Source organism: Camelus bactrianus, chromosome 18, assembly GCF_048773025.1.
Source record: "Camelus bactrianus isolate YW-2024 breed Bactrian camel chromosome 18, ASM4877302v1, whole genome shotgun sequence".
Lineage (NCBI taxonomy): Eukaryota > Metazoa > Chordata > Mammalia > Artiodactyla > Camelidae > Camelus > Camelus bactrianus.
Window position 1 is genome coordinate 5,508,473 of NC_133556.1, and position 267,364 is coordinate 5,775,836.

The following is a 267,364-nucleotide window of genomic DNA, read 5'->3' on the forward strand; positions in this document are numbered from 1 at the left end:
TGGTGTTTTATCTAAGCCTGGAAGGGCAGCTGGAGTTCTGATGGCTAGAAGTGGGTGAGGAGGGACTGCTGGAGCAGCATGAGCAGGGACGGAAGCAGCAGCCTGTTTGGGAGAGCGGTGAATGTCAGGTGGACTGGAGTCAAACGGCCAGTGATGGGAGGAGCCCGGACTAGATGCCGGTGGCTCTGACTTTCTGTGTAATCCTCTTCCCAGCGCCGCCACACCCCTTGCAGCCTAGGATATTATTCTGTTGGACATGAGGCCACATATAACTTCTTCAGCCATAAACTCACTGAGGCCTCCCCCATTTGTCTCCTTCTCCAGGTCGACTTGTGGAGAAGCACCTTCACAAAGATTCTCATGGCCTGTTCCCTTTATGTTCTTCACACCCAGGGGACGAACTCTAAGTCTAGCCTCTCTTCTCTCTTTACCATGTGGATGGCATGTATGTGGAACACATACGTGGGACGGCGTCGGGCCCTCCTAGGTGCTCAGCTGAGACACTCAACTCTACACGTTCGTGACACAAGCAGAGCTGTGGAACTCACCAGGCAGGACTCAAGGCCAAGAGTGGCACACTTTCCAGGAGGACTGTCAAGCCTGTCTCCAAAGCTAGGTTCAACCCAGGGTGTGGAGATGGCGGCTGAGGAAGTGGGGGTGCAGCAGAGGAGTTTGGAAGTTGAGATGCTTGAGGGTTAGGATTTGAGGAACTGTGGGGTGTGCGGGGGTTCTTAGAGGGCACCGACCTTTTTGGCACAGGCTGTCAACACAGGTCACAGATTCCTGTGAGTTTACCTTTTCCACATGTACCCGCCCCAGAGGCCTGCAGAGAAAGCTAATTTACGTTCATTTATGTATTTCTGTCTTCACGGGAGAGTTTATCCCCTTCCTGGTGGTCTGCGCAGTCTGTGTAGGGGCCAAGAAGCTTTGGACTTGCAAATTACTTACAAAGCAATGAGAGGATTCCCTGCCCCTGGTGGCAACTGAGGACAACAGGGTCTGTGTTCTACCCTCTGCATGTGGAGCCTGTCCCTGGGGTTCATCCCCTTCCCAGGGCAAAGGTCCTGAGGGGAAGCTCTGCTGTCACAGCCCATGGGGTGGAGCCTTCACGCTGACTAGTTTCCTTAGAGCTCCCTTCATGTCCTGGTTCCTCAGGCAGTAGATAAAGGGGTTCAGCATGGGGGTGACCACCATATACATCACTGACGCCAGTGAATCCTTGTCAGCTGAGTGGGAGGATGAGGGACTCAAGTAGACCCCTGTGATGGTCCCATAGAAGAAGATGACTGCCGTGAGGTGGGAGCCACAGGTGGAAAAGGCCTTTTGTTTGCCCCGGGCTGATGGGAACTTGAGCACAGCAGACACGATGTGGACGTAGGAGATGAGAATGCCAAGGAAGGGGATGAAGACGATCAGGCCCCCCACCAGCAGAATCATGAGTTGGTTGAGTTGGGTTTTGGAGCAGGAGAGCTGGAGCAGGGGAACGAGGTCGCAAAAGAAGTAAGAGATGACGTTGCTGGCACAGAACTCCAGCCAACTCCAGCCGAGCCATGAGGAGGGTGTGCAGCAGGGAGTGGGAGCTGGCGATGAGCCAGGAGCTCCCCAGCATCAGGGCACAGATCCACAGACTCATCACAGTGGAGTAGCGCAGCGGGTGGCAGATAGCCACGTAGCGGTCATAAGCCATGGCCGTCAGGAGGAAGCTGTCCATGTTGGCAAGCAAAATGCAGAAGTAGATCTGGGCTAGGCAGCCACCATAGGAAATGGACTGAGTCTTTGTCTGGATGTTCACGAGCATCTTGGGGACTGTGGCAGAGATGAAGCAGAAATCCACCAGGGAGAGGCTGCTGAGGAGGAAGTACATGGGTGTGTGGGGGTGCGAGTCTGAGCCAACGGCCAGGAAGATGAGCAAGTTCCCTGCTGCCCCGACCGGGTACATGGCAAGGAAGAGCCCAAAGATCAGCTCCCGCCTCTCGGGCCGGCTGGAGAGCCCTAGGAGGAGGAACTCAGAGGCGCTTGCGTGGTTTCCCGTCTCCATGGTCAACTGGTCCTGCTGGGAGATCCAGGCCAGGCTCAGGCCTTAGAGACGGGGGAGGTGCCCACGCCCCTCTCCTTCCCTCATACGACCCCTCAACTCACATTTGGCCACATCTCTGTGTTCATTTGCAAGAGAAGGCTCTCTGCCTGTCAAAGGGAATACTTCAACCAAGGAGTCTTATGGCCCCAGCAGATCCCAAAGCCAGGGATTTAATTAGTTTTGCCACCGAAATGCTCCTGGTCCTGAGCCCCACGAAGCTCCATGTGCCACCTCTCCAAGGAGAATACTTGTGATGTATGGCCAGGTACTCAGTGGCGGTGACAACAAGAGAGGGGTGCTTAGGGTGTCTTACCCCAGATATTTCCCTCATACTCTCATTCTTTGTCATGATGTCTCGATATTAAGTAAAGCGCTATAGGAACGTAGCTTCCTCCTACGCCCAGTAAGATTGCCACCCAAAGGCCCTTTCTATTCAGAATTCTGGAACCACAGTGGCACACACATTGAACCAGAGGGTAATACTGGTAAACATCCTCCTTCCCCGTCAATATTTTATCTCCCCTTGTTCTTACACCCACATAGAGCCCGAGGCTCAGGGTGTTCAGGTTCATACTTCTCACCAGCTCTGGGCTGCCTTGGTCCGGGTGACGCTGTGGGAAGCCGGAGGCCAGAGCAAGCCTGCGCAGGGAGCCTGCTGACTGGACGGCCCAGCCAGCCCTTCTGACTGGCCTTACCCAGGAAGGGCCTGGCCTCTGGTGGGTAAGAGTCGCCCCTGCAGAGAACAAAGAGAAACTACAGGTGCAACGTTGCCCAAAGTAACACGGCGGGTAGCAGGGCGCCACAGGGACCCCTCTGAGTTGGAGTTCATAATAGTTCAGTGTGAGCTCAGCTGAAGTTTCATTAGATATAATATAAATTACTTTTCACTGCCTCACAAGGCACAGTTAGTTGGGATTTGGGTCCTATAGGATGTAGATTATTAAGAGGGAAGAGGGGAAAAGGAGGAACTGGAGTTACTGTGCTGGTCTGTCCTCACCCGACCCGTCTGAGGTTAGCTTTAGCTCCCAGGCACCATCTTTCTAAACCCAACAAGCTGGAGTTCGCACCGTTGGCCACTTCCTCCTTCTTGGAGCCTGATCTTCACTTGGTTTCGAAGCACAGTTCTGTGTTGGCACCTCCCTGCCTCATGGGTCACTCGCTCCTGGTGTCCCCTGCTCGTTCCTCCTCTTCTGCCCTCCAGCTGTTGGGGTGCCCAGCAACTCCTCAAGCCCCGTCTTTCTCTGTCTGCACTCATTCTATACATGATCTCATTAGTCCCAAAGCTTTAAATACCAGCCAAATTTCTATCTCCTGTTTGGGATTTTCCCCTTGAACTTCAAACTCCTTTGTTTGTTTTATGAAGGGGAGGTAGTTAGGTTTACTTATTTATTTGTATTTGGAGGAGGTCCTGGGGACTGAACCCAGGACCTTGTGCATGCATGAGCTCTACCACTTGAGCTATACCCTTCCCACCGAACTTCTTTATGTCTAACCGCCTACTCCCCATATCCATTTAGATCTCACAGGCATCTCTGACCTAACTTATCTAAAACCACGTCGCTGATCTCCTCCTCTTCAAACTTGCTATTTCCTCAGTCATCCCATCTTGTTCTTCCAATTGCTCGAGCCAAGACCTTAGCACCAGTCTTAAATCCTCTTTCTTTTTTCTGTCCTCATTCCAGTACTTTGGCAAAGCCTGCCATCTCTGCCTTCGAAATATAACCAGAAGGGGACCACTTTCTCTCTGTAGCCACTGCTGCCTTCTTAGCCCCCAGACAATTTTTTTCCATCCAGAGCATTACAGTAGTCTCTTAACGGGGCTCCCTGTTTCTGTCCACACCCGACCCTCAATAGTCTGTTTCTACACAGCAACCAGAGTGAATGTTAAGAAATGTAAGTCAGATCGTGTTACTTCTCTGCTCAAAATCCTCCAGTGGCTTCCTGCCTCTCTCTGAACAAAGCCCAAAGTCCTTTCCAAATCCTGCAGGGCTGTGCCTGACCCGGGCCTCCCCCGTCCCTCTCCCTGATCTCACCTCCTTCTGTTGCCCCTCACTTTTGGTAGGCCGGCCACAGTGGCCTCCTCACCACGCCTGAGAGCAGGAACTTTATTTTTATTTACTGCGATATTTCTAGTTTCTCCAACATTCCTGGACTACAGGAGACATGCCGTGTTGTTGAACGAATGGGGATCTCTTCTTAATGTGCCCCTTCGTGACCTCGTGCCTTTGAGACGGTGTGACCTCACAGATGGTCCTCCTTCGCCTCATATCAACCTAGTGCCTCCTAAATGCCAATCATTTTTGTGTATCACCTGTATTTTTGTTTCCTTAGTACCGCTGTTTAACTCACTAAACTTGTGAGTCGAAATTCATTTATTAGAAAAGGAAGTTTGTACATCATGTTAACACTAGAAGGCAATGCCGCTTGGTGAGTTTTAAGCTAGAGACCATTACCTGCAGAGTTCTGAGCCTGAAACCCACTTTTTCTTGATTAAAAAAGATGAATGGAAAGTTGTAGCGAGGAGTTAGGGAAGTAATGCCCGTCTGAGTATTTCTCTGAGAGGGCGTCCGAAGGGGTGGGAGAGAACTCAAGAGGGAACCGCTGTCTTGCCACGCTGTTTGGTGCTATTTGTCTCCGTCTCTGTAAACCCCCTAGTGCCAACTTTCGGCTCCCTGTAGGCGCGGGCTGCGCACTGCGGGAAACACTGCACTAACCCATCTGTACCTGGACTTGGACACCTGTCTGTGCGGGCGGATTCCTGTTCCTGATCCTTGGGCAGCCAGCACGCAGATCGACTTTGTTTTCTTGCTTCAGTGGCAATTCTTCATCTCTCTCTGGTGACCTCCGCAGCTCTGGGGTTTGTGTTGGCCTGAATGCTGTACCTATTCTGTGAAAGCCCCAGGGATTCTGTACTCTGCTTTCTTCTCTGGAAAGTGATGGGGTTGGATTCCTAGGTGGTTTCCAAGGACTGGGTCTCCAGTTGAGAAGTGGAGAAGGAGATGTCTTGGGGCTTATGCATTTTGGGGCACTGACAGGGGAGTGTGTCCTCTTGTCCCCACATTGGCACTGACCTGTCCAGTTGTTCTGATTTCTGCCAGCCCCACTCGAGGAACCTGCCTGCTCTTGACTTGCTCCTCTTCTCCTAAGGCAGGGCAGACAGCTCACAAGCAGCCTAGAGCCTCAGACACAACCCTGGGCCCATTGGAAAGCAGGGTGAGGAACACGTCCGTGCCTGGAAGGCAGGGCGAGCAAGAAGGCTGAGAGAGCAGGGCTCCGTCCCCTGACTCTTGAGCCTTGGAGAGGTGTGTGGGCCTCACACTCAGGTTATCTTCAGAGCTACTCCTAGCCTCTAGGGAGCAGTACCCAATGGGCACTGTTAAAAATAAATATGTAGTAACTACCTTGGGTCTGGCCAGCCTCAGTTCTCCTGGGCTCTGCAGCATCTCCTTAGGGTTTTTCTACTGGAAAGTTTTTGCTTTCAGTCGTTTAATTTGTCACTTTTGTCTACAGGGAAAAATCTTAGTATTTTCTTACTGTATGCCTTCTGTCCAGGGAATTCATCTTGTTTGTTTGCTCAGATCAGAACTCCAGTGTTCATGCTGATGGCCATTTCATTTCAGCTCAAGGAACTCTCTTTACTGTTTCTTCTAAGACAGGTCTAGTGGTGATGAAGTCCCTCAGCTTTTGTTCATTTGTGAAAGTCTTTATTTCTCCTTCATTTCTGAGTAACAGCTTTGCCCATTAAAGTATCCTTGGTTGACAATTTTTTTTTCTTTCAGCACTTTGTAGATATCACCCTGCTCTCTCTTGGCCTGCAAGATTCTGCTGAGAAAGCCACTGAGATGGGAGTCCCCTTGTATGATATGAACTTCTTTTCTCTAACTTCTTTTAAAATTCTCTTTGTTTTGTTGATAGTTTTATTGTAATTATAACGTGTCTTGTTGAAGTTGTCTTTGAGTTGAGTCTGTTGGGGACCTATAAGCTTCACGTACCTGGATACCTGTATCTTTCCCCAGATTAGGGAAATTTTCAGCCATTATTTCTTTAAATAAGTTTTCTATCCCTTCTCTCTCTTCTTCTGAGACTCCCATTATGCAAATATGGTTTTGTTTGATGGTGTCTCATAAGTCACATAGGCTTTCTTTACTCTTTTTCACTCTTTTCTTTTTTCTCCTCTGATAGGATAATTTCAAATGATCTGTCTTTGACTTTACATGTTCTTTCTTCTGTTTGATCAAGTCTGATATGATGCTCTCTGTTTCATTTTTCATTTCATTCACTGTATTCTTCATCTCCAGAATTTCTGTTGGTTCTCTTTTTTTGAATTATCCCTGTTGAACTTCTTGCTTTGCTCACATATTTGTTCCTTGATTTTTATTGAGCTGTCTGTCTGTGCTCTCTTGCAGCTTGCTGAGAACTGTCTATTCTTTGTCTAGCTATTCAAAGACATCTATTTCTTTTGGGTCAGTTGCTGGAAAATGATTGTGTTCCTTTGTTGCTATCATGCTTCCTTGGTTTTTTGTATTTCTTGTAGCCTTGCACTGGTGTCTGTTCCTTTGATGGAACAGTCCCCTCTTCCAGACTTTACAGACTGGTTTTGGTGGGGCAATACTTTCACCTGTGGGTGGGTGTAAGGGTGCTTACTGAGTGGGTTGTGGCAGCTCCAGGGAAGGCTCAGGGGCATAGTCTTTGTGTGTCTCCATCAGCTGAGGTCAGTGTTGGCGAAGACTGCAGGGGTTCTCAATGGGCAGGGCTGGGGATGTCTGCAGCGGCTGTTGAGTGTTCAGCGGTGAAGGCTACTGGGAACTTCCTGATCATTTTTTCTCCCATGGGGGATATTGTGGCTGAGGAGATTCCTTTTAGGACCATGTCCAGCTTGTGGATGCCCTTGTGGTGGTGGCAGCACTGATGTCTGATGTGCCTGCAGGTCTGATGGCCATGAAGTCAGGGACTGAAATGTGGGCGCAGGCAGAGCAGCCATGGCTTTGGGGTGTGGGGCATGCACAAGATTAAGGAGGGCTGGGAGCCCTGCCCCTAGGGTGGTGCAGCAGCAACTCCGTCTGAGGTGGGGGGGGGTGTTGGGCAGTGTCTCCCTCTTCAAGGAGTCTGCAGTGGCAATGGCTGGTAGTTACCTCAAGGGCAAAAGCTGCCTGTGTCCTCTGCAAAGCAGGCCACTGGGGTCCACGCCGATGAGCACTGTGTGAGCCTCTGAGATATCTGCTGGAGTTTGCAGTTTTTGAATTAAAGTCTATTTTGTCTATTTAGTATGACCATCCATGCTCTCTTTTGGTTATAATTCACATTGAATATCTTTTTCCATCCTTTCACTTTCAACCTGTATATGGCATTAAGTCTAACGAAAATCTCTATAGACACAGCATATTTGGATTCTATTTTATCCATTCTGACAATCTGTATCTTTTGATTGGATAGTTTAATCAATTTCTATTTGTATTTAAAGTAATTGCTGATAGGAAAGGACTTGCTATTACCATTTTGATCTTTGTCTTTTGTATGTGTCAAAGCTTTATTGCCCCTCATTTCCTCCCTTACTGCTTCCTTTGTGTTTGGTTGACTTTTTGTAGCGACATGTTTTAATTTCCTTCTCATTTCTTGTTGTGCATATTCAATAGTTTTTTTTTTTGTGGTTACCATGGGGATTACATAAAACATCCTAAAGTATAACAGTCTATTTTAAACAAGTTCAATTGCATAAATAATACTTCTTTACAGCTCTGCACCCACTTTTTGTTATTCATGTCATAAATTACATCTTTGTATATTATGTACCCTTTAATATAAAATTATTTTTATGCTTTTGTCTTTTAAATCCTATAATAGAGTAAAAAGTGGAGTTAAAAATCAAAATTACAATAAAACAGGCTGTTATATTTGTCCATATGTTTATCTTTACTGTAGAGCTATGTATTTTTATATGATTTTGAATTACTGTGTAGAAAAAAAAGGTGAATCCATTTGTACCAGCCTATCAGAGACCAAAGGATTGCCACACAGTCCCTGCCTCTTTTTTTAGAGGTATTTGAAAAATTCTGTCTTCCGTTATTGCTGAAGTAACTTCATCAGCATTGGTTTATTGATTAAAGTCCTCCAAATAATTTAATGGATATGAACCTGTTATGTTTTAGTCAATTTCCACGGGACCCTTTTTTTGGTGCATATAATTTCTGGGCACGCAAGTAACAGAATTTTTGGTTCTCTTTCAATGTATATATTCTAAGAAAATGGAAACTGTCAAATCTTGACTTTTAATGACAGTCCCATAGTAGAGTTGTCCCACAGCAATGTGCTCCTGGGGTGAACTGATTTCATATTTTCAACTTGTCTGAACTAGTCTGATTATAGTCTGAACTTCCTAAGGTTCATATGCGAGTTTAGGTCATTGTTTAATATTCAACAAAAATTATGCCAGCGAGGCAGTGCTGTAGGAAAACATCAGAAATGTGTTGTCACTGGTGCTTTGATTTGAGTTGCAACATAACCCATCTGGCTATTGATCTCAGCTGCCACCATCCTTGCCTCTATTTCTGTCTTCCAAGTTTATAACCTTGGGAGATTTGAACTTAGTTCATAAAATTTTATTACCTGGACACTGAGAACATGTAGTACAACCTCCCTCTGTGACAGACAGAGAGTTGAGACCGTCTTGCTCACGGTCAGGTGAGTGAATGAAGGACTGGAGCAGGACCCCGTGGTCTGGACTCCCACAATGACTTCCTCCCAACCGTACTATTCCAGTTACTCCTTTATTTCTTCCATAATCTCATGTCTGGTCTGATCCAGCTTATTCCTGCTTCCTACTCCCCCCCTTCCCCAGTGCTCCCTCCCATAGGTCACTCTGTGGCCCTCGACTACAATCTTAGAAAGAATGCTTAGCCTCAGTTTACAAAGCTGTTCTGGGTGAGACTGATGGGAGGCCTGGACCTTTTCTATTTGGCATCGTCATCCTCTGACATCTGTTTTCCACCTTTAGAGGTGGCTCTTGCTTAAAAAGAGCTGATCCAGAGTCAGACTTGACCCTTTGGCTAATCTTGTAGTCTCACTCAAGCTGTTCTTGTTCTGTTCTGAACTGTCCTGTTCCTTTTGCTCCATCTTCCCTCCCTTACATATGTCCTCTGTTCTAACACATCAATTCTGTGTGTTGTCTCCCTGAAGAGACTGCCTTTCAGGGCTGTGCTGAACTCCATGGAGAGAGCCGCAGGCACTTGGGAGTGGCTTGTAGAAGGCTTTGTGATGGGAGAGGAAGCCAGCCTCAGCTGTTGGCAGGCCAGGAGGGAAAGGCTGAGCATAAAGAGAGATGACAGTTAGCATTTCTTAGGAATACATTATTTTAAAAGTAAGGTATGTACATTTTTTTTAATACATAATTCTGTTGCACACTTAATAGACTAAAATATAGTGTAAACATAATTTATATGCACTGGGAAACCAAAAAATCTGTGTAACTTACTTTACTGCAATAGTCACTTAATGGCAGCGGTCTGAAACCGAGCCCGCAATATCTCCGAGGCCTGGCTGCGCCGTATTTGCGTTCCTGCCTTCCTCGAGTCCCTTCTTTGTCCTCTCAAAATGCTTCTTGGGATGACTCTCTAAATTAACTATTTATTTTCAAATATTTAACTCAAGTTCTATTTTTGAGGAAATTAAAATGAAGAGCCCTATTATGTGCCTACGGTTTGACACCCATTATCTTATATACTTTTTACACAAGCCATGGAATATGCACCAGATCCTTTTTAGAGATGAGGATGCTGAGGTTCACAGAGGTTTAACAAGTTCCCCAGAGTCACTAAGCTAACAAGCGTAGAACCAGGGTTTGGAACTCTGTCTGACCCCTAAGCCTATCCCATTTCAACCATTTCTAGGACCTCAGGGGAAAACCCCGTGGGTCGGCATCAGCAGACCTAAGCTCTGGGTTCAGTTTTTCCTCCACGACCATGTGTGACCTTGGGCAGACTCCTTGGTTGTTCTTGGCCTAAATCTCATTTGCATTCCCACCTCAGGGTTTTTGCACAAGTTATTTGCTCTGCATGGAATGTTCTTCCTCTAGTTTCTCTCTGTTTCAGAAGTCCCAAAGACCACATCTGGGATCAGTGATTTGCTAGAAGGACTCACAGAACTCAGTAAAGCTTTAATGCTAGTGGTTGTGGTTTATGACAGCGAAAGAACACAGATTAAAATCAGCATCAGTGGATGTGCACACCCATCAAGGCTGGGTGGAGATTGGGGTTGGGAGCTGGCTGCCAGTGAGAAGGGCCCAGGTCAGCGGGGGTGACTCAGACCTGATGGAACCAGACCTGTGGCCTTACTCATTATGCTGTGCTGTTTCCAAACAGCCTCATCGGTCCTGGTGCTGGGATGGAGCACCCAAAGGGCAGGGTGGCTTTGAGGTTAATGTGGGCCCCGTGAATGTCCTTTCGGGGACTAGCATGCTGCTGAGCACTTTGCAGGCCCTCTGCAAAAACGTCTCCTGGCTGTTTGTGAAATACCTGGTGGACTCCCACTGGCACCACTCACCTTTATGCCATTTGGGAATTTCCCAATCCCACTATCAGGAGGTTCATCTAAACCTCAAACATGCCTGGGAGGTTGAGGGAGGTTCTTATCTGGGCTTCTGTTTTGATCCACAAAGATGTCCTGAGCACCACTCTGGGTCAGACACAAGCTGCTCCCAGTTTGGTGGGGAAATGTCAGACCCATGAATGGACCGATTCAATATGGCAGGAGGTTGGCCCCCGTGGTTTGGAAGCAAGAGAAGGAGCACTTAGTTCTAGAGGGGTTTGGGAGGAGGTAACACCTTCTCTGGGGCTTTTAAAATTTATTTTTAAAAGCCAAATTCATAGATGTACATGCTTTAAAAAGTCAAACATTCCTACATGGTTTACAATCAAATTAGTGGTGCTTTGCTGTATCTGGTCCCCACTCTGGGATTTCCCTCCAGAGTCCATTTTCAATCCACTGAGAAGTTTCTTCTGATGTTCATCATCATGTCATTAAATGACGTGCTTCTCCTACTGTTCCCTGATTACCCTGGGAGATGAGAGTTCAGGTTTCTGATATCCTCCTTGCCTCACACCCATTTCCCACCTTCCCAAAACAGGGATAGGAATGTGATTCTTATTTGGTGTTCACGTCTTTATGACCTAAGTACTCATTATTCGCACGAGAGCCACACATACTTCTAAGCTTCTGTTTCTGTTTCTGACATCTCATCTTCCTTGGAATCAATAGTTCCTTTTGTAATTTGATGTGTTTTCCTCCATCCCTGTCATCTCTTCCACCAGAAGTGTAAATCCCCTCTCATGATTCTCAAGCCCTCCCCAGGCTCTCTCCTTGCTTAGTCCTAGGCTGCCTGTTCCTGCTTCTGCATAACCATCAGCCTGGGCATTCGCCATGCCTCTGTGCTGCACTGAATTACCTGTTCCCAGGTCCTGGGGCTGTCTCTTTTTTGGTTTTGTCCCTCATTTCCATAGAGGCATCATCTTGTCACTTTCTGAAAAATAATGCATAGGAGTAAATTTTTTAAAAAAGAACTTGCATGTCTCAATAATTCTTTGCTCTATGCTCATGCTTGATTGATGGTTTGGGCATAGAATTGTAGGTGGGGCAGAGTTTTCTCTCTGAATTTGAGGACACAGAGTCTTGCTTCTAGCATGGCTGTTGAGAAGTTTAATGCTCTTCTGCTTTCTGTTCCTGTGTGTGTGACCTGTTTCTTGTCCCCACGTCCTTTTGGAATCTCTTGGGATTTTCTTTTTGTCCCTGGTGTTCTGAAATTTCATGACTATGTGTCTTGGTGGATCGGCTTTCATCCATTATTCTGGGCCAGAGCTGTCCGACCCACCTTTCTGCAATGATACAGATGCTCTCTACCGGTGATGTTCAATATGGTGGCCTCCAGCGGCATTAGGCTACTCAGCACTTGAAATGTGGCTGGTGTGACCAAGGAACTGCATGTCTGGTTTTATCTGACTTTAAATAATTTATATTTTAATGTATCTAGCTACATGTGACCAGGGGCAGCCATATTAGTGCCGTTTATTGACGTCTTAGTCTGGAGACTCTTGCCCTTTGGTTCTGGGAAATTTTCTTGACTTCTTTCTTTTTTTTTTTTTTCTGTTCTCTTTTCTGAAACCCCTGTTGGTTCAGATGATGGAGTTCCTGCATTGAATCTTTACTTTTCTTATCTTTTCTCTCTGATTTTTCATCTTTTGTCCTTTTCTTTTAGAGTGAATTATTTAACTTCACCTGACTACCTTTCAATGGAGTGTTATATCTTCTTTTTTTTTTTTATGTCTATGAATTCATTTTTGCTCTCTGTTCTGATTTCATGTCAGCACAGCACTCAGGCCACTGAGACTGTTTTCCAAAACTCCCTTCTTTTTCCTGCGTCACTTCTGTTCCTTTGAGCTCCCTTTTCTGTTTGTTTTAATCTTTCCCTTAAATGCTGGCCAGTCTGTGCCTGTCTGCTTGTATTTGAGAATGTGTGGGAGTTGTCAATGATGGGCTTCTGGGTAGAGCTGTCTGGCTGGAGCACCTTTAATATGAGGACCTGTAGGTCCTTTGGGCTGTTCCGCTCTGCGGGAAGGACTTCTCTGGTCTCCTGCCAAGGAGATGGAGGGTGATGGCAAGCTCACGATTCCTCCGCTTCCAGTGATGTATCCCAGCCTCCTCTCTGCCACAGGTCTCCAATCCAGAGAATGTCTAGTTCAACATGTGCAGAGAACATCCCCTAGTCTTCTACAGGGCAGGGGAGGTGGCCATAATAGAGTACCATGACCTAAGTGGCTTAAAACAACAGAAACTTTTTGTCTCACAGCTCTGGAGGCCAGAAGCCCAAGATCAAGGTGTCTGCAGGGTTGGTTCTTCCGGAAGGGTCTGAGGGAGAATCTGCCCCAGGCCTCTTCCTAGTGTCTGGTGGTGGCATTAATACTGATTTTTTAAAAAAAATTAATGGGTTAGAATATAGTTTGTCTTGATCACAGATTTTTGGCAATTTTGTGCTCAAGTGGTATGCCTCAATCTTCTTGTCCCAGTCCCTGCCCTGCCTGGAAGTCCTCCCTGAATTTTATAAACACCCTGTGTCTGTAAGGAGGGACTGAGCCTTCCTTACTCCTGTTTTTTGTTCCTTTGAGGTTCGTCTTTTCTCTGCCAACAGTGCACTCACTTTGGGAACTTTTTAGAAACAATTTCTGCCCCAGGATAGGAGGAGGGGGCATTTCAACCCAGGGGGATTTGAGGTCCTACAGGAGTGGGGAAAGTGTGGCTGGAGGTCCTGCTCAGGGCCCTGAGCTCGCACAGCTGGACAGACCCCCCCCCCCCCGCCCCCATGAGAACCCAGGAAATTAAATGCTAAACATTTATGACTCAGTGGTTCCACACACAGCAGGTGATAAAAAGAGCCATTTAGACACAGTCAGTAAGAATGAAAAAGGAAAAGAGTTCATAGTCAGCAAAATCCCAACCTTTTAATTATTTTTCAACTACAACTTGAACTTGTGTCTCCTCTTACTAACAAAAGATTCGTCCATAACTTGTGATTACTCTGTAACTCTCATCCTTTTTAGCACTAGCGGAAATGTTTATGAGCTCAAACAGTTGAACGCTTCTGAGGGCCTACTGCAGGCCCCGTGTCCGACTGGGCAACATCACATGTTCTCTTCCTTCAGAGCCACCAGGAGGCCGACATGCAGATCCAGGCTTCAAGCCCCTCCGGTCATGGGCCCGGGTCTGGCCTGGTCTGGGCTCCTTTAGGAGGGAAAGACACAGCTATTAACACTCAGTCTATAGATCAGGCAGCTGGGGCTGAGAGGGTTTCAATCCCTCACCCAGGGCTTGCGTGTCAGTCACACTCCATGCATGGATCCCGCCTAGCCAGCTGTCTGCACAGCAATCCCTGGAGTCCAAAGACAGCTCAAGGGCCACCTGGGGCAGGTTCCCAGCCAGGCGCTTTTCTTATCCCTCTCTGTCTCTGGCAAATTCTTACAGATTCTTAATTAATGTGGCTGCACAAAGTCAAAATCCCAGAATGTTTACTATTTCAAAAAAACTAGGATAGCTATTAAAAAAGAGGAAAGAACAAGTGATGGTGAGGATGTAGGAAAATTGGAACCCTTATCCGTGGCTGGTGGGGATGCAACATGGTGCAGCCCCCGTGGAGAACAGTTTGGCAGCTCCTCAGAAAGAGAGCATAGAATCACCGTACGACCCAGCACTTGCGCTCCTGGGTAGATACCCAAGAGAACTGAACACAATTTCTCAAAAAAAAAAAAAAAAGTACCTTCAAGTTCATAGCAGTACTATTCACAATAGCCAAAATGTGGAAGCAGGGCAGATCAGGGGATGAATAAGTAAACAAATCCATACAAGAGGGTATTCTTCAGCCATCAGAGGAGTGAAGTACTGATACACGGTGCAAGAGGGGTGAACCTCGAACACATGTAAATGAAAGAATCCAGACACAAGAGGCTACACATAACATGATTCTGCTCATATGAAACATCCAGAAAGGGCAAATCTATGGAGACAGAGTGTAGAGTGGTGGTTGCCACGGGCTGTGGCAGGGGAGAGTGGGGAGAAACTGCTTCATGGGCACAGGAGGTCACTTGGGCGTGATGGAGATGCTTTGGAACTAGACAGAGGCGGTGGTGGCACAACGTTGTGAATGTACTCGATGACACGAAATTGTTCAGTTTAAAATGGTTAACTTTATGTCATGTGAATTTTATCACAGTGAAATTTTTAAAATCCCAGGAATGTCCCCTAACACATACAAGACAGGTCACTATGGTGCCTGCGAAGCCCAGTGGCCTTTTCCAGAGGCCCTGCACAGTCTTCAGCTCCCTGCTGACCTGTCCAGGCTGGAACCTTGTCCCTATAAAGACAGAACCTGTGATCTGTCACTTCCTTATTAGCAATAATAAATATTCGGTTGACTTAGACACTGTGCTTTGCAATCAGGCGATGACAGACATACTCAGCAATGACAGTGACGGCCAGTTGGCTCATTCTCATGGCCTGAAAAGCGCTCTCTCCTTCTCTCCTTCTGGCAAGCACTGCTCTGTCCATGGTAGTGCAAGCGGTGCCACCTCCTCTGGGAAGCCCACCATCCGCCCGGTGTCTCAGGATCCCATTATCTCTACCTTGCCCAACCTCTGGACACCTTTGGAGGAGTCTGCTTGTGTGGGCCCCCCACCTAGGCACCGGTGCCCTCCATCATGGTCTTGTTCGCACTTTGTGCCCATGGTGTGTCATGGCACCGGGCACAGTGAAGACCAGTTCAGACCGACAGAGAGGGCCCTGTGACCCTGGGGATAACTGTGTGACTGAGTGGAAAGAGGCACCTTGTCTTGGAGTCCAGGTGTGGGCCGGACTTGGCTGGGCAGGGCCCCTGGAAAAAGTCCCTGGGCTTGGCAGGCACCGTGGTCATATGTCTCCTTAGGAACTTTTGGAACTGTGCGTACGAACAATGAGTGTTTGTTTTCTGGGGCAATGGTTTATTTTTTTCCATCTGATTATCTCAGGAGTTGATGTTCTTACCAAAGGTGAAGAACTCGGCTTGTGAACCTAGGTGATCGCGGCTGGATGAACCCACTGGATGAACCCGCAAAACTGAACTCCTGTGGTCAGTTCAAACAGCTTCAAAGGTAGAAAAATGTTTAACTTACTAGTGATTTTAAACTGTTCACCCTGGGATCCAAAAGCTGGGTTTCTGGAAAAGACAAGTAATGACATTCTTTTCACTTATCCAAAAAGTTTATTGATGGGATTTTATTTATATAGAAAATGTTACAAATTTTGAAAAGGCTATATGTACACGTGGTAAAACATTAAAATGATATAAGCAGATAATGCTTTTATACTATGAAGAATTAAGTTTTCTTAGGGTTTTTTTGTAGATACTTCTATCAGTTAAGGATACTCATTGCTATTAGTAGTTTAAGTTCTTCCTGTATCGTAAAGGACATACTGAGTACTATCAAATGCACTTTCTGAAATTATTGGGATGATATGATTTTTCTCTCTTAGTCAATTAACCTAGTAACTGATATTTATATTTATTGTCTGTTAACCACCCTTGAGCTCCAGGGTGAAGCATGGTGCATCACCACTGCTGGGTGAGGGTTGCCTCCATGTTGTTCAGGATTTTTGTACTGAAGCCCATGAGTGAGAGGGGCACGCAGTCTTTCTTTTTCATCCTGTTTTTGTTCTGTTTTGGATCAAGTTGACCCTGTCCTCATAGAATAATCTGGGCGTGATGCCTTCTTGTTCAGTCATCTGGATTGTTTGCATTGGACAATTAGGAATCTCTTGGCTTCACCTCTGTGTCACATCCTCTAAGACCTCTAAGACCAGCAGTGGTGCTGCCTCCAGGCAGTTACGCCCCTGTTTAACCGCCTCTCATTGGTGTGGCTGGGCCCGGTGAATAGAATATGGCAAAAGAGACGGGATCACTTCTGAGATTAGGTTATGAAAAGACTGTGGCTTCCTATCTTGGGCGTCCTCTCTGACCCACTCACTCTGAGGGAAGCCAGCTGTCATGCTGTGAGCTGCCCTGTGGAGAGACCCAGGTGGCAAAGATCTGAGGGAGGCTTCTGGCTCACAGCCAGCCGGGAACTGAGTCCATGAGCTTGTGGGGAGATGAATCCTGTCAGACCACCTAGTGGGCCTGAAAGTGAATCCTCTCCCAGTTGAGACTTTGGATGGGACACGGTCCAGCCTGACAGCAGGACTGTAGCCTCATGAGAGAGCCCGAGCCAGAGGTACCCAGCTAAGTCATACCAGGATTCCTAACCCAAGGAACTGGCCATAATAAATGCTACTGGGTAATCTGTTAGACAGCATTAAGAACTAACTTGCTTGTCCTGGTCTTTGGACACATGTTTAGTTCCAGACACAACTGCAGGGACCATCTTTGCATGGATTCCAATTAAATTTGTGGAGATGAAGCCTGACCGTGCCTCCCGACCTACCAAATCATCTGTAATACAGACGTTTTAGAGAATCACTGTCCCATGGAACAAACATTTACCCCAAAGGAGAAGGAAGCCAGTGGACACCCTCTTCCCCACTCCTTCCCCTGACGGGCCATCCTGGATGGTCATAGGGCCTCTCAGAAGATGGCCTCTGTTGATCAAAGAGTTGGTTGCTTTTGATACCAATTGTTAGCCAGGTTGGTTAAGGCACCTGGTGTCGATTATGTGTCCTTCCATGCTTCATTCCTATTTTCCTTCACCCTTGTTCCCTTGGGATCAAATGCCCTATAAAATAGTAGCACAAAAGCCTGTGTCTCAGGCTCTCCTTTTTTGGGAAATCAAGCTAAGTCATACATGTTCCTTAAAGTTCACTGTAAAACCCTCTGGAGGTTGTGTTTTCCTTGTGGGAAGATTTTGACTTCCACTTAATTTTTTTAATGACTTTTTTTTTTTTTTTTTGACTATTTAACTTTCTATTCTTCTTGGGCTGGTTTTGGTCAATTATGTTTTCCTAGGAACTTGCCTGTTGCTTCTGATATTTCAACTAATGTTTTTCACAATTCTTAGCAACAATTAAATTAATAGGTATAATTTTCTTGAGCTTAAGACTTTACCCCACAAATTTCAGATATTATTACATCTGGGAGTTTGACCTCTTAATCCCTTCACCTATTTTGTCTGTCTGGTGACCCATGACCCTCCTCCCTTCTGGCAACTACCAGTTTGTTCTCTGTATCTATGAATCTGTTTCTGTATTGTTCTGTTTGTTTGTTTATTTGTTTTGTTTTTTTAGAGTCCACTTATAAGTGAAATCATATGGAGTTTGTTTTTCTCTGACTCATTATACTTGGCATAATACCCCCTAGGTCAATATTAAAAACCTCAAACATCCTGAGAAGAATGTTCAGAACAAATGGGCAGAAGACATTAATAGGCATTTTTCCAAAGACATACAGGTGGCCAACAGGCGCAAGAAAACATGGTTGATATCACTGACCATCAGGCATTGCAAATCAAAACCACAGTGAGATATCATTTCACGTCGTCAGAATGACTGTTAGCAAACAGACAAGAAACAACAAGTGTTGATGATGATGTGGAGAAAAGAGAGCTCTCCTGCACTGTCACTGGTGATGCAAATTGGTGCAGCCATAATAGAAAACAGTATGCACATTCCTTAAAAAACTAAAAAGAGAACTACCATACAGTCCAGCAAGTTCACTTCTGGGCATTTATCCTAAGAAAATGAAAAAGCTAATTTGAAAAGCATGGGGGAGGGTGTAGCTCAGTGGCAGAGTGTGTGCTTAGTGTGCACGAAGTCCTGGGTTCAATCCCCATACCTCCATTAAAAGAAAAAAACCCCAAATATCAACACCCCCCAAAATAATTGGAAAAAAAAAAAGAAACACTATATATCCCTTTGCTCATGCAGCGCCGTTTACAATAGCCAAGAGGTGGAGGCGAACTAAGTGTCCAACAAGGGTCTTGAGTTACTACCTCAAGGCATTCGGGTTTAATACTGGATGTTGGGAGTGGTAGGAGAGATTTGAGCAACCCTGAGAAACGTTGAGAGACTCATGTTTTACCAGTCCCTGTCTGGTGGCAGAGCACGGAGTCCCCTGGATGAGGCCAGCGTAGGATCAGGCAAAACTCATTCGGAGGTCACTGCAGCATTTAGGGGAAACCGCCGATGCTTCCCCCTTCTTCACAACATAACCTGGGATGCTCATCTCTTCCTTCATCTTACGCTTCCTGTTTCATTAATTCCCTTCCTTGTGATCTTCTGAAATTTGCCTCCCATTCTCTGATTCCTCTTTCACTCATTGGTTTCATCATCTTTTACTTCTTGCTTTCTTGGAAACCTAAATGACTGAGACACGTCAGAATTATTTGCAACATCCCTTATCTGCTGACTCTATGAGTTCATGAATACACAAAATTCAGGAGTGGGTAGAAGGATGTGCTCTCCTTTTATGTGGCCACAAACAGCTCTGTAGCATTTATGACAACACTGGAACATGATGGAGGGTGTGGAAAGAAATTTTTACCCCATGTGGGGCTGTCACGACCTGCCAAGTTACATCAGGAAGCCCCTTGGAATTCAAGCAAGCAAGTTACTGGCACAATTTAGAATCACAAGATCTAGCTCCATGCCCTGCATTCATGGTTTAATACTTGGGCCACATTCTTCTCCACCCTGAGCTTCTGTTTCCACATCTGTAAAGTGGAAATTAAATAATCCCAGCACTGCTTAACTCACCGAATGAGGATCAATTAAAAGAGGCATGAAAGAACTTTATAAGGTGTGCAGTGTACTAGAGATATTAGTGGTTAGTTTATCAAGGAAGAGGAACTCAGGAATGGGAAAGTGCGCAGCCATGAGGAGGCCCTCCTGCTCCTCTCCCCTTTGCTGTGAAGTCTGTGGAAGTGCTTCTGCTCCAGGGTGTGGGGGGCTTTCTGCATGATGGGATGTGTGGGGGTCAGAAAGGACCTAATCTCAGGCCAGGAGACCTATTGGTTAAAGTTAAGACTGAACTCTAAACCTAGATGATTTAAATTTGAATCCCAGCTCTGCTAGTGGTTAGTGTTGAATCCTTGGATGATCACTTAACTTTCCTGTGACCCAGTTTGCTCATCTGTAATATAGGGATCAAAACAGTGCCTGTCTCCTAAGGGCGTTGAGTGGGTTGAGTTAGTTAATGCAGGCCAAGTACTCAGAATAAGAAATAGTAGGTCTCCTTGCCTGAGGTTAGGTCTTGCTCTGTGTGTGTGTGTGTGTGTGTGTGTGTGTATGTGGCGTGCATTTCTTTCTATAGTCCCAGTTAGAAACCACTCTACAATTAGAGCTCAAGTCCTGAATGGGTGGTTTTCTTCTCCCAAGTCCATCCTGGTCCATCTTGGCTCTCCATCCTGCCCTCAGGGATTCTTGGTTCCTGACTAGGGTACTTGAGGGCCCTAAATGACATAAAGGAAAGAGAATAAAGGACGAGGGAGGGACACAGGCTCAGGGTTTCAGGCAGTGAAGGGGACTTGTGGAAGGGGCCTCTTAGGTCAGTTCTGGTCAGTTTCCCTCGTGGACAGATGAGGAGCCAGACCCAGGGCCGGGGTCACACGCTTCCAATGCCATTCCTGTTGGTTCTGTTGTCTTCATATCTTTCAAGGAGAACAGAGTTTAAGGAAAGAAAGAAAGGTCAACTATATTAATGCTAAGGGAGCTTAAGAAAGGGGATTCTTTTATTTCCTAGCACATGTCCCAACATATAGCTCAATATTTATTTGTGTGGTTATTTGTTTAGACCCTCTCTCCTGCTTGCCTTCGGTAAGGGCAAGATCCTGACTCTTCTGTATTTAAGCTCGGCACATGGCCTGAACACAGCAGGTATAGGTCCCAGTCAATACACAGTGACACTGGGGCAAGGGGCTCACCTCCTCCAAGGCCAAGAGGGAATGTCCACAGACATGCCGCTTACCTCACCACTCCCCCACCAACCTCCGCACCCAGCCACCAAGCTTAGATACCACCTGGTTACCCCGAAATAGCAAGATCAAGTTGTGCCCTACTGAGAATGAGAGCTTGAGAGTTGAGTTACAGATGCATGATCTTTTTTTTTTAATTGAAATGTAGTTGATTTACAATGTATTAGTTTCTGGTATATAGCACAGTGATTCAGTTATATATATGTATACACACACACACACACACATAGACACATACACACACAAATATTCTGTGTTCTTTTCCATTACAGGTTACTATAAGCCATTGAATGTAGTTCCCTGTGCTATATAGTAGGACCTTGTTGTTTATCTATTCTGTACATAGTAGTTTGTATCTGCCAATCCTAAACTTCCAGTTTATCTGTCCCTCCCCTCGTCTCCCCCGGTAACCATAAGTTTGTTTTCTATGTCTGTGAGTCTGTTTCTGTTTTGTAAATAAGTTTGTATGTGTCATTTTTTTTAGGTTCCTCATATAAGTGATAGCATATGATATTTCAAACACATAATCTTGCTTTTATTTTATTTTTTTTTACACTCCAGATTGTGGCCTGTGAAATTAGACTCTAACACACAAAGCACCCTGAGCAATACTGCCTCCCCACATTGTGAGCAATTCTCTCAGCCAGAACTCAGGACAGGCTTCTCAGAAAAGGAGCCACCTCTGAAAGGTCAGGACTAGCAGACTTGATGGTGCCTTTTGTGTCACTGAGACCTGACACCCTGTTCACCTGTACTGATATCTGAGCCTATGCTTTCCTGAGTGCTACTTGATTTTCAACCCTGACCGATTGCTGAGGACTGAGAAAGCAGATAAGCCAGTGACCCTTGATGAAGACTCTGTGTTTCTAAAACCTGCACAATTATTATATCTTGGCTGTACTATATCTACCTGTTCATTTGTTTCTATCTTCAGCCTGAATACCGTTGGGGTCTGAGCCATATCTGCACCTTAAGCATTTAGAACTGAGCTTTGCAGTACGTGACGAGCCCGCCAATACACAGGTGAGCAGAACAGAGACGCGGGGTTGGGGCGCCCTTCAGGCACACGTCTTCCTAAACAGTCTTAGTGCCGCGCCCCTTCACATGAGGTGCTCCCTGCTGTGGATCGAAGGGGCGCAAAGATCATGCCTTCTGTCACTTCCCCTTGCAGAGCAAGGCCACTTGCAGTTGTTAGCATTTGGCACTGGGGACATGTTATTCCCAAACAATGACTAGCCTACTGTCACTGGGATAGATTCCAACCAGTTGGACAGGGCAGGTGAACAGGGCAGGTGATGGTCATATTAGGCTTAGTAAGAAAATCATCATAGCCGAGTATGTGTTTTGGAGGAAGAGGAAAGCATATACTTTCCACAAGGGTTGTGTTTCCAAGAAGAGTAAGAAAGGCTTTGGGATTAGTTGAGTAAATTAGGTTATAACTAGTTATCAGATGACACCCTAATCTTTCCATGTTGGATATAATTTCTGTACCTCTCAGTCGGGAACATAGAGAGGTAGATCTTACACGGCAAGACCCTTAGTATCCTCATGACTTGCATGTGTCTTTATTTCTGCTGAGATGAGATGCAGTCCTTAGTTCTGGAGGCCCACAGGGAAGCTCCTGGGTCCGGGGTAGCCATCTAGACCAAAACCAGAATTTTAACGAAATGCTTTTGCAGCCTTGAGTCTCACTATTTCCCTGAGTGACCCTTATCACCAAAAGGCAAATGTTGAGTATCAGCATTTCAGGGCCGCAGAGGACCTGCCCGGCTTCCTTCATATTAGCGTATTTACAGCATTTCTGTTGTTGTGATCAGTAGTTGTTGGGAAGCCACTTGAACTCACTGAGCCTTACTTTCTACATCTATAAACTAGGGAGTGTATCATGACCCTGTTTACAGGTAGCCAGAGAAGGCGCCAAAATGGAGCAGAAAAGTGTCAGATCTCCTAGGACTTTCTATTCTCCTTTCTTTGGGGGATCATCTTCCAGCTTCCTGTGTCTGTCCTTTTGGTGTTCAGGTTTACAGCCACTTCTGTCCTTAGTTATGTCTCGGTGGGGCTCTATTATTCCAGAGATCCCAAGATGTGCCACATACTGAGCATGGTTGTGTGCCTCACTCCCTCCACGGGGAGGCGGCTCCCAAAGCGGGGACTGTATGGCTTCCAGCCCACAGCCCAGCGCATCACCTGCACCTGACATTCACCTGTGTGGCTTTGAATCAATGGACAGATAAATGGATGCATTCATGCATTGTATTTCTAGTGGCAACTATGGATTTTAACAGGTGCCTCCTGGAGAAAGCCTGAACCCAAAGTTGACGAACTATGACGGTAGGAATTTCATGCTGCATGACAAGCTCCCAAGGAAATAAAAGAAGGCAGAGGGGGAGATAGTTGGGACCTACTGCGTTTTACCAATGAGACATCCACCCACTCAGGCTGGTGTCAGGCAGCCCCGGGAACTTTCAGGCCAGAGGGATGGAAAGAGTTGGCAAGAGATGAGTATCACTTTCCACAGAAGAACTGAAAGAGAGAAAAATATAGAGAGGAGGGAAGTGCACATGCAGGTTAAATGTCTTCTATTTCTGTTGAGTTTTAATCACCTTTGAGGTTTTGTTTTTCACATAATCCATAGTTTCTTGGGCCAAGCAAACACAGGACACGGTTCAGAGTGAAGATACTGAGCTGGTGTAATTTCTCCACGCTCAGGCCTCATATTTCTCCCATCAGGAATGCAGTGGGGAACCTCACAGGTGACACCGACTGCTACTCTAGGCCTCCTCTTTACCAGCCCCTCACTACCCAATAAAAAATTCCACACTTGTCAACAAGCGGGAACCCATCTGCTCTGATCACCCCTCTTTGACCCAGAGAAAAACTTCATGTCATCCTTTGGAGACCTGTCTATGGTACGTGCCACATCACTGGTGGAGAAGGTGGTTGGGGCCCACTTGGCTGATTTATTTTCTTTGCTCCCTTCACACCTGTTGGTCTTGGATTATGACCTTTCCAAAGAGAGGGGCCATTCTTTGGTCTAGAATCTATCTAGCTTGTTCTTATTGTGGGACCCTCTGAGGTCGGTTGTGCAGGAAGCAGCCTGAATTGATATCCCTTGGTGCAGCCATCATCATCTGGTCCATGTCCTGCCTCTCCTTCAAGCGCCTCTTGTCAACAGAATTCTGATGGATGATCCTGCATGTGCAGTGATGGTGGCCAAGGTCTAGCCAGGCCCTCTTATTGCATTAATAATCCTGGAAGATGGCATGATCATCAAAGAACCACAGGGAAAGAGCACGCAGGTGCCCAGAGGTCTTACCTCTAGCAGCTCAATTCCACCAACCTTTTGGGATGCCCACTCTGCAGGATGCACCCTGCTAGATACTAGGGAGAGACATAATGGTGACTAATACCCACCCAGGCTTTGCCCAAGTTCTCCATCTGGTAAGGGAACTAGGTGTGGAAACCAACAGTGATGCTGGAGACAACAGGATTGTGTGCAGGGGACAGAAGTCCCTTGAGGAGGAAATAGTTATGTCTGTTCAAGGAGGTTGGTTAGGAAAGATTCTAACATACAGGTTCTGTCTGAGCTGGGATTTGAAGGATGAGTAGGAACCTCACAGGGGCAGCAAGGGTATTTGTAGGCAGGGGAAACTGCGTGGGTAAAGATCTGTAGACCTAACTTGTCTAAAGAATTTCAAGTATTTTGGAGTGTGGGCAGCAATGGAGACAAGGGCAGTATAGAAGAGATATGGCCAGTGGCTTTGAGTTTCTGTAACTTTTGGGCCTACATCAGATGACACTGATTGAATTGTTCATTGATTTTCTATAGAACATGAACTCAAGGGAGGCCAAACTGGAGTGTCCAAGATGCTTTGCCAACTTAAGGCAGAGTGAGCTTCTGCAAGTGGAGCACAGGTGTTCCTCCTACTGGCTGCAGCTCCAGCCCCACCCTCTTCCCAGCACATAAACCTTCCAGCCTCACTGGATCTCCATGGGCAGGACGGGGAGCTCCACGCTCACAGGCAAAGAGCAGCGCACACAGCGGCGAGGGAACTTGGAGGAGAGAGTCACGGAGGACAGTGGCCATGGACCTGATCCCAAGCTTTTCCATAGAAACGTGGGTTCTCCTGGCTACCAGCCTGGTGCTCCTCTATCTGTGAGTAACTGTCTAGGCTTGTCTCTTCTGTAACCTTGGACTTGGGGGCCAATCAGTTCTCCCTTTCCCTTAGCTGTTTGAAGTTTAAAGTAAATGGAAGGGAAGTAGTTGAAGCTTTGGGTGTTTTGAACAAAAGGGTAGTTATTATTGAGCTTACCCAGATCTGTTGTGGAGTTAACCCATACCCCCTTTCCCAAGTTCCTGTTACTATAGCCGGACAAATCGACCGGAGTCTGGCAGAGGCAGATTAAAAACAAATGGCTCACCCCTTCCCAAGCTCTGGGGATCCTGGAGACAGGAGGAAGAAACTTGGGTTTCTGTCTCATTATCTTCACCTTCTGCATCCTGTATCTGCAGCAAGACATGTGTAGAAGGGTTGGCCCCTGTGTCACTCAGAGTTCCTGCTCCCTTCTCTCCCTCCCCAGGTGTCATTTACACAAGGCTCCTGGTCACCCAGACTTTGTGAAGGGCTGGGACTGATTGCCATTCTCTTTCAGGCTCAGCTCTTCCCCCTTTTCTGTCCCCGTTCCCTGGCACTCCCTTTCTAGGACTCAGTTTACCTACCCTGTACTATGCAGAACTAGCCCCAAATGAGAAATCTTTAGATCAGGGGAGACTTGGCAGAAATCTTGAAATTGTATTAGTTTCTTTCACCTTTTCTTCCAGTCTCTGGAAGGGTCAGTATCATTGTATAAGTTTATTTTCTCCGCGATATGAAACCTGCTAAGCCTTCAAAGGCACAAGCCTCAAAATCCAATTTAAGTGTTTTTTTTTTTTTTCCTCCTTTAAGTACAGTACAGGAGGATGAATCAAAATCACCCAGCAGAGGAATTCCTTTCAATGCCAGGACTCCTGGCATCACGGAGCAGGTTGGGAGAGGAGCAATTTTCAACAAGCGGGTAGACACCCCCCTTCACACCGCATTTGACTTCTACCTCAATTTCGCTTTCATCAGGTCTAGGAAATCGCGATGACATAGACATAGATAATACAAGCCTTGTTTTAATTCTTCGAAAGAAATATTAGAAATTCAAGGTATTGTAGCACCATATTTTCTGTCTGATGACATTATAAAATTGATTGATATGGTTTCATTTCATTCTATTTAATATAATTTTTATTGATATAAGAGTATTTCCAGCACGCTCTTTCTGAAGGGCTGATTTTCAGTATTTATGACTACAAAGGCATGTAAATAAATTCACCCTTCTACAGTAAACTCCAGAATATGACTCTAGTATTCAAATATACTCTATAGTATAGGTTTTAAAATATACCTGCCCAGAAAAGGAAAGCGCGAGGACCGCCGCCGCCAGCGCCGCCGCGCCGAGGCCAGGCCGAGGAGACCCCCCGCCACCCCGCCGCGCCTTCCGCCGCCGGTCCCGAGTCCTTGCACTCGTTCCGACAGCCTGCTGAAACGTGGTGGATTACTATGAAGTTCTAGGCGTGCACAGACATGCCTCAGCCGAGGACATTAAAAAGGCATATCGGGAACTGGCCCTGAAATGGCATCCAGATAAAAATCCTGAGAAGAAAGAAGAAGCGGAGAGAAAATTCAAGCAAGTGGCTGAGGCGTATGAGGTGTTACCAGATGCTAACAAACGGGACATCTACGGCAGATACGGCAAAGAAGGATTAGACGGTGGCCGAGGGGGTGGAAGTCACTTTGACGGTCCGTTTGGGTTTGGCTTCACATTCTGAAACCCAGATGACGTCTTCAGGGAATTTTTTGGTGGAAGAGACCCATTTTCATTCGACTTCTTCGAAGACCCATTTGAGGACTTCTTCGGGAATCAAAGGGGCCCGCGTGGGAGCCGGAACCGAGGCACAGGGTCGTTCTTCTCCGGTTTCAGTGGATTTCCTGCCTTTGGAGGGAGATTTTCTTCTTTTGATACAGGATTCACGTCCTTTGGTTCACTAGGTCATGGAGGCATCGCGTCTTTTTCTTTCACGGCATTCGGTGGCGGTGGAATGGGCAACCACAAATCTGTGTCAGCTTCTACTAAGATGGTTAACGGCAGAAAAAGCACTACAAGGAGGATTGTCGAGAACGGTCAGGAAAGAGTGGAAGTGGAAGAGAACGGCCAGTTCAAGTCCTTGATGATAAATGGTAAGGAGCAGCTGCTTGCTGCGCTTGGAGAACAAGCAGCTCCCGGCCCGCGCGGCCCAGGGACGTTCCGTGTAGCGGGCGCCCCGGGGACTGGCGCGTTTCAGACGAACTCACCTTCCCATGTAATTGTACCTGATCTAACGTGTTTATACACAGCTCGTCGGAGCCCTGTTTGTCATAGACGTTCGAGTTTATTGTTGGGACCACATGATAGGACCATTTTTTTGTCTTTAAAATTGTTGTATATCTCTGTATGCACTTTGCTTTTTTATTAAACGTAACTCAAGGAGGCCGTGACTCTTTCGTACACTAACACCTGCACGGGCCTGCTTCCCATTGTGCTTGCAACGTGAGCCAAGTAGTGTCAGCCTGCTGTGAAGCTAACATTGCCGGGACGAACCTTCCACAAAAGTAATTCCAGTTTTCTTCAGTATTTTCAGTAGTGAAAGACATTAATGTGTTAATGGTAACACATTGCTGGTTTAATATAAGTTGAGGATGTTTTCTAGTTGTGCATGAATGCTGGAAACTTAGTAAGTTTTGAAAATTGTTTAGATATGTAATGTTAAGCTTAGGTTTAAAAAAGTAAAGCTGGTAAACTGGGTCTTTGTTATTTGCTTAAAAAAAGAAAATAAATGCAAATGTGTTTGGTGCATTCAAAACAAAAAACAAAAAACAAAAAAAACCCTGCCCAGCAGGTTATTTTAATGTCTCAGTGCAGGTGAGTAAGCATGCCTGGGAACCAGTGATGATGTGAGAGGCATCCAGGGAGGGGTCAGGATGGAGGGGGAGAATATTCTTCACTCCTCAAAGCAGACCTCCCAGAGATACTCCTTAGACCTGGTCCCACAGGAGGTCAGCAGGGTTGGCATCCCATCTGCTTGAAGCCTGGGGGAAGGAGCACAATCTAAGTCACATGATGTGTTATCCATCTGACAGTGGGGGCTGGCACTAGACAAGGTCACCACCAGGCAAACAACACTGTTGCCTTAGAAGACACTGGTGCAGCCACAAGTCAGTAGCTGTAGACAAGGCCCTCCTTATGCCAGCACAATGTAAACACAGTAAGAAATGATCCGCTTTATTGTGAGCCTCTCCTTTGTACTCAAGGCAGCATTACTCCACCAAAATGAGAGGAGCTAGAAAGAATTCACCCAGCCCACCCTCTACCTTGACATGGAATCATGAGGTTAGACACTAGACCAGATCATTCCTTGGGACTAATGTTCTGACACATTCACTCAGTTGCTTGGCAGCATTGAAAGTTCAGAAGCCGAAACTGATTTGCGCTGGTTGTGATGGCAGAGGAAGGAATTGGGGTGGGACTAGCCCAGGCTGCCTCCTTTTTGGCAGTCAGTGTACACACCTCCACCACCTGTTCTGGAGGAGGGTCCAAAAGCCAAGCTGGGCCTGGCTAAGGTACCTCTGTGGGCCCTTCCAACACAGGTCCTTCTGGGTAATTTGGGGGGTTTCTTTTTATCACATATCATAGGATTACTGGATTTGTACAGAAAATTTGAACCTGTACTACCTTAAAGCCTAACCTCCTGAGAAGGAGAGACAGGGTCCTAGTCAACCAATGTGGGATGTTTTGTGGTTACTCATTTTATGTCTTGTGATGCGCCTCTTGCTGCCCACAGGACGGTACCTGAAGGCTGGAAGGCTTTTAGCTGAGAGTGCCTGTAAGGCATGTTGAACCATTTACACAGAGCGCACTTTTCAGCCATACCTTCCTAATTTACCTCTGCAGAGCTAGCCTTGCAGGCCTAGCAACTCGTGGTTAAAATGATTGCTGGCAGCCTCTTTTCTCCTCCACTCTGTCGTCTCTCAGTAACACCAGAGTTCTACCCCCACTCTTGCACCCCATGACATCTTTTGGGACTTGAGACATGGAACAAGAGCTTTCTGCTTTACTTCTTGGCCTTCAGAGGAGTCTGAGCAGGGAGTGGATATAACTGAGAAAGGTGGTGGTTGTCTATTTACTTCAGACTTGTAAAGATCCAGAACCTTGAGTTGTGTGACTTCTCATGTAATAATGAAAGATGAGTTGCAGGACTGCATCCTATTGGAAGCACCAGCCTTAATGAGTTTTTGAGATAGCTGATGCACAGAGGCAGTAAACTAACTTCTTCGTGACTGAGCATCTTGCAAAAAAAATGAGTGTGCCTGGCACTATGCTTAGCAGGTGAGTCTCACAGGTTGGAGGACCAGATGCCATGAGTGGAGGATAGTCTGGAAATGGATCCTTTAGTCACTGGTCCCTTTATACAGTTTCATTCAGGGAACACAGGGGTCAATTGCCCTTCTCTGTAGCTCAGTCAGCCAATTTGCTTGACAACAGAGACTTGGGTATATCTGAAATGTGCTCACATTTCTATGATGGTAATGGAAATCTTTTTTTTTCTTTTTTTTTACTTTTTAAATGTCTTATTATGAAAACTGTCAAGCATACACAAAGAAGCAAGAGTGAATTAACAATCTTCATATACACAACACACACCTTCAACAATAATAAACATTATGCCAATCTTGTTTCATCTAGCCAGTCATGGAAGTCTTGAGCACAGTTTTCATTCTACAGAAATAAAAACAGTATTCTTCTCTGAGGCCTGATTATGAAGATAGATTTAAGAAGAATCAGATCCTAAAATGGGACCAGGGCATAGAGGGAAGGAAAAGCATAAAAGTCTAAGCAAACTAAGAGCAGTGTCGGGGAAGGCTCCCAGTAACTCTGTTACTGGGTGGATGCAGTTAAACAAAATCTCGTGTTTGGAACGGGAAAAAAAAGTTTCCCATTTGTGCCTTGAATGAGAATCTTTTCATGAAAGTGTCAACTTACTAAATAAATATGAATGAATTTTCTGGAGGAATATGACCTAAACATCTCAGGGGCTCTCAAATTGTAAACATTTATCATGTATCCACTCTAGGATTGGAACCGTGAAGACTTCAGCTGCTTTGAGCTAAACATCATTACCTTTTGTGGGTCTCACAGTGAAAATGGGAAAGGAGACAATGAGTGAACGTTATTATTGCTTTTGGAGTTGCTGTTCTTATTCATTGCCTACTTGTTGTCTCCATAGGTTGACTGTGCCAGTTCTGAGTCAGGGACCCGCCAGCCTCAGTAGCTGTATTCCACCATTCCTGTGACCTGGTTTTCTCTTTCACTTTACAGCTATGGGACTTATTCACATGGACTTTTTAAGAAGCTGGGGATTCCTGGGCCGACACCTCTGCCTTATTTTGGAAATGTTCTGGCCTACAGAAAGGTGTGTGTTGTTTGAATTCCCTCTTTTGCTTCCTATAGCAGCAAATTCCAGCTGAGTTCCATTAAAAAAAAAAAAAAAGCCTCGTTTCAGGTGGAAGTTCTGAGGTTTCACACTTTGCAGAAATTGCATCATAGGCCCCACGCAGCACATAGCCAGTTTGACCCCAGGGATCTCGTCTCACCTGTTAGGAGCTTCAGGTTTTGCCTCAGTCAGACAGCACAGCTCTCTGGCTGGTTCAGCACAGGACTTGAAGCTGCAACCTGTAAGCATCGTGAAGAGGATCTTCTTTCTGCCAGGTGCACATTCTCAGGAAGGCGCAGTCCTACTAATTATTAGGAGAAAGGCATGAAGGGAGTGTCTGGTCATGGCTCATTAAGCTGTGTACACTAGGGCCACACATTCCTGTTAGTAGCGTAAGCTCTGGGTACCCTTTTTTTTGCTTTCTGAGGAGCAGGTAATTAGGTTTCTTCATTGATTTCCGCTTGGAGGAGGTACCGGGGATTGAACCCAGGACCTCTTGGGTGCTGAGCATGCGCTCTACCACTCTACCAGCTATACCCTTCCCCCGGGTATATTGGACATTTCCATTTCTAAGGCAGCCTACGTGATTTGCACCAGGTAATTTGCACATACGTGGATTCTCTCAAGAATTGCTAAGCTCTGCAGTTTCTTCGATGTTCTACCCCCACTCTTGCACCCCATGACATCTTTTGGGACTTGAGAGATGGAACAAGAGCTTTCTGCTTTACTTCTTGGCCTTCAGAGGAGTCTGAGCAGGGAGTGGATATAACTGAGAAAGGTGGTGGTTGTCTGTTTACTTCAGATATTTAACCACTAAATGAGTTGTCGGCTTTTTCCTTTTAAATAAGGCAGAATCACTTACACAAAATCACTAGAGAGGAAGTGATTTGACAAAATTATTAAAAATTTAGCTGAATGGAATGTACTAGGTGACACAGACTGTGACTTCCAGCAGAGCCTTGATGCTAATCCAGCTCTGACGCCTCCTAGCCCGGGGCCTGGCCCCTGAGCTGAAGGTCAGGAGCGGTGCCCGGACGTCCAGGGGCAGAGCCTCGTGTGCAGGCTGCTCTTGGCCTCAGACTTCCTTTCCCGCAGACCTGAGGCTTGTTCCTCAGATCCTCATTCTCCATCCTGAGCCTTCATTGTCTCATTACCGCGTAAGAACTGCTTGAACTTTGTTCCTTCTGAAAAGGCAAAATTTCCTTTCCACCATCCCCAGATGAAGTCCTTAATGGATGCACTCCAAGACCCACATTTCTTTTGCATAGTTAAGCCATCAAATACCACAGCAGAAACATAGTGACAGGAAGGGTTTTTTTTTAAAGTTATAAAAGTGAAAACTCATGCAAGTGTCTTAATTGCATTGTCCTTTGCTGAATAATGAGGCATCTCCTTATCTTTTCCATGTTGAGCTGCAACACTAGAAGGCTAGACCACTTTGTCACTCATTCACTCACTCACTTTCCCACTCAGCACGCATGCCTTAGATACACTTACATTTGCTAGACTATTAGAGGTCACTGGTGCTTTAACTTCCTCTTTCTGCTAGAATTCTAGAGAGGGCTCATGAGAAAAATGAAAAGGCTGCTTAATTAGGAGAGGAAAGTAGGTACAGGCCACGCTGACTTCCCCCCAGCTTCAGTTTTCTCACGAGTCCGTAGAGGGTTTAGAGGGCTATGAGATTTTAGAGACAACACATGCTCTTGCAAAAACACTTCAGAAAGACAAGGAGTCACTTAGTATTCACTGACAGGGATAAGTGTTTAGTATCTGTGATACTCAGAGAAAATTCAAGAGTAATTTTCAGTGATCAGTTTCGAATATCTCATCTGTTTTCTCTCCTTTCCCTTAAGACGTCTGTGAATAAGAGAATTCACTATTTCATGAATTAGAGGTAGGGTTCAGTGCATTATCTTAATTATTTAATTTTGTTTCTCCTTGCAGGGTCTTTGGGATTTTGACAGTAAATGTTTTAAAAAGTATGGAAAAATGTGGGGGTGAGTATTCTGGAAACTTCCATCGGATAGACCTGTTATGGTGAGGCCCCCGTGATGCGGAGGACAACCTCAGTCCAGAGTGTCTTGGAATGAAGCCATCTACTGTGCAGCTTTGGAGACTTGTTCTATCAGGGATCCCCGAGGTCACCAGGTGTCCAGGTCTGCAGTCTGAGTCAGGCCTGGAGAATTGCAGGCCATCACTTTTCTCTGGACTTTGATGGCCCAGGGACTCCCAGCATCACCTTCTGTCCCGTATCTCGCTCTTCCTCTTTTCTCTGTGTTTCCTTCCTTAGGTTGCCTTTAATTGCATGATTCCGGACCCTTCTAATATGTGCTTATAAATGCATGTCATTGCCCCTTTCCCACAAGATTCATGTTTAATTAAAGCTAAAAAAAGCTTTATTTAAAATTTGCATTTAATATGCCCTTTTGAAAAAGGTCTCAGGGATACAGGTAAACCCAAGGAGAAACCATTTCTGCTCAGCTTTTTTTTTTTTTCCAACTTTCTCCACGAGTATGGAGTTTAGTTCTTTTTTTGGTTTTGGTTTTGGTTTTTACATTTTAAATCAAGACTTTTCCATAGAAGTGTACACAATTATTGCTTCACCTACTCTATTCCTTTGACTTTGAAGAGATGTGGGATATTTCTAACCCAGTGTGCTTGCTGGTGGGCTGACAGATTCAGTGACTTTGTTGAGTGGCCTTGGCTGACTGCCATGGCTTTTGCCTCTCGCAGCTGGTGGAGGTTTGGTGAGAGCAGGGGAGAGACGAAATACAGTTCTTGTTTGCCAGAAGCAAGCGGGAGAAGCTCTACCTCTCCGCCCCTCTTATCCTCTCGTCAAGTCCTCAAACCACAGGGCTCTGCTGAGTTCTCCTGGCCCCAGAGGGCAACGTCATCCCGGGGCGAGAAGAACACGCAGTGCTGGATCGCCACTGTGTTTTTGGAAATGGGCAGCGAGAAGTGCAGCGATTCTCGCTGATTTTTATATGTGATCACAAGACCATTTGAAATTCCTCTTTGAAATCAAAGGAGCAAGATGTGGCGTGTAGAAAACCTGCCATTTTGCTCTAGAATTGCAAATAGTTGAGAGTGGAAAACAAAATGTCAGAAGACAGTGTAATTAACTAACAGTAAGCCTCACTCCGGTGAACCGTCCCCATGAATGGACGTTCTGACAGTCAGGAGATCAGGCCAAATTAGAATGTACTATATATGAGGCGTCAGCTTTGGGTGGTAGGTGGGTCAGAAGTGGGCCGGCCCTGCTTCTAAGGGACGTCACCTACATGGAGCCTCAGGCCTACTTGGGACCCATATATAAGCATAAATATAAGTAATGAAAAGAAAATATTTAAAAAATGAATTATGCGTGTGCCTCTGAATTTCTTTATTCTCTTTGTCCTTTTGTTTCAAATTATTGTAAACTGGATGCTACCAAGGATATCTCCATATTATTTTAAGTAGATTTTTAAAAAATTATAAACTAGTAAGCAAATTCTAGAAAATAGGGTGAAGAACTCGTTCGTAATCCTACTCGTGCTTGTGGAGCTTTCCAAACCTTCCATTTGCAGACACATTGTTACATATTTATGATCACTGTGTCTGCAGTTTTCATCTGCTATGACATCATATGTGTTTTTCATTCTTTTGCTATATCTTTAAAAATGACTGAGTAGGTGGACTCTCCTTATTTTTAAATTTTCAGATAATTTACTTCCTTTCAATTATTAACTAACCTAACTTCCTTTTTGATAATGAACTATATTAAACCTATAAAAATAATGGAGAATGGTGTGGGAAATTCTCACGTACACACCACTTAGATGTAACAATGTTCTAATGGGATTTCTAGTCATGATCTATAGGAATATGGATTATGTAATGTTAGGATGAGAGTCGGGATTTTAGGTGTGGCTCCAGCCACAGAAACTGGCTCATTAAATTTAAACAGTTCTGTTTTCCTGACACAGGTTTTATGATGGTCGACAGCCTGTGTTGGCTATCACAGATCCAGACATGATTAAAACAGTACTGGTGAAAGAATGTTTTTCTGTCTTCACAAACCGGAGGGTAAGCATCCCCTTTTTTAATTTAAAAATTTACTTATCTATTAAATATCTATTTTGAAATAATTATAAATTCACAGGATGTTGTTAAAAGAAAAAATACACGTGGAGGTCCCATGTTATGTACCTTTCATCCTGTTTCCTCCAGTGGTAATATCTTGCATAACTATAGTATAATATCAAAGCAAGAAGTTGACATTGATACTACCACAATACTTATTTGGATTGCATCAGTTTCATATGCACTCATTTGTGTTTGTGTGTGTGTGTGTTGCTCTATGAAAATGTATTATATATGTAGATTTGGGGAACTACCACCACATTCAGTATGCAGACCTGTTTCGTTCCCACAAGGCTCCTTATGTTCTTTTACAGTCATGGTGAGTAGCTTGTCTTTTCTTCTTTTCAGGGTTTCTAGCAGAGAAAACATATTTAAAATTTTTTTTGTTGAGGCCAGTTTATCAATTTTCCTTTTTATGGGTGGTAACTTTGGTGTCAAACCTGGAAACTCTTCACCTAGCCCTTGATCCTGAAGATTTTCTCCCATTTTTTCCTAAACGTTAAGTAGTTTTATGTTGTATATTTAAGTCTACGATCCGTTTGGTGCTAAGTTTTGTATAATGTGTGAAGTATAGGTCATGAGTTTTTGTTTTTGTTTGTTTCACCTGTAAATGTCTAAGTTGCTCCAGCACCATTTATGGAAAGACTTTCTTTCCTTCCATAAATAGCTCTTGCACCATTGTCAAAAATCAGTCAGGCCTATTTATGTGGGTCTATTTCTCACTCTCTATTCTGTTTATTGATCTATGTATCTATCCCTCCACCACACAATCTTGATTCCTAGAGCTATATAGTATGTCTTAGCACGTAGACCATTCCTCCTACTTTATTTTTTCAGAAATTGTTTTAGCTATTCTGGGTCCTTTCTCTTTCCATACAAATTTGGAATAAGTTTATGTATGTTTACAAAAAATTGCCAAGATTTGAATAAGAATTGAATTAAACCTATAGATCAATTTGGGAGAAAATCTGTATTTTTACTAGGTCACATCTTTCAGTCCGTGAACACAGAATGTCTCTCTATTTTATTTAGGTTTTCTTTGATTCTTTTCACAACACTTGTAGTTTTCTGCATAGAGATTCTGTACATGTTTTGTTATATTTTTTCCTAAATTATTTTATTTTCTTTGGAGTGATTGTAAATGGTATTGTGTTTCTAATGTGTTGTTACATATTCATTGTTGCCATATAGAGATGTGGTTGATTTTTGTGTGTTGATCTCATATCCTACAACCCTGTTGAGATCATTTATTAGTTCTAGCGGTTTTCTTTTTATATTCTTTGAGATTTTCTATATTGGTAATTATGTCAGCTGTAAATAGGAACACTTCTGTCTCTTCCTCTCCAACCTACCTGCCTTTTATTTCTTCTTCTTGTCTTTGCTGCACTAGTGAGGACTTAGGATTTTGAGTAAGAGTGTGAGAGTGGACATCTTTTCCTGGCTGATCTCGGAGGATTCAGTGTTTCACCATTAAAACATATTTATTTATTTTCATCTTATATCTGAAAGGAAATTTCACTTATTTCTGCTCTAATCTTTATGATTTCTTTCCCTCTACTAGCTTTGAGTTTTGTTTGCTCTTCTTTCTCCAGCTGCTTTAGGGGTAAGTTGAGGTTGTTTACTTGAGATTGTTCTTTTTTTCTGAGGTAGGCTTGTATCGCTATAAACGTCCCTGTTACAACTGCTTTTTCTGCATCCCAGAGGTTTTGGATTATTGTGTTTTCATTTTCACTTGTCTCAAAGTATTTTTTGATTTCCTCAGTGATCCATTGGTTGTTTAGTGGCATATTATTTAGCCTCCATGTGTTTGCAGTTTTTCAGTTTTTTTTTTCTTGTAGTTGATTTCTAACCTAATAGCATTGTGGTCAGAAAAGATGCCTGGTACAATTTCAATTTTCTTAAATTTACTACAGCTTGCCTTTTGGGCCAACATGTGGTTGATTCTGGAGAATATTCCATGTGCACTTGAGAATGTGTATTCTGTTGCTTTCTGATGGATTGCTCTATAGATATCAATTAACTCCACCTGGCCTAATGTGTCATTTAGGACCTGTATTTCCTTATTGATTTTCTGTCTGGATGGTCTGTCCATCGATGGAAGTGGGGTGTTAGGGTCCCCCCCCTATTATTGTGTTATTGTTGAGTTCTCCTTTTATGTCTGTTAAAATTGCCTTATATATTAAGGTGCTCCTATGTTGGGTGCATGTATATTTACAAGTGTTATATCCTCTTCTTGGATTAATCCCTTGAGCATTATGTAGTGTGCTTCTTTGTCTCTTGTAACAGTCTTTATTTTAAAATCCATTTTGTCTGATGTAAGTATTGTTACTCCAGCCTTCTTTTGGTTTCTGTTTGCATGGAATACCTTTTTCCATCCTCTTATTTTCAGCCTGCATGTCTCTCTAGCTCTGGAGTGAGTCTCTTGTAGATAGCATATATATGCGTCTTGTTTTTTTTATCCTTTCAGCCAGTCTGTGTCTTTTGGTTGGAGCACTTAATCCATTTACATTTAAGGTAGTTATCGATACATATTTTCTTATTGCCATTTTGTTAATTGTTTTGGGTTTGCTTTTGTTAAGTCTTTTTCCCCCCTCTTTCTTCTTTTTGTTCTCTTTTCTTGTGGTTTGATGACTAAAGAAGTTCCTTTAACATTTGCTGTAAAGCTAGTTTGGTGGTGCTGAATTCTTTTAGCTTTTGTTTATCTGTGAAGCTTTTGATTTCTCCATCAAATCTGAATGAGAGCCTTGCTGGATAGAGTATTCTTGGTTATAAGTTTTTCCCTTTTATCACTTTAAATATATCATGCCACTCCCTTCTGGCCTGTAGAATTTCTGCCAAAAAATCAACTCATAATCTTATGGGAGTCCCCTTGTATGTTATGCATTGCTTTTCTCCTGCTGATTTTAATATTTTCTCCTTATCCTTAATTTTTGTCAATTTGATTACTATGTGCTTTCGTGTGTTCCTCTTTGGGTTGATCCCTTGTGGAACTCTCTGTGCTTCTTGGACTTGGGTGACTGTTTCCTTTCCCAAGTTAGGGAAGTTTTCAATTATTATCTCTTTGAAAACTTTCTCAGATCCTTTCTCTCTCTCTTTCTGGGACCCCTATAATATGAATATCAGTGCACTTCATGTTGTCCCAGAGTTCTCTTAAACTATCATCATTTCTTTTCATTCTTTTTTCTCTTTTCTGTTCTGCAGTAGTGATTTCCACTAATCTGTCTTCTAGCTCACTGATCCACTCTTCTGCCTCATTTAGTCTATTCTTAGTTCCTTCTAGTGTGTTATTTATTTCCATAATTTTGTTTTTCAACTCTAAGTATTCTTTATATTTCCCTACTCTTTGCTAAGAACTTCCCCATGTGCATCTATACTCCTTCTGAGTTCTCTGAACATCTTCACCATCATTATTCTAAACTCTTCTTGGATAAATTGCCTATTGCATCATCACTTATTTCTTCTTCTGAAATTTTTTCTTGTGTCTTGGCCTGGAAGATATTTCTCTGCTGCCTCATGTTGTCTGTCTTTCTATTTGTATTTTTAGGTAGCTTAGTTTAGTTATGTTTCTTGAGTTTGGATAAGTGGCCCTCTGTGGGAGATGTCCTATGTGTCCCAGCAGTACACTCCTCTCTTGTCACCCAAGGGCCAGGGTCCAGCTGGTCCCAGTGTAGTCTGGCCTGTGTTTGTGGATTCCTTCTACAGGCTTTGGGATTCTTGTTTTCTTATTTCTGATATCTGCACCCTGGTGGATGAGGCTGGACTAGAGGCTTATGTAGGTTTCCTGGCAGGAAGAGCTGGTGCCTGCCCACTGCTGGGTGAAGCTTGGTCCTCGACCTCTGGTGGCTAGGGCCATGTCTAGGGCAGTGCCTAGAGGCATTTGTGTGGCTCAGGAAGTCTGCTGATGGGTGGGGCTATGTTCCTACCCAGTCTGTTGTTTGGCCTGAGGCTTCCCAGCACTTAAGCCTACAGGCTTTTGGATGGTGCTAGGTCTTGGTGCTAATGATCTAATCAAAATGTCAGCCTCCAGAAAAGCTCATGTAGATGAACACTCCTGGGATGTCTGCCACCAGCTTTTATGTTCCCTGGGTGAGCCACAGCCATCCCCTACCTTCCCAGGAGACTTTCCAAAGCTAGCAGGCAGGTCTGGCCCATGTTCCTATGAAATCACTGTCTCTGCCCTTGGACCTGGTGTACACAAGCTTCTGTGTATGCTTCCCAAGCAAATGAAGTCTCTGTTTCCCCCAGTTCCATGGGTTTCCTGGAGTTATGTCCCACTGGCCTTCAAAACTAGATGTCCTGGGGGTCTCCTCCTCCCAATGCTGGAACCCCAGGCTGGGGAGCCTGATGTGGGGCTCAGAACTCTCACTCTGTCCCTCTGTGGTTCCCTCTTTTCTTTCCAGTTGAAGATCTTCTTTTGCAAGGTCCCAGTCTTTTTTTTTTTTTTTTTTTTTTTTTTTTGTGGTTGTTTAGCAATCAGTTGTGGTATTATTGTAGTTATGAGGAAAGGTGAGCTCATGGTCCTACTACTCTGCCATCTTGACCAGAAAGCGCCTTGTTGAGGATTTTTGCATCTGTGTTCATCAATGATATTGGCCTGTAATTTTTTTTTTTTTTGGTAGTGTCTTTGTCTGGTTTTGGTATCAGGGTGGCTTCATAGATGAGTTTGGAAGTGTTCCCTCCCCTTCAATTTTTTGATAGAGTTTGAGAGAATTGATATGAGTTCTTTGCATGTTTGGTAGAATTTCCCAGTGAAGCCATCTGGTCCTGGACTTTTGTTTGTAGGGAGGTTTTCTGTTTTTTGTTTTTATTGCTGATTCTATTTCATTCCTAGTGATCAGTCTGTTCAAGTGATTTATTTCTTCTGGATTGAGTTTTGGTGGATTGTATGTTTCTAGAAACTTTTCCATTTTTTCTATGCTGTCCAATTTTTTTCCATATAGTTGTTCATAGTATTCTCTAATTTTTTGTGTGTTTCTGTGGTGTTGGTTGCAATCTCTCCATTTTCCTAGCCTTATTTGTTTATTTGTGTCCTTTCTCTTTTCTTTTTGGTGAGCCTGGCCAGAGGTCTGTCGATTCTGTTTACTCTTTCAAAAAGTCAGCTCTGGGTTTGATTGATTTTTTTCTATTATTTTTTAAATCTCTATTTTATTTATTTCCTCTCTGATCTTTATTGTTTCTTTCCTTCTACTGACTTTAGGTTTTGTTTGTTCTTCTTTTTCTAATTCTTTTAGGTGATAGGTTAGGTTATTTATTTGAGATTGTTCTTGTCTTTTGAGGAAGGCCTGTATCACTATGAACTTTCCTCTTAGGACTGCTTTCACTGTATCCCACAGAGTTTGTGTGGTTGTGTTTTCATTGTCATTTGTCTCAAGGTATTTTTAAATTTCTTCTTTGATTTCATTGTTGACCCACTGGTTTTTTATTAGCAGGTTGTTTAGTCTCCATGTAGTCATTTTTTTCTTGTTTGCTTTTCTGTAGTTGATTTCTAGTTTCATGCCATTGTGGTCAAAAAAGATGCTTGAAATAATTTCTAACCTCTTAAATTTGCTGAGGCTTCTTTTGTGCCTGAGTATGTGGTCTATCCTAGAGAATGTTTTCTGCGCACTTGAAAAGAATGTGTATTCTGGTTTTGGGGGATGTAATGTCCTAAAAATATCAACCAAGTGTAACTGTTTTATTATGTATGTCCATTGCCTTATTGATTTTCTGTCTGGAAGATGTGTCCAATGATGTTAATGGAGTGTTAAAGTCTCCTAATTTTACGGTGTTCCCATCAATTTTGGAGATATCCATTTTAAAACAAAATGTAATTTTTAAAGATTGAGGGAATTTTCAAACAGGTTAGCTTGATAGGCCTTACCCAAGCTGAGAAATAGAATTATCTTTTTCTTTTCTCCCTGTGGGAAAAGTGTAGAGAAAAAAGTGTCCCATGTCACTGCAAAATTTTTCAGAATAGCAAATAGATTCCTAATCTTTTGCATATTAACTACTATTTTTTTTAAATCACCATATCAGCACATCCCTTTTCCCATTTGCTCAGACGGTAGATATATGTAAAGACAGTCTGAGGCAAAATACAGTTTTCCAAGGCTATCTGGCTCTCTGTTACCAATCCCTTTCTAATTTGCACAGCCCAGGAGGATGAACGAGGTCTTACTCCTTTCTGTTCCCCTGGAAGAAGTTTCCCTACCACATGGGACATTTTTATTTAAAAAGAGATTGGAATACAAAGACTGGAAACCACATCAAGTGACTGGATATCTCTTCTACCCTCAAAGGAACCTAGATACTTACGGTGTCTATTTACTGCGCATCTAGCATAGGGCCTGGTACTAAGTAACAGTCACTAAATATTTGTTGAATAATTTTTCCCATTTAACAAATTTTCCACAGCTGTTGAGATCTCCAAAACTTATGTAGGGTAGAATATGTTTTGCTTTCGACTCTAGTCCTTTGGTCCAGTGGGAATTCTGAAAAATGCCATCTCTCAGGCTAAAGATGAACAATGGAAGAGAATACGAATATTGCTGTCTCCAGCCTTCACCAGTGGGAAGCTCAAGGAGGTAAGGAAAGAAGAGGACTTGCTATTAGAAACTTAAAGAATAAGGTAGAAAATAAGATCACAGTCCCTTTCCAAGGAGGAATCTGAGGAATTTGAGTTTCCTAAAATTGTCTTTATCTTTATGTCCTAGAAGAGACATTATAAAATTCTTTATAAAATGTCACCTACTGTCCCATGCTGGGGAAAACCAGGTGCTTCTAGGACTTGAGTCTCCATGTTTAACTTTGGATGATGTTGTATTTTGTATCTAGATGTTCCCCATCATTGGCCAGTATGGAGATGTGTTGGTGAGAAACCTGAGGAAGGAAGCAGAGAAAGGCAAGCCTGTCGCCCTGAAAGAGTAAGTAGGGGCGAAGCTGCTGGTATTCTGAGCTCTCCTGAGACCCTAAGCTGTTTGCCATGGAGCTGAAATTCCCACTGTTGAGTTACTCCAGTGACCAGACAGAAGTAGGTGTGTGATGTTACAATCCAGTTGGCCACCCAAGAATGAGTGATGACGTGAGAAAAAAATCAGAAGGGATCTTCTCCTGTGTACATGACCCAGGATTAACTTATCTGCTTAATCATCACTGTGAATATGCTGGAAGACAAGTATAGTTTAGTCTGAGATCAGCGACTGTGATACCTTCAGTTTTGTTCTTTTTTCCTGAGATTGCTTTGGCGATTCACAGACTTTTGTGGTTCCATATAAATTTCAGGATTGTTCTAGTTCTGTGGAAAATGTCATGGATATTTGTGTAAGGATTGCACTAAATCTATAGATTGCTTTAGGTAGTATGGGCATTATAACAATATTAATTCTTTCAATCCATGAACATGAGATATCTTTCCATTTCTTTGTGTCATCTTGTTTCCTTCATCAGAGTTTTATAGTTTTCATGGTATAAATCTTTCACCTCCTTCGTTAAGTTTATTCCTGGTTATTTTATTCTTTTTGATGTGATTTAAAATGGGATTATTCTCTTGCTTTCTCTTTCTGATAGTTCATTATTATTATATAGAAAAGCAACAGAGTTCTGCATATTAATCATGTTCCCGCCACTTTACTGAATTCATTTATTAGTTTTACTAGTTTGTTTTTTGTTTGGTGGAGACTTTAGGATTTTCTATATAAAGTATCATGTCATTTGCAAATAGTGACAGTTATATATATTCCTTTCCAATTTGGATTCTTTTTATTTCTTTTCTTGTCGGATTGCTGTGACTAGGACCTCCAATATGATGTTGAATAGAAGTGGTGAGAGTGGGCATCCTTGTCTTTTTCCTAATATTAGAGAGTAATAGCACAAAAATAGACACATAAATCAATGGAACAGAATACAGAACCCAGAAATAAACCCATGCGCTTATGGTCACTTAATCTATGACAAAGGAGGCAAAAATATACAATGAGGAAAAGATAGTCTCTTCAATAAGTGGGAGAACTGGACAGCTACATGTAAAAGACTGAAATTAGAACATTTTTCTCACATCATATACAAAAACAAACTCAAAATGGATTGAAGACCTAAATGTAAGTCTGGAAACCATAAAAACCTAGAAAAAATAATAGATGGAATGCCCTTTGACATGAATCATAGCAATATCTTTCTGGATTTGACTCTTAAGGCAAAGGCAACAAGAGAAACAATAAACAAATGAGACCTAATTAAACTCAAAAAACTTTTGCACAGCAAAGGAAACCACTGGCAAGATGAAAAGACAACCTACTGAATGAAGGAAATAATTGCAAATGATATGACTAATAAGTGGTTAATATCATATATATATATATATATATATATATATATATATATATATATCAATATCAATCATACAACTCAATATCTGAAAAACAAACAACCCAATTAAAAGTGGGCAGAAGACCTAAAGAGATATTTTCCATGGAAACTATTCAGGTGGCTAACAGGCACATGAAAAGATGCTCGACATTGCTAGTCATCAGAGAAATGCAAATCAAAATCACAATGAGACCACCTCGCACCTATCAGATTGGCTATCATCAGAAAATGTACAAATGGCAAATGTTGGCAAGGATGTGGAGAAAGGAGACCCCTAGTACAAGATTGAGAATGTAAATTGGCGCAGTCACCATGGAAAATAGTATGGAGATTCCTCCAAAAACTAAAAAGAGAACTATCATATCCAGCAATTCTTCTCCTGGGTGTATATCTGATGAAAAGGAAAACACTAATTTGAAAAGATACTTGCATCCTAGTGTTCATAGCATTATTATTTACAATAGTCAAGATATGGAAGCAACCTAAGGGTCCATCAACAGATAAATGGATAAAGAAGATATAGTATATATATATATGTGTGTGTGTGTGTGTGTGTGTGTGTGTGTGTGTGTGTGTGTGTGTGTGTGTGTACACGGTGGAATATTACTCAGCCATAGAAAGGAATGAAAACATGCCATTTACAACAACATGGGTGGACCTAGAGGGCATTATACTAAGTGAAGTAAGTCAGATAAAGACAAATACTGTATGTTATCACTTATATGTGGAATCTAAAGAAGAGAACAAATGAATGAATATAACAAAACAGAAATAGGCTCACAGATATAGAGAACAATAGTGGTTACCAGTTGGGAGAGGAAAGGGGCAGGGGCAAGATAGGGGTTGGAGATTAAGATGCAATTACAGTGTGTAAAATAATTATGCTACAAGGATAGATGGTACAGAACAGGAATTAGAGCCAATATTTAACACTAACTTTAAATGAAGTATAATCTATAGGAATTTAAAATCACTTTTCTGTGCATTTGAAACTAGCACAACATTGTAAATCAACTACACTTCAACAGAAAAAAAGAATAGGTCTAGAGGTGAGAGGGCCGTGATTAATTTGGTGTTGCTGGTTAAATAGTTTTCATTGGTTAAAAAAAAGACCAGGGTGCTGCTGTTCTGTAACGTGCTAAAGAGGAATAACTGTGCACGAGTACTGTGGTGAGGGAGGATGAAGATCAATGTCACCTTTCTGGACTCCTCCAGGAAGAGTTAATTATTCCATTCTTTGTTCTCCTCAGACACAGTGCTTATACACCTACTACTGCCCATAGTCAAAACAAAACACACTACTGTAATTTGTCTGATTATGGATCTGTATCCCTCTATGTCTGAGCTCCTTGAGCCAAGAGCAGTGGGGGTGGGGGCAGTCTAATTTGCCTCAGTGTCCCCGTCACCCCTAGCACAGGGCCATCTGCATCATCATTGGCACCTCATAAACACCTCATGAGTGAGTGTGATGGTAGCATAGATTCTTTTGAAGATCCAGCAGATAGTTCTGAAAGAGTGTGGCTCTTTACTTGTCTTGGGGACCTGAATTTACATACATTCTTGTTGCATGTGTTGGGTAGGGACAGTAAAGAGGTGTGGATTTTAATTGTTCATGTCTTTCTTTCTCTACTCAGCATCTTTGGGGCCTACAGCATGGATGTGATTACCAGCACAGCATTTGGAGTGAACATTGATTCCCTCAACAACCCACAAGATCCCTTTGTGGAAAATTCCAAGAAACTCTTAAGATTTGATTTCCTTGATCCATTCCTTCTTTTAATAAGTATGTGACCTACTATATTTCTTTTTCTTATTCCTCCTTCTTTCCTTCCTTCTTTTCCCTTCTTTTCTCTTCTCTTCTCTCCTCCTCTCCTATCCCCATCCCCTCTTCTCCCCTTCCCATTCCTCCTTCCTTCCTCTCTTTCTTTTCTTCCTTTCTTTCTTCCTTCCTTCTTTCTTCCTTCCCTCTTTCTTCCTTCCTTCCTTCCTTCCTTCCTTCCTTCCTTCCTTCCTTTCTTCCTTCCTTCCTTCCTTCCTTCCTTCCTTTCTTTCTTTCTTTCTTTCTTTCTTTCTTTCTTTCTTTCTTTCTTTCTTTCTTTCTTTCTTTCCTTCTCTCTTTCTCTCTTTCTCTCTTTCTCTCTTTCTCTCTTTCTCTCTTTCTCTTTCTCTCTCTTTCTCTCTTTCTCTTTCTCTCTTTCCACAGTGTTATTGATATGTGATTCACATACTATCAATTAATCCATTTAAAATGTGCAGTTCAGTGGTTTACAACCTAAGTGTCCATCAGATGAATGAATAAGGAAAATGTGATACACACACACACACACACACACACACACACACACACACACTGGAATACTGTTCAGCCATGAAAAAGAAGGAAATCCTGCCATTTGCAACAATGTGGCTGGATCTTGAGGGTATTATATTAAGTGAAATAATTCGGACATAAGGCAAATACTTATATGTTGAATCAAAAGAGGAAAACCAAACTCATAGAAAAACAAGATCAGATTTTTGGTTACCAGAGGCAGGGATTGGGAGGCTGAAGAATTGGATGAAGGTGGTGAAATGGTACAAACTTTCAGTTATTACATAAATAAGTCCTTGTGGTATAATGTACAGTGTGACTATAGTTAACACTGCTGTCTGATATATTTGTACATTGCTAACAGTAGATCCTAAAAATTCTCATCAGTAGGGAAAAATTTTTTCTGCAACTATATGAGGTGAGGGATGTTAAGTGAACTTATGGTGGTAATCATTTCACAGTATATGTATGTCAAGACATTGTACTGTACACCTTAAATTAATACAGTACTATATGTCAGTTATAAATCAATAAAACTGAAAAAAATTTTTAGTACATTCAAAGATATGTGCAGATATCACTGTATTCAATTACAGAACATTTTTATCAACTCAGAAACCCTGTACCTTTTTACTATCACCTCCAACTCCCTTAGCCCTAAGCAACCACTAGTCTACTGAGTATAGACTTGCCTATTCTAGACACTTCATATAAACGGAATCATGTAATGTGTGGTCTTTTGTGGCTGGATTCTTTCATTTAGTCTAATGTTTTCAAAGTTTATCCACATTGTAGCACATGTCAACACTTCTTTGTGTGGCCAAATAATAGTCTATTGTATGGACTTTCTGCATTTTGTTTGTCCATTTGTAAGTTGATGGCCATTTGAGTTGTTTTCACTTTTTGACTGCTGTGAATAGTGCTGTTATGAACATTCATATACTATTTTTGTTTGAACATTTGTTTTTGATTCGTTGGGTGTGTACTCAGAGGTGGAATTGCTGTGTTATATATTAACTTTGTGTTCAGTTTATTAAGGATCTGCCAACCTGTTTCCCACAGTAGCTACACCCTTTTACATTCCCACCAGTAATGTGGGAAGCTTCCAGCTTCTCCATGTTCTTGAAAACACATGGTCAATACTTTCCTGTCTTCTTGCTTGTGCCCCTTACAGTGGGTGTGAAATGGTATCTCATGTGATTTTCATTTTTATTTCCCAAATGTCTAGGGATGATGAAAAACTTTTTTGTTGGCCATTTTAATGTCTTCTTTAGATAGATGTCTATTCAGATCCTTTGCCCATTTATAGTTGGATTGTTTGTCTTTTTTGTTGTTGTTAAGTTGTATTAGTTGTTGGACGTAGTGTATAATATTCTTTTATATGTTACTGGATTCAGTTTGCTAGTATTTTATATCTATTCTAGATAAAAGTCTCATATCAGATATAGAATTTCAAAAACTTTTTCCTCTTCTGTAGGTGTCTTTGCACTTTCTTGATTGTATGCTTTGAATGCAAAATTTTAAATTTTGATTATGTACCACTTCTATATTTTTCCTATTACGTCCTATGCTTTTGTTGTTATAGCTAAGAATCTCTTGCCAATCCTGAGGTCATGAAAACGTACCCCTTGGTTCTCTTGTAAGAGTTGTATAGTTTTAGCTCATATGTTTAGGTCTTTGATCAATTTTGAGTTTGGTGTTTATACGGTGTGAGGTATACCACTCTATTCTTTTGCATGTAACTATTCACTTGTCCCAGTACTGTTTATCGAAAAGGCATTTTCTTCTCCATTGAATGGTCTTGGAAACCTTGTCAACATTCAGTTGACCATTGGCATGTGGGTTTATTTCTGGACTCCAAGCTCTATTCCTTTGATATCTATGTCCATCCTTATTCCAGTACCACCTTGCCTTGATTAATGTAGCTTTGTGGTAAGTTTTGAAATAAAGAAGTGTAACTCCTACAACTTTATTGTTTTTTTCCAGAATGTTTTGTCTTTTCTGGGCAGTTTGCACTTTCATATGTGTTTAAGTTCAGGCTGTCACTTTCTACAAAGAAGCCAGCTAGGATTCTGATAGGGAATGTGTAATATCTGTAGATTTGCCATCTTGACCATGTAAATGTTCTGATACATGAACATGGGACGTCTTTTATTTCCTTAGATCTTATTTAATTTATTTCAAAGTGTTTTATAGTTTTCAGAGTATAAGTTTTGCACTTTTTTGTTAATTTTATTCCTGAGCATTCTATTATTTTTGATGTTACTGTAAAGAGTTATTTTCTTAATTTCACTTTTGGATTATGTATTGCAGTATATAGAAACACAGTTGATTTTGTATATTGATCTTGTATCCTGAGACCTTGCTGAGCCTGTTTATTAATTCTATTAACAAGTTTAGTGGATTCCATAGGATTTCCTACACATAAGATCATGTTATCTGACGATAGAGATAGTTTTACATCTTCATTTCTTACAGGATGCGTTTTATATCGTTTTCTTCATTTATTTTTAGAGGAGGTACTGGGGATTGAACCCAGGACTTCATGCATCCTAAGCATGTGTTCTGCCACTCAAGCTATACCTTCCCCACCATTTTCTTGCCCAATTATTCTGGTTAGAGCCTCTAGTACAATTTTGAGTAGAAGTGATGAGAGAGGCTTCCCTGTCTTTTTCTTAATCTTAGAAAAAAACATCCAACCTCTCACTATTAAGTATGTTGTGAGCTATGGACTTTTTCATAGATGCCCTTTATTAGGTTGATGATATTCTGTTCTGTTCTATTTGTTGAGTGTTTTTTTTTTTAAATCATAAGAGATTGTTGGATTTTGTCAGATACTTTTTATGCATCTGTTTATATAATCACATGGTTTTTGCTTTTTATTCTATTGAAATGATGTGTTACACAATCTTGCATTCCTGGGATTAAACTCCCCTTGGATATGGTGTATAACATCCTTTTATATGTTACTGGATTCAGTTTGCTACTATTTTGTTGAAGATTTGTGCATCCATGATCATAAGATACATTACTCTGCAATTTTCTTTCCCTACACTGTCTTGGTCTGATTTTCGTATCAGATTAATACTGGCCCCACAGAATGAGTTTGGAAGTGTTCTGTCATATTCTATTTTTTGGGAAGAATTTATGAAAAATTGGTATTAATTCTTTCTAATTATTTGGTAGTATTTACCACTGAAACCATCTGGACCTTTGTCAAATTGTGGGGTTTTTTTTAAATTGAAGTTAGTCAGTTACAATGTGTCAATTTCTGGTGTACAGCGCAATGTTGTGGGTTGTTTCTTGATTACTGACTAAAACTTTGTACTCCTTATAGGCCTATTCAAATTGTCTCTTTCTTCTTGAGTCAGTTTCTGCACTTTGTGTCCTTCTAGGAATTTGTCCGCTTCATCTAAGTTTCCTAATTTGTTGGTGTACATTGTTTATAGTATTCCTCTATGGTCCTTCTCACATTTTTGATGTCAATAGTAATCTCCTCTCTTTCATTTCTAATGCTAGATGTTTGAGTCTTTTTTCTTTTTTCTTAGTCAATCTAGCTAAAAACTTCTTTTCAAAGCATCAGCTTTTGGTTTCGTTGATTTTTTTCTATTAGTTTTATTCTCTATTTCATTAATTTCTGCTTTTATCTTTATTATTTTCTTCCTTCTTCTAACTCGAGGTTTAGTCTGCTCTTTTTTCAGTGTGTTAAGGTGGAAAGTTAGGATCATGATTTGAGATGTTTGTTCCTTTTTAAAAATAGACATTTATAGCCTTGAATTTCTCTATGAGCCCTGCTTTTGCTACATCCCACTAGTTTTGGTAAGTAGTATATTTATTTTTATTTATGTCAAAGTAATTCCTGATTATGCTTTTTATACATCATACAACTCATTGATTATTTAGGAATGTGTTGTTTGATTTCCATATATTTGTGAGTATCCTCCATTTTTGTTATTGATTTTTAATTTAATTCCATTGTGGTTAAAAGACATACACTGTTATTTCTATCCTATAATTTTTTGAATAAAATGATTAATTACAGTATCAGACTATAGTCTAGTTTTTCCAAAGAGACTCTAGTCCAATAGACAAAAGGCTGTGAGGGCCAGGAATGCAATCCTGTTCCTTTGATCTTTCAAAAAGCAGAAAGAGCCACTCATCTCACTACAGTAGTGACTGCCCCTATTTGTGGACTTACCCTCGTGCAGTCATTGGATTGGAAGTCTGAGCAAAGGTCATAGGGGGAGTGATTATGGTATATTTTACTCTCTGATAGAGAAAATTATAATTGCCCCTGAGAAATTCTGAATTTTCACTGTGCTTTCCTTTTATCTTTTACCTACAGTGCTCTTTCCATTCCTCACCCCAATATTTGAAGTATTAAATATCTATCTGTTTCCAAAAAGTGTTATGAATTTTTTCACAAGATCCATAAAAAGGATAAAAGAAAGTCGCCTCAAGGATAAACAAACGGTAAAATCCGGTGGTGGTTACATGAGTGTGTTCACGTTTTGAAAATGTATTGACCTGTATACATATGACTTGTGCACTTCTCTGCATTTTTTTTAAGGTTGGTAGAGAACTATAGATTTTAGATCAGGGGAGTTATAACACTTTGGAGGGATGAAGAAGGTAGAGGCTGGGCAAGAAGATAAGAAAATGAGTCAGAGAGCAGTGTTTAAATCTAAGAGTAGGCAATCCAGTTGGTAAGTCACTACATAAATATGATTGAGATAAAAACTACCACTTCCCTTCAATAAACTGTCAAAGGATGAAAAATACTGTTTAAAAATGATTTTACTGGTGTTATAATTTCCCCACATATTAGATTGGCAAGATCACTTCAGTTCCAAGCCTCCTATTTTACAGATTGTCCAGTGGATCGGGCACCTGGTGGAGTGTAGTCTGTGTTAAATTTGAGCCTTGCAATAGTCTGGAGTGGGCAGGAGTCTTCTCTGGGCCATGAGGCTGCAAGCTGGTTAAGCCAGCTTTGCCTTCATGAGGCCTGGAGGTCAGCACAAGGATGTCTCCAGGTCAGGGGGCCAGGACTGGGTACTCCAGGGTGTTGCTGAAGGTTGTGAGGATTTTTGGAAAGGCCAACTGCTTGAAGATGCTTCTAGGAAAGCTGCCGATAAACTCAGCAAATGTCAGATCAATTTATGCGACCGTTTACTCAGAGTTAAAGTTAGAGGGAAAGAAAAGGATGGAAGTCACGGACTTTCTCCTGAGCAAACAGGGATGATGGGAGAGGGATAGACAACTCTTCAGCAAAGAACTGCTTTCAAAAGCCAGAGAAGCCCAAGATCAGAGAGGGCGAGGAGCAAAAAGCCGTTGGGCGTGGCGGCCGGGTTTGCCTCGGGGAATCTTCGTGCTCTCCAAGATTTGCAGCTGAATGTTCCTGTCGATGGGGGACTCAGGCAATACTAGTCAGACCTCTGCTTTTTAAGGGGCTATATTCAGAGGAAAGAGGTTATATACTGCATTCCTGATTTATTTATGACTTCACAAGTAATTTCTGTCATCAGAATTTCTCTTTCTGTTTCCAGCACCGAGTGGATTTACTTCAGCTGATGATTAACTCCCAGAATTCCAAAGAAATTGACACCCATAAAGGTAACCAGGAGTGCTTCGGAGGGCCACTGAGGGGAGGCACAGGGGAGGGCGGTGGTTCTGAAAATATGCAGGGAGTTTTCCAGGCAGATGATATGTTCAGAAAGAAACAGTAGCCAGAGGTACTTCCCAGAACTACGCAGGCACAACTTTGTTCAGAGCGTGAAGGGCGAGGACAACAAGAATGTCACGCCCAGAGTCAGTCCTGGTCCTGGACCACCTGCAGCCCAGCCTCTGGGGAGCTTGTTTCCAGTGTCAATTCTCAGGCTCCTCCAGACTCATTAAGTCAGAACCTCTGCCTGGGAATTTGCACCAAGGCTTCATCGCATTGGGAGGCACTTTACCCCAGTGTTGGTGACCTCAACTGGGAACACTTGGTTGAAGTATGCTCACTAGCTTAATCTACTGTAAAGTTTAATTTTTCCCTTTGTCATTAACATGTGGGAGAAGGCTTTGAGACTGCAATGCTAAATTATATTTAATTTTAATCAATTAAAATTAAAATTTAAATAGCTACGTATTAGAGAGCACAGCTATAAACTTTGAGTATCGTGGGGTTTACGCTCACTGGAGGAAATAATTTGATAGTTGAATTTGCCCACAATTGAATCACAGAAATCATCACTGGGGAGTCAGAATTCTGTAGATCTTTCTTACATTCCTTTTGTGTTGTTTTTGTTGTGAACTATATAGTTGGGGCAGGACAATTTTTTGTTTTTTAAAGATAATTCTTGCTTTTTTGTGTCTCTATGAGCCAGATGTCAGAGTGAAAAACACTCTCAGTTTGACTCTGAATTACTTTTACATGTTTTCCCCTAGGGATTTGGGAGTTTCATTTGAATTTCTCATCATCTAAACTGTGATTTTTTAGCACTGACATGATCTACCTAAAATGGCTTTACTTTCTTTTCAGCTCTATCTGACCTAGAACTTGTGGCCCAAAGCATTATCTTTATTTTTGCTGGCTACGAGACCACCAGCAATTCTCTCTCCTTCATTATGTATGAACTGGCCATGCACCCCGATGTCCAGCAGCAGCTGCAGGAGGAGATCGATGCGACTTTCCCCAACAAGGTGAGTGGATGGTGCCTGAAGGGGGCGGGTAAGGTGAAGCCTTAGCAAGAACGCCTCCTTGCCACTTCTTAGAGATTGTTGCAAAAAGCATAAGCATCCATTCTTTTATCCACACTATCTAGGAAGGATCTAAAGAGTGCAAAACAAAGGGAAAACACAGATAATGCATGCTCCTCACAGCAATATAAGTACTTTGAAAAAAGTGCTGGTCCTGCCAAATCAGATGTCAAGATAATGCCAAGTAAAATTCATAAAACCTCAGTGGCATCTAACAATAAGCATTTGTTGCGCTAGTGTCTGCATAGTTACCTGTTGATATGGCTGGACTTGACTGGTCTGGGTGTTGGCTGATCCAGGCTGACCTTGGCTAAGCTGGCTGGGCTGCCTCAGTTGCACACGTGCCCCCCACATGTCCCTCGTACTCCCTGTGTCTGCTTCTCAGATCAGTGGTAGATGACAGGAGCAAGAAGCCCAATCATACGGGTGGCTTCAAACTCTGCTTGTATCACACTTAGGATACTTTCCACTGATTCAAACAAGCCACCTCGTCAACCTGAGTCAGAAAGGCAGGGCACCACATTTATACAGTTTTTACCTAATATAGTGTTTCCAAATTTTATATGTGGATATTCAAAAGAATTAGCAATCAGCAGTTCTCAACCAGAATACTTTATGTGGAATCGAGATTTCGCTCTTTGATAGATTCTTTTTCCTTGTTATAGATGTGTGACCCTTCTTTTGAAAGGAAACAGTGACTTCACACTATTCCACTTAAGAGTAAGGGCCATAGTCCATTAGTCCCATATGTTCTCGTGAGAAAGAAAAAGCACTGCGTGATAGTGTGTGGGATTACAGACCCTGTTTAGGAGTTGTCCCCAGGGCCTCCCATAGTCATAGCTACTCCACACATCTCAAGGGGCCACTGAGCAGATCAAAGGACATGATGGATATTAAAATGTCTATGAATGCTAAGATCCTTTACCAATTAAATTATTCTCTGGAGATCCTAGCATTTCAATAGTGCTACATAGACTGAGTTTAAAGTTGATCCCAAATCTCAATTTGTCAAAGTCTGTTTCTTTCTTCCCAGGCGCCCCCCACCTACGATGCCCTGGTACAGATGGAGTATCTTGACATGGTGGTGAATGAAATTCTTAGACTATTTTCAATTGCTGGTAGACTTGAGAGAGCCTGTAAGAAAGATGTGGAAATCAAAGGGGTATTCATCCCTAAAGGGACAGTGGTGATGGTGCCAGTCTTTGCTCTTCACAGAGACCCGGAGCTCTGGCCAGAGCCTGAGGAGTTCCGCCCTGAGAGGTACAAGATCCTGGGGAAAGAGAACCCACCCTGATACAGGTTGTTTAGTGTATTCCGATGACTTTTATTATGGGTGACAAATGTGTGAGTGTATAATCATTTATTTTACATCTTTTTATTGTTAAATGCATTTTCTTATTCCAAGAATGACCATTGTTTGAGTCAAAGGTTTACAAACTGTAGACTAGAAAAAAGAAAGTTATAGCCACATACATTTCCAGTACCTTAACGGAGGCCTTACTGATAATGTGATGTGTGTCATTATGGTTACTCTTCTGTACATATATAGATTTTTAAAACTTAGAATGGTATTATATACAATTTGGTTTTTAACTGCTTACCTTAGTTAACAGTAAACTGTAAACAGCAGTCTATGTTTTTAAATATATACATGTATGATTTTTGCATATGCCATAATTTACTTAACTACTGTCTTATTTTAGGTGTGTAGGCATTATATTTTGTTTAAATTTTTCTGTCTATTCTCTTTAGCTCTTTGAATTCACCACTAACATTCCAACATTTTCATTTCTTTAAATATTGGCTGTGCCTCCACCATTATAGTGAGAGTTCAGGCTGAGGACCCAGAGGTTCTCATCCCTGGTGGTTCAGGCAGCCTCACTGAGGGCCAAGAGCATAGGCCCCCGGTGCTGTCTGCGTCTGCAGTCCTGGGCCACCTCACTTCTGCTTCAGTATTTGGTGACCTTCCAAAGAGAAGCCCTGTGACCTCTAGACGTCTGGGACATCCTCCCTGGAGGGGTCTTGAGTATCCTCCTCTGGGAACTCAGAGCCAAAGTCTGGTTATGGCAGCTTGGACTCTGGAAAGAGTTGATAGAGATCCATTTACTATACGGTGAGCAAAATTTGGATTGAACTTTCAGGGAACCAGCTAGAATCTGGACACTTATGAGCCCCTGACTATAAGCTCCCCGATGGCAGGGTTTTGGCTTGTTTGCCATGGTGTCCCTAGTGCTAGCATGACCTAGAACAGAGGCACTTGTCGAAGAAGTCAGAATTGACCAAGTCCTCTGTTTTCTGGACCAGGGAACCTCTGTGGTTCCTCCAAGCTCAGGAGCACCCCACTGCAGCAGCATGAACCCAAAGCCAGAGACCACTCACTGTACTTCTCTTTCATTCATTCAGCCATCAAGCAGGGAGTCAGTTAGTTCTTTCCTACCTGTGCCTGGGACTGGGCCAGCCAAGAAGAAATCCAAATGTTTTAAAAAAGCCTATTATGGAGAATTTTTGACATATACATAAGTGTGTGCATACTTGACTCATATACAAATATGTTCTATAGGCACAAGCCTGTAAACCACTTCTAATGTATCTATCTGTGCCCATTCCCCACCCAGCAACCATCAACTCATGTCTGTGTCATCCACATGCTACCCTTCTCCTGGTCCCCATGTTATTTTATGTCACATTGTCTATCAGTAGTCCTGAATGGTCTCCAAAATAGGGGTTCTGTAAAATACACGTAGCCATAAATGCCATTATCATTTCCCCTAATCCACATTTTTTCCTTAATATATTCAAATGTTGAGGAGTCATATTTGAACAAAACATAAGTCTAACCATGAAGGAATTTGTAGGCTAGTGTATCAGCTAGACAAGGAAATCAGTGGTAATACGAGAGTAGAGTAGCATTATGTGCTTGTGTAAATCTGCTGACCTAAGCATCCTCAGTTTGTGGGAGAGAGAGAAAGAGACACACAGAGAGAGTCACAAGCAGAGCGGGAGGCAGGAGAAGACAAGGGTAAGATAACCTTTTAACAGTGGGAGGTGTTTTGCCTGCTTCCTTCCCCCATGAGGATATGACCGACATAGGTGTGCCTGGAGACAGGAACCCGTGTTTCCTTCAATCAGTCTCATTTCCTAAATACCTTTCAGAGAATGAACATCTCACCACTCTGAATGTAATTTTAGTGTCTAAAGATAATTTCTTTTAAAAAGCATTCATCTCATCTCTTCAACAAGACTGGGAGCTCCTATAGAGTAAAGGGGATGGGAAGGATCTGAAGCTGACCTTTCTCACAGCAAAGTAGCCACAGCGGGATGCATGACTTGCCCACAAAAGGATCCCCAGTGCTGTTCGTTGAAGAATTAAGTTAAAACCTCAGACCTGGAGCTCTTGTGGTTTTTATGTCTCATTAATTTGTTTCATCTACTTCTTTGGATCAAGGTTCAACAAGAAGAACCAGGACAGCATAAATCCTTACACATACCTGCCTTTTGGAACTGGACCCCGAAACTGCATTGGAATGAGGTTTGCTATGATGAACATGAAACTTGCTATTGTCAGAGTCCTGCAGAACTTCTCCTTTAAACCTTGCAAAGAAACACAGGTGAGACAGTTACCTATCTGCATTAATAATGTTTTATTGTTTTTTTAAACTTAGGAGTCTTTATATATGTGTAAGAATGTGTTCTATTCAAAGAATAATTTGTTCTATAGCCAGAGAATCTTTTGGAGCCATATTTAACCTTCAGTTGTCCTTCAACTCTGGATGGCTATGTCTGTAGCTTTACGAAGACCCATCTATACAGGCCGTCTAGAGTCAATGCAGTTAGCAGGACATGACTATAGGCAGTCCACTGAACTGAGCAACATTTTAAACTTTGTTTCACGTCCACTGGAAGGAAGTGTGTGACAGACACAAGCGCAGTGATTACTACATCATGACTTTTCAATGGTGGGCTTCTCTGCTAGAACATCCAGAAGCTCTCCTGGCAGTGGTCCTCAGCCACTGCTTGCAGAATGAAATCATGGGGGAGTTAAAAACCCTAGTGCCTAGGTCATCTCAGACGTTCTAATGTAATTCCCCCAGAGTGCGGCATTCAAAACGCCCCCATTGGGTCTCATGTGCAGACAAGGCGAGAATCCCTGATTGAAAGCATTTCTGCCAGATGTGAAGACTCCCACGGTCCCCCTCACCTTCCAGGAGTCCTGCTGCCATCGGGCTGGGCTCCTTTTGCATTCCAATAATAACTCCACGTGTGTCCTTCCCGCTCCCCCGACCATTCTGTCCTCCCTCTTCAAGTTCTAGCTCAGTCCCTGAGCCTCTCCATGGAACCTCCTCCAAACAGTCCTGAGCCCATTCTCCCCTCTGTTCTTTTTTTTTTTTGAAATTAGATCATTTAAAAAAAATTTTTTAATTGATTTATAATAATTTTACAATGTTGTGTCAAATTCCACTGGAGAGCACAATTTTCAGTTATACATGAACATATATATATTAATTGTCACTTTTTTTCTCTGTGAGCTACCATAAGATCTTGTACGTATTTCCCTGTGCTATACAGTATAATCTTGTTTATCTATTCTACATTTTGAAATCCCAGTCTGTCCCTTCCTACCCCCCACCCCCTTGGCAACCACAAGTTTGTATTCTATGTCTATGAGCCTATTTCTGTTTTGTATTTATGTTTTGTTTGTTTGTTTGTTTTTAATTTTAGATTCCACATACAAGTGATCTCATATGGTATTTTTCTTTCTCTTTCTGGCTTACTTCACTCAGAATGACATTCTCCAGGAGCATCCATGTTGCTGCAAATGGTGTCATGTTGTCGGTTTTTATGGCTGAACAGTATTCCATTGTATAAATATACCACATCTTCTTTATCCAGTCATCCATTGATGGACATTTAGGCTGTTTCCATGTCTTGGCTATTGTAAATAGTGCTGCTATGAACATTGGGGTGCAGGTGTCTTTTTGAAGTAAGGTTCCTTCTGGATATATGCCCAGGAGCGGGATTTCTGGGTCATAAGGTAAGTCTATTCCTTGTCTTTTGAGGAATCTCCATACTGTTTTCCACAGTGGCTGCACCAAAATACATTCCCACCAGCAGTGCAGGAGGGTTCCCTTTTCTCCACAGCCTCTCCAGCATTTGTCATTTGTGGATTTTTGAATGATGGCCATTCTGATTGGTGTCAGGTGAGACCTCATTGTAGTTTTGATTTGCATTTCTCTGATAATTAGCGATATTGAGCATTTTTTTCATGTGCCTATTGATCATTTGTATGTCCTCCTTGGAGAATTGCTTGTTTAAGTCTTCTGCCCATTTTTGGATTGGGTTGTTTGTTTTTTTCTTATTAAGTCATATGAGCTGCTTATACATTCTGGAGATCAGGCCTTTGTTGGTTTCATTTGCAAAAATTTTCTCCCATTCCGTAGGTTGTCTTTTTGTTTTACTTATGGTTTCCTTTGCTGTGCAGAAGCTTGTAAGTTTCATTAGGTCCCATTTGTTTATTCTTGCTTTTATTTCTAATGTTTGAGTAGACTGTTCTAGGAGAACATTTTGAGATGTATGTCAGATAATGTTTTGCCTATATTTTCTTCTAGGAGGTTTATTGTATCTTGTCTTATGTTTAAGTCTTTGATCCATTTTGAGTTTATTTTTGTATATGGTGTAAGGGAGTGTTCTAGTTTCATTGCTTTACATGCTGCTGTCCAGTTTTCCCAACACCATTTGCTGAAGAGACTGTCTTTATTCCATCATATATTCTTGCCTCCTTTGTCGAAGATTAGTTGACCAAAAGTTTGTGGGTTCATTTCTGGGCTCTCTATTCTGTTCCATTGGTCTATATGTCTGTTTTTGTACCAATATGATGCTGTCTTGATGACTGTAGCTCTATAGTATTGTCTCAAGTCCCCTCTGTTCTGTTTTCAGGTACCACTGGCTGGCATCATGGGTCCTACCATGTAACTTAACACTTTGTCATTGAACTATTCAGTTTGGTTTCTATGTTTTCTTTGCACCTAAGAACATCTTTAACTCTAGCCCCTCATTGTGTTCCTTTCATAAATGCCTAATGGTGCCTCCCAGTCATCTGGTAAAGGCTTAAGGAGTGATGAGCAGTTAATTTACAGGTCTTGAACATAGCGCCATTTGCAGCAACATGGATATTCTCGGAGAATGTCATTCTAAGTGAAGTAAGCCAGGAAGAGAAAGAAAAATACAATATGAGATCACTCATATGTGGAATCTGAAAAAAAAAACCAAAAAAAACAGAAATACAAAACAGAAACAGACTCATAGACATAGAATACAAACTTGTGGTTGCCAGGGTGGGGGGTGGGAAGGGATAGACAGGGAGTTCAAAATTTGTAGATACTGACAGGCATATGTAGAATAGATAAACAAGATTATATGGTATAGCACAGGGAAATATATACAAGATCTTGTGGTAGCTCGCTGTGAAAAAGAATGTGACAATGAATATATGTATGTTCATTTATAACTGAAAAAATTGTGCTGTACACTGGACTTGACACAACATTGTAAAATGACTATAACTCAATTAAAAAATGTTTACATAAAAAAATTTACAGGTCTTGGATACAAATGTTGACCTGTTTGAACTTTAAAGATTTAACAAATGACATCTATGTACGTGCTTGTTCTGTTTGTCTGCAGGGGAAATATAAGCATGCCATTTGAAATTTAAAAATACCATATGTTTATAGAAAGATCTGGAGCCACTCCTCTGAAAGAACAATTGTCATTGATTCGCATCAAGCACAGCCCTATGTTAAGGTTTATTTCAGGACTCGGACGGTTAATAAGCTGCTCCAGTTGAGAAGGCTTTCCCAGGGAAGACAGGGATAGAGATGGTTTCCATTTTAATTGTGGGCATCCTTTATGGCAGTCCTGTAAATGTGTACAGACAGGGGACTCAGCCCTGAGAGAAAGGGGGCCATTGACACGTCTGCAAGGGGCAGATGCTCCCTGTAAGCTCCACCCAGTCATCCCCAGGCTGGGGTTCTTCCCCCCATGACAATTTGCTTTCCCTTCAGTCAAATGAGATTAGAGTCACTCTGTTGGTGTCCCCCAACACTGACAGAGTAACTGGGTGAAAACAGGGCTGAAAGTGTCAGATGAAACACTGTAGGTCATTTAAAGTTCATCATTTGCACTACACTTAGGAGCCAGGAGATGTTAAAAAATAGACATAATGCTTCATGAAGATCTCTTCCCCTCATGAAACTGGATAGGTTCCACTGGGAGAGGTGCCTGAACTCTTTAGAAGTCAAGGAAGGCCCATGCAGTTAGCATGTGTAATATGTGCTCAGGCTTCCCTGGCAAGTTTCAACGTACATGAAATTACCTCTGTATCTTTTTTCAAGATAGTTTGCCATAATGTCTAAGAATCCAGTAAATTTTAAAAACTCATTATTTTTACTTAAATTATAAATCAATAAATAACACAGGCCATAAAAAAAGGGCAGGGGTGGGGTGGGGTGGGGGAGGAACACAGGCCATCATGGCTTTGTATCAATCCTGGTACAGAATAGGTACTCAGTAGATGTTTCGAAGAATGAATGATGAATGAATGTTTCCACTGTCCAGTCCTGACAAAGCTTATAGAATAAGTATAGAGAATCAAAGAATGAAGGTGACCAAAAGGTACAAGTTCTAGTTATAGGTAAATAAGTATGAGGGATATAATGTAAAACATGACGACTCTAGTTAACATTTCTGTATGGGATAAGAGAGTAGATCCCAAGAAGTTTCATGCAAGGAAAACAGTATTTTTTTCTTTTTCTTTTCTTTTTCTATGTCTGTGAGATGACGGATGTTAACTAAACTTATTGTGGTAATAATCCACAATATATTTAAGTCAAATTATTATGTTGCAATCTTAAATTTATGCTCTGCTGTAAGGCAGTTATATCTCAATAAAAGTGGAAAATTTTTTAATTTAAAAATTGAGTACTAAGGGAATACTGCAAACAACTTTATGCCCATATATTTTATAACATGAGTTAAATAGATCAGTTCTCTGAAAGTCACAAACTATTAAAAATTCAATCAGGGAAATAGAGATAGCCTGACTGTCCCTGTATCTATTAAACATATTGAATTGGTAGTTAAAAAAATCAAAGATATATGATGCTAAAAGTAGCTTTCATATGATTATAAAGCATTATTGTACATAATGTGTTTTGTCTACTTTGCTTCTTTGGTTGGTGATGCTTCATTAATTGGTTCTCATGCACTTGTTTAACTGTTGCAGATCCCCCCGGAATTAGGCACTCAAGGGATTATACAACCAAAAAAGCCCATTGTATTAAAGGTTGTGCCCAGAAATGGGACACTAAGTGGAGCCTGACTTTCCCTTGTTCTGCAAGGAAGCTGCATCCCGGAACACCAGAGACCTGGATTTACTTTGTGATAAAACCCAGAAATAAAGATGGGCGTCACCCACTGCACATGATGGGTGACTAGGGATTCTGTGCGTTCACTTAGCTCTCTCAGGGTCTACATGGAGTGTTGTATGTTGGGTCATGTAAAAAAAAGTGACTAGTAAGAGCTAGATATGTAGACTCAGCCTCTCAGGTTCTTATAAGACCATCTCTACCCACCCCCAGTTAGTGCCGTCTACTCCTGAGCCCTGACCAAGAATGAAAATTTCTCAACAATTTTTATCAGCAAATTAATGAAAATGAGAATTATTGTAGTGACTGAAGTACTGACATTTATATCACAGATTTAGAATATTCTAAATCAAATATTACATTGAACAAGTCACTGAATATCTCTTTACAAAAGTATTATCTGATGCTTCTGTGCACATTAGGGGGAATGTGTACCACTAAATCAGGGAGATTCAGTGACTGAATGATTCTAACCATTACAATCACTGAGGGGTGGGACCTTTATCAAAACCCCTATTTGACATATTAAATAGTAAGAGTTAATCCACGGTGATTTTGCCCGTCGCTTAGGAAGTCTATTCATAGTTTAAACCTACCTTTTTTGGGTAACGCTCAGCTGAGACACTTATTATTCTATTATTGGTTTTGATTTAATGTTTTCATCTCATCTCCCCTCATGTTTCTGGAAGGCAGTAAGGATGTTTTTTCATGCCTCTTTGTATTCCATCCTTGACTCCAAATTATCTGAACACAATGATCGTGGAATAAAAGGTAGCTGATTGGTCAACTGACTGGGCAGAAAGGCTACAGGCACTGGTCAGTTTCAGCTGGTATCAGAAGCTGCACAGTGCTCCTCCTTTCCCTTTCCTACCCCATTCTCTTCCCTCACTTGCCTTGGCTCCCCTTCCTGGATAATCCAGTCCTAAAACCAGTAGGTGAGGCCCAGACGGTGGGCAGCCTCACACTGCAGGTCAAGGGCAGAGAAGGGAGGCACAGTGGCTCCAAGTCAGAGACTAAGTAGGGAGGGGAGGGTGTCCACAGGAACAGCAGCCTGGCATGGGTGGGGAACCCAAGCAAGGTGAGTAGGTTGTCCACTTGGAAGGGTGGTCTGGGGAGGGCAGCCAGAGCTTAAATAGGGTGTGGAGAACCCAAGTAGGGTGAGGAGGGCATCCATGGATGGAAATGGATTGAGGGGCAATGGCTTCATAAAGGGGGATTAATCAAGTAAGTAAATACATTAAAGATAATGGAAGCCAGATTTCTCTGTGTTGGAGAAGGGAGCAGCTGATTCCGAAAAGGAGAAAAACAGAATAGATCCTGTGCAGTCAGAGATAGGAACTGAATTTATCGGTATAAATCCATGCCTTTCTGTCTAGATAGATGATAGATGATGATGGTCGGATGATACAGACAGATGGTATCAACAGATAGATGGCAGATAGATAATGTGTGTCTGTGTGGTGGGGAGGAGAGTGGGGCTGGAGGTCCTGCTCAGGGCCCTGAGCTCACACAGCCCAACAGACACCACCAGCCCCCATGAGAATCCAGGAAATTAAGTCTTAAACATTTATGACTCAGTGGCTTCACACACAGCAGGTGGTAAAAAAAAAGAGCCATTTAAACACAATCAGTAAGAATGAAAAAAGATAAAAGTTCAGAGTCAGCAAACTCCCAAACTTTTTTCAACTACAACTTCAATTCATGACCCCTTTCTTGCTAACAAAAAATAAATTCCATAATTTGTGATTAGTATGCTTGTCCTTTATAGCTACTAGTTGAACTGCTCATAAGCTCATATGAACGAACATTTCCAGAGGGCCTGCTGAGGGTCAGGTGTCTGGCTGGGCAACGTCACATGTCATCTTCAGTCAAAGCCACCAGGAGGTCAACTTGCAGATCCATGCTTCAGGTAGGGTCTGGTCTGGTCTGGGCTCCTTTAAGAGGGAAAGATAACTATTAACACTCATTTTATAGATTACAGACAACTGAAGCTGAGAGGGTTTAAATAACTCACCCAGGGCCTGCATGTCAGTCTCATTCTATGGATTCCTAAAAGCTGGCTATCTCCACAGCGGACAGCATAGATGTCCCTGGCATCCAGAGAAAGCTAGGGGCCACCCGGGGCAGGTTTCCAGTCACACTATTTGCTTGTCCTCCTCTGTCTCTGGCAATTTCTCAGAGATTCTTAACCATTTTGTTTTTGTGGTTGCACAATGTTAAAATTCCAGGAATTTTACGACTTCACAACTGCTAGGTGGCTATAGAAAAAGAAAAGATCAAAAAGCACATGTTGGTGAGAATGTATAGGAGTTGGAACACACATTCTTTGTTGGTTTGGATATAAATGGTGCAGCCACCATGGAAAACATTTTGGCCGCTTTTTAGAAATGTAAACATCAGATTGTCACGTGGCCTAGCGATTGCAATCCTGGGTGGACACCTGAGAAGCTGAAAACAGCTCATGTTCATGACAGCACTACTGACAATAGCCAAAGGGCGGAGAGAAGGCAATCCAATAAATGAATGGATAAAAATGTTATAGTATATCTATACAATACGATAAAACAAAATTATTTTTAAGGCAGGACAAGGAAAACAAAATTTTAAAACCTAAAATTCTCTGTCATTTGGCTGAGCCAACTCCCCCACCCCCGCCTTTAGTATGCGTTGTGTTCTGCCGTAATGATATCTCCTTAGAAGATACAGGAATGCCTGATTATAGAGAGCTATTTAATCCTGGCGCCAGCAGGATAACTCCTTAGGTGATAACATTACTTCTTAATCTTGTAAGGAATCATGATGACCCACTACTTGCTTTTCATGTGCAGATCTGGGTAGTGAAATTGTCATACATCATTTGATGAATAAAACCTTGGTCTCAAAAACGTATGTAATTGTGCTTTGAACTCTAATGGGCAGAACATTCCTCACAGCTTTCTGAAAGAATGTCTCCCCAGTCATAATCTTCAGATTGGCTCAGATGAAAATTTATGTTTCTCTCTTTGACTATTACTTAATTTTTCATCATCCGTTGCATGGCATAGTTGGCAGGATATTAGAGATACCCACCGGTGGACACCCGAAGTCTACCCCAAATTTGCGCTCAGTACCAGCACAGAACCTTTGATCTCTGACCACCGGCTTCTCAATATTCCTCAGGTATTCCAGTGAGTTCTCCTGATAACCAGATCTCCTTGTTTTTAAGTGCGGATCCTAATTTGTTCAAGCTGTTTTTACTCAGGACATGGAGTCTTAAGAGGCACCAAATGCATTTCTGAGGCAGGAACCTAGGGGGATCTGGGCAGGAGATCCAGGGAGATATCGGTGGCTGGGTTTTGTTAACCATGGCTTAAATTGAAAACAAACAAGTTGATATCTGGCCTGAACAAGCTGTTTGCCAAAGAAATGAGAGAATGAATTATTCACCAGCAAAGAACAAGGGAAATTTGCTCCTTCCAGCCATAATGTGTCCTCAATTGACTGAGAACGTAAGTGTCTGAGGATCAGTCCTTGTGATGTGCAGTGGTCCCACAGGGAATCCCATTGCAACAATTAAGTAAATCCTGCTCACCAAAAATGCACAAGGTAAAGGCTGATCCCCTAGTGCTCTGAGCATCCACGGTGGTTTTAGACTGTTGGAGCAACCGAGACATGTAAAAGAGCTGAGACCCACCTAAAGGTAACTCCTTGGGGAGCTAGACTCTGAATCAGCACACATCTCATCCACCACACTGTCCTCAGAAGGTTATTCAGATCATATCTCATTTCTGAATTAGACTACCAAATTAATAACGGAAATTGTGCCTCACAGTTCAGCTCCCCAGTGGACACCCACCTACAGGAGTACCAGCTGGGTCTGTGCGTGGCACTTGTGGAACTGATACGTGCAAGTACTTACTTAATTGGGATGTAAAGGAAATCCCACCCTGAAACAGCCAAGGTGGGGTTCTTCTGGCATTCCAAAGCTGATTTTTGTGTGCGCAGTTAGAGAAAGCTGGCAGAAGGCAAGAATTCTTCCCATGTCAGTCAGTCTCCTGGACCTGCCTGCAGGGTCTGTTGGAAATAAGAGTAGTAAGAGTTTTGCCCTTTTCTAAATTAGATGAACAGGAGAAAATATTTGTAAGTCTAACCCCTTGGATGTGTTGGATTGGAAAGACCTCTAAATTGTTAAAATTTTAGAGAGCTGTCATCTTACACTGCTGTGCCTATTTCAATTGGCGTGCAGAAACCTGATTAGAGAGAGCTATTTAATCCTGGCCTTTGGGCTTCAAAATCCCAAAACAGTGTCACTGGAGGATTTGCTGTAGAAGGCAAATGAAAAATCAATGATGTAAAAGGTACCTAAAGCAAAAAAACTGAAAGACTGACCTAACTACTGCTCCCCTCTCTCCTCCCTTATCTGAGTACTCATTCTAGTAGTCCTCTGTCTGAATTGCCTTTCCACTCAGAAGAGATTATTAAAAGGTTACCTTTAGAAATGGGACCACTGAGCCTGCAGGCAGCCCTCTTCAGGTCAAGGGTGAACGGGGGGCCATAGTTAAAAGAATTTCTTATATCCCGGGAGGATCCTCAACATTTTTTATAAATAGATTATCAAGATGGGAGGCCACCGGTCTCACTAAACTCATAACCGGTATTCAGAGCCTGATAGGAATCTGGGGTTGGGGCCTTCTCCCTTAAGCTAAATATACCCAGAGGGAAAGAAAAACATTCCAACGTGGTTGGGTGCGTACATCATTCCTTTAATATCATTTAAGTGGTAACTCAGTTCTTTCTGAGAAATTCTGAGAAGTTAAAAACAGCTGTTCTTATTTTACGAATCTAGTCTTTATAGGACCAGAGGTGTGGCTCCAGAAACAGTTCACAGCCCAGCAATCTTTATTCACCACTCCCCAAACCTCCTCTATTTATCTTAAGAAGCTTATATTAAAAAACAAAAACAAAAACAAAACCCCCAGCAACTAGCCTTAATGGAATAAAACTTCCCCCAGGTGAAACTTGCATGTCTCCTCCAATGCTTTGACTTATAAAAGCTCTACTTGGTCTTCTCCAGAACTCTTTTCTAGGCCATTATATTAAAATGGAAATTTCTGGAATGTAACTCCTATTGGGAAAAAAAAGATGGGGGGGTGATAGGTCATTTGGAACTTGACTTGTCAAGGACAAGTATAAATCTTAAGTGTCTTCTCCATAAATGTTAGTAAAAAGGGTTTAACCATCTAAACAGGAGACCTGGATTTGTCCCATCTGCCAGAAACCCAATTTGAATGCTCCTCTTTTGTAACTGTTGAGTTTTGTATATTGTACATGATTCATGGCTGAAATTTTGGAATGGGAACCTGAGGGTCTCTGTGTCTTTGTGTTTGTACGTATCTCTGTATATATGTGTGTGTGTTGTAGATGTGTGTTATTGTCAAAACTAATTTGTCAAAGAGCTCTATTTAATTAATTTAAAGGAAATTAAGCACATGTAAATCCTCAGAAATATAAAAGAAGCTAACCCAAATGAATTTCAGGTTCATGTGATCTGGGAAATAGTATTAAATTAATATTTGTCACTAAAGTTTTGTCAGTTTAATTAATACAGACATCAACATTAAGCATGGGAGGGAGTGCATAGCTCAGTGGTAGCATGCACAAGGTCCTGGGCTCAATCCCCACTAAAAAAAAACTAATTATCCCCCCAAAAGAAAAAAAAATTAAGTATAATACTTTTGTTGTACCTAGGTTTACTTGAAGTCAAATAAAATCTTATTATTCTTGTTAGAAAATTTGTCAGCAAGAAAAATAACTTGATATAAAACTTTTAAGTAAATCAAATGTAGATTTGATAAGAATTTTTAGATGAACTCTTTAGGAATAATTGCTTTAGGACTGTCTACTTAAAAATATTTTCTCCAGATTTTTGGTAACTTGAAACTTTAGAGTTCTGTTAAATCAAGTTAAATGAAGGGAATTCACTGAATAGCCAGATCTATTCAAATAAGATGAAATACTGGAACATTAATTGCTTAAGAAAAGTCTAAGTTGACCTACATCTTCTTATGAGAGAAAAACTAAAGATGTTTGGATTCATTGGTCGTACGTCTTGTGCTCCACTGAGGATAGAAATTCAGTCACAGAATATGTTCGTAAGTTTGCCTGTCAGGAAGTGCTGAGTGACAAGCTATTTTTAATTGCTTGCTTCTTGGTTTTCCACTAGAGATTAAGGTTTTTAAGGGTTAAAAATTGAAATATATAAAATTAGGTATGCAAGGAAAGTAGGATATGTGTTTTCAGTAAAAGAAGGTATAAGGGATGGAAATTCAGTTTGTTAAGGGAAAAGAAATTAATTTTGCCTGAAAGCTGGTTATTCTAAATGGGAAGGAAAATAAGGGAGAAACTACCATGGATACAGAAAGTTGTGGACCGTCTGTGGGAAAGGAACTCGGCAAAAGGAGTCTTGTGCGTGGTCAGGACTGGCTAAGATTAAATTGAATTTCATTGAGTGAATGAATTTTGTTATTACAAGTAAGCTGTTGTAAGACTGCAGTTTTTCTCTCTGTGGGAAGAGTACAAGCTTTTCTTGGAATACTGAGCTGCTTTTGAGAACAGACTGTAAGTTACTTTATCTTTTAAGTGATCTGTTGGAACTTTCTGTATTTGTCTTTGAAATCTTTCATTGTCACTTTGGTTAAGTGAATAAGGATTGTTTCACAGTGGCCTACAAGCCTATTTGACCAAGTGTTTTAAAATATCTTGTATTTTTGACAAGCTTCCCAAAGATCAAATTCTAATTGAAATTCCCTTGACCTTTAGCTAACTCTGGGGTGCTTCATGGGGCCCCTGAAGCGTCTCAGAGAAAGACTTTAGACTCACTAGGCTTATTGGGGATGTCAAATTACATGGGAACCATTGTCAAATGAGTGGTGATCAACTTTCTTAGGTTTATTGTATGGGTAAATGTCATTAATAAAAATGTTCTAGAAATTATACAAAGTTTCTAAAAGTTGAATATGTCCTGGCATAATGTTACCAGTCATTAGTCTAGTTGTCATTTAAAAACGTTGTCTGTCATAGGGAAACCAAGTTTATTTGCCAGTTGCATTGTAATCAAGTCTTTAACAGTCCCTTTTAAAGTCTTTTGTCATTTATAGACAGTTATTGTTGTCCTCTGAAGCTTTTGCCAAAATGCTCCACCTTCAAGAATCACAGAAGGGACCTTTTGACAAGCACAGGTTTCTGATAACTTGTAGATCGTACTGCTGGACTGGGTAAGAAGTTAAAAATTCTTATAGAAAAGCTGATGGCTTCATAAACTGCTAACAAAAGATCAACAAGAATTAGTTACAAATGGCTGTTTAATCTTTGTTTTTCAGATATAAGGAAATCTTCCCCCTTATGCTAATTATGACATAACCTTTGTAAGCAGAATTGAAAGATTTGTATTTCCTCTGTACCCGATCCCTCAAGAAATTGGAAACTCTTAGGTTCCCAGCAGCCTTATCAGGTGAATAAGGAAGGCTACCTCCTAGCAGGTTATGGAATCTCAAGATGTTTGGGGGACCTCAAGAAGAGAGGAATTCACTTAAATCTATAGATATCACAGATGGTAAGGCCTTAGCATAGGTTTTCTTGCCTTGAAAGACCTTTTAAAGGTTCTATTTGAGATTCCTTATAAAAGGTTCCAGTACAGCCAATTTAAAAGAGCCTGTATGGTCAATTACCCTCGTGTAAATAATCAGGCCAAATTTATTGACACCAGACTTATTGTGCAAACAAATTAATCTTAATTTGGCTCTGGTAGAAAAGAGGGTAACTTTAGAGAGAAAAAGTTCTGTTTCAGTGATATTAATTTCTAGTATTGTTGTCTCTGAGGTTTTTTGGTATTTATTGCCTGAGACTCACTTCCCAGATGGCCTCTTGTTCCCATGTTACATTATTGTAAAGTTTAACTGAATTTCTAAAAAGACATTCTAAGTATATTTCTGAAGCTTATCACAGGAATCTATCTTCGGCGGAAGATCAAATGCCTGATGACCTCTTGGGTCAGGCGTCTACTCAGGGTTTGTCTTCTTCTCATCCTGCCCTGCTCATGCTGGTTTCTGTCAAAGTTGGGTGTCAAAAACAGGAGTTACTGTCCCTTCAGGAGAAGAGGACTGACACGGCCCCTTCCAGCATGGCTGTAAAGAGGCCTTTGTCTGATGTCTTTTCCAGTATGCATGGTCTCCTGGTTGTAGGTCACCAGGCATTATAATGAAATCACGATCCTTATTCTCATGAAACCCAGAGTAGATCCTGCACAAGACCCTTAGTCTCCTCATGACTTACACCTGTCTTTATTCCCGCTGAGATGGGAGGAGCCCTCAGTTTGACAAACACTTAGGGGATTCCTGGGCATAGGTGACTATCTAGATGGAAGCCAGGATTTTAACCAAGCACTTTTGCAGCCTTGGGTCTCACTGTTTCTCATAGTGACCCTTATCATAAAATGGCAAACATTGAATATTGGCATTTCAGTGCAGCAGAGGACTTTCCAATCTTTCTTCATATTAGCTTATTTATAGCATGTTGTTGTGATCAGTAGTTGTTGGGAAGCCACTTGCACTCGCTGACCTCAGCTTCTACATCTGTCAACTGGGGATTGTATCATGAGGCTACTTAACAAAGCCCAGAGAAAGCACCAAAATGGGGCAGAAACATATCAGAACTCCTGGGGCTTATACATAATATTTTCCACTGAAAGGAACCAGGGCTTAGAGAAATGGCTGATTCCAGGGCTGGGAAACTACGTGATGACCCTGGAACATCTTGTGCTAGAAAACAAGGAAATGTAAACATCAGTGGGGACACATCGAAAGGACAGAGAAGCCAGCCTGAGGGACTTACACTGACCAAACGAGGACAATTTGAATATCATAATAAATAAGGACAGTAAGAGATTATAAGCCAAGAAAATAGAAAAACATGTGTATGTACAGATATACATAAATAAAATAAATTAATGGATAAATTGCAATTTGATGAGGATACTTTAGTAGCTTCAAGGTAGTGCTGCTCCAAATACCCATTTATTACAGAGCGGAAAGGGTAGCTTTAGAGTGGAGAAACCTGGCAGACACCTCTTTAATCAAGGGATCAGAGAAAGCATTCAGGGATGGGAGAAATTGACTGCATGTTACCTAATGGGACGCAGTGAGACAAACTCACTTCACCTGTGTGATGTTCCCGCCCAGGAGGCAAACCTGAAGGAAACCCTGAAGAGTCAGATGAACCCAAACTAAGGATTATTCTACTCCGTGTCTGTGACTGGCTTGTAGTCTTTGAAAGAGTCAACGTCATGAAAACCGAAGATGGGTTTAAAATGTCCCAGACTCAAGGAGACTATGGAGAGGTGACATCTAAAGGTAACTCATGGGCTGGGTCCTTCTGCGATAAGGACATGGTGGGGACAGGTGAAGAACTGGGGCCCTGAGGTTAAATGGCAGTAATGTGTCTGTGTTAACTTCCTGACTTTGAGTTCGTATTGTGGTCAGGTAGATGATGTTACTGTCTGTGGGTGAGACAGCAGGTTATGAAATCTCAGACTGGCAATTTACTCTGAGATGCATCTGGAAGATAATTCTTTCAACAGACTCTTCAGTAAGTTTGTGATTGATGGGTAACAAGGCACAAAGTAACGTTTTGGCTTACACAGCTCTCCTGTCTCTCACCTTCATCTTCCTTTTATTATTTTAATATAAGGAGGTGGCACCATGCTGTGACTGAGAGATGAGGGGCTGTGACTGAGAGATGAGGGGCTGTGAAGCTGGAGCTTCCGGGTTTCAAATCCCAGTATCATCCAGGGCTGAGTCCAGACCAATCAATGGCTTTGGTCAAGTGAGGACAAAGTCTCCTCTTTGCATTGTGTGGGTCACAGAGTTTGAGCTAAATTTCAGGGCCTGTATGTCCCTCAGCTGAATGTCACTGTGCACAAATTAGCTCAAGCTCAGCCCCTGACTCAGGTTCCCCAAAAGCAGAGCCTGAGGCAGAGCTTTGGGCACAAATAGTTTATGGAGAGCATGCTCTCAGGAGGAGGGAGTGAGGGAATCTGGGTAGGGCAGGAGGAAAAGATGAGTGAAGATGTGGTCTCCATAGTGAAGATGTGATTTCCATAAAGACTGACCCTACAGGGAGCCCTGACCCAGAATTGTTATACAGAGTGAATCCCAGTTTGAGGCAGGGGCCAGCATTTGCACCCATTGGTCAGTCACAGACTGTCCTTCTCATCCCCCAAGAGGCACAGACTCCCAGGTGAAATAGCTTTAGTTTGGCCCAGGGAGCTTCTCCAGAGAATGGGGCAGCCTCTCATTGGTAGCAGCCAGTGCTCCCAGTAACTGGGGCTGAATTTGCAGCACAGGAAGGGATGTGGTAACTTCCACCACTATAGACACTTATGAGTGTGACCTTGAAAATGTTGCTTAATATTGTATACCTTAGTACTTGTTGCTTCACATTCCCCATCTTCAAAGTGGAACTATTTAGGATAGAGACCAGGGAGCATGCAATGAGAGCTTAATAAGTATCAGTATCCCTTTCACAGACGTGTCTTCCTCGGTCCTCAGGAGGCCGATGTTGGTTTTGAAGTTTGGGCTCCAGCATTATCAACTCCAGCTTCACCTACCATTTCAGAAAATAATTGTCAACACCTTTCATGAGGCTTACCTATGAAATCATCAGTGTCTCAGTGATGCCTGATGCTGTTCAGTAATTTTCCAAAGGACAACGTAAACATCCCCCTTCTACTGAGCGCCTTTGTCATCCCAGCTGAGCATGGGGAACCTTGGGGAGGAGGAGCTGCAGTGACCCTGAGGGGAACGCTGCCACTGTGTTCATGTGGGTTCCCTCCCGCCCTCCCTTCAAATTGCTTTTATGGTCCCGGAGTCCTGACAGGCTTCTCTGGTCATGTCTATTCTGTGCAGTGTCTAGGATACATGAAAAGCTAGGATGAAACAGGTTTGTCTCTTCAGACGTGAAAGATACAGAAGCAGGAGCAGGGAAATATCAAGTCAACATTGGTTAGTTCAGGAATTTACTTCCTCTCCTATGACAGACTGGCTGAGAACTTCTGCAGAGTGGGTGATTCACACACTTCCATGGGGCTGGAAGGCCCCAGACGTAGAAGTGTCTAAACTTCCACATTCACTCCTAAAGGCCAACAGTTGTCCTCTCCATGGAATCTTGTTTGATAATGCAAAAACTCCTTGAAACTGTGGTAGTGTAAGTGTCTGTGTGTATGAGATTCTATCATCTATTTATCTGCCTATATTTCCCAGTCATCTATCTTTATCTACCAGTTCATCTGCCATCTGTTTATATCTGCCTATCTTTTACCTGTCACCCATCAATATCTATCATTCACTGATATATATCTTTCATCACTCTATCTACCTATTTTTCTTTCTATCCATCTATCTATAAAAATAGAAATGTCTGAGGAGTCTCAGGTCCTCTCCCAGAGCAGTTGGAGTCTTTCCAACACAGACATGTGAAGAGAGCCTTTGGGATGACCCCAGCTCCAGCATCCCTGCAACTACATGAGGGATCTAAGCTAAGAGCCTCCCAGCTGAGCCCTGTCAGCCCCAGATTCATGAGCAAAATAAAGATCGCTATTTTGGGGTGGTCTGTTAGACCACAGTAGGTCAATGGAAATCTCCTCCTTCGCTTCAGGCAGAGTAGGATGTATAGGACCCAGAAGAGAGACGAGAACTGAGGGGGCTGGGGAAAGCAATAAGCCTTCATGTTACCATGGATCAGTGGAGGTGGCAGTGGGGTAGTGGGTCAGCTCAGAGGAAGAGTTGCCAAGGACTAAGCAGGGGTGACCCTTGGAGTCACATGGTCAAGATGAGAGGGAAAGAGAGGGTACTGACTTTATTGAGTACATATTATGTGCTGGGTATCCATGACACCAAGCCTTTTACTCCTAGCATACCTTTCAGTAGGGTGACACTGTGTTAGTAGGCCGTGGTTGCCGGCTTTCAAGAGCGTCCCAATGATTCTCTCCTCTTGGCATTCACAGCCTTGTGTGGTCTCCTCTCACATGATTAGGGCTGAGATGTGAAGCCACTACGATATTGTGGCCATGATGGTGTGTGACTCCTGCAGCTGAGTTAAAAGAGATACAGGTGCTTTCACCTTGCTCCCTCTTGGGTCACTCATCTGGGGAAAAACAGCTGCCATGTTGTGCGGACACGCAATTTGCTGCATGGTGAGGAACTGAAACCTCCTGCCACCATCCGTCCTGACTTGCCATGTCCATGACTGGGCTACCTTGGAAACAGATTATCCAGCTCTGTCCAGCTTCAAATGAATGGCAGCCCCAGCCAGCATTTTGGCATGAGTGACTCTGAGCCAGAACCACTCAGCTAAGTCACTTCTGAATTCCTCACCCACAAATGTGAGATAATAAACTTGTTGCTCTAAGCCACTATGTTTTAGGGTAATTTGTTACAGAGCACTAGGTAATTCATACAGAGACAGAGGAGCTGAGACACCGTCTTGGATGACTGCAGCCGAGAACTCTAAAGACTGTCCAGGGTCACGACTGTCACTGGACTTGCTAGTCAAGGGCGGGTGGTGGTGGTGGTGGTGGTGGTGGTGGTGTGTGTGTGTGTGTGTGTGTGTGCGTACAGGGGTCTCTTTACACACATGAAGGGGAAGGGTCCCAACCGCTGTCCTGATTGGAGGGTAAAGAGTTGTGCCTCCAGTAGGTGAGGTGGTTGAGGGGCAGGCTCTCCCTAGATTCATTAACCAGCTCTGTCACTTACAAGCTGGGTGATGCCGTTATTTAACCTTAGTGAGCCCCAGTTTCCTCATCTGTGAAGCAGGGGTGATAACAGCACCTACTTCATAGGGCTGTTGACAGGACCAAGGAAGTTAATACAGATGAGACCCTGAGAATGATTCCAAGGTGGATTAGGCGGAACCAGCCTAATTAGCCACAGATCAGTTTGCTGAAGATCCAGTTTGCTGAATGGCTCAGTCACTGGATTTCTGAGGGTATTTTCTAAGGTTTCGGTTCTTTTCCCATTTCCTCTTCTCTGGTCCTGCACTGTGATATGAGGTGGGTTTTCCCCTAAACTGACTTTTCTTTTTTCCTTTCTGGGCTATATCCTGCCCTGACATCTGCCCTGTCGCCTGCATCATCCCTTTCTTGGCCGCACCCTGCTGCCCCCATTCTATGGGCACGTTGGTGCACTGGTGGGTTTCCCCTTAAGCCCAATTTATAGTTCTCTCCATTTTGTCTCTGTCTCTGGCAGAGAAATGGCAGTGACAGGATATCTAGGTATTGATGTTTTATGGTTTTGGTGACTTGACTTATCTTGGATTGACTTCAGGTAACATACTGGAAGCAGGCACTGGGCTTAAATCCGGCCATTCCAGGTATCAGTGGTCTGGGCTTTGGCCACATTTGCCCAAATCTCAACCCTTGTTATTCTAGTGACTTGTGAGTGGCTTACAACATCCTGCCCCATGACTGCTCGTGTTATGCCATAACAATTAATGAATAATCAGTTGGTCTGTTTACAGAGTGATGTAACCTCTGCACTCACCATCTTACTAAAATTTGAAGGCAGTTGTACAAAATGGAGATGATTCCTTCATTCATGTATTTGTTCAAAATCACCATGCCAGTGAGAGCACTCTCAGGCCCCAGGAATACAGAAACGAACAGACTGTGGTTCCTACCCAGAGGACCTCACACTTGAACTGGAGAGACTTATTGTACAGCCACGTGCCCTCACGCACCACTGCTCCAGCCTGAGGGGGGAGGAGACGGGATCTCTATTAGTTTGCTAGGGCTGCCAGAGCAAAGCACAACAGATGGGGGGTTTCCACAACAGAAGTGGGTTCTCCCACAGCTCTGGAGGCTGGAAGTCCAAGATCAAGGTGTCAGCAGCTGTGGTTCCTTCTGAAGCCTCCGTCCATGGCCCGTAGATGGACGTCTTCTCCCCCATCTTCACACATTCCCTCCGTGAGTATCTGTGTCCTCATTTCTTCTTCTTATAAGGACGCCAGTCCTATTGGATTAGGACCCACCTGCATGACCTCGTTTAACCTTAATCACCTCTTTCTGGGCCTTGTCTACAACCGTAGGCACGTTCTGAAGTGCTGGGGTACCAGTAGTCATGGCTGTAGACCCTGGGGCCGTAGACTGGGGCCAGACCACCTGGCTTGAAATCTTGGCTCTATGCCTGTGTTACCTTGCCCAAGTGACCTATCTTCTCTGTGCGCTACAGCTAGGAGTGGTCACCTGTCACTGAGTCTAGGCACAGGCAGTGTGGAACTGTGGGAGGGGTCAAATAGGGGAGTGTCCTGATTAGACATGCAAAGGTTGCCTCTGAGATGGGATCAGACAGGAGCCTGTGGTCTTTGTCTAGGTTAGATATGATGAGGGTGTGCCTGGCATGGGGAGGTGGGGACTTTGAAGACAAGAGAATTTGAAAGGTCTTGAAACTCATAAGAAATATTGCAAGTTATCCCTTCCTAAAATTGTATAACAAAAATTTTCAAATACAGGAAATTTAAACATTAAGATGGAAAAAATTGTATAATAAATACCCATGGACACACCCCCTCAATTGAAAAATAAGGATTTTGCTTTGTTTGCTTCATTACCTGTCTTCCCATCCCTCTATCCATCCATCAACCCACTTTATTTTTTGACTCGTTTCAATGTATGTGCAGAACGAGGACACTTTACCCCTAAACACAGCAGCATGCTTGTCATTAACTAGATGAACCATGATATGTAAGTAAAATTAACTTGCTGATCCTGTCTTCCTTTAAAGTTTTTGATGGTTTGTCCTGCGTAGATTTTTTTTGCATTAATATTGATTTTTTAAACAATACTATGTTAAATTAGAATTTATCTTGATCATAGATTTTTGGCAATTTCGCATTCATGTGGAATGCCTCACTCGCCTTGCCCTAGTCCCTGCCCTGCCCGGAAGTCATGACTGGAGTTTATAAATAAATAACCACGTCTGTAAGGAGGGAATGAGTGCTCCTTACTCCTGTTTTTTGTTCCTTTGGGATTTGTCTTTTCTCTGCCAACAATGGACTCAACTTTGATGACTTTTTAGAAACAATTTCTGCCCCAGGGTAGGAGAAGGGAGCATTTCAACCCAGGGGGATTTGAGGTCCTACAGGAGTGGGGAAAGGGGGGCTGGAGGTCCTGCTCAGGGCCCGGAGCTCACACAGCTGGACAGACCCCCACTCCGCCCCCATGAGAACCCAGGAAATTAAGTCCTAAACATTTATGACTCAGTGGTTACACACACAGCAGGTGATAAAAAGAGCCATTTAAGTACAATCAACAAGAAGAAAAAAGATAAAAATTTCAGAGTCCACAAACTCCCAGCCTTGTAATTACGTTTCAGCTGTAACTGAAACTCGTGTTTCCTCCTCTTGCTAACAAAAAATACATTCCATAATTTGTGATTATGCTTCTAGCTGCACTGTTTATGAGCTCACATGGGTGAACATTTCCAGAGGGCCTGCTGCGGGCCCTGTGTCCGACTGGGCAACATCACACGTTCTCTTCCTGCAGAGCCACCAGGAGGCCAAGATGCAGATCCAGGCTTCAAGCCCCTCCGGTCATGGGCCCAGGTCTGGTCTGGTCTGGGCTCCTTTAGGAGGGAAAGACACAGCTATTAACACTCAGTCTATAGATCAGACAGCTGAGGCTGACAGGGTTTCAATCCCTCACCTGGGGCCGGCGTGTTGGTCACACTCCGTGGACTAGCCAGCTCCCTAGCCAGCTGTCTGCACAGCACAGAGCACAGATGTCCCTGGAGTCCAAAGACAGCTCAAGGGCCACCTGGGGTAGGTTCCCAGCCAGGCGCTTTGCTTGTCCCCCTCTGTCTCTGGCAAATTCTCACACGGTCTTAATTAATATGGTTGTACAAAGTCAAAATCCCAGAATTTTTACTACTTCACAGCCACTAGGATGGCTATTTATTTAAAAAAAAAAAAAAAAAGGAAAAGAACAAGTGATGGTGAGGATGTAGGGAAATTGGAACCCTCATCCGTGGCTGGTGGGGATGCAACATGGTGCAGCCACCATGGAGAACAGTTTGGCAGCTCCTCAGAAAGAGAGCATAGAATCACCGTACGACCCAGCACTTGCGCTCCTGGGTAGATACCCACAAGAACGGAACACAAATTCTCAGACAGGTACATGTGCCTGCATGTTCACAGTAGCACCATTCACAAAAACAAAAGAGTGAAAACAAGGCAAATCAGTGGGTGAATGGATAAACAAATTGTGATGTGTCCACGTAATACGATATTCTTCAGCCATCAAAGGAGTGAAGTACTGATACATGGTGCAAAAGGGATGAACCTCGAAAATACACTAAGTGAAAGAATGCAGACATAAATTATTCATTTATATGAAATATTATATGATTGAAATTCATTTATATGAAACATCCAGAAAGGGCAAATCTATGGAGACAGAGTGTAGAGTGGTGGTTGCCACGGGCTGTGGCAGGGGAGAGTGGGGAGAAACTGCTTCATGGGCACAGGAGGTCACTTGGGCGTGATGGAGATGCTTTGGAACTAGACAGAGGCGGTGGTGGCACAACGTTGTGAATGTACTCGATGACACGAAATTGTTCAGTTTAAAATGGTTAACTTTATGTCATGTGAATTTTATCACAGTGAAATTTTTAAAATCCCAGGAATGTCCCCTAACACATACAAGACAGGTCACTATGGTGCCTGCGAAGCCCAGTGGCCTTTTCCAGAGGCCCTGCACAGTCTTCAGCTCCCTGCTGACCTGTCCAGGCTGGAACCTTGTCCCTACAAAGATAGAACCTGTGACCTGTCACTTCCTTATTAGCAATAATAAATATTCGGTTGACTTAGACACTGTGCTTTGCAATCAGGCGATGACAGACATACTCAGCAATGACAGTGACGGCCAGTTGGCTCATTCTCATGGCCTGAAAAGCGCTCTCTCCTTCTCTCCTTCTGGCAAGCACTGCTCTGTCCATGGTAGTGCAAGCGGTGCCACCTCCTCTGGGAAGCCCACCATCCGCCCGGTGTCTCAGGATCCCATTATCTCTACCTTGCCCAACCTCTGGACACCTTTGGAGGAGTCTGCTTGTGTGGGCCCCCCACCTAGGCACCGGTGCCCTCCATCATAGTCTTGTTCGCACTTTGTGCCCATGGTGTGTCATGGCACCGGGCACAGTGAAGACCAGTTCAGACCGACAGAGAGGGCCCTGTGACCCTGGGGATAACTGTGTGACTGAGCGGAAAGAGGCACCTTGTCTTGGAGTCCAGGTGTGGGCCGGACTTGGCTGGGCAGGGCCCCTGGAAAAAGTCCCTGGGCTTGGCAGGCACCGTGGTCATATGTCTCCTTAGGAACTTTTGGAACTGTGCGTACGAACAATGAGTGTTTGTTTTCTGGGGCAATGGTTTATTTTTTTCCATCTGATTATCTCAGGAGTTGATGTTCTAACCAAAGGTGAAGAACTCGGCTTGTGAACCTAGGTGATCGCGGCTGGATGAACCCACTGGATGAACCCGCAAAATTGAACTCCTGTGGTCAGTTCAAACAGCTTCAAAGGTAGAAAAATGTTTAACTTACTAGTGATTTTAAACTGTTCACCCTGGGATCCAAAAGCTGGGTTTCTGGAAAAAACAAGTAATGACATTCTTTTCACTTATCCAAAAAGTTTATTGATGGGATTTTATTTATATAGAAAATGTTACAAATTTTGAAAAGGCTATATGTACACGTGGTAAAACATTAAAATGATATAAGCAGATAATGCTTTTATACTATGAAGAATTAAGTTTTCTTAGGGTTTTTTTGTAGATACTTCTATCAGTTAAGGATACTCATTGCTATTAGTAGTTTAAGTTCTTCCTGTATCGTAAAGGACATACTGAGTACTATCAAATGCACTTTCTGAAATTATTGGGATGATATGATTTTTCTCTCTTAGTCAATTAACCTAGTAACTGATATTTATATTTATTGTCTGTTAACCACCCTTGAGCTCCAGGGTGAAGCATGGTGCATCACCACTACTGGGTGAGGGTTGCCTCCATGTTGTTCAGGATTTTTGTACTGAAGCCCATGAGTGAGAGGGGCATTAGAAGGTTGCTGCAGCAATTAGGAGAGACCACCAAGGCTTCATTCCTCCCACAAGGTCTTCTGAAATTTGCCTCCCATTCTGCGATTCCTGTTTCACTTGTTGGTTTCATCATCTTTTAATCCTGCTTCCCTGGAAACCCAAATGATTCTGATTGCTCCATAACCAGAACTGTTTGCAGCATCCTCTATCTGCTGATACCATGAGTTCAGTGAATACACAAAGTTTATTATGTGCTGTCATGTTTGTGGACACAAATAGCTCTTGTAGCATTTGCACAAGAGTGGATGCATACTGGGAGGAGGGGAAGGAAATATTTATCCCACATGAGGCTGACACAACCTACCAAGTCATTTCAGAAGGTCCATTGGAATCCAAGCAAGTACACCATTGGCACAATTTTGAATCGCAAGATCTCGCTCCACGTCCTGGATTCATGATTTAATTGCTTGGGCAAGACCCTTCTCCACCCTGAACTTCTGTTTCCACATCTGTAAAGCGGGACTAAAATAATCCCGGCATTGATTATCTCGCAGAGATTTTGTGAGGATTAGTTAAGAGAGATGTGAAAGAGCTTGTAAACTGCCCGCTGCAGCACAGGTGTTAGCGGTTAGTTACCAGGGAAGAGAAACTCTGGGATGGAGCAGAAAGCAGCAGCATGAGGAACCCCCTTTCCTCCCCCCACGCTGTGAAGTCTGCAGACGTTCTTCTGCTTCGGGGCACAGTGGAGGGCTGGGCTTCCTGCACGGTGGGATGTGTATGGGTCAGAAATAGCATCCCCGTACCTCACCCCAGTCCTCATCGGCGGCCTTGCTGAGGAGCCTCACCTGTCCCCTCGTCTCTGCGTTGGGGCCGAGCGCTGGTCACTGCCCTCTCAGAAGACCTGGACTCCAGGGCTGGTCCCCCAGTAATGCTTGAGCAAGGCAAAGCCTCGTTAAAGTGAAGACTTTGGATTCTAAACCTTGATGATCTAAATTCGAATCCCAGCTCTGCTAGTAATTAGTGATAAATCCCTGAACGTTTGCTTAGTCTTTCTGTGCCCCAATGTGCTCGCTTGTAAAATAAGGATCATGACAGCACTTAGAAGGCTGCTGGGCGGGCTGGACTGTTTAATGCAAAACAAGTGCTCAGAACAGGAAAGGTTAGTTCTCCCTGACTGAGTTTAGCTCTTGCTGTGTGCGTGGTGTGTGTGTGCACGTGTGTGTGTGTTCTGTGTGCCCCTCTCTGTGCAGTCCCAGTTGAGAAACCACTCTAGAATTTAGCTCAGGTCCTAAATGGGTGGCTGTCTTTTCCCACATCCATCCTGTTCCATTTTGGCTCTCCATCCTGGCCTCGTGAACTCTTGGTTCCAAACTGGCCTGGGTGCCTGGAGATCCCTAAGTGACATGTAAGGGAAGGGGAGTAAAGGAGGAAGACAGTGGTTCATATAGTCTTCAAAGGACACAGAGGCTGAGAGAGGCAGGCCGTGAAGGGGTCTTGTGGTTGCAATAAGGTCTTAATTCAGTTATGGTCAATTTCCCTCGTGGGCAGATGAGGAAACAGATCCAGGGATGCCCAGGGTCACACACTTCTTTTTTTTTTTTAATTGAGTTATAGTCAGTTCACAATGTGGTGTCAAATTCCAGTGTAGAGCACAATTTTTCAGTTATACATGAACATACATATATTCATTGTCACATTCTTTTTCACCGTGAGCCACCACAGGATCTTGTATGTACTTCCCTGTGCTATACTGTATAATTTTGTTTGTCTATTCTACATATACCTGTCAGTATTGACAAATTTCAAACTCCCAGTCTGTCCCTTCCCACTGCCCTCCCTTCTGGCAACCACAAGTTTGTATTCTATGTCTATGAGTCTGTTTCTGTTTTGTATTTATGTTCATTTGTCTTTTTCTTTCTCTCTTCTTCTTCTTCTTTTTTTTTTTTAGATTCCACATATGAGCAATCTCATATTGTATTTTTCTTTCTCTTTCTGGCTTACTTCACTTAGAATAATATTCTCTAGGGACATCTATGTTGCTGCAAATGGTGCTATGTTGTTGGTTTTTTATGGCTGAATAGTATTCCATTGTATAAATATACCACATCTTCTTTATCCAGTCTAAGTCTAATTCATCAAGTCCTGTTGATTCCATTGTCTTCATATTTTCCAAAGAAGGACAGAGTTTAGAGAAAGGTACGACTATATCTGCTATGAGAGCTTACGAAAGATGGTTCTTAACTTCCTAGCACATGTTCCAGGGGTGTAACTCAGTTTTTATTTGTGTGGGTATTTGTTTGGACCCTTTAGCCCCCTTGCCTTGACAAGGGCAAGATCCTGACTCCTTTGTATTCAGGCTTGGCACATTGCCTGAACACAGCGGGTGTAGATCCTGGCCAACACAAGGATATTGGGGCGAGGAGCCCACCTCCTCCAAGGCCAGGAGAGAATGTCCACAGACTTGCACTTGCCTCACCACTCCCCCACCAAGCACAAGGCCCAGCCACAAAACCTAGATACTGCCTGGTTACCCTGAAATGGCAAGATCAAGTTTTGCCCTACTGAGAAGAATGGGGGCTTGAGAACTAAGTTACCGATACATAACCTTGCCTTTATTATTTTTTTTAACACTCCAGATTGTGACCTGTGAAATTAGAATCTGATACACAAATCACCCTGAGCAACACTGCCTCCCCACAAATGAGCAATTCTCTCAGCCAGTGGAAGTCAGGACAGGCTTTCCAGAAAAGGAGCCACTCGGGTTAACAATATAAAAGGATGAGAGTATCAGACTGATGGTGGTGCCTCTTGCATCACTGAGTCCCTGACAACCTGTTCACCTGTACTGATATCTGAGCCTCATGCCCCTTTGATTGTTATTTATTTGATTTTCAACATTGATTGCTAGGGACCGAGAAGAAAGGTAAGCCATGTATACTGACGAGGACACTGTTCTCCTCATAACTATGTAGCTACTTCACTTAATTGTACTATAATTACCTGTTTATGTATCACTGTCTTCAACCTCAATACTGTCTGGGTCTGAGTCATATCTGCACCCTACGCATTTAGAACTGAGCTCTGAAGTACATGACGAGCCCGCCAGTACGCAAGTGAGCAGAACAGAGACGCGGGGTTGGGGCGCCCTTCAGGCACACGTCTTCCTAGGACAGTCAGTGCCGCGCCCCTTCACGTGAGGTGCTCCCTGCTGTGGATCGAAGGGGTGCAAAGATCATGCCTTCTGTCACTTCCCCCTTGCAGAGCAAGGCCACTTGCATTGCGTAGGAGTGGTACTGGGGACATTTTATTCCCAAGCAATGACTTGCCTATCACCACTGGGATAGATCGCAACCAGCTGGACCAGGCCTTGGGGTGAATAGGCAGGTGATGGTCATATTAGGCTTAATGAGAAAATCATTGTAGTGGAGTATGTTTAAAGGAAGATGAAAGCATACAGTTTCCATGAGGGTTATGTTTTCAAAAGCAATAAGATAGGCTGTGGGTTTAGTTGAGTAAATTATGTTGTCAGTAATGATCAGATGACACACTAATCTTTACACGTTGGATGTATTTTCTATACTTCTCAGTCGGGAACACAGACAAGCAGAACTTACTGAACAAGACCTTTAGTATCCTCGTGACTTGCATCTGTCTTCATTTCTGCTGAGATGAGATGGTGTCTTCAATTCTGGAGACCCATGGCGGAGCTCTTAGGTGGGGGTAGCCATGGATATAGGAACCATAACTTTAACTGATTTTCTGTTGCAGCCTTGGGTCTCATTCTTTGCCATAGTGAGCCTCATTATGATATGGAAAACATCTGAATATTGGCATTTCAGAGCAGCAGAAGACCTGCTCATCTTTCTTCACAGTAGCTAATGTATAACATGCTGTTGTGATCAGTAGTTGTAGGAAGCCACTTGCATTCACTGAGCCTCAATTTCTACCTCTGTAAACTGGGGAGTGTATCATGACCCTACTCAACGATGCCCAGAGAAGGCACCAAAAAGAGGCAGAAAAATATCAGAATTCCTGGGGCTTTCTATTTTACTTTTTCTGGGGATCATCTTCCAGCTTCCCACGTCTGTCCTTTTTGGTGTTCAGGTTTACAGCCACTTCTCTCCTCAGTACGTCTCGGTAGGGCTCTATTACCCCAGAGATTCCACAAGTGTGCCACAAACTGAGCATGGTTGTGTGCCTCACTCCCTCCATGGGGAGGCTGCTCCCAAGGGAGGGACCATATGGCTTCCAGCCCACAACCCAGCGCATCACCTGCACCTGACATTCACCTGCTTGGCCTTGAATCAATAGATGGATAAATAGATGCATTCATGCATTGTATTTCTAATAGCTTTCTCCTCCTGGAGAAAGCCAGAGTTGCCAAACAATGACAGTAGGAATTTCATGCTCCATGACAATCTCCCAAGGAAGTAACAGAGGGCAGGTGAGATAGTTGAGACCTACTGCGTTTTACCAATGAGACATCCACCCACTCAGGCTGGTGTCAGGCAGCCCCGGGAACTTTCAGGCCAGAGGGGTGGAAAGGGTTGGCAAGAGATGAGTATCTCTTCCTGCAGAAGGACTGAAAGAGAAAAAAAATACAGAGAGGAGGGAAGTGCACACACAGTTTAAACGTCTTCTGCTTCTGTAGAGTTTTAAAAAATTTGAAATTTTGTTTCCCCCATAATCCATAGTTTCTCTGGCCAGGCATAAACTTGACATTGTTCGGAGTGACAACAATGAGCCAGTATAATTTTCAGACCCCCAATCCTTGAATTTCTCTCAGCAGGAATGAGTTGGGGCTCACAGATGACACCGACTTCTACTGTAGACATCCTCCTTACTAACTCCTCACTACCTGTTAAAAAATGTCCATCTTGTTAACAATAGGGAGGCGTCTGCTCTGATCAGTCCCCTTGCCCCATAGAAAAGCCTCATGTCACCTTTCAAGTGACACCTTTGAGATATATGTGCCACATCATGGGTGGACAAGGTGGTTCAGGCCCACTTGGTCTTTGGGCAAATTTCTCCTCTTTACTCCCTTTACTACCCATTGATCTTGGGCTTGTGGCCTTTCCAGAGAGAGGCAGGCATTCTTTGGTGGAGAATTTGTCTACTGTCTCCTGCAGGGCCTTCTCATGGGCAGGACAGGAATCAGCCTGAATTCATGCAGCCATCACCCCCTGGTCCATGTCCTGCCTCTCCTTCAAGGGCCTCTTGTCAGCAGAATCCTGATGGATGATCCTGCATGTGCAGTGATGGTGGCCTAGGCACAGCCAGGACCTCTTTTTGTACTGACAACCCAGGAAGATGGTATGGTCACAAAGAACCACAGGGAAAGGATACACAGGGGCTCAGAGGTGTCACTACCCAACTCAAGTTCACCAACCTTTCTAGATGCCCACTCTGTAGAAAGTACTCTGCTAGGTACCAGGAACATAACGATGACTAATACCCAGAATGTGCCCAAGCTCTCAATCTGTTAAGGGACATAGATGTGGAAGCCACCAATGGTGCTGGAAGGTAGAATGACAATAGCAGAACTGTCTGCAGGGGATAGAGGTTGCCCAGAAGGAGAAATGGTTTTTTTTTCTATTCAGGGAGGGTGGTTAGGGAAGACTCTAACACACAATGTTCTTTCTGAGCTGGGTTTTGAAGGGTGAGTAGGAGACTCATACAAGGAACAGGGCATTTCTAGGCAGAGGAAACATCATGGGTAAAGATCTGTATACCCAGCTTGTCTGAAGGCGTTCAAGTATTTTGAAGTGAAGGCAACCAGGGGGAACAAGAGCAGCTTAGAGGAGATATATGGCCAGCGGTATTTTTTATTTGAGTTTCTGTAACCTTCGGCCTCTTGATAGACTGATTGAACTGCTACTGAATTCTCACAGGCTGTTAGTTCAAGGGAGGTCAAACTTGCAGTGCCCATGATGTTTTGCCAACTATCAAGGCTTGGGGTGGGTGGATATTCCTCCTACTGGCTGTAGCTCCAGCCCCACCCCCTTCCCAGCACATAAACCCTCCAGCCTCGGTGCATCTCCACGGGCAGGACGGGGAGCCCCACACTCACAGGCGAAGAGCAGCGCACAAAGCGGCGAGGGAACTCGGAGGAGGGAGTCACAGAGGACAGTGGCCATGGACCTGATCCCAAGCTTTTCCTTAGAAACCTGGGTTCTCCTGGCTACCAGCCTGGTGCTGCTCTATCTGTGAGTAACTGTCCAGGTTCATATCATCTGTAACCTCAACTTGGGGGGCTCATCATGTCCCCTTTCTCTTATCTGTTTGAAGATCAAACTAAATGGAGGGGAAGTTGCTTTAGCAGTGAGTGCTACAAACACCAAAAGGGGTGATTGCTGATTTTAGCCAGATCTGTTGAAGGAGTTAAAACTCTCCCGAGTTCCTTTTATTGTAGTTAGGAGGGAACAACAACGATTTTTCTCCTGGGGATGATCTTTGGATTGACTCCCAGTTTGCGTGGACCTAGACTAAACTGGCATCCAGCAAAGGCAGGTTAAAAAAATTGGCCCCTGTGCAGTGAGGTCCTCACTCCCTTCCCAAACTCTAGGGACCCTGAGAGAGGAAGAAGTAAGTTGGGTTTTTGTCTTTCATTTTCTGGATTCTGTGTCTGCTGCAAAAGATCTCTAGAAGGACTGGCCCCTGGGTCACTCGGGAGGTCCTGCTCCCTTCCCTTCATCCCCAGGCGTCATTTACACAAGGCCCCTGGTCACCCAGACTTTGTGGGGCTGGAGACCGATCTCCCTTTTCTTCAGATTCAGTTCTTCCCTGTCTCTGTGCCCCATCCCTTGGCACTCTCTTCCTAAGACTCAATTCTTCTACCCTGTACTTTGTAGAGCTATCTACCCCAAAACAAGAAGTCTGTAGACCAGAGGTGACTTGGCAGAAATCTTGAAATTATTTTCATTTCTTTCATCTTTTCCTCCAGTCTCTGGGAGGGTTAGCATCAGCATAGAAATTAATTTTCCCCATGATATGAAATCTGCTCAGCCTGCAAAGACACAATTCCCAACATCTAATTTGGCTTTTAAATAGTTCTTCCCTGTAAGTACAGTGCAGGCCGATGAATCAGCCGTCTAGCGGATGGACTCTTTTCAATGGTGGGATCCCCAGCATCGTGGAGCAGGTTAGGAGAGGAGCTATTCCAGCAAATGGGTAGGGAAGGCTCCCTCCATGTCACATTTGACCTGTACCTCAACGTCACTTACATTAAGAGTAGGAAATATGACATGAACATAGACTAGATAAGCCTCATTTTAATTTTTGAAAGTAATGTTAGGAATTCAGATATTGTGGCAACATATTTTCTGTCTGATGACATTTCAAAATTAATTTATATGGTTTAATTTATTCTATGTAATATGAGATTTGTTATTGCCATAAGACTCTTCCTGTTTTTGAGGACAGATCCAAACTCCCAGCTGGGCTTGGCCAAGGTATCTCTGCTGATCCTTCAAGCACAAGTTCTTTTGTAATTTTTCAGGTTTATTTTATAGCATATTATAAGATTTTCTGGATTTATACAGAATACTTGGATCCTGTAAGACCTTAAAGTCTGACCTCCAAAGAAGAAGAGAGAAAGTTTTAATCCACCAATCTGGAACGTTTTATGGTTACTCATTTTATGTCTCACGATGCATCTTTTGCTGTCCACAGGAAGGTACCTAAAGTTTGGAATGCCCCCTGTTTTAGCTAAAAGTGCTTTGTAGGTCACGTTGAGCCCTTTATGCACAGCATACTTTTCAGCCATACCTCCCTAATGTGTACAGTGTTAGCCTTGGAGGCCTAGCAACTTGCGGTTAAAATGATTGCTGGCAGCCTCTTCCCTCTTCCTTCCTTCTCTTCTCCTCCACCCTGCCATCTCTCAGTAACACCAGAGCGAGAAGGCTTGCAGGGACCATGAACCTTGAGTTATTAGGTGTCACACATGATACATGAAAGATGAGTTGCAGCAGACCTGCCATAGGAAGCACCAACCTTAATGGGGTTTTGGGATAGTTGATACAGAGAGGCAATAAACTGACTGCTTTGTGGCTGAGCATCTTGAAAAAAAAATGAGTGTGCCTGGGGCACAAGTTTAGCAGGTGAGTTCACAGGTGGGAGGGCCAGATGCTACAAGGGGAGGAATGATCTGGAAATGGATTCCATAGTCATTGGTTCCTTTATAGTTTCATTCAGGGATAATAAGGGTCAATCACCTTTCTCTGTAGCTCAAGTCAATGAAATTGCCTGACGACATAGACTTGGATGTAGCTGGAAGGTGCTCACATTTCTATGTTGGTAATGGAAGCCTTGAGCACAGTTTCATTCTACAGAAATAAAAACATTATTGTTCTCCAAGGCCTGATTATGAAGATAGATTTAAGAAGAACCAGATCCTGAAATGGGGTCAGGGCGTAGAGGGAAAGAAAAGCATAAAAATCTTCAAGCAAACTATGCAACAATGTCACAGTAGGCTCCTAATACCTCTCTGTTATTGTGTGGATGCCGTTAAGCTACATCTCATTATTAGAACAGAAAAAAAATTCCCCTTTCTACCTAGGATGAGAATCTCCAGATTATCTCTGAGTCAAGTTAGTAAATAAACATGAGTGACTTCCCTGGAAGAATTCCAGCCTGAACCTCTCAGGAGCACTTAAATTCAAAATATTTATCAAGTATTCACTCTAGGATGGGGACCCTGAAGACTTTAGCTGCTTTTAGCTAGTCATCATTACCTTTTGTGAGTCTCACAGTGGAGGTGGGAAGGGAAATGATGAGTGAAAGTAATTATTGCTTTTGGAGTTGCTGTTTTTATTCATCACTTACACGTTACCTCTGTAGATTGACTGTGCCAGTTGCAAGTCAGTGACAGGCCAGCCTCAGGACGTAATCCACAATCCCTGTGACCTGATTTTCTCATTCTCTTCATAGATATGGGACTTATTCACATGGATTTTTTAAGAAGCTGGAGATTCCTGGGCCGAGACCTCTGCCTTATTTTGGAAACGTCCTGGCCTACCGAAAGGTGTGTGCTGTTTGAGCTCCCTCTTTTGCTTCTCTTATGGTTGCAAATCCCAGCTGAGTTCCATCATAAAAATGCCCCTTCTCAGGAGGTTCTGAAGTTTCACACTTTCCAGAAATGCATCGTAGGCCCCACTCAGCACGTGGCCAGTTTTCCCCCAGGCTCCATTATCAGCTGTTAGGAGCCTCAGGTTCTGTCTCAGGCAGACAGCCCAGCTCCCTGGCTGATTCAGCACAGGGCTTGAAGCTCCAACTTGTGAGCATCGTGAAGAGAATTTTCTTCAGATTTCAAGAAGGTACAGTCCCACTGCATTAGGAGAGAAGCCCGAAGGGCTTTCTGAGTCATGGCTCATCAAGCTGTTCCCAGTAGGGCCGGACTTTCCTGTCGGTAGTAGAACTCTTGGCACCCTTTCTTTCCCTCCCCCTGGATTGCTTGGACACTTCAGTTTCTAAGGCAGCCTGAGTATTCCATTTCAGGTAATTTGCACATAATTGGATTCTCTCAAGAACTGCTAACGCCTTAGGTTATATCCATGGCTCTACTCCACTTTAATACCCATGATATCTTTTCTGTTTTGAGAGATGGAACAAAATCTTTCTGCTTTACTTCTGTGCCTTCAAATGAGCTACCTTGTGGGTGAGTCTATGCAAGGAGTGAGGATAACAGAGAAGATGATTGGTGGTTGTCTATTTATTTCAGATATTTAACCACTAAGTGACTTGTGGTTTTTTAAAAACAAGTCAGAATCACTTACACAAAATCATTAGAAAGGACATGCATGACAGAATTATTATAAATTTAATTTAAGTGAATGGAATGTACTAGGTGACAGATGGATTGTGAATTCCAGCTGCCCTGATGTTAATCCATCTCTGATGCCTCCTCGCCCGGGGCCTGGCCCCTCAAGAGAAGTGCCCAGACGTCCAGGGGCAGAGCCTTGTGTGTAGGCTGCTCTCTGCCTCAGATTTCCTTTCCTACAGACCTGAGGCTTGTTTCTCAAATCTTAATTCTCCCAACTGAGGCCTTCACTGTCTCATTACTACCTAAGATCTTCTGAAACTTTTTTTCCTCTGAAAAAGCAGTACTTACCCTTCCACCTTCCCCAGATGAACTCCTTGGTGGATGCACTCCAAAACCCACATTTCTGGGACCTTCATTTGCATAGTTAAACCATCAAATATCACAGTAGAAACTCAGAGACAGGAAGTTGTTTTTGTTTTTGTTTTTTTTTTTTAAGTTACAGAAGAGAAAACTCAGGGCACATGTTTTAATTCCCGCTGTCTTTGTGGAGTTGTGGCGTCTTCCTGCCTATTTTGTGTTGAGCTGGAAAGTTAGAAGGCGAGTCTACTTTGTGATTAATTCATTCACTCACTTTCTTACTCAATTCAAAAGTCCTAGACTTACTTATACTTGTTTGACTAACAGAGGTCACTGGTGTCTTTAACCTCCTACTTCTGCCAGAATTCTAGAGAGAGCTCATGAGATAAATGAAAAGGATGCTCAACTAGAAGGTGAAAGTGTGTACAGGCCACCCTAACTTCCCCTAAACTTCAGTTTTCTCACAGAAGACGAGGAGGTACTTAGTATTCATAGGCAAAGTTAAGCATTTAGTATCTATAGCACTTGGAGAAAAATCAAGTTACTTCAAATTCTCTGCTTCAAATCTCACCTCTATTTTCCCTCCTGTCCCCTAAGACGTCTCTGAACGAGAGCTTCCCTCCAACTGCTGGTGAAACAGTAAGCCTGATTTCAGGGGTTTTTAAGACTTTTTGTCCCAATTAGAGGTAGGATTTAATTTATTTAGTTTAATAATTTATTTTTTGTTTTTCCTTGCAGGGTTTTTGGGCTTTTGACAGTAAATGTTTTAAAAAGTATGGAAAAATATGGGGGTGAGTATTCTGGAAACTTCCATTGAATAGACTTGTTATGGTGAGGCCCCCCACACTGTGGAGGACAATCTCAGTGCAGAGCTGCTTGTGCTGAGACCATCAATAGAAAGCTTTGGGAGGTTGTTCTACCAGGGACCCCCCATGTCACCGGGTGTGCAGGTCTGCAGTCTGAGTCAGGCCCGGAGAGCTGCAGGCCATCACTTTCCTCCAGACTTTGAGGGCCCAGGGACTCTTAGAATCTCTTTCTGTCCAGTGTCTCACGATTCCCCTTTTCTTCATTTTTCTTTCCTTACTTTTATTGGCATAAAATGCATTATTTCAGATCACTTATATTTGCTCCATTCCACCTCTCCCATATGATTCATTTTTAATAAAAGCCAAAAATTCTTTATTTAAATTTTGGATTTATTATGTCCTTTGGGAAAAGAACTGGAGGTTACAGGTAAACAGAATTGCAAAACATTTCTGCTGAGCTTTTTACTTTCTCCACAAGAGGAGTTTTAAAAGTTTAAAAATTGTAAGCCAAGACTTTCCAGCAGACATGCATTTGATTATTGCTTTATCTGCTCTTTTCCTCTGACTTTGAAGAGGTACGGGATTTACCTAACCCAGAGCGTGTCATGTGGGCTGATAGACTTCCGGAGATGTTAGGGGTTCAGTGAGAGCAGCAGGAGAGGTGTAATGTAGTGATTATTTGCCAAAAGCAAGAGGGAGAAGGTTCTACCTCTCCATACCTCTGCATATCTTCTCAAAACTCTTCAGAAACCATAGGGCTCCGCTGAGCTGGCAGGGCCCAAAAGGGAAATGCCATTGAGTGAAAAAGCACATGGCACTGGATGGCCCCTGGGCCAGCTCCAGCAGTTAATGCTTGGGAGCCCAGGGTGGAGTCAGTTTTTCACGGTGGATCCCAGTTCTCTCTTTAGAAAATAGTTCTTATGCGTGGGTGTAAACAAGAACCCCCTGCGAGGGGATGTTAAAAATTCAGGCCTGGGCTTCCCCCTCCAGGAACTCCATAGCTGGGGGATATAGGATGGGGTCCAAGAATCTGAATTTTATCTGGTAGTATACTAAATACTAATGCTGGTGTGACATCATAAATACAAAGTGTTACCGTAAACCACTATCCCTTGTACACACCTTTTTTTTTTTGGAAAAAACATAATGGGAAGAAGGCAGTCACCAAGGAATATGATCAACTGGAAATATGATCAAATGGAAGAGCAGGTGAGGTGCCTCCTCACTCACTTCTGTCACAACGTCAGCACTAAATACACGTGACACCCACTTAAATCCTCTGAGTTTTAGTTTTTGGAAATGGGCAGCAGTAATTAAGTCATTCTCATATATTTTTGTGTGTGATGGTAAAACCATTTGAAATTCCTCTGTCTAGTCAAAGAAAGAATAGCTAACTTGTAGAAACTCTTCCAATTTGTTCTAGCAATTGCAAATGATTGATAGTGGGAAACAAAATGCCAGAAGACAGTGTAATTAACTTACAGTAAACCTCATGTCAGTGGCCCATTCCCATGCGTGGGCATCCTGACAGTCAGGAGATCAAGTCACACGGGGATGTATTACATGTGAAGAGTCAGCTTTGTGTGGTAGGTGCGTCAGGAGGGGACTGGCCCTCCTGCTAAGGGATGTCACCTACGTGGAGCACAGTAAGTAATAAAGTGAATATATGTTTTTAAATGAACTATACATGCTCCAAATTATTTTATTCTTTGTCCTTTTTGTTTCAGATTTTTCTAAACTTAATGCTACCAAGGTTATCTCTTTATTAGTTAAAATAGTATTTCCTTCAAGAAATTATAAACTAGAAAGCAAATTTTAGAAAATAGAGCAAAGAAATCTTTGGTAATCTTACTTTCACTTTTGAGCACTTCAAATCTTCTTCCATTTGTAGATACATTGCTCCATAGTTATGGTCATTGTGTCTACAGATTTTGTATGCATTTTCATGCTTCTGATAGATCTTCAAAAATGAATGAGTGGACTCTCCTAAAATTAATTATTAGTAATCAAATTAATTATTTTTAATTCTTACTTAATTTACTTGCCTTCAAGTATTTACTAAACTAGCTTCCAGTTTGATAATGAAAGATTTTGAACATATAAAAATTTTGGAGAGTAGTGTTGGAAATTACCATGTACAAACCACCTAGACTTAACAAGTGTTCTAATGGTTTTTCCAACCACGATCTCTAGGAGCAAGGATTATGTAACATCAGGATGAAAGTCTGGACTCCAGGTGTGGCTCCAGCTGCAGAAACTGGCTCATTGAATTTAATCAGCTCTGTTTTCCCTACACAGGTTTTATGACGGTCAACAGCCTGTGTTGGCTATCACAGATCCAGACATGATTAAAACAGTACTAGTGAAAGAATGTTATTCTGTCTTCACAAACCGGAGGGTAAGCATCCCCTTTTTTAGCTTAAAACTTTATGTATCATTAAATATTTATTTTAAAATAATTATTCATTCACAGGATGTTGTCAAAAGAGGAAAATGCAGGGAAGTGCCATGTCATTTGCTCTTCATCCTTTCCCCCCAAGTTTAACATCTTGCATGACTATAGTACGGTATCAAAGCAGGAAACTGACGTTGACGCCACCCACAGAGCTTGTTCGGATTTCATCAGTTTCACGTGCACTTGTTTGTGTGCGTGTGTTGCTCTGTGCAGATGTAGTATATACGTGGCTTTGTGGAACTACCTCCACTACCGCTGTGTGGAACTCGTCCATCCCCATAAGGTTTCCTCTAACTATTCCTTAGTCACAGTGAGCAGCTTGTCTTTTCCTCTCATCGAGGTCTTATTAGAGTAAACGTTTTTTTTTATTTCAGTGAGGCCAGTTTATCCATTTCCCCTTTTTCGTGTTGTGCCTTTGGTGTCAGGCGTGAAGCCTCTTCACCTAGCTCTAGTTCTGAAGAGTTTCTCCTATTTTTTCACTAAGCATTGCATAGATACATGTTTTACATTTAAGCCTACGGTCCCTTTTGTGTTAATTTTTGTATAAGATGTGAGGTTTAGGTTATGGGTTTTTTTTCACCTGTAAGTGTCTAAAACTGCTCCAGCACTGTTTGTGGAAAGACGGTTCTTCCTCATTGAAGAGCTTTTGCACCACTGTCAAAAATCAGTTCAGCCTGTTTCTGTGGCTCTGTTTTTCACTCTGTATTCTGTTTACTGATCTTTGTAGCTATCCCTCCGCCAGTACCACACGGTCTTGATTGCTGTCACTCAATAGTAAGCCTTACCATGTAGAATATTCCACCCTCTTAATTTTTTTCAGAATTGTTTAAGTTATTCTAGATCCTTTTCCTTTCTATACAAATTTAGATTATGCTCACGTATGTTTATCAAAAAATTGCTATTAAATTGAATTAACCTGTAGGTCAGTTTGGAGATCTGAGTCAGATCTTTCAATCTATGAGCACAATATGTTGCACCATTTATTTATGTTTTCTTTGATTCCTCTTACAACAGTGTGTAGTTTTCAGCATAGAGATTCCATATGTGTTTTGTTAAATATGTATTTAACAAATTATTGCATTTTCTTTGGAGTGACTGTAAATAGTATTGTGTTTTCAACGTGTTGTCACATATTCATTGTTATTGTAGAGAAATGTGATTGATTTTTGTTTGTTGATCTTATAATCTCTACCATGCTGAGATCAATTATTAGTTCTATAGAGTTTCTTTTTATTTTCTTTGAGATTTTCCATGTTGGCAATCATGTCACATGAAAAGAGGAACACTTCTATTTTTCCCTTTCCAATCTTTATGTCTTTCATTCCTTTTTTCTTTTCTTGCTGCACTAGCTAGTACTAACTGAACTAGTTAAGACTTCTTATGATGTTGGCTAAGAATGATGAGTGGAAATCTTTGACTTGTTCCTGAACAGAGTGAAACATTCAGTCTTTCACCATTTAAAATTTTTTATATATTTTGTACCTATAAAATTATATGCATTTAATGTATGTAACATATTTTGATATATGTATACATTGAGAAAAATATTATCATAAACTAATTACCATAGTTACCTATTTTGTGTATATCATATAAACATTTAAAACCTACTCTTTTAACAAATTTCAGGTATGTACTACAGCATTATTAACTGTACTCACCAGGCTGTACATTAGTTCTCCCAGACTGATCCATCCTATAACTGAAAGATTGTACCCTCATCAGGGTCTTCCCTTCACCTTATTCCCTCGCTCCTCATTAGCCTCTCAGAACCATCATTCTATTCACTGTTACTTTCAGCTTGACTTTTTTTTTAAGTTTTCACAGATAAGTGGGATCATGTGATATTTGCCCTTCCGTGTCTGGCTTAAATCATTTAGCAGGTTGTCCCCAGGGTTCATCCATGTATCTCAAATGGCAGGATTTTCTTCGTTTTTAAAGCTGAGTATCACATTTTCTTTATCCATTCACCTGTCCATCTACATCTAAAGTGATTATTGGTAGCGAGGACTGACTGTTGCCATTTTGTTAATCCAGGAGTTTCGTAGATCCTTTGTTCCTCCTTTTTCTCTTCTTCCTGTATATTTTCTGATTCCATGATTTTTGTTTTATAGTGATATCCTTGATTGCTTTCTCTTTGTCTTTTCTGTGTCTGCTGTAGGTTTTTCTTAATGGCTAACATAATTTGTTAATGAATACACAATATAAAAAGATATACAGTTGACCCTGAACAACATGGGTTTAAACTGCTCGGGTCAATTACACCAGCATTTTTTTCAACAGTAAATAGTACTCTAGTACACAATCTGTGATTAGTTGAATCCCTGAATGCAAAACCACAGATCCTGGGAACCCCAGATACACAGGAACCATGTTAAGGAGGTCTGACTATAAATTATATGCAAATTTTTATTATGACGTGAGGAGCATCAAAGTCCTAACCCCCTGGACCGTTCAAGGATCAACTGTAAACTCAGTAAACTGTGACATCTAACACATAAGATAAGCGGAGGGTGCAGGGTAGTAAAAGCGTTAAGAATTTGAATGAGAAAAAACTGGAGTTATCATAAGCTTAAAATAGACTCATATCTAGAAGATGTTTTATGTAAGCTTCATGTTAACCACTATTTATTTGTTTGTTTGTTTATTTGATGGAGGCACTGGGGATTGAATCCAGGACCTCGTGCAAGCTAAGCACCCACTCTACCACTGAGCTGTACCCTCCCTCAGTGAGACATACATTTTCGATGCTCATGCTGTCGATATACATAAAGACAGACTGGTCTGAGGCAGTACACACTTGCCGAAGCCCTCTGGCTCCCTGTCACCAGTTCTCTCTTACTCTACACAGCCCCGGGGGGGGGGGGGTGAAGGATGTATTATTCCCGTCTGTCCCCCTGGAAGAACAGTGTCCTATCACATGGGTCATGTAGGAGTATGGGATTAACAGATACAAACTACTGTACATAAAACAGACAAGCAAAAGGGTTTACTGTATAGCACAGGGAACTATATCCAATGCCTTGTAATAACCTTTAATGGAAAATAATCTGGAAAAAAATACCTGAATCACTTTGCAGTACACCTGAAACTAACATAATATTGTAAATCAACTATTCAACTATACTTCAATAAAACACTTTTTAAAAAAGAGATTTGTATGCAAAGGCTGGAACCCATATCAAGTGGCTGGATGTCACCTCTGCCCTCACAGGAAGCTATAGACATTTTGGATAAGTATTTCTCAAGCACCTAGGATAGGACATGCTACTAAGTTGACAGTCACTAAATATTTGTTGAATAACTGGTTCCCTAAAAGGGAAATTTTCTACAACTGTTGAAAATTCAAAAACTTTCATAGGGTGAATATGTTTTGATTTTGCCTCCAGTTCATTGGCCCAAGGGGAATTATGAAAAATGCCATGTCTGTGGCTCAGGACGAACAATGGAAGAGAGTACGAACACTGCTGTCTCCAACCTTCACCAGTGGAAAGCTCAAGGAGGTAAGAAAAGAAGAGGACTTTTATTAGAAACTTAAAGAATGACTTTAGGGACAGGTAGAAAATAAGATTATAGTCTGTTTCCAAGGAGAAGTCTGCTGAATTTGAGTTTCTTTAAAACAGTCTTTTATCTTTCCATCCTAGAAGAGACATTTTAAGATTCATTATAAAATGTCACTTCCTGATCCATGCTTAGGAAAACCAGATCCTTCTAGGACTTGAGTCTCTGTACTTAACCTCAGGTGGTGTTGTATTTTTTTGTCTAGATGTTCCCCATCATTGGTCAGTATGGAGATGTGTTGGTGAGAAATATGAGGAAGGAAGCAGAGAAAGGCAACCCCGTCACCATGAAGAAGTAAGTAGGGGTGAAGTTGGTGTTCCGGGCACTGTGGCTCCAGCTGCCTGCCACGGAGCTGAAATTCCCACTACTGAGTTACTCTAGTAACCAGACAGAAGTAGGTGTGTGGTGTTACATTTCCAATGGTCCATCCACCCAAGAAGGAGTGGTGGCTCATCAAAAAGGTAGAGCACCCAAGAGAGAAAGTGTCTCCTCCTGTGGACATAAGCCAGGATTAACTCATCTGCGTGACTGTCACTTTGGATATTCTGGAAGATAAAAATTTTAAGTTTAGAAAGAAGAAACTTTCTTGTGCCAAAGTTTTGAGTTTAGAGGGTATGGAAGGGTGGTGAGGGAAGCCTCTTGGTACATATTGGCAGGCAGTGGGTTGGGCAGAAATGTTATAGTATGGAACTTGAAACAACTTAAATGTCTTCACTTTTTTTTTCTGAGGGTACCTGCAGAAACTAAATATTAATTTTAACCATCATTTGTTCTTCCTTCAATCTCAAAAGGGAGAAGGCCCTGCACAGGCTATGAGTAGGGTGACCACAGCATTTGTTGTCTAAATTGAAATTTTTAAAGAAAATTATGCAGGAACAACAGGTGTAAACTGAGAATGTCCCAGGAAAACTGGGAACATATTATCACCCATCTATGGGATCCCTAAGTCAACGTTGAAGTGATTTATTTATTTTTAAACTATAAACATTTTTGGTTCTTACATTTTACAGAAATGATTCTTCCCTCAGGGCAACCACAGATCAGTGGAGTTGAGGAAGAGTGGGTCTTTCAGGAGCCTTAGCAGGGGTGTAAGACAAGGAGGGTTGGAAGAAAAGGAAGTTGTCCTGGCAACTCAGAACAGGGTGCTGCTGTCCTGTAATGTGCTGAAGAGGAGTCAGTTCTGAGCACAGGTACTGTGTGAGGCAAGACCCACGTCAGTGCCCTGTTTTTCGACTCCCCGGGAAAAGTGTAGTATTCCATCCTTTTTCTGCACAAACACAGTCCTTATATATACATCTATTATTGTCTATAGTCAAAACACACTACTGTAATTTGTCTGATTATGGGGATCTATCCCACCAGGCCTGAGCTCCTTAGAAACAGGTTCTGGGGGGTCTTACTTTCCTTAGTGTCCCCATCATCCCCAGTGCAGCGTCATCTGCATCATTGGAACCTCATAAACACCTCATAGGCAAGTGTTAGTTACACAGACTCTTCAGATGATCCAGCAGGTAGTTCTGAAAGAGTGTGGCTCTTTACTTGTCTTGGGGACCTGAATTTACATACATTCTTGTTGCATGTGTTGGGTAGGGACAGTAAAGAGGTGTGGATTTTAATTGTTCATGTCTTTCTTTCTCTACTCAGCATCTTTGGGGCCTACAGCATGGATGTGATTACCAGCACAGCATTTGGAGTGAACATCGATTCCCTCAACAACCCACAAGATCCCTTTGTGGAAAATTCCAAGAAACTCTTTAGATTTGATTTCCTTGATCCATTCCTTCTCACAATAAGTATGGAGACTACTTTATTTTTCTTTTTATTCATCCTTCTCTTAATCCAGGTTTTAGTGGGAAGGCTATCAGTTTTTCACTATTGAGTATTATGCTGGCTGTGGGTTTGTCATAAATAGCTTTTGTCACGTTGAGATCTATTCCCTCTATACCCACTTTGGTAAGAGTTTTTAGCATAAATGGGTGGATGTTGACTTTTATCAAATGCTTTTTCTGCATCTATTGAAAGCATCATGTGATTTTTGTCCTTTCTTTTCTTGATGTGGTATATGTATCACACTGACTGATTTGTGTATGTTGAACCATACTTGTGTCCCTGGGATGAATCTAACTTGATCATGGTGTACAATCTTTTTCATGTGTTGTTGGATTCTGCTTCCTAATATTTTGTTGAGGATTTTTGCATCTATGTTCATCAGTGATATTGGCCTTTAATTTTCTTTTTTGGTAGTGTCTTTGGTTTTGGCATCAGGATGATGGTGGCTTTATAGAATGAGTTTGGGAGTATTCTCTCCTTTTCAATCTCTTGGAAGAGTTTGAGACAGATCAGTATGAGCTATTCTTTGCACGTTTGGTAGAATTCCCCAGGGAAGCCGTCTGGTCTTGGACTTTTGTTTATAAGGAGGTTTGTTTTTTTTTTTAATTGCTGATTCTACTTCATTCCTAGTGATCAGTCTGTTCAAGTGATCTGTTTCTTCTTAATTCAGTCTTGGTGTTCAGTCTATGTTTCCAGAAACGTGTCCATTTCTTCTAGGTTGTCCAACTTGTTTCTATATAGTTGTTCGTAGCATTCTCTAATTTTTTTTTTTTTTTTGTATTTCTGTAGTACTGGTTGTAATTTCTCCATTTTCCTTTCTTATTTTGCTTATGTGTGTCTTCTCTCTTGTCTTCTTGGTGAGCCTGGCCAGAGGTTTGTTGATTTTGATTATTCTTTCAAAAAATCAGCTCTTGGTTTGATTAATTTTTTCTATTGTTTTTAAAATATCTTTTTTATTTATTTCCTCCCTATACTTATTATTTCTTTCCTTCTGCTGACTTTTAAGTTCTGTTTCCTCTTCTTTTTCTAATTCTTTTAGGTGATAGGTTAGGTTGTTTACTTGAGATTGTTCTTGTTTTTGAGGAAGGCCTATATTGCTATGAACTTCCCTCTTAAGACTGCTTTTGCTGCGTCCCATAGATTTTCCCACATTCTTTTTCATGTGAATGTCTGTTCAAATCCTTTGCCCATTTATAGTTGGATTGCATTCTGTAGTTTTCTTCACTTGTGCTATTTTTGCCTTGTTTTAGAATCAGATTCATACAGTTTGGAAGTGTTTCGATGTCTTCTATTTTGGGGAAGAGTTTGTGAAAAAATGGTGTTAGTTAGTTCTTCTTTAAATATTTGGCAGTATTCATCATTGAAACCATCTGGACCTGAGCTTTTCCTTGCCAAATTGTGGGTGGTTTCTGGATTACTAACTCAAACCTTGTACTTCTTATAGGTGTATTCAGATTATCCATTTCTTTTTGAGTAAGTTTCTGTGGTTTTCGTCTGGAATCTGTTCATTTTATCTCAGTCATCTAATTTATTGCCATATTGCTGTTCATAGATTTCTTTATAGTCCTCAGTTTTTTTTTAAACATCTTTATTGTGGTATGGTTCCTCTACAGTAAACTACACATATTTCAGATGTACAATTTGATTAATTTTAATAGGTGTATGCACCAATAAAACCACCACCATGGTTAACATTTCCGTCACTCCCCAAGGGGTGCAAATTTTGAATTCCCAATTTATCCCTTCTTACCCACTTTACCCTCTGGTAACCGTAAGTTTGTTCTCTATGTTTGTGAGTCTGTTTCTGTTTTGTAGATAAGTTCATTTCTATCTTTTTTTTTTTTTTGGTTTGTTAGTTTCCACATATAAGTGATATCATATGGTATTTTTCTTTCTCTCTCTGTATAGCCCTCAGTTTCAAAATGTCAGTTGCAATCCCCCTTATTTCTTTTCTGGTATTGCAATTTGAGCATTTTCTATTTTTTTCTTGGCCATTCGCTTAAAACTTTTTTTTAAAGCAACAACTTTTGGTTTCATTGATTTTTTTTTTCCATTGCTTTTTAATCCACCTGCTCATTGTAGTTTCTTTTCTCAGCTTTTTATTTTCTTCCTTCTACCCTTTAGGTTTTGTTTGCTTTTCTCTTTTCAGTGTGTTAAGGTGGAAAGTTAGGCTTTTGACTTGAGATCTTTGTTCTTTTAAAATGTAAACCATTGGTTTAAAATGTTTAAATGTTTTAAAACCATTTGGTTTAAAATGTAAACCAAATATATAGCCATAAATTTCTCCCTGAGCATTGCATTTGCTATATCCCATCAGTTTTGGTACATTGTATCTTCATTTTTATTCATCTGAAAGTAATTTTTGATTGTCCTTTTGATATCTTCTACAACCCATTGGTTATTTAGGAGTGTGTCATTTAACTTCCACATACTTGAAATTTTCCCAATTTTCTTTCTCTTATTGATTTCTAACTATATTCTATTGTGATGAAAGACATACACTGTATTATTTCTTTCCTGACTATTATCTTTTTAAATAGCATGGTTGATTGAAGTAACAGACTATGGCCTGGTTTATCCAAAGAGAAACCAGTCCAAGAATTAAAGACACCAAGGCACCAGAATATAATCCTGTTCCTTTGGTCATCCCAAAGATGCAGAAGGGGACACTGACCTCGCTCCTATAGTGATGGCCCCTGGATGTGGACTTACTCTTGCTCAGCCATTGGCTTGGAAGTCTGAGCAAAGGTCGTGGAGGGAATGGCTCCTGCTTGAGTGCTCTGGTGTTTTTATTTTTTGATTGATGGAGTAAATAGTAGTTGCTCCAGGTAAACTTTGCATTTTCACTGTGCTTTCCTTTTGTTTTTTTCCATACAGTATTCTTTCCATTCCTCACCCTAGTCTACGAAGCATTAAATATTACTCTGTTTCCAAAAAGTGCTGTGAATTTTTTCACAAAGTCCGTAAAAAGAATGAAGGAAAATCGACTCAAAGATAAACAAAAGGTAAAGTCTGGTGGTGGTTCCATGAGGATGTTCACTTTTTGATAATTTATTGAGCTACACATGGATGACATATGCACATCTCTGCATTTTTTTAGAGGTATGTAGAAAATTATAGAGTTTAGATCAGGAAATTCTAAAATTTGGAGGGACTGAAGAAGGAGGAGATTGGGGAAGGAAATAAGAATGTGAGTCAGAGAGCAATGTTTGACTATAACAGTAGGCATGCTGATTAGTATGTCATTGCAGAAATATTATTGAGGTAAGGAGCTTACCACTTTTCTTCAATAAATGGTTAAGGGATAAAAGCTACTGATTCAAAATGATTTTACTGGTATTTCCCCACATACTAGATTGTCAGAGAATTACTTAACCTCTCAGCCTCCTATGCTGCATGATCTCCACTGGAAGACCCCATCAGGCACCTGGAAGAGTGCAGTCTATGCTAAATTTGAGGCCTCTCATAGTCTGGAGTGGGCAGGAGTCTTCCCTGGGCCACGAGGCTATAAGCTGGTTAAGCCAGCTTTGCCTTCATGGGTCCTGTAGGTCAGCACAAGGATGCCTGCAGGTCACAGGACAGGGTTGTGTACTCCAGGATGTGACTGAAGATTGTGGAGAGTCCTGGAAGGGTGGGCACTTGAAGATGCTTCTGCAAAAGTTGCTGATGAACTCTGCAGATGTCAGCATATTAATTTATGTGGCCATTCTTTAAGAATTAAAGCTGGTGGGAAAAAAGGGTGGAAGTCACGGCCTTTCTCCTGAGCAAACAGGGATGACGGGAGAGGGACAGACAACTCTACGGCAAAGAATTGTTTCAAAAGCCAGAGAAGCCCGAGATCAGAGAGGGCGAGGAGAAAAAGCAGTTGGGCGTGGTGGCCGGGTTTCCCTCGGGGAATCTTCGTGCTCTCCAAGATTTGCAGGGGGTTGTTTTTGTCCACTGAGAATTCAAATAATACTAGTCAGAACTCTGCTCTGTAAGGGGGCATTTTCTCAGGAAAGAGGTGAAATTCTGCACTTCTGATTTCTTTATGGCTTCACAAGTAACGCTCTGTCACTGAAATTTCTCTTTCTGTTTCCAGCACCGAGTGGATTTTCTTCAGCTGATGATTGACTCCCAGAATTCCAAAGAAACAGACACCCATAAAGGTAACCAGGAGTGCTTCAGAGGGCCACTCTGGGGAGCTGCAGAGGTAGGCGGTGGGTCTGAAAACATGCAGGAAGTTTTCCAGGCTGATGAAATTTTGCAAAATTGAAGAATGTCCAATGTTAAAAAAGAAACAGTAGCCAGAAGTACTTCCCAGAACTACGCTGGCACAACTTTGTTCAGAGCGTGAAGGGCGAGTATGACAAGAACGTCACGCCCAGAGTCAGTCCTGGTCCTGGACCACCTGCAGCCCAGCCTCTGGGGGGCTTGTTTCCAGTGTCAATTCTCAGGCCCCTCCAGACCCACCGAGTCAGAGCCTCTGCCTGGAATTTGCACCAAGGCTTCATCACATCGGGAGGGACATTGCCCCTGTGTTGGTGACCTCAACTGGGAACACTTGGTTAAAGCTGTGTTCACTGGGTTTCTCTACTATAAAGTTTAATTTTTCCTTTTGTCATTAATATGTAACTTGTGGAGAAGCATCTGAGACTATATATTTTGTTCCTCTTCAAAGAGTCACCCACTAGTTTTATCTCCCATGGGTGAGCTTTGACTGAAATGTTACTCTGACGGCTGCAAAATGATGACTTTCTAACTGCATCATTCTTCTGCATTTATGAGTCTGAAATTTTGTAAGGGAGAGGTTTCCATTCTCCCCTATCCATTGATTTGTTCATTTATCTATATCAGTATGACCTCATATATAACTAATTTACTCTCTTACGTCATTCTTTCTCTCTTTATTTATTTTTGAGAATAGAAAAGGAGGTTACTAGGGGTATGCTGCCATAGACAACAGCAGGCCACACGGACAAGAGGTGCCTGTATGAACATCGAGGGCGGCTGTTGGGGTCTTTTATAAGGTCGGGTCACAAGGTGCCTGATCAGCTTGTACATGAGTCTCTGATTGGCTGTAGGTGAGGTAAGAAGTTTAGGGTCTGTGAAGTTTATGACTCTGATAAGGTGGGCTGAAACAAGCCAGCCTGAGCTGTTGTGAGATTAGACATTACCCAGGGCAGTTAGTTTGTTAGGGGAAACACGCCCAGTAAAGGATGTACTTTATCTGTTGAGGGATCACAGGCAGACTTCTGAGAACCCAGGGATGGGGGTCATTGGACTTTTGAAGGACGTCAGTTGGCCTCACATCCCCCCCGACAGATTGGCAGTGACAGATCTTTGAAACAAGGGTGAAGGTCTCATCTTCCGTATCTGCTTCCTGCTGAATGTGGTGTGTCACGCTGTCCCTGTCTCTCATGCTAATCTGTCCAGAGTTTTGGGTCCCCGACATGCCGGCAGCTTTCAAGGTGGGAGTGGAAGGAGACCCCAATGGTGTCCAAGGGCTGCATCACCAGGATGTTGGCTTGGTTCACGGCAGCAATCTTGGTAGGAGGGGTGTATTTGTTCCTAAGTGCACAGATCTTGCAGCTCAAAGTCAGACATTCAGTTTTGTAAGAGAGAAACACAGCATAAAAGAACGTGGGTACCAAGATAAATAGATAAACCCAGCAAAAACAGAGAGAAGAAATTTGAGGATGTCTGAAAAGGAAAAACTTATCCATTCAGGGGACTAAGAAAAGTCATTGGAGAAGCAGTCAGAGGTCTGTTTAGGGACCACCTTACGCTGAACTTTGGCATAAGGACGCCCAGAGCAGTGCGGTTTTGTGAGACAGCTCTCCTTACTGGCCAAAGCAGATGCCACCCTTAATGATTTTAGTGCTTTTCTAGATATGAGGAGATGCAAGAATTTGGGTCATAAACCCTTCTCCTGAAAACATCTAACTACCTGAAGGCCCGTTTCATCAGTTTTTGCAAAGCTCAGAGTGCCTCACTTCCGACCTCCACCCTGAGCTCCTTTCAGGGGGTGCGGAGGGCCATGGCCTTCAGTGGCTTGCGACCTAACCCTTGTAGCGGCAGATGGCCAGCGCCCTTGTGATCAAAAAGTCACCACGGCTTGGAAGGCGTTTCATGACCGTTTCACCCCGGGCGCGAGGAGCGCTCACTTCTAGGTCAGGCGGGGACTCGTTGACAGGCCGCCCACTTGCTGGACGAGGCCTTCTGCACAGGAGCAAAAACCTCTGGCCCACCTGCCTTACTGGCCCGTTACGCTCCAGGGAAACGTTCCCTCTTGTTGCTTCTTCCCACATCTACGGTTACACGGAACCGTACTCACAGCTCCCCTGCAGAGCTGGAGCTCTGCTTACTGCGTCAGGCTGCTGCCTGTTGCTCTGACTGAGCTTCAGTGACTTTGGAAGAAAATCGTATCTGTGGCCAGGATGAGAGCAGGTAGTAACTGGCTGGGTGAGGGAATCCCACCTAGTAATCTCGTTAGGGGCCTGAACAGAACTGTAAGTTCTTTTTTCTAGAATAAATTTCCTAAAGGCCTAGCAGTTAGACCCCTGGAGTGGAGAAATCCACCAAGGTAACCCAGAATTACTGGACTTAGGTAATTAACCATAAACCTGACAATTAGATGAACTTGACTCTGAATAAGATCATGAAATACATATAGATTACTGAGCTTTAGAAAGAAACTTAAAGTTCTTTTAATAATTCAATTAAACCTTGTAATAATCCCCAGGGGCAGGACAGCTTCTTGTTGGCAGTGCCCTGCCCCCTTTGTTGTAACTTAAGGGCAAGACATGGCCTGGGAGGTGAGTATTGTAAATACAGACCTCAGTTAGTAAAACTAGAATTTAAAACCCATCAGTTATAAAAGAAGTTGTATTCAAATTGGGTTTCTGGCAAATGGAACAAATCAAAGACGGTTAAATCCTTTTTACTAGTATTTATGGAAAAGAGACAAGATTCTATTTGTCCTTAACAGATTAAGTTCCAAATCATTTCACCCCTTTCTTGAAAGTTGCGTTTTGGAAAGATGGTGAGATCAGGGTTCTCAGAGAAGGACAGGTAGAATATTTGCATCTCAAAGGCAAGTTCCTCCTAGAATGACTTTGCTCCCTTAGAGGCCAGAGAAAGGTTTTTTTTCTTTTTCTTTTTCTTTTCCTTTTCCTTTTCCTTTCTCTTTTTCTTTTTTTTTTTCTAAGATACTCACAAGTGCCCGAAGCAGGGGAGGCGGGCGGGGGTGGTGGTGATGGGTTGGCGGGCTCTGGGTTCTGTCTGGAGCCACACCTCTGGTCCGGGCACAGAGGGAGCAGTGGCAGCGGCAGTATCTGGCTTGCTGTTCGTCTGTTTCCTTACCTCTTTTCTCCTCTTTAGCCCCGATATTTCCCCCTAATTGTTGGAAATCTTAAAGACGGTGTCCAGTAAAACAGGAAAAGAGAATCGGGAGGGATATGTGCGGCAATTTTTACGAAGATGCGAGTTTGGGGAGAGGGCGGTAAAGGCCTGAGCATAGGGGACTTCAGACGATTTGCCCAGTTTGTGACAGACAGAATCAAGCCGGAAGATTGTATTATAGCTCAGAGCTGCTTTTGCTTTAACGTCTGGGGATCAGCGTTATCCCAGTGTTTTAAACTGCAATCCAAAGGTGAGTCTCGGGGAATAGAAGAGGCGTCTCCCGCTGTAGCTAGGGAGGTATCAAAGAGAGAAGGTTCTACTCTATCCTGGGGCAGCCTAGCCCAGAAGGACACAGGCTGAACTTGTGGTGTCCTTTTACTTTGAGTGTCCCCCAGGAAAGACAAGCCAACCAGTGCAAGGGCCAAAACCCGCACAAGGGCTGTAAAGCAAAGACAAAAAGTGGGGGACTCACCCACCAGCGACTTCTACCTGGCGCAGTGATTGAAGGCAGGAGGCTCAGCAAATCTGGAGGTGTGATCCGCAAAAAGTGGAGAGAAGGTTCAGGGGTGCACCACGTGGTTGGGCTGGAGAGCCAAGGCGTGTCTCAAGGGCCAGAGTCAGAGGAAGGGGGAGACTGAGGAAGGGAGAGATGGAGAGGAGGGTATTTGGAAAAGAAAAGACCCCTTTCCCATGAGTATTCAGCACCAAGGGCCATCTGTCAGACTGGGTTTCAGAGTCCGCTGAGAGGAGCCCACCCAGGGTTCCTCAGTCCTTGGCAAAAGTTTGGAGAATTTGTGAATGACAGGGAAGAGCAGGAAAGTATGAGACAGGGAAGGAAAGCCGAAGAGGGAAGACTGCCCTGAGGATTCCAGCCTCCAGAACTATGCATCCAATCAAGCCAGGGGGAGACTCCCATAAGGAGGAGGGAGAGAGAGAGAGACAGAAGCCCCAAGGACCGCCTGAGGCACCAAATGTTGGCGACACACAACATGGTGGGGGACGGGTGAACCCGTGACGCACGGGTTGGTGAAGGAATTTACCAGAGATGAAGGATGAGAATACAAAAGTTATTTATTAGCGGTGTGCCGCCATGGACAGCAGTGGGCCTCACAGACGGGAGGTGCCTGTGTGAGCCCATCAGTCTTTGTTTTGAGTCTCAGATTCTCTCAGGTTTTCCACTGGAGCTTTTTCAAGTGGGCTCCTGTATCTTTTCCTTCTTTTCCTCTTTTTAAAAATTTTTTTTAATCAATAGACTATTTTTAGAGCAGTTAGGTTCACAGCAAAATCACGTGGAAAATACAAATATTTCCAACATACACCCTGCCCCACCCCGCACTTGGCCTCGCTGTCATCAAAAGAGCACTGCAGAGGGATGCACCTGTGACAGTCGCACACCATTACCGCCTGGCGTCCGTAGTTTACATTAGGTTTCATTTTTGGTGTTGTGCAGACTGTGGGTTTTGACAGGTGCGTGACGAGGTACATCCACCATGATAGCATGGAGCATCGTGTATCCTTTGTATCTGTCATTTTCTGAGACCTTCTTCATTTTCTGATGCGAGACTTGCCAGGTTTCTCTTTGATTTCCATGAGCCGGTTTTCAAGGAGTTCTGGTGCCTGTTAGTGAGAAATGGTATTTAGAAATCCAGATCTAAGATCTAGGAGTGCTCATTGTTACTAGGGTTACCAGGCAAGGATGTCTACTTTGGCTACTTCTGATTAACATAGTATTGCAAGTCCTAGCCATAGCAGTCAGACCAAAATAAAACAAAAAAACAAAACAAAAAAACAAAACAGACAAAGGAATGCAGATGGGAAGGGAAGAAGTAAAACTGTCACTATTTGCAGATGACATGGTACTTCATACAAGAACTCCAAGTTCTCTACCCCGAACCTATTACAACAAATAAATGAATTCAGCAAGGTTGCAGGATCAAGATTAATAGACAGAAATCTGTTGCGTGTCTATATGCTAATAATGAAACGTCAGAAACATAAACTAAAAAGAAAAAAACTATCTAAATAACAATTTTGCACAGTTGTTAAAGATTCACGAATTTTGTGACATGTTTATCAAACTACTGTCAGCTTGAAATTAACCTTGCCTTCTTCCTGAATTCAGTGGGAACACATTCAGATTCATAGTTGCATATTATGTTGGTTGTGGGTTTGTTGTAAATGGCCTTAATTCTTTCCAGATAAGTTTGCCCTGTACCCACATTGATGAGAGCTTCAATCATGAATGCGGTGGAATTTTATCAAGTGCTTTTTCCGCATCCGTTGAGATAATGCTGTGATTTTTAGCCTTCCTTTTGTCAATGTGGTGTATCACAATGATTGGTTTGTGACTGTTCAGCCATCCTTGTGACCCTGGAATAAGTCCAGCTTGATTAAGACGTATGATTATTTTTATGCATTTTCCGATTTAGTTTGCTATTATTTTGTTGAGGATTTTTTCATCTGTATTCATCAATGATACTGGCTTGTAATGTTCTTTTTTGGTAATGTCTTTGTGTGGTTTGGGGATCAAGGTAATGGTGGCCACTGCAGAATGGATTTGGTAGTGTTCCCTCATCTTCAATTTTTTTGGACCAGTTTGAGAAGGATAGCTATGATTTCTTCTTTACATGTTTGGTAGAATTCCCCGGTGAAGCCACCTGGTCCTGGACTTTTTTTTTGCTGGGAGTATTTTAATTACACGTTCAATTTCACTTCTAATGAATGGTCTGTTCAAATTGTCGGTTTCTGATTGACTCAGTCTTGGCAGGCTGTGTGTTTCTAGAAACTTGTCCCTTTTTTCCAGAGCGTCCAATTTGTTGGCACATAACTGTCTATACTATTCTCTGATGTTTTTTTTATCTCTGTTGTATAGATGTTATTTCTCCTTTTTCATTTCTTATTTTGGTTTTTTAGGTGCTCTCTCTTTTCTTGGTGAACCTGGCTAAAGCTTCATTAATGTTGTTTACATTTTCAAAAAACCAACACTTGATTTTAGTAATCTTTTCAATTTTTAATCTCTATTTTATTTATTTTCTCCCTGAAAGTATCTACCCATATTCAATGATGTAAACAGCTTCTCTCTGTCTCAAATAAGAATGCCCTGATATGTAGTGTATTCCATTGCATGAATACTCTCCTGTGGTCAATTTTAAGCCACCAATGGTTTGACAAGCATCTCACAAAATTCTTGAATTTTTAACAATTTGTTTTTAAGCGCAGGTGAGCTGATGACAGCACACCACTATAAATGTATCTAAAATTATGTGTACATCTATATCAATCTATTTATATATTCTCATATATACTACAGTACCTCTTTCCGTGATAAAGGAATATTCTATATCTGCACCTATTCAATATAGTAACTACTAGACTTACGTGCCTATGGAGCACCTGACATGTAGCTAGCAGCACAAAAGAACTGAATGGTACACTGTATTTACTTTTAATCAATTTAAATTTAACTCTCTACATATTAGATGGCACAGCTCTACACTTTATCCTGGGGGGTTGTGAAAACTGGGACGGTAACTTTGAGAGTTGAATTTGCTCAATTACCATCAGAGGTATCATCATTGGGAAATCAAATCCCGTAGACCCTTTTAACAGACTTTTTCTTATCATTATTGTGTGGATCCATGGCTGGGGCAGATACCACCTTGATCTGAGTGCTCTGAGTATGTAAAGGTCCTAGTCCAGTCCCATCAGAAAGATCAGAGCCTGACCGTGCTCGGTTTCCCTCAGGAGAAAATGAAAGGGAGAGAAATGTATCATCACAAGGGCTGTTTGCTGGGCGCACAGGGGGACAGAGAGAGAGGACATGTACCGAGAAAGGTGACACTCAGGCCATGACTGAAACAACATTGCTAATTCCATTCACAGGGCTCTATTTTTCAATGTCCTTTTATGGACATGGTCTTTATTCTGCTATTTTAATGCCCTTGATGAGACCACAGTCAATCAGAACTCTTCTGGCTTTTTGTTGATTCTGGCATCACCAGATGCAGGGGCCAGGATTAGTACAGACAGGCCCAAAAATGGGATTAAGACAATTCTTGTTGTTGTTTTGTTTTGTTTTGATTTCTGCTACTTGAAGGAGGACATGAGAGTGCAAACAATTCTCAGTGTGACTTTGAATTGCTTTTACATTTCTTTCCCTAGGGGTTTGGCAGTTTCATTTGGATTTCTGATCATCTTAACTGTGATATTTTATGTTGCTGTCCTTCACCTACAATGGCTCTCCTCTCCTTTTAGCTCTGACTGACCTAGAAATAGTGGCCCAAGGCATTATCTTTATTTTTGCTGGCTATGAGACCACCAGCAATTCTCTCTCCTTCATTATGTATGAACTGGCCACGCACCCCGATGTCCAGCAGAAGCTACAGAAGGAGATCGATGCGACTTTCCCCAACAAGGTGAGCAGATGGTGCCTGAACGGGGCGGGTAAGGTGAAGCCTCAGAGAGAACACCTCCTCTCCACTTCTTAAGAGATTTTTGCAAAAATCGTGAGCACAAAATCTTTTACCCACACTATTGAGGAAAGATTTAACGAGTGCAAAATGACAGGAGAAACATAGGTGTATGTGCTACTCACAGCAGTGTAAGTACTTCGGAAAACATGCTGGTCCTACCAAATCAGATGTCAGGATAATGCCAAGTAAAAATGACAAAACCTCAGTGCATCGAGCTATAAGCATTTACTGCTCTAGTGTCTGCTTAGTTACCTGTTGATGAGGCTTGACTTGATTTGGTCTGGGTGTTGGCTGGTCTAGGGTGATTGGCTAAGCTGGCTGCGCTCACTCAACTGCACACGTGCCCCACGCATCCCTCATACCCCCCATGTCTGCTTCTCAGGGCAGTGGTAGGTGGCAGGAGAAAGAAACCCACTCATGTGGGTGCCTTCAAACCTTTGCTTGCAGCACAGTTAGGAAACTTTCCACTGTCTCAGACAAGCTGGTCAACCCCAGAGTCAGAAAGCGAGGGCACCACAAAGTTAGATGGCAAAGGCAGGGACACAGGAAGGGGTGGAGAATTGGGACTATCAATTCAATCTCCCACCCTGGGTAAAGTGCAGATGAGGAGGAACCTTGTCACCACAGAGTGCGTAGGGTAGGAAATAGAAGACATGAGTTTGACTCATGACTGTGGTTTTGGACAAGTTTTATGACATTTCAGAGTCCTGGTTCATTTAAATACAAGATAAGGATACAGTGTAGGGCTGACTTAAATTAGAGATAATCCTTCTTCTCTGTTAACCCCGTATTGAGATTTTTTTTTTAACTACAAGAATGTGAAAAGGTCACTAAGAGACCTTTAGTTGGTTAAGTCTTGTGTTCTCCTTTACAATAATGCTTATAATGACCACGATGGTAATGATCGTTTGCTTTTTACTGTATGTGTATGCTCTGAATGCTTTCCATTTAAAATGAATCTAATCTTCCTAAAATTGTGTTTTAAGTCAAGAGAGGCTAAGTTATGCCTCAGTAACAGATGAACCCTCAAATCTCAGGGGCTTTCAGAGCAAAGGTATATTCCCACATTTACAAGTCCCACACGGATGAGTAGTGGAGGATGGGAGTGGGGAGCTCGGATCCAGAGTTACTCAGGGATACTGACTAAGAGGATCCACTACAAGGCTCCAGTCTTGTAGCTGCGTTGTCTGGACCATGAGGTCTTGTTGTCTGGGGATAAGGGACTTGACAGCTGCTCACTGGCTTTTCAAGTGTTTTGTCCCTGAACTGACATAATCAACTCAGTTCACAGCCCACTGCCAACGCTGGTTTCCCTAACTTCAGGTGGGCTGGGAAATGTGGGGACCACGTGGACACTGGGTGAGCAGTGAGTGTCTCTGCCACAGAGCCCTGTGACATGTCAGCTCGAATTATCTCCGTGTGACACGTCAGAAAACTGAGCTGCCGAGAGATGGAATCCTTGCCTACACTAGTCGTGCACCCAGTGGAGAAAAAGCCAAGCTCTGAGCCAGGGGGTCCCTGGCTCCTGAGCCAGTTCTTACCCTTTACGATATTGCCTCTAAAATATAACAGCATGTGGCAGCCACACGTCAGCCTCACTGTTGTCGGATCTCTGCCAAAACTGGAATTTTTAGGAGATCTGGCCTCTGGGGCTGGAGAGGCTTGTTTAGACCTTCAGACCTTGCAGTCAAAACTTCAGTGACAACAGGAGACTGCTCAGCAACGGAGGACAGGGCTGAGGGCGGGGTCCTGACCCTCGGGTAACTTCCCCTAGGTCTGAAATTGTGTCCCCAGGAGCATCCATCTTACCCTTCTTTTGCATATTTGGTCCAGAAAGGAACTCTTTTCTCCCCAAATTATTTATAGGGATTTTAGATTACATAATCTTTTCAAATTGTATATGTATATTCATTAGAATAGTGATCATTAGAAATTCATTAGAATTAGTGATTAGGAGTTTTCAACTTAGAAACTTTATGTTAAAGAGGGAAATTGTTATTTCACACATAACCTTTTCCTTGGTAGAGATGTGTGCCTTCCTTTTAAAACGAAATGATAATTTCAGCACTCACTTAACAGAGCCATATTCTATTAGTCATTTTTTTTAATAAGAAAGAAAAATCACTGCAGGGTAATGTGCAAGATTTCAGGCCCTATTTAGGGGATGGTCTCAATGGTCTCCCATTGTCATACCTACTCCATGCATCTCAAAGAGCCACTAAGCAGGTCAAAGGCCATGAGAGATATTAAAATGTCTATAACTGTTAAGGTCCTTTACCAGTTTAAATTATTCTTCGGAGCACCTAACATTTCAATAGTACTTCATAGACTGAGCCGAAAGTTGATCCCAAGACTCGATGTGTCAAAAGTAATTTCTTTCTTTCCAGGCGCCCCCCACCTATGATGGCCTGCTACACATGGAGTATCTTGACATGGTGGTGAATGAAACTCTCAGAATATTCCCACTTCCTGGGAGACTGGAGAGGGTCTGTAAGAAAGATGTGGAAATCAATGGGGTGTTCATTCCCAAAGGGACACTGGTGATCGTGCCAGTCTACGCTCTTCACAAAGACCCAGCACTTTGGACAGAGCCTGAGGAGTTCCGTCCGGAAAGGTACGAGACCCTGGGGAAAGGAACCCACCCTGACCCTTTTGGGTGCTTGCAAATTCTGGGAACCCTTATAGGTGTCAATTGTGTGATTAGGCAATCATTTATTTCTACGTCTTTTTATTGTTAGAATCTTTTTCTCTTTACAAAAGAGTTCAGTGAGTCAAAATTATACAAACTGTGGACTAGAAAAAAGAAAATTATAGCCAACTTAATTCCTAACGTCTTAAGATAAGCCTCATCGATATGTAATACATGTCTTTACGAACATGTTTCTATGCTTATATAGATTCTTTTTTTAACATTTTTTTACTGAGTTACAGTCATTTTACAATGTTGTGTCAAATTCCACTGGAGAGCACAATTTTCAGTTATACATGAACATATATATATATATTTTCACTGTCACATTTTTTTCTCTGTGAGCTACCAGAAGATCTTGTACATACTTCGCTGTGCTATACAGTATAATCTTGTTTATCTATTCTATCTTTTGAAATCCCAGTCTGTCCCTTCCAACCCCCAACCCCCTTGGCAACCACAACTTTGTATTCAATGTCTATGAGCCTATTTCTGTTTTGTATTTCTGTTTTGTTTGTTTTTGTTTGTTTTTAATTTTAGATTCCACATATGAGAGATCTCATAAGGTATTTTTCTTTCTCTTTCTGGCTTACTTCACTCAGAATGACATTCTCTAGGAGCATCCATGTTGCTGCAAATGGCATTATGTTGTCAGTTTTTATGGCTGAATAGTATTCCATTGTATAAATATGCCACATCTTCTTTAGCCAGTCATCTGTTGATGGACATTTAGGCTGTTTCCATGTCTTGGCTATTGTGAATAGTGCTGCTATGAACATTGGGGCACATGTGTCATTTTGGAGTAGGGTTCCTTCTGGATATATGCCCAGGAGCAGGATGACTGGGTCATACGGTAAGTCTATTCCTAGTCTTTTGAGGAATCTCCACACTGTTTTCCATAGTGGCTGCACCAAACTGCGTTCCCACCAGTGGTGCAGGAGGGTTCCCTTTTTTCCACAGCCTCTCCAGCATTTGTCATTTGTGGATTTTTGAATGATGGCCATTCTGACTGGTGTCAGGTGAGACCTCATTGTAGTTTTGATTTGCATTTCTCTGATAATTAGCGATATTGAGCATTTTTTTCATGTGCCTATTGATCATTTGTATGTCCTCCTTGGAGAATTGCTTCTTTAGGTCTTCTGCCGATTTTTGGATTGGGTTGTTTGTTTTTTTCTTATTAAGTCATATGAGCTGCTTATACATTCTGGAGATCAGGCCTTTGTCGGTTTCATATGCAAAAACTTTCTCCCATTCCGTAGGTTGTCTTTTTGTTTTACTTATGGTTTCCTTTGCTGTGCAGAAGCTTGTTAAGTTTCATTAGGTCCCATTTGTTTATTCTTGCTTTTATTTCTGTTGCTTGAGTAGACTGCCCTAGGAGAACATTTTTGAGATGTATGTCAGATAATGTTTTGCCTATATTTTCTTCTAGGAGGTTTATTGTATCTTGTCTTATGTTTAAGTCTTTGATCCATTTTGAGTTTATTTTTGTGTATGGTGTAAGGGAGTGTTCTAGTTTCCTTGCTTTACATGCTGCTGTCCAGTTTTCCCAACACCAGTTGCTGAAGAGACTGTCTTTATTCCATTGTATCTTCTTGCCTCCTTTCTCGAAGATTAGTTGACCAAAAGTTTGTGGATTCATTTCTAGGCTCTCTATTCTGTTCCATTAGTACATGTGTCTCTTTTTTGTACCAATACCATGCTGTCTTGATGACTGTAGCTCTATAGTATTCTCCGAAGTCTGGTAGAGTTATTCCTCCAGACTCTTTCTTTCTCTTCAGTAATGCTTTGGCAATTCTAGGTCTTTGATGGCTCCATATAAATTTTATTACAATTTGTTCTAGTTCTGTGAAATATGCCCTGGGTAATTTGATAGGGATTGCATTAAACCTGTAGATTGCCTTGGGCAATGTGACCATTTTAACAATGTTGATTCTTCCAATCCAGGAGCATGGGATATCTTTCCATTTTTTAAAGTCTTCTTTAATTTTCTTCATCAATGGTTTATAGTTTTCTGTGTAGAAGCCTTTCACCTCCTTGGTTAGATTTATTCCTAGGTATTTTATTACTCTGAGTGCTATTTTAAAGGGGATTGCTTCTTTAGTTTCTTTTCCTGTTGATTCATTGTTAGTGTAAAGAAATGCAACTGATTTTTGAACATTAATCTTGTAACCTGCTACCTTGCTGAATTCTTCAATCAGCTCTAGTAGTTTTTGTGTGGATCTTTTAGGGTTTTCTATGTATAGTATCGTGACATTGGCATATAGTGACACTTTTACCTCTTCTTTTCTAATTTGGATCCCTCTTATTTCTCTCTCTTGCCTGATTGCTGTGGCTAGGACTTCCAAGACTGTGTTGGAAATAGGAGTGGTGATAGTGGGCATCCTTGTCTTGTCCCAGATTTTAGTGGGAAGTTTTTGAGGTTTTCACTATTGAGTACTATGCTGGCTGTAGGTTTGTCATACATAGCTTTTATTATGTTGAGATATGTTCCCTCCATAGCCACTTTGGTGAGAGTTTTTATCATAAATGGGTGTTGAATTTTATCAAATGCTTTTTCTGCATCTATTGAGATGATCATGTGGTTTTTGTCCTTTCTCTTCTTGATGTGATGTATTACATTGATTGATTTGCGTATGTTGAACCACCCTTGTGTCCCTGGAATGAACCCCACTTGATTATGATGTATAATCTTTTCTATGTGCTGTTGGATTCTATTTGCTAATATTTTGGCAAGGACTTTTCATCTACATACATCAGTGATATTAGTCTATAATTCTCTGTTTAGCTGGTGTCTTTGCCTGGTTTTGGTATCAGGGTAATGGTGGCTTCATAGAATGAGTTTAGGACTATTCCTTGCTTTTCAATCTTCTGAAAGAGTTTGAGAAGGACTGGGATGAGTTCTTCTTTGTATGTTTGGTAGAATTCCCTGGTGAAGCCGGCTGGTCCTGGACTTTTATTTGTAGAGAGGTTTTTTATCGCTAATTCAATTTCATTTCTAGTGATTGGTTTGTTCAAGTGGTCAGTTTCTTCTTGGTTCAGTCTTGGTGGACTGTATGTTTCCAGAAATTTGTCCATCTGCCCTAGGTTATCCATTTTGGTTCCATGTAGTTTTTCACAATATTCTCGTATGATATTCTGCATATATGGATTCTTCACACTTAGAAGGGCATTATAGCTAATTTGGTTTTGTACGGATTACTTGATTTAATGGCAAACTCTAAATAACATTCTGTGTATATGACTTTGCATGTGTATGTCATAATTTACCTAAGCACTATCTTATTTTATGTGTACAGATTTTTTTATTTCCTTTAAGATTTTCTGTCTGTTCTCTTTAATTCTCCGAATTCACCACAAACCTTCCCCCATTTCCGTTTTATGAAACATTGGCTGTCATTTCCTCTAGCATTAATGTGAGGGTTCAGGCTGAGGACCTAGAGGTCCTGGTGGTTCAAGCAGCCTCACTGAGGACAGAGGTGCCCACAGGTTCCCCGGTGCTGTCCGTGGCTGCAGAGCTGGGCCAGCTCCCTTCTCCCTCAGGAGGCTGATGCGGCACATGTGCCCCTTCCCTGCCCAGCCAGCAGCAGCCCGTGTCAGCTGCCCATCCACATGCTCCTGCTACTCTTCTCTGTGCCCCCACATTATTTTAAGTCATATTGCCTATAAATATTACAGGATGTTTGTAAATAGGGCCTCTTTAAAATACACGTAAACACGATGCCAATATCAGTTTCCACAAATCCACATTTTTCCTTAATATATTCAAATACTGAGGAGTCAAATTTGAATGAAACTGAGTCTAAGCACCAAGGAATTTGTAGGCTAATGGAACAGACAGACAAGGACACCAGTGATTAGGGTAGTGTAATCTGACCTAAGTACCTTCTGTGTGTGGGAAAGAGAAAGACGGAGAGACAGACACTGACACAAGGCGGGGGGGGGGGTGAGGAGATAGGATATGAAATACAAGAAAAATAACAATTTGAATTCTCAGAGACACTTCTCCTCCTTCCTTCCTCCATGAGCATGTGACCAACACAAGTGTACATGGAGACAGGAACCCACGTTTCCTTTAGTCAGTCTCATTTCCTGCTTGACTTTCAGAGCATGAACATCTCACCGCCATGACTATAGTTTAAGTGTTTAAAGATCAATTTTCTTTAAACAGCCTTCATCTCATCTCCCCAGCAAGACTGGGAGCTCTTACAGGGTAGAGGGGATGGGAAGGGTCAGGAGCCGACCTTTCTTTCCTCACAACACATTAACCACAGCAGGATGAACGACTAGCCCACAACATGACCCCTAATGCTACTGGTTGAGAGTTTCAGTTAAAACCTCACCTGGAGCTCTTGTGGTTCTTATGTCTCATTAACCTGTTTCATCTACTGTTGTGGATCCAGGTTCAGCAAGAAGAACCAGGACAGCATAAATCCTTACACATACCTGCCTTTTGGAACTGGCCCCCGAAACTGCATCGGCACGAGGTTTGCTATGATGAGCATGAAACTTGCTCTCGTCAAAGTCCTGCAGAACTTCTCCTTCAAACCTTGCAAAGAAACACAGGTCAGAGAGTTTCCTATCTGCGTTAACAATGTTTTATTGGGAGTTTTGTTTTAACAGAGGGGTCTCTCTGTATATATCTAGGAATGTGATCTATTCAGAGAATCATTTGTTCTACTAGGCAGAGATCTATTTGGAGCTGTTGAGCTTCTGACTGTCCATCAGCTCTGGAGGGCTACGTCTGTGGCTGTATAAGTCTCAACTGTAAAGGTCATCTAGAGTCAATGAAGTTAGTGTGACAGCATTAGATGCAGTCCATTGAACTTGAGCAACAATTTACATTTGGACTCAAGTCCCCTTGAGAGAAGGGGAAGTGCGTGCAAAGTCCTGAGGGCAATCATTACCACGTCGTGACTTTTCAGCAACACGCTTCTACAGCAGAACTTCCAAAAGCTCTCCTGACAGTGCTTCTCAGCCACTGCTTGCATAAGGAAAATCTGTGGTCCTTTACAAATTCTGTTGCCTAGGACGTCTGAGGCATCCTAAAATAATTCTCCCAGGGTGACATTCAAAACACCCCTGGAGATTCTGCTGTGGGGAGAAACCCTGATTGAAAGCATTTCTGCCAGATGTGAAGGACTCCCACAGTCCCCCTCACCTTCCAGGAGTCCTGCTGCCATCAGGCTGGGCTCCCTTTGCATTCCAATAATAAGTCCATGTGTGTTCTCTCTACGCCCCCACCATTCTGTTCTCACCCTTCAGTTCTAGTTCAGTCCCCAAGCCCATTCCATGGAGCCCTCCCCCATCTAGTCAAAGCCCACTCTCCCTATGTTCTCTTATTAGTTCACACAGGCTGACCTCATGGGTCCTACCGCCTAACTTAAGACTGCATTGTTGAACAGTCCAGCTTGGCTTTCTGTCTTCTTTCTACCGAAAATGTCTTGAACTCTATCCCCTCCATTTATTCATTTCATAAACTTCCAGTGGTGCCTTGCAGTCATCCAGTAAATGCTAAAGGAGTGACTTGCTGTTGACTTAGAGTTCTTGCACACAAATATTTGAGCAGTTTGAACTTCTAAAATTTAACAAATGACATTTGTGTATTTCTGGGATTTGTGGGTATCCGTCTGTCTGCAGGGAAATGTATGCATGCCCTTTGAAATTCTAAAATACCAAGGTGTAATACTTCTAGAAAGATCTGCTTTCTCTCCTCTGAAGAGCACAAAGGACAGTCGCCATTGACTGGTACGAAGCCCGGCCCTATAACAAGGTCTGTGTCAGGACCCGTGCAGTTAATAAGCAGCTGCTCCACGTGGACAGGCTTTCTCAGGGACGAGGAGGAAAGAGATGGTTTCCATTTTGTTTTGGGGCACCTGTGAGGCAGTCCTGTAATCATGTCCAGACATGGGACTCACCCCTGAGAGAACCGGGGCCCCTGGCACATCTGGGAGGGGCAGACGCTCCCAGCAAGCTGCACCCAGTCACCCGCAGGCTGGGGCTTCTCCCCTCCGTGACGTTTCGCTTTCCCTTCTGTCACCGGATGTTAGAAGGTCACTCTGTTGTTTCCCCCAACTCTGAAGAAGTGACTGAGTGAGAATGGGTCTAAAACATCAGGCAAAACGCTGTAGGCCGTCAGAAGTTTACCATTTGCCCTGCACTTGGGAGCCAGGAGATGTTGAAAACAACGGGCGTAATGCTTCACCATGCCTTCTTTCCACCATGAAAATGACGGGGTCCAACTCAGAGAGGGGGCTGGCCTCTTTACAAGTTGAGGATGGCCCATAAAATTAAAACGTGTAGTACGTACTCAGGGTTACCTTGTAAGCTGACACATACAAAATACCTGTACATCATTTTTCAAGATATTTTGCCATAATGTCTAAGAACCTGGTACATTTTTTAAAATTGAGCATTTTTATTTAAATTCTAAATCAATAAAGAACACAGGCCAACCTGACTTTTGGATCAAGTCTGGTACAGAATAGGCGCTCAAGAGCTATTCTGTGGAGTGAATGATGGATGAATCCTCTCACTATCCACTTTTGACACAGCTTATAGAATAAATATACAGGATCAGAGATAGGAGGGGACATTGAATGAACGTGGTCAAAAGTTACAAACTTCTGATTATAGAATAAATACGGAGCAGGATGTAATGTACCACATGATGGCTGTAGTTAACATCTGTGCAGTGTAAGAGAGGAGATCCTAGGAGTTCCCACACATGGAAGACAATGGTTTGTTTTTTTTTTCCTCTTTTTCTGTCTATATGAGATAATGAATGCTCACAAAACTTAGTATGGTAGTAATTTCACGATATTTATAAGTAGATCACTATGCTATATGCCATAAACTTATGCCCTGCTGTACATCAATTATATCTCAGTAAAAGTGAAAATTTTTTTTAATTTTCAAAGAGGATAAGGGGGTGAGACACAGCTCAGTGGCAGGTGTATGCTTAGCATGCGCAAGGCCCTGGGCCAGTCCTTAGTGACTCTATTTAAAGAAAGAAAATAAATAAATAAACCTAGTTACCTCCCTTCTCCCCCAAAACCACTGTGAAAAAAATTTTTTTTTAATTCTACCCTTATTAGATAAGAAAGGAGTATGGCAAGCACCTTTATGCCCATATAGTTTATGTTAAATTGAACAATTCTCTGAAAGACATAAACTATTAAAATTCAATCAAGGAACTACAGATAGACTGACTGTCCTTTTATCTGTTAAACACATTGAATTAGTAGTTTAAAAAAATCAACGATATAGGCTGCTGAAAGTTAGCTTTTATGTGTTTGTAAAGCATCATTGTCCCTAATGTATCTTGTCTACTTTGCTTCTTGGTGATGCTTCATTAATTGGTTCTCATGCGTTTGTTTAACTGTTGCAGATCCCCCTGGAATTAGGCACTCAAGGCATTTTGCAACCGAAAAAACCCATCATTTTAAAAGTTGTGCCCAGAGACGGAACCTTAAATGAAGCCTGACTTTCCCTAAGGACCTGGGTGTTGTTCTGCAAGGAAGCCGCGTCCCAGAGCACCAGAGACCTGGACTGACTTTATGAGAAAACCCAGAAATGAAAACGGGCCTCACCCGCTGCCTTGTTGGATGATCACGGATCCTGTACATTCATTGAGCCTTTTCAGGGTCTACGGGGAGTGTTGTATGTTGTGTCACATGAAGGAGGTGACTAGGAAGGGCCAGATACGTAGACTCAGCTTCCCAAGTTCTCACAGGACCATCTCCACCCACCCCCAGTTAGTACCATCTACTCCTCTGGAGCACTGATCAAGAATGAAAATTTCTCAACAGTTTTTTCAACAAAATTTAATGAAAACAAGAATTGCAGTGGTGACTGAAGTAGTGACATTTAGATCACAGATTTTTTTGAAGATTCTGAATTAAATATTCTATTGAGCAAGTCAATAAACATCTCTCTGCAGAAGTCTTATCTGCTGCCTTTGTTCACATTAGGGGGAACGCGCACCACTGAATCGGGGAGACTCAGTGACTAAATGCTTTGACCGTCACAATCACTGGTGGGTGGAACCAATCTGATGTATTAAATAGGTAAGAGTTACAGCACTGGGACTTCATCCACTGCTTAGAAAGTATGTTCATAGTTTAAATCTACCTGTTTTGGACACATATTTTCTTCACACCTCTTTGTATTCCATCCCCAACTTCCAGCTGTCTTAACACAATGAATGTGAAATAAAAGCTGGTTGATTGGACAGTTGACTGGGGAGAATGGCTACAAGCACTGGTCATTTTCAGTTGGTATCAGAAGCTACACAGGGTTCTTCCTTTCCCTTTTCTGACCCTTCCCTCCTCTTTCCCTCCCTTGCCTTGCCCCACCTTCCTTGATAATCCAATCCTAAACCAGTAGGTAGGTCACAGAGGGTCTTTGGCAGCCTCACACTGCAGGGCGGGGGCAGTTAAGCAAGGAACAGTGGCTCCAAGTCAGAGGCTGAATAGGCTGGGGACGATGTCCACACAGACAGCAGGCTGGCATGGGTGTGGGAACCCCAAAAGCCCACTCAGGCGGCCTGCAGTACCACCCAGAGCCAAATAGGATGTGGCGATCCCAAGTACGGTGAGGAGGGCATCTGTGGGTAGAAAGGGAATTGGCTGCATAAAGTGGGATTGATCAAGTGGGTAACCAGGTTAAGGATCATAGAAGCCAAGTTTTCCACTGTCAGAGAAAGGAGTCACTGGTTCAGAAAGGGAGGAAACCAGAATAAACCCCGTGGAGTCAGAGACTGCGACTGAATGTATCATTGTCAACCATTTTTTTCCATAAAACATAGGTAGATGATAAAGAGAGAGATGATAGATGGATACAGATGGGTGCTACTGTGTGAGTGAGTGTGTGTGTGTGTGTGTGTGTGTGTGTGTAGATATAAATACACATATTGCCTGTTTCTTTCCACTCTTATGCTTTAGAAACAGTGACACTCTAATAGCAGTAAGTACACTTCGTGCACAAATCTTGGCTTATAAATATCATTTTCCACTGAAAGGAACCAGGGCTTCTTAGAGAAATGCTGTCTCCAGGGCTGGGAAAGCACATGCTGACTCTGGAACATCTCATGCTAGAAAGGAAGAAAACGTTAAACATTGAGGGGGCGCGTCAAAAGGACAGAAGCCAGCCTGAGGGGCTTCCATTGACCAAATCAAGGATAATTTAAACACAATAAATAATAATACATAAGAATAATAAGAGATTGTAAGTCATTCAAGAAAATAGGAAAGCATGAGTACATACAGATATGTATATATAAATTAATAAATTTCAATTTGTTGAGGATACTTACATAGCTTCAGATTAGTGCTGCTCAAAATATCCACTAATTACTAGGGGGCAGGGTATAGCTCAGTGGTAGAGTGCCATGCTTAGCATGCAAGGAATCCTGGGTCCAATTCCCAGTTACCTCCATTAAAAAATAAAATAGATAAATAAATAAACCTAATTAAACCCCCCAAAAAACTTTTAAAAAATCTACTAATTACAGAGGGGAAAGAGTAGCTTTAGAGTGGAGAAACCTGGCAGACAGCCCTTTAATCAAGGGATCAGAGAGAGCATTCAGGGATGGGAGAAACTGACTGCTCGTTACCTAATGGGACGCAGTGAGACGAACTCACTTCACCTGTGCGATGTTCCCGCCCAGGAGGCAAACCTGAAGGAAACCCTGAAGGGTCAGACGAACCCAAACAGGATTATTCTACTCCAGGTCTGCAACTGGTTCATAATCTTGGAAAGAGTCAACATCATGAAAACCAAAGACGGACTGACACTGTTCCAGGCACAAGGAGACTCCAGAGGGGACATCTAAAGGTGACTCTCAGGCCAGGTCCTTCTGCGATAAGGACATGGTGGGGACAGGTGGGGAGCTGGGGGCTCTGAGGTCAGATGGCAGTCATGTGTCTGCGTGAACTTCCTGACTTGGAGGTCGTGCTGTGGTCATGTGCCGGCACATCACGGTTTGTGGGTGAGATGGGGTGTGAAATATCAGGTTGGCAACTTTCTCTGAGATGGGTCAGGAAAATAGTTCTTTGAACAGACTCTTCAGTAAATTTGTGATTATTTGGTGGGGTCACAAAGGCACCTTTTGGCTTATGCATCTCTACCCTAGCCTTCTTTATTTTGATGTGAGGCGGCGGCACCACACTGTGACTGAGAGGTGAGGGGCTCTGAAGCTGGAGTCCTGGGTTTCAAATCCCAGCACCTTCCAGGGCTGAGTCTACACTAATCAGTGGCTTTTGGCAATTGAGGGCAAGCTACCCCTTTGCATAACCTGGCCCACAGAGTTTGAGCTGAATTTCAGCAACTGTGTGTCCCTCAGCTGAATGTCACTGTGCACAAACTAGCTCAGGCTTTGCTGCTCACTTAGGTTGGGTTCCTTGAAAGCAGAGCCCGAGACAGGGGTTCCGGCACAAATGGTTTACGGAGAGGGTGCTCTCTGGAGAAGGGAGTGCGGGGAGCTGGGGAAGGCAGGAAGAAAAGGTGAGTGGCGCTGTGCTCTCTGTGGAGCATTGTCCTACAGAGGGGGTCCCGGTTTGAGGCAGGCGCCAGCTTTGTATCCCATCAGTCACGCACAGACTGGCTGTCCCATCCCCCAGGAGGCGCAAGCTCCCAGGGGCAGTGGCTTTAGTTTGGCCCAGGGAGCTTCTCCAGAGAATGGGGCAGCCTCTCATTGGTAGCAGCCAGTGCTCCCAGTAACTGGGGCTGAATTTGCAGCTCAGGAAGGGATGTGGTAACTTCACTAGAGTCTGTCCTTGAAAACTCAGTTAATATTTTATACCTTGGTTCTTGTCTCAGAGTCCCCACCTGCACAATGGGGGATAACGCCATCACCTACCCTGTGATGATGGAATCAGGCTGCGTGTGAGCCGTTTAGGACACAGACCAGGGGGCACGCATTGAGTGCTGCATAAACCCCGCCTGTCACTTTCACAGACGTGTCATCCTCGGTCCTCAGGAGGCCGATGTTGGTTTTGAAGTTTGGGCTCCAGCATTATCAACTCCGCCTTCAACAGCTCTTGCAGAAACTAATTACAAGCACCACTCACGCAGGTTTACCTATGACAACGTCAGTGCCTCAGTGATGCCTGATGCTGTGCAGTAATTTTCCAAAGGACAACGTAAACATCCCCCTTCTCCTGAGCGCCCTTGTCATCCTAGCTGAGCGTGGGGAACCTTGTGGGGGAGGAGCTGCAGGGACCCTGGGGGGAACGCTGCCACCGTGCTCACGCGGGCTCCCTCCTGCCCTCCCTTCGAATTGCTTTCATGGCCCAGGTTTCCGACAAATGTCACTGCTCATGTCCAATCTGTGCCGTGTCCAGGGTACATGAAAAGCTAGGATGAGACGGGTTTATTCCTTCAGGGGTCAAAGATACATAGGCAGTGTGCCTTTGAATAGGAACCTGGTATAAATTCACTTTCCTTCCATGCTTGGTTCCTTCACTCCTGCTCCCCTGGGATCAAATTCCTTCTAAAATCTTAGCACAATAGTCTGAGTCTCAGGCTCTTCTTTCTCGGGAAAGCAGGCTAAAGTACACTTGCTCCTTGAAGGTCTCTATGTATCCTCTGCGAGCGGACCTAGACCACACTGAAGAAGCTAGCTGTGGCCCAAGGGTATTTCTCCCCCTGTTTATCTTATTTTATTTCATGCATTTTTATTATTTTAAATAGTTGAGTTATAACTAGCATACAACCTTATATTAGTTTCAGGTTTACAACAGAATGTTTCCACATGTCAATGCCCTGTGCCATGAGCACATCAGTGAGGCCGATGCCCATCGGTCACCGCGCAGGGTGGTTAAAACGTTCTTGATCATATTCCCCATGTGTACATTATATCCCCGTGACTTATTTATTTTATATCTAAAGATTTGTACCTCTTAATACATTTTGTCTACCCCGCAACCCTCCTCCCTTCTGGCAACCAGCAGTGTGTTCTCTGTATCTCTGAGACTCTCTCATGTTGTTTTGTTTGTTCATTTGTTTTGTTTTTTTAGATTCCACGTGTAAGTAAAATGATAAGACACTTTTTTTCTCTGATTCATTTCATTTAGCCTAATACCCTCTAAGTCAATATAAAAAGAAAATAAACCAAAAGTGGGCAAACAAATTTAAAGGTGGGCAGAACACCTGAACAGACAGTTTTCCAGTGAAGACGTACAGATGCTCATGAAAATGTGCCCCACATCACCCACCACCAGGAAATGCAAATGAAAACCACAATGAGGGGAGAGGGTGTAGCTCAGGTTCTAGAGCGCGTGCTTAGCATGCACGAGGTCTTGGGTTCAAGCCCCAGGACCTCCTCTGAAAAGAAGTAAATAAACCTAATTCCCTTCCTCCCCACCCCACCCCAAAATAAAATAAATAAAATTAAAAAGTATTTTAAAAACCACAATGAGAGACCACCTCACATCTGTCAAAGTGGTTATTACCAAAAAGACACGTAACACGTTCAGTGATGTGGAGAAAAGGAAGGTCTCCTGTGTTGTTGGTGGGATTGTAAACTGATGCAGCCACTGTAGAAAGCAATATGGAGAGTCCTCAAAAGAATGAAAAAGAGAGCTATCCAATGGTCCAGGAATTCCACTTTTATCTCAAAAGTATGAGAATATAAATTTGAAAGATAACCACCAAAGACCTAGAACTGCCAAAGCATTACTGAAGAAAAAGAAAGAGGCTGGAGGAATAACTCTCCCAGACTTCAGACAATACTACAGAGCTACAGTCATCAAGACAGCATGGTATTGGTACAAAAACAGACATAAGGACCAGTGGAACAGAATAGAGAGCCAGGAATGAACCCACAAACTTTGGGTCAACTAATCTTTGACAAGGAGGCAAGAATATACAATGGAATAAAGACAGTCTCTTCAGCAAATGGTGTTGGGAAAACTGGACAGGAGCATGTAAAGAAATGAAGCTAGAAGACTCCCTTACACCACACACAAAAATGAAAGATATATGTACCCCTGGGCACATTACAGCTCTTTGTAGAACAGCCAAGATATGGAAGCAACCTAAGTTTCCAATGAAGGTCTTGAGTTGCTACCCCGAGGCAGTTGGGTTTTATCCTGTCGATGATGGGAGTGTTTGGAGAGATTTGAAGAAGAGAAGAATGTTACAAGATCCTTATCGTACCAGGCCCTGTCTGGTGGCCAAGGAGACGATTCCTTGGGTGAGGTCAGCCTAGGGTCAGGCAAAACTCATTAGGTGTTTCTGGCAACAGTTAAGAGAGACCACCAAAGTTTTGCCCCTCTTTGCAAGGTAACCTGCGATGCTTACCTTTTCCTTCATCTCACACTTCCTATTTCAGCAACTCCCTTCCATGCGGTCTTCGTAAATTTGCCTCCCATTCTGATTCCTCTTTCACTTGTTGAGTTCACTTTTTTTTTTAACTTCCTGCTTTCTTGGAAGCCCAAATGATTCTGATTGCTACACGTCAGAACTGTTTGCAACATCACCTATCAGCTGACAGCAGCAGTTCAGTGACCCAAATTTAGTAATGAGTAAAAGGATGGGCTGTCATTTTTGCAGACACAACCAGTTCTGTAGCATTTGTACAACAAGGCAAGCACGCTGGGAGGAGTGGGAAGAAATACTCATCCTTACGAGGCTGATAAAACCTGCCAGGTTATTTAGGATGCCCCTGGAAATCCAAGCAAGTGTGCTATTGCAACAATTTTGAATCACAAGATCTGGCTCCCTATCCTGGTTTCATGATTTAATGGCTTGGGCAAAACTCTTCCCCACCCTGAGCTTCTGTTTCCAGATCTATAAAGTGGGAATTAAATAATCTGAGACATTTCATGAGGGTAAGTAAGAGAGACAGGAAAGGATTTTATAAACCACAGTAGAGGTGTTGGTGGGCTCCCCCAGGCCTCACTGATGGGCTTGCGAGGGGCCTCACCCAGTCTCTGTGTTGGGCAGAACACTGGCCACTACCCTCTCAGAAGACCTGGTCTTTAGTGCTAGATCCCCCACTAATTCTTGGGCAAGGCTGAGCCTATTTAAAGTTAAGACCTTGGGCTCTAAACCTAGAAGATGTGAATTTGGATCCCAGCTCTGCTAGTAATTCGTGATGCATCCTTGAATGGTCACGTACCCTTTCGGGGCCCCTTTTGCTTATTTGTAAAATAGGGATCCAGAAAGTACGTATCTCATAGGATTGTTGGGTGGATGGAGTCACTTAATGCAGGCCAAGTCCTCAGAACAAAAATTATTAGCTCTCATTACATGTATGTGAGTGTGTGTGTGTGTTCTGTGTGCCCCTCTCTCTGTAATCCCAGCTGAGACACCACTCTACAGTTTAGAGTTCAGGTCCTAAATGGGTGGCTGTCTTCTCCCAGGCCCATCCTGTTCCATCTCAGCTCTCCATCTTGCCCTCAGGAACTCTTGGTTCCCGATTGGCTGGGGGTACCAGGGGACCCTAAATGACATATATAGGAAAAAGAATAAAGGGAGAGGGAGTGTTTAGAAAACCCTCAAGGGACACAGAAGCTGAGAGAGGCAGCAGTGAAAGGGCCTTGTGGTTGGGGTAAGGTCCTCTTACCTCAATTCTTGACAGTTTTCCTCACCGACACATGAGGAGGCAGACCCAGGGATGCCCAAGGTCACACGCTTCCAGTGCATCAAGTCCTACTATTTCTGTGGTCTTCATATTTTTCAAAGGAGGGCAGAGTCTAAGGAAAGAAAGAAAGGTCAACTATATCAATGCTGTGGGAGCTTAAGAAAGGTGGTTCTTTTATTGCATGGCACATGTCCCAGTATACAACTCAATATTTATTTGTGTGATTATTCGTTTAGTGCCTCTCACCTCCTCGCCTTCATAAGGAAGGATCTGAGTCTTGTATTCTAGGCTTGGCACGTGGCCTGAACACAGCAGTTATAGATCCCGGCCAACATACAGTGTTACAGGGGTGAGGTGGCCACTGCCTCCAAGGCCAAGAGAGGATGTCCACAGACCGGCCGCTTACCTCACCACTCCCCCAGCCAACCTCCGCACCCAGCCACCAAGCTTAGATACCACCTGGTTACCCTGAAATGGCAACACCAGGTTTTTCCCTATGGAGAATAAGGAGGGCTTGAGAGCTGAGGTACAGACCCATAGGCTTGCTTTTAGTAACTAGTTGATTAATTAGTTAATTATGAAACATAATTTTTTTATTTCAACATTGCCAAAACTTCATTTTTCCACATTATTTCACTAGGAGTCTGTAAGGACTTTGGAAATTCTGTTAGTTTTTGTAGCTCCAGTTTATTTCTAAGTGGATGTAGATAATCTCTAGTATTCCTTTGTGATTTTAAAGTTTATGATGTTAAAATCAATGTAGATTTCCAGGGGTGGGTATAGATCCTAGCATGCACGCGGCCCTGGCTTCAATCCCCAGTACTTCCACTAAAATAAATAAACCTGTTTACCTCCCCCACCAAAAAGAAAAAAAAAAGTTTAAAAACAATAAAATCAATGTAGACATTCAATATCTTTAACTCATAGTTGGCTCTGAAAGTGCTTCCTCAGAATCTACCTCAAAGAGTTGCTACGTATGCAGAATGCGTCTTCCAAGCAAGGGTTGGTATTAAACCAAAAGCAGAGAGCAGAGAGTTTGTTTAAACCATTTTAACACTTTGTATGTACTAGCGAAGTGGTTTATTTAATCATTTAGTCAGTATAAAAATCAATACAAGCAAATGAGTAATAAATGTGGAGGGCACTATATTGATTCAATTCAATTTGACGAACATTTATTGAGTAACTGTTTTACGCTGATCTCAGCAATCGGTACAGATTGTGCCAGAATACCAGTCTTGCAGTGTTTACAACCTTTTAGAATTGAACTCTAGTTGATTTGCAATATTGTGTTAAGTTCAGGTGTATAGCAAAGTGACTCAGTTATTATTATATATATACATATGTGTAAACTGTTTAAAGATTATTTTTCATCATAGGTTATTACAAGATTGTGAATATTTTTCCTTGTGTTATATCATAAGTCCTTGTTGCTATCGGTCTTATGCATGGTAGTTTGTATTCGTTAATCCCATATCCCTAATTTCTCTCTCCCTCTCTCCCCTTTGTACCCACAAATTTGTTTTCTGTGTCTGTGAGTCTGACTCTGATTTGTATAAAGATTCATTTGTATTATTTTTTAGGTTCCCCATATACTATTTGTCTTTGATTGCCTTCACTTAGGATGATATTCTCTAGGTCCAGCCATATTGCTCAAATGACAGTATTTCATTCTTTTTTAAGCCTGAGTAATATATATCACACTGTGTGTGTACAAAGAGATATATCACATCTTCTTAAAACAATCACCTGTTGATGGACATTTGGCTTCTTTCCATGTCTTGACTATTCTAAATAATGCTGCCATGAACACTGGGGTGTGTTTATCTTTTCAAATCAGAGTTTTCATCTTTTCTAGGCATATCCTAGGAGTGGGAATGTGGGATCACATGGTAGCTCTATTTTTAGTTTTCCAAGGAACCTCCACACTGTTTCCATAGTGGCTGTACCAATTTACATTCCTACCAACAGTGGAGGGGGCTCCCTTTTCTCCACATCCTCTCCCACATTTATGGTTTGCAGACTTTTTGTTGATGGCATTCTGACAGGTGTGAGGTGATACCTCATTGTGATTTTGATTTACATTTCTCTAATAATTAGGGATGTGGAGCATCTTTTCATGTGCCTATTGGCCATCTGTATGTCTTCTTTGGAGAAATGTCTATTAGATTTTCAGCCCATTTTTTGATTGGCTTGTTTGGGTTTTTTTTATTATATTGAGTTTTATGAGCTGTTCATATATTTTGGAAATTAACCCCTTGTTGGTCTCATCGTTTGCAAATGTTTTCTCCCACTCCATTGGTTGTCTTTTGTTTTGTTGATGGTTTCCTTTGCTGTGAAAAAGCTTTTACATTTGATTAGGTCCCATTGATTTATTTTTGCTTTTGTTTCTTTTGCCTTGGGAGACTCATCTAAAAAAAAATGGCTAGTATTTATGTCCAAAAATGTTTCACCTATGTTCTCTTCTAGGAGTTTTATGGTGTCACGTTTTATATTTAGGTCTTTAAACCATACATCTTGTGAGGGGGTGTTCTAGTTTCATTGATTTCTATGAGGCTGTCCACCTTTCTCACACCTCTTACTGAAAAGATTGTCTTTTCTCCATTGTATATTCTTGCCTTCTTGGTCATAGATTAATTATCCATAGGTGTGTGTGTTTATCTCTGGACTCTCTACTCTGTTCCATTGATTTACATGTGTGTTTTGGGGCCTATACCACAGTGTTTCAATTATTATAGCTTTGTAGTGTTTTCTGAAGTTTGAGAAGGTATGCCTCCAGCTTTGTTCTTTTTTCTAAGGTATGCTTTGGCAATTCTGGATCCTTTGTGGTTCCCTATTCATTTTAGGATTACTTGTTCCAGTTTTGTGAAAAATGTCATAGGTAATTTGATAGCGATCACATTAGAACTGTAGATTGCTTTAGGTAATGTAGCCATTGTAACCATATTAATTCTTTCAATCTGAATTCAATTTCTTTGCATCGTCTTCAATTTCCTTTATCAATGTTTTATATTTTTCAGCACGTAAGTCTTTCATCTCCTTTGTTATGTAACTTGATCATGGTGTATGGTCCTTGTTAGGTTTATTCACCCACTCAGACTGGTGTTGGATTTCTGGCTAGAGGGAGGAAGGAAGTTGGTGAGAGGTGAGCATCAGTATTTACAGAAGGACTGAGAGTGAGAAAGAACAAAAGGAAGAGGAAGTGCGTAAACACAGCTTAAATGTCTTTTGTTTCTGCTGAGTTTTAAGAACTTCTGAGTTTTTGTTTTTCCCATAATCTGTGATTTCTTGGGCCAGGCAGACACAGGACGTTGGTCAGAGAGCCAGAGTAAATTTCAGAACGTCAATCCTCTAGTCCCCGTAGGAATGCAGTGGGCGCTTGAGATGACAACAACTTCTACCATAGGCCTCCTCCTTACGAACTCTCACGGCCTGTGAAAATTTTTCTGTCTAGTCAACAATAGGGAAGCATCTACTCTGATGCCCACTTTGCCCCATAGAGAAACCTCATGTCACCTTTCTAAGTCCTGCAAGCTACGTGCGCCTCACCACGGGTGGTTAAGGCGGTTGGGCTCCATTTTGTCATCAGGTGACTTTCTCCCCTTCACTCCCTTCATACCCATTGATCTTGAACTTGACAACTTTCCAGAGATGGGGGGTGGTTGTGGAGAGGAGGGCGGATTCTTTGGTCGAGAATTTGTCTAACTGCTGTCTGCTACAGGGCCCTCTCATGGGCAGGACAAGACTCCCCCTGAATTGATGCCCCTTGACACAGCCGTTACTGCCTGGTCCATGTCCTGCCTCCCGTTCTGGGGCCTCTTGTCGACAGAATCCTGATGGGTCATCCTGCATGTGCAGTGATGGTGGCTGAGGTCCAGCCAGGCCCTCTGTTGTATTTACAATTCAGGACGTTGGTATGGTCAGCAAGGAACCTCAGGGAAAGGAGACACAGGGGCCCAGGAGTCTTACCTCCACCAACTCACCAAGTTCACCAACCTTTCTGGATGCCCATTCCTCAGAAAGCCCCCTGCTAGCTACCAGGGATATAGGGTCACTAACATCCAGTTTGCGCCCAAGCTCTCAATCTGTTAAGGGCAATAGGTGCGGAGACCAAGAATGTGCGGTTCTGGAGGATAGAAGGACAATGATAGAATTGTGGGGGGTGGGGGAAATATGAGTTGCCCACTCGATTAAGTAGTTATTTCCGCTCAAGGAGGTTGGTTAGGAAGGACTCTGACAAAGGACGTTTTTTCTGAGCTGCGATGTAGAGGATGAGTAGATGCCTTAGAGGAGAAACAAGGGGATTTGTAAGCAGAGGGAACTGCAGGGGCAAAGACCTGTAGACCCAGCTTGTCTGGAGGATTTCATGTATTTTGGACTTTAGGTAGCTACAGAAACAAGGCAGTTTAGAGATTAATGGCTAATGATTTTGTTTGAGTTTCTATAAACTTTGGACTTACTGATTACACTGATTGAGTTGTTATTGAATTCCCAGAGAATATGAACTCAAGGGAGGTCAAATTGTAGTGTCCATGATGCTTTGCCAACTATTAAGGCAGAGGCGGCTCCTGCAGGTGGAGCACAGTTGTTCCTTCAACTGATTGCAGCTCCAACTCCACCCACTTCCCAGTACATAAACCTTTCAGCTTCAAGGCATCATCACTGGGTATGAAAGGAAGCAGGCAGGCAAAGAGTAGCACACATATCTGAAAGGAAACTCAGGGAGGGAATCACGGTGGACGGCGGCCATGGACCTGATCCCAAGCTTTTCCACGGAAACCTGGGTTCTCCTGGCTACCAGCCTGGTGCTGCTCTATCTGTGAGTAACTGTGCAGGCTCGTCCCTTCTGTAACCTTGGACTTGTGCTGCTACTCAGATCCCCTTTCCCTTTATTGTTTTGAAGATCAGAGTTATTGAAGAGAAAGTTGCTTAAGTGGTGGGTGCTACAAGCACCAAAGGGGTTATTATTGATCTTAACCCAGTTCTGTTGAAAGACTAACCAAACCTTCCCCAAGTTCCCATTTTCTGTAGTTCAGGAGGGTTTAGTGACATTATTTGCTCCCAGAGATGATCTTCCGATTGACGACCAGCTTGCATGGACCTAGAATCTACTGAATCCTGGTGGTTGCCAAATCCACCAGGGCGGGATTTAAAACAATTGGTTCCTGTGCAGTGGGGTCCTCTCCCCTTCTTAAGCTCTGGGGTTTCTAGAAACATGAAGAAGTAACTTGAGTTTTTGTCTCAACTTCACCTTCTGGGTGCAGCATCTACTGCAAGAGGTGTATAGACTGACCCCTGTGTGCTCAGGAGTTCCCTGCTCCCTTCCCTCCCACCCTAGGCATCATTTACACAAACCATCTGGTCATCCAGACTTTGTTGGGGGATAGAGACTGATTGCCCTTCTCTTCAGACTCAGCTCTTCTCACTTTTCTGGGCCCCTCCTTTGGGATTCCTTACTGAGACTCAGTTCCCCCACCCTGTACTATGCAGAACTACCTAACCCAAAATGAGAAATCTGTAGAGGAGAGGAGACTTAGCATGAATCTTGAAATTTTATTCATTTCTTTCACCTTTTCCACTGGTCTCCGGGAGGGTTAGTATCACCATAGAAACATATTTTCCTCATGATATGAAATCTGCTAACTACTTGCAAAGGCACAAGTCCCAAAAGCCAATTTGTATTTTAAGTATTTTTTCCCTTTAAGGACAGTACAGGAGGATGAATCACAATCATCTAATAGAGGAATTTTTTTTTTTCAGTGTGAGGTTCCTGGCTTCACACAGCAGGCTGCAAGAGGAATTATTTTCAATGAGTGGGTAGGACAGGTCATCTCCATGTCACACTTGACCTCTATCTCAATTTCACTTTCAGTAGAAAAGAGTAGGAAATCTTGATGACATGAACATGGGCAGTACAAACCTCATTTTAATTCTTTAAAAGTAATGTTAGGAATTCAGGTATTGTGACAACATATTTTATGTCTGATGACATTTTAAAATTTCCAAGTCGTCTAAGAGTTAAGTTACTAAATAAATATGAGTGAATTTCCTGGAAGAATTGCAGCTTAGACCTCTCAGGAAAACTAAATTGGAAAGATTTGTCAAGTATTCCCTCTAGGATTGGAACCATGAAGAGTTCAGATGTTTTTAGCTAATCATCATTGCGTTTTGTGGGTCTCATAGTGGTGGTGGGAAAGGAGATGATGAGTGAATATAATTATTGCTTTTGGAGTTGCTGTTCTTATTTATTGCCTACATGTTGTCTCCGTAGGTTGATTGTTACGGTTCTGAGTCAGTGTCTGGCCAGCTGCAGTTCCTATTCCACAATCCCTGTGACCCAGTTTTCTCTTTCACTTTATAGATATGGGACTTACTCACATGGACATTTTAAGAAGCTAGGGATTCCTGGACCAAGACCTCTGCCTTATTTTGGAAATGTTCTGGCCTACCGAAAGGTGTGTGTTGTTTGAGCTCCCTCTTTTGCTTCTTATGGTTCAAATCCTAGCTGAGTTCCATCATAAAAGGAGGAAGTTCTGAGGTTTCACACTTGCCGGAAATGACTTCATGGGCCCCACTCAGCCTATGGCCAGTTTTACCCCCGGTTCTATTTTTATTTGTTAGGAGCCTCAGGTTTTGCTTCAGACAGCCCAGCTCTCTGGCTGATTCTGCAGAAGACTTGAAGTTCCAACCTGTAAGCATCATGAAGAGGATTTATTTCTGTTAGGTGTCAATTCCCAGGAAGGCACAAGTCTCCTTGATACTAGGAGACAAGCATGAAGGGGGCGCCCAGTCACGGCTTCATCACTAGTGTCAGGCTTTCACGTCGGCAGCATGAGCCCTGGGTAGCATTTTTCTCTTCTTTCTGGTTTGCTTGGTAACTTCAGTGTCTAAGGCACCCTGAGTCCTCACTATCGGGTAGTGTGTGTATACGTAAATTCTCTCAACAACTGCTAATGCCGGCAGCTGTTTCCATGACTCTCTCCACTTTTTGCTGCCCCTGACATCTCTTGGGTTTCGAGAGGCGGAACAAGAGCTTTCTGCCCTACTTCTGTGCCTTCAAGTGCGGCACCCCGCCGGGGCATCTGAGCTGGGCGTGGGTAAAACTGGCATGTCTATTTGCTTCAGATATTTAACCACTAAATGAGTTGCGGGCTTTTTCCTTTTCAACAAGGCAGAATCACTTACACAAAATCATTAGAAAGGACATGAATGACAGAATTATTCTCAATTTAATTTAACTGAACGGAATGTACTAGGTGCCACAGACTGTGACTTCCAGCACAGCCTTGATGCTAATCCAGCTCTGATGCCCCCTCACCCGGGGCCTGGCCCCTGAGATGAAGCTCATGAGTGGTACCCGGACGTCCAGGGGCAGAGCCTCGTGTGCAGGCTGCTCTCGGCCTCAGACTTCCTTTCCCGCAGACCTGAGGCTTGTTTCTCAGACCCTCATTCTCCCACCTGAGCCTTCATTGTCTCATTATCACCTAAGAACTGCTTGAACTTTGTTCCCACTGAAAAGGCAACGATTTCCTTTCCACCTTCCCCAGATAAAGTCCTTAATGGATGCACTCCAAGACCCACACTTCTAGGACCTTCATTTGCATAATTAAACCATCAAATATCACAGCAGAAACTTAACAATAGGGAGTTTTGTTTTTTTTTAAGTTACAGAAGAGAAAACTCAGAGCATGTGTTTTAATTCCCACTGTCTTTGTGGAGTTGTTGTGTCTTCCCATCTATTTTGTGTTGAGCTGGAAAGTTAGAAGGCAAGTCTACTTTGTGATTAATTCATTCACTCACTTTCTTACTCAATTCAAAAGTCCTAGACTTACTTATATTTGCTTGACTAACAGAGGTCACCGGTGTCTTTAACCTCCTAATTCTGCCAGAATTCTAGAGAGAGCTCATGAGATAAATGAAAAGGATGCTCGACTAGAAGATGAAACTGTTTACAGGCCACCCTAACTTTCCCTAAACTTCAATTTTCTCACAGAAGACAAGGAGGTACTTAGAATTCATAGGCAAAGTTAAGCATTTAGTATCTACAACAATCAGAGAAAATGCAACAGTGATTTTAAATCCTGTTTCAAACATCTCTTCTGTTTTTCCTTCTTTCCCCTAAGATATCTCTGAATAAGCACTTCTCTCCAACTGCCAGCAGGAAATAGCCTGATTTCATGGGTTTCAAGTCCCATGAATAGAGGTAGAGTTCAATACAATTTGATTAGTTATCTAATTTTGTTTCTCCTTGCAGGGTCTTTGGGATTTTGACAGTAAGTGTTTTAAAAAGTATGGAAAAATATGGGGGTGAGTATTCTGGAAACTTCCATTGAATAGACTTGTTATGGTGAGGCCCCCCACACTGTGGAGGACAATCTCAGTGCAGAGCTGCTTGTGCTGAGACCATCAATAGAAAGCTTTGGGAGGTTGTTCTACCAGGGACCCCCCATGTCACCAGGTGTGCAGGTCTGCAGTGAGTCAGGCCCGGAGAGCCGCAGGCCATCGCTTTCCTCCAGCCTCACTTTATGCCCAGTGTCTCACTCTTCCTCTTTTCTCCATTTTTCCCCCTTAATAAATAAATAATAAAATGCATTATTGCAGAACGTTCTAATATGTGCTCATAAATGCATTTCATTACACCTTTCCCACATATTTTACTTATAATTAAAAGCCAAAAATTCTTTATTTAATTTTTAGATTTAATATATTCTTTTGGAAAAAGAGCTAGGGGTTATAGGTAAACAGAATGGGAAACTATTTCTGCTCAGCTTTTTATTTTCTCCATAAGTAAGGAGATATTTTTATCTTTATTTTTTAAATTTTAAGCGAAGACTTTCTAGTAGAAGCCTATATAGTTAGTTTTATTGGCTCTTTTCCTCTGACTTTGAGGAGACGCAGGATATACTTAACTCAGAGCGCCACGTGGGTTGATGGACATTAGCAGCCGTTGGAGGTTTGGTGAGAGCAGCACGAGAGCTGTGATGCAGTGATGATTTGCCAAAAGCACGTGGGAGAAGGCTCTGCCCCTCTACCTCTTCATCTTCTCTCACCAAGTCCTCAGAAACCACAGGGCTCCGCTGAGTTGTAATGGCCCAAAAGGGTAACTCACTGAGTGGAGAGAACACGCGGCACTGATCGCCACTGGACCAGCACCAACATTTAGCACTTATGAGCTCAGGATGGGGCCACTTTTTCACGGTGAATTCCAGTTTTCTCGTTAGAAAATGGTTCTCATGTTTGGGTGTAAATAAGAATCACATGGGAGAGCATTTTATAAATGTAGACTTTGACCCCACCCACCAGCGCACTGAATCAGTATGATCTCGGGTGGGGCCTCGAAACCTGAATTTTAACTGGTAGTGAAATTCAGGCTGCTGTGGCATCATGACTGTAATGGATTACGCACAACCATTAGCCCTTCTCCATCCAGGGGTTTCTGAAAAAACATGATGGGAAGAAGGGAGTCTCCAAGAAATACGATCGCTCTGATGGGGCAGCAGGTGAGGGGCTCCTCAGTCGCTTCTGTCCCTGCTTCGGCACTAGATGCGCCTGACAACCTCTTCCACCCTCAGTTTTAGAATAGTTTTGGAAATGGGCAGCAGCAAGCTCAGGGGTTCTCAGTGATTTTTATATGTGATCAAAAAATATTTGAAATTCCTCTGTGAAGTCAAAGGAAGAATAGGTAACTTGTAAAAATCTTCTATTTTGCTTTGTAATTGCAAGTGGTTGACAGTGGAAACAAAATGCCGGAAGACGGGGAGGTTAACTTAGAGTAAATCTCATGCCAGTGGCCCCTTCCCGTGAACAGGCACTCTGACAGCCAGGCAGTCAGGCCAAGCTGGGACGTGTCACACATGAACAGACGGCTTTGTGTGGCACGTGTGTCAAATGCGGGTGCCTGATGCCCCCTGGGGACCCATGTAGAAGAATAAACATAAGTAATGAAAAGAGAATATTTTTAAATGGATTATACACGTTCCTCCGAATTTCTTTATTCTCTTCGTTCTTGTTTCAAATTTTTCTAACCTTGATGCAACCAAGGATATCTCCTTATTATTTAATATATTTTCCTTTAAAAAATTATAAGCTAGAAGCATATTTTAGAAAATAGAGCAATCTTTAATAATCCTGCTCTTACTTGTAAAGTATTCCAAATCTTCCATTTGCCAGCACATTGTTACATATTTATAATCAGTGTGTCTATAAACTTCATATGCATTTTCATGCTTTTGATAAACCTTCAAAAATGACTGAGTGGGTGGACTCTCCATAATTAATTCTTTAATTCTTAGTTAATTTACTTGCCTTCAAGTATTTACTAAGCTAACTTCCTTTTTGATAATAAAATATTTTAACCACATAATATAATGGAGAATGGTATAGGAAAAAGCCATGGACACAACACCTACCCTTAGCAAATGTTCTAGTGGTATTTCCAACCATCATCTCCAGGAGTAAAGATTATATAATCCCAGGATGAGAGTCTGGACTTCCAGATGTGGCTCCAGCTGATTTACTGAATCAGTAAATTTAATCGGTTCTGTTTTCCTGACACAGGTTTTATGATGGTCAGCAGCCTGTGTTGGCTATCACAGATCCAGAGATGATCAAAACAGTCCTAGTGAAAGAATGTTACTCTGTCTTCACAAACCGGCGGGTAGGCAAGAGTTTTTTAAGTTAAAATTTCTTCCTTTCTTCCTTCTTTCCTTCCTTCCTTCCTTCCTTCCTTCCTTCCTTCCTTCCTTCCTTCCTCCCTCCCTCCCTCCCTCCCTCTCTCTCTCTCTCTCTCTCTTTCTTTCTCTCTCTCTCTCTCTCTCTCTTTCTTTCTTTCATTTTGAAATGATTATAAATTCACATGATGTTGTCAAAACAGAAAAATACCGGGAGGTTCCGTGTCGCGTACCCTTCCTCCTTTTTCCCCAGTGTTACTATCTTGCCCAGCTATAATGCAACAGCAAAGCAGGAACTTGGCATTGGTCCTACCCGCAGAGCTCACTCAGGCTTCGTCAGGTTTAGGTGCCCTTGCTGGCGTGTGTGCTGGTCAGCGACAGTGATCGTCTGCGCAGGCTTGCGTGGCTGCCACCGCAGTCGGCGTGCAGAGATGCTGCGTCCCCACAGGCTCCCCGCGTGCTGTTCTTTTCCCGTCACCACGAGCGGCTTTTCTTTTCTCTCACCAAGGCCTTAGTAGAGCAAATTTTAAAAATAATTTTGATGAGGCCAGTTTATTAATCTTTTCTTTTTTGGGTTGTGCCTTTGGTGTCAAATTGAAAACTCGTCACCCAGCCCTAAGATTTTCTCCTATTTTTTCCTGAACATATAACATACATAGTTTTATGTTTTGCATTTTAGTCTATGATCCATTTTGTGTTAATCTTTATATAACGTGTGAAGTTTAGGTCATGGTTCTTTTATGTTTTGCCCGTAAATGTCTAAATTGCCCCCCCCCCCCCCGCCGCTTACCGAAGGACTGCTCTTCCTTCACCGAATAGCGTTGGCGCCGTTGCCAGAGCTCGCGCGGGCCTGTCTGTGGGAGCTGGTTTCCTCGTAGCAGAGGCTCTGGGATCTCCCACTGAGCAGGACACAGAGACCACGGTCATTCCTGCTGTGTGCTTGGCACTGGTCGTCCCTGCCCTTCTTCTTTGTTCCTAGTCTCTGGGTGGCGTGAAGTCAACGTGGGTCATTTGTGCGGTGTTCTGAAAGGCTGGGGAAACTGGGCACTCACCCTGCGGTCCTCCATCCAGCAACGGGAACTGCTTCAGGCTGGGGAGTCCCCTCTCGGCACCTGGCAGTGCTTCCCTGGGGGAGGTGGGCTGATGCAGGCAAAACAAAACTATTCTCCTTACCGATTTGTGAGTTATTCTCAAGTTTTTTTGCGCTACTGTGTTTCTGAAGCTTCTAAGTGGACTCCTGAGGTCTCTGAGACCTATTTTCATTTATTGGGAGCTGTCTAACCATTCTTCTCTGTGATGTGAGGGAGGCTGGAGCCTGCTGCTCTGCCGTTTTGGTGACATCAGTCCAGTATTTCATCATTTGGTGTGATGTTACCTGTAGGTTTTTGTAGATGCTCTTTATCGTGTTGTGTAAGTGTCCTTCTCTATCTAGCATGTAAGCTCCTATCATGAATGAGTGAGGTATCCATTTTAAAACTAAATATAGGTTTGGAATATGGTAAAAAGCCTCAAGCATGTTGGCTTGATAAGCCAGTCACAAGCTGAGAAACAGAATGATCCCTTTCCTTTTCCTTCTATCACTGGAGGAAATATGGGAAGGAAAAGGATTTCCATATAATTATAACAATTCTTCAGAAAGCAAATAGATTCCTGATTTTTAAAGTACTAATTTGTTTTTGAAAAGTCACTATATCAAGACATCTGTTTCCAATGCGCATGCTGTAGATGTATGTAAAGACTGACCTGGCTTGAGGCAACACACGCTTGCCAAGGCTCTGCGGCATCTGTCACCAGCTCTGCACAGCCCAGGAGGATGAACTAGATGTTACTCCTGCCTGTTTCCCTGGAAGAACCCTTACATTGCCACATGGGTCCTACGCATTTAAAAGGAGGCTGGACTATAAAGGCTGGAAACCACATTGAGTGGCCGGGTGTCTCCTTCACCCTCACAGGCAGCCAAGCATTTGGGATAAATATCTCTCAAGCACAGGGCCTGCTACTAAGTAGATGGTCACTAAATATTTCTTGAATAATTGGTTCTTATTTAAGAAATTTTCTACAAATGTTGAAAGTTCCAAAACTTATGGAGGGTAAATGCGTTTTGTTTTTGACTGTAGTCTTTTGGTTTAACCGGTATTATGAAAAATGCCATCTCTATGGCTCAGGACGAACAATGGAAGAGAATACGAACATTGCTGTCTCCAAGCTTCACCAGCGGAAAGCTCAAGGAGGTAAGGAAAGAAGAGCACCTGCTATTAGAAACTTAAAGAATGACTCTAGGGACACATAGAAAATAAGAGTGTAGTCCCTTCTCAAGGAGCAGTCTGCTAAACTTGGGTTTCCTAAAAATAGTCTTTTATCTTTACATCCTAGAAGAAACATTATAAGATGCATTATAAAAATCTCACTTACTGCCCCATTCTTGGGAAAACCAAGTCCTTCTAGGACTTGAGTCTCTGTTTTTAACCTCAGGTGGTGTTGTATTTTGTGCCTAGATGTTCCCCATCATTGGCCAGTACGGAGATATGTTGGTGAGAAACCTGAGGAAGGAAGCAGAGAAAGGCAAGCCCGTCACCATGAAAGAGTAAGTAGGGGCGAAGCTGCCGGTGCTCTGGGCACCGTGGAGACCCTCCAGCTGCCTGCCACGGAGCCGAAAAGCCATGTTGAGTTACCCTAGGGACCAGGCAGAAGCAGGTGTGTGGTGGGACAACTCCAGTGGGCCTCCTCAGAATGAGTGTTGGCTCACCAAAGGATGCAGGACAGTCAGGAGAGAAAGGGTCTTCTGTGAGCATGAGCCAGGATTAACTTATTCGCTTAACTGTCATTTTAGATATTCTGGAAGACAAAAATTCATAGTTTAGAAAGAAGAAATGTTATTGGACCAAAGCTTTGAGTGCAGAGGGTATGGCCTGGTGGCAGGGGAAGTTTCTTTGTACATGCTGGCAGGCAGTGGGCGGGGCAGGAACGTTACAGTATGGAACTGGAAACAACTTCAATCTCTTCACAGTTTTCCAGAGGATACCAGCAAATACTAAATATTAATTCTTAAATACCCTTTGCTCTTCCTTCAACCTCAAAAGAGAGAAGACCCTGTAAAGCCTACGAGTAGGGTGACCACAGCATTTGTTGTCTAAACTGAGATTTTGAGGGGTGGAGTCAAATGTGAAAGCCATGCTTTATTTCTACTTGTTTTTAATTTTGCAGGAACAACAGGTATAAACTGAGAATGTCCTGGGAAAACTGGGAACATATGGTCACCTGTCTATAGGATCCCCTAAATCAATGCTGGAGTCACTTTTTTTTTTTTTTTTAACTAGAAGCATTTTTACTCCTTACATTTTACAGAAATGATTCTGCCCTCAGGGCAACCACAGATCAGTGGCACTGAGGAAGAGAGGGTCTCTGAAGCCTTAGCAGGGGTGCACGCCAAGGAGGGGTGATGTTTCTGGCAGCCCTAGCAGGGTGCTGCTGTCCTGTGATGTGCTTAAGAGGGGTCGGCTGTGAGCACAGAACTGTGTTGAGGCGAGATCCAGATGAATGTCTCCTTTCTTGACTCCCCCAGGAAGAGTTAATTATTCCATCCTTTGTCCTGCTCAGACACAGCGCTTATACACCTGCTATTGCCCATAGTCAAAACACGCTACTGCAATTTGTCTGATTGTGGGCGTCCATCCCTCTATGCCTGAGCTCCTTGAGTTGGGGGTGAGGGTGTCTGACTTGCCTTAGTGTCCCCATCACCCCAGCACAGGGCCAGCTGCATCACTGTCACCTCATATACACCTCATGAGTGAGTGTGATGGCAGCAGAGATTCTTCCATGATCCAGCAGGTGGGCCTTAAACTGGGTGGCTCTTTACCTGTCTTGCCCGGCCATCTGAATTTACATACATTCTTGTTGCATGTGGCGGGTAAGGATGGTAAAGTAGTGCTGATTGTAATTGTCCACGTCTTTCTTTCTCCACTCAGCATCTTTGGAGCCTACAGCATGGATGTGATTACCAGCACAGCATTTGGAGTGAACGTTGATTCCCTCAGCAACCCACAAGATCCCTTTGTGGAATACGGCAAGAAGCTCTTAAAATTTGACTACTTAAATCCATTCGTTCTCTCACTACGTATGTAGACTACTTTATCTCTTTTTCTTTATTCCTTCTTCCCTCCCCTCCCCTCCTCTTCATTCCTTTCGTCCTTCCTTCTTTCCTTCCTTCCTTCCTTTATAATAATAGCTTTATTGAGATACAATTCACATATATAATGCACTACTGTAAAAAAAAATATATATATACACACACACACACACAAATGAATATTATTCAGCCAGAAAAGGAAGAAAATCCTGCCCTTTGCGACAAAGTGGAAAGAGCTTGAGGGTATTATGCGAAGTGAAGTTGAACAGAGCAACGCAAATTCTTATATGTAGAATAACACACACACACACACACACACACACACACACACACACACACACACACACAGAAGAAGAAGAAGAAAACTAAACTCATAGAAAAGCGAAATTAGATTTTTAGTTACCAGAGGTGTGGGTTGGGTGGTGGGGTATTGGATAAAAGTGGTCAAAAGCATACATTTTCAGTTATAACATAAAATTGGTGGCAGTGTAAGGTACTACATAAGTATAATGGACACTGCTGTGTGCTACATTTGTACCTTGCTAAGAAAGTAGATCCTAAAATTTCCCATCACAAGGGAGAATATTTTTTGTAACTATATGAGGTGAGGAATGTTAACTACACATTATGGTGTTAATAATTTCACAATACATGTATGTTAAGTCATTATGCTGAACACAAACTAAGACAGTACTGGACCTCAAGTATAACTCAATGAAACTGAAAAAAAGGTTTTAGTACTTTCAAAGATTGTGCAACCATCTTTACAGTCAGTAGAAGAACATTTTTGTCAGTCACAAACCCGTTACCTTTCACCTGTCACTTCCCACTGCCCTTGACCCTGAACGTCCAGTAATTTCTATCTCTGTAGATTTGTGTGTTGTGGACACTTCAGATAGATGGAATCATCAAATATGTGGTCTTTTGTGGCTGGATTCTCTTATTTACCATGAAGTTTTCAAGGTTCATCCCCACTGTAGCATATATCAGTACCTTATTTATTTGTGTGGCCAAATAATATTCCATTATGTGGACTTTCTGCATTTTGTCCATCCATGCATCAGCTGAGGGACATTTGGGTTGTTTCCACCTTTTGGCTGTGTCAGTAGTACTGCTACACACGTTCATGGGCAGATTTCGTTTGAATATCTGTTTTCAATTCTTCTGGTGGTACTCAGGGGTGAAACTGTAAGTTATGTAGTAACTGTGTTTCAGTAACCACCAAACTGTTTCTTACAGTCTTTTTTAATATAAATGTCTATTCACATCCTTTGCCCATTTATAGTTGAATTGTATTTCTGTTGAGTTGGAAGAGTTCTTTATATATGCTAGATAGGTGTCCCTTATCAGATATATAATTTTAAAAGATTTTTACCTTTCTGTAAGTGTCTTTTCACTTTGTTGTTAGTGTACTTTGAAGTGTAAAATGTTTCATTTTGATCATGTATAATTTCTGGGGATTTTTTTCCTCTTCTTCTCTGTGCTTTTTTGGTGTCATAGCTAAGAATCCATTGCCAAGTCTGAGATCCCAAAGATTTAGCCCTTGGTTTACTTTGAAGAGTTATATAGTTTTAGCTCTTATGTTTAGGTCTTTGGCCTGTTTTGAGTTTATTTTTGTACTTGGTGTGAACCCTAGGCACCTGTGCATTTTACCTGTTATCTTTGCCATACTGTCGTTCATAGATTTCTTTATCCTCCTTCTCATTTTTAAAATGTCAGTTGTAATCCCCCCTCTGGTGCTAGCAGTTTAAGTATTTTCTCTTTTTTCGTGGTCAATCTAGCTAAAAAAAATCTTTTCAGAGAAACAGCTTTTGGTTTCACTGATTTTTTTTCCATTGCTTTTTAATCCTCCTGCTCATTGTAGTTTCTCTTCTCGTCTATTATTTTCTTCCTTCTGCTACTTTAGGTTTTCTTTGCTCTTCTCTTTTCAGTGTGTTAAGTTGGAAAGTTTTTGATCTGAAATCTTTGTTCTTTTAAAAATCTAAACAGATAGCCATAAATGTCTCTCCATGCGCTGCTTTTGTTATAGCCCATCAGTTTGGGTACATTGTGTCTTCATTTTTATTCATCTGAAAGTAATTTTTGATTGTCCTTTTGAGATCTTCTACAACCCATTGGTTATTTAGGAGTGTGTCATTTAACTTCCACATACTTGAAATTTTCCCAATTTTCTTTCTCTTATTGATTTCTAACTATATTCTATTGTGATGAAAGACATACACTGTATTATTTCTATCATGACTATTATTTTTTAAATAGCATAAGTAATTGAAGTAACGGACTATGGTCTGGTTCAACCAAAGAGGCGTTAGTCCAAGAAGTAAAGGCTATGAGGTTCCACAATACATTCCTGCTCCTGTGGTCATCCCAAAGATGCAGAAGGGGACACTGACCTCGCTCCTATAGTGATGGCCCCTGGATGTGGACTTACTCTTGCTCAGCCATTGGCTTGGAAGTCTGAGCAAATGTTGTAGAGGAATGGCTCCTGCTTGAGTGCTCTGGTGTTTTTATTTTTTGATTGATGGAGTAAATAGTAGTTGCTCCAGGTAAACTTTGCATTTTCACTGTGCTTTCCTTTTGTTTTTTTCCCTACAGTATTCTTTCCATTCCTCACCCTAGTCTACGAAGCATTAAATATTTCTCTGTTTCCAAAAAGTGCTGTGAATTTTTTCACAAAGTCCGTAAAAAGAATGAAAGAAAATCGCCTCAAAGATAAACAAAAGGTAAAGTCTGGTGGTGGTTCCATGAGGATGTTCACTTTTTGATAATTTATTGAGCTACACATGGATGACATATGCACATCTCTGCATTTTTTTAGAGGTATGTAGAAAATTACAGAGTTTAGATCAGGAAATTCTAAAATTTGGAGGGACTGAAGAAGGAGGAGATTGGGGAAGGAAATAAGAATGTGAGTCAGAGAGCAATGTTTGACTATAACAGTAGGCATGCTGATTAGTATGTCATTGCAGAAATATTATTGAGGTAAGGAGCTTACCACTTTTCTTCAATAAATGGTTAAGGGATAAAAGCTACTGATTCAAAATGATTTTACTGTATTTCCCCTCATAGTAGATTGGCAAAGAATCACTTAACCTCTCAGCCTCCTATTTTGCATGACCTCCACTGGAAGACCCCATCAGGCACCTGGAAGAGTGCAGTCTATGCTAAATTTGAGGCCTCTCATAGTCTGGAGTGGGCAGGAGTCTTCCCTGGGCCACGAGGCTATAAGCTGGTTAAGCCAGCTTTGCCTTCATGGGTCCTGTAGGTCAGCACAAGGATGCCTGCAGGTCACAGGACAGGGTTGTGTACTCCAGGATGTGACTGAAGATTGTGGAGAGTCCTGGAAGGGTGGGCACTTGAAGATGCTTCTGCAAAAGTTGCTGATGAACTCTGCAGGTGCCAACATATTAATTTATGTGGCCGTTCTTTAAGAATTAAAGCTGGTGGGAAAAAAGGGTGGAAGTCACGGCCTTTCTCCTGAGCAAACAGGGATGACGGGAGAGGGACAGACAACTCTTCGGCAAAGAATTGTTTCAAAAGCCAGAGAAGCCCGAGATCAGAGAGGGCGAGGAGCAAAAAGCAGTTGGGCGTGGTGGCCGGGTTTCCCTCGGGGACACATCATGGTCTCCAAGATTTGCAGGGGGCATTTTTGTCCACTGAGGACTCAGGTGATACTAGTCAGACCTCTGCTCTTTAAGGGGCTGTTGTCTTAGGAAAGAGGTGGAATACTGCACTCCTGATTCATTTCTGTCTTCACAAGTAACGCTCTGTCCCTGAAATTTCTCTTTGTTTCCAGCACCGAGTGGATCTTCTTCAGCTGATGATTGACTCCCAGAATTCCAAAGAAACGGGCACCCATAAAGGTAACCAGGAGTGCTTCAGAGGGCCACTGAGGGGAGGTTCTGAAAACGTGCAGGAAGGTTTCCAGGCAGATGAGAGTTTCTGCCAAATTGAAGAATGTCACATGTTCAAAAATAAACAGTAGCCAGAGGTACTTCCCAGAACTACGCTGGCACAACTTTGTTCAGAGCGTGAAGGGCGAGTATGACAAGAACGTCACGCCCAGAGTCAGTCCTGGTCCTGGACCACCTGCAGCCCAGCCTCTGGGGGGCTTGTTTCCAGTGTCAATTCTCAGGCTCCTCCAGACCCACCAAGTCAGAACCTCTGCCTGGGAATTTGCATCAAGACTTCATCACGTCAGGAGGGACGTTGCCCCAGAGTTGGTGACCTCAGCTTGGAACATTTGGGTAGCGTTTTGTTCACTAGCTTAATCTGCTGTAAAGTTGACATTGACGTGCTTGCCTGACATATCTTTCATCTCCTTTCAGCTCTGTCTGACCTAGAACTGGTGGCCCAAGGCATTATCTTTATTTTTGCTGGCTACGAGACCACCAGCAATTCTCTCTCCCTACTTGTGTATGAACTGGCCACGCACCCCGATGTCCAGCAGAAGCTGCAGGAGGAGATCGATGTGACTTTCCCCAACAAGGTGAGGTGATGACACCTGAAATGAGAGAGACAGTGAAGCCTTAGTGATGCCTCCTCACCACTTCTTATGAGATTTTTGCAAAAAGCAGGATCATAAAATCTTTTACCTGCGCTATTTAGGAAGGACCCAAAGCACACAAAACAAAGGAGGAAACATAGGTTATGCATGCAACACACAGAACTATCGGTACTGTGAAAAAAAAGTGCTGGTCCTGGCATATCAGTTATCACAAAATGCCCCGTAAAAGTCACAAAACCTCAGTGGCATCTTAGAGTAAGCATTTATTGCTCCAGTGTCTGCATAGTTACCCGTTGATATGGCTGGACTTGACTGGTCTGGGTGTTGGCTGGTCCAGGCTGGCCTTGGCTAAGCTAGGGGGGCTGACTCAACTGCACACGTGCCCCACATGTCTCCAATCTCCACATGTCTGCTTCTCAGGGCAGTGGTAGGTGGCAGGAGCAAGGAGCCCAATCATGCGGGTGCCTTCAGAACTCCGCTTGCATCACACTTGGGTGACTTTCCACTGGTTCAAACAAGTCAACTGGTCAATCCCAGAGTCAAAATGGGAGGGCACCACACAGTCAGATGGCAAAGGGCATGAACACAGGAAGGGGCGGAGAGCTGGGACCATTATTCAGTCTCCGACCCTGGGTAAACTGCAGACTAAGAGGAGGGTAGGAAATAGAGGACATGAGCTCAATTCGTGACTGTGGTTTTGGATAAGTTATGACTTTTCAGAATCTTGGGTCCTTCATATACAAGGTGAGGATACAGCATAGGGCCAACCTAAATTAGAGATGATCTGCCTTCTCTGGTAAAACCCATATTGCAATTCTTTTGATGCAATAGGAGGGAAAGGTCGCTAAGAGACAGAGGCTAGCTAAAGCATTGTGTTCTCCTCTGTTTAAAATAATCCTTATAATAACATCAACACTATTGGTTAACATTTACTTCTTTTATATATGTCTACTTAAGTACTTTCTATTTATAAATGAACCTAACCTTCATAAAATTCAGTATTAGTCAGGAGAAGCTAGGTTATGCTCAGACACAGATTAACCCTCAAGTCTCAGGGCTTTATATAGCAAATATTTACTTCTCACTCACATTTTCAAGTCCCACATGGATGGTTAGTGGAGGATGGGAGTGGGGAGCTCGGACACACAGAGTCACTCGGGGATACTGACTAAGAGCCTCCACCGTCTTGCAGCTGCGTTGTCTGGACCATGAGGCCTCCTTGTTTTCTCGGGATAAGGGACTTGAGCGTTGCTCACCAGCTTTTCAAGTATTTTGTCCTCGAACTGACATAATCGCCTCAGTTCACAGCCCACTGCCAACGCTGGTTTCCCTAACTTCAGGTGGGCTGGGAAATGTGGGGACCATGTGGACACTGGGTGAGCAGAGAGTGTCTCTGCCACAGAGCCCTGTGACGTGTCAGCTCGAATTATCTCCGTGTGACACGTCAGAAAACTGAGCTGCCGAGAGATGGAATCCTTGCCTACACTAGTCGTGCGCCCAGTGGAGAAAAAGCCAGGCTCTGAGCCAGGGGGTCCCTGGCTCCTGAGCCAGTTCTTACCCTTTACGATATTGCCTCTAAAATATAACACCATGTGGCAGCCACACGTCAGCCTCACTGTTGTCGGATCTCTGCCAAAACTGGAATTGTTAGGAGACCTGGCCTCTGGGGCTGGAGAGGCTTGTTTAGACCCTCAGACCTTGCAGTCAAAACTTCAGTGACAACAGGAGACTGCTCAGCAATGGAGGGCGGGGCCGAGGGCGGGGTCCTGACCCTCGGGTAACTTCCCCTAGGTCTGAAAGTATGTCCCCTGGAGCATCCATCTTACCCCTCTTTTGCATATTTTCAGTTTAAAAAAGAACTAGTTTCTCCCAAAATCGTTTACTTAGATTTTATTTCACATAGTGTTTTCAAATGTTCTATGCATATACAGGAGAATCAGCAATCAGGAGTTTTCAGCTTAAAAACTGTATGTTAAGGAGGGAAATTGCACATTCACACAAAGCATTTCCTTGGAACGGGTGTGTGGCCTCTCTTATAAAAGGAAACAGTGGCTAAGGGGTATTTCACTTAAGAGTAGGGGTCATAGTCTATTAGTCACGTTTGTTCTCATGAGAAAGAAAAAACACTACATGACAGTGTGTGGGATTTCAGGCCCTGTTTAGGGGGTGTCCCCAGGGCCTCCGGTAGTCGTAACTACCCCACACATCTCTATGGGCCACTGAGCGAGTCAAAGGACATGAAAGATACTAAAATGTCTGTGAATGCTAAGGTCCTTTACGAGTTTTAATTATTCTCTGGAGATTCTAACATTTCAGTAGCACTTCATAGACTGAGTTGAAGGCTGATCCCAAATCTCATGTGTCAAAATCTACTTTTGCCTTCCCAGGCGCCCCCCACCTACGATGGCCTGGTACAGATGGAGTATCTGGACATGGTGGTGAATGAATTGCTCAGGTTAATCCCACTTGCTGGTAGACTGGAGAGGGTCTGTAAGAAAGATGTGGAACTCAACGGGGTGCTCATTCCCAAAGGGACAACGGTGATGGTGCCAGTCTTCATTCTTCACCATGACCCAGAGCTCTGGCCAGAGCCTGAGGAGTTCCGTCCCGAAAGGTTCGAGACCCTGGGGAAAGGACCCACCCTGATCCTTTTTGGTGCTTGCAAATTCTGAGAACCCTCATAGGCGACAAATGTGTGATTGTGCAGTCATTTATTTGTACGTCTTTCTATTGTTAGATTTTTCTCTTTACAAGAGAGTGTTTATTGTTTGAGTTAAAATTATATAAACTGTATATTAGTAAATAGATAGTAACAGCTGGCTACACTCCTAGTACCTTCAGACGGGCCTCGTTAATACTGTGGCGTATGTCCTTGTGGACGTTTTCCCAATGCATATATAGATTTAAAAACTTTAGAATGGTATTATACTTCTTTTGTTTTTGAACTGCTTACCTTATTTAACAGCAAACTATGAACAACATTCTATGTTGTGTTTGTATGTATTTGTATATATGCTGTAATTGACCTAACCACTACATTATTTTAGGTGTATAGGCTTTTTATTTCCTTGAAGTCTTTCTGTCTGTTCTCTTCAGCTCTTTGAATTCACCACCAACGTTCCCACATTTCCATGTTTTTAAACATTGACTGTCACGTCGTCTACCATTACTGTGAGAGTTCAGGCTGAGAGCCCGGGGGTGATGTCACCCCTGGTGGTTCGAGCAGCCTCACTGAGGGCCGAGGGGAGCACGGCCCCCAGTGCTGTCTGTGTCTGCAGTCCTGGGCCACCTCCCTTCTGCCTCAGTATTTGGTGACCTTCCAAAGAGAAGTCCTCTGACCTCTGGACGTCTGGGACATCCTCCTTGCAGGGGCTTGAGCATCCTCTTCAGGAACCAGGAGCAGAGGGCTGGTTTGGGCACAGCTTGAACTCTGGAAAGAGTTGATGGTCCCATTTATTGTATAATGAGTAAAATGTGGAATGAACTTTTTCAGGCCCCAGCTGGGACCTAGACTTTTATTACCCCTGCCTTTAAACCCCCTGATGGCAGGGACTTGGTCTTATTGCCACAGTGTCCCTAGTGCTAGCATCATGGCCACACGTAACACTTGTTGAAAGGAGAAGTCAGAGTGGACCAAGTCCTTCGTTTTCTGAACCAGGGAACCTGTGGTTCCTCCCAGCTCAGCAGCTCCCCCGCCCCCTGACCCACAGCTCCACAGTCCTAACCCCAGACAGAGACACTCACTCCCCTTCTCTTGGGTTCATTCCGTCATCACGCAGGGAGTGCTTACCTCTGTGTGTCAGGGACTGAGCCAGGAGCAGTGAAATCCACATGTTAGAAAAAGCCTATTATGGAGAATTTTTTAAATATACACAAGTGTATGTGTAATTGACACATTCACAAGTATATTCTATAGGTACAAGTCTATGGAATACTTGTATCTGTCTGTGCCCATTCCCTGCTCAACAACCATCAACCTACGTCACTGCTCCATCACATGCCACTCTTACCCTCCTAATCCCTGTACCGTTGTGAGTCACATGGCCTGTAAATATGACAGAATGTTTTGCAAGATAGGGATTCTTTAAAATATACATTAACCACCACAACTTTATCACTTTCTCCAAATCCACCTTTTTTTCCTTAATATATTCAAATACTGAGAAGTCAGATTTGAATAAAACCTAGGTCTAATGACCAAGGAATTCATAGGCTAGTGGAACAGACAGACAGGGAAATTAGTGATTGGGGGTAGAGTGGAATCATATGATTCTGTGAATCTTTTGACCTAAGCATTTTGTGTACAGCAGAGAAAGACACACAGACAGTGACACAAGAGAAGGGAAGGGGAAGGTAAGGGAAAACAGGGAAAAATAATAATTTAAATACTCAGAGACATTTCTCCTTCCTTCCTCCAGGAGCATGTGGCCAACACAAGTGTACATGGAGACAGGAACCCACGTTTCCTTTAGTCAGTCTCATTTCCTGCTTGACTTTCAGAGCGTGAACATCTCACCTCCCTGAATGTAGTTTAAGTGTTTAAATATTAATTTTCGTTAAACAGCATTGATCTCATCTCCTCAGCAAGACTGGGAGCTCTTATAGGGTGGGGGGGATGGGAAGGAACTGGAGCTGACCTTTCTCATAGCAAAGTAACCACAGCAGGATGAATGACTCTCCCACAAAAGGATCCCTAATGCTACTGGTTGAGAGTTTCAGTTAAAACCTCACCTGGAGCTCTTGTGGGTTTTGTATCTCATTAACCTGTCTCATCTACTGTTGTGGATCCAGGTTCAGCAAGAGGAACCAGGACAGCATAAATCCTTACACATACCTGCCTTTTGGAACTGGACCCCGAAACTGCATCGGCATGAGGTTTGCTATGATGAGCATGAAACTGGCTCTTGTCAAAGTCCTGCAGAACTTCTCCTTCAAACCTTGTAAAGAAACACAGGTCAGACAGTTCACTTTCTGCATTCACAATGTTTTATTGGGGGGTTGTTTTCTTAACTGAGGGTTCGGTCTCTATGCCTAAGAATGTGATCTATTCAAAGAATAATGTATTCTCTTCGGCTGAGAATCTATTTGCCAATCAGCTCTGGAGGGCTAAGTCTGTGGCTTCATAGAGACTCAACTATAATGTTCATCTAGAGTCAGTGCAGTTAGCATGGCCTGATTATACGCAGTCCATTGAAGTTCAGCAACATTTTAAACTTGGTTTCAAGTCTACAGGAAGGAAGGGGAAGTGTGTGCACAGTCGTGAGTGCAGTGATGACCATGTCGTGCCTTTTCAACAACATGATTTTCCACCAGGACTTCCAGAAGCTCTCCTGGCAGTGGTCCTCAGCCACTGCTTGCAGAATGAAATCATGGGGGAGTTAAAAAACCCTAGCGCCTAGGTCATCTCGGACGTTCTAATGTAATTCCCCCAGAGTGCGGCATTCAAAACATCTCCGTGCAGCCAAGGCGAGAATCCCTGATTGAAAGCATTTCTGTCAGATGTGAAGACTCCCACGGTCCCCCTCACCTTCCAGGAGTCCTGCTGCCATCGGGCTGGGCTCCCTTTGCATTCCAATAATAATTCCACGTGTGTCCTTCCCGCTCCCCCGACCATTCTGTCCTCCCCCTTCAAGTACTAGTTCAATCCCTAAGCCTCTCCACAGAGCCTCCTCCAAACAGTCCTGAGCCCATTTGCTGCTCTATTCTGTTATTGGTTTACACAGGCTGACGTCATGGGTCCAACCATCTACCTTAATACTTCATCACTGAACCATCCAGTTTGGTTTCTGTGTTTCCTTTGCACATAAGAACGTCTTTAACTCTAGCCCCTCATTGTGTTCCTTTCATAAATGCCTAATGGTTCCTCCCAGTCATCTGGTAAAGGCTTAAGGAGTGATGAGCAGTTAATTTACAGGTCTTGGATACAAACGTTAAACTGTTGGAACTTTAAAGATTTAACAAATGATATCTATGTACGTGCTTGTTCTGTGTGTGTCTGTCTGCAGGGGAAATATATGCATGCCATTTGAAATTTTAAAATACAAGACGTTATATTTACAGTAAGATCTGGAATCTTTCCCGGAGAGCACAAGGAATAGTTGCCATTGATTCATAGCAAGCTTGACCCTATAATAAGGCTTATTTCTAGGACTCATACATTTAATAAGCAGCTCCCCCCCTTAAGTAGGCTTTCTCAGGGAGGCGGGGGATGGAGATGGTTCTCATTTTACTTGTGGGCATCCTTATGGCAGTCCTGTAACGGTGGACAGACAGGGGACTTGGCCCTGAGAGAAAGGGGGCCTCCGGCACATCCGGGAGGGGGCAGACACTCCCTGTAAGCTCCACCCAGTCATCCACAGGCTGGGCTTCTCCCCTCCGTGACAATTTGCTTTCCCTTCTGTCAACTGACATTGGAAGGAAGCTCCACCAACACTGATGGAGTGACTGGGTGAGAATGGAGCTAAAAGTATCAGAAAAAATAAAAGCACTGTAAGTCTTCAGAAGTTCACCATTTGTACTATACTTGGGAGCCAGGAGATTTTTAGAAACAGACATGATGCCTCACAAACACCTCTCCATCCTGAAACTGGTTGGGTTCTACTGGGAGAAGTAACTGAGCTCTTTGGAAGCTGAGAATGGCCCATACAATTAACCTGTGTCATAACTGCACAGGATTACCTTTTGAATTCCAGCACACAAAAGATTACCTCTATATCCTTTTTCAAGATATTTTGCCATAATGTCTAAGAATCTGGTACGTTTTTAAAACTCAGTATTTTTACTTAAAATTTAAATCAATAAAGAACACAGGCCAACCTGATTCTGTATCAAACCTGGTATAGAGTAAGTGTTCAATAGACATTTTTTGGAATAAATGATGGGTGAATGTTCTCACTATCCAGTCCTAACACAGCTTATAGAATAAGTATAAAGGATCAAAAGACGAATGTGATCAAAAGGTACAAACGTCCAGTTAAAGTAAGTCCTAGGGCTGTAATGCAAACGTGATGACAACAGTTAACATTTCTGTTTGGTGTAAGAGAGTAGCTCCTCAGAGTTCTCACACAGGGAAAACAATATTTCTTTTTCTATCTACACAAGATGATGAATGTTAACAAAATGTACCTTGTTAATAATTTCACGATATGTAGAAGTCACATCATTATGCTCTACACCCTAAATTTTTGCACTGCTGTAAGTCAATTATATCTCAATAAAAATGGATTTAAAAAAAAAAACCTTAAATAGGGCATAATAAGGGAATACTATGAACAACTTTATTCCCATGTGTTTTATAACATATGTTAAATAGACCAATTCTCTGAAAGAGGCAAACTATTGAAATTCAATTAGGAAATATAGACAGCCTGATCATTCCTATATCATTAAACATATTGAATTGGTAGTTTTTAAAAAATCAGATTCACATGATGCTAAAAATAGCTTTTATGTGTTTGTAAAGCTATTTTCTGTAACGTGTCTTGTCTGCTTTGCTTTCCTCGGCGGCAGTGCTCCATCACTCAGTTCTCATGAGCTTGTTTAACCATTACAGATCCCCCTGAAATTAATCACTCAGTCGCTTTCACAACCGGAAAGACCTGTTGTTCTAAAGGTGGAGCCCAGAGATGGGACTGTAAATGGAGCCTGACTTTCCCTAAGGACCTGTGCTTTATTCTGCGAGGAAGCTGCATCCCGGAACACCAGAGACCTGGACTGACTTTGTGAGAAAACCCAGAAATAAAGACGGGCGTCACCCACTGCACGTGATGGGTGACTGGGGATTCTGTGCGTTCATTTAGCTCTCTCAGGGTCTCTCTCAGGGTCTACATGGAGTGTGGTATACTGCGTCATATGAAGGAGGTGACTAGTAAGGGCCAGCTATGTAGACTCAGCTTATCTGGGCCTCCCAGGACCATCTCCACCCACCCCCAGTTAGTACCATCTACTCCTCCTGAGTGCTGATCAGAATGAAAATTTCTCAACAATTTTATCAACAGACCTAGTGAAAATAAGAATGATAGTGGTGACTGAAGTAGTGACATTTATGTCACAGATTTTATTTTGAATGTTCTAAATTAAATATTATAATGAACAAGTCAATAAAAATCTCTTTACCAAAGTATTATCTGATGCCAGGCTGCACATTAAGGGGAACGTACCACTGAATCAGGGAGATTCAGATGCTAAATGCTTTGGACCATCACCATCACTGGTGGGTGGGCCTTTTCCAAAACTCCAATTTGATATATTAAATAGTAAGTGTTAATCCACTGGGACTTCATCCACTGCTTAGAAAGTATGTTCATAGTTTAAATCTACCTTTTTTGGAGCAAATATTTTTCATACCACTTTGTATTCCACCCTCAATTCCCATCTGTCTTAACAAAATGAACGTGGTATAGAAGATGGTTGATTGGTCAACTGACTGGGCAGAAAGACTACAGGCACTGGTCAGTTTCACTTGGTATCGGAAGCTGCACAGAGCTCCTCCTTTCCCTCTTCTACGTCTTTCCTCCGCTCTCCTTCCCCCACGTCACCTCCCCTTCCTGGATAGTCCAGTCTAAAACCAGCAGGTGGGGCATGGAGGTGGGCAGGCATGCGCTGCAGGGCAGAGCAGAGAATGCAGGCACAGGGGCTCCAAATCAGAGACCAAGTAGGGAGGGCAGGGTGTCCACAGGGATGGCAGCCTGGCATGGCTGTGGGGACCCGCAGCACCCACTCAGATGGGTGGCCTGCAACAGCAGCCAGAGCCTAAATACCAGGGTGGAGATCCCGATTATGGTGAGGGGGGCATCCATGTGTGGAAAGGGATGAATCGTGGATTAGGTTGATCAAGGAAGTAAATATATACAGGATGATGGAGGCCAGAATTCTCACTGTTGGAGAAGGGAGTCACTTATGTAGAGAGGGAGAAAACCAGAATAAAGCCTGTGGAGTCAAAGACTGGAATGGGATGTATCTGTGTAAATCCATGCTTTTCTCGGTAGACAGATGATAGCAGAAGAGATGATATAGACAGACAGATGGTAGACAGACAGGTGGATAGATAGATACAGATACAGATAGATGGGTATGTGTGTGTGTTTGTGTAGCTATAAAAACACGTATTACCCACTTCTCTCCACTGATACAGTTTAGAAACAGTGACACCCCAATAGCAATAAGCATATCTCGTGCCCAGACCTTGGTTTGTAAACATCATTTTCCACTGAAAGAAACCAGATCTTCTTAGAGAAATGGCTGATTCCAGGTCTGGGAAAGTACATCATGATCCTGGAACATCTTGGGCTAGAAAACGAGGAAATGTGAAGATTGAGGTGGACTTGTCAAAAGGACGCAAAAGCTAGCCTGATGGATCGCCACTGACCAAATCAAGGACAAGCTGACCATCATAATAAATTTGGAAAGTAAGAGATTATAAGCCATTCAAGAAAACAGAAAAACATGAGAACACACAAACAAATATAAATAAATGGGTAAATTGCAGTTTGATGAGGATACTCGCATAGCTTCAAAGTAGTGTTGCTCAAAATGCCCATTAGTTACAGGGGGGAAGGGCTGGCTTCAGAGGGGAGAAAGATGCTTTCAAAGCCTAACCAGAAATGGGATGGATTAACTGATCACACGTCGAGGGCGCAGTGACAGGATGAGGTGAGAAGAAATCGCTTCACCTGTGTGACATTTCTGCCAAGGAGGCAAACCCGAGAGAAATCCTGAAAAGAAGATGGACAAACCCAAACTGAGGAATATTCTACTCCTGGTCTGTTACTGCTTTCTCGTCTATGAAAGCATGAAGCTCATGAAGGCAAAGCCGGGCTGACAATGTTCCAGATGAAGGAGACGCCGGAGAGGGGACATCTAAAGGTGACTCATGGGCTGGGTCCTTCTGCGATAAGGACATGGTGGGGACAGGTGGGGAACTGGGGGCTCTGAGGTCTGATGGCAGTCATGTGTCTGCGTGAACTTCCTGACTTGGAGGTCGTGCTATGGTCATGTGCCGGCACATCACCGTTTGTGGGTGAGACGGGGGGTGTGAAATACCAGGTTGGCAGTTTTCTGACATGGGTCAGGAAGATAGTTCTTTGAACAGACTCTTCAGTAAATTTGTGATTATTTGGTGGGGTCACAAAGGCACCTTTTGGCTTATACAGCTCTCCTCAACTCTACCCTAGACTTCTTTATTTTGATATAAGGAGGTGACATCACACTGTGACTGAGAGGTGAGGGGCTCTGAAGATGGAGTCCTGGGTTTCAAACCCCAGCACCTTCCAGGGCTGAGTCTACACTAATCAGTGGCTTTTGGCAATTGAGGGCAAGCTCCCCTAAACTTTGCATAGCTTAGATCACAGAGTTTGGGCTGAATTTAAGGACCTGTATGCCACTCGGCTGAATGCCACTGTGCACAAATTAACTCTGGCTCAGCCCCTGACTTAGGTTCCCTAAAAGCACAGCCCGAGACAGGGGTTCGGGCACAAATGGTTTACGGAGAGGGTGCTCTCTGGAGAAGGGAGTGCGGGGAGCTGGGGAAGGCAGGAAGAAAAGGTGAGTGGCGCTGTGCTCTCTGTGGAGCATTGTCCTACAGAGGGGGTCCCGGTTTGAGGCAGGCGCCAGCTTTGTACCCCATCAGTCACGCACAGACTGGCCGTCCCATCCCCCAGGAGGCGCAAGCTCCCAGGGGCAGTGGCTTTAGTTTGGCCCAGGGAGCTTCTCCGGAGAATGGGGCAGCCTCTCTTTGGTAGCAGCCAGTGCTCCCAGTAACTGGGGCTGAATGTGGAGCCTAGGCCTAGGTTTCCAGTAGCCCTGACGGAATGTTGTAAAGACCCTGTGTCTGAAGGGCGGGAAGAGCTCTCCTTACTCCTGTGTTTTGTTCCTTTGTGATTGTCTTTTCTCTGCTTACAGTGGCCTCAACTAGGGAACTTTTTAGAAACGATTTTTGCCCCAGGGCAGGAGGAGGGGAGAGGAAGCAATTCAACCCAGGGGGATATGAGGTCCTGCAAGGGTGGGAAATGTTGGGGGTGGGGGCCCCGAGCTCACACAGCTGGCCAGACACCACCGCCCCCATGAGGATCCCAGAAAGTAAGTTCTAAACACTTATGAGTCAGGGCCTCCGCACGCAGGAGGCAGTAAAAAGATCCATTTCAGCACAACCAGTAGCAGAAAAAAACAGAGTCCGCGCTCAGCGGACTCCTGGCCTTTTCATTATGTTTCACTTCAGCGTGAACTCATGTCTCCTCCTCTTGCTAACAAAACGTACAGCCCATAGCTTGTTCTTTTTTTACCATGTTTTATTGAGTTATAATCATTTCACAATGTTGTGTCAAATTCCAGTGTAGAGCACAACTTTTCAGTTATACATGAACATACATATATTCACTGTCACTTTTTTCCCTCTAACTTGTCACTGCTGTCTAATGCTTGTCCTTTTTAGCACCAGGTGAACTGTTTATGAGCTCCTATGAGTGAACATTTCCTGAGGGCCTGCTGAGGGTCCTCACGCAAAGCCACCAGGAGGCCGACGTGCAGATCCAGGCTTCAAGCCCCTCCGGTCATCGACCTGGGTCTGGTCTGGTCTGCTCTGGGCTCCTTTAGGAGGGGAGGACACAGCTACTAACGCTCAGTCTATAGATCAGACAGCTGAGGCTGACAGGGTTTCAATCCCTCACCCGGGGCCGGCGTGTCGGTCACAGTCCGTGGGCCAGCCAGCTCCCTAGCCAGCTGTCTGCACAGCACGGAGCACAGACGTCCCTGGAGTCCAAAGACAGCTCAGGGGCCACCTGGGCCAGGTTCCCAGCCAGGCGCTTTGCTTGTCCCCCTCTGTCTCTGGCAAATTCTTAGATTCTTAACCATTTTGACTTTTTTGACTTTGTGGTTACAAAAAGTCAGATTTTTTAGAAATTTTACTGCAGCACAACCACTAGGATGCCTATAAAAAAGAATACAAGGTAAAAAGCAAAAGAGGGCGAGAACGTGTAGAGATTGGAAGGCTCGTTCATTGCCGGCGGCGGTGCACGCGGCGCAGACACTGAGGGAAACGTCTGGCCGGACCGGACCGGGAAGCGCAGCGTCCCCGTCTGAGCCGGCAGCTGCGCCCCTGGGTAGGTACTCGGGAGAAATGAAAACAGGTTTTCAAACAAATACACGAACCTGTGGGCTCATAGCAGCACCATTCACGAGAGCAAAAGGGTGGAAACAAGGAAAATCAGCAGAGGACCCGGTAAACACACTGTAGATCCACCCACAGCATGTGATGAAACAAACTTACTTTCAAGACAAAGCAAGAAAAATGTTTTTCATACATTAAATTCTCTCTCTGCCATCAGGGCCGCCCGCCCCCCTTTGGTGTACATTGTGCGTCTGCGTCAGCCAGACCTCCTGAGAAGACAGGAGTGCCTGCTTGATGTCAGCAACACTTTTCCCAAGGTAACTCCTCAGGGGACAACACTCCTTCGAGTTTTGTAAGAGGTCACAATGTCCAGATCTGGGCTGTCGAAACTGTCGGTAGCTTATCTGAAGTACGAGTCCTTGACTCAAAAACTTACTTAACTTGAGCTTTGACCTCTAATGGGTGGAACAGTCCTTAGAGCTTTGTGAAAGCTTGTCTCCTGGGTTCTAATCCTCCAATGGGCTTGAAAAGCAATTCTCTACTTCTTCTTACACTGACCATTAGATTAATTTTTTCATCAACAAATAGCATAGTATTCAGCCACCAAAGGAGTGAAGTACTGACACGTGACGCAAAAGGGATGAACCTCAGACACGTGTCAGTGAAAGAATCCAGACACAAGAGGCTACATATTACAGGACCCCGTTTCTGTGGGACATCCAGAGTCAGCAACTGCATAAAGAGGAAACGTGCGTGGGTGGTCGTCCGGGCCTGGGGACAGGACAGAGTGGAGAGGAAGTGCTTAATGGAAATATTTTGGAACTACACGGAGGTGTTGGTGGCACGACATTGTGAATGTGCTAAATGACACTGACCCTAGAAGCAGAGTGTCCCTAGCTTGCTCTCTGATCCACTCCCTCCTGTATTAGCAGTAAGAAAGTTGGCTTCATTTAGACACTGTGTTTTGCAGCCAAGAGATGAGAAATACACTCAGCAGTGATCATGGCAGTCAGCTGCACAATTCTCACAGCCTGAAATGCCCTCTCCCCTTCCCTCCTTCGGGCCAAATGGATGAGGAAATGGGTCAGAACACGTTGAAGGTGGCCAGGTGAAGACGGGTCTTGAGTTGCTAACCTGAGGCGTTTAGATTTTCTCTTGGGGATGATGGGAGTGGTTGTAGGCATTTGAGCAACAGGGGAACGTTAAAGGATCCACATTTTACCCGCATCTGTCGTGTGGCTTAAGAGGGGAATTGCCTGGATGAGGCCACTTGTTAGGAAGCCACTGCAGCGATGAGGACAGGCCGGCGCGCTGCCTCTCCTCTCCAGCACACCCAACACACTCGCTCTTCTTCCTTCATCTTACACTTCCTGTTTTATTAATTCCCTTCCACGTGGTCTTCTAATATTTGCCTCTGTTCTCTGATTCCTCTTGCCCTTTCTGTTTTCATCACCTTTTACTGTCCGCTTTCCTGGAAACCCAAAGGACTCTGACTGTGACACGTCCAAATCACCTGCATTATCCTCTAACGGCAGCACCGAAAGTTCAGCAAGTACCTAATTTAGAAGGATGTGCATCTCATTTTGGGTCATACCCAGCTATGTGCAAAGACATATCTGTCCCACGTGAGGCTGACGCAGCCTGCAGAGTTGTTTCAGGAGGCCCCTTGAATCTAAACATAAACACGCCACAGAAACAATTCAGAATCACAAGATCCGGCTGTGTGATCCGGATTCATGGTTTATTTGCTTGGGCAGGACTCTTCCTTACCCTGAGCTTCTGTTTCGACACCTGTCAAGTGGGAATAAAATGATTCCAACATGTTTTATCTCACAGAGATTTTCTAAGAATCCATTAAAAGCACTTTATAAAGCCTACCATGTGGTGGAGAGGTCCGTGGCTAGGTCATCAGGAGGGACACACTCTGCAGTGGAGCAGGAAGTGAGCGTCCCTGAGGGCGCCCGCCTCCTCCTCCCTTTGCTGTAAAGTCTAAGGAAGCGCTTCCGCCTCAGGGCACAGGGGGCTTTCTGCGCGATGGGCTGTGCGGGGGCCAGAAGGGACACCCCCGACCCCACCCCAGCCCTCCCTGAGGGGCGTGCGGACGCGCCTCATCTTGTCTCTGGGTGGGGGCAAAGCCCTGGTCACTGCCACCTCAAAAGGCCTGGGCTTTCCCACTAAATGCTTGGGCAGGGCTGAGCCTGGATTAAGGTAAGACCTTGGGCTCTCAACTTAGAAGATCTAAATTTGAATCCCAGCTCTGATAGTAATTAGTAATGTACCCTTGAACAGTCGCTTAACTTTCTGGGTCCCAGCTAGCTTATTTGTATAGGAGGCGTCGTAACAAGACCTATCTCATAGGATTGTTGGGCGGACTGAGTATCTTAATGCAGGCCAAGTACTCAGAACAAAAAATATTAGCTCTCCTTTCCCGAGGATAGGTCTTGCTCTATGTGTGTGTGTGTGTGTGTGTCTGTGTGTGTGTCTGTGTGTGTGTCTGTGTGTGTGTCTGTGTGTCTGTGTGTGTCTGTGTATCTGTGTTCTGTGCGCCCCTCTCTGTGCAGTCTCAGATGAGAAACCACTCTAGAATCCAGAGCTCAGGTCCTAAATGGGTCCATCCTATTGCATCTTGGCTCTCCATCTTGCCCTCAGGAACTCTCAGTTCTTGACAGGGCTGGGGGACTAGGGGACCTGAATGACATCGGAGGGACAGAGAATTATGCAGAAAGAGTTTAGAAAATCCTCGAGGGACACAGAGGCTGAAAGGGGCAGGCAGTGAGGGGGTCTTGCGGTTGGAATAAGGTTTTTCTGCATCAATCCCGATCAATTTCCATCATGGACAGATGAGGACACAGACCCAGCGATGCCCAGGCTCACACACTTCCAGTGATCAAGTTCTGTTGATTCTGTTGCCTTCATATTTTTCAAGGGGAACAGAAGGAAAAGGAAGAAAAGGGAACTATATCAATGCTAAGGAAGCTTAAGCAAGGGGGTTCTTCTACTTCATAACACACGTCCTGACATGTAACTGAAATTGATTTGTGAAGTTATTTGTTTATGTCTCTCTCCCCTTTAAGTGTGGGCTTCATGAGCGCAAGGATTTGGCTTTCTTTATAATTAGTTCTTGGCACATGGACTGAACACAGCAGGCATAGATCCCATCCAACATACAGCGACACTGGGTTGAGGTGCCTACCTCCTCTCAGGCCAAGACACAATGTCCTGTCACTATCTCCCCACCCTTGGAACCAGAAGCCCCTGAAATTTTGGCTGCTCCCCTCCCCCAGCTACCCACACTTTGAGACCCGCTGTTATTCCAAAATGGCATAGTCAAATGTTGCCCTACTGAGAACAAGGAGGGCATGGGGGCAGACTTAACATAATCTTGCTTTCATTGTTTGCACACGTCAGATTGTGATCTGTGAAATTTGAATCTAACACACAAATCATTCCTGACCAATACTACCTCCCCGTATCGTGAGCAATTCTTTCAGCCAGTGGAAATCCCGACAGGCTTCCCAGAAGAGGAGTCACTTGGGCTAACAATAGAGAAGGATGGGAATAGCAAATTGGTAGTGCATCCTGCATCCCTCAGTCCCTGACACCCGGTTCACCTGTACTGATGCTGAGCCTAATGCTTCACTTGAGGCGGGAAGCCCCATGAAAAGACCGGCGGGACTCCCAAGCTGGGTCAAACTCTCCTGACAGCATCATCCGGTTCCCCAGACCAGAGGATCTATGTCACTTTTTGCCTCTGAAATGGCTTACTTACTGCTAAAATTCTATTGGTTCCCTCAGCTCCCTTCTGATTGATTATTTCCTTCATTCCGACTTCATTATTACTCTCACTTATGATTGGTCCACTTCCCTTACTTCTGATTGGTCCATTTGTAGTACTTCATTTGCATGGAGCTCACCACTCATTGGTTATTTCTCTCACTCCTGATTGGTTATTTCTCTCACTCATGATTGGCCTATTTCTACAAAGCTTGTTCCTAGTTGGTCAACTTTTGTTATACTTTATTTGTATATGGTGTTGCAAAGGTTAAACTGGCAGCCTATAAAGGCCTGTGTAAACTTACAGGCAGGGTCCAGAGCTTAGAGTGTTAACTTTTCTCAGCCTGCTGGCTTAATACACCTGAGTTCCCCAATGCTCTGAGTGCTGCGTGCTCTCTTGCTGGGATCCAGGTTGGTGTCACAACTGAGCTGTGACACTGAGCTGTAACACATTTTTCCACAACACCATGAGTGTTACCTGATTTTCAACTTTGATTGCTGTGGTCTGAGAAACAAAGTAAGCCGTTTACACTTGGTGAGAACACTGGGTCCATATACTTAGTTTACCTTGGCTATACTATAATTATCAGTTTATTTGTCTTTGTCTTCAACCTGCATAATGTCTGAGTCTTAGTCATATTTGTGCCCTAAATATTGAGAAACAGGCTTTGAAAGTACATGATGATCTCCTAGTACACAAATGAATAGATGATAAATATGGAGTGTTGTGTGTGGGTGGTGGGGAGCCAGGAGGGCGGGTCAGGAACACAGTATCTTTCTTCACAGTCTTAGTATGTCAGACTTCTCTCGTTAGGTGTTCCCTGCCGTGGAATGAAGGGACACAAAGATAATGCCTTCCATGATTTCCCCTTCTAGAGCAAGACCATTATGCATTTGTTAGGACGTGGTACTGACCGCATTTTATTCCCAGGAAATACATGGGACTAGCCTATTGCCATTAGGATAGATGCCAAGCAGCCCTGTGGTGAGGACGGTGGGTGATGGTCATACCAGACTTAGTTCATAATCATCACAGCTGATTACCTGTTTTGGAGGAAGAGAAAAGCCTTATAGTTTCCACAAGGGCTTGGTTTCCATGAAGAAGAAGAAATGGGTTTAGTTGAGTGAATTAAGGTGTCAGCAGTTACAAATGACACCCTAATCTTTCCCTGTTGTGTGTATTTTGTGTACCCCTCGGTCTGCAGTGTAGAGAGAGACTGTACACAAGACCCCGAGTGTTCTGATGACCTGCACCAGCCATCGTTCCTGACGAGGGGTGATGGAGCCTTTACTTGTGGAGATCTATGGGGGAGCTCCTGGGTGGGGGTAGCCATCAAGATAGGAATCCGTTATTTTAACCAATTGCTAACCAGTTTGCAGTCTCGGGACTCAGTATTTCCCAGAATGACCCTTACCGTGCAATGACAAACACTGACTATTAGCATTTCAGAGCAGACTTGCCATCTATCTCGTGTTGGCTCATTTATAACACGTTGTTGAGATCAGTAGTTGGGAAGCCACTTGCACTTACTGACCCTCACTTTCTACATCTGTAAACTGGAGATTGTAGCACGATTCTATCTAATAGCGCCCAGAGAAGTCACCAAGATGGTGCAAAGCCATACCAGAATTCCTGGGATGTTCTATCCTACCTCTCTGGGGGTCATCTTCCTGCTTCTCAGGTCTGTCCTTTGTTGGTGTTCAAGCTTGCAGCCAATTGTCTCCTTCATTATGCTTCTGTAGGGCTCCATTATCCCAGACATTCCACACATATCCCACATACGTGGCATGGTTGTGTGTCTCACTCCCTCCACAGGGAGGCTGCTCCCAATGGAGGGACTGTCTGGCTTCTAATCCACAGCCTAGCACATCACCTACACCTGACATTCACCCACTTGGCCTTGAAACAGTGGACTGGTGAACAGATGTCTTCATACACTGTTCCAGTGGCAGGATTGTAACAGGTGCCTCCTGGAGAAAGATTGAAACCAAAGTTGACAGACTATGATGGTAGAAATGTCATGCTCCATGACAATCTCCCAAGGAAATATCAGAGGGCAGGTGAGATAGTTGGGACCTAATGCATTTTACCAATGCGACATCTACCCACTCAGGCTGGTGTCAGGCAGCTCCAGGGACTTTCAGACCAGAGGAATGGAAAGAGTTGGTAAGAGGTGAATATCTCATCCTGCAGAAGGACTGAAAGTGACAAAGCATGAAGAGAGAAGGAAGCACACAAAAAGCTTAAATGTCTTGTGTTTCTCTTGAGATTAACAATTTTTGAGATAAAAATTAATAATAAATTGTAAAAAAAGTTCCACATTTTCTTTCTTCCACAGCTCATGGTTTCCCAGACGAAGCAGATACAGTTCATGGGTCAGAGGGATGAAAATGAGGCCATGGAATTTCCAGACCTTTAACCCACATGTGTCTCTCATCAGGAGTGGGGTGTGGGCTCACAGATGACACCAAGTTCCACTGTAGGTCTCTGCGTTACCAGATCGTCATACCCATTAAAACCTTCCCTACTTGTCAACAGGTTGGAAGCTGTCTGCTCTGACCCCACTCAGCCCCATAGGAACTTCCTGATATCCTTTTGGAGTCCTGTGTGTATTGTGTACCTCATCATTGGTAGATAAGGTGGTTGGGGTCCACTTGACCATCAGGCTGCTTTCTCCTCTCTGCTCTCTTTATGCCCATTGATCTCGGACTTGTAGCCTTTCCAGAGACAGAGGCCATTCTCTGGTCAATAACCTGTCTAACTTGCTGTCTCCTGCAGGGCCTTGAGGTGAGACAGCCTGAATTGATATCCCCTGGTGCAGCCATCACCCCCTGGTCCATGTCCCGCCTCTCCTTCAAGGGCCTCTTGTCAGCAGAATCTGATGGGTCATCCTGCATGTGCAGTGATGGTGGCCAGGGTCCAGCCAGGCCCTCTTGTTGTACTAACAGTCCAGTGGTCACCAAAGAGCCACTTGCAAAGGACATACAGTGGCCTAGAGGTCCTACCTCGACCAACTCAATTCCACAAACCTTTCTCATCCCCACTCTGCAGAAAGCACTCTACTTGGTTCCAGGGATATGGTGGTGACTAATAGCCAGGCTGTGCCCAGGTTCTCAATCTGGTGAGGGAACTAGGTGAGGAAACCAACCATGGTGCTGGAGATAATAGATTGTGTGCAGGCGACGGAAGTTTGCCAGAAGTGGTTATACCTGATCAAGAAGGTCGGCTCGGAAAGACTCTAAAGCAGAGAGCTCTGTCTGAGACGGCATCTGAAGGATGAGCAGGGGACATACAGAGGGAACACGGGGCTTCGAGGTAGGGGAAACTGCATGGATAAAGATCTGTAGACTCACCTTGTTGGAAGAATTTCAAGCATTTCCAAATGAGGGCAGTTAAGGAGAAGCAAGTTAGAGAAGATACGGTCAGCGGCTTTTGTGAGTGTCTCTGCTGACATTAATTGAGTAGTTATTGAATTCCTACAGAATACGAACACAAAGGAGGCCAAAACTAGAGTGTCCAAGATGCGTTGCCAACTTACGGCCGAGTGAGCGCCTGCACGTAGAGCACAGGTGTTCCTCCTACTGGCTGCAGCTCCAGTCCCACCCCCTTCCCAGCACATAAACCCTCCAGCCTCGCTGCATCTCCACGGGCAGGACGGGGAGCTCCACGCTCACAGGCGAAGAGCAGCGCACAAAGCGGCGAGGGAACTCGGAGGAGGGAGTCACGGAGGACAGTGGCCATGGACCTGATCCCAAGCTTTTCCATGGAAACGTGGGTTCTCCTGGCTACCAGCCTGGCGCTCCTCTATCTGTGAGTAACTGTCCAGGTTCATAATCTTTGTAAACTCGAACTTGGGGAACTAATCATTTCTCCCTTTCCCTATGTGTTTTGAAGATCAGTTAACAGACGGGAAATTGCTAAAGATTTGGGTGCTACAAAAGTTTCCCCCATTCTACCTAGAAGAAGAATCTGGAAATCACGACTGAGTCAAGTTACTAATAAACATGAGTAATTCTCGCAAAGGATTTCAGCCTGAACCTCCCAGGAGCACTCAAATTCAAAATATTTAGCAAGTATTCTCTCTGGGATGGGGACCCTGAAGACTTCAGCTGCTTTTAGCTACTCATCAGTAGCTTTTGCGGGTCTCACAGTGGAGGTGGGAAAGGAGACGATCAGTGAATGTGATGATTGCTTTTGGAGTCGCTGCTTTTATTTATCACCTACATGTGACTTCCTAGGTCAGTGACCCAGCTCTGAGTCAGTGACTGGCCAGCCTCCCACCTGTCCCACAGTCCCTGTGACCGGGTTCTCTCTTTCACTTTACAGCTATGGGACGTACTCACACGGAGTATTTAAGAAGCTGGGGATTCCTGGGCCAAAGCCTCTGCCCGTTTTTGGAAATGTTCTAGCTTACAAAAAGGTGAGTGTTGTTTGAACCTCCTCTTTTGCTTCTCACGGTTGCAAATCCCAGCTGAGTGCCATCATAAAAGGAGGAAGTCCTGAGGTTTCACACTTCCTACATGCCACCGTGGGCCTACGCAGCACGTGCTCATTGTCAGCTGTAGGAGCCCCAGGTTTTGCCTCGGGCAGACAGCCCAGCCCCCTGGCTGGTCCAGCACAGGACCTGATGTTCCATCTTGTGAGTACTGTGAAGCGGGTTTTATTTCTGCCAGACGCAGATCCCCCGGAAGGTACCGCCCCCTTAGTATTAGGAGAAAAGCATGAGGGAGGTGCCCAGTCTTGGCTCATTAAACTATGTTCACTGGAGTCAGACTTCGCTGTTGGTAGCATCAGCTGTGAGTAACCTTTTTTTCCCATTCCTCCTGGATGGCTGGGAAACTTCACTTTCTAAGGCAGCCCGAAACTTCACAGCCGGGTAATTTTCACACACCTGAATTCCCTCAAGAACCGCTGAGCCGTGCCGGTGTCTCCACGCCCTAATCCACCTCTTGTGCCCATGGCAATCTGGGGGATCTGAGAGCTGGGGCGAGAGCTTTCTGCTTTACTTCTGTGCCCCGAAAGGAAGCGCCTTACGGGGGAATCTGAGCAAAGAGTGAGTATAACCGAGATAGAGTGGTGGCTGTCTTCGACTTCAGCTATTTAACCTCTACGTGAGCACTGGGGTTTTGTTTTTTTTTTTTTTGGTCTTTTTTTTTTAAGCAAGGCAGAACCACTTATACAAAATCACTAGAAAGAACATGATTTAAGAAAATTATTCTCAATTTAATTTAACTGAGCAGAATGTACTAGGTGCCACAGACTATGACTTCCAGCAGAGCCTTGATGCTAATCCAGCTCTGACGCCTCCTAGCCCGGAGCCTGGCCCCTGAGCCGAAGCTCATGAGCGTGCCCGGACGTCCAGGGGCAGAGCCTCGTGTGCAGGCTGCTCTCAGCCTCAGACTTCCTTTCCCGCAGACCTGGGGCTTGTTCCTCAGATCCTCATTCTCCCTCCTTGGCCCTCATTGTCTCATTACTGCCTAAGAACTGCTTGAACTTTGTTCCTTCTGAAAAGGCAACGATTTCCTTTCTGCCTTCCCCAGATGAAGTCCTTTGTGGATGCACTCCAAGACCCACACTTCTGGGACCCTCATTTTCAGTTAAACCATCAAATGTCACAGCAGAAACTTAGCAACCAGAAGTGTTTTGTTTGTTTGTTTTGTTTTTACAGTTACAGAAGTGAATACTCAGGGCAAGTGTTTTTTTCTTGTATGTATATATATTTGTTTACTGAAGTATAGTCAGTTTGCAATGTTGTGTCAATTTCTGGTGCACAGCACAATGCTTCAGTCATTCATAAACATAAATATATTCATTTTCATATTCTTTTTCACCATAAGTTACTATAAGATATTGAATATAGTTCCCTGTGCTCTACAGTATAAACTTGCTGTTGATCTATTTATATATACTGGTCAGTATCTGCAAATCTCCGAGTCAGGGCACGTGTTCTGTATGCACTGGCCCTCGCTGAGCTGTGGTGTCTCCCGTTCTTCTCTGGAAAACTAGAAGTCAATCCACTTTCTCATTCATTTGTTTGCTCACTCAGTTTCTCACTCAACACACATGCCTTAGATGTAGTTAAATCTGCTAGACTAACAGAAGTCACTGGTGTCTTTAACTTCCTAACTCTGCTACAAGTCTGGAGAGGGCTCTTGAGATAAATGAAAAGGCAGCTTAACTAGGAGCTGAAGGTGTGTAGAGGAAACTCTTTTTCTCAGCTTCATTATTCTTACATGTCCACGGAGAGTAAACTCAGAGGGCTATGAGATTTTAGAGAGAACACATGCACAAGCCAAAACACTTCAGAAAGACAAGGATTTATTCAGTATTCAGACAAGGCGAGGAATGACTTAAATGCTCCATTTCAAATATCTCGTCTATTTTGTCTCCTTTCCCCCAAGACATCCCTGAATAAGAGTTTCCTTCCATTTGCCAGTGGACAACGTTAAGACTGATTTCATGGCATTCAAGTCATTTTTGTCCCAATTAGAGGTAGGGTTCAGTACATTTTAACTAATAATTTAATGTTTTTTTTCTCCTGCAGGGTATTTGGGATTTTGACGAGGAATGTTTTAAAAAGTATGGGAAAGTGTGGGGGTGAGTATTCTGGCAACTTCCATGGGATAGATGAGGCGCTGCCCTGCGGTGAAGGGGACAGTCTCAGTGCGGAGCTGCTTGTCCTGAAACCATCTGTTGTGCAGCTTTGGGAGCTTGTTCTCCTAGGGAGCCCCGAGGTCACCAGGTGTGCAGGTCTGCAGTCTGAGTCAGGCCTGGAGAGCTGCAGGCCATCACTTTCCTCCAGCCTTTGATGGCCCAGGGACTCCGAGCATCACCTCATGCCCAGTATCTTGCTCTTCCTCTTTTCTCCATTTTGCCTTCTTTGGGGCACCCTTAATTGCATCAAACGCATTATTCCGGAACATTCTAACATGTGCTCATAAATGTATGTGTTTACCCTTTGCCACATGATTCGCTTTCAAGGAAAAGCCACAATTCCTTTATTTAAGTTTGGAGTTTAAAAGTATGTCCTTATTAAAGAAGGACTGGGGGGTAGAGGTAACAAGAGAAGGACACCCTTCCTACTCTACTTTTTATAACTTCCTCTGCACAGAGGTGTGATTTTCCTTTAATTTTCAGGCAAGACTTTTCAATAGAAGTGTATAGAAAAACTGCTTTAACTACTCTATTCCTCTGACTTTGAAAAGATGTGGGCTATCTCTAGCCCAGGTGTTGCTCGTGGGCTGGAGGACTCGATGACTTTGCAGAGCGGCCTTGGCAGAGGCTGTTGCCTCTTGCAGCTGTTGGAGGTTTGGTGAGAGCAGCAGGACAGCTGTAATGTGATGCTTGTTTGCTTAAAGCATGTGGGAGAAGGCTCTGCCTCTCCGTACCTCTTCATCTTCTCTCGTCGAGTCCTCAGAAACCGTAAGGCCCTGCTGAGCTGGCATGGCCCACAAGGGCAACGGGATAGAGTGGGAAGAGCCCGCGGCGCTGCATCGTCCCGGGACCGGCTCCAACATGCAGTGCTTCTGAGCTCCGGATGGAGTCACGTTTTCATGGTGGATCCCAGGCCTCTCTTGAGAAAACAGTTCTTGTGCTTGGGTGTAAACAAGAAACCCCTGGGACGGCAGGTTACAAGTCAAGACTTGCCCCTCACCGCAGCATCACTGACTCCGGAGGATCTGGGAAGGGGCCCAGGAATCTGAATTTTAACTGGTAGTGGAGGAAATACGAAGGCTGGTGTGATACCATGAATATAAAGGGTCACCCCAAACCACTATTCCGTCTCCACTGAGGTGTTTTTGAGAAAACATGGCGAGAAGAAGGGACTCATCCAAGAAACATGGTCAGTGAGGTGGAGGAGCAGCCAAACTGCCTCCAAAGTCACTTCCGGCCCGGCTTCAGCACTAAGCACAGTTGACGCGCACTTAAACCCTCTGAGCTTCAGAATAGTTTTCGGAAATAGCGCACTGATTCTCATCCATTTATATACGTGATCACAAAACCATTTGAAATTCCTCTGTGAAGTCGAAGGAGCAACAGGTGACTTGCAGAAAATCTTCCATTGTGTTCTAGCAATTGCAGCTGATTCACAGTGGAAGACAACGTGCCAGCAGGCAGTATGATTCAACTTACGGGAAATGTCCCAGCAGTGGCCCGTTCCCGGGAATGGACATCCTCACAGTCAAGAGATGAGGCCAGAGTGGGGTGTGTCACACATGAAGGGTCAGCTTTGGGTGGCAGGCGTGTCAAAAGTGCGTCTGCCCTGCTACAGGAATGTCACCGCCGTGGGGCCCGAGGCCCACAGGGGACCCCCGCAGAAGAAGACATGCAAGCAGTGGAAAGAGAACATTTCAGAAATGAATTCTACCTGCTGCTCTGACTTCCTTTATTCTCTTTGTCCTTTTGTTTCAAATTATTCTAAACTTGATGCTACCAAGGATATCTCCTTATTATTTTTTTTAATATTTCAAAAAAAAAATAAAATAGGGAAGAAATCTTTGACGATCCTACTGCCACTTGTGGACCATTCCACATCTTCCATCTGCAGACACACTGCTACCTCTTTGTGATCAGTGTGTCTTGAATTTTGACCTGACTTTACATCATATACATTTTTCATGTTTCTTGAAATGTTTTCAAAAATGACTGAGTAGGTGGATTCTCCTTAATTTTGTTTGTTTGTTTGTTTCCACATAATTAACTTGCCTTCAATGATTTACTAAGCCAGCTTAGTTTTTGAAAATGAAATATTTGAAAGCCTTAAAAATTATGAAGAGTGGTAGAGGGAATCCCCCTGCACACACCCCTAGAGCGAACCGAAGTGTTAATGTATCCCTAGCCATCATACCAGGAGTAAGGCTTATGTAACGGCAGGATGACCATCTGGACTCCAGGGGTGGCTCCGGCTGCACAAACCAGTTCGTTCAATCTAATCAGCTCTGTTTTCTGCACGCAGGTTTTATGATGGTGGACAGCCTGTGCTGGCAATTCTTGATCCAGACATGATCAAAACAGTGTTAGTGAAAGAATGCTATTCCACCTTCACAAACCGGCGGGTAGGCATGTGTTTTTAAAATTTTAATTCATTCATTTGTTATTAAATTTTCATTTTGAAATAATTATAAATTCACAGGATGTTCTCAAAAGAAAAATTTACAGGGCGGACCCGTGTTATATACCTGCATCATGCTTCCCCCAGTGGTAATATCGTGAATAAATGTCGTACCACAGCAGAGCAGGACGCTGACTGTGACACTATCCACAGAGCCAATTCCGCTTTAATCAGTTTTCTGTGCGCTCTGTGCGCTCTCTGAAAATTTGCCATGGATTTAGGTTTGTGTAAGTACCACCACAACCCATATACAGAATTATTCCAGCCCCGCAAGGCTCCCTCCGTTGTTTATGGTCACAGTGTGTACCTGCCCTTCTCCACTTACCCGGGTTTTTAGCAGAGCAGACTTTGTTTTATTTTGATGAGGCAAACCTAGCATTGTTTTCTTTTATGGGTTGTGCCTTTGGTATGAATTCCCAAACCTTCACCAAGCCCTAGATCCTGAAGTTTTTCTCCTTTTTCCCCCCTAAATGTTATATAGTTTTATGTTTTACTTTTAAGCCTGTAATCTATTTTGTGGTTTTGTTTTGTTTTGTACTGTCTAAGCTGTTCCTCCACCATTTGTGGTAAGACTGTCCTTCCTCCCCACAGCCGCTCCTGCCATGTAGTTGACACTGGTAGTCCCTGCCCTTCTTAGCACCTGCTTGTTCTTAGATGTCTCAGCTCTGCCAATCTCTGGGTGGCGTGAGACCAAAGCACATCACTTTTGCAGTGTTCTCAGCGGCTGGGAAAGTGCTCACTCGCTCTGCTGTCCAACTCCCAGCGAGGAGCGCCCTCTCAGGCTGGGAGCCCCGCGTGGCGCTGAGCAGCGCTGGCCTTGGGGGTGAGCTGATGCGGGCAGAGTGGAACTCTCCCCCGTGTCTTTTTTGTCAGTTTTTCTCAAGTTTAGGCTCTACTGAGTTCCTGAAACTTCTTAAGTGACTCCTAAGGTTTCCTAGATCTATTTTTCTACGTTACTAGCTGTCTTACTGTTTTTCTTTGTTGGGCAACAGAGCCTGGAATCTCCTTCTCTGCCATCTCGATGAGGTTAACCCAGGATTTCATCATTAAGTGTCATGTTTGCCGTAGTTGTTTTTTGTTTTTTGGTTTTGTTTTTTTTTTGCTAAGTGTCCTTTATCAAATTAAAGCAGTTTCCCTCTGTTACTAGTTTGTGAGTTTTTATCAGAAATGGGTGTTGGGGATATCCATTTTAAAACAAAATGTAATTCTGGAAGACCGTGGAGATTTTCAAGCAGTTTGGTTTGATAGGCCAGTCCCAAGCTCAGAAATAAAAAAATTTTTTCCTTCTTAACCGTGGGCAAAAAACTGCAGCGGAAATTGTTTTTCATGTAACATCATTATTTATTCAGACTAGCAAATAGTTCCCTAATCTTTCAAGTGCTAAGCACCATTATTTTAAACAATCACCATAGCAAGACCTCCCCTGTCCCGGCGGCTCAGGCTTTAGATGTATGTAAAGGCAGAACCTGCTTGGTCAGCATGCACTTTGCCAAGGCTCTCTGGCTCCTGTCACCAATCCCCTTCCTTGTACCTTGCACAGCCCAGGAGGATGAGCTCAGACCTACACCCGTTTATTCCCCTGGAAGACCAGTTTCCCTGCCCGTGGGTCTTTTGCATGTAAAAGGAGATTGGACTAGAAAGTCTGGAAAGGACATCAGGTGGCTGGGTGTCTCCTCAAAGGAGGCTGTGCATTTGGGATAAATATTTACTGACCATCTGCCTTAGGGTCAGCTTCGAAGCACACAGTCACAGAATATTTACTGAATAACTGCTGCACATTTAACACAATTTCCACAAATGTGGAGAGCTCCAAAACTTATACAGGGTAAAATGCGTTTTTTTCAACTCTAGATTTTTGGTCCAGTGGGAGTTATGAAAAACGCCGTTACTCTGGCAGAGGATGAACAGTGGAAGAGAACACGAATATTGCTGTCGCCAAGCTTCACCAGTGGGAAGCTCAAGGAGGTAAGGAAAGAAGAGGACCTGCTATTAGAAACTTAGAGAATAAGGTAGAAAATGAGATCACAGTCCCTTTCCAAGGAGGGATCTGCTGAATTGCAGCTTCCTAAAACTGTCTTTCAGCTTGACCTCCTGGAAGCAACATTGTAAGATTCGTTATAAAATGTCACTTACAGCTGCATCATGGGAAAGCCTCATCTTTCTAGGACTTGAGTCTCTGTGTTTAACCTCAGGTGCTGTTGTATTTTGTGCCTAGATGTTCCCCATCATTGGCCAGTACGGAGATGTGTTGTTGAGAAACCTGAGGAGGGAAGCAGAGAAAGGCAAGCCCGTCACCATGAAGGAGTAAGTAGGGGCGAAGCTGCCCGTGTTCCGGGCTCTGGGCAGACCTTCCAGCTGCCTGCCGCGGCGCCGACATTCCCACTGCTGAGTTACCGTAATGACCAGACAGAAGCAGGTGTGCAGTGGTTTAACTCCAAGGGGCATCCTAGAAAGAGGTGGATCCCCGAAAAGAGCAGGGCAGCCAGGAGAGAAAGAAGAAACACGGTGATGTCGATTTTGAGTGCGGACGCTGGGGGATGATGGCAGGGGAAGGGCCTTGGTACACACTGGTGGGCCGTGGCTGGGGTGCAATCATCACAATCCGGAACTTGGAACAACTTACATCTCTTCACAATGTTGCTGAGAACACCTGAAGTTGCTAACTATTACCTCTCGCCACGACTGCTACTTCCTTCAGTCCCAAAGGAGAGAAGGCCCCGCGCAGGTTATGGGCAGGGTGACCGTGGGATTGAGCGTCTAGACTGGGGTTTTCTCCGTGAGGCAGGAACAGCAGGTCAACTGGGCCTGCCCTGAAAACCTGGGGACATGCGGTCACTTAGCTGTTACAGCTCTCAAGTCAATTTTGGAGTGATCTATTAATTTTTTAACTAGAAACATGTTTACTCCTTACATTTTACAGAAATGACTCTGCCCTCGGGGCAACCGCAGATCAGCGGCGCTGAGGAAGAGCGGGTCTCTGCAGCCTTAGCGGGGTGCACGCCAAGGCGGGCTCATGTTTCTGGCAAGTCAGAGCAGGGTGCTGCTGTTCTGGGACGTGCTTAAGAGGGAGCACTCAGAGCACAGGTCTGGGTTGAGGCGAGTCCCCTTTCTAGGCTGCCTGAGGACATTAGCGATTCCATCCTTTGTCCTGCTCAGACACGGTGCGTATACACCTGCTTTTGCCCATAGTCAAAACACGCTACTGCAATTTGTGTGATTGTGGGCGTCCATCCCTCTATGACCGAGTTCCTTGAGCCGAGGGTCTAACTTGACTGAGTCCCAGTCGTCCCTAGCACAGGGCCAGCTGTGTCTTTGGCAACTCATATACACCTCATGACCCAGTGGTACAGTAGCATAGACTGTTCAGAGGATCCAGCTGGTGGTTCTCAAAGTGTGGTTCTTTACCTCCTTGCCTGGGCAGCTTATTTTTCATGCATTTCTTGTTGCATATGTTGGAAAAGGATGGGAAAGTCGTGCTAATTTGAACCGTCCATGTCTTTCTTTCTGCACTCAGCATTTTTGGACCCTACAGCATGGATGTGATTACCAGCACATCATTTGGAGTGAACATTGATTCCCTCAACAACCCACAGGATCCCTTTGTAAAAAATGGCAAGAAGCTCTTAAGATTTGACTTCCTAGATCCACTCCTTATCATATCAAGTATGTAGACTGTTCTGTGTTTTTCTTTACTCCCTCCCTCCCCTTCTCCCTTTATTCCTTCTTTCATTCCTTCCTCCACCCTTCCTTTATTTATGTTTCTTTCTTTTCTAAAGAGCTATATTGAGATAGAATTCACATAGTGTGTAATTCTCCCCTTTAAAATGTAAACTTCAATAATATTTACAATCTGTGTCGCCGACATATGAATGGATCAAGAAAATGTGGTATGTCAGTGTGTATGTGTGTATATATGCCTTTGCACCATGGAATCCTATTCAGCCATGAAAAGGAAGGAAATCCAGATTTTGCATGATGTGGATACCCTTTGAAGGCATTATGATACGTGAAATAGGTGAGATGGAGGGAGATAAATACTTGAATGTTGAATCAAAAAGAAGAAATCCAACCTCATACAAAAACTATTTCAAATTTTTGGTTATCAGAAGTGGGGGTTGGGTGGTGGGAGAATTGAATAACAGTGGCCAAAAGGTACAAACTTTCAGTTGTAACATAAATAATTGTTGATGGTATAACGTACAATATGACTAACCCTGCTCTGTGTTGTGTTCTTATGTTGCTAAGAGCATAGAGCCTAAAAGTTCTCAACACAAGGGAAAAAGAACATTTTTTATGACTATGTGAGATAATGAATGGTAACTAAACTTTTTTTTTAGCTTATTTAACATTTTTTATAGAGTTATAGTCATTTTACAATGTTTTATCAAATTCCAGTGTAGAGCGCAGGTTTTCAGTTATACATGAACATACATATATTCATTGTCTCATTCTCTTTCGCTGTGAGCCACCACCAGATTAACTAAACTTACGATCTTAATCATTTCACAATATATGCGTTGTCATTATGCTGTACACCTTAAACTAACACAGTACAGAGTGTCAGTTATGACTCAAAAAACTGAAAAAATGGCTTTTATTACATTCAGAGATATGTGCAACCATTACCACAGTCAATTGTAGAACATTTTTGTCCACTCAGAAACCCTGTATCTTTTACCTGTCACCTCGCATGCCCCTTGCCCCTGAGCGACCACTATCCTACTTTCTAAGCACAGATTTGCCTGTTCTGGACACTGCATGTAGATGACAGGTGGAATGATATACGTGGTCTTTTGTGGCTGGATTCGATCCGTTGTCGTGATGTTCTCAAGGTGTCCCCGCATTGTAGCATGGATCATTTCTTCGTATGGTCAATTAATATTCCGTTAAATGACCTTCCTGCACTTTGTTCATCCATTCATCAGTGGGTGGACATTTGGGTTGATTCCACCTCTTGACTGTTGTGAATCGTGCTGCTGTGCACATTCGTGTGCAAGTTATTGTTGAAATCCCTGTTTTTGATTCTTTGGGTTAGTACTCAGAAGTGAACCTGCCGAGCTGTATAGTAACTCTTTGTTTAATTTGTGAGGAACTGACAAGCCATTTCCCACTATAGCTGCAGTGTAGTACATTGTCACCGGTGATGTGTGAGGGGTCTGCGTTCTCTGCATTCTTGCAAATGCTTGGTCCGCACTTCTCCTTCTTTTTTATTATGGCCACTCCACTGGGTGTGAAGCAGAATCTCCTTGTGGTTTTGATTTCCGTTTCCCTAATGGCTAGTGATGTTGAGCAACTTTTTATACGTTTGTCGGCCATTTTAGTATCTTCTTAGATAGATGTCTAGTCACATCCATTGCCCATTTATAATTGGATTGTTTGTCCTTCTGTTGTTGAGTTGTAAGAGTTCCTTCTATATTCTAGATAAAGTCTCCTATCGAGATGCATGATTTGAAATATTTTCCCCTTCTGTGTATGTCTTTCTACTTCCTTGATTGTGTGCTTTGAAGTGCAAAATTTTAAACTGTGATAACCTATAAGTCTTATATTTTTTCCTTTCATTTTCTGTGCTTCTGGTGTCATATCTAAGAATTCACTGCCAAATCTCAGGTGATGACGATTTTCCCCTCGGTTTTCTTCTAATATTACGCATTATTGGCTCGTGTATATATATGGTGTGAGGTAAGAGTCCAACTTCATCGCTTTGCATCAGCTGTGTGTTGTCCCAGCACCTCTTATTGAAGACTATGTTGTCTCCTTTAAATGGTCTTGGAAGACTTTTTAACATTCAGTTTATAGTATACACATGCGGATTTATATCTGGACTCTAAATTCTATTGCATTGATGTATATGTCCATCCTAATGGCAGTAGCACATTGCCTTGATTATTACACCTTTGTGGTGTAAGTTCTGAAGTCAGGAAACGTGAATCCTACAACTTATTTCCTTTTTCTTTTTCAAGATTAGAGGAAATCATCCAGTCTTTGATGATTCAGTGTCATGTTACATACGAATTTTTCCTACGTGGCCTCCGTCATGTTGGGGAAATTCCCTTCTGCTCCTTTTTGTTGAGAGTTATTAGCACAAGAGTGTATTGGATATTGTCAGATGCTCCTGCTGCATCTTTAGATGATCATATGCTTCTGTTCTTTATTCTGCTGCTGCTACGTATTACACAGCCTTGCATTCCTTGGATAAACCCTCCCTGGTCTTGGTGTAGACCTCTTTTTATATTTTGCTGGATTCATTTGTTGAGAATGTACGCATCCACGTTCATAAGATATGTTGGCCTATGGTTTTCTTTTTCTGTGCTATCTTTGTCTGGTTTTTGTATCGGATTGATACTGGCCATGTACAATGAGTTTGGAAGTGTTCCATCCTCTTCTACTTTTTAGAAGACCTTACGTAAAATTGTTGTTAACACTTCTTTGAATATTTGGTAGTATTCTGCATTGCAACTTTCTGGACCTGAGCTTTTTGTCAAATTGTGGGTTGATTACTTGATTCTTGATTACTAGCTCAAACTTTGTACGTCTTATAGGTTCATTCAGATTGTCTATTTTCTGGCATCTGTCTCTGTAGTTTGTGTCTTTCTAGGAATCTGTCCATTTTATCTAAGCTAACTCATTTATTGGCCTACAGTTTGTTTTGGTATTCCTTTCTAGTCCTTCTCATTTGTTTACTGTAAGTAGTAATCTCCCTTCTTTATTTTCATCACTAGCAGTTTCAGTCTTCTGTCTTTTTCTCTTGGTCAATCTAGCTAAAAAGGTCTTTTCAAAGAATCAACTCTTTGTATCATTGACTTTCTCTATTGCGTTTTTATTCTCTAGTTTATTAGTTTCTACTTCAATCTTTATTATTTTCTTTTCTCCTGCTTCCTTTAGTTTTTCTTTGCTCCTCTTTTTCCATATGTCACGGTGGAAAGTTAGGTTATTGATATGAAATTTTTGTTCTTTTAAAATATAGATAGGTAAAGCCATAAATTTCTCTCTGAGCACTTCTTTTGCTGCATCCCATCAGTTCTGATATGTTGTGGCTTCAGTTTTGTTCACTTCAAAGTGGTTCCACGTTGTCCTTTCAATTTCCTCTACAACCCATTAGTCATTTAGGAGTGTATCATTTCACTTCCACGTATTTGTGAGTTTTCAATTTTTTTTCTATTTATAATTTCATGCCATTGTGCTTGAAAGACATACACTGTATTAAATCTATCCAGTTATTTTTTGAAGAACATGATTAACTGAAGTAACGGACTATGGTCTATTCCATCCGAAGAGACTGTAGTTCAATAGTTAAAAGGCAATGAAGCCCAAGGTGTAATTCTATCCCTCTGATCACTCAAAAGATGGAGAAAGGGCCCCTGATCTCACTGCTAGTCATGGCTCCTAGGGGTGGACTGCCCTTGCTCAGGCCTTGGCTTGGAGTGTAAGCACGGGTCCCAGAGGGAATGACTCCCTTTTGAGAATCCTGGTGTCTTCACTCTCTGACTCGTAGCACAGATTATAATTGCTGCAGGGAAATTGTGCATTTTCACTGTGCTTTCCTTTTATCTTTTCTCCTACAGTGCTCTTTCCATTCCTTTGCCCAGTCCTTGAGGTGTTAAATTTCTCTTTGTTTCCGAAAAGTGCCGTGAATTTTTTCATCAGATCTTTAGAAAGGATTAAAGAAAGTCGCCTCAAAGATGAACGAACGGTAAAATCTGGTGGTGTGATATGAGGCTGTTCACGTGTGGGTAATTTATTATTGAGCTGTATACGTACGATTCATGTACTTCCCTGCATTGTTCAAGGTAAGTAGAGAACTATGGATTTTAGAGCAGGGGGGTCCTAACAATTTGGGGTAAATAAATATAGTGGAGTCTGGGGAAGAAGATAAGAACAGGAGTCAGAGAGCAGGGCTTAAATTTAATAACAGGCATGCCAGTTAGCACGTCACTGCAGAAATACTGTTGGGTTAAGACTTCATGCCATTTACCTTCAATAAGTTGTCAAAGGATAAAAATCACTGTCTAAAAGTTATTTTACTCATAGTTCACCAAATATTAGATTGGCAAAGAATCAATTCAAATCCAAGCCTCCTGTCTTACAGATTTTCCGCTGCACACAGAGGCACCTGCAGGAGTGTAGTCTATGTGCAGCCGTCTCCTAGTCTGGAGCGGGCCGGAGTCTTGTCTGGGCAATGAGGCTGCAAGCCGGTTAAGCCAGCCTTGGCCCAAGAGGACTCGAGGCCAGCGCAAGGATATTAGGGGCAGGGCTGGGTGCTGGAAGGCACTGGGAATTGTGTGGAGTTCTGGGAGGGTGAGGCACTTGAACAAGCTTCAACAAAAGCTGCCGATGAACTCTGCAAATGTAGGGGATTCATTTATGTGACCATTCATCAAGAATTAAAGCTGAGAGTGTGTATATGTCCATGAATGACTGAAAAATTGTGCTGAATGCTGGAATTTGACACAACATTGTAAAATGATTATAAATCAATAAAAAATGTTTAAAAAAAAAAAGAATTAAAGCTGGATGGGAGAGAAAAGAAGACTGAAGCCACAGGCTATCTCCTGCGCGCAGGTGTAACAGGAGAGAGAGCAGGTACCCCTTTGGTTAAGAAGCCGTTTCAAAGGCCAGAGAAGCCCAAGATCAGAGAGAGGCCAAAAAGCCGTCGGGCCTGACGCCTGGGCTTCTCTTAGGGGGACGTCGCACCCGCCCAGATGTGCAGCTGGGCATTTTTGTTGACTGAGGACTCAGGTGATACGAGTCAGACTCCTGCTCTGTAAGGGGTCATTTTCTCAGGAAAGAGGTGGAATACTGCACTCCTGATTTATTTCTGTCTTCACAAGTAACTTTCTATCACTGAAATTTCTCTTTCTGTTTCCAGCACCGAGTGGATTTTCTCCAGCTGATGATTGACTCCCAGAATTCCAAAGAAACGGGCACCCATAAAGGTAACCAAGGAATATTTCAGAGGGCCACTCTGGGGAGCTGCAGAGGTAGGGGGTGGGTCTGAAAACGTGCAGGAGGTTCTCAGGCTGATGAAATTTTGCAAAATTGAAGAATGTCCAATGTTAAAAAAGAAACAGTAGCCAGAGGTACTTCCCAGAACTACGCTGGCACAACTTTGTTCAGAGCGTGAAGGGCGAGTATGACAAGAACGTCACGCCCAGAGTCAGTCCTGGTCCTGGACCACCTGCAGCCCAGCCTCTGGGGGGCTTGTTTCCAGTGTCAATTCTCAGGCCCCTCCAGACCCACCGAGTCAGAGCCTCTGCCTGGAATTTGCACCAAGGCTTCATCACATCGGGAGGGACATTGCCCCTGTGTTGGTGACCTCAACTGGGAACACTTGGTTAAAGCTGTGTTCACTGGGTTTCTCTACTATAAAGTTTAATTTTTCCTTTTGTCATTAATATGTAACTTGTGGAGAAGCATCTGAGACTGTATATTTTGTTCCTCTTCAAAGAGTCACCCACTAGTTTTATCTCCCATGGGTGAGCTTTGACTGAAATCTTACTCTGACGGCTGCAAAATGATGACTTTCTAACTGCATCATTCTTCTGCATTTATGAGTCTGAAATTTTGTAAGGGAGAGTTTTCCATTCTCCCCCATCCATTGATTTGTTCATTTATCTATATCAGTATGACCTCATGTATAACTAATTACTCTCTTACATCATTCTTTCTTTCTTTTTTTGAGAATAGAAAAGGAGGGTACTAGGGGTATGCTGCCATAGACAACAGCAGGCCACATGGAAAACAGGTGCCTGTGTGAACATCGAAGGCGGCTGTTGGGGTCTTTTATAAGGTCGGGTCACAAGGTGCCTGATCGGCTTGTACACGAGTCTCTGATTGGCTGTAGGTGAGGTAAGAAGTTTAGGGTCTGTGAAGTTTATGACTCTGATAAGGTGGGCTGAAACAAGCCAGCGTGAGCTGTTGTGACATTAGACATTACCCAGGGTATTAGTTTGTTAGGGGAAACACGCCCAGTAAAGGATGTACTTTATCTGTTGAGGGATCACAGGCAGACTTCTGAGAACCCAGGGATGGGGGTCATTGGACTTTTGAAGGACGTCAGTTGGCCTCACATCCCCCCCGACAGATTGGCAGTGACAGATCTTTGAAACAAGGGTGAAGGTCTCATCTTCTGTATCTGCTTCCTGCTGATTGTGGGGTGTCACGCTGTCCCTGTCTCTCATGCTAATCTGTCCAGGGTTTTGGGTCCCCGACATGCCGGCAGCTTTCAAGGTGGGAGTGGAAGGAGACCCCAGTGGCATCCAAGGGCTGCATCACCAGGATGTTGGCTTGGTTCACGGCAGCAATCTTGGTAGGAGGGGTGCATTTGTTCCTAAGTGCACAGATCTTGCAGCTCAAAGACAGACATTCTCTTTTGTAAGAGAGGAACACAGCATAAAAAAATGTGGATACCGAGGTAAATAGATAAACCCAGCAAAAACAGAGAGAAGAAATTTGAGGATGTCTGAAAAGGAAGAACTTATCCATTCAGGGGACTAAGAAAAGTCATTGGAGAAGCAGTCAGAGGTCTGTTTAGGGACCACCTTGTGCTGAACTTTGGCATAAGGACGCCCAGAGCAGTGTGGTTTTGTGAGACAGCTCTCCTTACTGGCCAAAGCAGATGCCACCCTTCATGATTTTAGTGCTTTTCTAGATATGAGGAGATGCAAGAATTTGGGTCATAAATCCTTCTCCTGAAAACATCTAACTACCCGAAGGCCCGTTTCATCAGTTTTTGCAAAGCTCAGAGCGCCTCACTTCCGACCTCCACCCTGAGCTCCTTTCAGGGGGTGCGGAGGGCCATGGCCTTCAGTGGCTTGCGACCTAACCCTTGTAGCGGCAGATGGCCAGCGCCCTCGTGATCAAAAAGTCACCACGGCTTGGAAGGCGTTTCATGACCGTTTCACCCCGGGCGCGAGGAGCGCTCACTTCTAGGTCAGGCGGGGACTCGTTGACAGGCCGCCCACTTGCTGGACGAGGCCTTCTACACAGGAGCAAAAACCTCTGGCCCACCTGCCTTAGTGGTCCGTTACGCTCCAGGGAAACGTTCCCTCTTGTTGCTTCTTCCCACATCTACGGTTACCCGGAACCGTACTCACAGCTCCCCCGCAGAGCTGGAGCTCTGCTTACTGCGTCAAGCTGCTGCCTGTTGCTCTGACTGAGCTTCAGTGACTTCGGAAGAAAATCGTATCTGTGGCCAGGATGAGAGCAGGTAGTAACTGGCCGGGTGTGGGAATCCCACCTAGTAATCTCGTTAGGGGCCTGAACAGAACTGTAAGTTCTTTTTTCTAGAATAAATTTCCTAAAGGCCTAGCAGTTAGACCCCTGGAGTGGAGAAATCCACCAAGAAGTACTGGACTTAGGTACTTAACCATAAACCTGAGAATTAGATGAACTTGACTCTGAATAAGATCATGAAATACATTTAGATTACTGAGCTTTAGAAACAAACCTAAAATTCCTTTAATAATTCAATTAAACCTTGTAATAATCCCCAGGGGCAGGACAGCTTCTTGTTGGCAGTGCCCTGCCCCCTTTGTTGTAACCTAAGGGCAAGACATGGCCTGGGAGGTGAGTCTTGTAAATACAGACCTCAGTTAGTAAAACTAGAATTTAAAACCCATCAGTTATAAAAGAAGTTGTATTCAAACTGGGTTTCTGGCAAATGGAACAAATCAAAGACAGTTAAATCCTTTTTACTAGTATTTATGGAAAAGAGACAAGATTTCTATTTGTCCTTAACAGGTTAAGTTCCAAATCATTTCACCCCTTTCTTGAAAGTTGCATTTTAGAAAGATGGTGAGATCAGGGTTCTCAGAGAAGGACAGGTAGAATATTTGCATCTCAAAGGCAAGTTCCTCCTAGAATGACTTTGCTCCCTTAGAGGCCAGAGAAAGGTTTTTTTTCTTTTTCTTTTTCTTTTTCTTTTCCTTTTCCTTTTCCTTTTCCTTTCTCTTTTTCTTTTTTCTTTTTTTTTTTTTTTCTAAGATACTCACAAGTGCCCGAAGCAGGGGAGGCGGGGGGGGGGGTGGTGGTGACGGGTTGGCGGGCTCTGGGTTCTGTCTGGAGCCACACCTCTGGTCCGGGCACAGAGGGAGCAGTGGCAGCGGCAGTATCTGGCCTTCTGTTCGTCTGTTTCCTTACCTCTTTTCTCCTCTTTAGCCCCGATATTTCCCCCTAATTGTTGGAAATCTTAAAGACGGTGTCCAGTAAAACAGGAAAAGAGAATCGGGAGGGACATGCGCGGCAATTTTTACGGAGATGCGAGTTTGGGGAGAGGGCGGTAAAGGCCTGAGCATAGGGGACTTCAGACGATTTGCCCAGTTTGTGACAGACAGAATCAAGCTGGAAGATTGTATTATAGCTCAGAGCTGCTTTTGCTTTAATGTCTGGGGATCAGCGTTATCCCAGTGTTTTAAACTGCAATCCAAAGGTGAGTCTCGGGGAATAGAAGAGGCATCTCCCGCTGTAGCTAGGGAGGTATCAGAGAGAAGGTTCTACTCTATCCTGGGGCAGCCTAGCCCAGAAGGACACAGGCTGAACTTGTGGTGTCCTTTTACTTTGAGTGTCCCCCAGGAAAGACAAGCCAACCAGTGCAAGGGCCAAAACCCGCACAAGGGCTGTAAAGCAAAGACAAAAAGTGGGGGACTCACCCACCAGCGACTTCTACCTGGTGCAGTGATTGAAGGCAGGAGGCTCAGCAAAGCTGGAGGTGTGATCCGCAAAAAGTGGAGAGAAGGTTCAGGGGTGCACCACGTGGTTGGGCTGGAGAGCCAAGGCGTGTCTCAAGGGCCAGAGTCAGAAGAAGGGGGAGACTGAGGAAGGGAGAGATGGAGAGGAGGGTATTTGGAAAAGAAAAGACGCCTTTCGCATGAGTATTCAGCACCAAGGGCCATCTGTCAGACTGGGTTTCAGAGCCCGCCGAGAGGAACCTGGTTCCTCGGTCCTCGGCTAGACTTTGCAGAATTTGTGAATGACAGGGAAGAGCAGGAAATTATGAGAGAAGAAAGGAAAGCAGAAGAGGGAAGACTGCCCTGAGGATTCCAGCCTCCAGAACAGAGCATCTGATCAAGCCAAGGGGAGACTCCCGTAGGGAGGGGGGCAGAGAGAGAGACAGAAGCCCCAAGGACCGCCTGGGGCACCAAATTGTGGCAACACACAACTCGGTGGGAGACGGGTGACACCGTGACGCACTCACGGGTTGGTGAAAGAATTTACCAGAGATGAAGGACAAGACTAGAAAAGTTATTTATTAGCGGTGCGCCGCCATGGACAGCAGTGGGCCTCACAGACGGGAGGTGCCTGTGTGAGCCCATCCGTCTTTGTTTTGAGTCTCAGATTCTCTCAGGTTTTCCACTGGAGCTTTTTCAAGTGGGCTCCTGTATCCTTTCCTTTTCTTCTTTTTAAAATGTTTTTTCTTTTCAATAGACTGTTTTTAGAGCAGTTAGGTTCACAGCAAAATCACGTGGAAAATACAAATATTTCCAATATACACCCTGCCCCAGCCCGCACGCGGCCTTGCCGTCATCAAAAGAGCACCGCGGAGGGCTACGCCTGTGACAGGCAGTGCACGTGCAGTCGCACACCATTACCGCCTGGCGTCCGTAGTTTACATTAGGTTTCATTTTTGGTGTTGTGCAGTCTGCGGGTTTTGACAAATGCGTGACGAGGTACATCCACCACGATAGCATGGAGCATCGTGTATCCTTTGTATCTGTCATTTTCTGAGACCTTCATTTTCTGATGCGAGACTTGCCAGGTTTCTCTTTGATTTCCATGAGCTGGTTTTCAAGGAGTTCTGGTGCCTGTTAGTGAGAAATGGTGTGTAGAAATCCAGATCTAAGATCTAGGAGTGCTCATTGTTACTAGGGTTACCAGGCAAGGATGTCTACTTTGGCTACTTCTGTTTAACATAGTATTGGAAGTTGTAGCCGTAGCAGTCAGACCAAAAAAAAAAAAATCAGACAAAGGAATGCAGATGGGAAGGGAAGAGGTAAAACTGTCACTATTTGCAGATGACATGGTACTTCATACAAGAACTCCAAGTTCTCTACCCCAAACCTATTACAACAAATAAATGAATTCAGCAAGGTTGTGCTGCCGATGGATGCAACTGGTGTTCCAGGTTCCTGTCCCGTCCCAGAAAGAATTCAGAGACAAGACTTAGTGGTTAAAAAAAGGTAAAGTGAGGCTTTATTAAAGGATGGACAGCACACTCTCAGGGGAGAGCGGGCAGGCTCAGGGGAGCGGCTGCCCTGAGTCTCTTTGGCAAGTTAGCTACATAGGGTGTAAAAATAAATGGGCAGAATATTCACTGGGGAGGGAGGGGTTTGGGGTCATATTCCCTGATTGTCATACCAACTCCATCTTCCCAAAGGGAAGAGGGATTTTTGTCCTTATTTAGTCTGGATCAGAAATGTCATGGCATCTCGGCTTGATGGAGACTTCTGATCTGCAAGGCAATTTTATTGAAATGAGGGCATAATGAGCAAAAGGTTACATTCTGACACTAAATTCCTGCCTTTTCTCACCTCTCTTTGTTCTTCTCCAGGACACTTGTCATCCCAAAAAGCAGGATCCCTTATCAGTCCCAAAGTTCCTGCTTTTCTTTCTCTGCCCAAGGATCCCTGCTGCTTACATGATGTGTGGTTTCCTGCATTTGGTCTGAGCCCCTCCTTTCTGGCTAATTCCTGCCATTTGGTCTGTGTCCCCCTTTCTTTGCTCATACCTAGCTGTCTGCCTGCTCTAACAGTTGCAGGATCAAGATTAATAGACAGAAATCAGTTGCATGTCTATATGCTAATAATGAAATGCCAGAAACATAAAGTAAAAAGACAAATACTATGTGGATAAAAATATTATGCACTTGTTAAAGATTCATGAATGTTGTGAAATGTTTGTCAAACTATGGTCAGCTTGAAACTAACCATGCCTTCTTCCTGAATTCAGTGGGAACGCGTTCAGATTCACAGTTGCATATTATGTTGGTTGTGGGTTTGTTGCAAATGGCCTTTATTCTTTTCAGATAAGTTTGCTCTGTACCCACGTTGATGAGAGCTTTAATCATAAACGAGGGGAATTTTGTCAAGTGCTTTTTCCGCAGCCGTTGAGATAATGCTGTGATTTTTAGCCTTCCTTTTGTCAATGTGGTGTATCACAATGATTGGTTTGTGACTGTTCAGCCATCCTTGTGACCCTGGAATAAGTCCAGCTTGATTAAGATGTGTGATTATTTTTATGCATTTTCTGATTTAGTTTGCTATTATTTTGTTGAGGATTTTTTCATCTGTATTCATCAATGCTATTGGCTTGTAATGTTCTATTTTGGTAGTGTCTTGTGTGGTTTGGGGATCAAGGGAATGGTGGCCACTGCAGAATGGATTTGGTAGTGTTCCCTCATCTTCAGTTTTTTTGGACCAGTTTGAGAAGGATAGCTATGATTTCTTCTTTACATGTTTGGTAGAATTCCCCTGTGAAGCCACCTGGTCCTGGACTTTTTTTTTTTTTTGCTGGGAGTATTTTAATTACACGTTCAATTTCACTTCTAGTGAATGGTCTGTTCAAATTGTCTGTTTCTGATTGACTCAGTCTTGGCAGGCTGTGTGTTTCTAGAAACTTGTCCCTTTTTTCCAGAGCGTCCAATTTGTTGGCACATAACTGTCCATACTATTCTCTGATGGTTTTTTATCTCTGTTGTATAGATGTTATTTCTCCTCTTTCATTTCTTATTTTGGTTTTTTAGGTGCTCTCTCTTTTCTTGGTGAACCTGGCTAAAGCTTCATTAATGTTGTTTACATTTTCAAAAAACCAACACTTGATTTTAGTAATCTTTTCAATTTTTAATCTCTATTTTATTTATTTTCTCCCTGAAAGTATCTATCCATATTCAATGATGTGAACAGCTTCTCTCTCTCTCAAATAAGAATGTCCTGATATGTAGTGTATTCCATAGCATGAATACTCTCCTGTGGTCAATTTTAAGCCACCAATGGTTTGACAAGCATCTCACAAAATTCTTGAATTTTTAACAATTTGTTTTTAAGCGCAGGTGAGCTGATGACAGCACACCACTATAAATGTATCTAGAATATGTGTACATCTATATCAATCTATTTATATATTCTCATATATACTACAGTACCTCTTTCCGTGATAAAGGAATATTCTATATCTGCACCTATTCAATATAGTAACTACTAGACTTACGTGCCTATGGAGCACCTGACATGTAGCTAGCAGCACAAAAGAACTGAATGCTACACTGTATTTACTTTTAATCAATTTAAATTTAACTCTCTACATATTAGATGGCACAGCTCTACACTTTATCCTGGGGGGTTGTGAAAACTGGGACGGTAACTTTGAGAGTTGAATTTGCTCAATTACCATCAGAGGTATCATCATTGGGAAATCAAATCCCGTAGACCCTTTTAACAGTCTTTTTCTTATCATTATTGTGTGGATCCATGGCTGGGGCAGATACCACCTTGATCTGAGTGCTCTGAGTATGTAAAGGTCCTAGTCCAGTCCCATCAGAAAGATCAGAGCCTGACCGTGCTCGGTTTCCCTCAGGAGAAAATGAAAGGGAGAGAAATGTATCATCACAAGGGCTGTTTGCTGGGCGCACAGGGGGACAGAGAGAGAGGACATGTACCGAGAAAGGTGACACTCAGGCCATGACTGAATCAGCATTGCTAATTCCATTCACAGGGCTCTATTTTTCAATGTCCTTTTATGGACACAGTCTTTATTCTGCTATTTTAACGCCCTTGATGAGACCACAGTCAATCAGAACTCTTCTGGCTTTTTGTTGATTCTGGCATCACCAGATGCAGGGGCCAGGATTAGTACAGACAGGCACAAAAATGGGATTAAGACAATTCTTGTTGTTGTTTTGTTTTGTTTTGATTTCTGCTACTTGAAGGAGGACATGAGAGTGCAAACAATTCTCAGTGTGACTTTGAATTGCTTTTACATTTCTTTCCCTAGGGGTTTGGCAGTTTCATTTGGATTTCTGATCATCTTAACTGTGATATTTTATGTTGCTGTCCTTCACCTACAATGGCTCTCCTCTCCTTTTAGCTCTGACTGACCTAGAAATAGTGGCCCAAGGCATTACCTTTATTTTTGCTGGCTACGAGACCACTGGCAATTCTCTCTGCTTCATTATGTATGAACTGGCCACGCACCCCGATGTCCAGCAGAAGCTGCAGGAGGAGATCGATGCGACTTTCCCCAAAAAGGTGAGCGGATGGTGCCTGAACGGGGCGGGTAAGGTGAAGCCTCAGAGAGAACACCTCCTCTTGACTTCTTAAGAGATTTTTGCGAAAATCGTGAGCACGAAATCTTTTACCCACACTACTGAGGAAAGATTTAAGGAGTGCAAAACGACAGGAGAAACATAGGTGTATGTGCTACTCACAGCAGTGTAAGTACTTCGGAAAACATGCTGGTCCTGCCAAATCAGATGTCAGGATAATGCCAAGTAAAAATGACAAAACCTCAGTACATCGAGCTATAAGCATTTACTGCTCTAGTGTCTGCTTAGTTACCTGTTGATGAGGCTTGACTTGATTTGGTCTGGGTGTTGGCTGGTCTAGGGTGATTGGCTAAGCTGGCTGCGCTCACTCAACTGCACACGTGTCCCACGCGTCCCTCGTACCCCCCATGTCTGCTTCTCAGGGCAGTGGTAGGTGGCAGGAGAAAGAAACCCACTCATGTGGGTGCCTTCAAACCTTTGCTTGCAGCACACTTAGGAAACTTTCCACTGTCTCAGACAAGCTGGTCAACCCCAGAGTCAGAAAGCGAGGGCACCACAAAGTTAGATGGCAAAGGCAGGGACACAGGAAGGGGTGGAGAATTGGGACTATCAATTCAATCTCCCACCCTGGGTAAACTGCAGATGAGGAGGAACCTTGTCACCACAGAGTGCATAGGGTAGGAAATAGAAGACATGAGTTTGACTCATGACTGTGCTTTTGGACAAGTTTTATGACATTTCAGAGTCCTGGTTCATTTAAATACAAGATAAGGATACAGTGTAGGGCTGACTTAAATTAGAGATAATCCTTCTTCTCTGTTAACCCCGTATTGAGATTTTTTTTTAACTACAAGAATGTGAAAAGGTCACTAAGAGACCTTTAGTTGGTTAAGTCTTGTGTTCTCCTTTACAATAATGCTTATAATGACCACGATGCTAATGATCGTTTGCTTTTTACTGTATGTGTATGCTCTGAATGCTTTCCATTTAAAATGAATCTAATCTTCCTAAAATTGTGTTTTAAGTCAAGAGAGGCTAAGTTATGCCTCAGTAACAGATGAACCCTCAAATCTCAGGGGCTTTCAGAGCAAAGGTATATTCCCACATTTACAAGTCCCACACGGATGAGTAGTGGAGGATGGGAGTGGGGAGCTCGGATCCAGAGTTACTCAGGGATACTGACTAAGAGGATCCACTACAAGGCTCCAGTCTTGTAGCTGCGTTGTCTGGAACATGAGGTCTTGTTGTCTGGGGATAAGGGACTTGACAGCTGCTCACTGAACGCTGGTTTCCCTAACTTCAGGTGGGCTGGGAAATGTGGGGACCACGTGGACACTGGGTGAGCAGTGAGTGTCTCTGCCACAGAGCCCTGTGACGTGTCAGCTCGAATTATCTCCGTGTGACACGTCAGAAAACTGAGCTGCCGAGAGATGGAATCCTTGCCTACACTAGTCGTGCACCCAGTGGAGAAAAAGCCAAGCTCTGAGCCAGGGGGTCCCTGGCTCCTGAGCAGTTCTTACCCTTTACGATATTGCCTCTAAAATATAACACCATGTGGCAGCCACACGTCAGCCTCACTGTTGTCGGATCTCTGCCAAAACTGGAATTGTTAGGAGATCTGGCCTCTGGGGCTGGAGAGGCTTGTTTAGACCCTCAGACCTTGCAGTCAAAACTTCAGTGACAATAGGAGACTGCTCCAGCAACGGAGGGCGGGGCTGAGGGCGGGGTCCTGACCCTTGGGTAACTTCCCCTAGGTCTGAAAGTATGTCCCCTGGAGCATCCATCTTACCCTTCTTTTGCATATTTGGTCCAGAAAGGAACCCTTTTCTCCCCAAATTATTTATAGGGATTTTAGATTATATAATCTTTTCAAATTGTATATGTATATTCATTAGAATAGTGATCATTAGAAATTCATTAGAATTAGTGATTAGGAGTTTTCAACTTAGAAACTTTATGTTAAAGAGGGAAATTGTTATTTCACACATAACCTTTTCCTTGGTAGAGATGTGTGCCTTCCTTTTAAAACGAAATGATAATTTCAACATTCACTTAACAGAGTCATATTCTATTAGTCATTTTTTTTAATAAGAAAGAAAAATCACTGCAGGGTAATGTGCAAGATTTCAGGCCCTATTTAGGGGATGGTCTCAATGGTCTCCCATTGTCATACCTACTCCATGCATCTCAAAGAGCCACTAAGCAGGTCAAAGGCCATGAGAGATATTAAAATGTCTATAACTGTTAAGGTCCTTTACCAGTGTAAATTATTCTTCGGAGCACCTAACATTTCAATAGTACTTCATAGACTGAGCTGAAAGTTGATCCCAAGACTCGATGTGTCAAAAGTAATTTCTTTCTTTCCAGGCGCCCCCCACCTACGATGGCCTGCGACAGATGGAGTATCTTGACATGGTGGTGAACGAAACTCTCAGAATATTCCCACTTGCTGGGAGACTGGAGAGGGTCTGTAAGAAAGATGTGGAAATCAATGGGGTGTTCATTCCCAAAGGGACAGTGGTGATGGTGCCAGTCTACGCTCTTCACAAAGACCCAGCACTTTGGACAGAGCCTGAGGAGTTCCGTCCCGAAAGGTACGAGACCCTGGGGAAAGGAACCCACCCTGACCCTTTTGGGTGCTTGCAAATTCTGAGAACTCTTATAGGTGACAAATGTGTGATTAGGCAATCATTTATTTGTACGTCTTTTTATTGTTAGAATCTTTTTCTCTTTACAAGAGAGTTCAGTGAGTCAAAATTATACAAACTGTAGACTAGAAAAAAGAAAATTATAGCCAACTGAATTCCTAACATTTTAACATAAGCCTCATCGATATGTAATACATGTCTTTATGAACATGTTTCTATGCTTATATAGATTCTTTTTTTTAACTTTTTTTTTACTGAGTTACAGTCATTTTACAATGTTGTGTCAAATTCCACTGGAGAGCACAATTTTCAGTTATACATGGACATATATATATATATTCACTGTCACATTTTTTTTTCTGTGAGCTACCAGAAGATCTTGTACATATTTCCCTGTGCTATACAGTATAATCTTGTTTATCTATTCTATGTTTTGTAATCCCAGTCTGTCCCTTCCAACCCCCAACCCCTTTGGCAACCACAAGTTTGTATTCTATGTCTATGAGTCTATTTCTGTTTGGTATTTCTGTTTTGGTTGTTTTTGTTTGTTTTTAATTTTAGATTCCACATATGAGAGATCTCATATGGCATTTTTCTTTCTCTTTCTGGCTTACTTCACTCCGAATGACATTCTCCAGGAGCATCCATGTTGCTGCAAATGGCATTATGTTGTCGGTTTTTATGGCTGAATAGTATTCCATTGTATAAATATGCCACATCTTCTTTAGCCAGTCATCTGTTGATGGACATTTAGGCTGTTTCCATGTCTTGGCTATTGTGAATAGTGCTGCTATGAACATTGGGGTGCAGGTGTCATCCTGAAGTAGGGTTCCTTCTGGATATATGCCCAGGAGCGGGATTCCTGGGTCATACGGTAAGTCTATTCCTAGTTTTTTGAGGAATCTCCACACTGTTTTCCATAGTGGCTGCACCAAACTGCATTCCCACCAGCAGTGCAGGAGGGTTCCCTTTTCTCCACAGCCTCTCCAGCATTTCTCATTTGTGGATTTTTGAATGATGGCCATTCTGACTGGTGTCAGGTGAGACCTCATTGTAGTTTTGATTTGCATTTCTCTGATAATTAGTGATATTGAGCATTTTTTTCATGTGCCTATTGATCATTTGTATGTCCTCCTTGGAGAATTGCTTCTTTAGGTCTTCTGCCCATTTTTGGATTGGGTTGTTTGTTTCTTCTTATTAAGTCGTATGAGCTGTTTATACATTCTGGAGATCAGGCCTTTGTCGGTTTCATTTGCAAAAACTTTCTCCCATTCCGTAGGTTGTCTTTTTGTTTTACTTATGGTTTCCTTTGCTGTGCAGAAGCTTGTAAGTTTCATTAGGTCCCATTTGTTTATTCTTGCTTTTATTTCTGTTGCTTGAGTAGACTGCCCTAGGAGAACATTTTTGAGATGTATGTCAGATAATGTTTTGCCTATATTTTCCTCTAGGAGGTTTATTGTATCTTGTCTTATGTTTAAGTCTTTGATCCATTTTGAGTTTATTTTTATGTGTGGTGTAAGGGAGTGTTCTAGTTTCCTTGCTTTACATGCTGCTGTCCAGTTTTCCCAACACCAGTTGCTGAAGAGACTGTCTTTATTCCAGTGTATCTTCTTGCCTCCTTTCTCAAAGATTAGTAGAGCAAAAGTTTGTGGGTTCAATTCTGGGCTCTCTATTCTGTTCCATTGGTCCATATGTCTCTTTTTTGTACCAATACCATGCTGTCTTGATGACTGTAGCTCTATAGTATTCTCCGAAGTCTGGTAGAGTTATTCCTCCAGCCTCTTTCTTTCTCTTCAGTAATGCTTTGGCAATTCTAGGTCTTTGATGGCTCCATATAAATTTTGTTACAACTTGTTCTAGTTCTGTGAAATATGCCCTGGGTAATTTGATAGGGATTGCATTAAACCTGTAGATTGCCTTGGGCAATGTGACCATTTTAACAATATTGATTCTTCCAATCCAAGAGCATGGGATATCTTTCCATTTTTTAAAGTCTTCTTTAATTTTCTTCATCAATGGTTTATAGTTTTCTGTGTAGAAGCCTTTCACCTCCTTGGTTAGATTTATTCCTAGGTATTTTATTATTCTGAGTGCTATTTTAAAGGGGATTGCTTCTTTACTTCCTTTTCCTGTTGATTCATCATTAGTGTAAAGAAATGCAAGTGATTTTTGAACGTTAATCTTATAACCTGCTACCTTGCTGAATTCTTCGATCAGCTCTAGTAGTTTTTGTGTGGACCTTTTAGGGGTTTCTATATATAGTATCATGATATTGGCATATACTGACAATTTTACCTCTTCTTTTCTAATTTGGATCCCTTTTATTTCTCTCTCTTGCCTGATTGCTGTGGCTAGGACTTCCAAGACTGTGTTGAATAGGAGTGGTGATAGTGGGCATCCTTGTCTTGTCCCAGATTTTAGTGGGAAACTTTTGAGTTATTCACCGTTGAGTACTATGGTGGCTGTAGCTTTTATTATGTTGAGATATGTTCCCTCCATAGCCACTTTGGTGAGAGTTTTTATCATAAATGGGTGTTGAATTTTATCAAATGCTTTTTCTGCATCTATTGAGATGATCATGTGGTTTTTGTCCTTTCTCTTCTTGATGTGATGTATTACATTGATTGATTTGCATATGTTGAACCATCCTTGTGTCCCTGGGATGAACCCCAATTGATTATGATGTATAATCTTTTTTATGTGCTGCTGGAATCTATTTACTAATATTTTGGCAAGGACTTTTCATCTACATTCATCAGTGTTAATGGTCTGTAATTCTCTTTTTTGGTGGTGTCTTTGCCTGGTTTGGTATCAGAGTGATGGTGGCTTCATAGAGTGACTTTGTGGCTTCTGGAAGAGTTTGAGGACTGGGATGAGTTCTTCTTTGTATGTTTGGTAGAATTCCCTGGTGAAGCCGGGTGGTCCTGGACTATTATTTGTAGGGAGGTTTTTTATTGCTAATTCAATTTCATTTATAGTGATCGGTTTGTTCAAGTGGTCAGTTTCTTCTTGGTTCAGTCTTGGTGGACTGTATGTTTCCAGAAATTTGTCCATCTGCCCTAGGTTATCCATTTTGGTTCCATGCAGTTTTTCACAATATTCTCGTATGATATTCTGCATATATGGATTCTTCACACTTAGAAGGGCATTATAGCTAATTTGGTTTTGTACGGATTACTTGATTTAATGGTAAACTCTAAATAACATTCTGTGTATATGTCTTTGCATGTGTATGTCATAATTTACCTAAGCACTATCTTATTTTATGTGTACAGGCTTTTTTATTTCCTTTAAGATTTTCTATCTGTTCTCTATATTTCTCCGAATTCACCACCAACCTTCCCCCATTTCCATTTTATGAAACATTGACTGTCATTTCCTCTAGCATTAATGTGAGGGTTCAGGCTGAGGACCTAGAGGTCCTGGTGGTTCAAGCAGCCTCACTGAGGACAGAGATGCCCACAGGTTCCCCGGTGCTGTCCGTGGCTGCAGAGCTGGGCCAGCTCCCTTCTCCCTCAGGAGGCTGATGCGGCACATGTGCCCCTTCCCTGCCCAGCCAGCAGCAGCCCGTGTCAGCTGCCCATCCACATGCTCCTGCTACTCTTCTCTGTGCCCCCACATTATTTTAAGTCATATTGCCTATAAATATTACAGGATGTTTGTAAATAGGGCCTCTTTAAAATATACGTAAACACGATGCTAATATCAGTTTCCACAAATCCACATTTTTCCTTAATATATTCAAATACTGAGGAGTCAAAGTTGAATGAAACTGAGTCTAAGCACCAAGGAATTTGTAGGCTAATGGAACAGACAGACAAGGACACCAGTGATTAGGGTAGTGTAATCTGAACTAAGTACCTTCTGTGTGTGGGAAAGAGAAAGACGGAGAGACAGACAGTGACACAAGGGGAGGGGAGGAGGTAGGATATGAAATACAAGAAAAATAACAATTTGAATTCTCAGAGACACTTCTCCTTCCTTCCTCCATGAGCATGTGACCAACACAAGTGTACATGGAGACAAGAACCCACATTTCCTTTAGTCAGTCTCATTTCCTGCTTGACTTACACAGCATGAACATCTCACCTCCATGACTGTAGTTTAAGTGTTTAAAGATCAATTTTCTTTAAACAGCCTTCATCTCATCTCCCCAGCAAGACTGGGAGCTCTTACAGGGTAGAGGGGATGGGAAGGGTCAGGAGCCGACCTTTCTTTCCTCACAACACATTAACCACAGCAGGATGAATGACTAGCCCACAACATGACCCCTAATGCTACTGGTTGAGAGTTTCAGTTAAAACCTCACCAGGAGCTCTTGTGTTTCTTATGTCTCATTAACCTGTTTCATCTACTGTTGTGGATCCAGGTTCAGCAAGAAGAACCAGGACAGCATAAATCCTTACACATACCTGCCTTTTGGAACTGGACCCCGAAACTGCATCGGCATGAGGTTTGCTATGATGAGCATGAAACTTGCGCTCGCCAAAGTCCTGCAGAACTTCTCCTTCAAACCTTGCGAAGAAACACAGGTCAGAGAGTTTCCTATCTGCGTTAACAATGTTTTATTGGGAGTTTTGTTTTAACAGAGGGGTCTCTCTGTATATATCTAGGAATGTGATCTATTCAGAGAATCATTTGTTCTACTAGGCAGAGATCTATTTGGAGCTGTTGAGCTTCTGACTGTCCATCAGCTCTGGAGGGCTACGTCTGTGGCTGTATAAGTCTCAACTGTAAAGGTCATCTAGAGTCAATGAAGTTAGTGTGACAGCATTAGATGCAGTCCATTGAACTTGAGCAACAATTTACATTTGGACTCAAGTCCCCTTGAGAGAAGGGGAAGTGCGTGCACAGTCCTGAGGGCAGTCATTACCACGTCGTGACTTTTCAGCAACATGCTTCTCCAGCAGAACTTCCAGAAGCTCTCCTGACAGTGCTTCTCAGCCACTGCTTGCACAAGGAAAATCTGTGGTCCTTTACAAATTCTGTTGCCTAGGACGTCTGAGGCATCCTAAAATAATTCTCCCAGGGTGACATTCAAAACACCCCTGGAGATTCTGCTGTGGGGAGAAACCCTGATTGAAAGCATTTCTGCCAGATGTGAAGGACTCCCACAGTCCCCCTCACCTTCCAGGAGTCCTGCTGCCATCAGGCTGGGCTCCCTTTGCATTCCAATAATAAGTCCATGTGTGTTCTCTCTACGCCCCCACCATTCTGTTCTCACCCTTCAGTTCTAGTTCAGTCCCCAAGCCCATTCCATGGAGCCCTCCCCCATCTAGTCAAAGCCCACTCTCCCTATGTTCTCTTATTAGTTCACACAGGCTGACCTCATGGGTCCTACCGCCTAACTTAAGACTGCGTTGTTGAACAGTCCAGCTTGGCTTTCTGTCTTCTTTCTACCGAAAATGTCTTGAACTCTATCCCCTCCATTTATTCATTTCATAAACTTCCAGTGGTGCCTTGCAGTCATCCAGTAAATGCTAAAGGAGTGACTGGCTGTTGACTTAGAGTTCTTGCACACAAACATTTGAGCAGTTTGAACTTCTAAAATTTAACAAATGACATTTGTGTATTTCTGGGATTTGTGGGTATCCGTCTGTCTGCAGGGAAATGTATGCATGCCCTTTGAAATTCTAAAATACCAAGGTGTAATACTTCTAGAAAGATCTGCTTTCTCTCCTCTGAAGAGCACAAAGGACAGTCGCCATTGACTGGTACGAAGCCCGGCCCTACAACAAGGTCTGTGTCAGGACCCGTGCAGTTAATAAGCAGCTGCTCCACGTGGACAGGCTTTCTCAGGGACGAGGAGGAAAGAGATGGTTTCCATTTTGTTTTGGGGCACCTGTGAGGCAGTCCTGTAATCATGTCCAGACATGGGACTCACCCCTGAGAGAACCGGGGCCCCTGGCACATCTGGGAGGGGCAGACGCTCCCAGCAAGCTGCACCCAGTCACCCGCAGGCTGGGGCTTCTCCCCTCCGTGACGTTTCGCTTTCCCTTCTGTCACCGGACGTTAGAAGGTCACTCTGTTGTTTCCCCCAACTCTGAAGAAGTGACTGAGTGAGAATGGGTCTAAAATATCAGGCAAAACGCTGTAGGCCGTCAGAAGTTTACCATTTGCCCTGCACTTGGGAGCCAGGAGATGTTGAAAACAACGGGCGTAATGCTTCACCATGCCTTCTTTCCACCATGAAAATGACGGGGTCCAACTCAGAGAGGGGGCTGGCCTCTTTACAAGTTGAGGATGGCCCATAAAATTAAAACGTGTAGTACATACTCAGGGTTACCTTGTAAGCTGACACATACAAAATACCTGTACATCATTTTTCAAGATATTTTGCCATAATGTCTAAGAACCTGGTACATTTTTTAAAATTGAGCATTTTTATTTAAATTCTAAATCAATAAAGAACACAGGCCAACCTGACTTTTGGATCAAGTCTGGTACAGAATAGGCGCTCAAGAGCTATTCTGTGGAGTGAATGATGGATGAATCCTCTCACTATCCACTTTTGACACAGCTTATAGAATAAATATACAGGATCAGAGATAGGAGGGGACATTGAATGAACGTGGTCAAAAGTTACAAACTTCTGATTATAGAATAAACACGGAGCAGGATGTAATGTACCACATGATGGCTGTAGTTAACATCTGTGCAGTGTAAGAGAGGAGATACTAGGAGTTCCCACACATGGAAGACAATGGTTTGGTTTTTTTTCCCTTTTTCTGTCTATATGAGATAATGAATGCTCACAAAACTTATTATGGTAGTAATTTCACGATATTTATAAGTAGATCACTATGCTATATGCCATAAACTTATGCCCTGCTGTACATCAATTATATCTCAGTAAAAGTGAAAATTTTTTTTAATTTTCAAAGAGGATAAGGGGGTGAGACACAGCTCAGTGGCAGGTGTATGCTTAGCATGCGCAAGGCCCTGGGCCAGTCCTTAGTGACTCTATTTAAAGAAAGAAAATAAATAAATAAACCTAGTTACCTCCCTTCCCCCACCAAAAGCACTGTCAAAAATTTTTTTTTAATTCTACCGTTATTAGGATAAGAAAGGAGTATGGGAAACACATTTATGCCCATATAGTTTATGTTAAATTGAACAATTCTCTGAAAGACATAAACTATTAAAATTCAATCAAGGCACTACCAATAGACTGACTGCCCTTTTATCTGTTAAACACATTGAATTAGTAGTTTAAAAAAATCAAAGATATAGGCTGCTGAAAGTTAGCTTTTATGTGTTTGTAAAGCATCATTGTCCCTAATGTATCTTGTCTACTTTGCTTCTTGGTGATGCTTCATTAATTGGTTCTCATGCGCTTGTTTAATTGTTGCAGATCCCCCTGGAATTAGGCACTCAAGGCCTTATGCACCCAAAAAAACCCATCATTTTAAAAGTTGTGCCCAGAGACGGAACCTTAAATGAAGCCTGACTTTCCCTAAGGACCTGGGTGTTGTTCTGCAAGGAAGCCGCGTCCCAGAGCACCAGAGACCTGGACTGACTTTGTGAGAAAACCCAGAAATGAAAATGGGCCTCACCCGCTGCCTTGTTGGATGATCACGGATCCTGTACATTCATTGAGCCTTTTCAGGGTCTACGGGGAGTGTTGTATGTTGTGTCACATGAAGGAGGTGACTAGGAAGGGCCAGATACGTAGACTCAGCTTCCCAAGTTCTCACAGGACCATCTCCACCCACCCCCAGTTAGTACCATCTACTCCTCTGGAGCACTGATCAAGAATGAAAATTTCTCAACAGTTTTTTCAACAAAATTTAATGAAAACAAGAATTGCAGTGGTGACTGAAGTAGTGACATTTAGATCACAGATTTTTTTGAAGATTCTGAATTAAATATTCTATTGAGCAAGTCAATAAACATCTCTTTGCAGAAGTCTTATCTGCTGCCTTTGTTCACATTAGGGGGAACGCGCACCACTGAATCGGGGAGACTCAGTGACTAAATGCTTTGACCGTCACAATCACTGGTGGGTGGAACCAATCTGATGTATTAAATAGGTAAGAGTTACAGCACTGGGACTTCATCCACTGCTTAGAAAGTATGTTCATAGTTTAAATCTACCTGTTTTGGACACATATTTTCTTCACACCTCTTTGTATTCCATCCCCAACTTCCAGCTGTCTTAACACAATGAATGTGAAATAAAAGCTGGTTGATTGGACAGTTGACTGGGGAGAATGGCTACAAGCACTGGTCATTTTCAGTTGGTATCAGAAGCTACACAGGGTTCTTCCTTTCCCTTTTCTGACCCTTCCCTCCTCTTTCCCTCCCTTGCCTTGCCCCACCTTCCTTGATAATCCAATCCTAAACCAGTAGGTAGGCCACAGAGGGTCTTTGGCAGCCTCACACTGCAGGGTGGGGGCAGTTAAGCAAGGAACAGTGGCTCCAAGTCAGAGGCTGAATAGGCTGGGGACGATGTCCACACAGACAGCAGGCTGGCATGGGTGTGGGAACCCCAAAAGCCCACTCAGGCGGCCTGCAGTACCACCCAGAGCCAAATAGGATGTGGCGATCCCTAGTACGGTGAGGAGGGCATCTGTGGGTAGAAAGGGAACTGGCTGCATAAAGTGGGATTGATCAAGTGGGTAACCAGATTAAGGATCATAGAAGCCAAGTTTTTCACTGTCAGAGAAAGGAGTCACTGGTTCAGAAAGGGAGGAAACCAGAATAAACCCCATGGAGTCAGAGACTGGGACTGAATGTATCAGTGTCAATCCATTTCTTTCCATAAAACATAGGTAGATGATAAAGAGAGACAGATGATAGATGGATACAGATGGGTGCTTCTGTGTGAGTGTGTGTGTGTGTGTGTGTGTGTGTAGATATAAATACACATATTGCCTGTTTCTTTCCACTCTTATGCTTTAGAAACAGTGACACTCTAATAGCAGTAAGTACACTTCGTGCACAAATCTTGGCTTATAAATATCATTTTCCACTGAAAGGAACCAGGGCTTCTTAGAGAAATGCTGTCTCCAGGGCTGGGAAAGCACATGCTGACTCTGGAACATCTCATGCTAGAAAGGAAGAAAACGTTAAACATTGAGGGGGCGCGTCAAAAGGACAGAAGCCAGCCTGAGGGGCTTCCATTGACCAAATCAAGGACAATTTAAACACAATAAATAATAATACATAAGAATAATATGAGATTGTAAGTCATTCAAGAAAATAGGAAAGCATGAGTACATACAGATATATATATATAAATATGTATCTAAAAATTGATAAATTTCAATTTGATGAGGATACTTACATAGCTTCAGATTAGTGCTGCTCAAAATATCCACTAATTACTAGGGGGCAGGGTATAGCTCAGTGGTAGAGTGCCATGCTTAGCATGCAAGGAATCCTGGGTCCAATTCCCAGTTACCTCCATTAAAAAATAAAATACATAAATAAATAAACCTAATTAACACCCCCCAGAAAATCCACTAATTACAGAGGGGAAAGAGTAGCTTTAGAGTGGAGAAACCTGGCAGACAGCCCTTTAATCAAGGGATCAGAGAGAGCATTCAGGGATGGGAGAAACTGACTGCACGTTACCTAATGGGACGCAGTGAGACGAACTCGCTTCACCTGTGCGATGTTCCCGCCCAGGAGGCAAACCTGAAGGAAACCCTGAAGGGTCAGACGAACCCAAACTGAGGATTATTCTACTCCGTGTCTGCGACTGGCTTAAGTGTTTGAAAGAGTCAACGTCATGAAAACCAAAGGTGGATTTAAAAGGTCCCAGACTCAAGGAGACTATGGAGAGGTGACATCTAAAGGTAACTCATGGGCTGGGTCCTTCTGCGATAAGGACATGGTGGGGACAGGTGGGGAACTGGGGGCTCTGAGGGTAAATCATGGTAATGTGCCTGTTAAATTCCTGACTTTGCGTCTGTACTGTGGTCAGGCAGGTGATGTTACTGTCTGTGGGTGAGACAGGGGGTATGAAATCTCAGACTGGCAATTTACTGTGAGAAGCATCCAGAAGATAAGTCTTTCAACAGAGTCTTCATTAAGTTCGTAACTGTTGGGTGGGAGCAGGTCTAAAAGTTACCTTTCGGCTTACCCAGCTCTCCTGTCTCTCACCTTCGTCTTCCTTGTATTATTTTCATATAAGGCGGCGGCACCACACTGTGACTGAGAGGTGAGGGGCTCTGAAGCTGGAGTCCTGGGTTTCAAATCCCAGCACCTTCCAGGGCTGAGTCTACACTAATCAGTGGCTTTTGGCAATTGAGGGCAAGCTACACCTTTGCATAACTTGGCCCACAGAGTTTGAGCTGAATTTCAGCAACTGTGTGTCCCTCAGCTGAATGTCACTGTGCACAAACTAGCTCAGGCTTTGCTGCTCACTTAGGTTGGGTTCCTTGAAAGCAGAGCCCGAGACAGGGGTTCGGGCACAAATGGTTTACGGAGAGGGTGCTCTCTGGAGAAGGGAGTGCGGGGAGCTGGGGAAGGCAGGAAGAAAAGGTGAGTGGCGCTGTGCTCTCTGTGGAGCATTGTCCTACAGAGGGGGTCCCGGTTTGAGGCAGGCGCCAGCTTTGTACCCCATCAGTCACGCACAGACTGGCCGTCCCATCCCCCAGGAGGCGCAAGCTCCCAGGGGCAGTGGCTTTAGTTTGGCCCAGGGAGCTTCTCCGGAGAATGGGGCAGCCTCTCTTTGGTAGCAGCCAGTGCTCCCAGTAACTGGGGCTGAATGTGGAGCCTAGGCCTAGGTTTCCAGTAGCCCTGACAGAATGTTGTAAAGACCCTGTGTCTGAAGGGCGGGAAGAGCTCTCCTTACTCCTGTGTTTTGTTCCTTTGTGATTGTCTTTTCTCTGCTTACAGTGGCCTCAACTTGGGAACTTTTTAGAAACGATTTTTGCCCCAGGGCAGGAGGAGGGGAGAGGAAGCATTTCGACCCGGGGAGATATGAGGCCCTGCAGGGGTGGGAAATGTTGGGGGTGGGGGCCCCGAGCTCACACAGCTGGCCAGACACCACCGCCCCCATGAGGATCCCAGAAAGTACGTTCTAAACACTTATGAGTCAGGGCCTCCGCACGCAGGAGGCAGTAAAAAGATCCATTTCAGCACAACCAGTAGCAGAAAAAAACAGAGTCCGCGCTCAGCAGACTCCTAGCCTTTTCATTATGTTTCACTTCAGCGTGAACTCATGTCTCCTCCTCTTGCTAACAAAACGTACAGCCCATAGCTTGTTCTTTTTTTACCATGTTTTATTGAGTTATAATCATTTCACAATGTTGTGTCAAATTCCAGTGTAGAGCACAACTTTTCAGTTATACATGAACATACATATATTCACTGTCACTTTTTTCCCTCTAACTTGTCACTGCTGTCTAATGCTTGTCCTTTTTAGCACCAGGTGAACTGTTTATGAGCTCCTATGAGTGAACATTTCCTGAGGGCCTGCTGAGGGTCCTCACGCAAAGCCACCAGGAGGCCGACGTGCAGATCCAGGCTTCAAGCCCCTCCGGTCATCGACCTGGGTCTGGTCTGGTCTGCTCTGGGCTCCTTTAGGAGGGGAGGACACAGCTACTAACGCTCAGTCTATAGATCAGACAGCTGAGGCTGACAGGGTTTCAATCCCTCACCCGGGGCCGGTGCGTCGGTCACACTCCATGGGCCAGCCAGCTCCCTAGCCAGCTGTCTGCACAGCATGGAGCACAGACGTCCCTGGAGTCCACAGACGGCTCAGGGGCCACCTGGGCCAGGTTCCCAGCCAGGCGCTTTGCTTGTCCCCCTCTGTCTCTGGCAAATTCTTAGATTCTTAACCATTTTGACTTTTTTGACTTTGTGGTTACAAAAAGTCAGATGTTTTAGAAATTTTACTGCAGCACAACCACTAGGATGCCTATAAAAAAGAATACAAGGTAAAAAGCAAAAGAGGGTGAGAACGTGTAGAGATTGGAAGGCTCGTTCATTGCCGGCGGCGGTGCACGCGGCGCAGACACTGAGGGAAACGTCTGGCCGGACCGGACCGGGAAGCGCAGCGTCCCCGTCTGAGCCGGCAGCTGCGCCCCTGGGTAGGTACTCGGGAGAAATGAAAACAGGTTTTCAAACAAATACACGAACCTGTGGGCTCATAGCAGCACCATTCACGAGAGCAAAAGGGTGGAAACAAGGAAAATCAGCAGAGGACCCGGTAAACACACTGTAGATCCACCCACAGCATGTGATGAAACAAACTTACTTTCAAGACAAAGCAAGAAAAATGTTTTTCATACATTAAATTCTCTCTCTGCCATCAGGGCCGCCCGCCCCCCTTTGGTGTACATTGTGCGTCTGCGTCAGCCAGACCTCCTGAGAAGACAGGAGTGCCTGCTTGATGTCAGCAACACTTTTCCCAAGGTAACTCCTCAGGGGACAACACTCCTTCGAGTTTTGTAAGAGGTCACAGTGTCCAGATCTGGGCTGTCGAAACTGTCGGTAGCTTATCTGAAGTACGAGTCCTTGACTCAAAAACTTACTTAACTTGAGCTTTGACCTCTAATGGGTGGAACAGTCCTTAGAGCTTTGTGAAAGCTTGTCTCCTGGGTTCTAATCCTCCAATGGGCTTGAAAAGAAATTCTCTACTTCTTCTTACACTGACCATTAGATTAATTTTTTCATCAACAAATAGCATATTATTCAGCCACCAAAGGAGTGAAGTACTGACACGTGACGCAAAAGGGATGAACCTCAGACACGTGTCAGTGAAAGAATCCAGACACAAGAGGCTACATATTACAGGACCCCGTTTCTGTGGGACATCCAGAGTCAGCAACTGCATAAAGAGGAAACGTGCGTGGGTGGTCTTCCGGGCCTGGGGACAGGACAGAGTGGAGAGGAAGTGCTTAATGGAAATATTTTGGAACTACACGGAGGTGTTGGTGGCACGACATTGTGAATGCGCTAAATGACACTGACCCTAGAAGCAGAGTGTCCCTAGCTTGCTCTCTGATCCACTCCCTCCTGTATTAGCAGTAAGAAAGTTGGCTTCATTTAGACACTGTGTTTTGCAGCCAAGAGATGAGAAATACACTCAGCAGTGATCATGGCAGTCAGCTGCACAATTCTCACAGCCTGAAATGCCCTCTCCCCTTCCCTCCTTCGGGCCAAATGGATGAGGAAATGGGTCAGAACACGTCTGAAGGTGGCCAGGTGAAGACGGGTCTTGAGTTGCTAACCTGAAGCATTTAGATTTTCTCTTGGGGATGATGGGAGTGGTTGTAGGCATTTGAGCAACAGGGAAACGTTAAAGGATCCACATTTTACCCACACCTGTTGTGTGGCTTAAGAGGGGAATTGCCTGGATGAGGCCACTTGTTAGGAAGCCACTGCAGCGATGAGGACAGGCCGGCGCGCTGCCTCTCCTCTCCAGCACACCCAACACACTCGCTCTTCTTCCTTCATCTTACACTTCCTGTTTTATTAATTCCCTTCCACGTGGTCTTCTAATATTTGCCTCTGTTCTCTGATTCCTCTTGCCCTTACTGTTTTCATCACCTTTTACTGTCCGCTTTCCTGGAAACCCAAAGGACTCTGACTGTGACACGTCCAAATCACCTGCATTATCCTCTAACAGCAGCACCGAAAGTTCAGCAAGTACCTAATTTAGAAGGATGTGCATCTCATTTTGGGTCATACCCAGCTATGTGCAAAGACATATCTGTCCCACGTGAGGCTGACGCAGCCTGCAGAGTTGTTTCAGGAGGCCCCTTGAATCTAAACATAAACACGCCACAGAAACAATTCAGAATCACAAGATCCGGCTCTGTGATCTGGATTCACGGATTATTTGCTTGGGCAGGACTCTTCCTTACCCTGAGCTTCTGTTTCGACACCTGTCAAGTGGGAATAAAATGATTCCAACATGTTTTATCTCACAGAGATTTTCTAAGAATCCATTAAAAGCACTTTATAAAGCCTACCATGTGGTGGAGAGGTCCGTGGCTAGGTCATCAGGAGGGACACACTCTGCAGTGGAGCAGGAAGTGAGCGTCCCTGAGGGCGCCCGCCTCCTCCTCCCTTTGCTGTAAAGTCTAAGGAAGCGCTTCCGCCTCAGGGCACAGGGGGCTTTCTGCGCGATGGGCTGTGCGGGGGCCAGAAGGGACACCCCCGACCCCACCCCAGCCCTCCCTGAGGGGCGTGCGGACGCGCCTCATCTTGTCTCTGGGTGGGGGCAAAGCCCTGGTCACTGCCACCTCAAAAGGCCTGGGCTTTCCCACTAAATGCTTGGGCAGGGCTGAGCCTGGATTAAGGTAAGACCTTGGGCTCTCAACTTAGAAGATCTAAATTTGAATCCCAGCTCTGATAGTAATTAGTAATGTACCCTTGAACAGTCGCTTAACTTTCTGGGTCCCAGCTAGCTTATTTGTATAGGAGGTGTCGTAACAAGACCTATCTCATAGGATTGCTGGGCGGACTGAGTATCTTAATGCAGGCCAAGTACTCAGAACAAAACATATTAGCTCTCCTTTCCCGAGGATAGGTCTTGCTCTATGTGTGTGTGTGTGTGTCTGTGTGTCTGTGTGTCTGTGTTTCTGTGTGTGTCTGTGTGTCTGTGTGTGTCTGTGTGTGTGTGTGTGTCTGTGTTCTGTGCGCCCCTCTCTGTGCAGTCTCAGATGAGAAACCACTCTAGAATCCAGAGCTCAGGTCCTAAATGGGTCCATCCTATTGCATCTTGGCTCTCCATCTTGCCCTCAGGAACTCTCAGTTCTTGACAGGGCTGGGGGACTAGGGGACCTGAATGACATCAGAGGGACAGAGAATTATGCAGAAAGAGTTTAGAAAATCCTCGAGGGACACAGAGGCTGAGAGGGGCAGGCAGTGAGGGGGTCTTGCGGTTGGAATAAGGTTTTTCTGCATCAGTCCCGATCAATTTCCGTCATGGACAGATGAGGACACAGACCCAGCGATGCCCAGGCTCACACACTTCCAGTGATCAAGTTCTGTTGATTCTGTTGCCTTCATATTTTTCAAGGGGAACAGAAGGAAAAGGAAGAAAAGGGAATTATATCAATGCTAAGGAAGCTTAAGCAAGGGGGTTCTTCTACTTCATAACACACGTCCTGACATGTAACTGAAATTGATTTGTGAAGTTATTTGTTTATGTCTCTCTCCCCTTTAAGTGTGGGCTTCATGAGCGCAAGGATTTGGCTTTCTTTATAATTAGTTCTTGGCACATGGACTGAACACAGCAGGCATAGATCCCATCCAACATACAGCGACACTGGGTTGAGGTGCCTACCTCCTCTCAGGCCAAGACACAATGTCCTGTCACTATCTCCCCACCCTTGGAACCAGAAGCCCCTGAAATTTTGGCTCCTCCCCTCCCCCAGCTACCCACACTTTGAGACCCGCTGTTATTCCAAAATGGCATAGTCAAATGTTGCCCTACTGAGAACAAGGAGGGCATGGGGGCAGACTTAACATAATCTTGCTTTCATTGTTTGCACACGTCAGATTGTGATCTGTGAAATTTGAATCTAACACACAAATCATTCCTGACCAATACTACCTCCCCATATCGTGAGCAATTCTTTCAGCCAGTGGAAATCCCGACAGGCTTCCCAGAAGAGGAGTCACTTGGGCTAACAATATAGAAGGATGGGAATAGCAAATTGGTAGTGCATCCTGCATCCCTCAGTCCCTGACACCCGGTTCACCTGTACTGATGCTGAGCCTAATGCTTCACTTGAGGTGGGAAGCCCCATGAAAAGACCGGCGGGACTCCCAAGCTGGGTCAAACTCTCCTGACAGCATCATCCGGTTCCCCAGACCAGAGGATCTATGTCACTTTTTGCCTCTGAAATGGCTTACTTACTGCTAAAATTCTATTGGTTCCCTCAACTCCCTTCTGATTGATTATTTCCTTCATTCCGACTTCATTATTACACTCACTTCTGATTGGTCCACTTCCCTAACTTCTCACTGGTCCATCTGTAGTACTTCATTTGCATGAAACTCACTTCTGATTGGTTATTTCCTTCACTCCTGATTGGTTATTACTTTCAATTCTGATTAGTCCACTTCCCTTACTTCGGACTGGTCCATTTGTAGTACTTCATTTGCATGGAGCTCACTCCTCATTGGTTATTTCTCTCACTCCTGATTGGTCCATTTCTCTCACTCATGATTGGCCTATTTCTACAAAGCTTGTTCCTAGTTGGTCAACTTTTATTATACTTTATTTGCATAAGATATTGCAAAGTTTAAACTGGCAGCCTATAAAGGCCTGTGTAAACCTACAGACAGGGTCCAGAGCTTGGAGTGTTAACTTCTCTGGGCCTGCTGGCTTAAGAAACCTGAGTTCCCCAACTCTCTGGGTGCTGCTTGCTCTCATGCTGGGATCCAGGTTGGTGTCACAACTGAGCTGAGTGGCACTAGCCTTGGGGGTGAGCTGATGCGGGCAGCGTGGAACTCTCCCCCGTCTCTTTTTTGTCAGTTTTTCTCAAGTTTTTCCTCTACTGAGTTCCTGAAACTTCTTAAGTGACTCCTAAGTTTTCCTAGATCTATTTTTCTACGTTGCTAGCTGTCTTACTGTTTTTCTATGTTGGGCAACAGAGCCTGGAATCTCCTTCTCTGCCATCTCGATGAGGTTAACCCAGGATTTCATCATTAAGTGTCATGTTTGCCGTAGTTGTTTTTTGTTTTTTGGTTTTGTTTTTTTTTTTGCTAAGTGTCCTTTATCAAATTAAAGCAGTTTCCCTCTGTTACTAGTTTGTGAGTTTTTATCAGAAATGGGTGTTGGGGATATCCATTTTAAAACAAAATGTAATTCTGGAAGACCATGGAGATTTTCAAGCAGTTTGGTTTGATAGGCCAGTCCCAAGCTCAGAAATAAAAAAATTTTTTCCTTCTTACCTGTGGGCAAAACACTGCAGCGGAAATTGTTTTTCATGTAACATCATTATTTATTCAGACTAGCAAATAGTTCCCTAATCTTTCAAGTGCTAAGCACTATTATTTTAAACAATCACCATAGCAAGACCTCCCCTGTCCCGGCGGCTCAGGCTTTAGATGTATGTAAAGGCAGAACCTGCTTGGTCAGCATGCACTTTGCCAAGGCTCTCTGGCTCCTGTCACCAATCCCCTTCCTTGTACCTTGCACAGCCCAGGAGGATGAGCTCAGACCTACACCCGTTTATTCCCCTGGAAGACCAGTTTCCCTGCCCGTGGGTCTTTTGCATGTAAAAGGAGATTGGACTAGAAAGTCTGGAAAGGACATCAGGTGGCTGGGTGTCTCCTCAAAGGAGGCTGTGCATTTGGGATAAATATTTACTGACCATCTGCCTTAGGGTCAGCTTCGAAGCACACAGTCACAGAATATTTACTGAATAACTGCTGCACATTTAACACAATTTCCACAAATGTGGAGAGCTCCAAAACTTATACAGGGTAAAATGCGTTTTTTTCAACTCTAGATTTTTGGTCCAGTGGGAGTTATGAAAAACGCCATTACTCTGGCAGAGGATGAACAGTGGAAGAGAACACGAATATTGCTGTCGCCAAGCTTCACCAGTGGGAAGCTCAAGGAGGTAAGGAAAGAAGAGGACCTGCTATTAGAAACTTAGAGAATAAGGTAGAAAATGAGATCACAGTCCCTTTCCAAGGAGGGATCTGCTGAATTGCAGCTTCCTAAAACTGTCTTTCAGCTTGACCTCTGGAAGCAACATTGTAAGTTTCGTTATAAAATGTCACTTACAGCTCCATCATGGGAAAGCCTCATCTTTCTAGGACTTGAGTCTCTGTGTTTAACCTCAGGTGCTGTTGTATTTTGTGCCTAGATGTTCCCCATCATTGGCCAGTACGGAGATGTGTTGTTGAGAAACCTGAGGAGGGAAGCAGAGAAAGGCAAGCCCGTCACCATGAAGGAGTAAGTAGGGGCGAAGCTGCCCGTGTTCCGGGCTCTGGGCAGACCTTCCAGCTGCCTGCCGCGGCGCCGACATTCCCACTGCTGAGTTACCGTAATGACCAGACAGAAGCAGGTGTGCAGTGGTTTAACTCCAAGGGGCATCCTAGAAAGAGGTGGATCCCCGAAAAGAGCAGGGCAGCCAGGAGAGAAAGAAGAAACACGGTGATGTCGATTTTGAGTGCGGACGCTGGGGGATGATGGCAGGGGAAGGGCCTTGGTACACACTGGTGGGCCGTGGCTGGGGTGCAATCATCACAATCCGGAACTTGGAACAACTTACATCTCTTCACAATGTTGCTGAGAACACCTGAAGTTGCTAACTATTACCTCTCGCCACGACTGCTACTTCCTTCAGTCCCAAAGGAGAGGAGGCCCCGCGCAGGTTATGGGCAGGGTGACCGTGGGATTGAGCGTCTAGACTGGGGTTTTCTCCGTGAGGCAGGAACAGCAGGTCAACTGGGCCTGCCCTGAAAACCTGGGGACATGCGGTCACTTAGCTGTTACAGCTCTCAAGTCAATTTTGGAGTGATCTATTAATTTTTTAACTAGAAACATGTTTACTCCTTACATTTTACAGAAATGACTCTGCCCTCGGGGCAACCGCAGATCAGCGGCGCTGAGGAAGAGCGGGTCTCTGCAGCCTTAGCGGGGTGCACGCCAAGGCGGGCTCATGTTTCTGGCAAGTCAGAGCAGGGTGCTGCTGTTCTGGGACGTGCTTAAGAGGGAGCACTCAGAGCACAGGTCTGGGTTGAGGCGAGTCCCCTTTCTAGGCTGCCTGAGGACATTAGCGATTCCATCCTTTGTCCTGCTCAGACACGGTGCATATACACCTGCTTTTGCCCATAGTCAAAACACGCTACTGCAATTTGTGTGATTGTGGGCGTCCATCCCTCTATGACCGAGTTCCTTGAGCCGAGGGTCTAACTTGACTGAGTCCCAGTCGTCCCTAGCACAGGGCCAGCTGTGTCTTTGGCAACTCATATACACCTCATGACCCAGTGGTACAGTAGCATAGACTGTTCAGAGGATCCAGCTGGTGGTTCTCAAAGTGTGGTTCTTTACCTCCTTGCCTGGGCAGCTTATTTTTCATGCATTTCTTGTTGCATATGTTGGAAAAAGATGGGAAAGTCGTGCTAATTTGAACCGTCCATGTCTTTCTTTCTGCACTCAGCATTTTTGGACCCTACAGCATGGATGTGATTACCAGCACATCATTTGGAGTGAACGTTGATTCCCTCAACAACCCACAGGATCCCTTTGTAAAAAATGGCAAGAAGCTCTTAAGATTTGACTTCCTAGATCCACTCCTTATCATATCAAGTATGTAGACTGTTCTGTGTTTTTCTTTACTCCCTCCCTCCCCTTCTCCCTTTATTCCTTCTTTCATTCCTTCCTCCACCCTTCCTTTATTTATGTTTCTTTCTTTTCTAAAGAGCTATATTGAGATAGAATTCACATAGTGTGTAATTCTCCCCTTTAAAATGTAAACTTCAATAATATTTACAATCTGTGTTGCCGACATATGAATGGATCAAGAAAATGTGGTATGTCAGTGTGTATGTGTGTATATATGCCTTTGCACCATGGAATCCTATTCAGCCATGAAAAGGAAGGAAATCCAGATTTTGCATGATGTGGATACCCTTTGAAGGCATTATGATACGTGAAATAGGTGAGATGGAGGGAGATAAATACTTGAATGTTGAATCAAAAAGAAGAAATCCAACCTCATACAAAAACTATTTCAAATTTTTGGTTATCAGAAGTGGGGGTTGGGTGGTGGGAGAATTGAATAACAGTGGCCAAAAGGTACAAACTTTCAGTTGTAACATAAATAATTGTTGATGGTATAACGTACAATATGACTAACCCTGCTCTGTGTTGTGTTCTTATGTTGCTAAGAGCATAGAGCCTAAAAGTTCTCAACACAAGGGAAAAAGAACATTTTTTATGACTATGTGAGATAATGAATGGTAACTAAACTTTTTTAGCTTATTTAACATTTTTTATAGAGTTATAGTCATTTTACAATGTTTTATCAAATTCCAGTGTAGAGCGCAGGTTTTCAGTTATACATGAACATACATATATTCATTGTCTCATTCTCTTTCGCTGTGAGCCACCACCAGATTAACTAAACTTACGATCTTAATCATTTCACAATATATGCGTTGTCATTATGCTGTACACCTTAAACTAACACAGTACAGAGTGTCAGTTATGACTCAAAAAACTGAAAAAATGGCTTTTATTACATTCAGAGATATGTGCAACCATTACCACAGTCAATTGTAGAACATTTTTGTCCACTCAGAAACCCTGTATCTTTTACCTGTCACCTCGCATGCCCCTTGCCCCTGAGCGACCACTATCCTACTTTCTAAGCACAGATTTGCCTGTTCTGGACACTGCATGTAGATGACAGGTGGAATGATATACGTGGTCTTTTGTGGCTGAATTCGATCCGTTGTCGTGATGTTCTCAAGGTGTCCCCGCATTGTAGCATGGATCATTTCTTCGTATGGTCAATTAATATTCCGTTAAATGACCTTCCTGCACTTTGTTCATCCATTCATCAGTGGGTGGACATTTGGGTTGATTCCACCTCTTGACTGTTGTGAATCGTGCTGCTGTGCACATTCGTGTGCAAGTTATTGTTGAAATCCCTGTTTTTGATTCTTTGGGTTAGTACTCAGAAGTGAACCTGCCGAGCTGTATAGTAACTCTTTGTTTAATTTGTGAGGAACTGACAAGCCATTTCCCACTATAGCTGCAGTGTAGTACATTGTCACCGGTGATGTGTGAGGGGTCTGCGTTCTCTGCATTCTTGCAAATGCTTGGTCCGCACTTCTCCTTCTTTTTTATTATGGCCACTCCACTGGGTGTGAAGCAGAATCTCCTTGTGGTTTTGATTTCCGTTTCCCTAATGGCTAGTGATGTTGAGCAACTTTTTATACGTTTGTCGGCCATTTTAGTATCTTCTTAGATAGATGTCTAGTCACATCCATTGCCCATTTATAATTGGATTGTTTGTCCTTCTGTTGTTGAGTTGTAAGAGTTCCTTCTATATTCTAGATAAAGTCTCCTATCGAGATGCATGATTTGAAATATTTTCCCCTTCTGTGTATGTCTTTCTACTTCCTTGATTGTGTGCTTTGAAGTGCAAAATTTTAAACTGTGATAACCTATAAGTCTTATATTTTTTCCTTTCATTTTCTGTGCTTCTGGTGTCATATCTAAGAATTCACTGCCAAATCTCAGGTGATGACGATTTTCCCCTCGGTTTTCTTCTAATATTACGCATTATTGGCTCGTATATATATGGTGTGAGGTAAGAGTCCAACTTCATCGTTTTGCATCAGCTGTGTGTTGTCCCAGCACCTCTTATTGAAGACTATGTTGTCTCCTTTAAATGGTCTTGGAAGACTTTTTAACATTCAGTTTATAGTATACACATGCGGATTTATATCTGGACTCTAAATTCTATTGCATTGATGTATATGTCCATCCTAATGGCAGTAGCACATTGCCTTGATTATTACACCTTTGTGGTGTAAGTTCTGAAGTCAGGAAACGTGAATCCTACAACTTATTTCCTTTTTCTTTTTCAAGATTAGAGGAAATCATCCAGTCTTTGATGATTCAGTGTCATGTTACATACGAATTTTTCCTACGTGGCCTCCGTCATGTTGGGGAAATTCCCTTCTGCTCCTTTTTGTTGAGAGTTATTAGCACAAGAGTGTATTGGATATTGTCAGATGCTCCTGCTGCATCTTTAGATGATCATATGCTTCTGTTCTTTATTCTGCTGCTGCTACGTATTACACAGCCTTGCATTCCTTGGATAAACCCTCCCTGGTCTTGGTGTAGACCTCTTTTTATATTTTGCTGGATTCATTTGTTGAGAATGTACGCATCCACGTTCATAAGATATGTTGGCCTATGGTTTTCTTTTTCTGTGCTATCTTTGTCTGGTTTTTGTATCGGATTGATACTGGCCATGTACAATGAGTTTGGAAGTGTTCCATCCTCTTCTACTTTTTAGAAGACCTTACGTAAAATTGTTGTTAACACTTCTTTGAATATTTGGTAGTATTCTGCATTGCAACTTTCTGGACCTGAGCTTTTCTTTGTCAAATTGTGGGTTGATTACTTGATTCTTGATTACTAGCTCAAACTTTGTACGTCTTATAGGTTCATTCAGATTGTCTATTTTCTGGCATCTGTCTCTGTAGTTTGTGTCTTTCTAGGAATCTGTCCATTTTATCTAAGCTAACTCATTTATTGGCCTACAGTTTGTTTTGGTATTCCTTTCTAGTCCTTCTCATTTGTTTACTGTAAGTAGTAATCTCCCTTCTTTATTTTCATCACTAGCAGTTTCAGTCTTCTGTCTTTTTCTCTTGGTCAATCTAGCTAAAAAGGTCTTTTCAAAGAATCAGCTCTTTGTATCATTGACTTTCTCTATTGCGTTTTTATTCTCTAGTTTATTAGTTTCTACTTCAATCTTTATTATTTTCTTTTCTCCTGCTTCCTTTAGTTTTTCTTTGCTCCTCTTTTTCCATATGTCACGGTGGAAAGTTAGGTTATTGATATGAAATTTTTGTTCTTTTAAAATATAGATAGGTAAAGCCATAAATTTCTCTCTGAGCACTTCTTTTGCTGCATCCCATCAGTTCTGATATGTTGTGGCTTCAGTTTTGTTCACTTCAAAGTGGTTCCACGTTGTCCTTTCAATTTCCTCTACAACCCATTAGTCATTTAGGAGTGTATCATTTCACTTCCACGTATTTGTGAGTTTTCAATTTTTTTTCTATTTATAATTTCATGCCATTGTGCTTGAAAGACATACACTGTATTAAATCTATCCAGTTATTTTTTGAAGAACATGATTAACTGAAGTAACGGACTATGGTCTATTCCATCCAAAGAGACTGTAGTTCAATAGTTAAAAGGCAATGAAGCCCAAGGTGTAATTCTATCCCTCTGATCACTCAAAAGATGGAGAAAGGGCCCCTGATCTCACTGCTAGTCATGGCTCCTAGGGGTGGACTGCCCTTGCTCAGGCCTTGGCTTGGAGTGTAAGCACGGGTCCCAGAGGGAATGACTCCCTTTTGAGAATCCTGGTGTCTTCACTCTCTGACTCGTAGCACAGATTATAATTGCTGCAGGGAAATTGTGCATTTTCACTGTGCTTTCCTTTTATCTTTTCTCCTACAGTGCTCTTTCCATTCCTTTGCCCAGTCCTTGAGGTGTTAAATTTCTCTTTGTTTCCGAAAAGTGCCGTGAATTTTTTCATCAGATCTTTAGAAAGGATTAAAGAAAGTCGCCTCAAAGATGAACGAACGGTAAAATCTGGTGGTGTGATATGAGGCTGTTCACGTGTGGGTAATTTATTATTGAGCTGTATACGTACGATTCATGTACTTCCCTGCATTGTTCAAGGTAAGTAGAGAACTATGGATTTTAGAGCAGGGGGGTCCTAACAATTTGGGGTAAATAAATATAGTGGAGTCTGGGGAAGAAGATAAGAACAGGAGTCAGAGAGCAGGGCTTAAATTTAATAACAGGCATGCCAGTTAGCACGTCACTGCAGAAATACTGTTGGGTTAAGACTTCATGCCATTTACCTTCAATAAGTTGTCAAAGGATAAAAATCACTGTCTAAAAGTTATTTTACTCATAGTTCACCAAATATTAGATTGGCAAAGAATCAATTCAAATCCAAGCCTCCTGTCTTACAGATTTTCCGCTGCACACAAGAGGCACCTGGAGGAGTGTAGTCTATGTGCAGCCGTCTCCTAGTCTGGAGCGGGCCGGAGTCTTGTCTGGGCAATGAGGCTGCAAGCCGGTTAAGCCAGCCTTGGCCCAAGAGGACTCGAGGCCAGCGCAAGGATATTAGGGGCAGGGCTGGGTGCTGGAAGGCACTGGGAATTGTGTGGAGTTCTGGGAGGGTGAGGCACTTGAACAAGCTTCAACAAAAGCTGCCGATGAACTCTGCAAATGTAGGGGATTCATTTATGTGACCATTCATCAAGAATTAAAGCTGAGAGTGTGTATATGTCCATGAATGACTGAAAAATTGTGCTGAATGCTGGAATTTGACACAACATTGTAAAATGATTATAAATCAATAAAAAATGTTTAAAAAAAAAAAGAATTAAAGCTGGATGGGAGAGAAAAGAAGACTGAAGCCACAGGCTATCTCCTGCGCGCAGGTGTAACAGGAGAGAGAGCAGGTACCCCTTTGGTTAAGAAGCCGTTTCAAAGGCCAGAGAAGCCCAAGATCAGAGAGAGGCCAAAAAGCCGTCGGGCCTGACGCCTGGGCTTCTCTTAGGGGGACGTCGCACCCGCCCAGATGTGCAGCTGGGCATTTTTGTTGACTGAGGACTCAGGTGATACGAGTCAGACTCCTGCTCTGTAAGGGGTCATTTTCTCAGGAAAGAGGTGAAATTCTGCTCTCCTGATTTATTTCTGTCTTCACAAGTAACTTTCTGTCACTGAAATTTCTCTTTCTGTTTCCAGCACCGAGTGGATTTTCTCCAGCTGATGATTAACTCCCAGAATTCCAAAGAGATAGATATAAAGGTAAACAGAGTGTTTCCGAGGGCCACTGGGGAGGCACAGAGGAAGTGGGTAGTTCCAAAAACATGCAGGAAGTTTTCCAGGCAGATGAGAATTTCTGCCACATTGAATAAAGACACACACTCAGGTAGAAAGTGCGTCTGGGTACCATTTCCAGAACTATGCAGACACAACTTTGTTCCGAGCTTGAAGGGCAAACATAACAAGAACGTCACGCCCAGAGTCAGTCCTGGTCCTGGACCACCTCAGCCCAGCCTCTAGGGAGCTTGTTTCCAATGTCAATTCTCAGGCCCCTCCAGACCCACTGAGTCGGACCCTCTGCCTGGAAATTTGTATCAAGACTTCATCACATCGGAAGGGACATTGCCCCAGAGTTGGTGACCTCAACTTGGAACACTTGGATAACGTCTTGTTCACTAGTTTAATCTACTTTAGTTTTGTTTTCCCTTTGTAATTAATAAGTGGCTTGTGGGAGAGGTCTTTTAGACCATAAATATTCTACTCCTCTTCAGACTGTCACCTATTAGTTTTATTACCAATGGGTGGTTTTTGACTGAAAACTTCATTACTAAGATTTTTGCAAAATGATGATTTATAATTCCATCATTCTTCTGTATTTATGAGTTAATATTCTAAGGGAGAGCTTTCCACTCTCCATCATTTATTATTCATTTATATCAGTACATTCTCACATGTAATTTACTCTCATATCATTTTTCATTTTGATTCTCAAATTCTCTCAGGTTCATCCAATGGATCCCTTTTCAGCAGGTTCCTGCATTTTTTTCCTTTCTTTTTTCCTCTTAAAATTTTTTTCCAATAGACTATATTTTAGAGTAGTTAGTCACAGCAAACTTGAAGGGAAAATACAGAGATTTCAAATATACATCTTCCCCCCACCTCCACACAGCCTCTTCCACTATCAGAGATCACATCACAGTAGTACAGTTGTTATAAACAATGAACATACATTGACATATTATTACCACCAAAAGTCCATAGTTTACATTAGGCTTCATTCTTTGTGTTGTACCTTCTATGGGTTTTGACAAATGTTTAATGATGTATATCCACCATTGTAGTATATAGAGTATCCTGTATCCTTTTCATCTATCATTTTCTGAGAATTTCCTCATTTTCTGATGGAAGACGTTCCAGGTATTTTTTCTATTTCCCCTGACTAGACCTGGAATCAGCCATTTCTTCGAGGAGCTCTGGTTTCCTTTTGTGAGAAATGGTTCTTAGAAACCAAAATCTGGATCTGGGAATGGTCATTGTTACTATGGTTTCCTTGCTTCTAGATCCTCTCAGTGGACAAAGATAAGACCATCAAATATATCATCAGATATATTCACACAGGACTGATGAACATAAGCATTTCTATATCTACTCATAACCAGTGATGGAAACAGGTTCTCTCTCTCTGTTTCAAACAAGAATGCCCTGATTTGTAGTTTATTCCATGACATGAATACTCCCATATGGTTAATTTTAATCTACCAGTGGTCTGGCAACCATCTCACAAAATTCTTGAATTTTTAACAATTGGTTCTTTAGAAAGTGATGAGCTAACTCTGGCACACCACTATAAGTACATCTACAACTACATCTAGATCTACTTCTTTCTATCTATCTGTCTGTCTGTCTGTTTGTCTATCTATCTATCTAACTACATGGTCCAATAAAAATTTCTGTGGTGAAGAAAATATTCTGTATCTGCACTGTTCAATACAGTAACCACTAGACATGTGTGGCTATTGAGCACTTGACGTGCATACGGCCACTGAAGAACTAAATGTTAAATTATGTTTAATTTTAATCAATTAAAAGTTGTTTTAAATAGCCCCATATTAGACAGCACAGCTCTAAACTCTGAATATCCTGGGGTTTAGCTAACTGAGGAGAAAGAATCTGATGGTTGAATTTGCCCACAATAGCTTTCACAGAAATCGTCATTGGGAAGTCAGAATGCTGTAGATATTTCTTTCACTCATCAGTCGGTGCTGTTGTGAATTACATGGTTGGGGCAGGCACCACGTTGATCTGAGGGCTCTAAGTACCTAAAGGTCATAGTCCAGTCCCATCAAATAGATCAGAGCCTGAACATGCTTGGTTTCTCTCAGGAGAAAAAAATACATACATTTACAAACACTGCTGTGATGTGTTTATAAGTTACACATGCTTTACCTAAAACATTTCTTCTCTTCTTTTAGCTCTGTCTGACCAAGAAATGGCGGCCCAAGGTATTACCTTTCTTCTTGCTGGCTATGAGCCCACTGCTGATTCTATCTCCCTCCTTATGTATAAGTTGGCCGTGGAACCCGAAGTCCAGCAGAAGCTGCAGGAGGAGATTGATGCGGTTCTCCCCAGTAAGGTGAGTGGATGGTGCCTGGAGAGGGAGGAGGAAGGTGTAGCCTTAGCATGAATGTTCTCTTCGCCGCTTCTTAGGAGATTTTTTCAAAAAGCATAAGCATCAATTCTTTCACCCACGACATTTAGGAAAAACCTCAAAAGTCAAAACCAAAGGGGGAAACTAGGTAATGTGTGCTACTCACAGAAATAGAAGTAGTTTGAAACAAGTACTGGTCCTGGCATATCAATTATCACAATAATGCCAAATGAAAGTCACAAAACCTCAGTGGCATCTAACAAGTATTTACTGCTCCAGTGTCTGCAGAGTTATCGATTGATATGGCTGGACTTGCTCTGGTCTGGCTGTTGACTGATCTGTGCTGGCCTTGGCTAATTAGCGAGACTGAATCAATGCCACACATGCTTCTCCTGTCTCTCCACATGTCTTCTTCCCAGGGCAATGGTAGATGGCAGGAACAAAAAGACCAGTCATATGGGTGACTTTCAAAACTCTGCTTGTATCACACTTATGCAACTTTCCATTGGTTTAAAGCAAGCCACCTGGCCAACCCCAGAGTCAGAATGGAAGAGCATCACAAAGTTAGATGGCAAAGGGTGTGGACAGAGGAAGGGATGGAGAACTGGGGCCATTAATTCAGTCTTCCACCCTGGGTAAACTACAGACTACTAGGAGACTGGTAAAAGGAAAGGACAGGGGGTAGGAAACAGAGGACAAGAATATGAGTCTTGACTGTGGTTTTGACAAGTCTTATGAGCTTTCAGAGTTCTGGGTCCTTCAAATACAAGGTAAGGATATTTCTTTCATAGGGCCTACCTATGTTAGAGATGATCTGTCTTCTCTAGTAAAACCCATATTGTGATTCTTTGGATGCAATAGGAGGGAAAGGTCACTAAGAGACAGAGACTAGTGAAAGCGTTGTGTCCTCCCCCATTTAATAATGATACGTACCAATGACAACACTAATGGCCAATATTTGCTGCTTACTATATATGTACGTTTTAAATGCTTTCTATTTATAAATGAATTTTATCTTCATAAAATTCTGTATAAGCCAGGAGAGGCTAAGTTATACCTCAGTAACAGATGAACCCTCAAATCTCAGGGGCTTTCAGTGCAAAGGTATGTTCCCACATTTACAAGTCCCACACGGATGAGTAGTGGAGGATGGGAGTGGGGAGCTTGGATCCACAGAGTCACTCAAGGATTCTGAATAAAAGTTTCCACCGTCTTATAGCTTCATTGTCTGGAACATGAGGTCTTCTTGTTGTCTGGGGATAAGGGACTTAACAGTTGCTCATTGGCTTTTCAAGTATTTGGTCCCGAAATGACATAACCAACTCAGTTCACAGCCCATTGGCAACGCTGGTTTCCCTAACTTCAGGTGGGCTGGGAAATGTGGGGACCACGTGGACACTGGGTGAGCAGAGAGTGTCTCTGCCACAGAGCCCTGTGACGTGTCAGCTCGAATTATCTCCATGTGACACATCAGAAAACTGAGCTGCAGAGAGATGGAATCCTTGCCTACACTAGTCGTGTACCCAGTGGAGAAAAAGCCAAGCTCTGAGCCAGGGTGTCCTGGCTCCTGAGCCAATTCTTAGCCTTTATGATATTGCCTCTAAAATATAACACCATGTGGCAGCCACATGTCACCCTCACTCATGCCAGATCTCTGCCAAAACTGAAATTCCATGTGATGTCAGGAGACCTGGCTTCTAGGGCTGGAGTGGCTTGTTTAGAACTTCAGACCTTACAGTCCAACCTGAAATGGCAACAGAAGACTGTTCTAGCAACAAAGGGTGAGGTTGAGTATGGGGCCCTCATCCTCTTGTAACCTTTTATAGAACTTAAATTGTGTTCCCTTGTATCTTCCATCTTACCCTGTTTTTCATGTTCAGTTTAGAAAGGAACTCATTTCTCCCCAAATTATTTATAGAATTTTTGTATCATATAGGATCTGCAAATTTTGTATGTTTGGTCAAAAAATTAGCAAACGGGATTTCTCAAGTAATAATTTTATGTTGAATAGTGAATATGCTCTTTTACACATTTGCTTTCTTTGGAGCAGATGCGTTGCCTCACTTTTGGAAGGAAACACTGAATTCGGCCTACTTCATACAGAAGCAGGAGTCATAGTCTATTAGTCATGTTTGTTCACATGAGAAGGAAAAGGTCCTGCATGTTAATGTGAGGCATTTCAGGACCTGTTTAAGGGATTGTCCCAAAGTCTCTCATAGTCATAAATACTCTGCACATCTCAATGGGCTAATGAGCATATCAAAGGATATGATAAATATTAAAATGTCTATAAATGCTAAGGTCCTTTACCAGTTAAATTACTCTTTGGTGATCCTAAGCATTAAATAGTACTATGTAGACTGAGTTGAACCCAGATCTCAATTTATCACAATCTGTTTCTTTCTTCCCAGGCACCTCCCACATATGAGTCCCTGGAGCAGCTGGAGTATCTTGACATGGTGTTGAGTGAATTGCTAAGGTTATTCCCACTTAATTCTAGACTTGGGAGGGTCTGTAAGAAAGTTGTGGAAGTCAGTGGGGTGCTCATTCCCAAAGGGACAGTGGTGACGGTGCCAGTCTTCGCTCTTCACGATGACCCGGAACACTGGCCAGAGCTTGAGGAGTTCCGTCCTGAAAGGAATGAGGCCCTGGGGAAGGGAAACCCTAATCTGATCCAGACTGGTTCCAGGCGTATTCTGATGCCTCTTATTATAGGTGACCAAAGTGTGACCATACAGTCATTTATTTGTACATCTTTTTATCGTCTGAAGCTTTTTCTTCTTATGAGAGTGATCATTGTTGGAGTCAAATTTTACAACTGTGGGCCAGAAAAAAGAAAATTATAGCCGTTGATCGTCCTAGTACCTTAAAATAGGCTCCATTAATAATGTGATGTATGTCCTTACGGACATTTTTCTATGCACATATAGATTTTTATAGAATTAGAATGGTAGTATATTTAATTTGGTTTTGAACTGCTTACTTGATGTAACAGTCCACTATAAACAACATTTTATGTGTGTACATATAATCTATGTGAATGATTATGTATATATGCCATAATTGACCTAACCACTACATTATTTTAGGTGTATAGGCTTTTTATTTCCTTGAAGTCTTTCTGTCTGTTCTCTTCAGCTCTTTGAATTCACCACCAACGTTCCCACATTTCCATGTTTTTAAACATTGACTGTCACGTCTTCTACCATTACTGTGAGAGTTCAGGCTGAGAGCCCGGGGGTGATGTCACCCCTGGTGGTTTGAGCAGCCTCACTGAGGGCCGAGGGGAGCACGGCCCCCAGTGCTGTCTGTGTCTGCAGTCCTGGGCCACCTCCCTTCTGCCTCAGTATTTGGTGACCTTCCAAAGAGAAGTCCTCTGACCTCTGGACGTCTGGGACATCCTCCTTGCAGGGGCTTGAGCATCCTCTTCAGGAACCAGGAGCAGAGGGCTGGTTTGGGCACAGCTTGAACTCTGGAAAGAGTTGATGGTCCCATTTATTGTATAATGAGTAAAATGTGGAATGAACTTTTTCAGGCCCCAGCTGGGACCTAGACTTTTATTACCCCTGCCTTTAAACCCCCTGATGGCAGGGACTTGGTCTTATTGCCACAGTGTCCCTAGTGCTAGCATCATGGCCACACGTAACACTTGTTGAAAGGAGAAGTCAGAGTGGACCAAGTCCTTCGTTTTCTGAACCAGGGAACCTGTGGTTCCTCCCAGCTCAGCAGCTCCCCCGCCCCCTGACCCACAGCTCCACAGTCCTAACCCCAGACAGAGACCACTCACTCCCCTTCTCTTTATTTTATGTAGTCGTCAAGCAGACAGACAGTGCTTACCTGTTTTTCAGGGACTGGGCCAGAGAGTGAGACATCTCAATGTTAAAAAAAAAATGCTTATTATGGATAATTTTTGATGAATGCACAATATACATATGTTTAACATATACACAAGTATATCCTATAGGCACAAGTCTATTAAAACTATGAAATAGTTTTAATGTATCTATCTGTGCCTATTCCCTGCCCAACAAGCATCAACCCATGTCTGCCCCATCCACGGGCCACTGCTACCCTCCTCCATATTCCCATGTTATTTGAAGTTACGTTGTTTGTAAATATTCCAGGAGGTTTTGCAAAATAGGGGCTCTTTGAAATATATATAACCACAAAGCCATTATCACTTTCCACAAAATCCACATTTTTTTCTTTAACTATCCGGGAATTTATAGGCTAGTGGAGCCGACAGAAAGGAAATCTGTGATTAGAGTAGCATTGTGTACTTATGTAAATCTGCCCTAAGCATCCTCTGTGTGGGGGAGAGAGAAGAAGACAGAGACACAGGAGAGGGGGAGGGGAGAGGGTCCAAGTGGAAAATGACAATTTAAATACTGGGAGATGATTCTCGTCCTTCCTTCCTCCATGAACATGCGACCAACATAGGCATTGCAGGAACCCACTTTATTTCCATTCAGTCTCATTTCCTACTTGCCTTTCAGAGCATGAACACCTCACCACCCTGAATGTAATTTTAGCGTCTAAAAAAGCATTCATCTCATCTCTCCAACAAGACTGGGCACTCCTATAGGGTAAAGGGGATGGGAAGGATCTGGAGCTGACCTTTCTCACAGCAGGATGCATGACTCGCCCACAAAAGGATCCCCAGTGCTACTAACTGAAGAGTTAAGTTAAAACCTCAGACCTGGAGCTCTTGTGGTTTTTATGTTTCATTAACTTGTTTCATCTACTGTTGTGGATCCAGGTTCCGGAAGAAGAACCAGGACGGCATAAATCCTTACACATACCTGCCTTTTGGGACTGGACCCCGAAACTGCATTGGCATGAGGCTTGCTCTCTTGACCATAAAACTTGCTGCCATCAGAGTCCTGCAGAACTTCTCCTTTAAACCTTGCAAAGAAACACAGGTCAGACAGTTATCTATGTTCATTCATAATGTTTTAGTGTGAGTTTTTAAACTGATATATATATGTATGTATGTATATATATATATGTATATGTGTATGTTCTATTTAAGGAATAATTTGCATAATGACATGAATGTATTTGGAGCCATCTGGGACCTTTAAGGGTCCTTCAACTCTGGAGGGCTAAGTCATTTGCTTTATAAAGACCCAATTCCAAAGGTCATCTAGCTTCAAAGAAGTTAGTGTGACACTATTATTTGCAGTCTTTTGAACCTGAGCAATGTTTTAAATTCAGTTTCAAGTCCACAGGAAGGAAGGGGAAGTGTGTGCACGATCCTGAGTGCAGTGATGACCACGTCATGAATTTTGAATGGTGTTCTTCTCCATTAGAGCTTACAGAGTCTCCTGACAGGTGTTCTAACCACTGCTTGTACAATGAAATAACTGGAGAGTTTTAAAACTCATGATGCCTAGGTCATCTCAGACATCTAATATAATTCTCCCAGGGTGTGACATTCAAAACGCCCCCATTGAGTCTCATGTGCAGCCAAGGTGAGAATCCCTGATTGAAAGCATTTCTGCCAGATGTGAGGACTCCCACGGTCCCCCTCACCTTCCAGGAGTCCTGCTGCCATCGGGCTGGGCTCCCTTTACATTCCAATAATAACTCCACGTGTGTCCTTCCCGCTCCCCCCACCATCTGTTCTCCCCTTTCAAGTTCTAGGTCAGTCCTTGGGTCCCTCTTGGAGCCTTCCCCATCCAGTCCAGAGTCCATCCTCCCCTCTGCTGTGTTGTCTGTCAGTTACCATGGGCTGGCATCGTGGGTGGTACCACCTAACTGAATACTTTGCCATTGAACCATCCAGTTTGGTTCCTATGTTTTCTTCTCACCCAAGAATGTCTTTAACTCTAGGCCCTTGCGTAAACTCTCAGTGGTGCCTCACGGTCACCCGCCAAATGCTTAAGGAATGATATGCGGTTGGTTAGAGTTCTTGGATACAATTTTTGAACAGTTTGTATTTTTGAAATTTAACAAATGACATTTGTGCATGTGCTCTGTGTGTGTGTCTGCAGGAGAAATGTGTGCATGCCATTTGAAATTCTAAAATAACAAGGTGTAATATTTATAGAAAAATTGGAGACTCTCTTATACAGCACAAAGAAAAGTAGCCATTGATTCATAGAAGGCAAGACCCTATAATAAGGCTTATTTCTAACAGTCACATGTTTAATAAGCAGCTCCTCCCCTTAAGTAAGCTTTCTGAGGGAAAAGGGGGATAGAGATGGTTTCCATTTTACTTCTGAGCCTCCGTGTGTCAGTCCTGTAAGTATGTACAGACAGGGGACTCAGCCCTGGGAGGAGGAGGGCCTCTGGCACACCTGGGAGGGGGCAGACACTCCCCACAAGCTCCTCTCAGTCACCCACAGGCTGGGGCTTCTCTCCTCCATGACAATCTGTTTTCCCTTCAGTCAGCTGAGGTTAAAAAGTCACTCAGTTGGTGTACCCAACACTGATGGAGTGACTGGGTGAGAATGGGGCTAAAAGTATCAGGCAAAACACTGTGGATCATCAAAAGTTCACCATTGGCAGAAAATTGGCATAACAAAGATGTCTTTCCATTATGAAACTGGACGAGGTCCACTGGGAGAGGTGACTGGGCTCTACAGAAACTGAGGATGGCCCAATTAACATGTAATTCCCACTGGCAAGTTTCAACGGACACAAAATTACCGTTACGTGGCTCAAGGTAGTTGCACGCTAAGCACACATTCTACCACCGAGCTACTACTCTCCCCACAAGAACCTAGTAAATTGTAAAAATTCAGCCTTCGTACTTAAAATTTTAATCAAAAAAGGAACACAAACCAACCTGATTTTGTCTTTTGCCTGGTACAGAATAGGTAATCGATAGATATTTTGTGGAAAGAATGATGGATGAGTGCTTTCACTGTCTAGTCTTGACATAATCTGTAGAATAAATATAAAGAGCCAAAGATAAGGAGGGGAGATTGGATGAAGCTACAGACTCCCAGTTATAAGGTAAGTAAGCACTGGGGACATCACGTACCACATGATGAGTACAGCTGACATCTCTGTACGGTAGACAGAGAAGTTGTTAAGAGAATAGATCCTGAGAGTTCTCATCTGAAGGGAACGAAATGTTTTTCTTTTTATGTATCTGTATGAGCTGATGGATGTTAAGGAAACTTATTGTGGTAATAACTTCCTGGTATATGTAAGTCAAATCATTATGCTGTACACCTTAAACTTATGCACTCCTGTAAGACAAGTGTGTCTCAGTAGGTGGACATTTTATTTTAATTTAAAGAAAAAGGTAATAAAGGAATGCTGCCAATAATTTTACTCCATATGTACAGTATGTAAATTAGACCAATTCCTTGAAAGACACGACTATTAAAATTCACTCTAGGAAAAACAGACAACCTGACTGTCCCTGTATCTATTAAATACACTGAATTTGTAGTTGAAAAAAATGAATCAAAGGTATATGGTGCTGTTCTGTGTTTGTATAGCATCATTGTCCATCGTCTATCTTATATACTTTGCTTCTTTTGCTTTGGCGAGGTTTCATTAATTGTTTTTCATGTGCTTGTTTAATTGTTCCAGATCCCCCTGAAATTACGCCCTGGAATGCTTATACAACCAGAAAAACCCATTCTTCTAATGGTTGAGCCCAGAGATGGGACGCTAAGTAGAGCCTGACTTTCCCTAAGGACCTGCGCTTTTTCCTTCAAGGAAGCTGCATCCCAGAGCACCAGAGACCTGGGTTTACTTTGTGATAAAACCCAGAAATGAAGATGGGCTTCACCTGCTGCACTTAGTAGGTGATTAATGGCTGCACAATCATTTAGCTTTCTCGGTGTCTACGTGGAGTGTTATACGCCGTGTCATGTGAAGGAGGTGACTCATGAGGGCCAGATATGTAGACTCAGCTTCTTGGATTCTCATGGGACCATCTCCATTCACCCCCAGTTAGTACCATCCATCCCTCCTGAGCACTAAGCAAGATTGAAAATTTCTCAACAATTTTTACTAACAAACTTAAATGAAAATAAGAATTACAGTGGTGACTAAAGTAGTAACACTTACATCACAGATTTTATTTTGAATATTGTGAATCAAATAGTATAATGAGCAAGTCAGTAAACCTCTCTTTGCAAAAGTATTATCTGATGACTTTGTGTACACTCGGGGAATGTGTACAACTGAACTGGGGAGAGCCAGTGACTAAAGCAGTGATGCTTTTGACAATCACAATCACTCGTGGGTGGAGCCTTTTTCAAAACTCCAGTGTGATATATAAAATCGTAAGGGTTAATCCACTGTGGCTTTCCCCGTCACTTAGAAAGGATATTCATCCTTTAAATCTGCCCTTTTTGGAGCGCATATTTTTGTAACACTTAACTGAGACACTTATTATTATGTTATTAGTTTTGATTTAATGTTTACATCTCATCTCTCCTTATGTTTCTGGAAGGCAGGAAAGATGTTTTTTCTCATACCTCTTTGTATTCCATCCTCAACTCCCAACTGTCTCAACACAATGAATGTGGAATAAAATGTGGCTTACAGGTCAGCTGATTAAGCAGAAAGGCTATAAGCACTGGTCAGTCTCCGCTGGTATCCTTTTCTGCCCCTTCCTCCTTTTTCCTCCCCTAGTCTTGCCCTCCCTTCCTGGATATCTTGTCTTAAACCAGTAGAGGGTGCACAGAAGGTGGGCAGCCACACACTGCAGGGCAGGGGCAAAGAAGGGATGCACAGTAGCTCCAAGTCAGAGACTCAGTAGGGAGGGGAGGGTGTCCACAGGCAGCCTCACATGGGTGGGGAACCCAAACAAGGGTTACATGGTCCTGCCTGTAAATTCTAAAGCACACAGAAGGTTAGGGGCTCTGTGGAGGATGCAGGGCACAGCCATGACTGCTGTGAGCCCTGAGTATGTGAGAGCTGCACAGCCCAGCAGGGACCCTCTGTCTTGGCTTTAGGGGACCATAATGTCAGGATTACCTTAGAAGATCCCCAACACTGAAATTCAAACTCTGCCTATCACTGTGTGGACCTGGCTTAAACGTGTGTCAAAGATTTTGTCCAACAATTTCATTAATGTTGATACAACTGCTTCCAAGGATTTTTTGTGAAACATGTTTATATAGTTAGTCAACAAAAAGCATTTTTGACAACCCAGCATCAACAAAAGAATGTGAGAACAAGATTGGCAGGGCAGATAAAAAAATGAGTAATGTCCCATCATACAACCATAATCTTCGTGTTTATCTTTCTACTGGTTCGTCTAAACTACGGATTAATCTGAAACTTCACAGTTGTTTGGGCTCTAATCAAATAGTAAATCACAAAGTCAAACAGATGCCTTTTCCTGGATAAGTAAATAAGTCTTGGGTTGGCTTGTTACACGATGCCCCAGTGTGCTACTGTGAGGACACTGGCAGCCTCCTACATTACTCCCAGGTGTCGAATAATTTTTATTCACAAAGTTGATTAATAAGATCAGACCTCTAGTAAATGGAAGAACCCAAATTTGAATACCATTCTAACTCTAAATCATATCGCCTTTCAAGTAAACCACACTGTCACTGAGCATCCCCAGCCTAATGATGTGAGCAGCGAGTAAAGAAACAGTGCAATCAGGTGCGAACTATGACTGTAGAACTATAAATCGGGGGTGTTGGGGCGATACGGCGTTAATCAGCCTTACCCAGGCAAGGAATGCTACTCAGGTGAGATGGTTCAGTCTAGAGACAGGTGTTTATACTTGGTCAGGCGTAGAAGGAAAGAAACGATACCCCAGGAAGAAGAGAAGGCACGCGTCATACACACAGGCGTGAGGAGAGAGGAGCACTGTGAGAACTGGAGGTAGATTTCTTTTAAGTTTTTGGCAGTAATGAAGGATCTCAAAGGGCTGCTCCCCCAAAAGGGCACCAGGTCCAGATGGGTTCAACTGAAGATTCCATTAAAACTTCAGGAAACAGGTAATTTTCACTCAATTTGAACAATTCCATCATTATTTTTAAAGAGGAAAGCTTCATGAATTTTACAGTTTGCTTTTATTATAATTCAGCATAAAATTCTTGCCAATATTTGTATTATTTTGAACTCAGTTCTGCTTGACTCTTAAGTTGAATGTTTCTTCGAGTTCTTCCGTTTGAAAACATTTGAAAAGCCCTAATTGGCTGTGGACTGCTATTTCTTTAATGTACTTGATTAATCTTCTCTAAGATTTTATGGAAAATTTAGTTACAAGCAGTTTAGAAATGAGATTGGCCTGTAGTTTTCTTCTTAGTGATCCATGTAGGAAATTAAATCTTGAGAAATTGCTTTTGAGAAAAAATATTAAAATACGGACATGTCTGTAAACCCTGTAATTCTAAGAGAATAACAGCTTTTTAAGAGAAAAGATTGTGATGAATGTGAAAGCTAGCAAAAGATGTGTAATGGGAAAGTCACAGGCTCTGGAATCAGACAGTTCTAAACAGGGCATGGGCTACTGTAAAGAACGTGAGGTGCCAGGGGTACAGACTTTACAGGGGCACCTGGGGTCGTGCAGAGGCAGGGTTGGTGCCACGAAGTGAATTCTTCCTTAAATTTTGCCCCTCTGGGTGTCCCATTTGCCTGACCCTGGTCCAGCCCCCTGGCCAAGAGCCTAGATCCAAAACCCTGCTCACGCTACCACCAAGACCTCAGGTGAGTTACTTCAGCTTTTAAAGCCTCAATTCTTTTCTTCTGCGAAATGGTTGATTCTATCTACCTACCTCCCAAGATTGTGAAAATTAAGGGAGATCTATTGCATCAAGCAAATTGCATGGAATATCACAGAAAATTAGTTTCTTTATTCTCTCTACTCTACCCCTTTGGGAAAAAAAGGTGCTGCAGGAGAAGCAGGTGGAACTGCTACCAACCAGAGTTCCTACACCCCCTAATCAATGGGAATTGATGAGCGGCCAGACAAGAAATTCAGGCAAGTCTTTACTGGGACTTGTGCTGCAGCACAACGGAGTGAAAACAAGTAACAAGTTCCCTTGCTCGCTCCCTGATTTGGGGTGGGGGGGGCGAGCTGGTCCCTTAAATGGGGTGAAGGTAGGAGCGGGTTCTGGGGGTCAGGCCAGGGGGCAGCTTAGGTGGTCAGCCCGCGCCCTTGGTGGTGCTGTGTGCAGGGATCATGCGCAGTGCCCCGCTTTTGCTCCCGACACCTCAGAAGTGGCAGTTGAGTTTTTGGTCTTTTTGTTTCTTGTTGTTCACAAGTTGCCCCAGCTGCACATGCACGCAGCTATTGTCAGTCCCTTAGAGTTTCTTTGTATCCTGTTGCCGGAGGAGACGTTTGTCCAGGTGCAGGCACTGCAGCAAAGGGCCCCAGGTTTCAGCCTCTCTCGGAACCTAGATAACAACAGACCTCTTCTGCACGGCTAGGAGTTTGGACTCAATCTAGAACAGTGGTTCTCTAAGTGTGGTACCCACACCAACAGCATCAGCGTCACTCGGGAGTGTGTTCGAAATGTAAATTCTGAGTTTCTGAATCAGAAACTCTGGTGGTGGGGTCCAGCAGATTGCTTTAACAAGCCCTCCATAGGATCCTAATTCAGGCTAGTGTTTGAGAATCACTGCTCTAAAAGAACATGAGAATAACTGTGGCATTTGAATGAAGGGAGTGATATGAAAGGATTTAAATAATAGAAATGTTAATAGGTGTGATCGGATGGATGGTAGATGAGAGGGATTCAAGACAAGACAGGGAGACTCAGGGAGTTATTTTGTTGAAATACAAGTTATTCAAATCTGGAAAACAATACTGAAGTGAATAGGACATAGGTTTTCAATGTTGTGGATAGCAGAAATAATGTAAATTTGAAGCTTCTTAAGAGTTTGTCTTGGTCCTCTCTCTGCCTGCTGAACCTGAGTATTACCTGGGTCACCACAGGTTATCAATACATGTTTGCTCTTGAGAGAATGAATCCAGGAGATGTCCTACTCTGCTCATGTTTAAGTGATATAATTGGGTGTAATTTTTGTAAGAAAAACTTCTTCCTTTGCATACAGAAGATGAACCAAAGAGGTGAGGTTAGGGCTCCTTGGTCTTTGATACACCAAGAAAAAATAGCATGAACTTGGAATTTTTCTCTTTGTAACGTTCCTGTATTTGGTGTCAGATTACAGCAGCTTGGTCAAATGTGAATATTGGGGAGCTGACGAGGATCACTGAACCCAAGGTAATGACACCTTGCTTTTCTTGCCAGATGTGAAGCAAGGCACGAAGTGCCCAGGTGATCAATACCCAAATGGTGATCAAGATCATTGCCTCTCAAAGGGTGTGACTTTTTGGCTTACAAAGATTCTATGGGGACAGTTCTTGCCTGCACAGTCCTTTGTCTGTCTGTCCTCACAGCTGTGGTTCTAGGGGTCTTTGTGAAGTATAGGGACACCCCCCATAGTGAAGGCTCTAGCCGGGCTCTCAGCTACACCCTGCTCATCGCCCTCATCCTGTGCTTCCTCTCCTCATTGCTCTTCACTGGCCGTCCCAACACTGCCACCTGCATCCTCCAACAAATGACATTTGCACTTGTGGTCGCTGTGGCTGTTTCCCACCATTTTGGCTAAAACCATCACTGTAGTCCTGGCTTTCAAGGTCACAACACCAGGGAGAAAGAGGAGGCAGTGGTTGCTCTCCGGGGCACCCAATTCAGTCATTCCCATCTGCTCACTGATTCAAGTGACTTTCTGTGCGGTCTGGTTGGGACCCTCTTCCCCTTTTGTTGACTGGATACACACCCGGAGCCTACCCTCAATATCACCGTGTGCAGCCAGGGCCGGGTCATTGTGTTCTACCTTACCTTAGGACACATGGGCTCCCTGGCCCTCTCGAGCTACACCCTGGCTTTCCTGGCCAGGAGTCGGCCGGCCACTCTCAGTGACGCCAAGTTCCTGACACTCAGCGTGCTGGTGTCCTGCACTGTCTGCATCCCACTCCTCCCCGCGTGTTACAGCCCCAGAGGGAAGGTCGTGGTGGCTGTGGAGAGCTTTTCCATCTTGGCTTCCAGTGCTGGGTTACTGGGATGCATCTTTGCCCCCAAGTGTTGTAATATTCTCCTAAAGCCAGAAGAGAAGGCCCTGCCAAGATTAAGAGAGAAAACAAACTCTGGGGACGAATAAATATTCTAAGGCTTTACTTCTTGGATTTCAAAAGACATTTAGAAAGCTTGAAAATTAAGCAATACCTAGAGAGCTCTCTCCCCACACCTTGCCTAACTGTCCTAACGTCATTTTTGCCCCTTGGTTTGGAATGTCATGGTTATTATAAACTGTGTTCTCATGTATAAATCTGTGTTCTGCACTCACTACTCTTTCACGATCCTTTCTCTGAATGAAGACCATGCTGTTTTAACTCTTTGGATTTCATAGCACGTCCTGACAGCAGACAGCACCTGTTCTTCATTGTTGTTCTTTTTCAGTTGTACTGTGTTTGCTCTTACAGATTTTCTTTTCGTCTTTTTGAATTGTCTTGGCAAATTCTGGATTTCACAGTAAGAGATTTGAATTGAAACAGTTTTGAATTAAAAGTTAATTTGAAGGACTGACCTCTTTGCACTAAAATGTTTCCCACTCAGGAAAGTGTGTTATCTCCATCATCTCAGCATTTTCATTTTATATATTAATGTTTTCTTACATTTTCTGACTGGTTATTTGGGTTGTTAAGTAATGTATTCTTTCTCGTACATTTCTCGAGCTTACTTGTTGACTCCTATTATTTGTAAGTTGACTTTTTTGGAATTCTAGGTGTGAAAAATAATATAGGGGTTTTTTTTCCTGCTCAAGCTTTATACAGATTTCTTTCCTGTTGTATTGGCAAGATTCTTTAATAGAATGCTTAACAACAATAGTAATTGTGAGCTTTGTATTCTTGGCTTTAGCGGGAATGTTTCTCGTGAGTTTTTTCCTAATAAAATGTACGTGTGGCAGGCTTTTGGGTCATATCCTTCTTTTTAATCCAAATGAATATCTCATTAATGATGAGAGTGCCCTGTATTCAACCCAAGCTAAGTTTTTTATATAAATTTTTAAAATTTTGATAAAATACACATAACATAAAATTTACCATCTTGAGCATTTTAAGTCTATAGTTCAGTAGTGTTAAGAACCTTCATGCTGTGTGCAACAAATCTCCAGAACCCTTTTGATCTTCCAAAACTAAAGCTCTGTACCCATGAAACAACTCCCCATGCCCCGTCATTCATCATTCTAGTTTCTGAATCTGATTACTCTAGGTACCTAACAGAAGAAGAATTATATAGTATGTGTCTTCTCATGAATGGTTTGTTTTCCTCAAGGTTCATCCATGTTGTGGCATGTGTCAAAATTTCCTTCCTTTTCAAAGCTGAATAATATTCCTTTGTATGTGTATTTACCACACTTTGTTAATCCATTCATTCATCAATGGACACTTGAGTTGCTTCCACTTTTGGGCTCTTGTGAATTATGCTGCTATGAACAAGGGTGTACAAATACCTCTTTGAGATCCTGCTTTCAATTCTTTTCGGCATATACCCAGAAGTAGAATTTCTGGATCATATGGTAATTCTATTTTTAATTTTTTGAGGAACCACCAAACTGTTGGCTACACTGGCTGCGCCATTTTACATTCCCACCAACAGTGCACAAGCGTTCCAGTTTCTCCACATTCTCACCAACACATGCTCTTCTCTGCTGTTTTAATAATAACAGTCTTAATAAGCATGAGGAGGTATCTCATCGTGATTTTGTTTACTTATTCTTATTTCAAGATGAGATTTATTTTTCCTGTTTTATTAAGATACAAATGACACCTTTGTATTAGTCAAAGGTGTACAACACGATGATTGGATGGATATACGTATATATTCCAAAATGATTACCCCAATGAGTTTAGTTCATTCACCTCAAATAGTTACAATTTTTTCTTATTTTAAGAACTGTTAGGATCTATTCTCTTGTCAACTTTCAAATATACAATTCAGTACTGTTAACTATAGTCACCACACTGTACATCAGATCCTTCTATTTATCTTACAGCTGGGCGTATTTACCTTTTGACCGCTTTCACCCTTTTCCCCCACCCTCAGACCCAGCTCTGCTGATCACTAATCTGTTCTCTAGATCTAGAACTTGAGGGACTTTTTTTGGTTCCGCATATATGTGATATCATAGAGTATTTGTCTTTCTCTGTCTGACTTATTCACTTAGCTTCATGCCCTCAAGGTCCACCCATGTTGTCACAAATGACAAGAATTCCTTATTTTTTTACGGCTGAATATTTATGGCACAATAACATTGTGTATGCGTGTGTGTATATACACACATATATATGCCATATTTCCTTTATCAGTTCATCCATAGATAGACACATAGGTTGTTACCATGTCTTGGCTACTGTGAATAATACTGCAATGAACATGGTAGCGGGGGGCGAAGATAACTTTTCAAGATAGTGATTTAACTTCCATGGGTATATACCCAGAAGTGAGATTGCCAGATCCCGTCATAGTTCTATTTTTAATTTTTGAGGAACCTCCATATTCTTTTCAATAGTAGCTCTACCAATTTATATTCTACCAACAGTACTCAAGGGTTCCCTTTTCTCCAAATCTTCCCCAGTGCTTATCTCTTTTCTTTTTGATAAGAACCATTCTAACAGGTGTGAGGTGATTCTCCCAGTGATTTTGATTTGCATTTCCCTGATGGTTAGTGAGGTTGAGCATCTTTTCATGTGCTTGTTGGCTGTTTGTATAACTTGTTTGGGAAAATGTCTATACAAGTCTTTTGCCCAGTTTTTAATTGGATTATTCTATTGTCATCTTTCAATTGTAGTCACTCTTTATATATTCTGGATGTTAACCTCTTATCATGAAGCTTTCCCGCTATCTTTTTTTCAAAGACTTTTATAGTTTAAGCTCTTACATTTAGGGTTTTGATACATTTTCATTTAATTACTTGTATGGTGTAAGGTAAGTGTCCAAATTCATTCTTTTGCATGTGGGTATCCAGTTTTCCCAGTATCACTGATTATAAAGACTGTCCTTTCCCCATTGAATATTCTCGGCATCCTTGAAAATCTTCTGACCATATGTGAGGGTAATTTTCCAGGGTCTCTGTTCTGTTCTGTTGGTCTATACCTCCATATTTATGCCACTATCATACTGTTTTGATTACTGTAATTTTGTACAAGTTTAGAAATCAGAAACTGTGGGTCTTTCAGTTTTATTCATTTCCAGGATTGTGTAGGCTATTTGGGGTCTCTTCATTTCGTATGAATTTTAGTATAGGTTTTTCTATTTCTGAAAAAAATGCCATTGAGCTTGTGATAGGGGTTGCATTGACTCTATAGATCACTTTGGGTGATGAGGTCTTAATGCTAAGTCTTCGAATCCATGAACACAGGATATCTTTCCATTTATTTACATCCCTTTACTTTCTTCAGCCGTGTTTTGTAGTTTTCAGGGCATAAATCTTTCACTTCCTTGGATGAGTTAATTCCTAAGTGTTTTATCCTATTTCATCTCTATTATAAGTGGAATTAAGTTGAACCCCTAACTTATACTGTATACAAAATTTAACTGAAAATGTATCAAAAAAGTAATTCAAGAGCTAAAACTATAAAACTTTTAGAAGAAAATACAGGGGGGAAAACTACATGACGTTGCATTTGCAGTGATTTCTTGGCTATGACACAAAAGCCCCAGTCAACAAAACTACAAATAGATAAATGGAAATATATCAAAACTTAAAAGTTGTGTTCATCAAATGACAAAATAAACAGAATGAAAGGCAACCTATGGAATGACAGAAAATATCTGTAAACCCTGTATAAGGGGTTAATATTCAGAATATATCAAGAATGATTACAATTATATAGACTTATATTTCTTCTCAAGGGAGAGAGTCATATAGCACTACACTATTTACTTTTAACAGATGTTAGCATTATATGAATAACCATCCATCAGCTTAGCTTAGGTTGTTTTGTTCTCAAATACTTTTACAGCATTCCTGACAAGGCCACGGCTGTGTGTGTAGAGAGAGAATAGTTGCAAAAGAACAACCATCTCTCTCTAACTGGGGTTGTGACACAGCTGTTTATACAACACCCTTGTACCTTCAGAAAAAAATCCAGGCATCATTTCTACTTGATATTGGAGTGTTACGAGGCAAAACCAACCTTAGGACTTTAGGGTAAGATGACACCCAGCTCATGCTGGGCAGCTCATCTTATCAGAGAATGCCAGAAGTTTATTTCTAAAGACTTGTCAAAGAAGGCATAACTTTGCTCACAAACCTTAAGTGTTTTTCTTCTGAAGACGGTCCCCAGGCTGAACATTTTTAACCAGTAGGAAAAGCAGGACGTAGAAATTTGCCCATCACTTTGGCATCCCTCAGACCACCAGACTCCAGGAAAGTTCACTGAGATGTCGTGTCTCTGCATTTGCATGGGATTAATAGCTGGCTGTCTTAGAAAATGAGTCTTACCACGCCATCTGCTGTTTTATTTATTTTTGTAATCTCTTTCTGCTCTGAATTGAAGATCATCAATGTCATGTGAGATAGTAAGACGATCTTGGTCACTTTCATTTATTAATCCATGCAGCAGAACAGCCATTGAGTATTTCATGTCAGGCTCTTTCCTGGCTCTAGTGAAACAACAGTAAACAAAGTACATTCCTTGCCCTCTTGAAGCTACCGCTCTAATAAAGCAGAAAGTAAGTAGAATATAACATTATGAAACATTGTGCGAAGTACGATGATAAGGTAGAATCAGGGACACAGAGTAAAGAGTGCTGTTTAAATAGGGTAGTCAGAGAGGTATGTTTGGGCAAGGTACATTTGAAAAGAGATCACAAGGAAATGAAAACATGTCTAGTGCTTTCAAATCTTGATCTTGGACTCAGCCTCCAGAACTGTGAGAAATAAATGCTTGTAGCTAAAGTCACCCCGTCTGTGGTATTTTTATTACAGGAGCTTGAAAGGACTAGGATAGGATACTACAGTGCTTAGGTGCCTGAGACCAAATTTACTAGAGCTGTGTGTTAACTACTTTGATTTTTCAGTAGTCACCTTGAAAAATCTTCCAAGTTTACTCAAGTCAATTTAGGGAACCTAGTGCATTCCAGTCTGATATTCAGGGTAGCCACAATCACAGTATTTTAGTGATCATATCTCTCCCCAGTACTCTCCTCAGAGCCTGAGCTACATCCTTGTTCCGGAGAGTATAAATCAAAGGATTCAGCGTGGGAGTAATGATGCTGTAGAACACAGAGCCAACTTTGTCTTGCAATGGAGTACGCTGCGACCTGGGCCTCATGTATGAGAAGATGCAGGCACCAAACCAGAGGAAAACAACAGTGAGGTGGGAGCTACAAGTGGCAAAGGCATTTCTCTTACTCCCAGCTGAACGCATCTGAATGACACTGTGGAGGATGAAGGCATAGGATGTAGAAATCAGGGATATGGGGAGGAGGAGAATTAAGATGATGCTGATGTACACTGTGGCCTCATACACAGTGACGTCTCCACACACTAACTTCACAACAGCTGGAAACTCACAGTAGAAGTGGTGGATTATTCGAAGCCCACAGAAAGGGAAGTGCATCAAGATGGCTGTATAAATTAGGGAGTTTATCGATGCTCCCAACCAAGACATGGCGACCATCATCAGTCTCACCTTTCTGTTCATGAGAACAGTGTAGCGCAGTGGGTGACAGATGGCAACATAGCGGTCATAGGACATGAAAGCTAGGAGAAGACACTCAGCGCCACCCAGAGACAAATAGAGGAAGTGCTGCGTTGCACAGCCCGCAAAGGAGATGGACTTCTCGCCAGAGAGGTAGCTGGTCGCCATTTTGGGGATGGTTGTGCAGACGTGCATCAGATCCATGAGGGAGAGCTGGCTCAGGAGGAAGTACATGGGTGTATGAAGCCGGGGGTCAGCACAGATGAGGAGGATGGTGAGGGCGTTGCCGCCCACCGCAATGAGGAAGACCACCAGGGTCAAGGAGAAAAGGGAAAGGTGAGTGAGGGAGTCATCAAAGAGCCCTTCGAGGATGAAGTCGGCCAGAGAGGTCTGATTCCTCTGCCACATTCCCCCTTCCTCCGTCCCTGGGGAAACAGGAAGGGAAGAGGAGATGTCAAATCAGAAATACCGGGGTTCATCACACCTGACAAGCAGCAGCTTTTGATCTGTGAAAGAACTGTTAAAGAGAATGTTTTCTATTTCTAAGTATTCAACCGCTCTCATTATGGAAATAACCGTTTTTTTAAAAGTGAGAACTTCAAATCTCTGTTCACAAATATGATCACTCTGAAATTCTAGAATATCTAGACCCTATTAAGTGCCTAACTTCAAAACAAGAGTCTCTCCTCACTGAAGAGGAGATATATGTACATACATATATGTGGATATATGCATATATTCTAAGTATGTATATATATTTATACACACACACCCCTTCTATATATACTCTAACTGCATGTATAATGTAAATATTATATATATATATATATAAATTTTTCCTTCTATCAGTCAGGGTTTAACCAAAGAAGCTGAACCTAAGACATGTGTACATACATGTATGTACACATTTAATGGTTGTACAGAATTTTGGCTTACTTGACTAAGAAAGCTGTCAAGCATTCTATGTAAGGCTGTCACCTTTGTGTCTAACGCTGGACTGGAAGTCCATGGGGGAGGCAGTCAGGAAGGGACAATGGACATAAACTGTGGTAGATCAAGGTCAGGCTGGAACCCACAACATGACGTGTAATCCCACAAGGACAGACTGAGACCCACGTCACTTACTGCCTCTGGAATTGGTGGTGTGGTTTTCTCGCAAAGGCCCAGGCCCAACTTAATGAGGCTAAACACACACTCCTGGCCCAGAAGTAAGAGAAGCTAAAAAGGAAGATCCTGAGGAAGGTGGAGTAACTGCAGGCCCACTGCTGCCTCGCACCAGGGAGGGAGCCAGCAGATCAGCAACAGTGTTATGAATTATAAAAATGCTGGCTTCCCCTCCGCTCTCTGCATCTTCCAAAGAATCTCCTCTGTGGCCCACCTTAACCATAAACTCACAAAATGGCAATTCCGGTAAATGTGGCTCATCCTTGCCTAGTTGACACATTTGAAAAACCTCTGGAGTCCATCTCCTGTCAGTGGCACAAATACACATCTCCTTAAACCATGCGTAACCACAAACACAACAAAGTCATCCTCCTGCCTAACGTAACTATCCTGCATACAATGAAAAACGTGCAAATATTCACAGGAAAACAAGAAATACCAATTACTAATGTCCATGGAATGAGGCACCCTGTCCAAGTGCTAACCCATTCTGTGGATGCCAGCACTTCCTCAGCCACTCGTATTCATGACAAAGACTCACAAACATAGTGGCCGTAGCAGCAGGGCTGGAGGCTCCACATGGGCGCAGCCACATGGACTTGCACTCGCCCCGGCCAGTCTAGCTGCAGCCACGGCTGGGTCGCCCAGTCTGCCAGTGACCCCTAAACGCCACGAAATGCCGTGGGTCCTTGAGGGCATCACCGCCCAGGGGGATCAGCCAGATCCTCTGTGGTAAATTGGTTACACTTCCATTGTAGCAGGCACGGTACTTTGTTCTTCCTGGAGTAGACACTTGTCTCAGCAGGGACTGGCCCTCCTCGCCTGCAGTGCTGCTGCGGAATAGCACCTGTGGACTTACGGAGTGCTTTACTGGGCGTGACGGCATTCCATGAAGCTGTGCTTCCGGCTAAGGGACTTGTTTCACAGCAAACGAAGTGTGGGGATGGACCTCTGCTGATGGAATCCGCTGGTCTGAAAATATTCTCCATCCTCCTGAAACGATGGGCCTGACAGAACAGTGGAACAGCCTTTTGAAGGCTCAATTACAGCAACAGCTGGTCGGCAGCAGCTCACACCGCTGGGGTCGTGTCCTCTGGGATGTGCTGTTTGCGCTAAATCCGTATCCAGCTTAGGGTGCTGTTCCTCCCACTGCAAGGGTTCATGGGATTAGGCACCAAGAGGTGGAAATGGGAGTGCGTCCTCTCACGATGACCTCTATAACTGTGACCTCCCAGCACAGTTTGCCTTCCTGTCACACTTTTGATCTCTGCTGCTTTAGAGGTCTTAGTCACAAAGGAGGAGCCCTTCCCCCAGGGGACACAGTGATTCTGTTTGCAGAGAAGCGAGGCTGCCACGTTGCCACTTTGGGGTCTTCATATCACGCAATCGACAAGCAAAGGCAGTTACTATACTGGTGGGTATGACTGATCCTGGGGGATGAGGAGGAACACGTCTGGAATCCAGATTTTTAGGGTGCCTCCTGTGCTCAAATGTCCTATGATGAAAGTCAGTGGAAAATTGCAATAACCCCATTTATGCAGGACTGCTGATGTCCCAGATCCTTCAGGAATGAAGATGAGGGTCACTCACCCACAGAGGAGTAATCATGACCAAGTGAGGATGAAGGGAAATATGGGATGGGTAGTGAAAGAAAGTAGTTAGAGAAACCAGCCGTGACCACGTGAGCAGCTGCAGGAACAGGAGCTGTAATAGAGACAGGCACTTCTTCCTTATTTTGACAGGCGTATTTTGGCGTACATGTATTAACCAGATGTTTTAGTTTTCTTCCCCTCTGCCGTCCCCTTGTCTAACATAAGATACATTAATATAGTTAACTTCATATCTTAGTATTTCAGTTATAGGCTATAAAAAAAGGCAAGTATGAATCAGACAGGAGTAGAATAAATTTAACTTAAAGGCAAAAAAGGGATTTTGTACCATCTTATGGGGAAAGGACTGGTGGGCTTTATATCCTCTTCGTGGGACAGAGGTTAACGTCTTTATGATTTGTGCATGGGATAGTTGTATCCGGTTAGCTGGAAGGATAACTTGGTATTGTCTCCCTTTGGAGATTAAGTATGGTTTAAGGAGATGTGTGTGGGCGCCAAGCTGACGCATAACAAGGCCACCATACTGTGTACCTGAAAACAGGTGAAAGACATGTCCTGGGTAGACCTGAGAGCATTCAAATTATGGATCAGGCTGGTAAAACTAGGATCTACCATTCAGTCAGCTAGATTTCCCATCAGACCTTTACCTAATTCTCATATGAATACTGACCAGAATGAAAGCTTGATCTCCATGGAGAAACTGAATTTTTTTTTAAATCTAAATTAATACTCAAAATATCCACACTATCCCTCTTTCTGTTTTTCCTCCAAAATGTCTCCCTAGATCTTCATGGATTCCAGATTATCTACGTTTTAAAGTGAAGAACTCAGAATTTAACATATTCTTCCAAGTATAATTTGACCAATAAGAAATAGTTCACAGGGCGGGGCAGTTGTAGCTCAGTGGTAGAGCACATGCTTAGCATGCACAGGGTCCTGGGTTCAATCCCCAGTCCCTCCACTAAAAATAACTAAATAAATAAACCTAATCCGCCACCCAAAAAATTAATTTTTAAAAATAATTTTTTAAAAAGAAATAGATCACATTTATTATCTCTCTCCATATTCATGCAGCCTAGGATCATCTTTTGGGCTGTCACCTCATGCTGTTATTTCGCACTCAGCTTCCTGTGGACTAAGAGCCCAGCCTTCCCCACGCTCCCTCTCATCGCTCCAGCCCAGTCAAGGCAGCCGCATGTTTCCCTTTACTTAGCATCCATACACTTCCCCTTCTCTTTCCTCAGCAGCTTCCATCTTTCTCTCTAAATCACCATACCATAAAATTGTTCGTCACCTGACTCATGTCTCTCTTCCTCCCACAGGCAACTTTCCTACTAATTTCCCGTTTTGATTTGTGACCCTCAAGTGACTTATTCCTCCGCCTTCACAGGCAGCTTTCCTCATGGGGCAAGCAAATACCTCCCTCTGACTTGAGGGCTGGGGAAATCAGCGGTCAGTGCCAGAGCATGTCCTAGTTTCTAATAAAGTTTCTTGAATACCTCAAGCCCAAACAATACCTTACCTGGAGTTTCCTCTGCAGACACTTGTAAGAAAAGCAAGTATAGAGGAGAAACAGAGAGTGCAGAATAGATCCACACTGACTCTCACCTTGGCTACTGAATTTCCAGTCTTTTCTGAGGTGCTCATCAGACTTCCTTCATAACCCTGAGACCTCCATGTGCTGTGGAGCGCTGTAGAGGACATTGTCTGACATAGCCATCATTGTTTACACGAATTACCTTAGTGATAGAGCATCGCCAAGAGCAGTAGGATGTGTAATTCTGTAAAGCTCTTTCAAATAGTGCTCAGATTTTGAATTCCATCAGCGCATATCAGGACAGATTGACTAATTAAATTTCTTTAGCCTCCACTAGTTGGGTCTTTGCCTCATGCATATGACTCCTCTAACTCTAAGTATCTGTCTGAGCCACCTCTCCATCCAAACATAGCAATGAGAGATTCAGCGATCACAATCTGCTTTAATTTTACTGGGTGTAGATGCTACATTTAACACCTGCTCTGTAATCAATGAGCCCAGAGTCAAAAGAAAATCTATTTTGGATTTTCTGCTCTATTCTCTTCTTAGATGTACACCTCCTTTCCCCAGGAATTTAGCTCTAGCGCTGATGTTTTTAGAATAAGCCCCTTCCTGACTGCATGAATGTTTCCTCAGCAGGAATCATAGGGGTTAGAATGAGGAAAGACTTGGCCTGACATGAGCCAATCCTGAGGGAAGTGGGGAAATAAAACACCTCCCAACCCAGAGGACCTATGTCAGGTGACACAAATGAGGTCACTACATATATGGCATCAGGGATTCTCACCCGAAGGACACATCCTGAATCTCTTCTGAAACCAATACTCAAGATGCCAATTAGACTTGCTTTGTGCATGAGATGAGCATTCCCAAAGGGCTCTGCTTGAAGTTGCTTTGTAGGGGTCAAGGGAGTGAGACATTTTAAGACGTGTGGCTCTGAAGATAACACGGGAATGTCTTCTCCAAGGGCCAATTAGCCATGGAGAGAAACAATTCCTAGAGTCCCTGGCTTCTTTTTCATCTTGGAACTCAGATCTCTCTAGCGCCTTCCATCCAACACTTTGGAGAAGAGAGTCTGAGAAAGATCTAGTCTCCATTGCCCACAGGAGCCTGGGGAGGGTTTCCCCATGTGCCAGATCATAGAAAAGAAGTCAAAGATTGGAGGTGGGTAATTACCACGAATATTTCCCACCCCAGGGGGAAATAACAGGTGAAAAGATTTCAGACACAGAAGTAAAAGAAGCAAGTGGTATATCTGTCCATCTCCTCCTTATTTACTCCCATCTCATTCTCCTACCCGCCCTTCTCCATTAAAGGATCTATTGAGCTTGTCTTTGCTTCTCTATCTCAGCTCAGATACTAAAATGTCCTACTTCGCTGAGTTTTATCTTGTTGTTTGTTCTTTGAGTAGAGGATTCAATTTATCCTCACTTTCTTCAAAACCTTCTGTCTTATCATTTCCTGGGTGCTTTTCTTCCTACCAAGATATAATATCTCTCTAGTTAAGGCACTTACGGCATTTGTATAGCGCATTAATTTATTTGACCAATATTTGACGATCATCTGCCGTGTCCCAAGCACTGTATTTGGGTAGCATGTGTACAGTGGCTAACAAGCAAGCATGGTCCCTTCCTCCACGGGACCGACACATAAAACAAGTAAGCAAATATACTATATCATGTTGGGCTAGTAATTTGTATTAATCAATACCCTTTAAAACAAAACCGATACTACCTTAAGGAAAGGGTAGGGGATCACAGCAACGAGGCAGTGGAGCTAATACCAGCGTCAGCCTGAGCCAATGGCTTGAATTATGCCAGCGCCTTCTTTCTCCATCTTTCATCTTGGCTCAGGTCGCTGTTTTGATGTCATTCTCTCAGGCATTTTTTAGAAACAACTTCATTGTGGTATGATTTCTGTACAGCAAACTACACATATTTCAAATGTACAATTTGATGAATTTTGATAAATGGACACACCTATGAAACCACCACCAGTCAAGACACCTAACATTTCCACCACCCCAAGAGTCTTGGACATTCTTAAATGGAGGAACCCATACATCTGGAACCTCTAACGCCTTCCTTTTGGCTTGAAATCCAATACTCCTCCCGTGAGAAAACTCCAGGGAAGAAATCTAATCAACGCTTTGGCCCGGCGGCCACCCCTTGGAGCAATCACTGTGGGCCAAAGCCTGGGCTGGGGACATTGGATCGAACCACCAGAGGAACATGGACTTGGAGTGGAGTAATATTACAAAGTGTGGTTGTGAAGGGGTGATGTTAGCAGAAGTAGGGAAGGAGTGTGTAAAAGACAAAACAACGCATGTCCATGATGAACTATGATAAGAAAGAATTTCTTATGCTGGAGTGAAACAGGGAGGTCACTATAGTAAACTCGGTGAGGGAAAGCCTCTTTTAAAAATGGCATGTAAGCTAAGACCTCTAAGTTGAGGTAAGAGTTATCCAGGAAATTGAAGGTGAAAAGAGGTCCAGATAAAGTGAAAAACGTGCAAAATCTGTAAGTTGAGAAATTCGTGTTGTAATTAAGGAGCTGAAAGGAAGCAAATATGACAGTAGGTGCAATGCAGAGAGAATTGGAGATGCCAGGATGGATATAAGCATCAGGAGGAACGGAGGGAGGGAAAGAGAGAGGAGGAAGGAAGATGGGGAAAAGAAAGAAAGAAATGGAGGGAGAAGAAGGAGGAAAGAGGGCAGGGAGGGAGGCAAGGGAAGGGAAGGGGTGGAAAGGGAGGAAGGAAGAAAAGGCAGAAAGGCAAGGTCTAGTAAATTTTATTCAAAGCAGAATGTGAGTTCTTAGAAAGTTAATGGTGAGGAAGTACCAGGATAAAACTTACATGTTTTAGAGTTCACACTAGAAGATGTATCATGGTGGGTGTGTGTTACCGGATAAGGATACAGGCAGTGTGGCCAGTTATGAGGCTGTTGCTTCATTCCAAGGAAAAGAGAATAGTGTTTTGGACTGATAGTAGCAGTAAATAATTTCAAGATATTTTAGGAGGGAGTCACTAACCTAGTCTCATGATTGATTTGATATGGAGAGTTGAGCATAAAAAAATCTCATGATAGGAAACTAATAAAATTGCTCTATTAAAAACAAGATTAAGAGTATCATGTAAAATTACGAATGAAACTCTAGGACAAAAATATACAACCTTCTGAAATTTCAGAACTATTCAAAGGGCAAGGAAAATATGTAGAAATATTTTTTAAATAAGAGCAAAAAACATATGAATACAATGTGACGGAACTCAAGAGAAAGATTCCTGGGCTATTAATAAATATAAATGGATTTAGCCCCGTTATTCACAGATAAGGACTTTCAAATTAGGTCACAAAGCAAAATCGAACTTCATGCAGTATAAAAGAATGTATCTCTTAAAAAGTAGTTCATAGAACTAAAAATAGAAGAATGGTCAGAGCTAAATGAAAATTTTTTTAAATAAAAGGCTTTAATATTATCATCTGAAAATTGGAAAGCAATTCCAAAGGCATGAAAGACAACAAAAACATTGTAATTGTAAAAGGGCATTCTCTGAAGTGTATTTAACAGTGAAACTAAAATCTGTAAAAGAATGTAACAGTGGGCGCCATCTCTAATGAAGATACGATAGTTATGGGAGCATAAGCACTGTCAGAGTAGCAGTATTTAATAAAGCAGATCATAGGAACTATAAGGGAAAACAGAAACTCACTGGAGGAGGAAGACTTAAATCTTTCTTACACTGAGACAGGTAGATTAAAGTGACAAAAATAGAAAGACTGAAGAGAGAGAGAGAGAGAGAGAGAGAGAGAGAGAGAGAGAGAGAGAGAGAGAGAGAGAGAGAGAGACCTAACCAGCAGAATCAATAAGATAGCTCCCCCTGGTCCACCTGAGAGAAACTGAGTGTTGTAGAAATTAAGCAAGAAGAGAACTATGGGGCCAGAGACACTGAGCTCAAATCCCAATTCTACTACTTACTGGCTATGTAATCTCAAGCAAGTTATTTCAACAATCTGTGCTTATGTCCTCTTTTGAAAAATGATGACAAAAATAAAATACGTTTCATAGGGTTTTGTGAGAATTCAGTAAGGCGATACAGTGCCATACTGCCTGTGTTAAATGCTATGTAACAGCAAGCTCTTATTATCCATGTAAATGGAGATTAGAATGTAAACTCCATGACAGCATGGATATGTCTGTTTTCTTCATTGGTGCATTGCCAATATCTAGAACAAAATTTGAATTTTCTAACCACAAGCAATTTTATATAACCACATTACCAAGATTGCTCAGAAAATAAGCCAGAATTTTCACATACTTGTTTGAACTTCTCTGATCATTCAGCCACATTAGAATTCACTTTATAATGGTGTATATTGTGCATTCAAGTTATACAATTTAACTGATTATGACAAGTATTCGTGTACTCAAGAATTCCAATTAAATACAACATGTTGTATAGTGAAAATTGAATCAGAAAAAGAGGGGGAAAGATAGTTTGAGTGTGAGAAAAGAATCCTTTTCTAATTGCTTAAAACACACATGCAAGGACTTCTGCTTCTGACCAAGATGGAGTAACATGGGTGGGGGGAGGGTTTTCCCCCATGTTGTCTTGAGAGTTTTCAGGCAGCAACGTTGGGAGGAAGAAACCAGATGGAACCAAACTACTTCCCTGAGTTGAGGAGATAAAGGTGAGATTCTGGGGAGATCAAGTTTACTGGAATTAGCAGGGCAGAGTGATGGAGAGAAGAAGGCTGCCCAGAGAGAGAGAAACCCAGAGACGTGCAGGGGCTCCCCCTCAAGTATTTAGCAGAGTGCCGTTCAGCACAAGTGCCCGATGAAACTACCCAAGGCTGGGGAAAGAACTACCTGCACCTGGACCTGGGCCAGCCAGGAACAGTTCCTGTTCCCACCAGCCAAACTGGAAAACCAGTTTGGAGTACTGGGTGTAACAGTCAGAAGGGTCTTGCCTCAGTAGTGAGGAATAATTAGACCTAGACTAAACCCTGCTATGGTTCTGCTTAACAAATCCTAGCTCAAGAATATTTGTAGGGCTACAAAAATATCCAGCATACAGGATAAAATTCACAACAGTTCTAGCATTCAATAAAAAAAATTATCCAGGCATCCAATAAACCACAATGAAAAGAAAAATCAATGACTTGATTGCTACTCAGAATTGGTACTTAATAGACAATTTGAGGTATTTTATTGATTATGTTGGTTAGATCAGACAGAAGACAAAGACATTAAAACACTTTATTATAACATTCTACATATTCAAAATGTTAGAGGAAAAATTAAACATGTTAGTAAAGACAAAGTAGATAAAATAGAAACATACACAGGAGTTTCTAGTGTTGAAAACTACAATGTCTGAAATAATAAACCCACTGGAGGAATCAATAGCAGATTGGACATTGCAAAAGAAAATATTGATGCATGAAGACATAGCAATAGAAACTATCCAAAATTAAACAAGATAGGAAACAATCTAAAAATTTAATGAACAGTATGTGTGGGCTTCTGGACAACCTCAAATGGCCTAATATATACATATAATTGGAGTCCTGAAAGAGTGGAGACAGAAAGGACAGAGAAAATTTTTAAATAATAGGCCAATATTAAAAAACTAGACCTAATTGACACTTATAGGACACTCCACTCAATAAAAGAATAATACACATCTTTCAAGTGCATATGAAACATTTATCAAGATAGACCATATTCTGGGCCATAATAAAAGTATAAATAAATTTAGAGTTTGTCGTAAGTATTTGCTCAGAACACAATTGAATTAGAAATCGTAAGAGAAAGATCCCCAGGAAAATCCCAAATATTTGGAAACTAAATAGCATACTTCTAAGTAACTTATATCAAAGGATAAATCAAACAAGATATAAGGGGGTATTTTGTTTTGTTTTGTTTAAAACATTTTGAGGTATAAGTGACATACAAAAATAACTAAAACTCGATAAGTTTGCAGGTAAGTGTACATTCATGAAACCATTGCCACAATACCATAAAGCCATGATCTACGCTACAAACATGCCCATCACCTCCAGAATTTCCTCCTGCCTTCCTTATTATTTTCTTGTGTTAAGAACACTTAACTCCCTCTTAGCAAATTTTTAAATGCAGTATGGTTAACTACAGGATCTATGCTGTACAGATCTCTAGGACTGAATTCATCTTGTATAACTGAAACTCCACCTTTTGACTGGTACCTCCCCATTTCTCCTTCCCCCAGCCCCTTGCAACCACCGTTCTAATCTCTGCTTCTATGAGTCTATTTCAGATTTGTTAAATAAAGGATACCATGTAGTATTTGTCCCATGCCTGGCTTATTTCACTTAGCTAAGTTCCTCCAGGTTCATCTGTATTGTCACAAAAGGCAGGATTCCCTTTTTTTCTTTTTAAGGCTGAAAGATATTTCTTTGTATGTACATTTTGTTTATCCATTCACCTGATGATGGATGTTTAGATTGCTCCCATGTCGTAGCTATTTTGAATAATGTTGCAATGAACATGTGAGTGCAGATGTATCTTTGAGGTATTGATTTCAAGTCCTTTGGATACTGAGTCAGAAGTGGGATTGCTAGATCAGACAGTAGTTCTATTTTTAATTTTTTGAGGAACCTCCATACTATTTGTCATCTTTTGTTTTCCTGATAATAGCCATCAAAACAAGTGTGGGTTTTGTGGCTTTGATTTGCATTTCCCTGATGAGTAGTCATGTTGAGCACCTTTTCTTGTAACTGTTGGCCATTGGTAGATGTCTTCTTTGGAGAAATGTCTATTCAATTCCTTTGCCCGTTCTAAATAGGGTCATTTAATTTTTGCTGTTGAATTGTAGGAATTCCTTGTATATTTTGGTTATTAACCCTTTATCAGATTATGGTTTGCAAATATTTTCTCCCATTCCATAGGTTGCTTTTTCATTTTGTTGATTATTTCCTTTGCTGTGCATAAGCTTTTCAGTTTGATGTAATCCTGCTTCTTTATTTTTGCTTTTGGTGTCATAGCCAAGAAATCATTGCCAAGGCCAATTTCAAGTTTTTTCTCTATGTTTTCTTCCAGGAGTTATATAGTTTTGGGTCTTACATTTAATTATTTAAACCATTTTCAGTTGATTTTTGTGTATGATATATGATAAGGATTGGATTTCATTCTTTTGCATGTGGATATCCAGTTTTCCAAAAACTGCTTATTGAAGAGCCTTATAATTTCCTCGTTGTGTACTCTTGTCACCCTTGTTGAAGAATAGTTAACCAAAATGTCAAATTTAAAATTATTTTTAAAGGAGATACAGCTCCATAAAGATACAAATAATTGAAATAAAATTAAAATTTTAAATATTTTATTAACCACCCCCTGCAAAACAAAAAAGCAGGAAAAGAGTAATAGAGGAAAAAAAAACAGAAAGGGCAAAATTTTAAAAAGCAAGTTGACAGATTTAAACTTAATGATATCAATTTTCATTAAGTATAAATGGACTAAAGTCTCTCAATACACATGAAGTGACAGATTGCTTCAAAGTAGATTCAGATTAAAAGCCAGAGATTTTTACGATGGATAAAGAAGCAAGACCTGAAAGTGTGTGCATCACACTAAATGAGAAACCAAAATGAGATCATCTGTCAACAAGCAAGACACCATGCTTGTTGCTACACCATGCTACATACACCATGACACCAATATTGGTAAAACTGTGAGGAAGAACAGATAAGCTGTACTTTCAAGTTCATTCAGAAGACCATGATCCATTTGACTCTGTAAATCTTTCCCACTTTAGAATCCCCTGTCTCCTGAATTTTTGTTTTAGCCCTAAAAGGACCCCAGGTCACCAAAAATTAAGGCTGGACTCTCAGCACCCGGGCTCCAGAGAAACTGATTTTTTTCTCTTTCCTGAAAGTCTCTCTTGGCCGCCTGAATGTAGCCTACAGCTTCTAAGTCATCAGCGTAAGTATTCTATGACAAGTATCTTTCCAAAATATTATGAGTCTTCAGTAACCTGTGTTTCTTCATTGTATCTGCTTTCCACTTTTGTCATTTCATTCACCTCAACACTTTTTAACATACCAGAGATTTTTGTTTGTTTTTTGTTTTTTAACCTTTTTTATTGATTTATAATCATTTTACAATGTGTCAAATTCCAGTGTTCAGCACAATTTTTCAGTTATTCATGGACATATACACACTTATTGTCACATTTTTTTCTCTGTGAGTTATCATAACATTTTGTGTATATTTCCCTGTGCAATACAGTGTAATCTTGTTTACAGAAGATGTTTAAAGCAAATAAGCATTCAAGGCATTAATAATGATGTATTGGGTGTTCACTGCAAGCCTAAAAGTGAAATGTGTGACAACAGAGCAAGGGCTGGGAATCAAGGTGATACGGTTATAAAGTCTTTCACCACCCATGAAACGTGTTACTTGAAGGTTGATTCAGACTTTTCAAAATGTACATTGTAAATGCCATAGCAATGACTCAAAAATTTTTAAGAAGTGTAAATAATAAGTAAATAAGATAAAATGAATTTTATTTTTAAATGCACAATAAAACTAGAGAAGGCAGAAAAGGGGAAAAAAAGAAACAGAAATGAAACTAATAGAAAGCAGCTAGCCAGACAGTATATTTTAATCCAACTATACAAACAGTCACTTTAACAGGGAATGGTTTGCAAATAACAGTTAAGACTTGACAGACTGTATAGGAAATAAGCAAGACCCAACTATATGAGGTTGTATTAGTCATGGTTCTTCAGTGAGAGATCTGAAAGAATAGATCATTGGCCATTGGGTCATGTGATCATAGAAGCCAAGAAGCTCTACAGTGTGCTGAGAGCTGAAGAACCAGGAAAGCTGGTGGTTTAATTCAGTCCAAGTCCAAAGGCCTGAGGACCAGGAGAGCTGATGCTGGAAGTTCCAGTTGAGGTCCACAGGGCCAAGAATGGGAGTGCCGATGGTGTAAGTCCCAGTCCCAGTCTGAAGGCCCAAGAACCAGGAGCACTGATGTGCAAGTGCAGAAGATGGATGTTCCAGCTTGAACAGAGAATTTGCCCTTCCTCTATCTTTTGTTCTGTTCAGGCTCTCAACTGATTGGATGATGTCCATGCAGGTTGGGGAGAGCAATCTTCTTCTATGGATTCAAATGTTAATCTCTTTTGGAAACACCCTTACAGACACACCCAGAGATGTTTTACCAGCTATCTGGGCACCCCCTTAATCCAGTCAAGTTGACACAAAAAATTAACCATTATAGAGCTCTGTAAGAAACCTATTTTAATATTATAAAAGGATACTTCCAGTTTCAGTGTCAACATATAAAGACTTTGGAAATCATAACTCATTTCTTTGTAAGAAAATGATGAGAAAACTGAAAAATCAATGGCTTTTCTTGGACTCATCAGAGAACTGAGGTTGAATGGCCAATTGACACCCCATAAGCTGGATGGACAGGCAAACCCACAGAATTGAAACTGAGATCTGGTTAACAGCAGAATCAAAACCCAATGGAGCCATAAACAAGGAGGAATACGTACATGGTCATTCTGACGGATCGCTGGAGGTGGAGTGTGGGTTGGCTTCACAGTGAGAAACTCTGGGGAGCTGCAGTATTGGGGGAGCTGCATATTTTCATGGGTTTTACCTCCGGGGACCCCATCAAATTCTCAGAGGGGAAAGTTGAGAAAGATCCCTCCTGGCTCTGGCAGGGGGAGAAAGGATATTTTTTTAAATGTGCCCAGTGTTTTCCGTAACAAAACCCTGGTCCCCAGAGGAAAAGACTTCAGCAGACCCTTACCCAGGGCCACAAAGTGTGGGTAGCTTACAGCACCCACACGTGTACCCACCAGCTTTGGAGGCTGGGGGTGGGGGCAAGTCTAGGTTGAAATCTGAGATGGTCAAGATCATCTCGAGAAAGTTCAGAACGAACAGCGGCCAAACTATCTTGTGAGGAGTCTTCATTGGTGCTCCCAGAGCTAGAGTTTCTGTGGTGAAATAAACCTGAGAAATGCTGAATAAATACCCCTCCTGAACAGTCATAACACATTAACAGAGTAAAGACTCAGAGAAACTAAGTAAAATAAGAAACTGACTGTGGCAAGTTTATTCTGTCTTGTTTGTGCATCAGAAGCATCAGAAGTTTATTTTTAACAAATGGATCCCATCTCACACCTAAGATGAGAGAGGGTCCAATATGAAGACCCAGAAAAGAGACAAAGGATTATTAATCAGATGGGTAGAGTAAGAAAAAACCTTTTTCTCAGTAATACAGGTGGCTAGCGGAAAGGTAATAAGCAGCAGGGTCTTTTATGTCTGCGCACAGGGCGTGCAGGGAGCTGAATGAAGCGTGACGTCGGAATCTGAGTGGCTAGTACTGACGCACCAGCCAGGATCGACATGGAGCAGGTGAAGGACGAGGGCCAAGGGGTGTGTGTGTCCCGGGCCTGGGGTGTAAGGGAAAGATTCCTGGGCAGGGAAGCACAGCCTCATTTCCCACCAGTAGCTGGCGGGAGGACTAAAGAGGCTAACGGGCTCAACCAGAAGAACGGCCGGAGGCGGGACACAGGACAGGAGAAAGTGTGCAGGTGCGCGCCGTCCGCAGCACTGTAGAAGGAGATCTCCCCGGCCCCGTGATCGAGGAAGACTCCCACCCGGTGAGGAGCGGGCTCTGGCTTGGTGGGACTTACAGGGGAGCTCGTCAGGGGCCGAAAGCCAGCAGAACTCCAACAAAGGGCCCAGATCCCCAGCTCGGGGGACATTCTGGAGCCATCGGTAATCCCCATGACGTCTTCCCGACACACCCCCACAGCAATCTCCAGGCCATCTCGGCTCTCCACTTCCCAGTAGTGCTTCCCTGAAGTGAAAACAGTTTTCCCCAAAACACAGGGTAGGTGCTGAAATCTCTCCACAAAGCCTGTGGTCTTCTGAGGATTCCTCCAGCCAGTAACGTAGCTCCACGCTGTAGAAAGTAACGGCCAGGAACTGGCTGACGCTCCATTTTTCACGTACTTCCCTTCCTGGGAGAAGATGAGTTTGGGGTGAGCTGTGTCCTCGGCCACATTTACAGCCACTGCACAGAAAATGAGAACTGAGATCAGTAACACAACAGCCTGCTACCCACCCTCCTCCTGAAATGCCCGTCCTTTCCAGCTTCAGTCCCAGCCTTCTCCCATCAGGTTCTGCCAGGGATGAGTCTCAGTCTCTCAGCTGAGCCTCAGCTGAGCCTAACATGCCATGGTGTGGCCTTTAGCAACCTGAAATCTTCACTTCCCTTCTGCCCTAGAAGACTAAGACCGAGAAAATGCGGAGCTCATTATCTGATGGCCCCACGTCTTCACCATCAGCATAAAATCTGGAGAAATGGTACCAAATTCTGACTTGTTGAACCAGGTTCTCCGCAGGTACACACAGATGTCCTCAGGAACAAGGTCTCCCTGCCCCGGTTCCAGTTTTCACTGGGCGTCTCCACAAGATACCCAGAACCCAATTCAGAGCATCCTAAGTCCCTTCCAGTCCCTTGAGAGTAACCCTCCCCGCAGACATCTCGTCTTCTGTGTTCTCTGAGGGGTGAGAACATTACTTCCACTCGGAACACACGCACTTGGAAATCTCGAGCTTATCTGATCCTTCCTCTGACTTTGGTGGCTAGTTAATCCCAAGTCCTGTCAGCTCTCCCTCTGAAACATCACTCAGGCTCTTTTCTTCCTCTCCTTTCTCACTGCCAGTGTCTTCATCCAGACCTTCAGCATCTTTCACTGTAGCTGTTGTCTGCAACATCCTCCCTGGGCTCCCTGCCTCCAAATTCTCTTCCCTCCCAGACTCTCCATGTCTCTCTAGTTTATTGAGAGTTGTTTGTGTGCATTTTTTAAAAATCAGAAATGGATGTTAGATTTTGACAAAGGCTTTTTCTGCATCTACTGAGATGTTCAAATTGTCCTTCTTTAATTTGCTAATGTGGTGCATTACATAGGTTTGCAAATGTTAAACCAAACCTGCTTTTCTGTGATAAATCCCATCTGGTTGTGATGTATTATACACTGTTGAATTCAATTTGCTAAAATTTTCTTTGGAATTCTTCTTTGTTCATGAGGGACACTGCTCTACAGTTCTTTTTGCTTGTAATACCTTTGTCTAATTTTGGTATCATGGTGATACAAGCCTCACAGAACAAACTAGGAATATAGTCTCTTCAGTTTTTTAAGAGTTTGTGTAGAATAAGTATTTCTTAAATGCTTGGTGAATTCACCAGTGAAGACATTGGGAAGGTTTCTAACTAGAACACGAACTTCTGTAGTAGAAATAAGGTTAGTCCAGTTGTCTGTTTTTTCTTGAGTCAGCTTTGGCCATTTGTGTCTTTTTAGGACTTTGTCCATTTCACCTACATTGTCAGATTTATCAGCTTAAATTGCTAGTAATATCCTCTGACTACCCTTTTAATATCTATAGAAGCTGCAGTGTTGAGGCCTCTCTCATTCTTGATGCTAGTAATGTGTGTCTCCCCTTCTTTTCCTGGTCATTCTGCTTAAAGTATTATCAATAAAGTTGATATTCTCAAAGAAAACGCTTTTGGTTCCACTAATTTTTGTTCTTCTGTATTCCACTGCCATTGCAATTCCATTCTGCTCTGATTTCCATTACTTCTATTCTTCTGTTTCTCGGGGGCTTCATTTGCTCTTCTTTTTCTAGTGTCTTAAGGTAGAAACTGATGTCACTGATTTAAGAACCTTCTCCTTTTCTAATATAGGTGGTTAGGACTAGAAATTTCCCCGTGAGTATTGCTTTAGCTGTTTCCCACAAATTCTGACATGTTGTGTTTTCCTTTTCTTTCAGTTCAAAGTACTTCCTATATATATATATATATAATTCCCTTTTGATTTCACCTTTAATTCATGGGTTACTGAGAAGTGTGTTACTTAATTTCCTAACATTTGGGGATTTCCCAAAGTTTGTTTTTTGTTTGTTTATTTGTTTACTGATTTCTAACTCACATGCATTGAGGTCAGAGAACATACTCTGTATGGCTTGAATCCTTTTGAATGTTGAGATTCATCTTATGGCCCACCTTGTTCTACCTTGGAGAATGGTCCATGTACACTCAAAAAGAATTTGTATTCCGCTGTTGTTTGGTGCAGTGAGGTCAGGCTGGTCGACAGTGTTATTCAAGTTGACTGACAGTGTTACTCAGTCTACTTTACGATTTTCTGCCTGCTTGTTATAAAAAATGTTTTTAAGAGATATTGAAAATTCCAGCTATAACTGGATTTTTCAGTTTCTCCTTGCAGCTTTATTAGTTCTTGCTTAATATATTTTGAAGCTCTGTTATTAGGCGTATAAATGTTTAGAACTGTTACATCCTCCTGATAAACTGACCCCTTTATCGTGAGGAACTGACTTTATCTCTGGTAATATTCTTTGCTCTGAAACCTACTTGATGTTAATAGAACCACTCCAGATTTCTCCTGACTAAATGTATAGCATGTGTATGTATCTTTCTCCATTATTTTACTTCTAACATATGTTAGCCTTTATATTTAATGTTTGTTTCTTACAGCATATAGTTGGGTCTTGCTTTTTCAATCCAATCCAACCAATCTCTCCCGTTTGAGTAGGATATTCAGGCCATTTATACTTAATATTAATACGATTAGGTTTGTGTCTATCATCTTGTGTTTTCTATTTGTCCTACTTTTTTCCTCTTTTTTGCCTTCTTTCCGATTAACCAAGTATTTTTATGATTCCACTTTATCTCCTTTGTTGACTTATCAGCTGTAACTGTTTTATTTCAGCAGCTGCCATAAGGTTTGTAGTATAACCTCTACCTTAACAGCCTGTCTTCAAGTGGTATTATACCACTCCACGTGTAAGACCTGTGTAAATGGTAGACTTCCATTTCCCCTCCTTCATGCAACCATTGTACATTTTACTTGCAAATGTGTTATAAACTCCAAAAATGTTATTTTCTATCTGTTTAAACAGACAGTTACTGTATTTGTCAGGGTTCTCCAGAGAACAGAACCAGTAGGAGATGTGTGTATAAAGAGAGATTATAAGGAATTGGCTCACGTGATTATGGTGACTGGGAAGTCCAGATCCACGGTGTGTGACAGCAGCAAGACCCAGGGAAAACTGATGTTCCAGTTCAAAGGCCAGAAAGAACCAAAGCTGCAGGTAGAGTCCCAAGGCAGTCTGCTGTAGAATGCTCTCTTGTTCAGCGGGAAAAAAATCAGCTCCTTATTCTATTCAGGCCTTCGACTGATTAGATTAGGCCCACCAGCATTACACAGAGCAAGCCATTTGACTCAAGTTTCCTGATTTAAATATTAATCTCACCCAAAAACACTCTCACGGCAACACCCAAAATAATGTTTGACCAGATGTCAAATTAACCATCCCTATTATCTTTTAATGAGATTTAATATAAAATACGTATTTCTTTGTCATTACCATTTCAGAAGATCTTTTATTCCTTTGTGTCAATCTGACTGCCACCTGGTATCACTTCCCTTCTGCTTGAAGGACTTCATCTAACATTTATTGTAGTGTTGGTCTGCTGGTGGTAAACACTTTCAGTTTTAGGTTATCTGCAAACATCTTTATTTCCCCTTGTTTCTGAAGGGTAATTTTTTGCCAGGAATGAAACTCCAGGTTAACAATTTTTCCTTTCAGTCCTTTTAAGATTCCACTCATCTGCACTGCTTGAGTAAAGTGATGTTATCTTTATCTTTGTTCCACTGTTGGTTAACTTGCTGCCTTTTTTTTACTTGCTGCCTTTAAAATTTTCTCTTTGTCACTGGTTTTGGTGTTTTCATCTTCTTTCTCGTGCTTAGGGTTTGCTGAGTTTCTTGGATCTGTGTACTTACAGTTTTCATCAAATTTGGAAAGGCTGGTCATTATTTCTTCATACGTTTTTCCTGTCTCATCCCCATCCCACTCCTCTCCTTGAGGGATCCCAAGCACCCACCACACGTAAGGCTGCAGGAAGGTGTCCCCAGCTCACTGAGCTATTCTCATTGTCTAAGTTTCTCTGCTTCATCCTGCAGTTCCCACTGCTCTGCCTTCAGGCTCACTGAGCTTCTCTCCCGCAGGGTCCAATCGCCTGTGAATCCCAGCCAGCTTGTTCTTCACCTCAGTCACTGTAGTTCTCATCTCTAGATGCTAGATCTGGGATTTCCTTTCATCCTCCATGTCCCTAATGCCTCTTACAAAATAGTTAAAAATAACTGTATCAATGTCCTTCTGTGTTTACTCTAGCATCCAGGGTAATCCTGGGTCGGTTTCAGTTGATTATTCTCCCCATCACGGGTCACGTTTTCCTGCCCTTCTGCCTGCCCGGTAATCTTCGACTAGATGCCAGACATTGTGATTTCACATTGTTTGGTGCTCATTTTAAAAAATTCCTTTCAATCTTCTTGAGCTTTGTCCTGGGATGCAGTTCCTTGGAAGTAACTTCATCCTTTGGGTCTTGCTTTCATGATTTGTAAAGTGGGTCCAAAGCAGTGCTCAGTGTAGGGTTAATTATTCCCCACTAATGAGGCAAGATTTTCCCAAGAACTCTACCCAGTGCCCTGTGATGTAAGAGTTTTCCAGAGGCTGGTAGGAACAGGCATGGCTCCTGGCCCTGTGTGAGCACCAGAACTATTACTTATCATTTTGGAAATTTCCTTCCACAACCTTGGAAGTTCTTCACAAGCGTGTACTCTGCTTGCTCAGTACTCCACTCAGTACTCATGGGGTGTCTCTGCAGATCAGGGTTCTCTCGCTGTCCAGCTCTCTCCTCTCCAGGACTCTAAACTCTCACTGCTTTGTTCTCCCTGGCTTCTCAGCTCCATCCTCAACTCAGGGGATCCACCTGGCTCCCCGTTACCCTCCCCGAGGTGGCCTGGAAACTCCCTTGAGGCCGTAGGCTGGGGCCATCACAGGGCTCCCCTCAGTTGTTTCACACATTTCCCATGGATCTCTGTCCTTCATTGCCTGATGTCCACTGTTTTAAAAACTGCTGTTTTATGTATCATCTGTTTTGGGGTTTTTCGGTTAACTAAGTTTCAGGTGAGTCATTCTAGTCCCTGTTACTTCATCGTAGCTGGAAGTGGACATCCACAGCATGGTTCTCACTCAGGGATGCACGCGAGAACTGAGTGCACAGCGTTACAACGCGTGTGTGCCTTGGTACTTCCCTGGAGATCCAGTAAGTTTATCTTCAGTCTCTCCTACATTCATCTTCTTAACCTTAGTTTCTGCCTTTCCTCATGTGCACCTTATGGCTGAGTCACATCAGACACCCTCCCCTCCATTTTCTCCACAACTTAGCTCAAGCTGCTGCCTCTGTTTAGAAGAGTAGACCCTCATTTTCCACTTGGCAAACTCCTACTCAACCTTCAAATGCCCAAACAACTGTCACCTCTGCCGGGAAAACTCTCCCACTTCAGCCCCAACAGAAATCTTCCTCTGTGCTTCTGAATTGTTTTATTCTACCACTGATAAGCCCTGGATCCCACCATGTTACAGTAAGCGGTATGTGTCTGTCTCTCCAACTGGCTTATGAATTCACAGGAAGGTCTTTTTCTTTTTGTGTCACTAGTACCTTACAACACACTGTGTGTGTTTAACAGACGTTCCTTGAATGAAGCATATATCCATTTACTCCTAAGTACTTATTACCATTTTCCTGACCTTCCTGTTAGCTGCATGCTTTGTTTCCTCTTTCCTTTCCAGACATCTCTCACTGTTCATTCTCTGATTTGGAAGGTTTCTAGGGAGCTCCAACTCCCAGAAATTCTGCTCACCTTGGAATCGCTTCAGCATTTCCTTCATCATCGGTAGCTGGCACTGAGTCTTCACTTTCAGAACTTCAAAGGAATAGTTCACATCCTGGTTCTCACTCCTAAAAAAGGACAGAAGGCTGCACTTCTCAGGAGACAGCCACGACCCCCAGCTCCCACCCGAAGGTTCCAAGCCCAAAGCTCAGCTACTTCTCTCCCATTCCTCCCGGCAAAAGTGAACAGGAGAATTCCTCCCCCAACCCCTCAGATCAACGCCCAGATCACTACGGAGCCCAGGCCTTGTCTCCCCTCTGCTCGGCCTGTACCGTTACCACTCCGCTCAAGCCCCCAGAGAAAAGCAAGAGCTCATACCTGGTCAACACATCTTTTGGATTCTGTGAAGAGAAGAAAGAAATAAGTCACGTACCTTCTCCTTGAGACCTAGTACCCAACCTTGTAAGCAGGTATTTTTCTGTCTGTTGCTTCTGTTAGCATAACATATGATCTCATGCTGCCAAAGCCAATGGACTAACACAATGCAGTCTTTTTTCCATGTGGCCCCACTGAGCTATTTAACAATGTCGACCAATCCTTTCCTGGGAACTCTATTCTTTCTCCTCCTGGCTTTTTGCCTACTTCTCCACCTATCCTCTCTCAATCACAGACAAATGTTAGTGAGGATGTAGTGGGAATATAAAATGGTTCGGCCACTTTGGAAGACAGTTTGGCAGTGTCTCAAAAAGTTAAATATAAATAAACCATACAGCATAACAATTCTGCTCCTACTACTTACCCAAGAGAAATGGAAACATAAGTCCACACAAAGAATGGCAGGCAAATGTCCAAAGCAGCATCATTCATAATAACCCAAAAAGTGGAAACAACCCAAACATCCATCGATTTGTAAACAGACTAAAAAAACCTGGAATAGTCCACAATGCAATATATGCAACAACACGAGCGACCTTCAGAAACATCATACCAAGTGAAAGAATCCACACACAAAACCACATATTGTATGATTCTGTTTATATATTTAGAAATGGCAAGTCTGTAGAGTCAGAAAGTAGGCTGTCTGGGGCCGGGGGTAGGAACAGAGCTTAACTGTAAACAAGCACAAAGGGGTCTTAAGGGGGCAATGGAAATGGTCTAAAACTGGACTGTGGTAATAATGATTGCACAACTTGGTAAAATCATAAAAATCACTCAATTTGTCCACTTAAAATGGGTGTATTATATGATATGTACATCCTACATCAAGTAAGCTGGTTTTTTAAAGAGTATGTGAAAAGTACTCAGTCTCATTAGTCATCAGGGAAATGACACCTATCTTTTGGGAGAAGGGAAGAGGTGCTGACTGAGGGCAGAGACAACATTATACACCATTCAAATGGACAGATCAGTAAAACAAATTCAAGAGAACTTTAGGCTCTGAGATCCTCCAATCCAACTCTACCTGCTCCAGCCACTTCCCTAGCCTTGCATTTGTTGGCTGATGCACCTTTTGGTAAGAATTCTGCTGGTTCAGTTGTATCTTTGAGGTTTCAGATTCTGACTAAATGTTGAACCCATATTTTAAAAAGTGTTTAAATGTGTTATTTCAAAGATTCTGCTATAGTATATATTTGGGTATGTAATTGGAACTTCACTGCTCTAGGAAGCTGTAGAAGTTCTAGACAATTCTTGGAAATCATTACATTTAGATAACATGTAACGCCCAGTTAGCAGTTTCTTGCTGAAAGTAACAGGTGGGTGGGCCCATGTTTCTCTCTTCCTTAAGAGAATAGAATGTTGCTTCCTTCTGATGAGGGAAAAAACAAGTAATGTAGATTGAAGGTATTCTTGAGAGCTCCCTTCAATGGTTCTTTCATCCTCAGTCACATGATATGGAGGAAAAGAGAAGTTCTGAGGGATCTGAGACCAAAGGTGCATTATTTCAGCCAAAAAAAAAAAAGGATAGTCACAAATGTAGAATCTTACCCAAAAATTGAACACTATAAGGACCCCTTTACCTCAGAGGATATAAAGGTAAAGACTAACTCAAAGAAAGGGCTTTAGATAACAAACTGATCTAATGACCCAAATCTAAGTACTAATGAGTTAGAATTGTAATAAATTAGAATTATAATCTTTAAAAGGTTGCTGGATATTAGAAATTACTTAAATTAATGTACCAATCAAAATCTGGGGCTAAGAACAAAGGTATATGAAGCTATGACTGTAATGATTAAAAATCAGTGAGAAAGACACATTTCTCTTAGAAACTTTTGACACAATTATCTACTTTGTGCGTTTCTATTTGCTTTGTTTTACTGTCTTAACAAAGAATCATAAACACGTAAGTAAAATGAGTAGAAAAGTTTTAGATGTGCTTCATATCCTAAACTATTAGACCAGGAGAATCTAAGTGTCTCATATTACCCAAGTTCATCAGACCTAAATTTCACATTAATTTTCTTTGAATAGTGAACCTTTGACTCTTTAATTGTATAATAACAATATCAACACAATTATCAACAGAGATAATTAACCCCACTTGAAGGTGAATGTCTTCTATTAATCCCACGCACCGGGAAGAACACTCAGGTCTAAAAGCAACAGTGAGTTCGCGCAGTGCTGTGCCCCGGCCTGTCTCACCTGGAGCAGCTCCAGGCTGGAGCTCTGGCTCTTCTCCGCCACCTCTAAGATGAGCTTCTTTAAGGAACTGATCATCTGATTGAGCCTTACTGTGTTCTCTTTATGCTTCCTCTTTGTCTCCTCTTCTTCTTTGCTCAGCCTCTGGAGAAACAACTGCTCCTCTTCAGCCAGGAAGAGGTGCAGCTTTGCAAACTCGGCGCTGAATCTCATTCGCTGATTCTTCATTTTCTCCTACAGCCACGTGAGATTTGCTCAGTCCTTGTTCTGCCTGGCCCTGGTGCCTAAATTCCTCACACATGACGCCCCACCAATCCAAATCACCTCCCCCAGAAAAAGCTCCAGCCCACCCCCTGCAAATTCCCCCTAGTCATTTACTGACACCTACTTGGTGTCTCTGTACTGGTCTTTAGAGGATTAATTCATTCTTTGTAGCATCTGGGTCTCTACTAAGACAGCAGTGCCTTGTTGGTACACTTTTTAAACAAAAGTGCACTTTGACATCTATTGTTCAGCTTAGCCCTCAGGACACCTACCGTTCAGTTATGTTAAATCTTAGATGGGTGTGTGGGCCCACAACGTGCCTCCCAACTAGACCAGCATCTCTGGAAGCGAAGTCCATTTACTTTCCACAGTGCCACAGACCCAAATCAACTCCAACCTAGGGCAAAGGTGGGAAGGAGAGGGGTGCTGCCCTAGAGGTATGGGGATGAAGTGTGTGGAACTCATGCTGCCCAAAGCCACAGGTCAGCAGGGAGAGATACTTCCTGTTCTGTCACCGCATCTGCAAGGGGCCTGACAACTGATGACATCCTGCAAGCTCTTCCCAGCAAAACCCCCTGAGCAGCCCCAGACTGAAAGGACCTCAAAGGCAATAAATGCCCAATCACTTCTGCTGTTACCTTCCACTCTGTAGCATTCTTCACTTCCAAGTCCTGGATATGCAGGGCTTTCTTCATCTTGGCTGTCAGACTACGCTGAGTCTTCAGAAGTTTTTCCTGCCAGCAGAAACACACTTAAGTAAGAAATCATCTCTCTGCATCTTCCCTGTTCAAGAGCTAAAAGCTACCTAATCCCAACAGGGGATGAGATTGAGAAAATGCTGAAAACGACCACAGGCCAATGCTTAAGAACTATTCTGGTCTAAAATCATCATAACACTATATAGAGTTTGCCTATTAAATAGACAAAAGCTAAAAATTATTGGAAGATTAATAAATACCTAGTACTGGCAAGGGAGAAAGCCTCTGGCACAGTAACAGTGCGAGAGTAAAAAGGTCCCACCTTTTTGAAAGGCAACAGGCAGGATTTAGCAAAATTTAAAATATGCATAATCCTATTTCCAACAAGAATACCCAACAAAACACAGGCAAAAATAATCAAATGTATAGGAATGTTCACTGAGACGTTATTATCCATCAATGGGGAATTATTAATAAATTACAGTAGACTGATACTCTGCATCAACTTCAGGCAGCTCTCAATATATTTACATGTTATATTAAGTTAAAACCAGGCTATAAAACAATACATACTGTATAATTCTGTTTTGAAAAGAACAAATCTATGTGTGTCTGTGCATGTGTGTGTGTTTGTATTTGAACAAAAGGAGAATCTGGAAGGATATGTACCTAAGTATTATTAACACAGCTTATCTCTGGGGAATAGGAATGGCCTGGAAGTTACAGGGGAAAGGATGGGAAATTTTATAAATGTCTGTTTTATTTGAATTTCTATAAGAGGCATATACTCTTCTTGCAATTTAAAAACACGGGAAAAAAGCTATTAAAAGCTACTTAAGCTATTAAAAAAATTAAGTGAGTCAATTAGAACAAAGTAGGCCAGAGAGGGGGAGCACCTAACAGCAGAACGTCAGGCATGACCTCAGAGACAGAGGTAGACAGGTGAGAGACACACACGAATCACTGTCACATTTGATGTATGTGTAAAGCCCGTACTGAGCTAAACAGCTCCTCTGAATGTGACCAAGATTTTAAGTTTTCACTTTTGTCTGCTAATAAGAGTAAATAGAACTTTTCAATTTTTAAAAGTTCTTAATTCCAATGTGTATCAATTATCCTGTTCCATTATCCAAGACTCTACCTAAGTCTTTCTGTATTCTGCCACAGTTGGGATCTTAAGAGGTCCCCAGTCTTTGGAGATCAGAAAACTTCCTGCAATAACAGAAACTCCCACAAGGCGGCAGGAGGACTACACCAAGCATTTCAAAGCCGGGTAGAGGTACCAGAAGTTTAAAAAAAAAAATCACTTCTCTCCATTTAATGTCAGACAATAGTTTGTATAGAACACTATAATAAAAGTAGAGCACACATTTATAGAATGAAGACATTTGCTGACTTGCGATCACGTAGTTCAAATGACATTAAACTTCAAATCAGATCTGAGTTTCAGTCTAGATCTTCACAAACTAGCTATGATCTGTGATCAAGTCAGCCTCACGTTTCCGGGGCTGCAGCTTCCTCATGAGGACACCTAGACTAGACGGCCTTTTCTTAAACACCATCCCAGCTCTCAGGGTCTGTGAATTTCAGTCACTGTAACCACCACGCTCAATCTGAGCAGGCAGGCTACCTCCAAAATACATGTCAAATCTGCCTACTGGCCGTCCCCCACTGCCACCTCCTAGTTCAAACACCCATCGCCTCTTGTCTGGACAACAGTCAGCTCATGACTGGTCTCCCTACTTCCAACCTTGTCCTTCTCTCATCCAGTGTCCACAGAGCAGCCCGAATAATCTTTCTGAAAACCAGTCAGATCACATCACTCTCCTGCTTAAGATTCTCCATTGGCTTTCCTCGTCACCAAGAAAATTCAAACGCCTCGTGGCCCGACACACCCCCACCCTCGCCTGCGTCTCCCAGCTCATCCATGCTACTTTTCCCCTTGCTCGTGAAGCTCCACGTGCACAGCTCTTCTTCAGCTCTGTACATACGTCCTGCTCTTCCCAGATTCAGGGTCTGGGATTTGCTATCTGTTGCCTGGTATGTTCTTCCCACAGTTCCTCAGGGTGCTGATTCCTCATCCATCAAGTCTCAACTGAAATGTCACCTCCTCAGAGAAGGCTACCCTGTCCCCTTATGAAAGCCCTCATCACTTCTCTGGCATGGCACGTTCTTTCTTTCACAGCACGTTATCACCATCTGTGATTATCTGTCTGGTGCTTACCACCGCCATCCCAGCTAGACTGCGCGCTCCCCGGTCTTCTCACCACTGTATTCCCAGCGTTGTGTCTGGTACAGCGTCTGACACAGATGAGTGGTTCAAGAAATATTTGTTAAGTGAATTCACAGCAACGGAGGGATTAGCTCCCAGAGTCAGCAGACTAAATTGTGGCATGAGAGAAGGCAGAGTTGTGCTTAGAAGCCTTTTCCATGCAGACAATTTGCTCCGTGAGGTTCATCAAGCCATTTCTCTTTCTCCGTTCTCTTTTTCTCCCCCAGCACGCATGACTCTCTTAAAAACAACTTCTCTAAAAGATTTTCTGAGATTTCCCTCTGTGAAGGTAATAAGATGTAGCTCCGTGGTTCTCTATCCTATCTGGGCATTCAAATCACCTAGAGAACTTTTAAACAATGTTCATGCCAAGGGCCCCACCAACTGAATCAAGACCCCCCCTAGCGGGTAGTATTTCTTAAAAGTGCTTCCAGGTAATCCTAATACATATCCTGAGTCATTGGGGTGGCCCAAGAGAGCAAGCAGAGCTGGCTAGGGATTCATCAAAGCAGGGTTCCTGGGGGTAGTGCTCAGGGGCTCAGATCCTAAGAGCAAGCATCCAGCACACTGTTTGCTGGGCTCAGGTGTAGGTGCAGGATGGGGGATATTTTCCGTGGATTTAGGGAACCCCAAAGTTTTAAGACACAGTGCACCCATCTGAGTATGTGCTGGGAACGGGATGGTGGGAACAGGGTAGGTCCCCCCAAAAGCAACTTAATGTTTTCTGACTAACTTGGGGTGGGGATGGAGATGGACGAATGGAGCAGGGACTAAGCCAAGGAGGGTGCAGAAAAGGACAGATACTGCGTGACAGGGACCTCCCCTCTTTCTTCAGCCTCAACTGCCACCACCCTCCCTCCCATGCACTACACTCCTTAAGTACCTAGAGAACCTTCAGTCCTCTTGTTTAGCACATGCTATTCCATGTTGTCACACTGTTGAATATGCTGTTCCCTTGGCCTGAATATCCTCTCCCCTTGTTTTACTTGCCCTTCAAGAGTGAATTCACGTTTCATTCCTCACTCCTGTCTGATCACTCTAACCTCGGACCTTTTGGGTGCTCAGCACAAACTCTCATAACTCTCACACACTGAAATTACTGGTCTACAGTATGTCCCCTACAAGACAAGGCCATTTATGCCCAGATTCCAGAACAATGCCTAGCATACAGTAAGTATCAATAAAGGTTACTCTATAAAGACATGAAGGTACACTTTCCAGTCTTAACTTTGAATCAGTTTCCTGTCTGCAGTCAGCTGATAAAACTGTACAGCATTTTACAGTTTACAATACACTTTAACTTGCATCATGAAATTCGTGTATTCAACAAGTACTTACTAGATACCAATTCAGATGGAGACCACTGGAGTGACACCGTCAGTAATGGAAGGGGTGGGGCTACTCTGGAAAGGATGATCAAGGAAGGTCTTCAAGCTAAAATCTAAAAGGATGTAAAGGATGGAAAGCATGGGTAGACAGAGAGAACAGGCTTGAAACAAAAGCAAGAAGGCCAGTGTGGCTGGAGGAGAGCATGATACACTGACTTATTCAATTGAAGCTTCTTAACTCAGAAGGTAGCTAGAGTAGATAATCTCCAAATTCAAACATTAAGTGATTTTCCCAGATGTTGAAGGAAGCCAGTAACAAAATCCAGACTCATCACTCCAAGCCAGGCTTTTCCCAAATCATGTGTATGACATCTATAGGTATAAACCTGTGGCTGTCCAATATAGCATCCAATGACCATGTGAGCACCTGATATGTGGATGGTCCAAATTGATGTGTGCTGTCAATGTAAAGTACACACAGATTTCAAAGACCCATCATGAAAAAAAAAGTAAATCTCATTGATAATTTTTCATATCAATTGATGCTGAACGATATTTTAGATAACTGAGTTAAACAAGATATATTATTAAAGTTAACATTACCTGGTTTATTTTTTACCACTAAAAAAAAATAATATATGTGGTTTGTATTTTTGTTTCTATTGGACAGCACTGGTTTATAACTTCTCAGGATGTTTATCTTAAACGAGGAGCTTCCGGAGGCCTGTCCCTTGAAAATTCTGCAGTGTTAACTGAGCTTTGCACCACCCCTCCCAATTCCAGTTTTAACCCCAGCTCTGAGATCAGTGAGTCGTTTAACTACTTCAGCCTCGGGGGGCGGGGCGGGGGGAGGATTCACGCTTCAGATGGCAATAGCAGCCGCCGGGTGTAAACAGTAAACATCCCCAGGCAATACCCCGTAACGGCCGGCTCACCCGGTAGCTCTCGAAGGCCTCGTCGATGGGGGCCATGGTGTGGGCCTGGTGCTCCTGGGACTCCCTGCACACCAAGCACACGAGCCGCTGGTCGTCCTCGCAGAAGAGCCGCAGCGGCTCCCAGTGGCGGCCGCACAGGCCCTGGGGCGAGGGGCCCTGACGCCGCCGCCGCCGCGTCTTCTCCGTCAGCCGGGCCAGCGCCCAGTTGGGCCGCAGCGCCGCGGGCGCGGACGGCTGCCGGCACTCGGGGCAGGGGAACGGGGTGCCGCCCGGCGCCAGACTGCGGTGCAGGCAGCCGCGGCAGAAGTTGTGGCCGCACTCGATGGACACGGGGTCCTCGAAATAGTCCAGGCAGATGGAGCAGGTCAGCTCCTCCTGGAGGTCCTCAGCCTCCATGCCGCTCGAGCCCGGACCCGAAGTAGGGGTCGGATGAGAGGCCTGCAGGCTCGGGCGGGCCCGGGAAGCCTGTGGCCTTCGCACCTGCGGCCGCTGTCTCCCGCCGGAAGGCAAAGTGCAGCCTCTTCCCGGAGCCGGGATCGGGGCGGGGCGGGGCACGTGCCGGGCGGGGCACGAGCCGGGCGGGGCAGGAGCCGGGCGGGGCGGCGGCCCTTCCCCGCGCTCTGTGGGGGCAGAGCGCGCGAACCGTGGGATTTCCGCCCGGGCCGGCCGCGCGGGGCATGACGGGACAGCGGGCCGCTCCTGGACCAACAATAGAGAAGCGGAAATCCCCCGGCAGTCCTAGAGAGGACGCGCGGGGACGCGCGGGGCCCTTAGGTCTAGGGAGCGTACCGGGCGTGCGGCGACTGCGCAGCTACAGCAGCGGCTGGTGGAGCAAAACTAGGGGGCGCTGATGAACGTGGCAAGTCCTTCAAGTTTGCTCAGTGAGGTCAGTGTTCGCCGGCCGCTCCGGACGATTTAGGTTCTGAAGTCCTAGGCGAGCTGCAGCCTAGTGGCCAGAAGGGCCAGGAGGACGAGGAGCATCTGTGCAGCGGGACCTGGAGCGAGGCTAAAGGGCGCGCCGTGCCTCTTAGGCTGGCCCTTCCTGAAGTCTTTTCGTTCAGCCTCATTCTCCAGGAAAGGAACCCCTTCTTGTACTCCAACCCCGAGGTCTAGTGGAGTTTCTATAAAGACAGGATTTCTTGCTGCCCCCATGAAGCCCCCCGACTCTCCTGGTGTTCGAGAAGTCGGGCGAAGTGGAGAGCCAGCTTTCTAAGAAGCGAGCAAAAAAGGGAGTGTTTAGCCCACATCCTTGTGGGGAGCTATCTGATCACCCTGCCACCCTGATTTCCCTCTCTGTCTTCATAAGCAGAGGATATACACCAGGCAGAGGAAGCCCATTCTCAGAGCATGGGGCACGCTCACCCAGTGCAGATTGGGGTTCTAATCGTCAAGTTAAGGGAAAGAATCTAGGGTTAGAAGGTCTTCCCCAGGTTTGAGACTTCCCACCAGTATTTTAGGTGGTTCAGTGCCCAGGAGGTCTGTGGGCTAAGGATGCTCTGAGCCAGTTCGGGGTGATCTGCTGTGAGCAGCTGTCATCTAAGATGCTGGGAAGGAGCAGATCCTGACCCTCCTACCTGATAAGGTAAAGACCAGAGTGTGAGAGCAATACCTGGAGAGTGGAGCTGAGACCGTGGCTGTTGCAAAAGACATGATAGAACCGGGAGAGTGGTGAGAAGGAAATGAGCTGTTTTAAGTGAGAGTGGTTAAGATTCAGAAGTGCAGGTACATTGATATTTGGTACCCAACTTGAAGACAGCAACCGTTTTGTTATCCCAAGTAACATCCACTGAGGCTTTCAACAAACAATATGCTTGCCTATTTCAGGGTGTTAATCTGTTTTTCTTCAATGGATTTTTTATCTTGTGTTTCTGAGGTGCTTTGTCTTTCATTCTTCCCACTCTATGCCTTTTCTTATGAATGAAATTTGTAATTCTTGTGTCCCAACATCAGACAATGCCTGTCCTGTAATGTGCTCAGTATGTGGTTACTGAATATATGATTAAATGATTTGGAAAGGAATTCCTGAGAGCTCTGTTTTGGGGTTTTGATGAAAGTTCCACAGAATGTCTGTTTTTAAATTTTCAAATTATACAACTGATAGCTGCATTTTCTTTGTAAATTGGAATATTGTATTGAGAAGGAATCTGAGTCTTAATACGGACCAACAGGAAGAGGTGCTCTTATCAGTTACTGATGTCTGTTATGAATGTTTGTGGTGTGAGTGTCTGGGTGTCTGTATGTCTGCCTATATATTGAACTATATCTCCTTAATGTCTTCAATCCTGCCATACTCCTGAAATTAATGTCCATCTTCACTGAAAACATTGAGGCTCCCTAATTTACAATTTTATTCATATGGAATTTC

The 267,364-nt window shown here is 43.1% G+C and overlaps 8 protein-coding genes and 1 pseudogene across 13 annotated transcripts; 6 read left to right on the forward strand and 3 right to left on the reverse strand.

The window, feature by feature from the left end:
* Positions 1-802: 802 nt before the first annotated feature.
* LOC105077601 (putative olfactory receptor 1F12P) lies at positions 803-3,383 on the reverse strand. Its single transcript, XM_010966020.3, is given in 2 exon segments — positions 803-1,533; positions 1,535-3,383. Coding segments are annotated over 2 exon segments (954 nt in total). The 5' UTR covers positions 2,039-3,383; the 3' UTR covers positions 803-1,083.
* Positions 3,384-15,649: 12,266 nt separating this feature from the next.
* LOC105077059 (cytochrome P450 3A12) lies at positions 15,650-60,143 on the forward strand. 2 transcript variants are annotated; one of them, XM_074345748.1, is made up of 16 exons: positions 15,662-15,738; positions 21,106-21,233; positions 21,479-21,567; positions 24,374-24,700; positions 29,986-30,079; positions 32,045-32,097; positions 34,066-34,165; positions 40,672-40,785; positions 41,036-41,124; positions 44,200-44,348; positions 49,222-49,349; positions 50,423-50,489; positions 51,400-51,560; positions 52,651-52,877; positions 55,063-55,225; positions 59,899-60,143. In XM_074345748.1, the coding sequence occupies exons 4-16, from the start codon at positions 24,630-24,632 to the stop codon at positions 59,992-59,994; spliced, it is 1,512 nt and encodes a 503-aa protein (XP_074201849.1). In that variant the 5' UTR covers positions 15,662-15,738; positions 21,106-21,233; positions 21,479-21,567; positions 24,374-24,629; the 3' UTR covers positions 59,995-60,143. The 2 variants fall into 2 exon arrangements, with proteins under 2 accessions (XP_074201848.1, XP_074201849.1); XM_074345747.1 differs by lacking the exon at positions 21,106-21,233 and having other exon boundaries at positions 15,650-15,738.
* LOC105077589 (dnaJ homolog subfamily B member 6-like) lies at positions 26,117-27,441 on the forward strand (annotated as a pseudogene).
* A 24,032-nt stretch (positions 60,144-84,175) lies between the features above and the next one.
* On the forward strand, positions 84,176-119,407 carry LOC141573297 (cytochrome P450 3A29-like). Its single transcript, XM_074345743.1, has 13 exons — positions 84,176-84,359; positions 87,082-87,175; positions 89,009-89,061; positions 91,375-91,474; positions 94,921-95,034; positions 95,298-95,386; positions 96,737-96,885; positions 99,800-99,927; positions 101,004-101,070; positions 108,560-108,720; positions 111,165-111,391; positions 115,867-116,029; positions 118,854-119,407. Exons 1-13 carry the CDS (start codon positions 84,289-84,291, stop codon positions 118,947-118,949), a joined length of 1,512 nt encoding a protein of 503 aa, XP_074201844.1. The 5' UTR covers positions 84,176-84,288; the 3' UTR covers positions 118,950-119,407.
* An 11,241-nt stretch (positions 119,408-130,648) lies between these two features.
* Positions 130,649-153,478, forward strand: LOC105077048 (cytochrome P450 3A29). Of its 4 annotated transcripts, XM_010965331.3 has the most exons (13): positions 130,650-130,872; positions 132,415-132,508; positions 134,308-134,360; positions 136,611-136,710; positions 138,841-138,954; positions 139,219-139,307; positions 140,689-140,837; positions 143,445-143,572; positions 144,646-144,712; positions 145,178-145,338; positions 147,744-147,970; positions 150,148-150,310; positions 152,909-153,478. In XM_010965331.3, the coding sequence occupies exons 1-13, from the start codon at positions 130,802-130,804 to the stop codon at positions 153,002-153,004; spliced, it is 1,512 nt and encodes a 503-aa protein (XP_010963633.2). In that variant the 5' UTR covers positions 130,650-130,801; the 3' UTR covers positions 153,005-153,478. The 4 variants fall into 4 exon arrangements, with proteins under 4 accessions (XP_074201845.1, XP_010963633.2, XP_074201847.1 ...); XM_074345746.1 differs by lacking the exon at positions 134,308-134,360 and having other exon boundaries at positions 130,652-130,872; XM_074345744.1 differs by lacking the exons at positions 134,308-134,360; positions 136,611-136,710 and having other exon boundaries at positions 130,649-130,872.
* Positions 153,479-153,624: 146 nt separating this feature from the next.
* On the forward strand, positions 153,625-198,145 carry LOC105077037 (cytochrome P450 3A24-like). The gene is made up of 13 exons (XM_074345749.1): positions 153,625-165,044; positions 165,561-165,654; positions 167,779-167,831; positions 170,191-170,290; positions 172,198-172,311; positions 172,562-172,650; positions 173,861-174,009; positions 177,909-178,036; positions 179,213-179,279; positions 187,423-187,583; positions 189,968-190,194; positions 194,618-194,780; positions 197,603-198,145. Exons 1-13 carry the CDS (start codon positions 164,974-164,976, stop codon positions 197,696-197,698), a joined length of 1,512 nt encoding a protein of 503 aa, XP_074201850.1. The 5' UTR covers positions 153,625-164,973; the 3' UTR covers positions 197,699-198,145.
* A 9,354-nt stretch (positions 198,146-207,499) lies between these two features.
* Positions 207,500-225,641, forward strand: LOC105070609 (cytochrome P450 3A12-like). Its single transcript, XM_074345763.1, has 10 exons — positions 207,500-207,788; positions 208,038-208,126; positions 209,337-209,485; positions 213,383-213,510; positions 214,688-214,744; positions 214,865-214,874; positions 216,961-217,121; positions 219,548-219,772; positions 221,894-222,058; positions 224,688-225,641. Exons 1-10 carry the CDS (start codon positions 207,696-207,698, stop codon positions 224,781-224,783), a joined length of 1,173 nt encoding a protein of 390 aa, XP_074201864.1. The 5' UTR covers positions 207,500-207,695; the 3' UTR covers positions 224,784-225,641.
* Positions 225,642-234,680: 9,039 nt separating this feature from the next.
* OR2AE1 (olfactory receptor family 2 subfamily AE member 1) lies at positions 234,681-236,197 on the reverse strand. Its single transcript, XM_010957032.3, has one exon. The coding sequence runs from the start codon at positions 236,191-236,193 to the stop codon at positions 235,249-235,251; it is 945 nt and encodes a 314-aa protein (XP_010955334.2). The 5' UTR covers positions 236,194-236,197; the 3' UTR covers positions 234,681-235,248.
* Positions 236,198-250,185: 13,988 nt separating this feature from the next.
* Positions 250,186-265,682, reverse strand: TRIM4 (tripartite motif containing 4). Of its 2 annotated transcripts, none has more exons than XM_074345750.1 (6): positions 265,000-265,676; positions 260,405-260,500; positions 259,506-259,736; positions 257,241-257,263; positions 256,893-256,990; positions 250,186-251,179 (listed from the first exon to the last, which is right to left on the reverse strand). In XM_074345750.1, the coding sequence occupies exons 1-6, from the start codon at positions 265,393-265,395 to the stop codon at positions 250,596-250,598; spliced, it is 1,428 nt and encodes a 475-aa protein (XP_074201851.1). In that variant the 5' UTR covers positions 265,396-265,676; the 3' UTR covers positions 250,186-250,595. The 2 variants fall into 2 exon arrangements, with proteins under 2 accessions (XP_074201851.1, XP_074201852.1); XM_074345751.1 differs by lacking the exon at positions 250,186-251,179 and adding an exon at positions 251,195-254,271 and having other exon boundaries at positions 265,000-265,682.
* Positions 265,683-267,364: the final 1,682 nt, after the last annotated feature.

Coding starts and splice junctions, on each gene's coding strand:
- LOC105077059 (XM_074345747.1), top strand. CDS start 24,630: ATGGACCTGATCCCAAGCTTTTCCATAGAAACGTGGGTTCTCCTGGCT. Junction 41,125..44,199: donor AAGCCTGTCGCCCTGAAAGA/GTAAGTAGGGGC, acceptor TTCTCTACTCAG/CATCTTTGGGGCCTACAGCA. Junction 51,561..52,650: donor ATGCGACTTTCCCCAACAAG/GTGAGTGGATGG, acceptor CTTTCTTCCCAG/GCGCCCCCCACCTACGATGC.
- LOC141573297 (XM_074345743.1), top strand. CDS start 84,289: ATGGACCTGATCCCAAGCTTTTCCTTAGAAACCTGGGTTCTCCTGGCT. Junction 108,721..111,164: donor ATGCGACTTTCCCCAACAAG/GTGAGCAGATGG, acceptor CTTTCTTTCCAG/GCGCCCCCCACCTATGATGG. Junction 111,392..115,866: donor GAGGAGTTCCGTCCGGAAAG/GTACGAGACCCT, acceptor TTGTGGATCCAG/GTTCAGCAAGAAGAACCAGG.
- LOC105077048 (XM_010965331.3), top strand. CDS start 130,802: ATGGACCTGATCCCAAGCTTTTCCACGGAAACCTGGGTTCTCCTGGCT. Junction 144,713..145,177: donor AGAAACGGGCACCCATAAAG/GTAACCAGGAGT, acceptor ATCTCCTTTCAG/CTCTGTCTGACCTAGAACTG. Junction 145,339..147,743: donor ATGTGACTTTCCCCAACAAG/GTGAGGTGATGA, acceptor TTGCCTTCCCAG/GCGCCCCCCACCTACGATGG.
- LOC105077037 (XM_074345749.1), top strand. CDS start 164,974: ATGGACCTGATCCCAAGCTTTTCCATGGAAACGTGGGTTCTCCTGGCT. Junction 172,651..173,860: donor AAGCCCGTCACCATGAAGGA/GTAAGTAGGGGC, acceptor TTCTGCACTCAG/CATTTTTGGACCCTACAGCA. Junction 187,584..189,967: donor ATGCGACTTTCCCCAAAAAG/GTGAGCGGATGG, acceptor CTTTCTTTCCAG/GCGCCCCCCACCTACGATGG.
- LOC105070609 (XM_074345763.1), top strand. CDS start 207,696: ATGAAAAACGCCATTACTCTGGCAGAGGATGAACAGTGGAAGAGAACA. Junction 219,773..221,893: donor TTGAGGAGTTCCGTCCTGAA/AGGAATGAGGCC, acceptor TGTTGTGGATCC/AGGTTCCGGAAGAAGAACCA. Junction 222,059..224,687: donor AACCTTGCAAAGAAACACAG/GTCAGACAGTTA, acceptor TAATTGTTCCAG/ATCCCCCTGAAATTACGCCC.
- OR2AE1 (XM_010957032.3), bottom strand. CDS start 236,193: ATGTGGCAGAGGAATCAGACCTCTCTGGCCGACTTCATCCTCGAAGGG.
- TRIM4 (XM_074345750.1), bottom strand. CDS start 265,395: ATGGAGGCTGAGGACCTCCAGGAGGAGCTGACCTGCTCCATCTGCCTG. Junction 260,501..264,999: donor AGGCCTTCGAGAGCTACCGG/GTGAGCCGGCCG, acceptor TTCTGCTGGCAG/GAAAAACTTCTGAAGACTCA. Junction 259,737..260,404: donor AGAATGCTACAGAGTGGAAG/GTAACAGCAGAA, acceptor ACGTGGCTGTAG/GAGAAAATGAAGAATCAGCG.